This window comes from Thermobia domestica, chromosome 4 (assembly GCF_964235325.1).
Source record: "Thermobia domestica chromosome 4, izTheDome1.hap1.1, whole genome shotgun sequence".
Taxonomy (NCBI): Eukaryota; Metazoa; Arthropoda; class Insecta; order Zygentoma; family Lepismatidae; genus Thermobia; species Thermobia domestica.
Genome location: NC_137457.1, coordinates 256,644,770 through 256,933,127, shown reverse-complemented (window position 1 = coordinate 256,933,127; position 288,358 = coordinate 256,644,770). Strand labels below are relative to the sequence as shown.

The 288,358-nt window shown below is 35.7% G+C and overlaps 2 protein-coding genes and 2 long non-coding RNA genes across 7 annotated transcripts; 1 reads left to right on the top strand and 3 right to left on the bottom strand.

Moving 5' to 3' along the window:
* The first annotated feature begins 54,179 nt into the window (after positions 1 to 54,179).
* Positions 54,180 to 255,944, top strand: LOC145684005 (uncharacterized). Its single transcript, XR_014131225.1, has 3 exons — positions 54,180 to 54,554; positions 215,026 to 215,138; positions 244,239 to 255,944. It is a non-coding gene; the product is annotated as an uncharacterized LOC145684005 (long non-coding RNA).
* On the bottom strand, positions 66,513 to 112,212 carry LOC145684004 (uncharacterized). Of its 2 annotated transcripts, XR_014131224.1 has the most exons (4): positions 112,071 to 112,212; positions 110,337 to 110,382; positions 89,736 to 89,928; positions 66,513 to 66,802 (listed from the first exon to the last, which is right to left on the bottom strand). It is a non-coding gene; the product is annotated as an uncharacterized LOC145684004 (long non-coding RNA). The 2 variants fall into 2 exon arrangements; XR_014131223.1 differs by lacking the exon at positions 66,513 to 66,802 and having other exon boundaries at positions 88,450 to 89,928; positions 112,071 to 112,208.
* Rpn13 (regulatory particle non-ATPase 13) lies at positions 169,373 to 229,558 on the bottom strand. 3 transcript variants are annotated; one of them, XM_081755790.1, is made up of 8 exons: positions 229,272 to 229,558; positions 221,559 to 221,675; positions 215,998 to 216,100; positions 192,055 to 192,160; positions 189,330 to 189,505; positions 184,098 to 184,190; positions 180,856 to 181,013; positions 169,373 to 169,783 (listed from the first exon to the last, which is right to left on the bottom strand). In XM_081755790.1, the coding sequence occupies exons 1-8, from the start codon at positions 229,473 to 229,475 to the stop codon at positions 169,559 to 169,561; spliced, it is 1,182 nt and encodes a 393-aa protein (XP_081611916.1). In that variant the 5' UTR covers positions 229,476 to 229,558; the 3' UTR covers positions 169,373 to 169,558. The 3 variants fall into 3 exon arrangements, with proteins under 3 accessions (XP_081611916.1, XP_081611914.1, XP_081611915.1); XM_081755788.1 differs by having other exon boundaries at positions 189,330 to 189,517; positions 229,272 to 229,557; XM_081755789.1 differs by having other exon boundaries at positions 189,330 to 189,514; positions 229,272 to 229,557.
* LOC145684003 (uncharacterized) lies at positions 242,642 to 273,795 on the bottom strand. The gene is made up of 3 exons (XM_081755791.1): positions 273,704 to 273,795; positions 260,073 to 260,278; positions 242,642 to 242,986 (listed from the first exon to the last, which is right to left on the bottom strand). The coding sequence occupies exons 1-3, from the start codon at positions 273,704 to 273,706 to the stop codon at positions 242,767 to 242,769; spliced, it is 429 nt and encodes a 142-aa protein (XP_081611917.1). The 5' UTR covers positions 273,707 to 273,795; the 3' UTR covers positions 242,642 to 242,766.
* Positions 273,796 to 288,358: the final 14,563 nt, after the last annotated feature.

The window sequence follows — 288,358 nt, the reverse complement described above, 5'->3', positions numbered from 1 at the left end:
AGGGCGAGAAGAAAATTAAGTGGGGATTACAATTATTGTTCAATCCTTTAAGGTTAGAGACTTGAAATTTGGTATTTGCATTTCTCATTGAAAATAATTTGACATATGTTTCAGTGTGTGTTTTTTTTTTTTTTTTTGACGTTTTAGTAAAAAGGAAAAGAAAGGAAATGGAAAGGAAAGAGGGTGGGGATTGTAATTATTATAATAACATGTCGATATTTGGGAACCTCTGAAGGTTAGGAGCATAGAATTTGGTATTTGGACTTTACATTTGAAGTAATTAGGTATGTACTTAAGCGTTTTTTGATGTATGTCTTAGAAGGGAAGACAAGGGGGTGGGGGGACTTTTATATCTCGGAATCCTGGAATGTTAGAGAAATGAAACTTGTTATTTGAACAAAAATTCGTTATGAAATGAAATCCTTGAGTTTTACGTCCCACGATTATGCCGGTTAGGCTAAAGGAGACGGTGATTATGAGAAATAAATGAAATGGTGGAATGAAGAAAGTGGGAGGAAACGGGAAAACCCTGAGAAAACCCACGAGCACGGTGTTTGTCCACCACAAAGTCCACACGGCGCGAGCTGGGATCGAACCAGAGACCGCAAGCACCGGAGGTGAACGCTCTACCACTGAGCCACCGCACCCTCTTAAAAATTCGTTATGTTTTTGGAGGCGTATAATGTGCGAGGCCGTAGACCGAGCAAATGTGTGGGCTGGGGGGAAAGCCCCCATATACTCGCACTGAAATTCGGTATATCTCGGGATACCGGAATGTTATTACATACAACTTTATATTTGAACTGAGATTCGGTATGATTGTAGGTTTACGAGGTACGAGGTCATAGGCCGATCAAATGAGATATCAGAGGGTCTAAGGGCAAATCCCCAGACATTTCTTTTTAAATTGATTATGATTAGAGGCTTTTGTGGTGCGAGGCCCTCGTAACGGGGTCTAGTAGTGAAGCCCCCAACTAGTCGAGGTCTATTAAGTATATAAATGTATTTGCGTAATGACTGGAAATTGCATGTATGCCTGTGGACAAAATTGCATAAGTAGCCACGAGAAATGACAATCCTTTAAGATAAAAATTTTAAAAAGCCACCAAAATGTACTCTTGAATGAGTTGTATATTATATTTGCGCAGGGGCGAATCCAGAACGGACTCCTGGAGGGAGCGGGTGGATTCTTAGGGGGCGGTTGGGGATGCTAGCAGTGAAAAATTATTTAGATGATCTGAAATTGCCACAAATTACTACTAAAGTACACTGTTAATGATGGCGATGGGTAAGAAAGAACGACTTTTCGCCCTCCCCTGGATCCGCCTATGTCTTTACATAAATGATATAGCTCCTTATACAGCCTATGCAGAGTTAATAGTAGTGGATTACTAATTACAAAGATACGTGTTACTGCTCGAGGCTCCATATGGTATTTTGTATACACATGCAGTACATTAATACATTGATTTTGATACATTAATTGCCATTTAGAACTTTATCTCTACTACAATTTTTAATTCTAACTGGAGTGGTACGGTCACAGAGAAACGTATTTTTAAAGAAAGAAAAAGCCAAGATTTGGTTTTTCGTATCCGGATCCAAGATCCGGATTTTCGGATCCGGATCCAAGGTTCGTTTTTCGGATCCGCATCCAAGATCCGAAATCTCGGATCCGGATCCAGTGTCCGGATATCCGGATCCAAAAATATCCGGATCTGGCCACCCCTAATTTGAAGCTGTCTCGTTATAAAAATCCATTGTCGTCTTGTTAATCGAGACGAGACGAGATGCAAGCAGTGTCCCATCTCACGAGCAACACTAAATATTCCGCATTACTGCTTACATTTCTCATAGCTTTCGCTTTCCAATCTAATCAGGCAATGATTTCAAAACGAGCTAAACGAGCGAGCAATTTAGTAAACTCGACTCGACCTCAAAACAGTAACTCGGCTCGGAACTCGACTCGAGAAAGTTACCTTTAACTCGACTCGAATTCGCTTCGAGTTTCGAGTCGAGTCGAGTTTTAGCTCGACTCTGTCCATCCCTAAACAGATTGTACTAATTGTTGTTTTGTGTTCTAACGGCGACACCCGTGTTCCTAACAGTGACATATATCGACAAGCAAGAAGAAAGATGTAGCGTCGGATCCATAATTCTATCTTGTGTATCACCTACTCCGACCAGAAGTGGAGGGCCATACAAGGACCAATGTTAATATAGCGCCGAGGTCCAAGAAATTCTATAATGACAATCAGGGTTGGCTGGTTTAAACTTAAAAAACGACAAATGTTCGTAAACGTGTATGTGTTTGTAAAATCTTGATGAACACACACTTGTGGGTTATCAGTTTCACTCCCGTATATTATTCGTATTATATTCAGACCTAAATTCCCCATTCATTACTCAAAAAGATTATACTACGAAACAACTTTTATTTATTTTTTTATATAGTTTGTTATTATCGTTATGTAATTGCAAAGAAAAATTCTAAATATTGTTTCGTTTCAATAATGTTTAGTATTGATAAAATACATCGAAATGCCGTACTTGTATGTGAGGGGTGGGGGTCATACAAACCCCACGAGAGGCATTTACTGAAATCAGAAGTATCTTTGGTATCTATGTATAGATGTGTCTGAGCCAAAGTGGACTCAAATAATTCGTATCTTTATTCACTATTTATTTTACTAATATGCAAATTAAGTCGTCGTATTTTTTAACTTGGACTAATAGACGTCGTTGTTAACTAACTTGGACTAAGTTAGTTCTTCTGTACTCTGCAGTATTTTGAAATTGTCCATATGTAATTCTGTATAATGGTTTCACTTCTGCAACTGGTTATCTTTTTGTTCTTCTGAAATGACTCTTGACAATTATATTAACAAGTAGGCCTCGTAAAGATCAGTACAACGTATTTTTAACAGGAGTCCTTCGTGAGTGAGTCGGCAGACGTATCGCATTTGTGGCCAATTAGTCCTGGTTCCGAGTTCAAATGGAGGACAGTTTGTCTCGGATGCAAGTCTAGAAGCGGTTTGGATTCCGCTTTAAGCTTATTTGACCCCTTCCAGCATACCCCCGTTGTTGCATAATAACACAAAGGCGAAACAAACTTATTTCTGTCCATATATGATATGAATACATAGAGCAAATTATTTAAACCAAAAAAACCTAGTTTAAACCTAAAAAACAACTGTTTGCAACCAAAGAGTAATTACTAAAAGTACGACAGTTGGGAGGAAATAACATAATGCCCTATTTTGCCATTTTTACAAAACATCGTGAATAAACATAATCTGTTCTGATCACTGGTCATATTAGCGATGTCATTGTTACTTTTAAATTTTGTTTACCTTTACAACCGGAAATACAAGTCACATTCCTTGACGTTATCGTGGAATGCGGCTCAGCTGAGAGATATGGAATATAACGCTCCTCACTGGGGGAAGCGAGATTAATATCATTGTTGACTAGCCGAATAAACAGAAAGCATATTAGACGTTTCTATACATTCCAAAGTTCAGACGTGTCTTAAATATGATACTGTCATATCCTCAAATGCTTAACGATTGTTCTCAGGCCTCAAAAGCATTTTCACGAACAGACATGACTTGTGCCTGAACAAAACAAAGAAAGTGTTTATGATACCGTGCTATAAAAACAGGGGATGGACAAAACTATGGAAACACCTAATATAAAAGAGGTAGCCATTTGAAACACGATCTGCGTCTGAATGGTAGGTATCGTTGTGGTCACCGGTACATCCTGTGAGGTATACAATTGAACTGATACGAGAGTTACAGCTGAGCGACCGTGCAGGTAATCGTGAATCATGTCTTGAGCTAACAGAGTTTCAAAGAGGGAAAATTATGGATGTGCGTATGGTGGGAGCTTCTGTGACGAAAGTATCGGATATGTTTGGTATATCAAGAGGTGGTCTCGTAGATCATGAGTGCCTACGAGTGTTACGGAAAAACCTCATCAGCGAAGCACCAGAGTGGACGCAAGTGTGTGTGTTACGTAACAGAGACAGACGCACATTGGGTAGATTGTAACCAAGCAGATCACCCCGGCGTCAAGTCAAACTGAGTTCAATATAGTGCATACAAACCTGGTTAGCGTCAAAAGAGAACTCCGCAAGCAGGATATTTATGGCAGATCTGCAATTCCCAAACAACTCGTGACTGTTGACCATGCTGCTATACGGAAACAGTGGTGCGACACTCATAAAAACTAAGCAATGGAGCAGTGAAAGACTGTCATCTGGTCGGATGAGTCTTTCTTTACATTATTTCCAAGTGCTAGCCGGGTTTATGTGTGGAGAACGCCACCACAAGTGTACGATACAGTTTGTATGTTACCAAGAGTGAAGCATGGCGGTGGCTCCGTGATTATCTGTGTACTCATATCCTGGTATTCTGTCGGACCCAACATCACCCTGCATTACCGCAAACTTTGTTCCCAGATGGTAATGCTGTGTTTCAAGATAGCTCCTGTTCATACAGCTCACATCGTCCAGGACTGGTTTGATGATCACGAAGATGAAGTGTCGCATCTGTGATGCCCTCCATCATCACCAGACCTCAATATCACTGAGTCCTTGTGGTCAGTTTTGGAGACGAAAATGCAAGCCCACTACCCAGCACCATCGTCTCTGCAACAACTTGCAGCTGCTTTGGCGGAAGAATGGTACCACATCCCTTTCACAACCATACGAGAACTGTATTTCTCCAATCCCTACGGCCGCAGGTCGTTGTGTGCAAAGGTGGTCCTACTCGCTATTGATAATGTGCAATTTTTCAGGTGCTTCCATATTTTTGTCCCTCTCCTGTAACTATGCGTTGTGGGGTGTGTTATCAGGTGCCACGGTAGAATTTACCTAATATGAACTGAGTTATTTTTTGTCGCTTACAAAACGCAGTTTTTGGTCAGGCATGCATTTGTGTATTTGCATTGCAGTTTTATGTTAACGATACTAATATTTCTACGCTTGGTAATTGTCTTTCTCTTTCGTCCTATTGACGTGCTCTGGTTATTGGTACTTATTAATTAGAGCTATTTACGATTAAGATAAAGTAAGTACAAATATATGTAAATATATTCATTTAGGCAACATAAACTGCCACATTTTAATGATATTTTAAAAATTCATTTTGCCACTTTCGATGTTTTATTTTGCGCAACTGTCGGTCTCTACTAATTACAATACTCAAGTCAGTAAAACCTGAATGAGTATGCATGGAAAAAGTAATGGGAATCTGATCTGGTAACGACTAGCAACTTTTGATAAGCTCCAATCCTCAGATACAATGGCTGCTTAATAGAAACCGTAATAACGACGAGACGAAAAATACCCACGAGTACAAAACTAAGACATTTCAATACCGAACTGTAACTTGTTTAATTAAGTAAATGGGTGAACGACGACTCTGTACTATCCATTTATACATACATTTTGTGTTATGATTGGTTTAAATTAATGATATCTCCCCAACAGGCATTGCATTTAGAAGTCTGGATGGATATCAAATACTGTATCACATCCGTAATATTTATACATGAATATACCTCCGCAGCATTTCTGCCCGCTGATAAGTTAATAAAAATAGTTATACTGGATATTTGTTCTATTACTATAAAGTAAACACAATTATGATTTCAAAAATAGTTTCTTGTTTTGCTACTTCTTATGATATGACATCAATTAAAAGTTGAACATTAAATAAATCTTTCTTTAAATCAACTACGCTAAATTGAATATAGGCTGAAACTACCTGAATTATTATTAATAATAATAAAATACTTTTCGCTCTCAAATGCAGATTTCTGAGAAGAACGAACTACGAAGAAAAGAACTACGAATTTGGTAATACGTCATCTGTTACATAATTTTAGAGTACAATGTTATTTTTATCTCATCATTCATCAGATACCAGAGTCTTTGTTCAGAATACGAAGATAAAAGAGATTAAAGGTCCTTGAGAAAGAAAACTTCGCAATATTACACTTCCATAAAGTCATGGTACCATCTCATATTATTATAAGATTTGAAAACAAAGACAAATCCAGATTCTATGTCACAAAAGGGTAATCACGAGGGGGCTTCTTTTTAACCTCCGTTAAGCCAGCAGAAGCGAACCACGTATGATCGCGATCTGGTTGTCCGTGTTTTGTGTGCTGGAGCTGAGTCCTGCTGGAAGCTCCAGTTCTGTGCATGTAAGAGGGTGTTGGTGAGATTCTTAACTAGTCTCTCAAGCACTGTCTCCTGGGACACTTTGACTGACGTTTTCACCCCCTTTTTACAGAAATGGAGCTTCGTTGTGTCCTTGTGGCTCACACCCCACCACATCATGACTGAGGTAGAATGTTGATCCCTCTGGATCCTTGGAGCCTTTTCACCAGCTTCTCTAGAGGGTGTGGCATATATCCTATCATTTTGGGTGTTAAAAACCTCTTTAACACTAAAACGCTTTTCATCAATGAAAAAGATTCGGCGGTGCCCATTTGCTGCGTAACAGTTAAGTAAGCCAGTTATAAGCATGGTTTTTTATAAGCGTTTTTTTATAAGCATGGAGTCCCAGGTCACTACTTAACGTACAAGACATTGACATTTTCGATACCTTTAGCTCTCGAGCCATAACTGACTCTTTCCTAACTGGATTTCGTCGGAAACGCATCACCACTGCTTTCACTAATTTCGATGTTCGTACTGTGTATGGTCTACCTTGCCGCACACAGTTCCAGTCGAGCCTACCTTGCCGCGCGGTCCGATGATCTTTCACAGTTTCATTCTCAACAAAGTGCTGAATAGTACGGTGAACGATTTTTTTTTACTAATTTGCAGCTTCTCGAGGGTATTGAAAACTCCCCTGGTAATTTACCTACCTTGTGCAACACTACCACGGCCACACGATTTTCATACTCGACCCCATTTATCTTGAACACTGACAATCGACAACTTTACACTGACTTACGCCTCACGATACCGCCCTTAACGTCGCTCGATTGTACGGGCGGAAGTACAGCCACCCTCAAAAGCTGGGACAGTATTTATGCTAAGCTAGGTAATATTTCTTGTTCTACCTACTTCAAAGTTTTAAATATGATGCGTCAAATGTCACCACTTTTTAACAAACACAAAAAATAAGTATCAGAATAAGCTAAAATATCGATATATTGTATTAGTTCCAAGATCTTTGGTTTATTTCTTGGAAGTTTATCAGCTTCATTTAATAAGGAAATTACGACTAGACACGCAATGAATAAGAATATCTAACTGGACAAAGTTTATAGTGGTATATCGAACACATCTTTCTGTCTTTTCAAAATATTATTCATCCCAGATGAAAACATGTTGTGGTTTAATATCCTTTCAAGTACAGGAAAAATGCCACTATGATGCACATGGGTCTGAACATGTTCCCAACTACAGCTTGAATTTGAATCTCCCGCACGAAAGGCTAACGCGCTAGTAATAAGATAATTCCTTTGAGTTCAACTATTACTCAAACATGAATTCGCACTCGGAAACGAACTCACGATCATGAGTCAAGGAAACAGATGATCTATTACACTAATGCTATACCTGCAAACAGTTTTACCTTAATATCGTGGTCACATAAAAGTGTAAAGCCTAAAATACTAATGTTGCTGATTATGACTTGACTTCTACATTTACATAACACGTGAAATGATTTTTCCTTATAATTTAAATCCTCTACCTTTAATCAACTATTTCCCTCGCTTTAGTAATTATTTTACATTAGAAGTTAATTAATTAGCACGCAAAAAATACAGAAACTCACGAAAATGTCCGTTTCCATTTCATTAAAAAGTCATGTAGTACTTACCGAACAGTACTTGAGGGAAATCAGCTGCATGGACTCATGGCATATATTCAGGGTCATTCATTACTCATATGTTTTATACGGCATCTAGTCACAACGAAAAAAAAAAAAAAAAAAAACACTGCTTAGTCGCGCGACCCAATTCTTTAATACAACGAACGCCCTACCAAGCTGTAATCAAGAAAGCCGCAATCCTTTACGTGCGGTGTCTGAAGTTTAAAATATCAGCATTGAGTTATGAAAAAAAAAGTAATTTTATCTTATACAAAATCAGTTAACATATGAACAGTGAAATAACAGGGTGTCTACTGAGTTTCATTTTCAAAATTCCAATATATTCAGTATAACTATCAGCAAAATTCCTGTACCTAATACGATTTTTTTTTAAAGTTCTTTAGGAATAATCACACTCTTCATGATTTCAGGTTTGTAACTGTTTTGCCATCAAAAGAATATTTTATTTTTAATAAATTTTGTTAACCTTGATTTTCTGAAATACAATTTTTTTAACATTTTTTAAAAGGCCTCCCAACTCCTCTCACAGCTCTCCACTCCACTAATTGCTTTAAATGTCTAATTACAAAATGTATACAACTCTTGCCTTGAAAAAAATTACAATCTCAATGGATACAAAATTGTTTCTAAGACGATTAAAACAATTACAAAAAAGTATTGTTGACAAATTATCAGTTTCATGATTTTTCCCGTATGTGGATCAAAATTCCAGTATTTCCAATATCAAGATTAAATTCCAGTATAATTCAAGTATTTTCAGTATCAGTAGACACCCTGAATAAAGATTGCGTATTGCGTTTTCCAAAGAATTTATAATCACTCAACTCAGCCTGTACGGAATTACATTATCCGTGCAAAATGAACAGCTTTTAGTTCTGAGCTTATGCAATGACCGGTATCACAATAATGTACTATCTAACTATTTAGTTGGAACGAAGTAGTTCGTACAGAATTTTACAAAGCCTACAATCCAAAAGGTGAAATGGTTGGCACCGAATATTTCAACTTGAATTATGTTCAATGCAAGAGCACTAGCACGTCTTAATTCGAGTTTAAGATTTCTCCATTACAAAGTAGTATTATACTTTTAGCCCTCCCTGATGGTCTAGTGGCTAGCGCGTGCACCTTTGTTGTACGGCATCTTAGGCTTCATTCCTGACGGGAGAGCATTAAAAATGGTAGGCATTACGGTGATTCAGACTAGATTCTCGGTGTTGAAAAAGGAAGCCAAACTTCAAGAAACAACCAGTATGATATTACCGTAAAATCCCATTTTAAGATTTTTTCAACTTATTTTTGCTTACTTAATGACATTATTATCATCACAGAGTTACTGCCATATTTCATGTCAAGGAGAAGAGAGTTCGAAGCATAAGCTTCTTTGGGTATCCTCTTATAAAAACACGGCATGTTGTTGGAAATATGGTAAAAAGACAACTTTAGGCGTTTTCAATCATCGGCGGTCCACTTTTGTATTTTCTTCCCACTATTTTCTTCTTGCTGACATGATCAGCGATTTAGGAATTACAACTCGACGGCGAATGTTCAGGCTATGCAACTCGAGTCAAACTGTGATTGTAGCAATAGGCTTCTCCAGGAGCCGATTAAGTTACTTTTGCTTTTATTTATTTATTTTAAATCACTCCTCTTTCTCTACCGTAACTCTTCCTTGACGGTTTAACAGCAGTCAATTCTATCTTTGACACTCATCTTTCACTCTCTCTGTACTCTTTTCATTCTCTTCCATTTTAGTGCCCTTTCGTCCCACAAGCAGAATGAGAAGGCGGATCACACACAGTTCTAGTCTAGAACTTGAAACAAACCATACCATTATTAAACTTGGTCGATTATTTTTTTTTTTTTTTTTTTTTTTTTTTGTTCTGTAAGGTACGGTGTTCTATTCCCGGTGGGAGAGTACTGAACGCATTATGGTGGTTCTTGTTCGACCTTAAACTGTGTATCCACTTCTCTTATAGCTTCGGTGCTCACAAGGAATGCTAAACTTCAATGAACAAACGTACCTACATCCCTTTGGACACTTCGTCGCGACTCACCCAACACACTATGTTAAGCTACATTGCCACGTTAAATGAATCTTGTAGCTGTCATAAAAAAAAATCAACCCGATCTTTTTATTTACTCTTTACATATTACAACTTCTTGAAGGCAAGAAAGGTTTCGCCACACATGCACTCTAGTGGACAAACAGTGAACCTCCTCATTTTGGCGCACTTCCCCTCCCCTGTCCAAAAGAATCCGTTGTTTCGGAAGCGGCGAAACAGGTTTTTCTTTTATGTCAGCGGGAGGGCGATAGCAGGTAGCAAGCAAGACGTGCCAGAAAGTTGCGCATCGTTCAACTCCTTGCAAGATGAAAAAAATGTTTTATGACCCTTTCAAGACTATGTGTATATGGTGAAAAATGGTAGGGTTTCAAGATTGTTTTTTTTATTTTTTATGACAGCTACAAGTTCTTGTAACGTGACAATGTGGCTTTAGATACACTTCTGCAAACCGCGGAAGCAGAATTTGACGTCTTTGAAACTGAAGAGTTTATTTCGTATCCGTCACCATCATTTGCCAACTTCAATACATGTCTCAGTTCCACCAAGCCTGACGTACTACAATCATATAACATACCCAGTGGCGTATTTAGGGGGGGTGGCTTCCGGGCTTAAGCCCCCCCCCCGAAATCTTACTTAGTATAGTAAAGTAAATGAAATATCTTGCAGAATTTTCACATTTCCAGGCAAAGCCCCTCCCGAAACAAAATCGTAAATACGCCACTGAACATACCACTAATAACAGAAAGTACACATGCATCTTTAGTTTTACCATCTCTCACATCTTACGTACTGCAAACTGCATGTGAGCTCTCTATGGCTATATGGTTAGGATAGGCGTCTTGGGCGTGAGACTCGGGTTCGATTCCCGGCGTACGCTCATATGGTTTGGATTCCACAGTAATCGGTAATCTGTAGGTCCACGTCTCATATAGCCTCCCTGCTGAACGGGTCGCTGAACTCAAACTTCATGTGTGCATTACTTTTGTTAACCATCTGGAAGTATATAATATATCACGAGTTAATTGACATCACAAATTTCCTCAATTATGTTCGATGAACAATAATAATCGACGAAAGATGAAGTGAGAGTGCCCCAAGAAAAAAAAAAACTCGCGCACAGCATTCTACGTATATGATTAAGCTCATACGCCACTAGCGCTATAATATAAATACACACTACACGCTTAAGCTTTCTGCTGTTGGTGCACCATAATTTTTCATATACATTGTAAAACCAGGGGTGTAGCGAAGGGGGGGAATGAGGGCCCGGCCCCCCAAGCAATATCCTGCCTCCCCAACAAAGAGTTCGTCTGTTATATTTATTAAACGTGTTTAATTATTCCAAAAAAGAAAAAAAGATTAATACTTATAATAAAAAGTAGAAGAAAAGTATTTTAAAAATTGCACTGTGTCAACATTTTAAGGTAATTAAAACCAGTTAACTACTCCTCGACTTCGTTATTCTCATTTTCTCAAAGTGGAGTTCCGAATTTATGACCATATCTTAATTTAATCATTTCTTTTTTAAAAAAAAAAATTCTTTTATAACATTTATACCCATATAAAAGCAGTCAAACAAATGAGCTTTCATAAACTTTTTTTTCTGTTTTCTTATGAATAGTTTATTAGTACACTTCGTGTATCTTGTGATTTTGATTTCATGCACTGCCAAGACCCATGTTCGAATAAGGTAGCATACTGGAAATTTAATAATAATAATAATAATAATAATAATAATAATAATAATAATAATAATAATAATAATAATAATAATAATAATATGTATGTATGTATGTATGTCTGGAAGTATGATGAATTATTAATGTTTTGTATTTTGAAAAAGACTTTTAATATATAAAATGCCTGATCCTCCTAAGAAAGTAGTGACCCTCTCCCCTATAAGTTACTGGCTACACTGCTGTTTGTAATACTAAGTAAAAAAATATCCACGTGCACCAGTCGTAAATTCTTATTAAATCTTATTTTCAATTATAAACTCTGACATATAGTTATGGTATAAAAAGAAAAGTCTGGATACTTACATGATTTAGTTTCCCAAAATTTTTGTATTTGCCTATACGTTGAACCCATTTCTAGGTATCACTTTGGCGTACCGTCACATAAGCACATTAAGTATTATCATTGAACACGTTATCACTGAAGCACACAAACACCGTACAGACCTCAAAATATCTTAGGAAAAAGAAAAGAAAAAGAAAGCGAAATCCTATACTTGTTTAAAATAAGGCCGGAACCAAGTCTTGCATTTCTTGGTACTGTTGCGTTTGCAATAAAGGTTACATAAGCACTGAATGTAATTACAGATACACTACCCAACTAAACACGATGTTTCGCGATGAGCAAATTTCTTAAACGTCATTACTTACTGACGATATTAACAAAAAGAAAGAAAGAAAAAAAAAGAAGTTTAACAACCTGAATGAGTTTATACGGAAAAATAGGTGAGCGTGAAACGTATTGATAACGACTTCGTGCTCTTGACGAGCTGGCGATAAGTCATTCAGTTTTCATATAAATGGCTGCTTAGTATGAACCGTAACTGACAACAATAATAACAGTCGCCTCGAGCACTTGAACCTAAGGCATCTTTTGATAATAGGCTATGATTGATAAATTCATTAAGTAAATAAAATGTATAAGCTTTTCAACCTAAAAATAATGAATCATGCATGTATATATGTATTTCTATATTGTATAACCATAGAGCCTTTTTAAACTGTACACAATTCAGTATGAAATACGGGGAGAAAAATTGAAACGAAGTCGGCTAGGTTCTATATTTAAACATATCATCCCACAATTTCCTCCCAGGATTGATGAAAACTGGAAAAAATCTACGAATAGGTCTACAATGGTGATTTATACCTAGCATCATTTGTTTCTGGTGGGCTGTAGAGAAATCAGCTAAATACGGAACTCCCAACGGTTATGTTTTGTGTAGTCCTATGAATATTATAATGAGGGACAGAATTATTAGTTTTATCAAAATTTCCGAAAATTTTCCTACTAAAGAATAAAATAGATCGAAAGTACAGAAATGTATTGCATGAGAATAAATGTGAAATAATACTGGCACATGCTTCCTTTAACTAGCAGCCTTACATTTTAAGAGTGCAAATTGAAACTTTTGGCCCGTTCTTGCGGAAGTGACGAAATTACTTGACTCATTTACTAGAATTGCCAGACGTGGTATTACTTCAACCAGGGGACTGCCAACTGCGAAGCAAGAAAGCTAATTGTTAAGAATTGACCGTTCCATAAATATACTTATTCGGTTGCTTTATTTAAGATCAAATGAGGAAGGAAAGCCATTATCTTTTAAGGTATCATTTTACAATTTTACTAATAGCTTCTTATAAATATTTAATATTCCACAACTTTTATATCAAAAATACGATTGGTAAGTACAAATAAGCAATGATAAAATAGTTATTGGGATGATAAAATGAGTTTTAAAAAATCGAAAAGTGAAGATATCTTGAACGAAATTTGAATACGCGTTTAAGGTGATCATCTTCGCTGACCACGATGACTCCCAATACAAGACAAGTACGAAGCCTTTCTTTAACATCGCTTTGATATACATATGTTAACCCTTAGGCTTACCACCGATGCGAATGTTTTTGTAGTTTAAAAAAAGGGACGTATCACAAATCTAAGTGAAATTTCATTGAGGTGAAAACTTGGTGTTATGCTGCAAGTCTATTCTATTACTTACATACGTCACATATAACTAGTAGCTACCACGTCCACGAGGTTCCGGGTTCGATCACCAATGGCACAGCATCGAACTCACTACTATGATCTCCTGATCCACTGATTCCACTTTAAAATGTAGGTCTGTGCCGGTAACATAACACTAAAAAATGAACCCCGCGGCCACCGATCAGTAGTATGTTCTGAGGAGCTCCACGGAAGCAGACCCCCGGAAAAATAATTGTATATTTTAGGCAAACACCATACCATTGTCGTTCAGCGGATACTCGCAATCGGTTAAGCGAACAGTTGGACTCATGGATACCATATGAGTTAAGACTCGCTATTAAGGATCGCCGTCTACAGATATATAGTTGTCTGCGTACGAAATAACGGGGAAGGTTTGCTACATTGGACTATCACTTCTAATGAAAACTGGATTGCAGCAACAATCATAAATTGTATGGATATTGGTTAGATCGTGATTAACGTCCAGAACGGTTTCCAAAACCACTCGTCTGCCACATGTTGTTGGTACGGTGGTCTAAATTTGGAATGATCAATCATATCTTCTTCGGTCGAAGTGAAGTCATTACTGCGGATCGTTACAACAAAATCCATGAAATGCACCGCAAATTTGTCCGCAAGCATCCAGCAATGGTCAAGTGGCAATGCACATACTTACGTCGCTCAAAGGACGGTGCTGAATCTACACGAGATACAATATGAAACTTTCTCACCTTTCATATGAACGCCTCTTCATATGTTGTTTACTTTATGGCAGAACTGGATTTTCTAATTACCGGGCAGTGTAACGTGCGTGTAAGGGCTTCTTCACATTGCAGCCTTCGAACTTTTTTGTCATGGATTTCAGTTGTTGGCTGGGCGATGTCGAAAGTGTGTGGTTACAGCCAGAAGGTACTTTGATTAATCAGGTAATGCAGTTTTTATTCTTTTGGCCTTTGAAAGTGACACCGTCAGTTATTCCATGGGAAATCAACCAAGCCCAAAACCTCATCGTGTCAGATTTCGATGATACTTGGTGTACATGTAGGCCCTATGAGACATGATCATGCACCAAAGTGTAGCCCTGCACGCCCGGTAATTTCAGAGTATAGGGTGGTAAAAAAAAAATGTACAATTTTTTGCTTTTTTTAAGAATTTTGTTAGCTTCAATTTGTCATATCTCACGTAAATATTGAGCTAGAAAGAAAAATAATATACCATTTTGAAGAGGAAAGAATAGGTTACAAGATATGTCAGGAACATTTATTTGAAAATCGAATATCATTTTGCGGGAAATCCTGGGAAAATTTTGGATCAGCTATATCTCAGAAAGAATTCATACACTTCCACCAAGGGAAAGAAGTTTCTAACTGTAAAATGCAAATCTACATCGCAGAATTAAATTAATTCGAATAGTGAAACGTTATTTCACCCTTACTGATTTCCTTATCTACGCTATAACTGCAACTTTTCCCGGGAAAAGGAGGGTACGGAAGATAAGAAAAGTACGAATCAACTTGAAAAAGTTCATTCTACATTAATGAATAGCAAAATATTCTAAATTTGCTGCAACTAACTCCGATGACCCAACCACAGAACGTAGCTAAATAAGCCAAAGAAAGTTACAATGAGCAGCTGAATGTCGATTTCAAATAACGAAATTTTAAAATGATCACTGCAATTTATATAACAAATTCCCTGACAACAACAACTACTGTATTTTATCAGTTTCAAATCGACAGAAAAAATTCTACAAATGAAGTACTTGAACCATCAATCTATTTATTTATTTATTAATAATCATTATTTTATGCAGAGCTATTTTCTCTGATAATATGTGGGACACACCATGACATTTTATCTTCCTGAGACCCAAATATTCACAAAACACAAAATAAGTACTGTCGTGTGATACGGAAACAATATCTGCTGTAATCAGGCCCGTATTTAGGTAAGTGCTATTTTGTGCACTGGGCGGCAGAATTTAGGGGACGACAAAACTTTGGATTTTCTTTTTAAAAATTCATAGTAAAGTAATATTTAAAAACTAGCAACCCGCAGAGTCCCACGCAAGCACAAGAAAAAATGTTAATGTGTTTAATTCGCTCTAATTACAGTAGTTACTAGTTAGCCAGCTAATCCGACTATTTTTAAAAAGTCATCCTCTTCCACCTCTACTCCAAGAGGTGAGAACGAACTTGAAGATTTTGAAAACTGATACCGTTAAACTCATCGACCTCGAAAACTATGGATTCAGCACTACTATCTGTCGTTTTCGATTACTTTTAAAATCTCCAGGGGTGTAACCACGCGGGGGGGAGGGGCAACGAGGCCAGGCTCCCTCAATTGACTTCCTAGCCCCCCAAATAACCAGCTTTAAAGTTTACTTATAATTAATAATTTTCGTAAAATAGTACGGTATGAAAAATATTATTTTACTATACCGATCGAAAAATAGAATGGTATCTCTTCCTTATACCGATCGGAAAATAATATGGTATACTTTTTTGTGACAGCAGATTACACAATTTACTCCGATTTATATTTGAAAGTTTAAAGTCAAATGTATATATATATAATATACTTAGTAATTAGTTTAAGTACCATTGTTTAATGGTAGTATTTATAGTACCTTGTTAAAACATTTAACATATATATACAGTATATAACTAGTTCTTAAAAACTTTTTTTTTTTATCAGATGGAAAATTTCGTCAAAATTAACATTTTTATTCGGTGTTTCAGTTTGGATTTCATTTGCTTTTTTTAATGCTACTTGGTGTAAAACAGGAAGTGAGATATAGTTGTTAATAAAATAATAATTATGTTCTTTTAGTCATGAATAATAAATAAATATTTATGTCAGGAATTCTTAAAGAAATTAAGTGCAATTTCAAAGGAAATCAGTCTTATGTATAAAGGAAACAAAGAATACTCTGTCGCTTTTTGTGGAGGTCTGTGTTCAATTCGCCCCCACACTGTGAGCTGAATGCGAATGGAGTTAAGGCAAAAGTCAGTTGTTGGTGTAGATATATATCTAACATACTACTTGGTTGTAGCAGTTCAGTTACACTGTCAACTTGTGTAAGGACAGTGAACATGGGACCACCACAGAGCGTCATAAGGGCATATATTCTGTAAGAGTTTAAACTGGGGTCAAACTAACGAGGAAACGGTCCCAAGTGTAAACAACCGATTTGGCTGGGGTCCGGATATGTGTTACGGGAGACCAAAGTAGGAGACACGTATTTTGGCGTTTGGGCCCATACGCAGAAATTTCCGAAATACGGGGCCCCAAAGTGGCCCTACATGCTATAACTAGGAAGCGAATGACGTTACTTGTACACAACCGATTTGGCTGGGGTCCGGATATGTGTTACGGAAGATGAAAGAAGGAGACACGTATTTTGGCGTTTGGGCCCATACGCAGAAATTTCCGAAATACGGGGCCCCAAACTGGCCCTACATGCTATAACTAGGAAGCGAATGACGTTACTTGTACACAACCGATTTGGCTGGGGTCCGGATATGGCTATTATAAGCCCAAGTCGAAGAGATGTAGTTTTTCTTTCGACCAAACCTGACAGGCCCCGTATTTCGGAAATTTCTGCGCATGGGCCCAAACGCCAAAATACGTGTCTCCTACTATGATCTCCCGTAACACATATCCCGACCTCAGCCAAATCGGTTGCGTACAAGTAACGTCTTTCGCTTCCTAGTTATAGCATGTAGGGCCACTTTGGGGTCCCGTATTTCGGAAATTTCTGCGTATTGCCCCAAACGCCAAAATACATTTCTCCTACTTTGGTCTCCCTAACACATACCTGGACCCTAGCCAAATCGGTTGTTTACACTTGGGACCGTTTCCTCGGAAGATATGCCACGCCTTTGGTTAGGGTGTCGTGAATACGCAGACAGTGCAGTGGTGATTTAACAAGTTTAAGTACGGTGACGAAACATTCGAAGACGCACCACATGCCAGAAGACCAACACATGTACAAAATGAAGATCTTCAGGCAGCAATTGAGCCAAACAGTGACAAGACATGTGAGGAACTAGGACTACAACTCAGTGTGAGTGGAGAAACTACTAGACAGTACCTCCATCAACTTTGGAAACACTACAAGTTGGATCAGTGGGTCAAAATATGATTTGACTCCGGGCCAGAAGGCAACGCGAGCAGACACCTGCGTTTCTTTGCTGTCTCGTCTGAGGAAGGAGTCGTTTCTGGACAGCGTGTTAATATGTGATGAGAAGTGGGTCCTGTACACAGCTCCATGGTGCCATCATTAGTGGTTAGCATCCCATGAACCAGTTCCAAAACAGCCAAAACCAACACTGCACCAGAAGAAGTTCCTCCTGTATGTTTGGTGGATTGCTCGCTCCATCGTGCATCGGGAACTGCTACCAGCTGCTCAGAGCATTAATGCAACTGTGTACTGTCAGCAGTTCAGCCGTCTTCACGAAAAACTCAAAACTCTGGAGCCAGCACTTCTGAATCTCAAAGGGATCCTCCCATTAAAGGACATCGCTAAGCCCCACGTAGCTAGGACGACCCGGGACACCATTCTAGGCCTTGGATGGGAAACACAATTGCATCCGCCATGCTCCCCGGACATTGCACCGTCCGATTATCATCTGTCCCATTTCTTGGACAATCACCTTCGAGAACGTCAGTTCAAATCCCTACTAGAGATGTAAAATTCACTTGGTACCTTCTTCGCTTCACAGCCCACCAAGTTCTGCCGCGATGGAATCCATGGCCTCCCTGAACGTAGGCAGAAGATTGTTGATGCTGAGGGGAGTATTTTTGATCTTCCAAGTAGTCTTAGACCCAGGTGACATATCGATGTTCTAAGTGGTGGATGAAAAAGGAATATAACTTTCTTCGTTACGTTTATAGATATGTTCTGTGTACAAGAGTTTAAATTGAAATAGTATGCACAAAGGTATAATATTTGGTTCGGGGCAGTAGTTCTTGGTTAAACATAATTACCTGGAACATAATTTATGAAGCAAATAATAATAATAAGCTAAAAAAAACTGTGGTTTTAGTTCCCTGGAAGGAAACCAAAATTTTCCGGTTTTTCAGGCCTCAAAAACACTAGCTGCAACTTTTTTTTTTTTTTTTTGTACGTTTTAGCTGGCTCCCTTCAAAAACGACGGGTTTTCCTACTTAAACCTGCTGGCTACACCCCTGAAAATCTCGTCCCCTTCCTTGGGAGTGGAGTATGACCTTGATGTTGAATTGGATTAAAATTGTCACTATTTCATCTCAGCGACCCCAAAAACTATGAATTCAATTCTAATATTGGCCCTTATCGATTATTTTTTAAATTGCCCCCGTGTTATTCTTATGGAGACTTTCCACCCCCATATCTCAGTTCAGTTGTGACCTAGGGACCTGGAACAGTCCTTTAGATAATTCTTCTGAGAGCTTTAAAACATATTAAAATTTTCCTGATGAAATCGGGAAACAATTTCGACAGGACAGGAGAAAAACAGTTTCTTTGCAAAAACTTTGCGAAGGTTTTTTTAACCTAAAAACATGAGAAAACACACACAGGAGAAAAACAACTTCCTTGCAAATACTTTGGGAAGTTTTTTTTTTTATTCAAGTAACCTAAAACATATGAGAAAATGCATACAGCAAAAAAACAATTTCTTTGCAAATTCTTTGGGAACAGTTTTTTTTTTTTTTTGGGGGGGGTAATCTAACAATATGATTAAACACATACAGGAGAAAAACTTTTTTTTTAAATACTTCGGGAAGTTTTTTTATTATTATTATTATTCAAGTATCCTAAAACATAAGAAAAGAAAATGCATATAGGATAAAAGAAGTTTATTTGCAAATACTTTGGAAAGAGCTTCTCTTATTCGTTCGAGTACCTTGAAAACATATGAAAGAATCCATACTCATTATGTCAACCTAATATAATTTTTTACATATAAAATTTATAAAATGTTTTTTACTAAACTCATATAATCTTTATGTGATAATTTCAAAATAAACAATGTCAAAAGCACTGATTAGTTTTTTAATTCCATATTTTACTATTACAGTGATAAGAGCAAATAGGCCTATTTGAGAAATTCAATCATAATTCAAGTGAAATTATGAAATATAAAAATGACATAACGGTTGATCAAGAATTAATAGAATGTATTTTCTCTGGACAGTAAATTAAAACCTACATGAATAAACTACATGCCAGTATTGAAAGAATGTGTCTCCAATGGATGAGTGGTTAAGCTTGTTGCCTTGTAATCAAATAGTCTCGAGTTCATTTCCGGTGGGGACACAAGTGGTTCAGATTCCAAGTTAAGTTGTAGGCCCCGTCCTTGGTAGATCATCATCATCCCATGGAAGGCAATGGCAAACTACCATCAGTTCACCTTGCCCAAGGACCTTCGGGTCAAACACCTACCTTCAGGCAAAACACCACATTACAATCATCATTGAGGGAATTAAGCCACTTAAAATTACGTTGTAACTTGTAATACCTAAACTGCTTCTCAACAAAAACTTGTATGTGTGCGAAATCACAGCTTGTTTCCTTGTTTGAGACATAAGTTTGTGCGCGGGGGGGGGGGGGGGTATTTAAAGCACAGGGGCGCACAATAAATACGGGCCTAGCTGTAATGGTGTACTGTCGATCACTTCCAACCAGCTCTTTTACACACTGGATAGTTTGTACATACTAACGGTCATCCAGAACGGTTTGCATCATCTCACAAATGTTTTTAACAGGAAAATTCGCAGTATTATTCCTCACGGTAGTGAAGTAAGTAGAAGTATTATCACCCAATGTCTGTATTGTCATTATTAATCTGTTCTGGCGTAAATTCTTTCAACCGAAAGTACTGGATCATTGCTTGTAGTTCATTTGTCTCTTTTGCTGTGCTGTCATCTTGCATTACAAATACAACCATAACAACCAAGGAAAGGCTACGAAGCCTGGGTTTTTTGGACATTATTTACAGAACATTGGTCTCGTATATACCAAATTTTACATCTGGAAGTCAACTGGGAGGGTGTCTGGACTAGAGATGTAAAAATGCTGTCTTAAAAAAAAATACTTTTTTTTTAACTTTTTATGATTTTCTTATTCAAGTATTACTTTTGTTTTCCTGTAGTGGATTCTACAAATAAAGAAGTGCCTTTACAAATAATCATTGCTTATAAGTTTTATGTTCAGTCCAGGGCTGGCTATTATTACTGATTTCCGAAATGGAATTTGTTTTTCAACAGTGTGCGTTACGCGACCAAATATACCACAACAGTCATGTTGGTTGTCTAACCACCTCACAGTACCTTAAGGTTATACATCGTGATCTGTTTTTCTGGTTGCCTAAACTCAAACTGGTGGACAAGAAAGAAAAAAATATATATATATCATAAACTAAGAAATGGATATAAACGCATTTTTATTTTCGTACAGAATCTGGCTCTCATCTTGTTCTCTGTACGGGAAACACTTTATTGTGAGCTTTGCATATTCTAATAAAACCTAATATAGGTTCAGTTTACAAAACTGAAGCCATAAATGGCCACTTCAAGTATAATATTAGTTTCATGGTAGCAAAATTACATTATTTACAGAATTTATTCTTTCTTTATTGATACTTCATGCCAACAAATTTTAAATTTTAAATGGGTAGGTGAGGCCGGGGTAATAAGAGACAGGGGTTATAAGAAAGACGGCCAAAAAATACCCTACATATCAAATCAAAATTACATAACAAAAATAAGTAATGACAACGTTAATATCTTTACTTTCCTACCCCATTGCACTTATGAACTAATATGAGTTTTTATATTGTTGTCACGCTATGAAAAAATACCGTCACCTTGAACTTGCCATAGAAGTTCGTGACTGTTTTAAAATAAAATTTTATTGTGAAGAGTGAGTTAGAAATGTGAAAATGACTGCTATGTAACTTTGTGACGAAGACTATGAAGATTGATGAGGAATTTTGAAAAATGCTGAAACATTGCATTTCAGGTCAACTGAGGGCATGTCTCATATTACCCCTTTTAAAAGTTTTCAAGGGGTAATAAGAGACAGCTGTATCTTATTACCTCAGTTCAACTTTAGGTTCATTTAACTCATGTGACGAGTATAAAATGCTATTTTTTGTATATAGAAAGTAAATAGGAAAATTTCTACTCTGGCAATTCAGTCAGAGCCTGTGCATAGATGGTGACAGTGGAAAACATGCTTTGGATCAACTAATTTCATCATCAACTGGTGAAAGTTTGCCAGAAGAAATTAATCCAACCAGAGCAGAATCTTACTTAGAAATGTATTACGCCGTGTACTACGATCTTAACTGGTATATTGGGAGGGTTATTGCTTTCCCAGATGAAGGACTGTGCAAGGTTAAATTTTTCAAAAAAGAACTACGTGGTTTCAATAGGTCTGCCTATGATGACATTCAAACAGTGACATCCAAATTTGTGTTTTATGGACCTATCAAACTGGATGGAAATGGAAATGGGCCATTCCAGATTTCCAGAGGATAGCTCCAAAAAATTCGTTGTGTTTATAGCAAAGTAAAAAGGACTTTTGAAACCAAAACAGAAAGGTTAAATATGACTCCTCTTCTTTTGGTAGACCTAGATGTTTGTAGGACTATTTTTAATATTTGTTAAACTCATGCCTATATGCCAACATACATATGTTTCTTTTTGGCCTATACATATTTCCTATGTTTGTTTAAGTGGTCCAGCCTAAGTTAATTAATAAGACCAACCTGCTGTAATTATGTAACATTAAAGTTTAAATTACATTTATCAGGTTTTTAAATGTTAACTTGGATTTTACAAAGGCTTAGCATGACATTTCTAAACTCTTTTGTACATTTTTCATATGGTCGTTTGACTGTACATCGTAAAAGATTTAATATTCATCTTACATATTTTTCGAAAATGTAGTTTTACATAGGAAACTTTTTACATAAAATTTGAACAACAATAGGTTTATAACATTTTTCAATGTTCTCTTCGTGTATGATTACAATTTCACAGCTTTTTCAATCCATTTAAGTTAGCTACAACTATTTTTCAAATGCGGTGATTTTTCTTCATTGAGAATTTAGACACTTTTTAAGTTCATTTTTGACGTTCTCCGGAAAATTTCTTATCAGCATTCTTTTTTATTTAGTAGTATGAGTTTTGTCCATGATGTATCTAGATAACGTAAAACTCAACTATACTTTGTTTTAATGGTTTTTGATATTTAATACTCAGCTAAATTTTCCGAACGAACTATTGAATTTCATTTTTTAAATCTTGATATTTCGGGAACATATGTACACTCATGTCCAAAATTGTTGTCGCATAGCTGTCTTCTCGTAAGAATATAATTTGATTATGATTTTGCAGGGTACTTTTAATACTGATACTATGTGTATAATCGGGAAATGTATATTTGTGGTAAATTTCATAGGAAAATTGTTATAAATATCAAAATTAGAATGATAAAAAAAAAAAATGTTGCTAAATGGACAAGAAAGTTTTATTGTTCTTATTTACTGCTCTTACAACGAAATGTGGGCATTTCGTTGTATCGTTTTCTTGCAATAAGCTTGTAATTTTTCTTGGGCGATACTTGATTTTTATATGCACTAGCCTGCTATTCCGATTGAAGAAGAAGAGGATAAAAATATTTTTGTATTATAGATAATGGAATGATTTTGGTATTCATGACGACGAATTACTTGTTGATTCTTCTGATAAAGACGTAAATTACACTGCTTTAAGTTGTTCCACGTTAAATATTTGAAATATTTGGAATAAACGGCATATTGCATGAAAGAGTAAGTAAATTATTTAATTTATTCTTGATGGCTCAATAACATTTTAAGGATCACGGAGAAAGTGTTGTTATATATATTAATGGTGCCGAAACGCCAGGAATTGATTTCGATTAGAAGGATAGTATAACGATTTCACCATTGAGCCCAACGGGAATTACACTATATTGCGAAGTGGAACTAAAATAGATAGAAATATTAAGATGAGTGCTCCAGAAAACGAAGTCAATGAAGATACGGAAGTTGGAAGGAATACATCTGCAAATATAGTGGAACTTATAAAACAACAATTCAACCAGTTTCAACATCAATTGGAGCTGGTGAATCAACAAATCGATAACAAATTGGATCAGTTTCAACATCAATTGGATAATAAGTTCGATCAGCTACAACAGCGAAATAACAAGTTTGATCAGCTGCAACATTTTAACAGCAAATCAGCGCAAAATTCGAACAGAGTGAACGTAAGGTAGAACAAATATTGAGTAGGTTTACGGAAGTACAGGATACGGTGGAAGTCATTGAAACTCTTATCAATGAGCATTCGAACCAAATTAGGGAGCTACAAGAGGAGATGAAGTCCCTTAAGGAGAAGCATTTGCCTGTGGTTGAAAATCGCAACCTTGATCATGGAGGTGGTGTTCGTCTTCCTTCTACCAACACGGAACCGGTACAGTATCAGTATCCATCAACGGAACCGGTACCGATACAATATCCATCAAGAGTAACAGTGGAAAATACTGATTCTTCGGGGTATAGCGAAGCTAGTTCAGATAAGGAAAGAAGAGTAAATCGTTCACATCGTCACCGTAAAGCTGTGCGTATGAATTCTAGGAATGGGAAGCATACCAGTACAGGTATATCTTTACGTTTTAGTGAAATTCGATCTCTCACCAAATTTAGTGGGGTATCCGAGGATATGCCTGCCAGCGTATTTCTAGAAAAGTTTGAAGATGAATGTGAGTTAATGGGGTAGATGAATCTAAGTTTCTAAAAATCCTGCCTCACGTATTATTGCTTCCGTGTCTCACTTGGTTTAAGGCCATTAAAGGCAATCTACGCCAATACTTTGACTTCAAAAATGCGTTGTTGTCCAATTATGAAAACGACTTCATGTTAGCTAATAGGGATGCTTTAATTCATTCGAGGTATTACAACCCTAAATTACATAAAAGTATTACTGATTTCGTGGTATCTACTTACAACGAACCAGGGTTGGCAAAAACCACGGATTTTATAGAAAAAACCAAAAAAAAAAAAAAAGTTTTTTGGTTTAAACCAGTTTCTTTTTTGGGTTTAAACCAGGATTTTTTTGTGTTTAAATAATTTACTCTATGTATTTATATTAGATATGGACAGAAATTAGTTTGTTTCGCCTTGGTGTTAATATGCAACAACAAGGTTATGCTGGAAGGGGTCACATAAGCTTAAAGCGGAATCCAAACCGCTTCTCGACTTACATCCAAGAGAAATTGTCCATTTGGACACGAAACCGGGACTAATTGGTTACCAATGCGATTGCCGACTCACTCACGAATGACTCCTAATAAAAATACGTTGTACTGATCTTTAATACAATTGTCAAGAGTCATTTCAGAAGGACAAAAAGATAAACAGTTACACAAGTAAAAACATTATACCAGAATTATATATAAAAATCGGGAAACTCCCGCCTTAGCCATTGGGAAAATCCTATTGAAAAAAAGAAAAATTACTAAAAAGAAAAAAAGAAAAACGTGTTACTTCAATTGAAAACAACAAATTTTTACACTAATCATTCACATGTGTTTTGTACAAAAGCGAGCATTACGCGATTTTTACAAATCAACTACGCAAGAGCTATCAGTATGTCTGTCAAATGGTGGAAGAAGCTAATTTTTCTGCTGTTTGACTTATCACATGTCAATGTTCACATACTGTACAGGAAGAAAGCAGGAAAACATATCGCATTTCGAGCTTTTTATGTGAAAGTAGCAGAAAAACTGCGCACTCAGGAGGCATTGAAGTACAGGGATTATCCCAGTTTTAAGTCGGTTTATTAGCGTTTATTGTCTGATATATGAAGTTGGACTTTGCGTAGGAAAGTGCTTTGAAAGGTACAACACTAAAGACGGGGGCCGCGGTGGCTCAGTGGTAGAGCGTTCACCTCTGGTGCTTGGGGTCCCGGGTTCGATCCCAGCCTTCGCCAAGTGAACTTTGTGGTGGACAAACACCGTGTGCGTGGGTTTTCTCGGGGTTCTCCCGTTTCCTCCCACTTTCTTCATTCCACCATTTCATTCATTACTCATCATCACCGTCTCCTTTAGTCTAACCGGCATAAGCGTGGGACGTAAAACTCAAAGATTTCATTTCATTTTTTTACAACACTAAAGAGAAGTACTTTGACTTCTAGATCTGAAAACAGATTTTCTGTGAGGTGTAAACTCAATATTACATATCAACTAAGATTGTATCATATCATAAACTTCGTGAGTGTATTTGTTTCTGTGCAAGTGTATTTTGTACTGCGTACAGTAAGTGAAAAAAAAAAACTGACAAAAATCAACGAATTTTTGATGACCATCACATGCAAATCCAAACAATGTAAACAGTTTGTTTTCTTAATTGTAAATATTTGGTACGTTTACTGTACATCCTGTTAATTTCTAAGAATTTTTTTTAAAATCTGTGGAGATATGGAATTTTAAAAATACCTCTAAAAAGTGCCGGACAGTGTACGTGAAAAGTTTAAATACCCGTCGAGCTGAGAGTTACACTCAAGGAAAATGTGGCAACGTAGCACTCCGTATAAACTGCGATAGCGAAGGGCACACAGCAGAGAAAATCATAATGTCATATTTGTCATCGTTTATCTTTCAAAACAAATCGAAACAGTTTGGTTGAAAAAGTTATTTTAAGATCTTTCTAAAAGTTTTATCAGATTGATAATACACCGCAGCAATTCAGAGATAATCATGTCTCACTTTTTGCTGAATAACAAGAAAATTACTAGATGTTGAGTAATGACATTTTCAGAACTAACAGGTAATAGATGCACCTACATATCGTGCACAGGAAATTATTTCACGTGATGTCGTTTCCGAGATATAGTCCTATAAACATTAATATACCAATAAAATACGCACTTTTTCATTAATTTCTTTCTTTTTCTTTTATATTTTTTCCTCACTATACACTACAAAGAAAATTTGTAACAATTCCAACAAGATACAACAATGCAATATAAGTTTTGAGTTATCGTCACGGCAGCACTCCGAAGTCAGGGCCCTATCTTTATGAAATGGATAGTAGATCCTTCCAGAAGAATGTGAAACATTCCAGAATATTTTACAATGCTTTGGAATAGTTTCGAATGTTGCAGAATATTGTAGAACTGTATTCCACATAGTTTTTTTATTTATTTATTTATTTATTTGCTTTTTAAAACATTCTCGAACTGTCTGGAATAATCCCAGGCGTATACTATAAAAGCATTCCTCTTGGTGCAATGGGTTCAGTTATTACAGACTGGGTAAGAATGTCACTACCGTAATGTAATATGTAATCTTAACAGGTCAGAAGAGAATGCTCAGGTTAAGTTTATGCACCCACCTCGTCCAAGTACTTTATTCTACTGACCTTCAACTCGAGAGGGTGTGTGCTGGATTCCTTTCTCTTACATTCTTACAATTTCAGAGACGCCAACAACAGCCAGCTCTGGCCGCACATACCGTTTTTTGACTGCGGTCTTAATATATATATATATATATATATATATATATATATATATATATATATATATATATATATATATATATATATATATATATATATATAAGCCTACGGTAGTTATCCATTGCATATTAATATGAAATTTGTACCTGTTTGTAATAACTTGCCTTCATGTTCAGTACGGTGCAGAAATGCAGTATGCCAAGTATCAAATTTCCCAAACGTCTAAAATCGTACGTGTCGTAGGATGTCTGAATTAATGCAGATATACCCTTATGGTGCAACACTACACCACATTGCCTATATAAGCACAAGTATTACTGAGTACCTTACATATCTATCTATTTTAGCAGCGATATTAATTTGCGTTGAACATATACAACTTGATTTTTCAAAATAAATATGTGGATGAGTTTATTTATTTATAAGAAGTATTCGGTTATGTTGCATTTGTGTACCTGAGCCCCTCCTGTCCTGGTTTGGATGCAATCTTTATGATACTTCACCCCTCCCCCATACACAACAGCTATACATTGTAGTTTGTAATTTAACAATTCATAAATTTAACATGTATTAATAATACCAACATGTACCCAAAATCTCACTGTTTTCTTTCGTAAGGCTTTACGTTTAGCTTAAGACAAAAATTACCATGAAAACACCTGTACCTTTCTTGTCTAGTGATGCAGTCTTTTCGCTCCATAAAAATGTAAGTTATAATATTCGTTATTGTTTTTAACAATGGCAGGAGTTGGTTATCTTGATTAAATCGTTTCTGTGAAATCTTCAAATTTTAGTACTTCTCTGAACAAATATACATGCAGCTATGTCTGTTAGATCTTGAGCTATAATATGTTCAATTTAGAGTGCAGTCTTAAAGCAGAATCTTGAAAGCTGTGTACATGTGCAATTTTCCCAAACTTTGATCGCCTCCACTCGAAACCTACTTGGTCTAAGGAGGAAAAACTTCACACAGATTATGATCCTTGTACTACTACCAAATGACAAAGATTCATGAAAATCTGAGATGGTGGGTTGCTGGATGATTTTACAAGAAATGATCTGTCATTCTCTTGGGAATGAAACATGTTTTCAAATGATATCGTTCCATATGTGTTCATGATTTACGAGAATGGAAATTTATAGTATAATATCGAAATTTCCCTACAAATAATCCCTTCCATGAAATCTGGTGCCTCCTAGAGCAGCCTCCGCTACAGGTACTCTAACATAATCTCTTACCTTGAAAAATACTATACCCTCTACGTAATGTGTGTGCCAAGTTTCATTGCAATATCTACAGTAGTTACGAGGGAAAAGTACAACTAAATATTATATATCTATAGGAAGAAAGTAGGGTATAAAAAATAAAAGTTTCTAAAGATAATACTGTTTATCCGAGTACTATGGTTCGTACGTAATTCTCTGCAGAAAGAAACAGGCTATCAAGTGATACCATACAAGTGTTCGTAACATAGGAAAAGAGGAAATTTGGGATAAATAGGGCAATTCCCCCTTTTTTATTTGGCGGCTGGTTTCAGTGCCCGATTTCGGCCCCGGCTTCAGGGACCCGAATATAATCTACCTTGAAAACTAGTATGGCTTACTCGAAATCCGTATATCGTTTCATTGTAATATCTAGAATAGTTATAAGGGGAAAATATTTCTCAATCCTGTTTGACAATACAAATGAGATATATTTGGAGAATTGAACCCAGCAACAACAATACTTATTTTTTCTAATATACCTCGCGTTACACACACATTACATCACCCAATTACTAGTAAACATGCCAACAAACGCCACAGCAGCCGAAACAACACTTACTTCTATTGTTTGGATCAGAGCCGTATCATATAAAATTTCCTGGGTATGAGGAGGAGAATGCAGAAAGAAGAAGCGGAAAATGTTATAATATTCATTTCTTAATATATGTACAAGAACTGTAGACTTGTAGAAGAAGTACTGACAAATTTACTGTACCTTCCACTTTTGCGAAGCAAAGGCAGAAATGTTTCTATGTTATCCCAAAACATGTGGCTTTGTTTGAAATCCTTAAAGGGACGTCACCGCCCTATATCGTTGAACGCAAAGAGCGGAATATGCATTTTGTTATAACGTTATATCCACTGAATCACTTTGAAGCAGGCATACAGGTTCTATGGGATGATAATTAATTATATATATGTGGACACAGTGTTTGTGCCGAAAGGCTTAATAAAGACAACTTCGTTGATATCTGGCTCTTGACTTGAGGTACTATCCTAGTATTTGCCTGGTATGTTTTGAGCGAAGTTAAAGAAATCTTCAGTCAGGACGGCCGGCCCTCGACCCCTGAGTGTAATAGGGGATTTTATTCCTATTATACATTATACAGAATTAGCCTTCTCTTTGTTATTCTACAAAGTTGTTTATTTTCCCCTTTCTAAAAATCGAAATATAAGCGAATGCCAAGTGCAAAGCGTGTTCCGCGAAAGGTGGGTAGGTCTTTACGGGTTGTCTTTGCGCGACAACGGAATTCCGTAGTTTAACTTCCAATGTATTCAATAGAACATGAATGCTGAAGTAGAATTTTAGGTAGAAATATGACCTTAAATGTACGTATAAAATTTAATAAAACTCAATTTTGCCCGTAACACCAACTGGGCAGGGTTTCTCACAAACATGACCCAAGCTGAGCAACAGGTATTTCATATTTGTATTTTCTTATATGGATCTTGACAGTCTACTTCATACCAAATTGATACTTTATCTGAATTACCCATGTCTGTCTTCAGTTTTTTTTTTTTTTTTTTTTTTTTTAATTCTTCTTGTATTCCTGATTTCGGCCTTTTCCTTATGTTGATCTAACAGTGATATCTCTGATTTTCGAAAGAACACAATTCTTAATTTCACTTCAAAATTACAGAGGTCTGTTTGACACCAAGTAACAACTCTTTTTGTACACACGTTTAAATTTCAATTTTCGGCTTTGATGACTCATCCTATCGTTTTTAGTAAGTCTCTTACTCTAACTGGTTGAATACGCACGTCAGATCATATGTTTCATTTTTCTTCAATTCAAGGATTATGGAAGTATCCCTTTCATCTGTATATAATGAACCATAAATTAATCTTTACATTTGTATATATTTTTCATCGTCTCTAAGTTAAAGGCATCTACGCAAAATGACAAATCAAGCATCTTTAGTTTTTTTCATTACATTGAAGTTCAACAGCTAGTAGACGAAACCGTTTGTAGCTTTTGGCAGAGTCTTTAGGATGCTTACAGGTTAGTTTTCAAATATTTAAGTAAAAATAGAAACTGACCAAAGCAAACACCTATTATTACCAATATATGTTATATTTTCAGTCAATGTCAGAAGTCTGAGTACACTACTGTTTTATCAGAATTATCCAAATAAAAGGCATAGTGTCTATACAAAAGCATGTTTACTGGTCTTGTTTTCTAAAATAAACAACGTTGTTCATATAAGGATACAAAACTGTATGATCCTGCTTACACTGAGACACATGTATTGATTAAAACTGCTTTGCATTAAATAGATAATTAATGTCACGGTTTTCCTAGTTAAGTATCGTTTTTAAATCTAGTAGTGTTTGTACGAAACCGTATTACTAGTTGTATGTTCATTAAGACAAGCAGTTGCGTGTGTGTGCTATTCAATTGTATTGTACATAGGTAAGTTCGGTGCGAGTGTGATGCATACGATCGTGCTGCTTTTATTTGCGTGAATTAGTAAATTAGTGTAAAGAACGTGCAAGTGCTATAAAATGCGGAAGGAAAACTGTGAACTAAATGTCGAATGCTCAAGTGGTTATTTTGAAAGAGAGCTATTCTATGCGGAAAATCGTTTAAGTTGCAGATATGAGTCAGGGCAATGCGTCAAACTGTTGAAAGACAGTCAGGTATAAATATTGCACAAAAACCACTACCAAAACCAGAAATAATAACTTCTCGTAAGGACACTCCAAGTTCATTAGAATTACATACACACGGAATAGATGTTTAACCGGTCCGGAAGTAGCAACAGATCTACGAAAGAGCAGTTTCCAATCGGTATCAGATAGATGGTAGCCTGTAAATTCTATGGCCTTAGGAACGTCGTTGCAGCAAAGAAACTACTCCCTCCTGCAGGAGATATTGCAAAAGGGTTCTACTGTGCCATAACATAAATACTGAACCGATGAACAACAGAAGAGGATATTCTACACCGACGAATCTTAATTTTAATTTTTACAGACACCAGATGTTTATGCGTCACTGTTTTGAAAACGCATTTCGATGAACGCAAACTTCCTCAGTAAATTTGTATCAATGGAAATAGAACAGTATATTTTCGTTTCTTTATGTGATCAATGATGTTTATTTTGCAAAATAAGTTTGACAAAAAGAGTTTGTATGAATACTGTGCGTTTTGTTTGGAAAATTCTAAAAAATCAGTAGTGTGCTCAGACTTCTGACAATGATTTACTGTCGAAAATGTAATATAGAGTAATAATAATAAGTGTTGGTTTCGGTCAGATTTTATATTTATTTAAGTTATACATAGTTTCAAAACTAGAATGAGCAATATTTAAATATTACAGTATCATTGTTTATTACGATGATTCACAGGATACTGTATCGGCTTGTTACTATGTACTTCGTCTTATCCACATTCATTTCGAGACTGTTTTCTTTACACGACGCTGGTAGTATATTTGCGCTTATCTAAAATGATCCTATGTTGTTTCATGTCCAGGCTACATCTGTCTGTGACATACAAGCATACAGGAAGTTGGTTATCTTTAATTTTCCTAGCAGCATATTCTAAAACCAAGTCAAAAAGGAACTGGGATAGCGTGTGCTCTCAATACTGCTAAAATCAGGAAATAATCAGTCAGCTTGCTTTCTATTCACACCTTGCTTTCCGTATCACGAAGATATGACTTCAACAGCACACAATTTTTTTTTCAAAGATACTACATAACCTCTCTCTTTTAACCGACTCGTCAGCTTTCTTTTAAAGTCTACGAGTATTTGGTGAACTGAAATGGTGAATCATATAACCACTCTATTATCTGTCCAACCTTTCCATGTTTAGAGTATCTCAATTCTAAAGTCATTGTACTCTAACCTATCAAGACATTTACACTCCTTATCAACCATAGTTTATGCTCCTCGAACCAAACATGTTCTATAACCTGAACTGGCCAAACAGCCAATCACCGCTGAATATCGGATAGATCACAAAAATTTTAAGAGACATATAATTCAATTGTTTTCTGCCTCAGGAGGCATTACACAAGATTCCCAAAGATTTTTGTAAACATTTCCCATATACTGCGTGAGGCAGCTAAAAGTATCACCTGAAATAGCGAAGAAACTAGAAACACTAGCGATGTAAGGTTTGCGAGAAACAATAATAGCAGTAGGGGCTCGTAAAATGGAGATAAGAGGTGGTTCCAAAAAGAGCGACAAATGGGGCACATTAACATGCATAATATAAAAGAGCACACGCCGTCGGTCCCATGTGTGTCTGCGCATAGGAACGAAGATACAGCCATGTAAATAGGTGTAAACAAAATAACAAGTGGCCCACTTGACCGTCAGTATCACGGCATGTAAGACGTCTCAGGTGCCTCACAGAACTGTCTTGACGCAGAGCAAGTTTTGATTGCAGAGTCGCGAGATCGTGTTAGTTCATAGCAGGCAGTAGTAGCGGGGAACGCTGAAGGACATTGTCTACCAGGATGTGACAACACCAGCAGAGGATATGCAACACTGCATTACTACCGCCTGTAGAGACATTCCCTCTGCGATGCTACATTCTGTGCAACAATCTTTGCATAGGCACCTCGATGCCCGTATCGCAGCTCACGGCCACCATTTTGAACATACACTTTGACAGGTTTTCGCTTATTACAAAGTGGTTCTGCCACATACTGCAATAGCCATTGTAATTATGCTGTAACACTGACACACAAATGGTGCTGACGACGTCTCCTCTATTTTTTCTTCCCTGTTATCACGCCCTTTCTTCATCTTGTCCGATTTGTTTTGACAGCTCATACATATATGCGTTATGTGACAGTGTTATTTTGTTATTTTGTATGTATTATTTTGTTTACACCTATTTACATGGCTATATCTTCGTTCCTATCTGCAGTACACACATGAGACAAACGGCGTTGTGTTTCTCTGTGTGTGCTCTTTTATATTATGCATGTTAATGTATATCGTTCCATTTAACAAAATATAACTTTGCTCCAGATGCCCCATTTGTCACTCTTTTTGGAACCATCCCATCCTCCATTTCACGAGCCCCTACTGCTATTATTATTTCTCACAAACGTTACATCGTTAGTTTCTAGTTTCTTCGCTATTTCAGGTGGTACTTTTAGCTGCCTCACGCTGAATTTTCTGATTTTCTCTCATAAAGGTTTACCTATTTCCTTGATAAAAGTTTTAATTTTTCCAATTTTTTATAACTTTATTAATTTTGTTCGATATCTAAGTTAAAGATTGGGCACTAACTTCCTATCAGTCTACGCGATAAGGAATTATATGTGAATATACACAAAGGATTAAGTCTATCAGCTGTTAAGGAGCTTCACGTTCATTAGCTTCTGAGAAATTTGTATGGAACCTGTAACAAAGTATCTTTGAAATTACTAAAGAATAATCAAAATCAGTACATCTGTACTGAAGTTATGCGTGAGCATGCACACAATGAAATCGGTTAATTACGATCTTAACACTATTAATTGTTGAGGACTTTCATGTTCTAGCTCCGAAGATTATTGTGATCCTCATAAAGTTTATGTGGAACCATAGAAAACGAACACTTTTTCAGAAAGAAGAAAAAAAATTTAAATCGGTGCCCCTGTGTCGAAGAATTATGCTTGAACATACGCACTATATATATATATAAACGAATCGAATTGAGAACCTCGTCTTTTTCTTTTTAAGTCGATTAAAATGACGTATCTATCTCAGCTCAGAAGGTCCAAGACCCCACATTGTTTACCGGTATATCAAAGGCTTAAAGATGCTGTAGCTCAACCGAACCTATGCACAAATCATGGCACAATAGACAACTTAATGCATCCGTAACCTATTATTCTATATTGTTGTGTTGATTGATCTCTAAATCCCAAATAGCCTTATTACTTCAAAGCTGCCTTTATTATGAGAACGACTACTTTGTTCGAAGAACTTTATTATCAAGTTTCCCTGGCATTAAAGAACTTTCCAATATTTTCCCTGGCAAAAATCTTTTTCACTTTCCCTGATTGTCTACATCTGTAGGAACACTGTTAAAACATGATTTCAAGATGTAAAAAGGTTCGAGCCTATCTTGGTTTTCATGTTATCCACATTTCTGAAGTCGACATTGAAATTTTTAGCATATTCTTAGATTTGTTCAATTTGAGTGTATCGGATCTAGTGAAAGAATACTGAAACAAATTATTTTCACGAAGACAAGAGTCTCAAAATAATTTCTGGTTTCTTTTTCATGAAAAGAATTGTCTTTATTTGAGAAGTTGAGCTTTCATTTAAGAGCATTGTCTGTCTCAATCTTTGTAAGTCAGTCTTCTCTCAAACAAAAATCACCAAGTCGAAATATAGAATATGACTGGTCAATGAATATTTAAAAATATTGATTTCCTTTGTGCCTAAGTATAAGCCATCTTTCTCTGAACTATCGAAAGAAATGCAGTGCCATCTTTCAAGTCCAGAAGTGTTATTTTTCTGTTATTAGCTTCTGATATTAGCAAACAGGCTGCGGTAGATCGCCAAAGACCTTTTACAGTCTGAGCTATATCAATTAATCAAAAAAGTTTACTTATCTCTGTCCTAAAATTTTCTTCCGTTGCCCTTTTCACAGTCTCAAGAAGTTTTCGCACGCTTAATCAACATCAACGTAGTTTCATTATTAGTTTAATTTTCGTCATTGGCTTCGCCTTGCAAAACTTCAATTCTATTATGAACACTAATCAAACATTCTTTCTGAGCTTTCGGACTTCGTCTTCTAACAAATTTTCCTCTATTATCGATTGCCAACGTTTCTTTCTATTATCGAATCTTTCCCGAATTTCTACAATCACCAGATCGTGATCGCAGTTAGAACCTGCTCCTTGAAACGATCTAAAGCTTGATATCTCTCTGGCCACATATCAAAGCGTAATTAACCCACAAACGCCCCTTGTGCCACCAGTGACCCACTTTATTTTTCACTACGTTACATGGGCTATATCATTCATTTAGCCAAACCCCCGTTGTTTCACTTCAGGCACACTACCCGTTCTCTTGTTGTACGAATTTCGTTCAGTTTTCTTCTCAGGTTTTCGATGTAACACGGTATTGTTCAGGAAGTTGCTAACGAATAAAACTGGTCTTGGGCGTTTGTGGGTTAATTTAGTTTCAACGTTCCATTTTGTGAAAATGTCTTTCTTGTACTTACATATTACAAAATAATAAGTAATAATTAATAGACACATAAAGCTCCAACACTACTATTATATATCAACACTGTTCCGTGGAAAGTACCAGTTCTTAGTCTACCAAAGAGTATATCTGATAGTTAATCATGTATATATTTTATTATTATTCAAAACAATTATTTTTAGTATCATTGCCACCTATAAAAGTTACTTAATTTTAATTGGGCTAAAGAAGACAGACTTCATTGTATTCTTTACAGTCTTAAAATACAACATTAAGCTCTGCCAACTTTTATCACGAACATTTTTAAGCCTGTATTCTTATTTGATCAAACAGTGAGTTGAGTTGAGTTGATTTTGAGTTTTACGTCTCGTTCAGCAGCGAGGCTATATGAGACGTGGACCAACTGATTAACGTGGAATCCGAACCACATGAGCTCCCGTCGGGAATCGAACCCGGGTCTCCCGTGCCAAAGGCAAACAGTGAGTGCTCCACCACAGAACTAAGCAGTCTGGAAAGTCTGCTAAAAACACAATAGCATGGAAATTCTGGAACGCTAAATCTAATCACTTATCTTCGCAATGATGGTGATAATTCCATATGGCCAATCGGGCAAAAGTTCAGTAAATCAATGTTTATCAAAACATGACTCAAAACACGAACTATCACATTTGAATTTTACCTTCTTTAACATAAATCATCCTTCATAATTCTGACATATTACCCTCACTTCATCTAATTAGATTCAAAGATTGAACCGGTGTTAGTATGTACTGGACACAAATTTGAAAAAGTGCACTCTGTTTAGAAGTGAATTATACTTGTGGGCTGAGTATGTTTAAATATTATGCACATGCCTTATAGTAGGAGTAGGCAGCGATTAAGTCTGTGTAATTTTAGGGTGAATTGCAAATGCTAGAATTATAATTGTATATGGTGCGTATTTGTAATTAATTAGGATTGTTGGTGCGTTGATGACGATTAAGTAATACTTAGCTGGAAATAAAGTATATTTAGTAAGGTTTAAGTACTTTCCATTTTATTCAATTTTGGTATTGAAAATAAAGACTAATCTGGGTGTTACTTCAAGTTATTACTTTATATAGTAAATATAAAAACGATTACAATTCTTAGTGCCCTAACAATATATCACATCTTTATAATAAAACCAGTTGAGAATACTCCAAGAGCATTGCCAGAACGAACTTAAAAAGGAATGGTTTGTTGTCTACGGCAAATTGCTTTTATAAGAAAAAACATATCAAAGATGATAAGCTATTTGTCTCTTATAACTAGACGAAGAATAATTGCATATGGGAAGCTGGAATGCCTAAAAGGCAAGTTGCTCGAGCCATGAGCCTGGATGTTAAAACAGTAAGATATTGAATTGAACGATTCGAAGCAGAAGGGGAATAGGAATTACGAACTAAAGCGAAACTGAGTAGACCGCAAGTGACAACGAAAGACCAAGATGTTTCCATTATTGAAGGTAACGCACCAAACCCGTTCGTTGCTGCACCAAACTTGAAAACAACTTTAGGTCTGGAATGCAGTGCAGACATGTAACTGTATTCGTATTATTTGTTCCGCTCTGCAGATCAAACTAACAGATACATGCTCGCTTAGAGTTCGCAAGGACGCACATCAACAAGCCACAAGACTTCTGGAACCGTATAATCGGAAGTGATGAGAAAGTGTTTAGTTTATACGAAGAAGGAAACCTGTTAAAACATTGTATGATATGTTGTTTTACGAAGACACATGTTCAAAATTGAAAAATTCGCAAAATATCATCTCTCTTAGATATATGGTTCCCGAAATCCGGATTTTTGTGGCCAATATCTGGGGAAAGGTGGCCAGCTGGCCAGTGGTCACCGGTTATTATTTGGCACTAAAATGTTCACCATCCTCTTAGGTAGTGATCAACATCATTATCTTTCTATAACTTACGGTTCCCGACATATGGCTTCTTAAATCTCCCGAAATCGTTTTTTTTATTATTATTATTATTACCTTTGGAATGGTAAGAGTGACACGAAAAATTCCATCACTTTCTCAGATAGTCTTTGGTGCTCTATCAAATGGAGACCTCAAAACTGAAAAATTCGCAAATAACAGACACACACACACAGAGACAGAGAATTAAGCAACGAACTTTTTAAGTTCGTTGAACATGTGAAGCTGATTCACCCTGAAAAACATTTGTTTTGCTTTATCCGTTGACAAAATTCTCGGTGAATCTTTTGCTTCCTACATAATACCGTAAAATGTATCTTTAATAATACTTTAAATGATAGTAGAATCGGTAAACAGCTTATAATATTAGTAGTACATTACTCAGACAAATTCAATGAATTTAAGTGACGAAGTTTCTTACATTTGATTGTGATTTGATTTTGCGTTTAGCATTCCTTTCAGCAACAAGGATATAAGACGTAAACCTACAGCTTAACGCAGAATGTGTCTTCTAGCTCTGGAAGTGATGGTTCGTGACCAAAGCCCAGCAGAGAACTGAAATATTGAAGATATAGATTCCTAAACAAAACGCAACAGCCGCGACTGCAAGGTGAGTGAATTATTTTGCTTATAATATTAATTGAGATATTTCAGCATGAAGGCTTGATGAGATGTGAACACACTGATCTAAAGTTAACGTGGCATTGATCCACATGTATTTAACAATGGGAATCATAGTGGGTTAGAAGTGTCAAAAATTCGCCAGAAAGAATAAAGAAAGTAGTTTGTTGAAGTGATAACAAGTTCAAGAACATGTTACTGACAGCAGGCGACTCTGCTAATTAAACTGATCTTATACTCTGTAGAGTGTGTTTAAAGAAAACATTAAAGTATAATAAGTGAAAACCAGAACAAAACCGAATGGAGCCAAGATTGGCAAGACAAATCATGACCCCACATGCTAACACCTAAGTAATCATTAAAATAAACTTTGAAAATAAAGATAAACTTTTTTTTTAAATATGTACGATGAGTGGAAGCAGCGGGTGTTCATCTTGCTTTACATCATATCCTAATGTACCATGGAACTACGGCAGCAGTTCTCCGAAGAGTGGTGATGGGGCTGTAAGTTGTGTTCACACTTTATCCGTGAGGGGATATTTTATACCATTAAAGTCAGTTAACTGTTAATAAATTTTACTGTTCAAACGGAACTTAGAGATCCAATTTGTTTTATGTTTCTTTTTATATTTTACTATACCTAACTTAAATAATCTTTCCAATACTCTCCTTTCACAACCTGCTACTACTACTACTCAACCTCCACTGCCAGTTCCACCAACCTCAGTTCAAACTTCCATTTCCTTCTCTACATACTCATCAAACGCAATTCTTCAATCTCCAAACTATTTCATTATGCAATCTGCACCTCTTGAAAACTTTTTCTGCCGATCCACACGAAAAGGTTGACCTTTTCTTGACTAATCTCGAGCGACCAATCTGATCAGAAGAAGGCGATAATTTTTGTTTTCTGTTTAGCAGGACCACTACTTTCTACTAGTACGAGACAACTTCATCTTCTCTCTCTATCTTGTCGTGGTCTGATCTCAAACAACAACCTCTCCAACAATTTGGACCATAAAGGATCCCTTTTTCAGTCATTGAGGTATATCGTTCTCGAATTCAACAAGAATCTTTATCTCACTACATCTACGAAAAGAAGTGCCTGGCTGAAAAAGCGATACCGAACCAGTTCTTTGACGATTTACTCGCGGACACTGTAACGGGCATGCTACCTCAGTTTATAATTGAATTCTCACAGCAAAACATTACAGATTTTCCTTCACTTGTTAAGGCTGCTACCCTCCGAGAACGCACTGACCACTCTGTGAAGAAACTGCTCGCTTCAATTATTCGGATCTTGTCCTTTTTAATCCCACCCATACTATACCTCTTTACAAGAACGATTTACCTTGACGTGTTTTTTCCACCAAGCTATTTTTGTCAAATTCCAGCAAATTTTAATCCAAACAGACAGCTTGCTCAGTGCCTACATCAATTACGTTTCCCACAATAAGTGGGCTCTTTCATGGTGTGTCTAATTTTTCTTGCACCAAAAACTACCCATTCTCTATTTTACAGTTAAACAATGAACATTTCATTCTAACCAACGCGCCTTCTCCACTTCTCTTTGTGATACTCTCTCTTCCACCATTAAAGGCATATGATATCACTAATAGTTGTGTCTTTCAACTCTGCAATTATTCCCTGTAAACATCCAACGCTGTTTTAATTCAACTCCCTTCTCTTTGTTTCAAAAACCCTACCCAACCACGACACGCTTTAATGCATCAAATTCTGTCACGTAATCAAAATTTATTTTCCTTATCGACACGGCTGGGTTTGTCAGCTGTATTCATTTAGAAGAAATGTTAAAGAATCAAATAAAAGTAAGTTTAAAAATTAGCACCTTAGTAAAAGGCGAAACTACCATCTTTTTTAAAATCTGAACAATGATGAGTATAAATAAATTACCTGTATAAATTATTTCTAACTCGCTACAATCTTTGTAAACGGTCTCCACTGACACTCATTGATTTAGTTTTTGTAAAAACAACTTGTAAGGCTAGATAAAGTTGAACTCAACTCTTAACAAACTGGTTCTTTTCTATTCCTATATATTTCCTGCAGTGATATTTTGCTTAATGAAGCACTAGAAACAAAACCTTTTCAGAAAAAAAAAAAGTTTTGACATCAACTACTCAATTAGCAGATTCACTTAAAAAAAAAAAAAAAAAAAAAAACTTTTATAGTATATCAGGCTTTCTTTAAGCTTTCATGCACACTCAACACGTGTAACACTCTAGGTAATTTATGTCTGATCAACACAGTCTTTAATATGAAGTAGTCCTAACCCTACATGAAGCTTTACAGTAAACTGATTGGCAACATTATTCATAATGTCAAAAATATCATTCTAATGAAGTTTAGAATATTCACTATCCATGCTAAAAATGTAAACTAAATTTATTGTCTTTTAATTTATCTCATTACAACTTGAAAAGCTCGTCTTCTATTTCACCCTGCTATCACAATCATCTATGATACCTTGTATTTTGTCGCTGTATTAGCATGAGTCTTAAATTTATTAAAATACGTTACAAATTTTGTTAATCGTTATTTCATGAAATTTTCTCTTGTAATTTTTTCTATATGTCGTACACAGGATCATTCTGAGTCTTCCTGTTACGTGGTTAGTTTTCTCGTTGATTTAGAGAGGGGTTCCTTGCTCGAGCACAAATTAATCACACAAACGAAATGAATTGTAAAGCCTCTATATATTGTGGATAATAAGTGTCAAGTATTTTTACTGACCATTATTTTCGCAGGGTCACTTATCTAGCAATCGGAACTAGCTGCCTGGTCAATGGATTTTTCAAACTTTCGTTATGTGCACGGCATACAGTGCTACCAGCCCAAGCGAAAACAAGTGAAATTTCAAATTAAATATGGGATTTAGCCAATGATCTTGGAATTTCCGAACTAGTAAAATATATTTATCTAATGTGTCATTATTCGGTTTATCTTTCTAAATCGTCGAAGTAGGATTCTATGAATAAAATTCATCTCATAAAGTAATTACTTTCACATCTAGAGGGACTGTTATGCTCCTTATCTGATAGCAGACGATGCCACTCAGCCGAGAACGAAGGCAACTGACAAGGAACGGACATGAACGTGTCATCCGAACATCCGAATCAAACCTAGTTCATTTGATAAAAATAACAAAGATATGTTCATGCACAAAAAATTAGGTACTATGGGTAACGGAGTAAGACCCTGAGGCCCATTAACCCTGCTAATATCAAGAAAATCGTTGACTCGCAGTGAAATAGCTATTTCTTCAAAACTGTTCATTAGAAGGACATGGTTTATAGTTCATCCTCTTTAGTATGAAACAAGCTTTGCAGAGGCACTATGTATTGAGGCCCATAACATATGTGAACGAGGAAAATTGGGAGAATGTCGTCAAAATTCCCTCCCATTAACTTTGGAACCCTCTGGAGTGGCCCCGGGAAAAAACACACAATACTATAGGGAATAAGAAATGTGTATATCAAGTTTTGTATTGATAGACAGAATAGGTATGAGAGGAAAGCTTGTATTGGTAACTTATTTAGAGATGACAACGTCATACAGGGAAGAAAAAACTCAAAATTTCCACATGACCTACTTTTATAGGCCAGTACAAAGGGAAACAACGTAAAGATAGTTTCGCCATTAAAAATTGGGTATCTGGTATGTGAGCCGTGAACATACAGAGCGCAAATGTTCCAAAGAAAAGTACTTGGAAGGAAAGAGAGGGGGTTAGTGCTGATTAAGAAAGTGAAGACTTGAGTTGATTTTGAGTTTAACGTTCTTTTCAGCAGCGAGGCTATATAAGACGGGACCTACTGATTAACGTGAAATTCAAACACATAATCGACTAAGGAAGTGAAGAGTGAGGGTACTTCTCACACGAAATTGTACAGAATACCAAAGTGTTAAACAGCGGGATGTTCAACAAACGAAGACTCATGAGGAAGTCTTCATCTTCTTTTCTGCGTCTGTGATTTTTTTTTAAATGAATGTTCTGTACATAGAAAAATATTAGTTCCTCATTACCCTGGAAAGAACATAAACTGTGTTACCATTATCAGCTAATGTTTTATTTGTTTCACCTAGGACTAAACTAATCAAACTGATTCACTAGTTCGAAATACTATGAGAGCATCTAATTTACAATGTAATATACATCTGGGAAAGATATAATTGCTTTTACATAGGGTGTGTACGTTCATACTTTTAAGAACTAGTTTACCAGTATTGAAGTAATAGAACTTTCATTAGTGTAAATTAACCTTTTTTGGAAACTTGTAGAGAGGTCTTGCTGAAGTTATAAGGTTTACGCAACACGGAGAAATAGTTCTGTGTTAGTGAAGGCAATGAAAAGATAAGACAATAAATAGAATAACATTTACCTGGAAAAGAATAATCTAGCCTTGTAATTAGAATCTTCAAATTATTGGAAAATCCAGTTGTAGTTCTGAGGACATTTCAAGAAAGACGTCAGATCGCAGTCTATTCAGTGCGTGTACGTACAAATATTATTATTATTATTATTATTATTATTATTATTTATGTGTGTGTGTGATCACACAAAAAATATACAAATATAAATATCAGACTCCATACATAGACGAGATGTGTAATGCGTTTAGTCGCATGTGTTACTTAATAATAAAAGAGACATTGATTTTATCCCAGGAAAAGCGAACTATATTATTAGGTATTTTGTAATCTTTTCATCTGGCTGCTTGGTAAGTACAGTATATGCAAGATATCTGCATGTCTCTCTCTTTCAGGATGAGTAATGTGATTTCCTTCCGGGAATCAAAGTAATTGCCAACATAATAATTGACTCACGGTGGAAAACTTCTAAATATGTTTGGTGACAATATTACGCCATAAACCCATGTGTTTAGGAGTTGTTGATGGGATATGTAACTAGAAAGAAAGAACTCATGACAGAGGAAATGTGAATATGCAAATGACTTAACCCATGTGTTTAGGAGTCGCTAATGGGGCATGTAACTATGGAGGAAGAAACTCACGAGCATCATGACTAAGAGAATGCGAATATGCAAATAACTTGTTTATTTTACGCTTTTATTAGAATTGAATAGTTATTACCATAACGAAATTTACATGTGTAAGTTTTTTTAAATTCATTTATTAGATGATAAAACATTTTCCTGTGAATTAAGAAGTAATAAGGTGGAAAAACACCATGATTTTTTTAAAAATATTTTCGTTGATTTTTTTTTATTTAAATCGAACCCTTTTCCTCGTCTAATACAAGTCGCGAACTGAAGAAAAAAACATTAGGGATCAGTATTAAATGTCAATTATGCCATTTAAATGAAAGTATTGGGGTTCAATTTTGAATTAATCCCCAATCGTTAACTTATTTCAATCTCAGACAATGTTTCTTAAGCATTAAGAAAAAAATACAGCAACATTTATCAACATGACACTTTTTGTTTCCACAGAAGTTACTGATATTTGGCAGTGGCATATTTTTAAAAAATTAAAACTAGCTTGCTGCACAAAATACATAAATTTCGCCTAAACTTATAAAATCTTTAAAAAAAAAAGTTTCGGAAAGGGGGTCGGAGTCTCTAAATACGCCCCTATTATCTGGGAACACACAAACACATGACAACACACAAAAGAATGTTCGTCTTCAAAGTCGATGATGATTTTCCCATTGGAATAGTTAACGATACGAAGAGAAGAAAGCAAGATTCTTCCGTTACCCGTTCAAAACGGGATTTTCCTTAATCGTCTGCATGGCACTCGTTTTCACACTGTGCTGTACATACATTTGAGTCTCATTATATTATGATTATCTTCCATCATCGAAATAACAGAACAGAAACGGTATTTTACTAATTTTCACTTTAAATTAATTTATTTCGGAATTTGATTTAAATAGACGATTTTTATTTTTAAAAAATTAAGTGATTTAAATCGTAGTTAGGTTAAAGGAGACGATGATAATGAGAAATGAGTGAAGTGGTGGAATGAAGAAAGTGGGAGGGAACGGGAGAACCCTGAGAAAACCCACGAGCACGATGTTTGTCCACCACAAAGTCCACACGGTGCGAGCTGGGATCGACCCAGGTACCCCAAGCACCGGAAATGAACGCTCTACCACTGAGCCACCACACCCCTCCCCCAGATTGAGAAAGTTCATACGACAAATCAAAATATCTGTTCTCACCTTTATTCTATTAAACTCTTTTCAGTTCTGTTAATATGTTAGAATAATCCACCCCCATATGTGAAACTAATTTTATGGCAAATAATACAAGAAATATTAAATTATAAATTTGGATTTTTAACACTAACTTTCATGTTTTCTGAGGACAGGTATTTGTGAATAATCATCTGCAATATTTCGAAGACTAATCTAATCTTTCTTCTTCTTCTGGCGGCAACAAATCGCAAATTCTACACTTTTCTATTTCTTCTTAGTTATTAAATTCACTGGACATCCGTAGAAGTGTGTTACTTCTATCACACTTACGTAGTAAAAACAAAAGAAAATTAGTGTTAACTGGTTCAGTAAATAAAATATGTACGAAGTTAGGAACTTGTTGTTACCAGATGACAGACTAGTTTTTAAAATACTGGAAATACCTAATTATTCACAAATACCTGTCCTTACGGTAGATGTCTGCACGGGACTGAATTTTTAGCCCGGCCCATGAATTTACAATGTGAGGCCCGACCCGAGCTCGTGTGATAATCAAATGAGCCCGCATTACAGAAACTTAATAATTAACGCAAAATTGTATTTTCATTTACCGCAATTAACCAGTCAACGCCCAGTGTCACCTACAGGTGACACTACTTTAAAGGCGTCTCTTCCTTGTACAATACCGCGACTTCGTAACTTTTTTGTGTGGTGATGCAACATACATAGGTAAGTAGCTGGTGCTAATGTGCTTCACTATTACCCTCTGGCGGACGATTGGTGAACAAGAAGACGCCTTTAAAGTAGTGTCACCTGTACGTGACATTGGGCGTTGACTGGTTAAAGACTTAATTTTGCAGTTGTGCTTTAAAAGTTCTCCAGAAAGAATGATGCAATATATATCGTTGCACAGTATATTTACAAAGTTACGCCCGAAAAGGCCCGAGAAATATGGTTATATATTTAAAAATTCGCGGCTCGAGCCCGGCCCGGGCCCGAAGTGGTATCTGCTTTGTAGGCCCGAGCCCGTGCAAACCTCTACCTCACGGAACATGAAACTGGGTACTACATATAAACAGGTGTCCTGATTGCATCATAAAGAATGAAAAACTATGCGACTGGATAGAATTTCGAATTCGGATTGCGAGTTCACCAATCTCACACGCTAACCATTCAGACCAAATATATGACTGTCTCTTCAGGTAATGGACTGGGTAGCGTAATGGTTAACAGATTCGAAACTTGCTAAAGTCGTGTATTCTTCTACCCTTTGTACACCACTGAATTCGCAACTATACAGAATTTGGAGTCATATTAAATCCGTTATTTCCTCCCATTTATTACATGTAACTAGAGATCAGCAGCTGTAGCATGTCATTTTTACAAAAATCATGAATAAATGCCATTTATTGCGATCATTGGCCATATCTGTCATTTTATAGTTGTTTCTCATGTTTTGTTCACTTTTCTTTCGGAAATACAAATCACACAGTTCACTATTATGGATCGAACCAAGGACCTCATGCACCAGAGGTGAACTCTCAATCACTGAGCCACCGCGACTCTAGTTACATTCTTTGTCTGCAGTGAGAGTGTACAGAACAGAACTTAAAGTTTAAGAGTGGAATCTGATCTACTGAAGTGCGCTCGATGCTTTTTTCCGGCTAGAATTAAACACAGGATCTCGTGTACCAAATGTACGACTAGACTTTGAATAGGGCGAAACGTCATTTATAGTGACAGAAACGGACCAGTTACTCAAAAGGAGAGGGAGTTAATGAGTTCCATCTGTGCTAGTTACAGCGCACTCCTTGTTCATTTCCTTAGCGACTCTACGTGGTACTGAAAAAGCAACGCGGAATACCTCGGTAACCTTCCGTAAGAAAAGGATTAGGGACAGTACACAAACTGCACGCCAGTACCCCGAAACAGCATCTATCAAGTGTGTAATAAGCTTGTACTTTAAACTGAATGCATTGTTTAAATAGCAGAAACAAAAGTACAAAGTGAAGCGGAACTGAATGCCATTTTTTATACGAAAGTATCAGTTTTGTTAGTAGTAAAACTGCTATTCACGCGAACACAGCAGACTGAACATGGAGAATTCTGACAATCACCCCCAACGCATAATATACAGAAGGAATTCCTCCTACATAGCCCACTTCGGCATTTATTCCGAAGTTGGACGTCCGACAGTTTTTTACCCAGCTATAAAAATTTATAATTTTTCAATTTCTACGTTCTTAACTGGTTTTGGGCTTCTTTTGTTATATCGCGATATGGAGGAAAGGTTAGGTTACGATCTAGAACAGAGGTACCCTTGGACTTATTACCCGCCATGTTGATAATATAAATGCTCATTTCTTTCCCACAATGCAACTATTCCGTTATCTTGCGCGAAGTAGTTCCCTCCGCTCGCCGAATAGTCCCATGTTTGTAACCGCTTATATACAACAAATAAACAGATTTGTCGAGATCCTTATATATTATCAAGCCCATAAACAATCAAATTATCCATATCTTTCCTGTAAATTTTATAAATTTCTCTAAAAACGAACGTCCAACTCTGGGACTTAATCCCCCACTTCATCTACAGGAATGAAACACACAACTAGAAATCATTCATTTTTCGAAATTTGTGTTATTACGAGGGAGAAATGGTGATACTAGTGAAAGGTAATAAATGCAAGTTACAGACTCATCGAAACACAACGTAAATTATTAATAAAATAGGAAAAGAAGTGAGAAAACTATATACAACTTAAGCCTTTATATCGAAAATAAAACTGTCCACCACAGCTCCTTCAACGTCCTAATCCTGTGCATTATATATATATATATATATATATATATATATATATATATATATAAAGTCGATACGGTAGCTTTCCAGAACCTATGATATGAACTCAGCATAAGGAAAACTATATTCATTGTCATTACGCTTTCCCATTACAATAAATCTTCATTAAGAAAAGGAACTACTTTTAAAATACAATTTTTGCAAATGCTTATAAGTAGACTGGGCATTAGTTCTGTATCGCCGGACTACACGGAAAATCGAAAAAAGGTTCCAAAATGTAGTAAATTGGGTTAGGTTTTCAAAACAGAAGTGTCAACTTTTCCAATAAATCGAAAAAAGGAGTATTCGTTAGCTTCTTCGCCAAATCACTTGTAGTGATTCTGGCTCAATTACCGTCTACGGACCAGTAGATGGGGGTGTGGACTTACATTCGTCTGTGCAAATTTACTTTAGAAGGACTTCTGTGTATGTACACAATAAGAATTATTGTGCAAGACACTAACCAACTTGTGCTAGGTAGCCACTAAAAAAGCACGAATGCTACCGACTCAGGGCAGAAGTGCAGCTGGGGGCTCGAGCGGAAGCGAGAGGATGCGTCCGCAGGGAACAGGCACGTCAGTGACGGTGGGTATACACATAAACGAGGATAGCGCAAAACATAACATATAGCATGAAACTTACGTGTGGACTTGGAGAAGATACCAAATTGGGGTTAAATTCCAAAGTTGGGCGTCCGTTTCCAGCGAAATTTTTAAAATTTACAGGAAAGATATGGATAATTTGATCGTTTGTGTGCTTGATAACATATAAGAGTCTCGAAAAACCTGTTTATTTGTTATATATAAGCGGTTATAAACATGGAACTATACGGCGAGCGGAGGGAACTACTTGGCGCAAGGTAACCGAACAGTTGCATTGTGGGAAAGAAACGAGCATTTATGTTATCAACATGGCGAATGTACAAGGGCAATGAACTAGCAGTTTTAACATTTGTGAAGCAATACGTTGATAACGAGCAAAATCTTTTAAAAGTTTGTGAAGAGCACGGATTAATGAACCTAATAACAAATTGCAGAAAGTGTGGAAAGAAGATAACAGCGAAAAAACTTGACGAAAGCGGACGCCCAACTTCGGAATATATGCCCCAAATTGTATCAAAAAAGGGCCTATGTTTAGCAGAAGGGGTCCAGCTCTTTTCTCTAAAAAATGTTACTATTTTGTTAATTTCTGTTCACACTCGGTTAGTTTAGAGTAGATTAGGTTAATTTAAGTTAGGTTAGGTTAGTTTAGCTTATGTTAAATTAGTGTAGGGGTCCCGCATAATTTTTCAAAAAATGATAAAATTTCGCTTATTTCTATTTATATTAGGTTAGTTTATGTTTGATTTGGTTACGTTTTGTTACGTCTAAATACTTGTATCATTCATTTCTCCTGTAAATTTTGTTTTTTACGTGCTTCTGGACCCCTTGTACTAAACATACTCCCAAAAAAGTTCTAAAACGTACCAAATTAGGTTACATCTCCAAAACAAGCGTGTAAACTTTTCCAGTTTCGAGTAGAAATATACGTGCAATTTCCACACTACCTTTCCGGTGACTAAGTCATAACGAGTGTACCTCTCCGCCACATAGGCCCTTGTGCCTCCGTATACAGTGACACTTCCAAAACAACAAACAGCCACTTTCTTTACCGTTTTTCCTTTATGACTTTCACTCACTCCTCCTCACAAACCAAATTAATTCTCCAATTGACCTAATAAATGTCCAAAGGTTGGTCCGCCAATATAGCACTTAACTCGTAGACTGTATCGTAAGGGTGTATGTGCGTTAATCTATTGGCAACCTATTCCTATACTGCACTCAGCCATTACGTTAATGGCTCTCTAAAATAATCTGCACCAAGGAATGAAGTGTCGCTTATAAAATACAGTTTTTAAGGTTATTACGAATCAATTATATCGAAAAACCAGGGCAATTTGTATGGTCAAGTTTATCATAGGAAACATATTCCATAATTATTAGGAAAACAAGAACTTGAAATCAAGTACATATCAAAGCGATTTGAAACTGAATCAAGTAATACTGCCTTGTAATTTCAGTATTTTTTTTCAGAAGTCATCTTTTGAACTTCAATATTATGTGGAATGCCTCAAAAACATTTATACACTTATTCAGAACCAGAACAAGTGCGGCGGTGACTCATAATGATCAAATACCAATCAGATTACAAATGCGTTTGCCGGTAAGAATGACATCTTGACATGTCAATTTTTCAAAGAAAGCTTTTCATACGGAATGCTCTCTCGTGATAGCACGACTTGTTTACTATTGATTTTTTTAAAACTTTTTGTTTTTTAACGTCATCGGCAACTAGAACATCATATTCTGCCAGTTATGAAAACAGATGAACGAATTCCTTACCTCCTTCCACTTAACAGCTGCGGGGCGTTTGCCGGAAGTACTATCAAATTATAAACTGTATTTTGTCTTCACACTAGATTGAATAGTCATTGTCTCACTCTAGAATATCCATCATAATTTACTGCAACTGAGAAACTATACAACTTATTGAGTAAAGTTCATTTTGACATTATAGTTCTTGTAGTAAACACAAATTGACTTCTTTTGTGCTGTGCAAACGATTAAGGATTGAGCTTTTCTTCTCGGATTATTATCTAATATTACAATCCAACATAATGATACCAATCTCCAAGTCGGGCCTCAAAATTTCTCAGGGTATACGCAGTTTTGGAATGAGAAAATCTATGTCTGGCATAAAAGACGCATATGACTATTCTAAAGCTTTTTCTAATGTACAATAAAAATATAATGATGAGGTTCGAAAACTATATATTCTCATCAAAGACAAACGAACTCATTTAAGCACTCTGATTTTCAAATCTTCTATATCGAATTTACAAGTGTGACTCAAAACTAAAGGTTTGTTCTGCAGAATGGTTATAAGTGGTATGGAAAGCTTCTTCCTAGTGTGGAATGAATAATAACACTGCTGTGAAAAGTTCTGTAAAATCGTTAAACTGAAAACACTAATCAGCTTGAAAGATGTAGGTTATAACATAGGATAAAAGGATATATTGGTATACTTATAAAAATTACAGACATAGGATAAAATACACTTTTAAGCAGGGGTAAAAGTAGGGGAACGCGGGGTTACGCCGTCCCCCACCCAAAAAATGAATGGCGTCCCCAGTTTTTTAAAAATTACAATAGGCAAAGATAGGCAGGGGTACGGCGTGGCGTCATGCCGCTATCTACCGTCAGCCCGCGTTTTCAGATGCACTTTTACTCTTGTTTTTAAGAATAATAGACATGCAAACCACGTAGCAACTCGAAATTTTCTTGATTTGATCATCCACACGTTGGAGTGAGCAGAATTTGATACTAAAATATATGAAGAAAGATAGTTATAATACATAAATAGGGTTATTTCGGAAAGTTAAAAAGAAGACTAACAGAAGTTCCAATTACAGAATACAACAGAAAAAAAATGTAAGTATTCCACTACAGTAGTTTCAAAAGATTACAGAAGAAATAAGGCAATGCATGCTTCATTTGTTATGTTAGATTAGTACATGCTTATGTAATCAGATAAATGGATAAAGTTGTGTCAAACGCAGAATTAAAACGTATGCATCAGCAATTTCATTAAAATATAAAGACTGCGATAATGTAAAAAAGAAGAAGAAGAAGAAGAAGAAACATTTTTAGGTTTAGTTTATATACTTCAACAATTGTTAAGAACAGGGATGAATTCAGGGGGTAGCCCGGGGGGAATCTCCCCCCCTCCGAAGAAAATTCATTCCCCCCGGAGAAACTCTCAAACTTCAGTCACAAAATGTAGAAATTACTTCACCCAATTATTTGTTTTTCTTTCCGTGCACATGCAGCCGAAATCCGATCTCTCAATATACATATAAATGACGCAGACCCATTCTATATAAATATTAAACATGTAACATCTAAGATAGAATACCAAAATAGTCAATAAAACCTTATTTCTTAACACTATGACCGAGTTCGGCAGAACATGAAATTGTCAACTGTTGAAGAAAGGTTTGTATTTTAGTAGGTACTATACTTTCGCCCTATATTATATATTAATAGGTAGCACTAGCACAGATTGAGATAGGAAAGGAAAGATAGGGAAGATCTTTCGATCATTCCATATGATCTCTGATGTCAGCAGACTTCAGTTCTTGAAAATGTACAGTTCTTGCATATTTTGAAATAGAGCGCCTAAATCCCATTTCTCGCATGGGAAGTAACAGACGTAAATGTCAGTAGCGGCTCGTAGTCTGTACAAGCACCGGTTGCAATGTTGCAATATAAAGGTATGTAGGTACGCGCAAGTGTTCCCCTCCCCCAGCATTCTTGAGTCTTATCCAAAAATATTCAGGAAATATGAAGAGGAAAGTCTTTTAAGCTCTATTTGTATGTTATTGATTAAATTATTTCTCTAATATTGATTTAATGTACTATCAATGTACGTTTATACACTATTTATATACAAAACCTCTACACTCATGTTATTGAACACGAGATAAATCGAATATATAGTATGTGCTGTAAACCATGGATGATGGCGTTAATCCGAAAAGAAGAAAAAAAGCAAGAAAATTGCATGCACGCAGTTAAACAAAAGTATTTAATAATATAAACTATGCATTATTTTAGAATGGAAGGTCCATCTTCTCTTCCATCTTTTGGGCTTCACATTTTTCTATGACTTTATTGAAATCTGAAATGCTGCTCGCCAAGTTTCTCTGAATAGAAAGCATCGCTACCGCAAATATTTTTCGCTTTATTTTCTTTAGGGTCCAGAAACACCTCTCTCCTCCGACAATATGCATTTTGTTAGCATTTCTTTGTATAAATATACGGTACAAAAAGTCCATTTTCAGAAACCACGTATTTTTGTCTGTAAAGAAGCATGAAATCTAAGATGTTTTCCTTCGTAAATGGAAAAAAAATAATAATAAAGTAGTTTAACATTCCAGCAAATTAGGCTAAAGAAGACAGATGAGTATTGGAAGTGAATGATTTGATATTAATTTATGCTCTCCGCCGGAAATCGAACACAGAATCATGTGCACGAAAGACACAGAGCTAGGAATTAGACCAGTAGTAAGACATTTTCTTCTTCGAGACTCGATCGACCCCCCAGAATAGGATTTTTTTTTAAAAAATAAATCTTATCCCAAGAATTTTCACCTTTGTATTATAAATGTTAAATAAAATCTATTGACTTCGAACGACCGCCCCCCAAACTTTCAGCCTGGATCCGTTCCTGCTACCACCAGACTTATATTTGTTCTTTGCGAGTTTGTTTTGTGAATAACTTCTTTCTTCCAAGCGTCTGTATCTCGCTCACCCTATCAATTGAGTCAAGCGCTGCTCAGGGGCGGATCCAGGGAAGGGGCGATCGGGGCGATCGCCCCCCCCCAGAAGAGAAAACTTTCTTATTTTATATATATAAATAAAACCCATCCCAAAGTTTGGAGCCCTTAAAAGTAGCAGTATGACAACCTACCGCCCCCCTCAGAAGTCGGTTCTGGATCCGCCCCTGGCGCTGCTAAGCGGAGGAATTCGTAACTATTACAGAAGCTGACCAGTTGCGGTAAGAAAGGCAACCGCATGAGACCAATAGGGGAAGATAGGAGCGATGCAAGAATAAATCCACTTCCCCATGTTAAGAGATAGGAGCTCGCTGCCATATGCTCAATGTTACTGCTTCCAGTGGCAACGTTCGCTGCCACCGGAAATATAAATCTCTCTCTTTCTTTCCGTTTTTTAATTGACTTTTTTTTCAGAAATGCATCAATACTGTTTTGCGCTCAAGAGCAGAGGTTTATTTTTTACTAATACACTACTTTAATACTTAAAAATAGTTTTAGTATTAAAAAATATCCGGTTGCACAACCATGCAACATATAGTACCAGCCGCCGCTGGTAAATGTGCTTTACGATTGTTAAAGTAAACGCACCTTTCTTTAACTAAAAATAAGTGAGTTAAAGGGTGAGATTCAGAGGACGCCATTTAGGGCGATCAGGGAGGAACAGTTATCTCTCCTGGGTTAGAGATTTATACAGAATTTATCAATATAATAGTAGTATATAAGTGAATTATTGCTAATGAAGGTGACGAAAGAGGGGCAAGCGGGGCGATGGCCCCGGACACCGAACTAAGGGGCACATGATTGGGACGGAAAAAGAAAAGAAAAGAAGGAAAAAAAGAGAGGAATGAAACACATGTGCACATGTGGGCATGTGCGCATATATAAAATGAAAGGAAAAAAAGTAATAAAAGGTGCTCAAAATCAAGGAAAAGCAGGGTTTACTTTTTAAAATTTTCTCACCTTTCGCAGCTGGTCTGTCGACCTCACTTGTTACCGTATGCTCGGCATAACGTAACATGGCCCGGTGCTTTTGGGCACCTTGTATATTGAAAGGGAATTTTAACTTTATTGAGAATGTCAGAAAAACATGTTTTATTTTGTAGTAGGAAAATGTAGGTCGCAAATTTTGCGTAATTTCAGTTAAGTAAATCGTTTCAACGAGTATTAAATGAAGAATACATGATTAGTAATTATATTTTGTATATTTTTACGTATTTAGCCAAAAATATAACATTATTTTAGAAAATAAGTGTATATTTTAGCTTTTTTAATGGTTTTCAGTTTATTTTTATAGATATTTCGGCATAGGGAATCTTCACAAGAAAACTAAAATTTTAATTTCGTAAATTTTCTTCAAAATTCCAAATTAAGAAAGTCAGCCATATTTTCTTCTTGGTGCATCTCTTTGTTTTCGGAGTAAATTATTTGATTGGATCATCCGCAATCACAGCTGTGGAGAGATTTTCGGCTTTCTTTGATCTCAGCACCGAAGCCTATCATCCGATAGTTACGTTACAATTATCTTCCAATTAGGGATCATCTTCTCATTGTTCTTTGTCTTGCATCTTCAGCCATTATAGGACACAGACGTACAGTGTGCGTCGTCTGTAGAAATTGTAAAAGTGATTAGTAATTTTAAAACTGTGAATTGTTTTTCGTCTTACATCAGTGTTGCTCTTATGGAATGGTGCTTCTTGAAAACTTTTACGTTCTCGAACAGCGAGAAAACGTAGGAGAAGCTGAATAAGACGGTGGCAAAATACTCAAATCTTGAGTTTGGTGTGTTAGCATCAGGGAAGAAGTTGAGTGGTACTCCATTGTCACATAGAACGACATCACAGTTACTTGTGGATGTAAATATATATATATTTTTTTACCACTAAGGAAATCCCTTGAGGGGATTTAGTGGAAACTATTCATCATAATTTTAAACTCAGTTTGAAAATCGACGTGGAATGGATTCATGTAAGTAGAAAACTAGTGGAAACAAAATTTAATTCAGATAGTGACAACTTCTAAATTCATTGTCTTGTGTCAGAACAAACGAGTGTGGTTTTCTTGTGCATGTGTAAAATCTTCAATATGATGTGCTAAGTGCATTAAGTTTTCCCCAACATCTCTCACATATGGGTCTGGACAATGTGACATCGTGAATTCATTCAATGAGGGGGGGAAGAAAGCTAGATTATCTCAACACAGAGCGATTGTCATAGCATCATGAAAATGTGTGTACAACCCACACATTTTTCCTCCAAAAGAAAGAAATGTTTAGATTCCCTACAACCTCCAAATTGTTCAGTTTTTCGGAAACATAGTACTGCTCGAAATATTTATAATTTGGCATGATGTTTGTCTTTGGTTTTTCTTTAAAACAATCCTAAACGTTATAGTAATTTTGGAAGTAAGTGTCAGATCACGGCTAAAGTCAAGTGCAAAGGTACATGAATTTTGCGTACCGGTAACAGGAAACTATCGTCAATAGGTTAAATCTCAGTGATTTTATTCTGATACCCATCGAGTTTTAAAATTTCAGTTTTAATGATTACTAATAGAAATATTTTAGTTTTTTTTTTTTAAAGAAAACTCAGAATTTCAGAGCGACACTAAAGAAAATAGCCACTGCGTCTTTGGTTGTAATGCGGTAGCAAAATCAATATAAATTCTATAAATGAGAATGGTGCTTCTTAAATATGTGTATGACTTTTTTTTCTTAGGTTAAGTTAGTATAGTGTAGCTAGATTAGGATAGGGATTTTAAGTTTAAGTTGTACCAATATTTTCTCTTAGTGTTTACCTGTGCTAGGTTGTCCAGTGGGTCCGAGCTTTAGGAGAGGTAGCGAAAAGCGTAAATCCTCTATGCCGGCCACAATTTCAATGCACAGAGGATTTTGAACACCAAAAGAATAGAGAAAGGAAGTAAAATGTAGCTAACCACAACCATATGTAGTGAAGTTTTTTCTTCAATAGTTTAATGTATTTATATTGTGTTATTTTCATTTGTTTGTGTCGATCTAATGTGAATATTAGAAAAGAAAGTTGAGAATATTAATGAATATAAATATTTCAGGAATATCTGTGGAAAATTAAATAATGTTTAGGCTCTGAAAGTTAGAAAATCGATAATGTTAGTTTCTCAGATGGGTATATCAGTATGAGCAAGTATAAAGGTTTCTTTTTATCAAATTTCTTGTTAAATCCACTTTTCATGAATATTGTCAAATAAAATTTACTAGCCGTGAAAACATCTTTCTTTTCAAGTACAGAATATAATTCTTTTGTAGTTTTAAGAAGTAAAATTTGAGTTACAGTTATATTTGATATTTATGTGAAACATGAACAAAACAAAGAGTAATAATTTTACACACATAATAATTTTACTGGTGAAATGAAATAGCTATGAATCAAGGGAAGAGACTTTTCCTTAGTGTGACCGGGGTTGGAAGCAACCGAATCTGTAGAAAGTTTCTTATTTTATCAGTTTTAAATCAACATCTCAGTTTGGATTTTTTTTTAAGTTGGACGACAAAATTCTGTTTTGGGATTTCTAAGATTTTTTTTTTATTTAGATAGGGCTTTTACAGACAACATTAAGATCTTTATTGTGCTCATTGCCAGCTCCACTCGTAGGTCGATGTCCTGTGTCTGTAGAAGTGGTTCACAACCTATTTCCGGATGGGATGTGGATAATGAACTGCAGGCCTGGATACCGGACTGTGAGTTGAGATGGAGGAGACTTTGGAATCTTTACATTTTCGGGCAAGATTTGAGTTCTATTTTCCGTAGATGATTGGCTTGGTGAGTGTATCAGTGACTGTTGATGACGAGCCCATACGGGCCCAGTAGGTTCGGTGTCACTAGTCAGTGATACATTCAGCATAGCCTGTAGTCTCAAGGAAAGGGAACATCATACAAACACAATATCAACATCATCATTATTTTAATTATTTTCTTTTATATTTTATTTTTTTAAAAGTAAAACACTCATATGTTCGGGGGTGCCGTCGTATACCGGTACTCTCGTCCCAAGCGCTGATTTTCCACGACACGGCACTAATCCTACTGAAGATTTCGTAAACTAAACTATTGATGTGTATGAAGTGAAGAAACCAAGGCTATTATAGCCAGGGGTGTAGCCAAGGGGGGGCCCATCGGGGCCAGGAACCCAAATGTTTTCATGGCCTCCCCAAATGACCAGGTTTTAAAACATCATAGTAAAATTATCTCGCTTTATTCATTTAAAAGTAACAAAGTTTATTGACAATTAATAATTTATGGTAAAATAGTATGGAGAAATATTGTTTTTCCATACCGATCGAAAAATAGGAGACTTTTTTGTGACAGCATATTACACAATTTACTGCGATTTATATTTGACAGTATGAAGATAAACGTTTTAACAAGGTACTACAAATACAACCATAAAACAAAGGTACTAAACTGATTTTTAAGTACGGTATATTTTATATGCTTTAACAAGTGTTTTAAAAGACATAGGGGATGGAAAATTTGGTGAGAAACAATGCTTTTATTCAATTTGAATTTCATTCGCTCGCTCTTTTATTTCTACTCAGTGTAATAAAATAATTATGTTATTTTTAGTCACGAATAATAAATAAATATTTTTGTCAAGAAACCATAAAGAAATAAAGTGAAATTTCAAAGAAAATCAATCTTGTGTAGATAGGTTCTGTATACAAGGCCTTAAATTTAAATATAAAGGTAACCAAGAAAAGTTTTGTTGCTTTTTTACCCACAACCTTCGAACATCGATATGTCACCTAACCTGGAAGATCAAAAATAGTCCCCATCAGCATCGACGACCTTCTGAAAACGTTCCGGAAGGCCATGCAATCCATCGCGGTAGAACTTGCTGGGCCGTGAAACGAAGAAAGTATCAGGTGCATTTTGGACTTTTACTAGGGATTTGAACTGGCGTCCTCTAAGGTGATTGTCCAACGAAAGGAACAGGTGATAATCGGACGGTGCAATACCCGGGGAATATAGTGGTTGCAATATTTCCTATCCAAGGCGGAAAATGGTGTCCTGAGTCATCCTAGCCACGTGGGACTTAGCGTTGTCCCGTAAACGAGGACCCATTTGTTATTCAGAAGTGATGGCTCCAGAATTTTTTTAGTTTTTGTTGAGCACAGCTCAACTGCTGACACTACACAGTTGCATTGATACTCTGACCATCTGGTAGCAGTTCCCGATGCACGATGTCCCAAACACACAGAAGGACCTTCTTCTGGTACAGTGCTGGTTTCGGCTATTTTAAAATCGGTTCATGGGATGCTAACCAATGATGACGGCGCCGTGGAGCTTCGTATAGGACACACTTTTTATCACATGTCAACGCCCTCTCCAGAAATGGCTCCGAAACAGTAAATAAACACAGGCGACTGCCGCGTTGCCTTCTGGCCCGGAGTCAAAATATGAGAGACCCATCTACCAACTTGTAGTGCTTCACAAGTTGATGGATGTGCTGCCGAATGGTTTCTTCACACACTGAATTGTAGTCCCAGTTCCTCTTTGTACATTTGTTGGTCTTCTGGTACGTGGTGTTTTCGGGTGTTTCTTCATCGTCCTTAAACTTGTTAAACCATCGTTACAATGTCCGCGTCATCACGACACTCTCACCAAAGGCCTGGCATATCTTGTCCCACTACAGCGGCGTTTGACCTCTACTTGAACTCGTTCAGCATACATGCTCTTATGACGCTCTGTGGATGTCCCATGTTCCCTCTGTCTTTACGCAAGTTCACGGTGTGTCTGAATTGCCACAACCAGGTAGTATGTTGGATATACCCACACCAACAACTGACGTTCGCCTTATCTCCACCTGCATTCAACTCACGGTGTGAGGTCGAATTGAACACAGACCTCCACGAAAAGGGACAGAACTTTCTTGGTTACCTTTATAGTTATGCACAAAGTATAGCGTTTGGTCCCGGGCAATAGTTCTTGATTAAGCATAATAAAAACTATCTTGAATATAATTTATGGATAATAATAATAAGAAGAAGAAGAAGAAGAAAAAGAAGAAGAAGCTAAAATAGTGTTTTTAGTCTTCCAGAAGGAAACCAAAATTTTCCTTTCTTTCAGGTCTCCAAAACACTAGCAGCAACACATTTTTTTGCTTTGTACATTGTAGCTGCCCCCCCTCAAAAACAGCGGGCTCCCCTCACAAACCTGCTGGCTACACCCCTGAATATAGCCTACTTGATTTAGAATCAGAAGTGTGAGAAAGAATGATTAGTTTTTGTTAAGATATTCCTATGTATGTTTGTTTTAGAACAAAAAATATGAGAGTTAATTTAAATCTTTTTAAAAACTACATTAGTAACAAACAGTAACTACTGAATATAGGAAAAAATAACTAAAATAGCTACTGTAAATAGCAGTTAAAATTTAGTCTAAAATATTTTTGGCAGTCTTTATTTAATGTTTTAGATCAAATTAAACGAATGTTTTTTTTTAAAATTATAATCTCCCATTGAATATTTATCAGCAATTAGTCTCAATATTAGCTAAGATGTACATGTGAATGGAATTGTTAAATATGCTGCTTTTTTGCAAAAATACAGAAAAACAACCCTCCCCCCGAGGAGTTCACATTCCCCCCCCCCCCGGGTGAAAATGTCTGAATTCAACACTGGTTAAGAATATGACGGAAGTTATTCTGTACCAGTCGAACAAAATTTTACATACAGCAATTCAATGCAAAAATACAAAAAGCTTTTATAACTGCTATGTCTATGCAAATTAAATAGCTAATTTTGCATTGAGTTGACGCAACCTGTTTTGTACTATGGCCGATAGTCACTTTAACTACTTCATGACCCAGTTAAACTAATAAGTACAATACAATTGAAACAAAACTACTATACGCCTTCCAGTGGAATTAAACCCCAATGATTAATAATTAATGTTAAGCAAAGGGTGTACGGTGATCACTGTCTTATTTCCTCGACTACAGACCTGGTTGCGGGACAGTTCGAAGTTAGTATTTCATAATTCGGAGTCTCATTCCGTTACGGTCTTCGCAACATTTCGATAGCAAAGCAACACAAATGTGGAGTATCGCAATTAAAACGCATACTTTCGTTATGTTTTCGCTAACTTTTACGGGATTAGACCTTGAAGCATCCACATCACATGCCGCAACATCCTGTAACTCGAGTTGCCTGCAGGTGCTTCTATACCCCATGCAAGATCGCAGTGTTCTTACTAATACAGATATATATATGACAAAATATTTATAACTAGACATTTATTCTTGGAAAGAAGATTGTGCGATATTTTGTTCAGCTAGTACAAATAGTGAATTCAAGATCAAGTACGAGGTGGTCTATGTGATACTGAATTTCGCAAATTAAGATGCAAAATTTTTGTATTCCGTTAACACAAATCTATACGAAATGAAGTCCTGAGAGTTCAGGATGGCAATTTCCATCTCGCACATTTGATAACAAATTTTTCAGTAGCGATGGACAAACTAATTTCTCAGACTCACTATAAAATTGTACAACTTGTTTGCAGTTCAACCACAAATGAACGTTTCTTAATTGCTCTTCAAAATTTTCAACTTACCAGATTACATTTTGATACCATAATATAAAGTTTGCTTCAAAACAACGTTGACAACGTATTTTAATTAAACCAATTCTTGCAAACAAAATGATACAGAAGTATTAAAGATTTTAAATCTCCATCCCTAAGCAGCTAATCTAGACATCATAATTCAAACTCTCATTATCCATACAAATCATATTCTTAAAATTTTTAAACATGGTTTTCGGACAGCAACCGCTCATATAGGTCTTTAAAATAAATGATTACGCAATTTTGACCAATGAAGGAACATACGAACTCGATTTGTCTATATGCTAGTTCCAAGATATGTTTTCAACATGCAAAATACCACGCTCATAAGAGACAGGTTGTTTATATAATCATATATTTAAGAACTTATATTCAAAAAATAATTTTCTTACTTTTGTGAAGATAAGAAGTACTACTACTAGTAGTAGTAGGAGGAGGAGGAGGAAGAGGAGTACGAACGGGTTAGAAGTCCCGCATGGCTTGCTTTGTTCCACCTTAACCCCTATGATATAAATTCAGTGATTAACTTAAAACAGCTGGCTAGGGTAGAGCGCGAAGAAAGTTACTTCCGGGAGTATTACTCTCCCGAGCGGGTCGTATTTATATTCTCCCACTTCACTTCACCAGTAGAAAGTTAGTGAGGATCGCCAAACAAAGGAATCATATATTAGCAGCAGCTGGAGCAAACCATTCTATGACTTATTATTTTTTAATATGAAACTTTTTAGAGAGTAATTCCGGATACTTTGAACCTACTAACAAGATTGTCAGCAAACTTTGCCATGAAATTTCACAAGTTGCCAGGAAATTCAAATCAAAATGTCGTTTTAATTTGCAAAATTTACAAGGAACTATTATGTCAATTCATTCATTACCGAGGCTGGCGAGAAAGACAGGCTACGGCGCTACGTAACAACACGAGTATGACGTCATCAACTTAGTCCGACTCACTTTTCTAGCTGAATGAGTAGTTTTTCTCGCCAGCCTCGATTCATTACTTAATCATGCAGAGCATCTTCTCCCGGATAATATGCCTAAGACTTAAATATTGACCTCCTTTTATTGGAATCAAGGATGTTATAAATAGAGGATCTGCCCATATGTATCTTCATCCTATTAAATCGGTGAAGCCAAAAAGCAACGGAGCATCAGCACATCTGATCGGTTACTCTCGTTTCTACCATCGTCTGATTGGCTACTTCCGTTTCCGCCATGATTGTTGGCTCAAAACATTGCGATCCTATTGGGCGGAGAGGACAGAGTAGGGGTGGCGAAACTGTGACTTATGGCTTCAAGATTTTGTTGTAAGGACACATCCTCTATTTTATAAGATCCTTGATTGGAATGTCATCGTAATCACTGCTTAACAACTGACATTGGAATCTTTTCGTACTTTCTCTATAAAAGAGTCAATCATAATGATTAACAAAAGATATTAGACAAACTTTCTCTTTCAATATGAATTCGCAAACTTTACCATATACTAGTGACGGAAATTATACCAGTGACTTTAACAATCTTCATATTGTTTCTAATTCTCCTCTGTGTATTATATTTATTCGCGTCAACTAGTGAAAACTCGTTCAAAACTTGACATTTCGATGTCAATACCCTTACAAGATACATTCGCGAAGTGTTCCTCGGGATTCGTGTAAAATTGATTCAAATTCAAAGTTCTCCGTGATCCAATGTGTATTGTACTAATTTTAGTGGCCCATACTGGTAATTGGCATATTTATGGACCTTCATATATCCGGAATTCTATCATACACTACTATAATGCTCGTACACAAAATTGCATTTAGTTTCTTTAGATGCAACTGGACATGAATGTAGGCATGTGTAAAATAAATTGGATCAAGCACTGCTTCTCTGGTACATGTTACTAACCCCGGCCGCCACCGTGGATCCGCCATAGGACCGCGGTGGCTCAGTAGTAGAGCGTTCACCTCTGGTGCTTGGGATCCCGGGTTCGATCCCAGCCCCCGCCAAGTGAACTTTGTGGTGGACAAACACCGTGTGCGTGGGTTTCCTCGGGGTTATCCCGTTTCCTTCCACTTTCTTCATTCCACCATTTCATTCATTGCTCATCATTACCGTCTCCTTTAGCCTAACTGGCATAACTATGAGACGTAAAACTCAAAGGTTTTTCAGGTGGATTCGCCATATTGGATTCAACTTTCTTTTTTAAAATGGAAATAGGTATAATTGATTCATGAAATTCATATACAATTTTCTCGGAAATTCGTTGGTGTAGTGAGTTTTACTGTAGCTTGTACCGTTTGCAAGATATTACATGTTAAATGTAAGGCACTTCACGAATATTGAAGCAAATAGAAAGTTTTGCAGGGTCCTGTATATATATATATATATATATATATATATGCAATTCTTACGTGATTTATGGTTGACGAAATATTCTCTGAATGTATATACATACAGACACACAGATGTCAATACGGAAATGGTAGGTATTCACACAAATGTGGTCGTATCTGGATTTACATGAGGCATTTTCACCGTAATACAATGCTTCCTTGTTATAGTATAACATGTAAGTAATAACAATCACTCACAGAAATTTAATAAGATTATGACTCCCATGTTCTAAACACATTGTTTTTACCTACAGTATTTTTGCAGTTAGAAATTGTTTTGGTTTTTCAACATCCAAAACATAAACGTAACTGATATTACTGTGCAATGTCTATTAGCGAAGTGCCTGGAGGAATTTAACATGCAATACCTTGCAAACGGTACAAGCTACGGTAAAATCCACTACACTAGTGAATTTCCGAGAAAATTATTCATAAATCTGCTGTATCAATTGCACTTATTTCCATTTCAAAAAACGTAAGTTGAATCGAATGTGGCGGATCCAAGGTGGCGTCCTGGGTGGGTAACATGTGTCAGAGAAGCAGTATTTAATCCAATTTGATTTGCATATACCCACATTCATGTCCAGTTACATCTAAAGAAACTAAAAACAATTTTGTGTCCAAGTGTTATAGTAGTGTATGATTGAATTCCTGATATATGAAGGCCCATAAATTAGTACAATACACATTGGATCGCGGAGAACTTTGCGTTGAATCAATTTTACAAGAATCCCGAGGGAACACTTTGCGAATGTACCTTGTTAGATACTTCTCATAATAATATCAATACTGATTTGCAACTCTCGCTGACAAACATTTCGAATATCACCATCAGCGATTTGTGTGTTTATATTAATTATATACGCCAAAGTCCAAATAGCTTTTTCCTTGAGGGAAATGAAGTGAGTGTCACAGATCCTGCCTTGGACAAGGGACTAACTATTTTACGCTTGTTCTCTTACAACTATACATTTATTGCACCAGTGTTAGTGTTTACCAGTATTTGTGTTCATATATTTGAGTGCATCTTTACTGCATTCCATGACTGATTACTCATTACCAGTGATAATCTATGAATAACCCTCTGGGTTACTGCTTGACAGGTATAATATTCTACACGTGGGGTATAACTGTACCAGTTTTAAGCAAAATTTCTATTTCGTTTTCTAAAGTGGATATTGAGTGATCTTTATTGAAGTATTGCTTTTTAGTAGTGTTCTGCTTTTCAATTACGCCACTGCCTGGCGACAAAAATCGAACTAAACAAGGAAAGGAAGAAGAGAGGAAGCTCTGATTTCTCTGCACTTTTAAGTTCCTATGTGCTAGTACTATGACAGTTCGAATTGTTAACATGATTAATAACTTTTATATAAAACTACGTGTCATGTAAGTTAACTCTCGACCTAAAAAATCACTGGTTTAAACATGGTAATTAAACGCAATTTTTGAACGTGACGTACTTTCATAATATTAATATTCAGTTTGTGAAAATATAATTTTAAATCAAGGTGTAATTACGTAGTTCACTAAACGTACCCTACTCTATCAGTAAAAATGGAGGTAAAGCAAAACTTCTGGCGGACTCTGGTAATTGTTGCAGCTCTTGTCGTCGTTGAAACTGGACATGTATTGCACTACCTCCTGAACAAAATAATTTTTGTTAACAAGTGAAACGAACTTTGACTAAACGACTTTTACAAACATATTACTGGATAAAACTCTATCCAAATTATTCTTCATGAACAAACCATTGAAGAACTCAGTTAAAGCGAAAGTGTGAAACTAAATATGACCTACGTGTGCGATGAAACGACCGTACGAGTAGTAGGCCCCGCACTATATCTCCCCGAGTCAGCAAAATTTTAGTGACGTCATAGGTCAAAGGTCAATGACCTTGGCCCGGGGTCAATAACCTATTGGTATCTAGGACCACCCCCTCTAGATTTTACAGGAGTATCATGGCCCACCCCTAAATTTTGGCAGGGGTACATAGGACCACCCCCCTTAAATTTTGGAAATTGCCAAATTTAAAAATTGGGTGTGGTAGCCTAGGACCATAGTATGAACCTCTATTAGTATTGGGGTCTATCTCAGTAGTAATTGCGTCTCCCTATCTAAATCTTGATTATCCAATTTGGGGCCCCATGGACAATAGCGTTAATGCGAATGAATTAGGGATGCTTTGGCCCGTGATTGCGTCACCTATTGAAATTTTGCTTATGCTTATTCAGTGGCCATGCACGCTGGTGCGAATGAGTTAGAGGCACCTTGGCCCGGCTAATGCTTTTGTATGACGTCATTGAATTGGGTTTTTTGGATTAGAGGCTATGATGGTTCTTTTATGGATATAAAATTATTAAAAACATATTCTTGATGATTTATTACGTTATGAATTAGTGCAGGTTTATGAATGCTTTTTATTTGCGATCCCTTTTATGGCATAAAATTTGGAGATTGTTATCTCTTTGATGAGATGGTATATAATTGGATTAACACTGGTGCAAAAGAAATCATTAGTTTTACGTCCCACGCTTATGCCGGTTAGGCTAAAGGAGACGGTGACGATGAGAAATGAATGAATTGGTGCAATGAAAGTGTGGAAGAAAATTAGAGTATCCTGAGCATAATGTTGCCCATTACAAAACTACTTTCGGTGGGGTTGAACCAGGGACCCCATACAGCAGAGGTGAACGCTCTACCACTTAGTCACCGCGTCCCTTACTGGTGCGAATGAAGCAGAGGTATCTGGTTCGATCTAATGTGTTTGCTTGGCGTCGGGGTGACCGGGTCGGGTCGCACTCTTGATTATACAATTTGGTGCCCCATGACCATAGCGTTAATGCGAATGAGTTAGAGATACTTTGGCCCGGGATTGCGTCACCTATTGAAATTTTGCTTATGCTTGCTCAGGGGCCAGGGAATGCATAGAATCACTCAGGACACATAAGATCACCTTGATTCACATCAAGAGTTGCGGGGCGTATAGGACCTCGTTCCCTTTGATGAGTATAAAAATATCAATTTCGGAAGTTTTTTTAACTTATCCTATTTTCTTTCACGAAACTTTTTCGTTATAAATTGAGTACAATGGTTCTTCAATTTCGGAGTCATCTTGTTCCCTTTGATGAATATTGATCTTGGAACTTTATTACGTTATATGATTATTTAGATGTGTACTTAAGAGCATTCCCTTAAATTTGATAAGTACTTTGCGATCCATTTCGTTCCACCTCAGGGATGACCATGGATACCTCATATGTTGATTACTATATTATAGACATTGCAATTGTCCCGAGTTCGATTCTTGGGCTAGTTTCAGGAAACTAAGTTTAACGTGCCCGCGAAAACGATGGTCATGAGAAATGGTGAAATGAGAACACATCATAAACTACCTTGGCTGAGGATTGAGGATTGAAGCAGAGATCTCACACATCAAAAATAAGCGCTGAGCCACCGTACTCCATTGAGAAGTTTTAGTTTGTTGATTGCCACGTTATAGACATTGCAATCGTCCGAGTTCGATTTTTGGTGCTAGTTTCAAGATATGTTGAGTTGAACGTCCCCTCGCGACAAAGGGAGACGAGACGATGATGAGAAATGATGAAATGAGAAAACATCATAAACTTGCTTGCGGATTGAACCAAGGACCTCACACATCAGAAATAAGCGCTGAGCCACCCTGCCCCCTTTGGTGCGAGCAATTTCACGTATGAAAAGAACATGAACAGGTTATGTTACATTACACATTTCTGCTTGTTGTTACACATACGAGTTTGTTGTGAAAATTCAGAATCTGCTTTTACTACATCAGCATTTTAGCTGACGTTCTTTCTAAACTTAACTGTACATTTATGTCAAAGACAGTTTCGTAACATATCGATGAGTGTTATATTTTTCAATCAAGTTTATGGAAAATGAATAATATATGTATCTTTATTATTATATAAGATATTATATTATATCTTTATTATCTTTATTATTATTATATACCAAAAATATATTAATACAGTAATTGATTTCAAATTAGTTCTTTGAAAGTTGTTAATTTTATTTAGAACAAAATGTATTATTTAAACATTTGATTCGGGCAACAAATAATTTGGAAATAAGGAAAAGTATCTTCAGCATTCGACAATATTATTATATGTTGACTAAATTATTCTGAAAAATTCACATGTAATTTTTGCGATTTAATATCCCCTCCAATTTTTGTCATGTGTATCAAACGTAGCTCCTGAAATAAGAATAAAATCAATTAAATAGTATTGTATTTAAACATACCTAGATTAAAACGTCATGTTTGCACATTAACATAGATAACGGTATACAAGCATCCGTGCACACATCTATCTACCTATCTATTTATATACATTATTATTACAATAGTGATATCATTGATTTATTAACGTAAGTGATGCATTTTAGTTCCAACTAGTCACATGTGTTTAACACAGAAACCATTTGATTTTTAAACCACGTTTTCTTGTTTCAAGTTCTAATTATCTATCAATTGCTAACTTGAATATATTTTTCATTTTTTTTAAAAAAAAAGTAGACGAATTTAAACAAAGAAGTCCTTTTCTGTCATTGGCATGGAAGGATTTCTTAAACTACATATATGATAAACATATATTTTTATATCGTTAAGCTTGAGAACCTTATTTATTCTTCCCTTACAAAAATTAATTAAATAAACCATTGAATTATGCTTACTGAACTAATAAAATAAAAAAGATATGAGAATGTTTCTTGCTTTAATGAGTGTTTATAATATGTTTAGTTATGTGTTGAAGGAAGAGACAGAATAGTATGCTGGGTATTCAGCATACAGCAAGTTAATTCTAATTTCTAATAATTCACTAATAAATCTTCTTATTGAAAGTTCAGATTGTAAATATTAGAGCATACGTAACAAGGTTATACATAATGCTTAACAATTAGCATTTAGCATCCCTACATTATGCACTGAGGTTGAGGAGTACACTGATGGTGATAATGAACAAAACGTTAGACTGAAGAAAGTGAGGGAAAAACAGAATTATCACGATGAAACCGACGCAAACGGTGTTTATTCACCAGGTATCTAAATCCTATCAAGCTGGCATCAAACCATTGACCTCAAGCATTAGAAATGATTACTATACCACTAAGTTTTCATGGCCTTTATCAGATAATTAGAATTGAATGTGCATGTAGTAGATATATTTAAAGGACCTTCAGTGTAATGTAACGTTTAATTTAGAAACAATTAAGTTAATGCATACAGAGAAAGCGAAAAGGACACAATCACTATAATGATAAAAAGAAATGCTAATTATTCGTTTAAGTATTACTTTGTTACATTTCACATAGTACTCCAAACTTGATTTATGATTTGCTAAATTGAATATTCCTTTATGTAACGAACAATATTTGTTGAACGTTTTATTTGGGGTGTATACTTTAATTTTTGATTAAAATCAACAGAACGTTTTATGCTTCATGGAAAGGAGATTTTTTATTACTTGATTTCACAATTCAGTTGCATAAGTAATTAAAATATATCGAAATCTTACCTCTCACCTGTATAATAAGGTAGAAATAAGAAGAGAAAACTTATTTTCTTCAATGAGTATTCCATAAGGAAGGCATGATGAACTATGTACGGGCAGTACAGAAAGTGATAATAGAGAGTGAAACTGGTCATACATACAAGGCATGTATTTTTATGCCATATGAAGTGCTTTGCGCACTATCTTCCTCCCTGGGTATATCCATCGTGGCTCATGTTTCGTACAGACGCATTTCTGCACTTCCACGCATGCCATCTACCACAGATTAGTTTGTGTTTTATGCACTATAGTTTTTAAAGCCATAAATGCATCTGTTGTACTTTTACTCAACCCTTCAAAGTCAATGTGCACGCCTTATTAAAATTCCTCCAATAAGAAACACTATCTAAGGCATTAAGAGTGCATTTGGAGTTTAATGTTTTATAACTATAAGTGTACCCTCATTATATGTGATGATAAGAAATTATCTTCATACTCATAGATTTCATATGCGCAAAAATATTTACAAGGGCTTTATTACAAAATACATAAAATAATATAATGTCTCCGACCACTATTTGTAAACTACGTTTCTGTTGTTTTTATTTTAGAGCTATTAAACTACTATTACATTAATATGATAAATATTATTACTTATTACCAGGTCAAAATCGAGCAGCTTGAAGAGAGACAATCGATATGCGCTACTTTCAAAGTTTTGAGTAAGCTAGAAAAGAAAGTCCTACGCAATGCCAAGTAATGACATATACTTGACAACCTTCCTCTGTCATATGCAGATAGCAAAATTATCTGCTCCCTAATTATTACAACTCTATTAGCTCCGGTTCAATAACACAAAGGTCTGGACAGAAGCAACAAAATTTACATGTAACATTTCAACCAGGAAACAACAACTGAGGGGCTTGTAGAACATTAAAACAGGCTTTAGATATGCAGCGGATGCACGAGAAATATCTCTAACTTAGTGTTGTTATTTTGCTTGGTGCGTGTTGACCAATGAGTGCAGTATATCAATGACATCAGAAATCGCTTTGTACGTATATGATGCATTATGTCCTACATATTGAATGTGCATATATATATATATATATCATACATGAGTTACACAAAAGTTGAAATTAACTGAAAGTATCAAACCTTGAACAATTAAAAAAATAAGTTTGTAAATCTTTGTCTCCATTCAAGAACCTACTCGAATTCCGCGGGAATCGGAATCGGAAGATATGTGAAGCAAATAGAACACATCTTTCCTTTTCCATACGAGAAGATCTTGTATATCAGATTGAGTACAGACTGAAATTAAGAATAAAGAATGCTGAACATTTTGCATCTAAATGGATACGAACCCGGGAAGTCTGGACACGAAAACAGTGTGATAATCACTTCCCTACACGTATCACTTACACGACGTTGCACAAAAGTTATTAGATAGTTTAACATGTAAAACTATTTCAGATAACAAGGAGATTATCATTATTTGATTTACTCGTAATTTCCTTCTTCAAATCAGAAACTTGTTAATTCTACTTCGAAACGTTTTCTAAATTGAAGCTAATTGTGCTGAATGGTGTACTTATTTGGACAAGCAAAGAAACTTTAAAATAAGCTTCCAGATTACTTTTAGTGAACACTATCTAGTGTAAGACATTCTTGTAATATACACTTAACAGAAGCAAACGTGTGTTCATGTTTAGTGCTATGTGCTGGAACTTGATGACATTAGGGGAAATAAAACATATCGATTCACAGTTAAGAACAGTTTCTTCCAATTAATATACTGCCTTACCTGATTTGGTATCCGTAAATATTTTCCCAACTAATACCCTCTGGCTGGTAAGTGGCTTGTAACAAGACTAAGAAAATTTTGCCCACTGGGCGAAACCTCTTTTGAACGATTGACGTACAACGTCACATACTAGTCACCGAGAGGCAGATATAACAGTTTGACATTCTATGGTCATTCTCATCGTACATATTCATATCAAGTGCAGGGTTCCATCCGCCTGCTTGTGAAGATTTTATAATCTCAATAATATTCAACATATTGTTATAGAATATCCATAACACTCATATCATCAATCGTTTAGCATCGCCTAAGAAACTTAGTGATACTTTTTCAGGTATTGCTGCCGTAAGGAAATGCGTATCCAATTTTGTTCTTGGGATTGGATTTAATGACAAAATCATGATTATTAGTTAACCCCACCCGCAATAGAATACTCATACTTTCCTATACGAAATACGTACACTTCTCTTCACGAAATCTAGAATTCCTTTCAGAGTCTAAGACCAAAAAGTGAACTTAAACGAATGGCAAGATAGCCCTCCGACTTTGGAAAATTAAAACAATGACTAGGTCATTCGTTTGTACTACGTTGGTACCGTTTGTACCTAAAATATTTTCGTTTGTACCTTTTCCTTCTAGGGTTACTTGAGAGGTTAACTAAGGTTGCTATCTTGGCGCCAAGATAGCCCCCCGTATCACAGCAAAAAAATTGAAATACACCATTCGAAAGAAAATCGTTTGAACCGTTTGTACCGGAAAAAGTTTTGTTTGTACCCTGATAGTTTTCGAGAAAGAGGGATGACATTTTGGGGGGCTATCTTGGCGCCTAGATGGTCCCCCGTATCGCAGCACAAAAAATTGAAATACGCCATTCGAAAGCAAATCGTTTGTAACGTTTGTACAGGGGTGTAGCCAGCAGGTTTGTGTAGGAGGGGCCCGTCGTTTTTGACAAGGGGCCAACTACAATGTACAAAGTCAAAAAAATGTGTTGCTGCTAGTGTTTTTGAGGCCTGAAAGAAAGGAAAATTTTGGTTTCCTTCTGGAAAACTAAAAACACTATTTTAGATTATTATTATTATTATTATTATTATTATTATTATTATTATTATTATTATTATTATTATTATTATCTCCATAAATTATATTTAAGATCAAGCTTAATCAAGAACTTTATTATGTTTAATCAAGAACTACTGTGCATAACTGTAAAGGTAACCAAGAAAGTTCTGTTCCTTTTCGTGGAGGTCTGTGTTCAATTGGACCTTATACCGTGAGTTGAATGCGAGTGAAGATACGATGAACGTCAGTTGTTGGTGTGGATATTTCCAACATACTACCTGGTTGTGGCAATTCAGATACACCGTGAACTTGCGTAAAGACAGAGAGAACATGGGACATCAACAGAGCGTCATAAGAGCATGTATGCTAAACGAGTTCAAATGGAGGTCAAACGCCGCTGTAGCGGGACAGAAGATATGTCAGGACTTTGGTGAGGGTGTTGAGACGATGCGGACAGTGCAGCGATGGTTTAAGAAGTTTAAGGACGATGACGAAACACCCGAAAACACCACGTGCCGGAAGACCAACACATGTACAAAGAGAAAATGGGAATACAATTCAGTGTGTGGAGAAACCATTCGGCAGCACATCCATCAACTTGAGAAGCACTACAAGTTGGGTCGATGGGTCTCACATGTTTTGACTCCGGGCCAGAAGGCAACGCGGCAGTCGCCTGTGTTTATTTACCGTTTCGGAGCCATTTCTGGACATGGTGTTGACATGTGATAAAAAGTGGCTCCTCCTATACGAAGCTCCACGGCGCCGTCATCATTGGTTAGCATCCCATGAACCGATTTAAAAACAGCCGAAACCAGCACTGTACCAGAAGAAGGTCCTTCTGTGTATTTGGTGCATCGTGCATCGGGAACTGCTACCAGCTGGTCAGAGTATCAATGCAACTGTGTAGTGTCAGCAGTTGAGATGTGCTCAAGAAAAACTCAAAACTCTGGAGCCATCACTTTTCAATTGCAAATGGGTCCTCGTTTACGGGACAACGCTAAGTCTCACGTGGCAAGGATGACTCCAGGACACCATTCTCCGCCTTGGATGGGAAACAATATTGCAACCACTATATTCCCCGGGTATTGCACCGTCCGATTATCACCTGTTCCATTCTTTGGACAATCACCTTAGAGGACGCCAGTTCAAATCCCTAATAAAAGTCCAAAATGCACCTGATACCTTCCTCGTTTCACGGCCCACCAAGTTTTACCGCGATAGATTCCATGGCCTTCCAGAACTTTTTTCAGAAGGTCGTCGATGCTGATGGGGACTATTTTTGATCTTCTAGGTTAGGTGACATATCGATGTTCGAAGGTGGTGGGTGAAAAAGCAACAAAACTTTTCTTGGTTACCTTTATATTTAATTTTAAGACCTTGTATACAGAACCTATCTGCACAAGATTGATTTTCTTTGAAATTTCATTTAATTTCTTTATGGTTTCCTGACAAAAATATTTATTTATTATTCGTGACTTAAAAAACATAATTATTTTATTACACTCTGTAGAAATAAAAGAGAGAGCGAATGAAATCCAAATTGAATAAAAACATTGTTTCTCACCAAATTTCCCATCCTCTATGTCTTTTAAAACACTTGTTAAAGCATATAAAAATATACTGTACTTACAAATCAGTTAAGTACCTTTGTTTTATGGCTGTATTTGTAGTACCTTGTTAAAACGTTTGTCATCAAACTGTCAAATATAAATCACAGTAAATTGTGTAATCTGCTGTCACAAAAAAATATCCTATTTCTCGATCGGTATAAGGAAGAGATATTATACTATTTTTCGATCGGTATGGAAAACCAATATTTCTCCATACTATTTTATCGTAAATTATTAATTGTCTATAAACTTTGTTACTTTTAAATGAATAAAGCGAGATAATTTTATTATGATGTTTTAAAAGCTGGTCATTTGGGGAGGCCAGGAAACCATTTGGGGGGGCCTGGCCCCGATGTGCCCTCCCTTGGCTACACCCCTGCGTTTGTACCGAAAAATGTTTTGTTTGTACCCTCATAGTTTTCGAGAAAGAGTGGATGACATTTGGGGGACTATCTTGTACGCAAGATAGGCCCATAATGTGTACTTTTTCCATGCCCATTAATAAGTATTATGTGTTTATTCATTTGAGTTTATAAGTATTTTGAATTCTGGTTTTCCATATCCCCCCCCCCCCGAAAAAAAACTTTTCCCAAATAACTCAACGTTAAAATTGAATCGGCGAGTGAGAAAACTGAGAGTCCTAAATAATTTATTTTGAGGTAAAGGCAAAAATAACACTATTGCTTGGAATGCAGTGGCGGAAGAACAATTTTCTGAGGGTTCACTAGAAGTTCATTGACAATATTTTTTGAGCCAGGAATAAGAGCTGTTCTTAAAGGCCACTCCTTTTGTGTATAGTGTTTATCTCTTGCGCGACTGTCCCACTCACATATATAACAACAATACTTAGTATAACCTCCTTGCAAACCCAACAAAATCGAAATTACATTGAATTCTCCACATACTAGCCATTCATGCTGATTGTAACTAATGACGCGTAGAACAGATTCCAACGTAGTGTACGTTTCTTTCGCTAAAGCAGCATATGCGACAGGGATGGACGATCTTTCGTTATTATTATGTTAACAGTACACCCTTCAGGCTTGTTTTGGAACCATCTATGAATAGTCTCCACTCGTCCGGTTTGTATGAAATATGTAGATCATAAAACAAACCTTCAACATCACTGCAGAATGTAATGTCACCTTCAGTATTGAAATGGTTCTCAAGTTCTTTCTGACGATCCCGAAAAACTGATACTCGCACTGCTTCAGCTAGAAGGTTCCACTACTGTAGTCGTGAGGCTAACACTTCAGCTTTACACTTCGGGAGGTCTAAATCCCTAATCAGATCACTGAGTTCATGTTGTGTGATTTTGTGTGTTTCGCTGGATGAAGATGGCGTAAATGAAGGATCAGCAACACTGGTGGATGGATGCACCTCTTCTGGATGCACTGCTACTTATTCAAGGATATTTTTCGATTATAAGATTCAATATAGTGGTACTACCTCGTTCCCATACATTGATGCAGTTACCACCATATTGAGAATCTTCTGGAAAAAGTTTTTTTTAAAAAAATCATCATCTCAGCGTTTCGATGCTTTAAAGAGCATGTTTATATCATGAGCGTCAGTGCATAGGAGCATCTAATGGTGTGTTACAATGCAGCATAATCAAACTGTGATGTTGGAATGTTCTTTAACTGTTAAAGAAAGCTGAAGATTTTGGGAAAGTTTCTTGCTGAAACTAAATATGCACGAAATTGTCACGAACGTAATGAGTTATCTAGCATTTGGCTCAACAAGGATTTGAGTCTGTCAGTCTTTCTGTGTGTTTGACCATAATTTTCCTAAAGCTTATTAGATTTAAAGACACTTTGTATATGTCTACCTCCAATCTTTCGCAAAAAAAAGAAAGATCCGTCATGAATGAGGAAGTAAACAGGAATAAAATCTTCCAAATGTTTCAAATTTTCACATGCAGAAAAACTGTATAAAATATATTTGGTATTTGATGAAACATAGCAATACTTTCTTTAACATATTAAAACCACCTCATTGTTGTTGAAACCGGATAAAGATAAGTTGGTAAAAAGGGGTAAATTACTCAAAATTTAAAGGTTTCATTCTTGAAATAATATGACAAAAATAATTTTCTTTCATACGCTAAAAAAACATTTAATTTTAATGTAATACATCGTATACTTTCTTTAAGAGTTGTAAATCACTCCTTGGCATAGAATTAAAGCCTGTAAAGAATTTAAAGCTGAATCCAATAAAAATATATGAGTTTTACGAGTTATGCTTTCCTTCAAATACATATTTCATTCTTAGCAACATAGCAAATATATTCTTTGCGGTTTTCAACGATTCTTCCTAAATGCAGTTAAAATCCGTAAAGAATATTGGTGGATTTGTTTCACCGATAAACATACGTTTCATGATATATTTCATAAAAAGGTATTCATTTTTATTGAAAATAGGGTATATATCTAAATTTTCTGTGAGCTCCAAAGAAACAGTCGGCAGTGAGAGAATTAATTTATTTTCTTTTGCCTTGCGATTAGAAAATATGTCTTATGGTAGCTTTTGCAAAAATAATTAGATGTTCATAGTATGTCTAAGTGGACATGAGTTTGACTAGACCTGGACTTTTCATGAATTAGATCTTATGCCATTGCTTTTTTCCACTCACTGTTATGTTACAAAATAGTCCATTTCCGGTCTCCTTTCAGACACTTCTAGAATCAGAACGAGAGACTTCTTATCATTATTAGCACAATCAATAATTTGTCTTTCTGACAGCATTTAAATGTAAAATGCCCAAGGTATTCAGACTGTTTTTTCTGATTCTCAAACACGACACCTAAATGTCCCGTTTCTAAGCAAATATGAACAGTGTTCCGTAAGTTTTATTTAAGATATACGTGGTAAGTTCAAATTCTACCCTCTTTTGTTTAAATAAATACATATAGAGCCATCTCTCTTATCAATACCTATTGGAAATTTTAAGGCATGCAGTTTATCCCATTGCTCTAGAAGCCAGCGCGTGTGTACTTGGTGCACATGGTCCCGGATTAAATCCCCAAGGGGAATAAGAGTTAATTTTACAATTCACTCACTTTCATTACACATCAGTCTCTTTAGCTCTAACTGGCACAACCACGGAAGATAAAACTAGTTTTATTTCATGTCGTTTCAGGCCATGACTGAAACTTATAGATACCTTTTAGAGCTTGGAAGGTTTGGGTGTATTTTGCAACTTGTGTATTTTTTTATTTGAAAACATTGTTGGCACCCAATGCTATATGAGAGTGAGAATTTAAATCGAAATTTTACGCAAGTTTGCTGACTCGTATTAAACAACGGACAAAATACCCACTGAAGGAATAATTAAATGTTAATGCGTGTGTTAAAGATCAGATTAACATTACGTGTTGATTGATTTATTGACTCATGTCCCATTACTATGGGTGCTATTAATTTTAGTTTTGTAAAGAAACAATTTATTACTCATATATACAAATATAATTATAATCGTATTATCTTATTTTCTTTAAACAATATGAAAAATATGACTTTATTTAGGTGTGAGTCTGACCTCTTCTATACCACTTGTTTAATGAGACACCACTTAATGCTATATGCAAAGGAGAGCAAAACAATATACCTACGGCATTCTTTGAAATACGTGTCTTACCTAATGTTTAACTATGAACTAAATATACTTTTTAAATAAAATTCTGATACGCATTAAGCCAGTGGAATACTTGTCCGTGTTCTAAACGATAAAGACAAGAGCCGAGAAAATATAAGTTATATTCGTGTGACAACTATATTATAACTTTTAGTATGTTGGAAAAATAAATGTCTACTATTTAGCCAAAATATGATCAATTAACTTTCGTTACTACCGAGCGGAAAGAGTATGTATCTTTTTACTTGATATTCCACTTAGAAACATTCTTTAAAATTCATAAGGAATGCATGGTTATGACTAGGACTCGGAAGTTGAAGACCAAAAATTGCCTAAAAAAGAACCTATAAAAAGACAAAAATATCTGAAAAAGGACCTAAAAACTCAAAAAAGGACGTAAAAATAAGACCAAATTTACTTAGAATTACTTGAATATAGTTTATTAAATATAATGCTCAAGAAATACAAGCTTCTGGTAGTATACAATATACAGTTGGAAGTAATTTTATCAAGGAAATGTTTTGCTTTGTAGTTCAATTTGCACTTGTGTTATATTGGTTCTGTTTTCCAAATTTAATCCTACATTTTGAACACTTTTGGAGGACAACTAGAAGCCGGACTCTTTTGGAGAAGGCCAGGACTCCACATTAGCCCGTAACAGTCTGAAATTGCAATTGATCTACGTATCAGTTGGCACGTAATAACAATATTGAAATATTTATGTTTTAAATTGTAGGTAAAGAACAAAATTACTTCTCCGCCGGATGTGAATTCGGCAGCCTTGAGCAGCAAGACGTACGACAAAGAATTTTTATTTGGCCTTTTACAGGAGCAGCTGAAGACAAAATTTTCGCCTGAGTAGAGAGATCTGTTGCTCCTTTCCTAGTCCTAATCTATGGTTTACATTTTATTACAGTGATTTTAATAATTTAGAAGCCATTTTTCAGAAAGAGGTAGGACGGGTTCTAATACGAGTTAATGGCCAGTAAATGTATTGTCGAAAGATGAAGTGCATAAAGGACGTATAACAGCTACCAGGTTATAGAAGGATTTTTTTTGTGGATACTCTGTATATTTTGTAAAGACAGTGATTATTATTTTCGATTTATACTTTACTCTGCAACGCATATAAGTTCTTTCTTTGGTGGGAATTGCTTCTTTCCCACACAGTTGGACAAAAAAGTCTTTCATCGTTTTCTCATATATATATATATTTAAAACATTGCTTTTGGTGAGAACGTTTCAATTAGTGACAAACCATTTCAGCGTTTCTCCCTGACTTATTATATGCACAGTATATATTCTGCAGTTATTTGGAACTGAATTAAGTGTTTTCTTTAATCGCTTATGAGACATTACAATAGATTAGAGAAATACGGGCTGACCAGATGTTCCAGTGACCAAAGTAGCACCAACTGCGTTATTTCGTAGCTCGTTATCTGTACTTTCTCACGCCAGAGTTATCGCCGTATCTAGTGCATTATAGGCAGTTGACTAAAATTAACACAAATTATTTTCTAGGTGAGTTAACTGAGTGATTTTTGAAATGAACTGCCAACACTCTTTAATTGACCACTGCAGCCCGTACCTTGAGCTTTGGTGCTCAGTGAGTTTGACTCCGATATTGTACGCAATCACCACGCACGTTGCGTTGGGAATCAAGTATTAATTTGTGTCAAGGGGTACAAGCTATTAGCCGGCGAAGGACGTTTTCTTACGGCTAGCCCACAACTAGTGAAGTACTAGGTCCGCAGAGCTTGTGCGTTTAAGAAGTTATACACGCGCCCTCCAACATTAGCATTGTACTTCCTTTTTTATTTTGCTGAAGAATAACCTTTACGCTTCAGGATTGTTCGGCGCCGCAACTGGATTCATCGTGGGACGATCCAGACAACTTTTCCCCAGTGCTAATCCCCCAAGTGCGTCAATGGGGTGAGAGAAGCATTTGTCGTGAAATCTGAATTACAATCTCATATATATATATATATATATATATATATATATATATAGGGCTATATGTATATATATATGTATATATAAAGGGCTATATTGCTTTAAAAGGGCGAAGTGTGATTTCAGTGACGAAAATTATTATACATATTCAGTGTTCAGTGTTGTGTTCATTCCTCATCGCTATTTTTTTATATATAATAGTGTTCTAATAAATAAGTATAGTGTCATTTAATCCAGTGTGTTTTCGTTGTTTGTATGAGATATTTGTGTGCGTTATGGTCTGGATGACCATCTGATCGTCCGTGAGGTTTGCGAGACGAGACACCCGAACCTCTCGGCGCCTAATGCTCATCTCATTATTGAGACAGACGAGCGATTTGGAAACAGTTTGTAATCTCTTCTTGGAGAGGTCCTTCATCGTCCTGTCCAGGTAAGTTCAAGTATCAGGAAGATACTTATTGGTAGGACCATGAACCACGAACAGCGACCAGATTACACAGAGTGGTTACAAATAAATGTTCACCCTAATAGAGAGCTCGAACTTAGAATGGTTACAAATAAATGGCAGCCCGAACAGCGACCCGAACTCCCGCTAGCTACAAATAAATGGCGCCCGAACAGGGACTCGAATCGAGACCGTTGGTGCTTAGATATTCATAAGATCAATATTTTAATATACCATTTCTCTTTCAGCTCAGTAACAGGAATTTAAAAAAATCTTTTTCAGGTGATTTTAATCATATGTCTTTGTGATAGCCTAGCTTATTTTGTTCAAGATGCCATATACGCAAGCAGAATTAGCTATATTTAATGAGAAACTAGATTTACTTTTACAAAAAGTAATTAAAAACGAAGAAAATTTTGCTAGATTAGAACGAAAAGTAGATGAGTTTAAAGTGAATTGTGCTCACTTGAAAGAGAATCTCGTTGAGTCAAAGAATGGATTAGACGCTTTACGGGATATGTTTCGTGAAAACTTGCAAGGAACAGATAGCGCTGAAAGCAAAACATTGGAATGTGAACCCCAGTTACAGTCAGATGTTCCTATTGGATACGAAACACCGGAATCTGAGCCTCAGTTAGTGACTGATATTCCTAGTGTAAACAAAACATTGGAATTGGAACCTGAGCCAGAGACTAACACTCCTAATGAAAAGGAAACGCAGAAATCTGAATTCCAACCAGACACAGGTATTCCAAACCAACCTCGTAAAAAATCTGATAATGATTTTACTTATTCAGAATCTAGTGAAAACCACGAACATATGATTGTAGACGACAGAGGTCGTAAGCGCACAAAAACAACTAAAAACAACTACCACAAACCAGAGAGAGAAAAAGCGCAAACGAGATTACAAATATTGTAATAAGCAAATATACGAAGATCAGATCGTAAACAATACAGAAGTTAAAGGTAATCAGAGCCAAGATCGCACACGAAAGAATAACAGATACAAAAGGAGTCGTAAATCACTGCCACGTAAGCTGAGTTAACACAAACGAGACAGGAACCGCAACTTGTGTGACAACATTAAGCATAGATTTGCACATAGAGGTAACCGCTGTAGGAATAGACGAACAAACCGTAGTTATCAAAGTAGAAATAGTAATCATAGGAAAAGAAAAAAGTAACGAAGACTTTGTATATTGATACAAATATTTCCTTCCAGGGAAGCGACGTATTTCTTTTAATCTTTCTTTCAATGTTAGGTGATAAACATGTATTATTTTTTCTTCCTTTTTGCTTTTAGTTTCGATGACTCACGGAAAAAATGAAAAGAGAACTACGCATTGTTTTTAAACTTCTCTTTGCTTCTAGTTTTTAACCGTTCAGCAAAGAGCAGATAACACATTTTTCTTTCTTTATTTTGATAAGATAATCACTGCATTTTCGACCTTCTGTTTATGTCGACGGACACACAGCTGATTCATTCTTTTCATTTTTCTGTCCTTGCTTACTGCCGCACCGCATACATCCAACTATCTATCAATGTTGCAAACCTTATCAATGACTTACTATTCGCTTAGTGTCATTAATCTTTTTTGGTTTTCATTTCAGATGTTTGAATTTAGGATTTTTAGTAAAAATGCATTCTAAATACGTAGAGAAATTGCATTATCCGAAAGCAATTTGAACTAGTAGCGCAGTTCCGCATCTCTAGCTAGTGGGAAGATATTTTGGCGTTATAATACATTTTACAGTATTTTAAAATTTTAAATTCCTTTTTAGGATCCCTTTCCACTTTCGAAATTCTTAAATGTTATTATATCTACATGTTATTTACAATTAATGTTTGGTTTTCTTTTTAGAATTTTTTCCAACAAAAAATTTCCAGATGCCCAGGATCAGAAAATTTTAGCTGTTACTTATGTATATAGTTGTATGTTTATAATTAAAATTTAGTATGTAATCACATACGTAGAGAAATTACATTATCCAAAAGCAATTTGAACTAGTAGCGCAGTTCCGTATCTCTAGCTTGTGGAAAGATGTTTTGGGCTTATAACATATTTTTATTAAATGTTTTAAATTTTAAATTCCTTTTTAGGATCCCTTCTCACTTTCGAAATTCTTAAATCTGTTATTACATGTTATTTACAATTAATGTTTGATTTTCTTCTTAGAATTCTTTTTTTAAAAAAAGAAAGTATCGAGATGCCCAGGATCAGAAAATTTTTAGTTGTTACTTATATATATAGTTGTATGTTTATAATTAAAATTTAGTATGTAATCATATACGTAGGGGAATTGCATTTTAAAAGCAATTTGAAATTTTGGCAAAATTTCCGTACCCCAGCCAATGGGAAGATATGTTGGCCTTATAATATATTTTTATCAAATGTTTTAAAGTTTTAAATTTTTTTAGGATCCCTTCCCACTTTCGAAATTCTTAAACATGTTATAATGCGTATGATTCATAATTAACGTTTGATGCCCAGGATAAGAAAATTTTTAGTTGTTAATTATATTTACATTTGTATATTTGTCATTGAAACTTAGTACGTAATCTCATGCGTAGAATATGAAATTTTACACTTATAATAAATGTTAATTTTTTCAGTGTTAATCTTAGATTTTCGTTTTCATTTTGAAGTGCTTACTGTAATTTTGTTGAACTTCATTTACGTCATTTACCCGATTTTGACTCATTTGAATTTCCAGGATGTTACATGATATATTTCGTTCGAAGAGAAAAGTTTAGAAAGGAAAGTAGGCTAAGCCTTAAACGAGTGAAAACAGGCATTTCCTTGTTGGTTAATAGGATGTGCAGGAATGTCGTGTGAGTAGCATATTCTCCGAACGTTTGGACAAATATTAGGGAGGCAATATTTCCTGGAATTGCAGATCTCTTGCAAAAATGGATGTGGCTAATCCATTGGATATTCCATAGCTAACTGTATTTTCGCCATCAATCGCAAAATATAGTTTTTCATTTCTCTTCTTCCTTTATGGTATTCGTAGCTAAAAATGTGTATTATAAGGTTAAATATTTTGAGTATATTTTATTGTCTAGTAATATTCTAGTGAATATTGTAATGTTTATGAACCGCAATTCTATTATGTGGATTTGTATGCTAATGTGTTGTAATGTTTTTTTATTAATTTTGAGGAAATTATATCTTAGTTCTAGTATGTCCTAGAAACTATTCGAATTCGATATAGATCCCGAAAAATAAACTTATTTTCTTTCTTTCCAACAGCATGATGCCATAATGTTTTATAAAAATTACTTTGTCAATTATTTCGTATGCTCGATGACTGAATTTTAATGTGTCAATAACACCATTTTAAATATTTTGTAGCGAAGGTGCCTAAGAGAGTTTAACTGTTATGAAATGACACAACTGTCTTGTAGGGACTTTAATTTGGATGTTTCAGACCGACCAGAAAGTTGTAATATCGTTCACTATATTCTTGTTTGTATCTCATGTTTTTCTTTTAATAGGTCTCATGCATTTTGTCTTATAGAGACATATCTTTAGGATGCTACGAAAGCATTTGTATTTTGTATGTTTACACATCTTTTCTAGGTGGAGGACGTACGTTATGTTCCAAGGAACATACATGTATTTTACTGAATATTAAAGTGTTGATATTTCAGTTATGTATAGAAACATTTTGTAAGTGCCTATGGTTGCAGGCCTTTTCACGTTTCTAGTTTTGTATCGCAAGTGTCGGTTGCATATTTTGTGTGTAAGTACGTGTAGTATTTCACATTTTTCCCACCTATGGTTTTGGTCAATTCATGACGTAATGACCGTCTATTTTCAGGAACGTTTGGACTAGTGAATCAACTTCCTTGATTTAGACCTTTGAGAAATTTGGATCAACACCGTATAGTTTTCAACGCTTTATTAATAAGTTTTTTTTGCAGATAGTAGCCACCTATTCTGGTAACCCTACAATGTTTACGTTTTTGGAAGTGAACAACAACCATTATCCTAGGCGTAAGCTAATTATAACTTTGTTTCGGAATGAATCATTTGTTACATTGAGCATTATTGAATTAAAGTCTCGATTTTCACATGCCGAGCGGATGGCATTTTTGATATTATGGCGTGTCAAATTTTCTTCATACATGTCAACGAAATCACGATCTTTTTCTTGATATATAGAATCATGCTTGTTTGTTGGAATTACTATGAACGTCATTTTTGACACAAGTTTTTTTTATTTTGGAAAAACGATGTATCGTTCTTTTCTGCCAAACAACACGAGGCACAGTTAAAAAAATAGGACATGCAGGTGAAAACCTTATTTTGTTTGTATATTGTCAGTTTATTATGTGTTTACAATTTCATTCATTTTACTTTTTCAATGATTTTCATATTTTTCAAATGTAGTAATATTGAAATTTTGACAATAATTTTAATATTTTAGTACCTTTAACATGTTTGCTATTTGCATCTAATATTTTAAATATAGATATCAGTATATTTTAAAAGAAGACATTTACTAACTTTTATTGCAATGTTTCATAATTCTTTAAGTCGATATTTTCATGAATAGTTATTGAGTGTATATATTTACTTCATATAATATCAAATAAAGTGATCGAAACGGAACACTTAAAACATTTTACGAGAAGTATTTTTTTATTAAAAAATATAAGAATTTGAATATCCCTATAAACGCTTTCTGCGCACTTTCAGTAAAAAAAGTTATCATACAGGTGTTTAAACCGTACCTCGTTTCTCACAGCAGTGTTTTAAAAAAATCTCCCCTTCTCTCTCCCCATCAACTCGCCGTTGGAGAACCATGGAGGATACTCAACACAGGAAGACAGCATGGTTTCAACATGTGAAGAAACGGAAGATAAGGAAACCCAACTGTGTCAATCGTTCAAGAGGATCTTATTACTTCACGGAACATTTGGATCGGACATTGCTCATGCAGGAACCTCATCATGTTGTAGTGAGTGAACAAGTTATTTAACTATTTTAAATAGCCTTTTCTCAGGTGAAAAACCATTCATCGTTTATGCACGTACGTCACACACCATATCACAGTGTTGCCAACTAATTGATTTCAAATTTTTATGAAAAAAAACTAATTTTATTAATACGTCACTATACGGCCAAGGGTTCTCAACCTGTCTACGTGTGCTCTTAACAGGTCGTTCCCTCTCGGACCCCAATCTATAACCGCTACCAGGTTATAGAAGGATTTTTTGTGGATACTCTGTATATTTCGTAAAGACAGTGATCATTATTTTCGATTTATACTTTATTCTGCAACGCATATAAGTTCTTTCTTTGGTGGGAATTGCTTCTTTCCCACACAATTGGACAAAGAAGTCTATCATCGTTTTCTCATATATATATTTAAAACATTGCTTTTGGTGAGAACGTTTCAATTAGTGACAAACCATTTCAGTGTTTCTCCCTGACTTATTATATGCACAGTATATATTCTGCAGTTATTTGGAACTGAATTAAGTGTTTTCTTTAATCGCTTATGAAACATTACAATATATTAGAGAAATACGGGCTGACCAGATGTTCCAGTGACCAAAGTAGCACCAACTGCGTTATTTCGTAGCTCGTTATCTGTACTTTCTCACACCAGAGTTATCGCCGTGTCTAGTGCATTATAGGCAGTTGACTAAAATTAACACAAATTACTTTCTGCATTCTGTTTGTATGTGCATACTGGTGAGTTAACTGAGTGATTTTTGAAATGAACTGCCAACCCTCTTTAATTGGCCACTGCAGCCCATACCTTGAGCTTTGGTGCTCAGGGAGTTTGACTCCAATATTGTACACAACCACTACGCACGTTGTGTTGGGAATCAAGTATTAATTTGTGTCAAGGGGCACAAGCTATTAGCCGGCGAAGGATGTTTTTTTTTACGGCTAGCCCCCAACTAGTGAAGTCCTAGGTCCGCAGAGCTTGTGCGTTTAAAAAGTTAGACACGCGCCCTCCAACATTAGCATTGTACTTCCTTTTTTTTATTTTGCTGAAGAATCACCTTTACGCTTCAGGATTGTTCGGCGCCGCAACTGGATTCATCGTGGGACGATCCAGACAACTTTTCCCCAGTGCTAATCCCCCAAGTGCGTCAATGGGGTGAGAGAAGCATTTGTCGTGAAATCTGAATTATAATCTCATATATATATATAAATATATATAAAGGGCTCTATTGCCTTAAAAGGGCGAAGCGTGATTTCAGTGACGAAAATTATTATACATATTCAGTGTTCAGTGTTGTGTTCATTCCTCATCGCTATTTTTATATATAATAGTGTTCTAATAAATAAGTATAGTGCCATTAAATCCAGTGTGTTTTCGTTGTTTGTATGAGTAATATTTGTGTGCGTTATGCTCTGGATGACCATCTGATTATCCGTGAGGTTTGCGAGACGAGACACCGGAACCTCTCGGCGCCTAATGCTCATCTCATTATTGAGACCGACGAGCGATTTGGAAACAGTTTGTGATCTCTTCTTGGAGAGGTCCTTCATCGTCCTGTCCAGGTAAGTTCAAGTATCAGGAAGATACTTATTGGTAGGACCACGAACCTAGAACAGCGACCAGAGTACACGGAGTGGTTACAAATAAATGTTCACCCAAATAGAGACCTCGAACTCAGAATGGTTACAAATAAATGGCAGCCCGAACAGCGACCCGAACTCCCGCCGGTTACAGACGTTAAGATCTATTAAAAGGTTTAGAAAAGAGCAAGAATGAAAAATACACCGAAAAAGGCAAAAAGAGAACAAATAAAATCCACCATTTTCTGGCCTACAATGACCCAAAATGAACGTAATGTTAAGCCTCATCTTAGGGCACTCGTAAAAAAGAGGATTTTTCAACTTCCGGGCCCTAGTTATGACATGTGTGTAATAAAGACAGTGCCAATAAAATAAAAATAATAGATACGAACATGGTGTGGAAAAATCGAAGTATATATTACAGTCTTAGAGCTCAGTGCGAGAAACCTGATTCGTTAGCCAGGTGGAGCGAATTTGATTCGAGATGCTACACTGAGCTGTAGATTAATATCTCTTCTAATGTCGGTGCTGAATGGGATATAAAACTCCGAACCTATCAACCCGTGAGTCTTGGAATTCATAAGATTGAGGGAAGATAATTTGTTTGTGACAGTGACGGCGGGCATAAGATATTTCCAAATTAATTTGGATGGACTGGGGAAAATTTTACGAGTAAATAGGTACAAAATATATTTTTCCCACTTCAGTGTATCTGACCCTAACCAAATTTGCAGATTATGTTACCAATATACTACGCAGGGTTACTAGCCCACAATCTTTTTTTTTTTTTTTAAGAAACGAGGCACTTTTTCTCAGTTTTCAGTCTATAATTTCTCACCGGTACATCTGATTAAACACATTCGTACATTTTCTAAAGGTGTGGTTTGGACGATCAAAAAGGTATGACTCATTCCTCTACTTTAATCAAGGGCGGGGCAACAGGTTCCTAAGTAAGAATTTACACAAAATCACGAAAAATTGACAGATGTTTAAGGGAATTATTCATTTACCTCAAAACTTGCATTTTCAGTTTCAGTACGTCAAAATCAATAAGAATCAGCAAACATATGCAGGGCATCAGAAAACACGTTTAATTTTGCACACCTATGTAATTATTGTAGCCTCTTAATATACATTAACAATATTTTGAATCTTATGATTGCACTCATGGCACATATTGTAAGATCCTAGATGCAGTCTGAAATTAAATGAAATGAAATCTTTCAGTTTAACGTACCTCGTATCTGCCCTAGCTAACGGAGACTGATGATTAAGCTAAATGAATGATGATGGAAGTATTGATTTAATGAGATGTGGGAGGAAACGGAAGTACCCCGAAAAAATCCACGGACACGATGTTGCCTATTACAAAATTTCATGACGGGATCGAACCTGGGACCCCACACACTAGAGGCAAGCGATCTACCACTGAGCCCCTATTACCCACATATACAGTTCAATACATGAAAATCATTTATTTCTAATCGAACTTTTGGAAAAAGGCTTATTTTCTAATTGAATAATTGAAAACTCCATAAAGTTTACGCTTAAAATCATTTTTCTTATCAGAATATTTCAGCTTTTGCGAAGTTAGTTTTGCTCAAAAATGTAGTTGAGCTTTTCAAACTAGAGTTCTTATACTTGAATCGGCAGCGCAGAACTGCTTTATTCTTGGAACTTTAATTAACTACAATACCGATATTGCTCTCACTCTATGCTAACTGCATTTAAACTGTCGTCTTCTTAGGCACAATTTCTTCTAAAAACTGAATTCTTTTATATATTTTCCCATGTGTGGATAAATATTTCTGCGCACGTATTCAATAATTTTGGATTTATATTTTTCTTTATCTGATAAAATTCAGTACTTTTCAGGCTAAAATTCCGTAACAACTTACTCTAGCACAAGAAGTGATAGTTACACACATTAAGGTATGTGTCTTGTTTAATTTTGATTCTGGATTTTGTTTTCTGACAAACTTTTGGAGAGCTCGTGTATGTCTTTCAAGAGCTCTAGTTTTTGGTTATCGCTCTGAATTTAGTGTAAATGTATTTTTTTCTTGCTAAATGCTAAATTTGTATTTCTATTAGGGGCAGGTGATGACGCAACAAATAAAAAAAAGTATCTCCTCAATTATAAATGGGAAGTGTGTCGTAATTGGCGCAATATTTAGAACCTGTTAAATACAACAAATCCTAATTCGGAATAAGGGACGCGAGGCATCTTTTCTTACATTACCTTTTCACATTCTTTATATACCCCTCGTAGTCCTCATTTGTGTTAACTATAGAATGAACTGGAAAATTGTGAGTAGTAACCGGGAAAAGACAGGTAATTAATTGACTCTGATAAAATGAGTAGGAACTCTGACCTTATGTATAGTCTGAGATTGGTGTCCCTGTTTTACGTTTATAAAGTCTGGCAACTCTAACTTTGTAAGTATTGTGGATTTTAGTTAGACTTGTATATACATTTAAGAGAAAAACATAGAAATGTAAGCGTAATAAATATTATCATTTCATAATATTTTATGTAGAAAAACTAAGTAATATGCTCGTTTATTACTGTTACAGAGAGTATAAGATCACTAATTCTTAGATTTTTATGATTATAAAAATATCAATTTAAAACCATCTCTAAAACGAGATAAATAAAAACTGATATACTGGTCAAAATTGTAATTAACACAACATTTAAATTATTGTTGTATATTGACGGAAATTTACACATGTTATGTTATACTGAAGTCAATAATTTTGGGAGAGCGATATTCTATGTTATCTTATCTGGAAAATGTATGTAGTTTTTAATCATATTCCGTACCTAAATAAAAACATCATTGTCGTAATTAAAATTATTTAAAGTTGAAAAATATATATTTACTTAATTTTTTAAGTAATTCAGCTCTCTTCTTTCGTACTAAAATAATAGTGTTTGAAACTTTTTCCCATTCTCGTGTTCCAAAACTTAAATTTAGCTAAATTATCTTACTTTCGTTCAAAAAAATATTAAATTTGTTGATAGTGTTATTTTATTGAGTATTTTTTTAATTACTACAGTTTGTAACAATACTCGTATATAGTGGCGTAGGGAAAGGGGGGCCCAGAGGGGCCGCCCCCCACCCAAAGCGGTCCGACAATGTACTTTGGTACTTTGATGTTTGTAATTTTTTATTTATATTTTTATGATTATATACTTTTTTGTTTGTAATGTTTCTACATGTACCTATAACAGCACTTGGTCCCCCCCCAAACACACATCCTGGCTACGCTACTGCTCGTATACGTCTTAATGTATTAACAACCTCCTCACGTCGTGCCTTAATAGCATGGGGATGACTTAATTAAGACGATCAGAGATTGCTACTACTCATTGTCTGAAATGAGTAGGTCGAAGTGAATTGAGAGGAAAAGACTACACATTCAAGCTTCATTTAAGAAATGTATTATTTCCAATAATATCAAGATGTTAGTGTGTATGTTTATGTATGAATGTAGTATAACAAGTCAGATCACAAATCGCCAACCTCTAGAAATTTTGTCACGATTAACACGCACATAGCTGAGATACACATACCTGTTTATTATGATGAGTGTCTGGACTGGATAACTATACTTCTCAATGCTGGATCTTTCAGTTTGGATAGTCGGTAAATTGTGGTGTGTGACTATGGTTGTTGTTGATAAAGAATAGATCACCTTTGATCTATTCGAAGTGACATGGATTGCAGCTCACTACTTGACTGCTAATGGTCGATCTACTTCTGTTCCACTTCTGATCCACATCTGATCATCTGATCCCAATCCTCTCCAACGAGAGGTTTTTGTTCTTGATTCCAGACATACTGGAATTCGCTTCGTTGATCCTTTCTGTTTATCTCAGCTATTGGTGAAACATTGGTTTCAACCCGTATTACATCGTGACCAAATTCCCAGACCAACAATCTCTGCAAATCTGACAGTTATGCCACAGTCAAAGTGTGTCAATGTTACATACATCATTTCATATTGATGACTTTACATATTTCGTACACAATGTTACAAATCACAACAAACACATAAACTGACGACTTAGCGTCTAGCCATTAATTCAGTAACTACATTCAACACATTTAACAACCATTGAAGTAAATAAACAAATAAACAAATAAACAAATAAACAAATAAACAAATACACGTGTTTGTAATACATGACAACATTTCATTCTTACTACAATTTAATCTCTTTAATTTGACTTTGAATAAATATTAATTTCCATCACCAAAAATAATTAATAAAATCGTATACCGCTACAGTATATACATACAGGTATAAACTTAACAAGAAGGATTTTTAATATCGAATGTGTTAATATGATTAGATTAGAATAGTGGGAAATGACTATTCAGGTTGTCTTAGTAAATTGCCTATCAAATTAAAATTTAAATAAATGTTTTACGCTGTTGACTGAAATAATGATTATTTGCTTATTGACAGGAACAGTACATAAATTATTGATATTGTTTAATGTTTCATTTCTACAGCAAAAATTGTCCTGTAATGAAATACAGAGAACAACGTAACACATTCATACCTTGCTTTCTTATTACATACACTTTGTCCTTATATGTTGCTACTGCAAACTTATTAATTTTAGCTTTAGCAGAAAGCTGAAATTCCATTTCGATTAATTTCTTGGTGTACCATTTGACTTCTATTCGATCACTTTGATTGGGGACATTAACATCTATAAAATTGTAATCTCCACTATCTCCAATATCCGGTAACTGAAATGGAATAATTCTATATATTAAGACACAGGAAATATGTATATGCTACTAAAATATCACAAGAACTTTTTAATATTATCCGTAATTGAATATAAGGCTTTACGAATCATTTATCAAGATTAAAAACTCATCCAATTTTGAACATTTCTGTGAAGTTAGTTTCAAGGTTGGTACACACTGCTGCAACAAGGATGATAATAACTGTAATGTTATCATTTAAGTAATAAAGCATGATTCCTCAAAGTACGCACAGAAGTTCACCTACTAATTTTATCCCTACTAATATTTAATAAGAAATATAATATTGTCATCGAGTGGATTGGGAAGCTGAATTCTTATTTCAGTTTGATCTCAACTAAAAGTTGCAATTTACTAACGAATGTTTGGCTTAATAGCATGGATTTTTCTAGACCAACCTAAGATGACCTTTTATTATGCTTTTGAAATTATGGCAACGTCAATTCGTGTGTGATTAAATTTATCCAACTGTACATACTATGAAAACATCACAATAAAAATCATAGGCACTAATCAGTAGTATCTTTTACTGATGTAGTCATGTATTTCTTATGGGAAGTAGCTCCCCTCCTTTTTTATGATACGGTCATGAAAGTAGAAAGTTGTTAAGGTAAGAAACTAGAAAAAGTTATTGTTAAAGTGGATGTCATAAAAATGTATTAGTATTATGTATGTGAATAGGGTGATTGGGGTGAGAGTAAAACAAGTATTTGTCTAGGAAAAAACACATATACTCTTTTCTCGATATTATATGTAGAAAAAAGAAAAAAATGCGGATTTTCCAATGATCTTATAAAATAGAGGATCTGCCGTTACAACAAAATCTTGAAGCCATACGAAACAGTTTCGCCACCCCTACTCTGCCCACTCCGCCCAATAGGATCGCAATGTTTTGAGCCAACAATCATGGCGGAAACGAAAGTAGTCAATCAGACGATGGTAGAAACGAGAGTAGCCAATCAGACGTGCCGATGCTCGATTGTTTTTTGGCTTCACCGATTTAATAGGATGAAGACACATATGGGCAGATCCTCTATTTACAACATCCTTGGGGTTTTCTTAGTCTGCCATTTTGACATAACTGTAAACAAATGGTAAAAATATTAAGAATATTAATGAAAATAATTTGCCCGTATGTTTGGCCCCGATGCTTTTAAGCGGTAAACATAGAAAGAATAATAAACTTATTGTATATGAAAGAATGTAGGTATGGTAAAAAGAAGATACGCGTCTCATTGTGCGTCATTTTGACAAGAAATTGGTTATTGTAAACAACCACATATGCCACTCTTTGGCGCCGATGTTTTAGGGATAATGCTTTTAAGCAGTAAACAAAAAGAATAACAAACTGATTGTATACGAAATAAAGGAGATGGGTAAAGAAGAATATACGCGTTTCATTCTCCATGTTGACAAGAAATTGGTTATTATAAACAAAAATATACCCGCATGTGTGGCGCCAAGGCTTTTGAGAAAAGTGTAGTTAAGCGGTAATTAAATAAAGAATAAGATTAGTAAAACTAATTATTACTATTGTAATCTATTCCTTTGGTGTTTTGAAGAAACGCACATGGACTGGATGCACACGTTGAATTAACACATAACACTACATGTTGGTATACAAATCATAGCGTGTTGGCGTCATTGGAAAATGGGAGTGAAAATTTCTTTGAACACGCAATCTGATGGAGGGTCCAGGAAACGCGGCCCGACGCGGGAAAATGCGGGGTGGGTGCGGGCACACCAATGTAAAACACCCGCGGGGGTGCGCAGATTCGTGACCTTCATAAAAGGGAGTAACATTGTGTATTTATCACTGACTGATTTCGTCAGTGTAGATTTTTTTTTTGAAATTCAAAACTTTGAAAATATGAAGTTTTGCAAGCATAACATTAGAGGAATCTGTTATTAACACCGCCCGCTCCATCCTCTATACTGCCTGTCGAATCAGCAAAAATAACATAGAGATCATCGTACGAATATTTTTACGAATTCCTGGATGCAGTACTAAGCGAGTCTTGTTTGTATAAATCTCACAGCGGAAAATATATTGTGTGGTTTAGTATTTTTGCAAATTAAAAAGTATTATTGCTGTATACCCTTTTCTAAGGCGCAAGAGGCATTTTGGAATACGTTTGGTATCTTTTTCACGAGATGCCATTGAGTATTCAACTACAGAAATATGGTTAAGTAAATTATCAAGACATAGTGATGCGAACGGAAGTAACTGAATTCCTCTAGACAGATCTGTTTGTCGTCAACATTCTGTAAAATAAGACTTTTTTTTTTAATGTAAAGTTCAGAAGCTGAAATAAGACTGTGTGCCCAATATCTTCTCTCAATATTACTAATAGACCTAGAAAGGCGAACTTCCATACTCTAAGTTGTATTACGTTCAGTTTATTAAAGGACTATAAAACTTCGTTCAGGCTGCTCTATCGAATTTTAAGAAATCGGTTGATTTACTGAGAAATCCTGTATGAGCCGTTATGTTTCCCAGTTCTGTAGAATACACTTTTTTGAACTGTCACAGTGGCGAAAAGCACAAATTGCTGCTATTAGAAATAATCGTGAAAAAATTTTAGAAACCACTATTAACCTATGAATAAAACATTAAAGAAAGGTGTGTTGATTTTCTTGCAAATTCAAACCCATTTCCAGAAAGACAGTTGATACTCTAAAAATGAGTATTGGAGAATCTCGTATTATTATTATTATTATTATTATTATTATTATTATTATTATTATTATTATTATTGATAATAACATTGAGATTTGGAGTGAATGGAGTGCGTCGTTCGCCAGAAAATACATGCAGGGTCGGTGTCGGAGTTAACGTTTTGCCATCCATAGGCAAAATAGTTTCTGCCAACTGTCATGCTGACTCATTTTATAACAATATAATTTTTATATATATTTTTCAGTGTAACGTCCGATGATTATGGACGTTAGACTAAGGGAGACGGATGATTAAGGCAAGTGAATGTTGATAGAGGAGTTGGTGGAATGAAATGTGGAAGGAAACAAAGAATAACTCGAGAAAAGCCACGGATACGATGTTGTGCATCACAAAGTTCGAGCTAGGAATTCCACGCACTACTGGTAAACGCTCTACACTGAGCCACCCTGCCCCTATATAAATTTTTGTAAAAATTTTAACGAATATTCGTTTGGAATCTGCTGTAAAGATAGATTCAAACTGTTACAAATTTACGTCTTTTAAAGTAAAGTTACAGAGAATGATCAGTTTGTGCAAAAGTAAAAGAAATTGGTTTAAATTTTCGTCCGTAAAAATTTTCATATTCAAATCAAGGATCTTATAAAGTAGAGGATCTGCCCTTACAACAAAATCTTGAAGATAAACGTCACAGTTTCGCCACCCCTACTCTGCCCACTCCGGCCAATAGGATCGCAATGTTTTGAGCCAACACTCATGGCGGAAACGAAAGTAGCCAATCAGACGATGGCGGAAACGAGAGTAGCCAATCAGACGTGCCGATGCTTGGTTGTTTTTTGGCTTCATTTATTTTATAGGATGAAGATAAATATGGGTAGATCCTCTATTTTATAAGATCCTTGATTCAAATACTAAAAAGTCACAGAATAATTGTTTTGATTGTTGAAATTTGTGTTTCTACTGCAATGCAAAGAGATTACTTTGGCTAGAATAAATAAACCCTTCAGTAAAACTTTTCAATAGTCTACTATTTGTTCACACTAAAATCTTCTTTATTTCAATATCTTCTTAATGGAAACTATAATCATAAAAAATAGTGAAGTGGAAGAAAAGGGTACTATGAAACTGTATATGGAAATTGTTGTCATCGTCCAAAAACGTTCTATAAGAATTTCTGTAAACGTTTGCCCTCAAAATAAATTTAAACTGCCTTCCTCCTTGCTTTATACCGAACGAAGGTGTCTATTAACATATTCATACTGAAAGTCATGGAGGGTGTTTACTGTATTTAATCATGTTTATTATTTTTCATCTTTTGCATTTTTTTTTTGTTTTCCTTATTAAGGTTAATGTAAAGGGACAAGCTTTGCCGATAGATGTCATTACAATCTTCGTATCTCTCCCATGTATTTTTTACCATTCATGAAAATTTATATTTCTTTTACAAATTTCAACCTAGAGAGTTCAAATTTTTAGAGAAGGAACTTCCTAACCTATCGAAGGGAACAATCCGTGCCGATTTTTTATTTAAAATTTTCTTTATTGTTGAAACAGTTGCATTGTTAAAGATTTAGATAACCATTTCAACAATCAAGCAATTTCAACAATGAACAAAATTCTAAATAAAAAAATCGGCACGGGTTAATGTCTTCGATAGATTATGAAGTTCCTTCTCTAAAAATTTGAAGTCTGTAGGTTGAAATTTGTAAGAGAAATCGTGAATTTTTGTGAAAGGTAAAAAATATATGGGAGAGATACGAAGATTGTAGTGCCATCTATCGGCAAAAGTTGTCCCATTAAACCAACCTTAAATTTTGGTCCAACGAGCGATCGAAAGATCGTTGTGCCCTTAGGTCCAAGTCTAGTTGTTATAGTGTTAAATCCAGCCTTGCGCAGAATATATATATTTCAGGTACAAAATTTCTTGGGTTGGTCTAGAAAAAGATATACGATGTATAAGAATGCATCTTGGAAAGATGGATAGTAAGCCCAGATTCATTTTATAGGATGTGAACTCAATGATAAGATTCAACAGCTTTCTTGTGTTTCTGAGATGATGACTAGTCGCTGTTTATGTTTATAGTAATAATAGCATAATGGTAGTGGTGCTCAATGAACACAAGGAATGTGAGGGGTCTTATCAACTGAGTAGATCATAGTTTAATTGCTTGGAGTGTGTTTGGTCTATTTTGGTTTTATTTCTTTGAGAAAATAAGAATGATAGTTTATGCATTTTTAGTTAAATATGGTTTATTTTTATATCTATGCAAATCACAAATTACATAACATTATTCACTGTACAGCTAACGATGATTACATGTCTATTGTGCTCTTTTTTGTGTTATCCTTTCTATTAGTTTGTAATAATAAACATGTAGAATTTGTTCTTTTATTAATTAAGGGTATCTGATACCTCTTCGCTTAGGTTCCTAACTCTCCATTTGATAACATGTAAAATTTAATATGGTAATTTCTAACAAAGTATTGCAGGTAATGACTTGAAATTTTTAATACAAATACACAAGACCCATATAAATCCAACCACGGTCTCCAATTTACGTTACATGCGTTAGATTAATTGTAATATATTCTTCAGTAAGTTTGGCAACTATGCTGTATATAGTATATGGATAGATCTTTTTGAAGGAATTGAGAGCCCTCGGAACCTCTAGCCCTACTAGTCTTCACGACACGTGGTAGTGATTTATGAGCGCTTCAGGCTAAAAACCAATGTCGCCTCTGGTCCTTTCTTTCTAATTTTCTTTCTTTTTTTCCTTTTTTCAAAAACTTGTTTGGGCAGCTTTGCCCTTTTGTCGGCTGTCTATAGAAATAGCAGTCATACTCCCTGGAATTGTTGATTCTCGGTTGGGACAGCCACTTCCTCTCCGTCGTGAACCTCAGTGTTAGATTCGACAAACAAAAATAAACTCGAAGACAGTAAATGTAAAAAGACAACGGCAGCAGTAGTCTGTATTAAAAATTTGGAACGAACAAAAATATTGTATCTAGATAACGTATTTGTGTTAAATGTACTTTATCATGATAAGAAGTTCTATATTATTCTCGTATAAGGTGTTATAAATGCTCTACTTTGTAATAAAACTAAAAGTAATGTCTTGGAAAGATGGTATTAGACTTGGTAAAAATTTGTTTTGTGGATTCAATTTAATATTTCATGCATACAATGTTTTTATTCAGTTTTCAGAAAGTAGTGTATTGGTAATATACTAAGTGTACAGTACATGTAATCAGTGTACAATATTAAGATATTTTATTGATAATTGTTTTTTGGATGAGTTAACTTCAGGCAGAGATGTGCGTCTACGCGTAAAAAACGATAGTTTACGTTTACGTGTCAACTACGCGTAGACAATGTAAACAACGTAGACTATGTAGAATATGTCAACAACACGTAATTTAATATGGCATCGTGGACAATAAAGGAGCTTTATTTTGTCGTTACCTTGCGAAATTGCGTACAAAATAAAATGCCTAGACCAGCGAATAGTAACTTTCGAATACTTAGTTTCGTCTTGATGAAGGAAAATGAAAAATATTATGCCTTTTTTAAAATATGCAAGAAAAAATTGGCAAATACAGCATATTCAAGACAGAAAGCTCAGAGATGAGAATTAGTTTTGTAAATTTCATTATAAAAGCAGTGCTCGAAGTGGAAAATCTAAGGAAGTGGTATGTGCAGAGCAGAGTAAACATACAGATTAGATAATTCCCTCTACTTTTTATATGTTACTCGTTTCCCTAATCTTTCGCTGCACGCATATTTGCGGATCCCAAACGTTTCAGATATCCTCTGATCTGATTGATCGATACAGATACGATATCACAAGACATTATCTACATATAGTACAAAGTAAACGCCAAACGGTGTCGGCTCTGGTAGCCGAGTGGTGGCCGGTGGGTGTAGCCGAGCGGTCTGAGGCGTTAGGCTGATGATCGTGAAGTGAAGCCCATTGGGGGTTCGAGTCCCTCTAAAGAGCAAGGGTGGAATTTTAACTGTCCTCGATGTTTCTGTGTTCGTGTCCCTGTCGTATCTAGTAGTCCTGAGAAGTGGTTAAAATAGAAAAAATAGTCAGGAAGTTTAAAAAAAAGTGGGCTAGCGCAACATGCTAGTAAAGAAAATGTCTTTGACGTGGGTTCAAATCCTGCCTACGGAGTTTTTTTACTACTTTTAGAAATTTTTATAACACTTCTTTCGTTAAAATAAGATTAAAAATAATATTCAAAAAGTGATTTAACGATCATTTTTTAAAAAATTTCATTAAACTTCTTTCATTAAAATAAGTTTGCCCTTGTACTATATAGATCCACAGCTAATGTAGTAGTAGTTGTAGTAGTAGTAGGAATGGGTTAGAACCCCCGCAGGCGTTGTTTGGGTTCTGTTCTCGACATCAAATTGGCAAGAATGCTGAAACGTTTGGGATCGGCAAAAATGCTCGCTGCACCGAAGCGAAACAAGTGAATGAGGAAATATGAACAAACGGGCAACGAAATTGTTCCTTACATTTGATAGTGGTTGTGTACATAGTCTACACGGGAAAAAGTGTAATGTAGATTACGTATAGATTACAGTAGAAAATCGCGTAGACGTAAAATTATAGTTTACGGCACATCACTGAGTTCAGGCATATAATCATTCTATTCTTTTCTATAATGTAATTAATATAAATGTGTACACAGAGTAAAAATGTTGTTTGACAATAGTAAGGTATTTTGTTGGGAAAAAAATGCTTTTTGTAGGATCGTTTTAATTTCAGATATATAGTTTCGTTTTCATAAAGTAATCAATATAAATGTATCAACAGTGTAAATGTCGTTAGTGTTAGAAATGATGTGAAATATTTCGTTGATAATTGTTTTTTGTAGAATCATTTTAGTTTAACCTTATAGTCATTCATTGGGATTTCATAGTCTAATGATTAGAGCGTTTGATTCCTGATCGCCTGGTTCTAGGTTCGATTCCCTGCTAGAATACTCAAATTATTGCCGCCTGCCCATCGTCGTGAGGCAAGCTGGGTAGCCATGTGATTAAAAGACATGACAGTCTATATAATTAATATAAATATATACACAGTACAAATGTTGTTTGACAGTAGTGAGGTATTTCGTTGATAATTTATTTTTGTAAGATGTATACTATTTTTATAATGGTAGAATGTGTGTATACTATTTACAGGATGTAGACCCATACATTTCTTTGTATAGACTTTTATAATGCATAATGTATTTTTATAATCAAGAGCGAAAGTTTAAAACCTTAGAATGGGCGAATCTTGCCACAAAAGCGAGATGTACCCGTAGAAAGATTAATAATAATAATAATAATAATAATAATAATAATAATAATAATAATAATAATAATAATGGAAGGAATGAAGACGTACTAAAGGAAGCTAGTAAAGGACGAAAGATCATGAAGATAATAGGAAAGAGAAGAAAGAGCATGCTTACCTATCTTATTCGACACTCAGATCGGACACCGTGTTGATAGAGGAAAAGGCAGAAGAAAAACCAGGAAGTGGAAGACCAAGGATAGAAAAATCTATAAGTTTTACGTCCCACAGTTATGCCTGGTAGGTTAAAGGAGCTAGTGATGTTGAGAAATGAAGGAAGTGGTGGAATGCAGAAAGTGGAAGGAAACAGGAGAACCCCGAGAAAACTCCCACACATGGTGTTTGTCCTCCACAAAGTTCATTTGGTGCGAGCTGAGATCGAAATAAGAACGCCATGCATTAAAGGTGAACGCTCTACCACTGAGCCACCGCGGCCCGACCAAGGATAAATGCAGTAACGAAGAAGAGACCTTATCAAATTATAAAACAGCTTTCCAGGGGAGAGAAAAAGTTTTAAAATTTCCTTCTTGCCCATCAACCTATGATTGAAGTGAGGAAGATTATTATTATTATTATTATTATTATTATTATTATTATTATTATTATTATCAGTGGCGTATTTACGATTTTGTTTCGGGGGGCTTTGCCTGAAAATGTGAAAATTCTGCAAGATATTTCATATACTTTACTATAGTAAGTAAGATTTCAGGGGGGATTAAGGCCGGAAGCTCCCCTAAATACACCACTGATTATTATTATTATTATTATTATTATTATTATTATTATTATTATTATTATTATTATTATTATTATTATTATTATTATTATTTTATCGAGAATGTACTTCTGGGTTTTCTCCTAAAAAAATACACACACTATTTCCAACTATGGTTATCTTACTTTTTACAAATTTGTCTAATTCAATATTGGTTTAAATTTAGTTTTCAAGCTACGAGTTATTTGACTAACTGAATAGTGCACGCCCCTTCTGGCTAACTCGCCACTATTTAACATTAAATTTCAGATGTCTCGATATATTTGCATAAGTTTATTATTTCTAAAATAAACATTACGTACAAGGTCTATTCAAATTGATATCAAGTTTTTCTGACATGTGTATATTACGCATATCTTTCTTAATTTGCATTACTCACATTACCCCAGAGAACGAACAAATTTTAGAGTTCTGGTTTGAACTTCTCTTACAATAATAAACAAATATACGAGGAACAAATTTACCATTATTGACGATGCGGTGGGGAGGAGATTTTCTGGACTAGGAAGGAATGTGTGCGGGTGCAGAGTAGAGGTCTACACGGGCCTGAATTTTCAGTCCGGACCCGGCCCGTGAATTTACAATGTGAGGCCCGACCCCAGTCCGAAATCTGTCTTAGTATTTAGGCCCGAGCCCAGACTGAGTTCTGTGATAATCAAATGAGCCCGAAATAAGTCCGAATTACAGAAACTTAATTATTAATGCAAAATTGTATTTTTATTTACAGCAATTCGAGGTTTGATTTTGCAGTTGTGTTTTAAAAGTCCTCCAGAAAGAAAGGTGCAATTTGTATCGTTTTACACAATATTTACAAAGTTAGGCCAGAAAAAGTCCGAGAAATATGGTTGTATATTTAAAAATTCACAGCCCGAACCCAGGGGCGTCATTTAGGGGGCAGGGAGAGGCATTTGCCCATCTGAGTTTGAGATTTATATAGATTTTATCAATAGAATAGTAGTAAGTCAGTGAAAAACGCGAAATTTTACACATATCAAGGGGTCTTGTCCCCCAAGCCAAATCTGAAATGACCCTACTGCCCGAACCTCTCCCGGGCCCGAAGTGATGCATGCTTTGTAGGCCCGAGCACGTACAGACCTCTAGTGCAGAGGCGTTTCAAGTGGTGGGCGACTGCCCACGGCCTTGCATCTTTAGGGACCTCGCAAAGACCAACGAGCCTAAAACGATTTGGCACTCACTTTTGTCGATGCAACAATAGAAACAAATATGAATTCGGACTTATTTACAGAAAAACAATACATAAGGCTTCAAACTAACTTTTCATCTATTCGTATATATTAGATCGCTAGCATACGAGACAGGCGACGAGTTTATTTTAAGATTGCAATAATGAATGTGTATAAGTCTTTATCGTTGAGATGAATTGTTTTCAATAAATTTTATTATAATTAGTAATTTTTAAAAGGGGGGGAAAAAGGACTCGTAAACCTTACTCGCCTTGCTGTGCAGATGGTATGGTCAAAATTAATACTGGATAGTGAAAGTGTAAGTGTAAAGGCTAATATGAAACAGAGAAACAAAAGATAACTTCTTCAGAAGGGAATTGGGTGGGCTGGGGAGGAGAGGGGAGGAGAGTACAATACTGTAACACTTGAGATGCGTCTTGATCTGTATACTTCAACAAACTTTTCTTATTAGATTACGCAATTTCTAGTTTCTTACTCCGATTATTCAAAGTATTCAAATCTTGTCGGAGGGGGTGACCGCCCCTCCCTTTAATCTGTCCGTGGTGTTATTCAGTTTTGCTTTTTGCTACTAATTCAAAATGCTTTCCGAAACAAGTTGTCTTCTTGTGACTGCAGGGGGTGGAAGAAACAAACAAACCGTGAAAGGAAGAAAGAAGAGGTTTTGGGCTCTTACAGTCCAGGCCATTCTAACCACTGAGAAGTGAGAATCACAACGTGAATTTTCTGGTAAGAGCGTCCTTTTAAAAACAGCTAACAAGCAAACAGATGGTCAGCCCTCTCCCCTCTGCAGCATACTTTTTATTCTCTGTTGCCAAACTTACTGAAGAATATATTGCAATTAATCTAACGCATGTAACGTAAAATGGAGACCGTGGTTGGATTTATATGGGTCTTGTGTATTTGTATTAAAAATTTCAAGTCATTACCTGCAATACTTTGTTAGAAATTACCATATTAAATTTTACATGTTATCAAATGGAGAGTTAGAAACCTAAGCGAAGAGGTATCAGATCACCTTAAAAATAAAATTCTTACTTAAACAAATATACGTATAAAACCTTCCCATAGGTAAGCAAATTATTCAAAAATTGTACTAGTTATTTCAAAAATTGGAGATAAATATGCTGAATTACTGTATAGCTACATTGAAATTCACGAGAAGAAGGCTCGGCTGTCCCTGCCACCTAGCAGCCATTTTTTTGTTTTGCCGTACGCTATGAATCGTTGTTTCGACAGGCAATGCAGAGACCGAGCGAGAGAAAAGTGACTACAGTGGGCTGTGGTTATTCAGCGCGAGATTGCAGTGACCAACGAGCTTGAGTGGAACTCCGATGTTTCTTGGGATCATTCTCAAGAAATATCTTATACTTCCGATAAGGATGATGAAATTACATCTTATCATTTACGAGAAGAAGGAAGAGATGATTATTCTGTATATTTTCCACTTCCAGTGTATCTTTTTTCGGAATTAAATTTGGAATAAGAGACATATACAACCAGTGATTCCTCAGAATCTCGTGGTAAATCGCCATAATTATTAAATAATTGTGCACACATAGCATGCGGGTGTGCATATGACACCGTGGATATCTAGTGCGCAAAGAACAGTATTATAAAGTGGCAATCAGATTATGCGCTGATGTGTAGCGGCTGCGCACGTGGAATTTTTAACGAAAAAGAATACCACTGTTTATTGGTAGATCCCATTTTGTATGAAACTTGTGCATGATGTGTCATGACTTTAGAAAACGTGCAAGGTGATTTGTTTCTTGTGTACAGTGAATCCCATATGATTGGACATGATACGCGGAATCAGTTTAGTACGAGTTATAGAAGTGTAATAAGTAACGCGTCATATATTTCGGAACTGGTGAAGATTTTTCGTGAAAAATGTTGAGAAAAGTTTCCGATTACATAACCTCTAATGATCTGAACTACGAAATAAGTGAACTGTGTAAATATAATATCTATATTGTGTACTGAATGTTTATAGATTATCAACTGTGAATATATTTTAACATATCGCTACATTGCTACTTGCAGGAACATTTTGCAGAAGATAATATCATGTATTGGTGAAATCTACATTTCGTTCAAATAAAAATTACGAACTGGTGATAAGAAAAATGTTACGAACTGTAGTGCTAATAAACATAAACATTTGCATTGCGTACTAAACAGTGAAAACAAGATTGTTATTGTCGAAAACGTTGAATACATCTTAAGGGAAAAATTTAGCAATGTTGCCTCTGAAGGAAAGCTTATGTTGTCAGAATCAGAAAAACTTTTACCTTCAGCAAGTAAATGGCCGACATGTACTTGTACATATAACTTCGCAACCATTGAATGTATTAAAACGCTTTAAGAAAAGTTGACATACACAAAATTTTAAGTGCAAATTTGAAAGTTAAGTATGAAACTTTAAAACTTAGTTACTATTTTAATATTGATAAAAGCACGACCGTACTGTAAATATAACATTAAAATTTGTAAATAAAAAAATTTAGTCTATTTTACTTGGTATTCTTTTCCATTATCTGGTTATACGACTAAACATATTATTTTATTTAAGTTTATTTTTACAAATTATTTTAAACCATATTTAAAAAGTCTTTCTGTGTACATACATATCAATGATTTTTAAGCTTTCACTTCAACATTTTCCTAAAATTTTATTTCAAGTTTTACAATTTTCATTTTTGTTTTAACTTTCTGCATTTTACTTTTCACTGTTGCAAACACATACCTTTATTTTTACTTTGTATATTTTAGAATTAACTACTTTAACGTAGTTGAAGGAAAGTATTGAGCCCTCTATTTTTATTTGTACTTTTACATATACAATTTTATTTTTCACTTTGAAATGTTACAATTACACAATAGAACGTAGTGAAATTAAAGTATGATGTGTTACATTTTAGTTTTGTAAATATACATTTTTCTTTGCCAACATAAGTTTATTTTTACATCTTGAGTTTTCGTTTTTTCAAACTTACATTGTTATTCTTACATTGACAGTTTCATTTATATTATTAGTATTTACAATCAATTACTTTAACATACTTAAAGGAAAGTATTAAAAACTGCATTGATATTTTTTTGTTTTGCATTTTCGTTTTTTAAACTTGCATTTTTAATTTTACATTTTGTACTTTCTTTTTTAAACTTGCATTTTTAATTTTACATTTTACATTTGTTGCGATCACATCAAAATTCTGTTGGAAACTCATGTTATTTATATTCTTATAATACATTAGTTGGAACAATCATATTTTATTTGTAACATTTAAAAATATTATAGTTAATTCAGTTGCAGTTGAAGTGCGTTGTTAAACGTTGTGAACCCACAAAAATTAACTTATTATTTCGTAATATTTAACTCGATCGTTTCCCTAGAAGAAAACTCGGCTAATTACTTGAATCGTATCCATAGCACACTCTTTTGTTAAAATTTGGACCTGATAAATAATGCATAGCAAACTCTTCTTATTTATGTTTTCATTTCTCGCTGAAACACTGTTTATGTATTGAATTGATTCATATTTTTTATTATTTCGAATTTGTAAAAATATTACTCGGTTTTAAATGATTATTTTTAAAAGTTGGGATCCATTAAATTATAAGGTGTGATCCAATAAAATTAATTTGTTATGTCGTTTATTTAGAATAATACTCTTTTATTTGTGAATATGTATATAGAGAAAAGTATCTGTTGTATTCATTCGTTTGAGTTCAAAATGTTAAAGTTTCAACATCTCTCTACCATTCTAATTGCTGGTCTTTCACGTGCAGGTAAACCTGTTTTGTAATTCGCATATTGACAAGTATTAATATTTCATTTGTTAAAATTATATGCTGTTATGGCGCAGCAATACCAAACTTGGATATAAGTGCACAAATTAGAATCGTACAAGGAATTCCGACCATAAATGCTTTTCAAATATAAGAACATTCGTTATTAATATTAGATGGTTTAATGTCTGGAACAAATGGTGATGTTTCAAATTTATTTAGAAAATATGGACATTATAAATATTAACTGTATATTCATTGTAAAAAATATTTCCGAAAAGAAAACTTGAACGTAATATAAGTTTAAATGCACATTTTATTATAGTGTTTAAAAATCCGCGTGATAAATCACAAATACAATATTTAGCTATGCGAATTATGAAATGATAATGTAAACAAGTCGTGCATGTTTTTGAAGATGTAACACTTGAACCTCACACTTACTTATTATTTGATTTAACAATGAAAACAAATGATGCATTACTATTACGTACAAATATTTTTCCTGGTGGAACAATGCATGTTTGTACGAATGAAAAAGACTGTAATTCAGTAGGTTACGTTTAGTTTAGTTCAAGATGTTGAGAATGAAACTACACATTGATACCCTCCGTGCTTTGTGGAAATGCAAAACTGCAAAGCGGAAACAAATAATACAACATGCATCCGGTGCTTTAATACGCACTATTTCACAAGTTGCTAAATAATACAATAAAAGAAAACATTCCGTTGAATCTACGTCACAAGCAACGTTGGCGTACACACAAAAAATCTTAAATGCTTTATCTGCGCAACGTACAGCACTTAACAAGAAAAATAAAATTTTCTCACAAATAAATGGTGCAGTTTTACTCTTAATTTTTAAACTATTACTTTGTGCAGTAACAAGAAATTTCTTGGGAAGATAATTAGGTCAGAATTTCGCAAAGTTATTTTACTTTCTGAAAATGCAATGGAACAAATACATGTAAAGATGAAATTTATAAACACACATCAATCGCGTTTAGATGAAGAAATGAATATTTTAAAAAGTAATTATTTTAGTATTGATGAAAAATGGAAATTCTATCAGCATACATTACATCAGTATTCAAATTATATTTCAAGAGTTTCACAAAATCCTATTACATTGGCTATTGAAAAAGGAAGGAACCACACTAGCATACAATGAAAATAGTTCTATCTTGTCCTTTGTACCAGAAATATTGCAATCAGTACCGAAAACAACGAAGGAAAACAGATCTATTAATTAAATACTTAACTACGATAGAATTGATTTGCGCTCAATCAGGAACGGTAAAGACTCGCAGAAATACAGTTCCGGGATTTAATAAATGATGTAGTACGCACACGGAAATAATCAAGAAATCAAATAGGTAAGCAGGAATTTAAAAGTTTATTTAATGATCTTAATGCACCACGCGAGTTTATTTTTACACCAATACTGAAATCATATAATAAAGTAAAAAATCAAGAAGTCCGTTAATAGCAGGATATATATTTAAAAACTGGAAAGACTATAAAATGTAAAAATGACAAAGTTATCTCAATCATATTATGACTATAATAATCCTGCCTCTTTATCAAGTATTAATACATAACATCGTAAAAAATTACCAAAAACGAAAATTAAAGATTAGCATCTAAAGATGCACATACATTACATGTACCAGCATGTAGTGCTTGCGCGTAAACAATATCATGTAAGTGCACCGAATGAAACATTAAAAATGGATTTAGCAGGTATTCAAAATATGCAAAATACAACAAAAATTATAAATATATTTTATGTTGTGTAGATATTTTTTCACGGTACGCGTATTTTGTTCCCTTAAAAAAGAGGTCCTGGAATGGCAAAAGCAATCACAATTTTTAAAATAAATTACATTATCCGTGCTTAATGTTCAAACTGACAGGTACAGAATTTTGTAATCAACATGTAAAACGTTTCTTTAATGAATATGAAATGAATCATTACAGTGTACTTTCTGAAATTAAATTTGCGTTACCAGAACAATTTATAAAGGCATAAGCAAAATATATCGATACTTTACTGCGAGAAATACATATCGATGTTTTAGAATTATTTCTAATAAATTATAATCATAGTTATCATAGATGTATTAAAATGGCATCTGCAGATGTAAATGATTCTAACGTGAATCAAGTTCCTAATTCATTGTACAGGTATAATATAAATAAAAGAAATTAACATATAAATTTTATCCGGTAATTATGTACATGTTAGTAAGTATAAATGTAAGTTAGAAAAATTATATTTACCACAATGATTACAAGAATTCTTATCATTGATAAATATATTCCGACAAATTCTTTTACTTATAAGTTTAAAGATTGAAAGGGGAAAGAAATTAGAGGAAAATTCTATACACAAGAATAACAGAAAGGCAATCTCAAATGAAACAAAACTTTTTGATTGAAAAAGTACTCAAACGAAACAAAGGTATGATGTATGTAAAATGGTTAGGTTATCTAACAAGTATGAGTTCACGGATTAAAACAAATTCTATTTAGAATTCAAATTGAGTTCAAGGATAGAACATGATTTCTATGTTAATCTACCTTCAAAAGCTAATAGTGAAATTTCTAGTAATAACGCTTCATCATATATAGTAAAGCTTGCACAAAATATTCACTGAAGTGACGGGGAATGGTATGTTGTATTAACACAAATATATATTCCATTTTGTTTTTGTAATGTAGATGAAAACGAAAACAAATTGTAATTCAATCTATCATTGATGATGAAATTGAAGTTCTTACCGTGATATTATTCTCCCCTTCATTACATTTTAGAAATGATTCCTGTACATGCACGCGTGTCAAAATATGATAAGAACAACAACTAAATTGTTATTAAACATTAATCAAAATTAAAAGATCAATGTATAATTCGTATGACAAGGGGATTACAACATTTACTTGACTTTATAAGTGAAAATACAACCGAGTTTCAAATTGCTGTTTTGAAAATCTTCTAATCAGGAAGTTGGAGTGATAACACGTTCAAAATTTTCTTGTAATTTAGAATATACCACGCATTATCAATGTTTGTGTTGGTATGGTGAAACAAGAAGAAAATGTTTGACCGGTAGTTCGTAAAGTTAGCGCGTATAATATTGAACATGGAAATGTAAAATATTTTCTATTTCACAAACCACATTTTTTAAAGTTGAAAAGGCGTATTTTAACATGACGGAAATAAACGTACAAGATGACCATGGTTTGAAATTGCCATTTGAATTTGGAACTTCAAACGTGACATTTTACTTTAAACGAAAATCATTTCTGATAGTAGGCCTATAGATGATAGTTTTTTACATTACATTAGTTTCAAATGCTAGTACCGACGTATATCATAAAAATTATCCAACAATTTTATAAGCCAATTAAAAAATAATATGCAATTATCAGAAACCAATTGGTATGTAGGATTAAGTGAATTACATGTTTCTTTAACATGTTAAAATGTTACAGATGGGGAAAATGTTGTTTGGTATAAACTAAAAAACGATGACAGGTAAAAATGATAAACTAAAAAGTAAAAAATGATAAACTATAAACTAAACAGGGTGCGCGGCATACACGAGGAAATGTAGATTTGACTGAGCCACCAATCATTTAAAATCACGGGGAGTTTTTATTAACCTAATAATGAAATATTTTGAGTAATTTTACAAGAGTAGAAAAGTTTTAATATAAAATGACAAGTTACAGCTCATCTTTCCTCTTCGCATCAACCGGCCTTTCAAGAACCACTTGCAGCGACTGTACACTGAATAGATGGCGACTGCAGTAGACGAAACTACGCCGACTGGCCGACTTAAGAAACCTGCACTTCGCCTTTTGTGCGAATGGATTATTGAAGCATGGAATTCAATTCCAGAGGATCTTGTCGTCCGCAGCTTTAAAAAATGCTGCATTTCCAATGCCAGCGATGGGAGCGAAGACTTTATTCATTCCGATGGTGATACGTGCTCCAGCTCCTCAGGAGACGACGACGACGAAAAAAGCTAGGCATGGGAGTGATTTCTGTTAATAATCACAGTATTGTTGGATTGTCTCTGTGTATAACGATTTTAATAATTAAAAGTAGGATGAAAAATACATTGTACCGCTTTTTTTAGAAAATTGTTGTGCGTCGCTTACACGAGGTATTTTTTTTTTCAATTTTAACGTTCCAGAAATTGGGGGTGCGCGGCTTACACGGGGGCGCGGCACACACGCGTAAATACGGTAATATAACGTCTCTAGGTTTTCAACATCGTAAGTTACACAAAACATCTAAGCACACTTAAAATAACTCGAACACACATGTAAGAAGGGCAGAGGCGAATCCAGGGGGAAGATCGGGGCGATGGCCCCCCCAAAAGAGGACACTTTCTTACTTTCTATATATATATATATATAAATAAAACCGATCCCAAAGTTTTGAGCCCTTAAAAGTAGCAGTATGACAATCCACCGTCCCCCCTAGAAGTTGGTCCTGGATCCGCCCCCGAAGAAGGGTCCCAAACTGCGATTGAAACTTATGAACAGTGAAACAGTACCATTAGGGACGACGAGATATACTTTGGATTTGTAATCCATGACATGCCCTAAGTTAAGTATTTTATATACCGTGTGTTGTGAAAACATCATATCAAATCCAAATTTAAGCCCACCAAACCTAAAAGGCGAAACTTAAGAAAAAAACCCTCATTAGTAGCAGGACCTGGCAACAGGTGGAATATTTAATAATAATAATAATAATAATAATAATAATAATAATAATAATAGTAATAATAATAATAATAATAATAATAATAATAATAATAATAATAATAATAATAATAATAATAATAATAATGAAAGATTTCGAAGCAGTTGCGGAAGAAAAACAATGTGGTCTCGTAGGCAAATATGGTTTAGGTAATAGAAATTAAAGGAAAAAGGAATTGGTCAATTTCCGTAGACAGAATTCGCTAGTAATTGGAAATATTTGATTCAGTCAGTACGAGAGAAGAAGATATGAATGGGTGTCCACGATAGATGGCCGAAGATATTAGATAGACTACATTATGATTCAGAACAGGTATCAGAATAGCTTGAAGAGCAAGAAGATCCCAAACGCGACTAACATTTTCTCTCATCATAATCTTGTGCTGACCGAAGTGGATATTCAACTGAAAAATGAAGTCTGAAGAAAAGTAGGCAACAACGTTCTGAATGCTGAAAAGATCGAAAACTAAGAACTAATCAGCATTTCCATTGAAAAATTCGAAGGAGAATACTCAAACAAGGAGAGAATAGCTGCGGGAAGTAACAGACAATAAGACCATATTAAACTTTCATACAGTAGGTTGGAGAGGAAGTAACAGGTTACAGCGGACACAAAGAGGATAACAATCCAGGGGTTCAGAAAAAATGTTGCAGAAAATGAGAGAATTGAAGACGTCGAAGAGCTTTAAAAAGATGATGACTGAAAGACGTACAGAAGTTAAATAACGAGTTAAGAAGTGAAACAGGTAGAACGAGGGGAAAATTTTGCAAAAGAAATTGTGAGAACACAGAAGAATTATAAAGAGTTGAGAAATATGAGAAAATGTGGCAATAGAAGATAAAAAGAGAAGATAGTGGGCGAGAGAAGTGAGTCTTAGGAAGATGAAAATAATGTATTAAGGATTTAGGCAAAAAAAAAAAAGTATTGTGGACAAAGGTGAACAAGGGCCACAAACTTATAGTGAAAGGCTTTCAAAAACTAGCGAAAGGTTGATATAATGTCAGATATCTAATTATGACGGAAATATATCACTCCCGTGTCAAAACATTACACAAATTGTCGAGCCTGATGAGTGCAATGATACTCCGATAGGATCGGAAGAGACGCCCACACAAGAGGAATACCCATAGAGGGGATAGATAGATAGATATGAATGAATATATATATATATATATATATATATATATATATATATATATATATATATATCGATGGTTGAGCGCCAAAAGGGCGTAACTGTCGAATTTTCATATTTTGAGTTAATGCTATGAGGACATGTATAATGGATTGAATTTTCTTGTGCCAAGACGCCTTAATGAAAATCTCTATCCTTGGAACGTTATTCGAAAATGATATAAAGGTATAACTGAGTTATTAGCATTTGGTTCTGTGCCAGAGAGGCACATATCACTTAAGCCTCCAAACTAATAAAATTGCAGTTACGCCTTTTTGGCGCTCAACCATCGATATATATACAATGTTATACTAGAACTTCATAAATAATAACAAAACGTATTTTAAATATTACTATTTTACCAATATATCATTTCACCTGGAGAACGTTTCTAGACAAAATCGGCATATTCAAATAATCGAAAGGATCTTAAGTGCAACAGAATGTGTTCCTTAAGAAGCAACAGTGTTATGTTTAATTGATATTTTTTATTCTTCCTTGTTCATTTTTGTGCAATTCAAAAGTATATTGTCTAATTATATCCTTGAAAATGTTTTCGAATTTACGTATGTTAGCAATACTATCATTACGGGCATTAACATTAAACATTGAGTTATATCTTCTACTTACGTCAATATAAGATAGAAGAAATTGTATTGATCAACTGTAAATATATCTGAAAGAAAATCAATATTAAAAGTTATATTTATTGAGTATATTCTAAGCATGATAATATTATACAAAGCTCTTAAAGTCAGCAGTATTTTCCTATTTCTCGAAATGAAATTTCTTAGCTTAAATTTGCATATAGACTTATTTGATAAAAGTTAAAACTGTTTCTTTAGAAAACACGTTTATTATTAATCTGATTGCAGATAAATTACGCTCCCTCTCTAATGCTTGGTATTTTGTTTAATTGTCGAAGCAAGAAACATGTGTATTACTCTTAAGGCATTAACTCAACCTCAAGGATTAGAGAGAGGTAAATGTTTTCTTTTAATGTATGAAATGAGAAAAGGCACGAGGGAAGATGTTTCACATAATATACACATATCGTATAATCTCAAAGAAATTTGAGCGACTTTGCATCTACTTATGGACACTGTAAGTAAGTATTATATCACCTATTTTACCCTGTTTTGCACTAAACATAACAAATGCATATATTTCGCTTAAGAAACAGTGATGTAAACACATTTTGCTAATTTGTCATATGGAGCAATATATGTAGTGAATAATACAAAACAGAGACAAATGTTGAAATCATGCTCCAAGCTTTTGAGATAGTGATTAATAAGTTTTAATTATTTTAATATAGTTACTGACATATAGTACAATTATAGACTATAGTCGCACTGATGTAATAAATCCTGTTACTAAGGCTTTATCTGCTACAATTCCTGGAGTGGATCTATAACAAGCATCTGCAAACATTAAAGATCCACATTGATATAAACAGACCGAATTACCTTAGTTAAAATACAATTAAGACGTCTTTAACTACAGTTAATAGTGATACTTTTAGTTCGAGATAATACAAATATATTGTTCATACTCTAATTACAATTTTAAACTGGATTATTAAACTATTATAAAAAACGGAAATACATGAAACTGTAGTTTGTACACAATATGCTTTAGTACAAAATGTTGATTCAATTCTAATGACTCTCGATCTCTAGAACGAAAATGTAACGTATTACTCATAAGTAGAGTAATAATTATACATCTTCAAATATTACTTGTTAGTAGCAAATAGTTTGACTATTATACCTAGGTATTCTATTTCTTTATTTTAGGATATTAAACGTGCGTTATCTAGTATTATTAGCATGTAGTGATTTATTAATCGGAAATTATCAGTGAACTAATTTTACTATTATTTATTGATGTAAGTAAAATATTTAGAGCATTGTAATTAGCCCGTTAACAACTAAATTAAATATAAATCAAAAAATAATTATTATAGTTTTTGTTAAAAGGATAATTTTAACGACCAATCATTTACAAATAATAATGTAATTAAACATGGATTTGATATTCTAACTTAGATGTTGAACGTTTTCCCATCTTAATTTACATTGTCCTACTGCAGATATAAATGTATGCAAATATATATATGATGTATTTACAATAAACATATATGAATGATGAGTAAATAACAGCTGAAAATTACGACTAACACAAATTCAGATAATACTTTCCTTCCAACATACATTATTGTGGAAAGTAACCAGTATCTGACCTATGCATTAGAATGGGTGTTTTACAATTAGTTGAAATCAGTATTCTGACCTTAAATTAATACCTTAACAAAGTAATTAGAAAAGAGTAAGATATTTTTCAAAAACTCCTTTACTTTACCCTGAAATTCCTTGTGCATTAAAATATTTTCTGTAGACCAATATATAAAACTCCTAGTCGATATTCTCCTACGTTGCTTTCGTCCTAACTCCACGTATGCAAAATTAATAATGTCTAAAGGTGTTTTAATGTTTAATTCAGGTAAAGTAGAGACAATGGAAGGCAAATCATTATTTTGACAAGAAAATTGTAAATATTAAACATAGTTATATATCCATCAATTTATACAATACATAGTTTACATGATTGATAATTGTACGCTCCTGGTACTGAAGTTGTTAACTCTTGCTTTTCAGACTGTGTACAACGCTATATATTAAACATTCAATTGAATTACAACTTAGTTCCATTATCTTTTTCAAATAAGTACACATTCCACCTCAATTATCCTTGAAGCTAATTCTTACAAAAAAAGTGCTAGTCAAAATAGCTAAAATAAAGACGTGAGAAAACAGAAAAGCACTCAATTTTTCAATTAAGTTTACTTCATATATACCTAGATGCTTGGAAATTATTATAAGTAATGTATGTTCCAATTACATTTGATCTAATGCACATTTTTGGAATGAAATAAATGAAAATACTGTATTTGTTTCACAGAAACAAATAACGCATATGTAAACTATGTACTATCTATTGTGATATGCGTGTTTTAGAAATACTTAAACATTTTGATTATTTAACTTTATAAATTATATTATTTGTAATGCTAGTACAGTATTCCTCCTCCATCCTAATAAAAATTTGAATCGGAATTCAAGCAGCGCCTTTTTGAGATGCTGTAGTTATACAAGAAACGAAACTCTACCTCAATTACCACAGTCAAAGATATGGTGTAATGTTCTTTAGCCGTTTGAAACATGCAAGTTTTCTCGGTCTTATACTGTATACGATAAACACAATTAAAAATTAAAGCAAGTGCTCATACTAACTAGAACTGCATTGCTATAATGGCGTGGTGCAGTGCTAAACCATATTACACCCAAATAAAAAAACAACTAACGAGTACCGAACATAACGAATACCGAGATAGATAGATAGATTAGATAAATAGATATAAATATATTATTAAGACAAAGCACAGAAAAATTCAATGGGGTGATAAAAGAAATGAATTTAGACAAGATGTATTGTGGACAAGGGTCAAAAGGGTGCAAAAATTTCCAGTGAGATACGTTCAAAAACTGGTGAAAGCACTGGTATAATGAATATCTTGTTACACGGAAATGTGTGACCGATGAGTCAAAATATTTCACAAAATGTCGACCTTGACGAATGCAATGACTTACAGATGGGAGTTGGAGGTGTCGCAACACAACAGAAGTTTTGACAAGAAAAATACGTGTTTGAATTTCTCGACTGTTTTTAGAGATTCCATCCGCTCTGATAAGAAAGTCATTGGAAATATTTTTTCTAAGTTTCGTATATCACAATATTAATAATTATATATATAATATATATAATAAGTTTTATATATATATATATATATATAACTTATTGATATTGATAGTTGACTCCTTACGGGATATGACTTTATAGAGTAAATTAGATCATCTACTTTTCTCAATATAAGACAAAAGTAATTGTATTGATTACCTGTGAATGAATTTGACAGAAAAGCAGGATTAAAATTCATCTTTATGTAGAATACTCATAGCATTAAAATTTTCCAAAAAGCTCTTAAAAATCAGCGGCATTTTCCTATATTTCCAAACCTAATTACTTACCTTAAAATTATATTAATCTATTTACATATATGTATAGCTAAACTTCGTTTTGGTTTGTAATTTCACGGCTTTGCATTATAGTTTGATAAACTATTTTGACTTACTACTTAAAAGTTGAAACTATTTAGAAAATACGTATATTATTAATCTCTTTGCAGTAAATTACGCTCGCTTTCCAGTGCTTAATATTTTGTTTAATTGCCGAAGTGAATAAGATGTGTATTATTAGATAGATCATTAACTCAATCACAGGGATTAGAAAGAAGTAAATGTTTTCTTTTAGTGTATGAAATGAGAAAAGGCACGAGGGGAGATCTTTCCCATAATATACACATTAAGGTGGGCCGAAAATTTTTTTCTTTGTTTGAAACGCTATACTGCGGAAAACTTGCCTCTATGGTAGATAAATGAAATCCAAAAGAAATATATTTTTTTTTTTGTTTACGTCTGGTGGTAGCGCAACGACCCTAAACTTTGAAAGAAATATATGAGTTTCATAACTTTTTCAATACATGGATAAAATTCAAATAACTTCTACAACAAGTACCTATAGTGATATTTCAATAGCGAAAAGTATAAAAAAAATAAATGAAAAAGGAATACATTTTACAATTTATTAGTAGCGTATAACACTTATAAAACACTTAAAAAAGACAAATTTCCTTGGAAATAAACATTTTTCTGATTGTGTAAAACTTCAGTTTGTAATGAAATACAGTCTGTTACTTGTCTTTAGTTTCTTTCGGTAGTTTGAAAAATGATTTGCTTGAAAAACTTGGCATTGAATATCCTGACAAAAGTGAAGTTATTATAAAATCATCCCTGGAATTGAAACATACGACTTTTTGTGACGCCTCGGTTACCAGCTTCACGCATCGTTCTAATGCTTGGGTGTGACATGGAAATTTTCAAAGTTCTACTCAGCCTCTGTTTCACTTGATTGGACCGTAGACCAAATCTCGTGATCGGTAAATTTCCGCAGCAAAGGCTGAGGTGAAAGTGTAACAGTGTGCATGTGAATCATTTCGGTGTAGTTTGTAGCCACGAAATTGATCTTAGGTAGTCGGAAACTCCTTATTGACTTCCTCTTAGAAGTTAAGTTTCTTTATAATTCTTCTAAACCCTAACTCTTTTACATGATCCCTTGATCTACTATCATACTTAAAAGCAAGTTTTCCGGATGGACAAAAAATGCGTTTCTCTCACTTACTCGGTCAATGACTTTTAGCAAGTTTTCTGGCAGGAATCTAGACGATTCTATAACTTCAAATATATGTTTTGGTCCACTTGTGAAGTACTTACATTTTTTTATATGAAACCATACTAGCATATAAGACTTTATGATAAAATAAACTAAGTTCTTGTGTTCGTCTATTGGGTTTACGATTCTTAGATACAATCGAAGAACTCCATCGCTGTTGTTAACCATCTTAAATGGGAAAGTTGATCTTTGCTTAAAATTTTTGGGTCAATTTCTGGAATCTCACACTCAACACTGTCAAAATTTACCACTGGTAGCTTCTCACATTTACTGAGCTATGTGCCAATCGCACCAGTAAATTATTTTGGCCCAGTTGTTTCACCATCTAAATATAAAAACAAATGCCGGAATGGTAATTCATTAAAGTGCAAGAGTCACACTCCCCACTGTATTGTCCTTTTAATTTGTTTTTCATTTTGGCAAATAACAGCCGTTTTTCACCCTGTATTGACAACTGTTCCATCACATCCAATTACGTCGAGTTCATGAAATGAAAATGCAGCTTTAGTCCAATAAGAAAGAATGCTATTGGCAATGTTTTGAGCAGAAACAGAAGAGGGTGAAACATGAGCAACGAACACAGAATTAGGTTTTTGTAAAATCGAGCAATGTTCCTCTTTTATGGTTCTTCGAACCTGCTGAGTTTACTTTCTTAGTCACGAGGGTGTCATCCTTTCTTCCATCAAAATATAGACCTTGAAGTGGGTTGTGCTGTCCTCATTCTGTATCTGGAGTTCTGAGCGATTAACACTTTTTCTCCTCTAAGTTTATTTTTGTTAATAACATGGATGTGGTCATCATCAGCTACGATACTAAAATTTTGCAACACACTTGAAGCGATAGCTGTCGTTGCTCTATCTGATACTCCAAAACGATCACTAGTCAGAGCAGTATTTTTCAATTTAATGCGCATCTTCCATGGTGACTTACTCTCAGACTTAAATTCTTCGATATCTTCATCGTTGCTATCTTCTATCTCTTCAGACGAATCACTGCCCACCTCTTTTGACAGGAGAGTTTCTGTATCTGTGTATTTTGAACAAGATGGCTGTGATAATAAATTAAAATTGGACAGTTCTTTTATGTTCAGCCAACTTCCTTTCATGTCTTTGGGTAATCTCTGTTGTTCCGTTACACTTCCAATTTTACCTATGCCGAAATTTATTTTGGAGTACAAGAATTTTAGTTCAATATTGGGTATCTTTTTTGGTTTTTCACAGTTACAGATAATAGACACAGGGTATTCACAGACCTCAGTATCAGTGTCCTTTTGGCAATTGCAGTCAAATGTTATTTTGCACTTACATGCAGAGACATCAAACAGTAACAAAGATTTTCTTTTGAAATCTCCTTTAAAACTTTTCCTTATCCCGCTTAAAGGACTTCATAAGACTACGATAACTAACATGGTATGCATTTATTAACTGAACATTCCTGTAAGGCATTACTGTTGGTATTGAAGCTTTATCAAACACAGATTTAACTTGTCTGCCACAATATTCGAAACTTGAAAAAGAAAACCAACTGACCTCTTTTTTGTTTTCACTGCTAAGTAGTAATGTTAATGAAAGAAAACGCTTAAGATCTTCATAAGTTGGAAGTTCATTCAATGATAATAATTCTTTTGGGTTTAGGGTGGATTCCGGTGATGGTTTACTAAAACAGCAGTTTGAGACTGCCATTGGAAACGCCAAGTATGTGTCAGTACGTATTCAGAATGAACTCATATCAATTGCCGGTAATGTTTTATTCCGAAATTATATAAAACCTAAGATTATGTCTTCCAAGTACTACAACGTGCTGGCAGACGAGACATCCGATATTGCAGGTATAGAACAATTATGGATAAGAATTCGATTTTATGACCCCAGTGAAAATAAGGTACGCAAAGACTTCATCGGATTCATCCCATTAGATGACTTCAATGCCGAACACATTGCTAAGACAATTCTAAAGGTTTTAGAGGAGACCAGTTTATCTGAATTTGAACTTGATGGACAAGGCTTTGATGGCTGTTCTACCATTCAAAAGCACTTTTTTTTTACCACTGCGCTTCACATAAACTAAATCTTCTTGTTAACAAATTGTGTTCCGTTTCCGACATACGCAATACCATCGACACTGTTAAAGAAATAATTACTTTCTTTCGTGAAAGCCCATTGAGAAGGAAACTTATTCCTAGCATCCCACTCCTTTCAGATACTAGATGGAGTTCTAAATACAATAGCATAAGAATATTTTCTGAACACTTCGTTCAAATAATGCGTGCATTAGAAGACATCTATAAATTCTTCTGTTTCACATATAAGAAGCAATGCTTATCGCCTTTTCTGTACAGGATCTACAGGTAGTTTCATAGTTTCTTTGGTAATTATCAGTAATTATTCTTCCTATCTTGAGTCAGTGGCGCAAATTTTACAAGGAATCCAATTGAACTTAAGAGCTCCCTCGTGGCTAAGCGGTTAGCGCACGCGCCTTTGGCGTGGGAGAGCCGGGTTCGATTTCCGGCGGGAGCTCATGTGGTTCGGATTCCACGTTAATCAGTAGGTCCACGTCTCATATAGCCTCGCTGCTGAACGGGACGCTAAACTAAAATCAACTCAACCCAATTGAACTTAATGGCAGGAAAGTCTCATATCAATGAGTTGATTGGTATTTTTAGAAATCACAGAGTAAACGCAGAAGAGACTTTTCAAGTGATTTTCCAAAAGTGCAATAGTGTAGCGAAAGAACTTAATATTCACTTAACAATTACAAGAACTTCGTCTCAATTTTTCCGAATTTCGGAATTTGTCCAAAATTGAATTTTTTCCAAATTCCGGTATTTTGCGAATTCCGGAATTTGTTTGGTTTTACTTTCGGGGGTTTGGAAAGTAAAAATTCCGGAATTAGCCATCCCTAGTTTACACACAACCTTTCAGAACACTAAACTAATAGCTGCTTACAAACAAACAAGTAATGCAATACGTCATGTATTAAAATCCGACAGCAGTTTCATTATCTAACCAGAAATTGCTCGTATATAGCTACTGGAATCTGAGGTATGAAGAATTGTATTGTGTCTTATCTTTTAGTGAATATACAACCCTGCAAACCACTGAATATCTAAACGGCTTTCGTGAAATCCAAGTTGTATTCACAGTTACATCCATTTGTGTCTATATGATCGGGTTAGTAAAGCTTTCTATATGATAAGGTTAGTAAGTCTTTCTCTGCTCTCCCGTAAAGTTGTTATGTATAACATACGATCTATTACAGGATACAGAACGAATTATCAATTTAACCAAAGTTGTTGTATTACTACACATCTCCCTCCGCCTCTATCAATTCTGGTCGATCTTATTGCCGCGGCATGTTAGCTTTTTATATCCCTTTCTTCGTTTAGTGAACTAAACAGTATGCAGTACTCTGCAGTATGACATAAACAGTATTCTGAATTATATTACTGCACATCCCTCGTAGATAAATATTTCTTCTGATGCCAATAGTTTCCGTTTTGTCCAAGCAATCTTCTGTTTCTTATTCCCAGCATGGCACTTTTATTACATTATATGGAGAGCATGTAGGTCTAAATACCTCATGTATTATATAGCATGTAGGTTCAACTACTACATGTAAGAACATTGTCGACTTCCAGCAAAGAAGGAACACGTGATCATAGTATACAACCCACGAAAGTGATACCTGTTAATACAGTGGTTGTAATCCCTAACGACACAGTGGGTGAGTGGACAAAGCACTGGCTTTTCGCGCCGGCCACCCGAGTTCGAATCTATCTTGGCTTGAATTTTTATCCATTTGAGAGAAAGCACTGCTTATTTTCGCTATAGGTAGTCACTTTTTTCATATTTTTCGTCGTCCTTCACAGTTAAAGTAACTGCCTATTTTATTCTATTTACGAATGATGGATCTTCTCTCTGGTTTCATGTCAAACATGCACACGTAATGAAAATATGCTGTTGATAATAACAATAATATTAATAAATATTACTAGCTAACTCGTGCGTATATTTCGCACAATTTAATTTTATATTATTATGTGGAAATAAGTAAGAGTGACTGGCGCCCCCTCATATTTTTTTCGATGCGCCTTATGGGTCCACGGTGTCCAACGTTGGTCCCATCTCACCATCACCTCCTGTTCTCTCGATATAAGTTATCGACATTTTGCCTAAAGAGGGCTCTGCCGTGGCCCTATGACACCCCATGACAATGCCTCTTCGTACTTTTTGCATTGAAATCGCTTATTTTTTCTATCAGTCCTATGAGTGCATACTGTCCAACGTTGCTCCCATCCCTCTACCATTTCCCGTTCTCTCGATATAATTTAACATTTTGCCTGTAAGGGAGATATGGCGTTTCAATCATTATTTGATGAAGAATTGAGAAAGATATTGCGTTGCCACAAACAACGCCTTTACGTAATATATATATATATATATATATATATATATATATATATATATATATATATATATATATATAATACTGTAATTGTTTTTACTATTTTACTTACCACTAATGTCGCCTACCATTATTTGCAATGCAATGTGTTACTAAAAAGCAAATCAAATAGCACTCCTCGTCATTCACGCTCTCGAACTTGAAATACATGATTTACAATTCTCTGTGTTACGGGAAAGCATATTTATTACACTATTCTTACAAATAAAACGTTTCAAAAGTTACTTCACTTTCTATGCGTAACTTCATATCATCACTAACAATCGTCTTGTTCCGATAGGAAAATATCCTCCCCCGCAAAAAAACAAAATTGCAATATTTAAATTATGATTTACGAGTGTTAAACGCAATAAAATAATTTTTTTCTTGTTTTCTGTTACAAAAATAATCTCCATAAGGAACTTTTATGTAGTTATTTCATTACATAGGCAGTCCTACATGTGAAGAAATAGTGGAATTTTCGGTTTCTGAAATTGATAAATTCACAAAGGTTTCTTTTCAATTTCCTGTTACATTTTAAATATTGGAATGGGATATTTGTTCTCTACGAACTCGATGTACGTTCTCTGCACTTTACACACACACACACACACACACACACACACACACAGAGAGAGAGAGAGAGAGAGAGAGAGAGAGAGAGACTGTATATTTTTACTTTCCAACTTGAAATATTAGAAAATTTTCTGGTTTCCGAAAGCTAATTGGAAAAATGATAATTTGTTGCTGTCTAACTTTCCTCTACAGGAATTGAATTTTATAGCTGAATGTGCAGTTAAATATATAGTGGAAAATTTCCCGCCAAACATCACTATATATAATATCGAAAATTGTCCGGATTATGAAAAGTTTTTTCAGTTGTTTCTACCTCGTGATGAAAGTTTTCCGATTCATGAAAATTCCTTTCACTTATTTCTACAGAGCAATAAAACTTTCTGTTTCACAAAAAGTTGTTTCACTTTTTGCTTCAAAATTATGAAAATTTTTCAACTCACAAAAAGTTCTTCATTTTTTCCATGCAAGACAGAACATATTTCGATTCACGAAAAATTGTTAAACTTGTTCCTACATAGTACTGAAAGTTGTCTGAGCCATGAGAATTTTCAGATTCTTTAAACGATCTTTCACTTTTTAACATTTCTACACATGATTTCAATTAATTTTATGAATACTGAGGAATTGTTACTTGATCACTGATATTTGTTAAGAACGGAAAATTTTCCGAAAAAATATAGAAGAAAATTTTCCACCTCACATCACGGCTAAACAACGATGTAGGAATAAGTGGAGTATGTTTTTATGAATCGGCAAATTTTCCGTTTCAAAATTTTCCGGAAAATTTTCATCACTGACTAACAATGTTGCCAGCGTGGCCGGAAATTCAAAAACATTAACAGATTTTACAACTTTTTCGACTCCCTTCTTCCTTTTCATCTACGAACGGGAGCCAGGGTTACTAAACATATCTCGTTGGATTCCTTGTTCTATTACCTTTCCAACAAGGTGTCGACCCTGTCTCTGTGACAGTTAGGAGGCGCCAGGAGTAACAACGTGAATGTTTCCAAACCAAAATATTTATAAACGGTGGTTGCACTTTGATTTTTTTCCTCGCTTGCTGTTGTAGCTACGGCTTTCATTTTTCTACATGGTTGGTATGACTATATAAGGAACTCGTATTAATTTTTTTACCAACATAGGATAACTAACAGTGTTGCCAGCGTGGCCGGAAATTCAAAAAATGACATTTTTTTACAAATATTTCGAATTTCTTCTTCTTCTTCTTCTACGAATGGGAGCTCAGATGCACCAATCACAGCTCGTTGCATTACTTGTCCCATTAGCTTTCCAACAATGAGCCGTTCATGTCTCTGCAACGATTAGAAGAGGCATCAGGGATGACAACGTTAAGATATGAATTTCCTGGCAGTCGTCTACAGGTTAAAAAATTAGTTTCTTTTTTCATTTTCTTTGTGGTGGACAAACACCGTGTGCGTGGGTTTTCTCGGGGTTCTCCCGTTTCCTCCCACTTTATTCATTCCACCATTTCATTCATTACTCATCATCACCGTCTCCTTTAGCCTAACCGGCATAACTGTGGGACGTAAAACTCAAAGATTTCATTTCATTTCATTTTTTCTTTTTTCATTTTGACATTTTCGTGATTTGTGAAAAAACCTGACGTGATACACAATTTTGATGGTCATTTTCGTAATCTGCAGAAAAAATCGACTCGGATACACCATTTTATTTCAAAACAACAGAAAAAATTTGAAAATTTGCACATCAGTGTAATTTACTCTAAGTATTTATAAGCCACTAATGCAAACTGCTTTAACTATATTGTATCAAGAATCAAACCAAGGCCAAAATACTTACGAATATTCAAAAATTATTAATAATGAAGAGAAACTAAAAAAAATGAAACCCAGCTAATCGCCACCATGTGCTGTGGTGGGAATACCAGTTAATAGCTCAGATTATGATTACAGAAAACTAAACTTGAGGATGTAAAATATGGGGATAAAAACTGATGTCCTACGCGGAACATAATTGTAAAAAAAAAAAAAAAAAAATCGTGTTTGAATGTAAGTAAAATTCAAATGTTTCATTAAGAAAAAGTGATTAGTTTGAAAGGTGAGGTGAAAAGAGTAAGGTTATGAGAATAATGGGTGAAAACTACCCTGAATAATTCCTATATGACCGGAGTTGTCCTTGTCATCTGGAATGATGAATATATCTTTCTGGTGTCTTCTACTCTCTGGATGGAAACTGGAAAAATTGAGCTAGTTGACAACTAGAACCAAATCCTGTCAAACTGCTAGAGACGTTGAATCAAATCTGCCATGAATGTAATTCTTCATTTTTGTAAACATGTTTTTGCGGTGTTGAACCTTCAGAATGGTATTTCAAAATATATGGAGCTGGGTCATGTGGTATGGTGTTTTCTTCAATGAGGAAAATATCGTGAAACGATTTTCAAGTTGATGCTACCTCATCGTTCTTAACAATGATCACAATTCTTACTCAATGTAACTTGTAATTTCCAAGGAAGAAAAGACGGTAGACGGTAGGCATTCTTTGAGTTGTATCAAAGCGAATAGAAAGGTCTATTTTTATCTTCCGTAACTGCTAGTTTATTTTCTTATTTTTATATGAATAATTTGTGTCAGAGTGGTAGAGCAGGAAACTGCTATCGCAGAAAGCCGGGTTCGAATGTCCTCGCGCCCCTTTCTGCATCCCGTGTGTTAACGCTCTTATCTCAAAAATCACCTAAAACATACTACATAGTGTATGTAATATCTGTGCAAAACATCAGTCATATATCTTGAAAATTGAGGGCGAGAAAAGTATTTCCCTACGTGTAAAGAATATCCCACATACCGCTATATCATGACAGAAACAGATAAAAATTTCCTGACACATCCCTGTTTATCGTAGGAAAATGAATCATACCTCGTTTTCTTCGGAATGAATCAGTTCTTTGAACGGTACAACTCGCATGACGTGACCATGTACCTGAGGAGAGAAAATTCTCTAAAAAGACATTTTTGTGAAAAAATCTTTTTTTCAATGTTCAGACCCCTCTGGGCGCCTCTTATGTTAACGTTCGGATGCCAAGAGCACATTGTATGTGTAATACCTGTGTAAAATTTCAATCTCATTTCCTAAAACTAAGAGCGATAAAAATATTTACCTAAGTGTAAAAAATATCCCATTTTCTCTTACATGCAGGGTTTCAGATAAAAGTTTCCTGGGACATCCCTGATTATCGTAGGAACATGAATCGTACCTCGTTTTTTTTCTTTCTTTTTTAGAATGATTAAGTCTTTCCAACGGTACCACTCGCATGTCGGTATCATGTATTTGTGAAGAGAAAATTCCTTTAAAAGGGGAATTTTGTGAGAAAATCCCTTTTTCAAAGTTTGAGCCTCTCTGGACGCCCCCTGTTTTAGCGCTCGGATGTCAACATTACCTACAAAACATACTACATCGAGTATGAAACATCTGTGAAAATTTTCGTTTCTTGAAAACTAAGGGTAGGGATGTGCATGAGACGAAGGGAGAATTTTCGTTACGAAATTCGATACGAGACAGAGCTCTTCCAATAGAAATAGATAATTTTCGAGATAAGACATAATTTTCGCGACAGCTTTTCGAGATGAGACAGCCTCAAATATTGTCTTTTGCCTATCCCTAACTGAGAGCGAGATTTTTTCTGAATAAATTCACGTTTCTTTAAAATTAGGCATAACAAAATTAGAACATCAGATAAAAAAGCAAATTGTATTTACTTTATGAAAGTCCATGCAGTTCCTTGCAGCAGTTACCATCTTTTGTAATGCAGATATACACTTGGCACAGCTGGCACATGAAGATGTCCTCTTCACGATCTTCTTTTTCTTATAGTAGGGTTTGCATCTCCATTGGATACTAGTGTTCACAGACCCATGCAGTGCAACCTTTGGGATATTACTCCCAGATATACTAGATATACCAAGGATGTTATAAAATAGAGGATCTGGCCATACAACAAAATCGCGAAGCCATACGTCACAGCTTCGCCACACGTACTCTGCCCACTCCGCGCCACTTAGATCGCAATGTTTCGAGCCAACAATCATGGCGGAAACGAGAGGGTAGCCAATCAGACGTGCCGGCTCAGACGATGCTCGGTTGTTTTTTGGCTTCATTGAGTTCATATGATGAAGATACGTATGGGTAGATCCTCTATTTTATAACATCCTTGAGATATGCCAACTGTTCCAGCAGAATCTCTAGAAACCTGTGATGGAACATAATCTTCTCTTTCAACGGACCGTTCATGACGCAGGAATTGACGACCGCTACGTAGAGCAAGTGAAAAAGAGCTTGGCCGTCCATTTGATCGTTCTCCTCTTCATACCAAATATCGTTGACATCTGATCTGCCTTGTTAACGAACTCCATACTCTGATTGTAGTCCAAGACTAAGTCAGGTTTGGGGCAGTTGAAAGTCTGTTTCCGAAAATTCCGACTGGTACGAGAAACATGTATGTTCGACAATATGTACACCTCTCCCAGGTCCTTCCAAAATATAGCAGCGAGTACGCCCTTTTGGAAATATACAATGTCACCTTTTTTTAGTCTCAATTCCTTGGGACTAAAAGAAGGTGGTATCCCTTTCTAGAGTTAACTGTGCCGCACGCCCTGCTTCCCAATGATTCAAGTTCGTCATACAAGTCAAAAGGACCAACAAAGTTGTCCATATAAATATCTTGGGCAACGTATTTCAGCTCTTCTGACAACCTTAGGACTAGGTCATGAGTGACAAAGTGTACTCTTCGAGTCACGTTCCATAATTTTCCAAGGTACACTTCAATCTTCTAAGTATAACCAAGAGCATCTGATTTGGAATATCTTGATTCCAAATCGCTTATGCTTCTTTGATATATATTGTTTGAAAACGACTCTTCCTTTGAACAAGACAATAACCTCAACGATAGTTATACACTTTGTCGGGTAGTTTCGAAAAATTGTTATTTATCTTGTCAAAGAATCGTCTGCATTTTGTAAACTCTGCGTTACGAAAAAATAAAAAAATAAACATAAAAGAAATAGGATTTGCAAATATTGAATTGCTAGTTAACTGAAATAATTAAAGATTAAACGTTGTATATACCAAGAAATCGAAAAAAAATTTTTTTTGAAGCAAAAAATTGTGTACAATTTTCTAACAAATTTTTAACTAAAAATCAGAAATAATTATATAATTATAACGTCAAAAGAAAAACTATAGTCCCTCAGAGTATAAACACTTCATCCAGTTCCTTGCCAGGTGGTAAAGTGCCCAGGACCGACGAGACGTTACCACCAAGAAATCAATTTATGTAATATTAGGTTTGTTTTATTAAAAAAAAAAAAAGAAAGAAAGTGAAATGTAAAATCTTGTTTGTATGGAAAGGAGGTGAGAATTCCTTATCGTTTCAGCTGTTACTTCAAGATCACACACTTCTTTTTTCCTCTCCCCTCCCCTCAACATAGGCTTCGTGTATTGTGTTGCACTTGACAGGTTATCTGTCTGGGTCAGTTTCCCGAAGAGGGAGGACCGGCTTGTTCGAGGTACTGTTAGTTTTGACTTCGAGCGTTGTTCCAATTTCGATTGAGTTCTATGGATTACCTCGTTAGAAATGGATTACTTAGTTTCGTTATTTGTGAATATGTGTTTGTTCGTAAAGAACAAAAGTAAGAATAAGCCAGCTTATGAGGAATTTGTCATCTTTTGTAATAAGGAAAGTAGTTTGATGAATTAAACTTGGGAACAACTCAAGTTTTGTGCCTTTTTCGTATATGAAAATTTGGAAAGTGAAAGTGCCTTGGCTCTGAGTGGCGCTTGCTACTTTAATTTATTTGAACTATGTCAATATGCGAGTTTTGATTATTAAATTACAATTTGCGAAGTTCGACAGTGGATTTCTTGCTAGAGTCCCTTTGGACTAATTTTCAACGCTCTCTTTTCCTTTCGTGCAAAACCAAGAATATATAGCTGTGATAACATGAAAGACTTCTTTTCATTTACATTCTTCTTCCAAGAGTATATTCTGTACTGAGACAAAATAGATCAATCACTCATGTTTCTCTCTCTCTTTCAAATTATATACTTTTGGTTGTTGAAATCTTGCACTTGATTGTTGTTTGTTTTCCTTATTCAACGTTTGATAAAATACTCAAAAGAATACTCCAGTTTCTTTTGGGAGTCACCCTTGTGCCGCCATTGCACTATATCCAACTGTACACTAATGGAATATACGACTAAAAATAATGGACATCCTGTTTTACCCAACTTCGATCCGATATTTTGTTCTTGAGTTATGGCTGTTTTTACATTTGTCCGACAAATTTCCGAGTGATCAAGGCGCTGAAAGGAGACATTTTTACACCAGGGTTGGTGTATATTTTTCGTTTTATCTCGGTGTCAGGAATCACCTCCTGACGTTTGTTATATTATGTTACGCCCTGCGTATATATACGGACGACATTTTATGTATTAAAACCACCCTATTTGTTTAGTAATGTAAATAGCTACACTGTGAAAACGTCTTTACTAGAGAAACACATATTAGTTCTTATAAATTTTTGTCAAACAAAATGAAAATAAATATATATCAATAAATCAATATAGCTATAATTTAGAAAGACAATGGGCACTGATTATTCGAACACTGCTCTGAAACACACAGGAACAATGAAATTTGTAAATTAAAGTTTTAACAAACTTGAATTATTTAAACTGCGCTATGTCGATTGCGCTTAGCTTCTGAAGTTTTTGTTTTGATAGTAAATGAGTAGCAGCACGAAAAACTCCTACATTATCTTACTAAATAGATCTACATGTTAATTGCTTTACTGGCTTTATACGTATTTTTTAAGTTATTGTATACTTTACTTATTCTTTGTCAATAGCAAATGTATGAATGTATAACATAAAACTAGTATACAGAAGAATTTTTTTAAAGAAATATAAATGTGATATTTCGAAGGACGCCTTTTATAACGGAGCACTGTGCCCTTCACGGGCTCTTTATCAACAGCAACAGTATATGTTCATTCTACAGTACCATACAGAAGAATAAATAAAACCGTCTATCTTTGATGTGGTTTCGCAAGGGCGCCTTATGTAAAGAACCCACTGTACCTTTCACTGGGTTCTTTACCTATAACCACTGTAAGAATTTATTATAAATGTGATGTTTCGCAGGGAACACCGGGACATGTCCCGGTGTTCCAGCATGGGTCTGTCAGTACGTAACACTGGTGCATCTTTGTTTTGTCAGTTGACTCCTGTTATGCTAGCGTATAACATGTGCTTTGTAATGGAAAACACTAGTTCAGATGAACAGTTTGCACCGAAAGCTGGGCTTAGTGGAAAGTAAAGAAAACAATATAGTCGAGTTTGGGATGCATAAAAAAAGATTCGAGCCATGAATCACTTCACTGGAGTTGATTGCATGAAGTTTTATGATAAAGTCCGGAAGAAGTTTGCTCCATGTTGTGGCATTAGTGTATGCACGTTGTATCAAACACTGTTAGTGACTTCCATCTATTCTGCGATTCCTGCCCAGGGCAGCGTAAGAACTACAAAATATTGATTTTTTTTCACTTTCCTATCTACACATTGGAATGGTTTCAGAAATTCAGATTACATTTCCTGTAAGAGCCCATTCATACTTAGAATGTAACAAAAGTATGGGCATAATAAATACTCGATCCAAAGGTGAAACACTTAATAACTCGCTTGAGGTCGTTGAACGCGCACGAAAAAAAAAACTCAATCTTTCATTGTAATAAGGCTGTATACCGGAATTCTTCCGGCAATGGACATTATTTTGCAAGAGATACAACAAAAAATGCCCTTTCGCACAACCGACAATCTCTCAATTCCTTGTGAAGAAAATGGATACTCTGGTTCACCTCGGAAAGTCATACTTTGTTCATATAAAACATACAAAATCATTAAAATCTCTCAACTTCGAGACCTGAAACCAGATCCATTGCCTCCAATAAAGCAGGGACAGTCGATTGGAATTTCCCGTGCAAAATTTGAAGACTTACATTCTTCAAGCAATTATGTGGACCAGAAACGCAACAGTATTTCAGTTCAATGAGAACACGCGAAAATGGGGTGGACGAAGATAGTAAGTTTCAGTAAAGAAACCCCACTTCCCTTAAACAAGAGACAAGGTGAAATATTCTCTCTATGCATGTACTGTTTATTCAAGAAAGGTTCTGTATTTTCGTTCTGTAACTGTATTTTTTTTATTTGTACCATTTAATCGTTGTAATGTAATTGACTCTAGAATTCAATACAAATATCTACTACCTAAGAACAGGAAAAGAGACCTAATAATTGTCGAGAACAAACTGGAAATGGTCTTAAATCGCTTTTTCTCACATAGTTTAAAAATGGCCTTACATCGCTATTCCCGTGTACCCTTCAATTGCATTAAGAAGCCTTTACCAAATAATGGAATTATAATAAGGATTCTTTTTTGGATACAGAATTAAATAGATATTCATTATAATTATATAAATGATTGTGGTTCACAACCTATAGATCGCGGTCCTGTATAGTATCATAATTAATCCATTTGAAAAACTTTGCTTTCAAATGAAAAGGATTAATTCATCCAAATTAGAGAATTATGAATTAGAGTATTTCCACTTTGACTACCAGAAGAAGCAAAATTCTTACAAGGAAATTCTTACCACCTCAATGTTAAAAGAGGTTCAGTTATTGTTTATGCCCTTTCTTAATGTAATTTTTAGTAGGATCACTTTGTGAATTTTTCTATATTGTTGAGTATAATTAAAAGAATTTACCATGCCTTTTCCAAATAGTTAAATGGAAATTAGATTTGAATGCTGAGGGATTACTACGATTAGTAGATGTTAAAATTTTTGAAGTATTATTGTTGGATTGAAGATTATTATTGTAATTTTGTAATAAAGTTGAATTTTGAAAATTTTGTTGTTGTTGCTTCATATTATTCTGATATTTCTGTATATGTGCTTGGTTTTTAAATAACTGGATTACTCATTAACGGGAAACATTTCTTTGACCGTTGGTTCTTCCCACCAAAGCTCCCTCTCAGGCAGGATTGTTTTTTTTTCTTCTTCAATTTTGCCACGGAAGGAGGCGTTACAATTACCACTAGCGGTCGTATGTTGCAGAATTAGGATCCGAACTCTGAGTGTTATCCTGAAAGTGTAGATTTCTCAAAATAAAAATTAATCTAATTACAAACATGGTACCGGGATACCATGGAGTGTAACGAAATCCCTTCATCTTCCAATAGTCTACCAATTTGTTGCAACGACACAATTTCATCGACAGACATACATCCAGAAAAACGCAGAACTCCTGCATAAAGAGAGGTTGTTCATGTAACAACCTTGTTCAGTTTCCAGACCTTTAGAAGGACTGGTCCATATACAAGTTACTTTGTTCCATTACCAGTCTAAGAACTTCCTTTGTAAACAGAGGAAGAACAAATCAAGTGGTCGTATACTTCCATGAGAGACAAACTGGTTCGTCATCCCCTGTGATCCAGTAAATGATGAAACCTGGGGAGTCACAATATCCAGGCGGCTCTGTTGATCAACCTTCAGCCAATCTTTCTGCCGCTTTGTCGGCTGTTCAGCGCTGGTTGGAGGTTGAGAAGCATCGTTGTCTGAAGAATCACTGTTCTCTCCTTCAGACATACTCAGCAGCGTTTCCAGCATCAGAATCCTGTTCGTGTCAGTGTGAAACCCCTCAAGAAGGTCACGTATCCGAGAGGTGGAAAGTATCATGCTAAGTTTCGAAAAACTACCTAGAACTCGAACCATTGACCACGCCTTTCCTATATATTATCTCAAACCTCAAAACACTGCAACTTCGCAAAGAAACGGACGTGCAACAAACTTCACAAACGAAACAGTTACAAAGGACCAAGCTTGACTTACAAACACCACGCTGCTCACAATCACTATAGCAGTACAATAAAACTAGACAGGAAACAGTATCGCAGAAGAGAGGTTGGAGTCAATGGAAAGCAAGGGAGTTGAGTCTAAAAATAGATTTGACGATTGATGTGGAAGCACGAAATGAACAAAAGCACAGATTTTATCTATTACACCACCAAGACACATTGTTTATTGAGAGAGGCAAAGTACTTCAGATGGAGTATTTTTCATTCTTTCGTTTTTATTGCGTTTACTCTTTGTGTTTTTCGTACAATAAATGAAAAAACAAATACACTTTTAGGTACAATCTCCAGAAATGTTGTTGTAACTTATCAAAAAATAGGAATCTACTGGTGAAATGATATGGGGTAATGTGTAGTATTCATAAAATCGATAGCAATAAGAGACAGATGATACTATCACGAAAAACATGCATTTAATTGTTTGATAGAAGGCTGAATATGGTACGCAAACGTTCATGGTCTCGAACGGGTCGTTTGCCTCAAACGACATAGGAAGCAGATATTCATCAGAGAAATATTATACTCTCAGTGCTGTGGGATTTTAAAGAAATCGTGTTTTTTGAGCTTTTACTTAAGAACAAAACAATCGATTCCGAAGGGTACTGTTGGTAATTGAACAATTTGAACGAAGCCACCCAGAAACGGCCAGAACTCGTTGATCGTAAAGGGGTTGTGTTCCATCACGACAACTCGAAACCACACACATGTTTGGTCACCCGTCAAAAAATTCAGAACTTGGGTGAGATGTGCTGCCACATCCACCATACTTGCCTGATCTTGCTCCGAAGACCCACTTGTTTCACTCTCTTCAACAGTCCTTGTGTGCTGTAACATTCAGTTCCGATGAGGCTGTAGATCAACACCATCCTGTTTTTCTCGGATAAAGTCAGGTCCTACTATGACCGAGGAATTCTGCATCCTGCTGAAAGATGGCACATTATTGAACAAAATAGGCAATATGTCCATGATTGAAATATATTTTTGTGTTATGAAATACACGTTGTAAAACATAGACTAGGCATTTTCAGTTTTTGTAGTTGAGGCTCCCCTCAACCACCAAAATTTGAACGCACCTCCCCTGTCAAAAATGAAACGTGTCACAACATAAATACATGTTTCCTTAAAAGAAAGACTATCACTATCATACACTATGTTTCATTTATTAATCACTAATGGAAATATCCCTTTTAACACAGGTGATCTACATTGTAGACACCGGTTATTAGCCGGTGTTAAAAATTATTAATTGTGATAAGTGAGATATTCGTGTGAAAATTGAAAAATATGAACAGAGGAATTTAAACAATGAAAACCGGCACATTTAAATATTCAGCAAAGTCAATGGAATAGTCTACTTTGAATTATTAAAGAAGAAGAGTAAGGACTTTAGTAAGCGTGTTGCATTATAAATATGTTCTTTTGTAGAATCTTTTTCTAAAAGTCCTCGCGCCTCCCCCTGACAACCTTCGGCGCCTCCCCAGGGAGGTGCGCTACACAGTTTGAAAACCCCTGACAAAGACCAAATGCATCAGGACTTTTCTGACGACGTGATAACAGAACTATCAGAATTTGATTTAGTACCTTTCTAAGCATGGTGACTATCTTGTCCTGAAAACAGAAATAGTTACCAGAACGAAACGCCCAAAAATATACCGAATCGCTTCGAGACAAGATATAATTGGTAACGTCTTTGTAGCTCAACTTGGGAAGGAACGATGCTGCTGTATGTGGAATATTCCCATTTGTTCATTCTCTATGTATGTATGTAATAAGTGAAAATGAATGCAGATATAGGACTATGTCTGCTGATATAATGGGCATAATTATCATAGATCGTAAGAGTTAACAACTTCAGTGTTTCGTAGCAGCCAAGTCATGAAATTTTCTTACACTAACAAGGGGGAAGCAGACATTAATAAATGAACTTGGGGGCCATCTGTCGCGACGTGGTAGTGCACATTTAAAGTGTTAATATTTCAAACTGGGAGAGCGCAATAGCCAAAAATAGCGTTTTAAAGTTTCCGACTCGCCACATATATTACACGACACGTTATGAAGTGGCGGCATAGCAGAGTGAGGAGCACCTACACCTCACGTACAAAGGGTCCGAGTTTTATTCGCGGTAGTCATTTTTTACTTTAACCAATAAGGTAACTATTTGTAACTGCAAGTAAAATATTTATTCATTATGTGTTAATAATGTATAAAATAATAGAAATGTTGAAAGCAGTTATAAAACATTGCAATGTTCCTTGTTAACTAGTAACAAAATGTAACCTATTAAGGCACCAAAAGCGAGCACCACCGACATAAGACTCAAGTTTTGTACCAGTATATTAGTAGACAATCGATTAAAGTATATATATTCGTTAAACTCTTCGGGGGAAGGCAATTGTCCCATCTTGCTCCAATAAATGACGCCCCTGTCTACAACTGTCATATTTTCCCACGCTATTGGCGTCTGAAATGAGGCTCCTGGTAATAGCATAATACAGTATTACCAAAAGGTATTTCAGCTCATCCCCCTTGTAATTTGCACACTGTCCATAGATATAGACACGAAGCGTCAAGAGCATTTTTACACTACGACTGTGATAACCATAATAGAACTCATGGTATCAATATATTTACGGAATATGTTACATTTGGTTGTTGTTAACATAGAACATTGCAAGGTTTTAATGTGCAGTTTCACTATACGGATCCATAGTATAAGTAGTAGTAGGAGGAGGAGGAGAAGGAGGAGGAGTAGGAGTAGGAGTTGTAGCAGAAACGAGTTAGAAGCGCCGCAGGGGTTGGTTGGATTGTTCTCGCCATGAAATGGACAAATTAGAATTTCCCAAATTGCGCATTAACTTCTATTCGGGAGACCCGTGTTCAAATCCCCGCCAGGTACAAAATTTTTCAAATGTTTCAATTTCAATACACACTCAGTGTGACAAGCAAGATCTTGTCCTCCCCCCAAAAAAAGATGTTGGAATGAGGAGAATTGGAGAACTTTTGTCAATGGAGACAATGATTTACAAACTTATTTCCAGCAGTTGTTCTAGATTTGATATTTTCATCTACTTTCAAAGATGTTCTGATTCATGCGTGGTCAGTGTTTTTATTTCTTTAAACATACGGTATATAATGAAGTAATACATTACATACACAGCATTATTGAGATTAATATATGATGTTCATTGGACAACACGCTCCAAATCATAGAGATTCACCTCAGAATTGAGAATTGTTTCTTGCGTCATCTACTCACAATTTTACTTCCATAAAGACTTGACTCAGTGCTACCAACTGCTGTCAGTGCCGAGAAAAGTTACATGTTAGTTGGGTTGCATTTTTCTAGGCGTTTTACAAACTGCAAATGATCTGGACCTCAAGTAATGGAATTAGAGCACTCAGGGGGGAGATAGTTATGCTTGTGGCTGTACAAATGGATATTAAATATTTGGCATAACACATATCAGCATTGTTCACTAGCTGATATCACACTCTTCTTATCAGCTGATATCACACTTTTTAATATTAAGATTAGGGATGGCCAGAACCGGTTCCTGGTGGAACCGGTTTTCGGGTCTGAATGGATCCGGTTCTAGAAGATACGGTTCCGGAACCGGTTTTTCGGGCCCAGTACTGGAACAGGTTCTTCGGATCCAGGTCTGAAACCGGTTTTTCGGATCCAGGTCTGGAACCGGTTCTGAAAACCGGATCACCAAGAACCGGTTCCTTGCAGTACCGTAACTTTGTGACTATCCCTACGCTAAACCCGTGCTGCTGGCAGGCTGTGGACAGTGTACTAGATGAAATGGTGGGAGCGACAGGCAGGCGCCCAGGCTGCGGCCGCTTCTCATTTGGCTAAATAAACTGGATAACTGGCAAACTCATTGGCTAAACAGGCAAACTGACCAACTCATTTGGCTAAACACCCACTGGTGGACCAAAATTTTTTTTCTAGTGGCAAAAACGTGTCTGGGCGGGAAGGGCACAAGCGCATGGTCCTTTTTGCAGTGTTTTGAAGGTGAACTTTGTGACTCCTTTAGGGTCTTTCGGATCCAGGTCTGGAACCAGTTTCTAAGATCCGGTTCTGGAAACTGGTTTTCGGATCCAGATCTGGAACCGGTTATTAACATTCGGTTCTGAAACCGGGTTTTCGGATCCAGATCTGCAACCGGTTCCTCAGATCCGGTTCTGGAACCGGTTCCTCAGATCCGGTTCTGGAACCGGATTTTCAGATCCAGGTCCGGGACCGGTTCCAGAACCGATTCTGAAAACCGGATCTCCTAGAAAAGGTTCCGCCGGAACTGGAACTTTGTGGCCATCCCTAAATAAGATCACATTATCCAGCGTTACTCTCTCTCAACCTCACCATTCTGATATCTCGCTTACTCAACCTCACGCTCACAACATCCCTTCCGCATATGTTCATTCAGCCTCACGTTCAAACCAATCTTTCATCACCTCGTTCATATCATTGTTTCGATATCACGCTCAGCTCGTGAAGTTAAGGTAGAGTGAGTGGGGGTTTTCAACTCGTTGGCGCCTTATCAACTCGGGCATCTTTGGAACGAAGTGATCGCTTGCAGACTTTTGTTTATGCAATAACTAAACAAAAACAATAAATTACTAATCGAAATTTATTCTTTGTATTTGGGGGCACGGTGGCTCAGTGATAGAGCGCTTACTTGTGGTGCGTCGGGTTTCTGGTTAGATTCCCGGCCAAGTAAGTTCGTGGTGGACAGCATCATGTCCGTGGATTGGCTTGTGTATAGACCGCTCCCCCCAGTTCTTTGTCACCGGAACTGGAAGAGTCACTACTACTACTGCTACTGCTACTAACTACTACTGCTACTACTACTATTACTACTAGTACCAATGGCGGCGTCTGCTGTAGCTGGAGCACGAGAAGTTCCTAAAAACTGTAAAAGTTTGGCTGAAGTAGGTATATTTAGAAATGATAACGTGCCTGATTGTGAATTGAAGTGCAGTTCTTTAAATAGATATATTAAACTTTCGGATATTTGCAACAAGGACAACGATATTGAACAATCAAAATGTAGATATTGTATAGCAGCAATTAGTAACCAGAAAACAAATGACGATCAATCGTGCTTGGGTGAATCATCTGAAAATAAACTAATAAGTGAGCTGATTGAAGAAATACATTCTCTACGCAAGATTATTTCATTGCTGACAAACGATAAATGTGCAGGTGTGTCGAACCAACATTATCAAAAAAATCTGAAGATGTACTCCTTCGTACAAGGGAGTGCAGTCCGCTATGGAGTGAAGTGGTAGCAGACTCAAGAAAGCAAAGTAGTTGCAAAACAAATACTCAGCAGTCTACAAATGTCCAGCTGTTACAAATGCAAGTGCCCAGCAGTTACCGGTACAAAACGAGTAACAACAAACAAACATGTATAAAGAACCAAGAAGTATCAAAAAATATCCTCCCTAAACACAAGGAAATTAACTCACAAAAAATGCATCAGTAATTCCAGACTGCACAGTGTTTCACGAGAAGTACCGACGCAAAACAGATTCGCAGCTCTGGAAGATGTATCAGGAGAAAATAGTTATGTAACCACACCATCTCGGAGTGCTTATCAAGTGAATAGCAACAAATCAAACTGTTGTTCGACTGACAGCAAAAGCAGTGCAAGTGTAAATTTAACCGTTAGATCTATTGGTTTAAGACCAAAAAGTGTATGTAACATACCTGTAAGTAGTGCAAGGGAAGAAAGAAACGAAGTAAATGAAGTGCTTATTGCTAACAGTGTAAGAAGAAGTGCAAGGAAGGAAACATTTAAAAATGCTACAGTTGAAATGCCAAATGAGAGTAAAGAGAGCAATAGTTTAGTTGTGAAAAATGTACGTGCTGAAACGAGTACTGGTAGTGCGTGTAGTAATATGAGAAAGTCAAGTGAAAATATAATGAGTGAAATGAAAATGGGCTCTGACAATAAAGGGGGTAATTCCATTGTAAAATTAAAGTGTAGTGGTATCACACCGAACTTTTCTTCCAAGTCGCTTGATCCTGCTGCAGGTTCTGTAGAAGGATCCGATTTAAGGTATGTTAAAAGTCCTATTACAATTTTAGCTGATAGTCATGGTAGAAACATTGCTCAAATGTTAAGCAATACGCTGGATGACAGTTACACAATTTTCAGTTTAGTAAAACCTGGAGCTCCAATGAAGGAAGTACTAAAGGATCCTTCAATTAATAGTCTCTACTCAAAAACAACGGGAACATTAATTATAATGGGGGGAGCTAATGATGTATATTCAAATAGAAGTGAAAATTCTGTCTCAGTTTTAATCAGTGCTCTGTCATTACTCAAAGATAAAGTTTGTAATATAGTTGTAATAGGCATTCCAATTAGATATGATCTAATCGAAAGCTCGTGCGTAAATGATTTAATTAAATCAACGAATAGAAAATTCGAAAAAATATGTAAAGGTCAGCCTAATGTAACCTTTGTTGACCTCTCAAATCTAGGAAGAAACTGTTTCACCAAGCATGGAATGCACTTAAATAAGATAGGTAAGAAACAGGTAAGCCAGCTACTGGCAAAGTATATCCAGAACAAGAAGAAGATATGCCATGCTATTCCAGCAACATGGAAAGTTCCAACAAATAACAACAGTCTTTGGTTAGCGAGTAATAGTGTAGAAGATGAACCAAAAGCTAGCAATATTGTAAGTACAAACAGGAAAACAAGCATTAGCACACCTTCTAGGTCATGTAACAGTAAGTTTTCGCAAAAGTCAATCGACGAAACGATCTGTTCTGGAGTAGTAAATGGAAGACAAAATTATGCCATACTATCTAATGAAGAAGATATCAGTGTAGAATCGAATATTGCAAATAGGGGTGCTTCAAATGACATTGTTTCTCCTCAAGAAATTATATCACATCAGGACAATATACATAGGAAATCAAAAAGACAAAGAAAGCCTCCAACACATCGTCCGGATTATTTTTTATGGTAGGATCATCAACTCAAAACAAAGACATTCGTAAAGAAAATTCCAGTTTTGATAAACGTCTAATTGACAATAAATTAAATCTACGGTCTAGTAAGAGTGATACTGTTGGAGTGCAGACATGTTATCAAAGTATACAGTCTGACAACTTAGGTTACAAATACAATAGCAATAATATAGTCATTTTTCATCAAAATGTACAAGGGTTTACGTTTCATAAAAAGAGCATGTTAGAAGAACTACTTTTGGACAGACTGTTAGGAGTACATTTAATTTGTATAACAGAGCACTGGTTACAATCAGGGTGCTTAGAATACCTAGGCATTCCTCAATTTGAGCTAAGGGCACAATACTGCAGACATAATAGAGATAGAGGAGGGGCTTGTATATATGCAAAAAGGGACCTAAAAACGAGAGAATGTACTAGGTTTAAATATTTAAATGTAGAAAAACACTTTGAAAGTTGTGCATTAGAAATTGTAGATCATAACTTTGTAATTGTATGTGTATATAGAACTCCTGACAGTGATATAGAAATCTTTATAAATAAGATGGACACCATACTAAATTATTTTATAAAAATCAAGAAGACTGTCGTAATTGTCGGGGATATCAACATAGATTTTTTACAGCCGATAAAACACGAGGTAGAACTTCTTCTAGATTCATTTAATATGGAGGCAGTTGTTAAAGTTCCCACACGAATCACAAAATGCTCCAAAAGTGCAATTGACCAGTTCATAGTGAGCAAACATCTTAATTACAACACAGTAGAAGTCTTCAACAGTGGTTTTTCAGACCACCTTGCCCAAGTACTCGACATACATGTGACTCCTAATAAAAATTTTTGTAATGCAAAAGCAAGTAGTGTAACGTACAAAAGAAAATTTAATGACGAAAATATACAATATTTTAATCACCTTCTCAGGGAAGAAAATTGGAACGAGCTTTACTTGTATAACCAGGTCAATGAAGCTTTCAGTTACTTCATTGACACCATAACATTCTATTTCAATCTAGCATTCCCTGTTGTAAAATGTGTAACTTCAGGAAAACAGTCAAAACCCTGGGTAACACAAGGGATCAGAATAGCAAGTAAAAAAATGAGACTTCTTAACAAGGCTAAAACACAAGGAAATCTATCACCATATACAGAGACATATTACAAAAGATATAAGAACATATATAAAGGAGTTCTGAAAGCAGCAAAACAGTTACACAATGACAAAATCATTAAAAAATCCGATAATAAGTCGAAGGCGTTGTGGAAACTAGTGCAAAGCGAGTTAAGTGTAAACACTCGTAATGATGACGGTAATTTAGAGGTAATTAAAAATGGCAACGTAATTAAAGACCCTCGTACAATAGCTGACCTATTTAATAATTATTACAGCAACTTATCAAAAACGTACAATAGTGAGCTAGCAATGCCCACGAAAATATTCTCAAAAACTTGCAACAATACAATGTATCTGCATCCAGTTACAAATGCAGAAATAATAAAAGTGGTGAATAAGATGAAAAGTAAATGGTCAGCTGGCGTAGACGGTATACCGCCAAGTATTATAAAGAAAAGCATTAAATATATTGCTGACTCCCTGTGTTTCCTCATAAATATGACGTTCTTAAGTGGAGAATTCCCTAGTATATTAAAAATTGCAAAAGTGAAACCAATTTATAAAAAAGGCGACAAATCAGAGCTTGAAAATTATAGGCCTATTTCACTTCTCTCAACTTTTTCCAAAATTTTAGAAACCATAATGAGTATCCGGCTATCATCCTTTTTATTTAAACATGATCTAATTACACACGAGCAACATGGCTTCCTAAAAGGGAAATCAACGGAAACAGCAATATATAATTTTGTAGAAATTGTACATAAAAGTTTAGATAGTAAGGAGAAATGTATAGGTGTTTTCCTTGATCTTTCCAAAGCATTTGACTTAGTGTCACATAGAAATCTTCTTTCAAAGCTCCAAGATTATGGAATAAGAGGCATTGCGTCCAAATGGTTCAAATCGTATCTGGAAAATCGGCAGCAGGTAGTAGAAATTACATACAGTAACAAAGATACAAACCAAACTACATACTACACATCAGGAAAACAAGAAATATCATGTGGAGTGCCACAGGGATCCGTATTAGGTCCATTATTATTTTTGATATACATTAACGATCTACCATGTAATATTGCTCCAGCAGAACTATCCCTTTATGCAGACGATGCTAATATCATAGTAAAAGGGAACACAAATGAGGATGTTGAAGGTAATGCAAATGAAATCCTTCATAAACTATCTCAGTGGATTAAAGAAAATAAGCTTAAATTAAACATTGAAAAGACACAAGCAATCAATTTTCATCATATCCGCAACAAACATACGCAGCCTGTTAATATTTCAATTGAAAATAACGGAATAGACTATGTGAACTCCACTAAGTTCTTAGGAATCTGGATAGATAAAAATCTCTCCTGGGATGTACAAATAACTAAACTTGGTAAAAAATTAAATCAAATTTATTTCGCAATTAAAGTACTCAAAAATGTTTTAAAAGAGTCTACTTTAAAAACGATTTACTTTGGATTATTCCAGTCAAATTTAACATATGGCATTATATTTTGGGGAAATACACACAAAGCCAAGGTAATTTTTACAATACAGAAACGAATAATAAGAATGATGGCGGCTGCTAAACCAAAAGATCACTGCAAACCAATATTTAAAAAATTTCGTATACTCCCAGTACCTTGTTTGTACATTTTAAATCTACTGATATTTGTAAAGAGACATTTAGAAGGTGTTCTTACGCGGGTAGAAGAAAAACATGATCATGATACAAGAAACAAACAAAACTTTTCCATTGTAGAACACAGAACCGTATTATATGAAAAAGGGTGAAAATACGCGGGTATCATGCTATACAATAAACTTCCCAAAGATATAAAGACTCAAAAATCTGTTGCTAAATTTAAAAAAGAACTACAGAAATATTTACTAAAGCATTGCTTTTACTCGATAGAGGAATACATGAATTGCTAACAAAAAAAAAAAAAAAACTACATTATCTATAGTAACCACTGTCGTTGTTTGTTTTTAGCATTTGATATATGTTCAAGGATTTCTACATACACTGCAAGTAATAATTACTCTTACTTTATTTTTAATAATATGCAAAATGTAATGGATAAGATGTAAGATGTAATGTTTAATTATTAACCTAGTGTGTGTAATTTTCATTAGTTCTTTTTACTTTTGTGTTTATATATAAATGACGTGTCCACTTCATATGCATTGCAATACAGTGCTAAATGTATGAAAAAAGGACGAAATAAATACAATACAATACAATACAATAATTGATGGCAATTGCTAAACCAAAAGATCATTGCAAACCAATATTTAAAAAACTTCGTATACTTCCAGTACCCTGTTTGTATATTTTAAATCTATTGATATTTGTAAAGAAACACCTACAAGGTATCCTTACGCGAGTAGAACAGCAACATGATCATGACACAAGAAACAAAGAAAACTTTTCTATTGTAGAACACAGAACAGTATTATATGAAAAAGGATGTAAATACGCGGGTATCATGCTTTACAATAAACTTCCGAAAGAAATAAAAACTCAGGACTCTGTTGCTAAATTTAAAAAAGAACTCCAGAAATATTTATTACAACATTGCTTTTACTCGGTAGAGGAATACATGAACTGCTAAGTAAATAGAAACGTTACAGGATATACAGTAAATCAATGTCATTACTTGCTTTTAGCATTACATATTTGTTGGAGGGTTTCTAAATACACTGCAAGTAATAATTGCTAAGTTTATTTTTAACAATGATGTCATGTAAAATGTATAGTGTAATAAGATGTAAGAAGTAAGGCTTAATTACTAACCTAGTGTATGTAATTTTCACTATTATTGTTTCTTTTACTTCTGTATTCATATATAAATGACGTGTCCGCTTCATATGCATTGTATTACAGTGCTAAATGTATGAAAAAAGGACGAAATAAATACAATACAATACAATACAATATATCAAGAACAGAACCCAACCAACCCCTGCGGGGCTTCTAACCCGTTCCTACTACTACTACTGCTACTAACTACTACTACTACTACTACCGCTACTACTACTACTACTTATACTAAAGCTTCCTTACAGCAAGATTTACATCTTAAATCTTTATAACATGCGATTCCGATTCATTATGAACTAGTATGAATCGTCAGAATCACTGATTCGTTAAAAATCACTGGGGGCAGCGGGATATACTCAATCCCGTGGATTTTCTAGAGGTACTTCTGTTTCCTCCCACATTTCATTCCACCAACTGTATTCCTCGCTTCATCATTCACTTGCCTTAAGCATCCGTCTTCCTTAGCCAAAAGGTTATAATAGTGGGACTTTAAACAGAAAGATTTTTATCATTCGTATTACAACATCCGTTACCACATAACATTAATAATACTCAAATAAAGCATCCATTTGGTAGAAACGCCGTTTAAATTATCAAAACTCTTTTACTTTTTCTATTTTTTTAAATTTATTTATTGTAATAATGACGAGAATTTTCACATGGTTTAAGAAAATAAGATCCCGGTGTATTCAGTTTTCAAATATGTTTCTTTACATTAAATTTTACGATTACTAAAATTCACGCTAAAATTTAAATTCAAACTCTAATAAAAATCTTGATATTAACATTTCAATGAATTAATTTAAAACCTTTTTAATGCACATAAAGTAACATAGCAATAACGCCACCAATTATAATGCTGATCCTGTTTGGACATAAATAACAGGCATTAGATTTAGGAATATTAAAATCTACTTCATCAGTTTTATTACTGAGTGTTATCGTCTGAACTTCCTGTCCAGTTGGGCGTGGTTGGTCCCCTAACCCAATGTCTGGTAGACGTGTTGATCCATTATTACCTGAATCATCCCTTTTCTTAATGTAATTTTGTTCCCATATCTTATCAACTGCCTCTATCTTTACAATCTTCTTGTGAATATGATATGCAATTGGAGATTTTAATGTAATTGGAAAATCTAGTTTAGAATGATCACTTCCGTGCCACTTCTGTATTTTATATCTTGCATCAAATTTCACACTATCAACTACTAGCTCTTGTTGTCTGTAAAACTTGAAGTAATGTTTAGATTTATGTAGATATATAATCTCATCTTCAATTGTTTTGACGTCTTGTACAGCACATAAGATCAGATTCACAATTAGATCTACTTTACTTTGGATTGTATCTTCTCCGTCATGAAACTCAGAAGAATCAGAGTTATATTGAACATGGTCCCACAACTGACTCGCTTCTGCGGAAGATTTTCCTCTGAAATTCTCAACTTCACCATCCTTTTCAAATGTAAATGTTGTTTCTTGGGAAACACGTAATAGTATAAAAGCTAAAATGCAAATTATTACCCCGTATATGTTTGTCATTTTGAACGAATAAATTCTCTCTTCAGAAGCAGGCATTAAACATTTATATATGTTCGAATAAAATGTAACTATTTCCACAGGATATAAACTCTCCTAGCACGATTATGTAATATTAAATTCTTTGCCAATACCCCTCTGAAAATATTAAAGTATGATTGATATTTTAAAAAAATCAGGTATTTGAACTGTTCACTCAGGTGTTAATGAACTAAAAAAAAGTAAGGCTAGTTTTAGACGAAAGCATTTATCGTAGCATTTCTCGTAGCAAAAATCGTATCATCGATATCCTACCGTGTAAAGTAGCAGATGCTATAGCATTTCCCATGCCATGGCATATCCTATGGCGTTTCTTGTCAATAGAACCTGCTCTATTTCGTAGCATTTTCCCCAGCATTTCTGCTCCGATTGCAGCGCTGTGGTCTGTTAAAATGTCAAATGTCCATGCTCTTTGTTTTATGTGGGAAATTGAATTGTAGTAAAGAAAAATTGGTTGGAGTAGGGTCACTATTATTATGTTGATTAAAAAATATGAGGAACATCCTTGTTTGTACAAAGTTAAAAGCGTGCAGTTTGACTATACGGATCCACACAGAAATTCATTTAAAAAAAGAACTTTTTCCCTTCATTTATTGTACCTTCAACAATCATTTCTGAGATGTGCTCTTGCATTCTCCGGTGCAGTTTCACTTTAACAGGTGGCAACGTGTAGTTTTACTATACAGATCCATAGTATAAGTAGTAGTAGTAGTAGGAGGAGGAGGAGTAAGTAGTAGTAGTAGTAGGAGTAGCAGTAGAAGTAGTAGTAGTAGTAAGAGTAATAGTAGTAGAAGTAAGTAGTAGTAGTAGGAGTAGGAGGAGTAAGTAGTAGTAAGAGTAGAAGTAGGAGTACTTAGCAATAGTAACAGCAGCAGTAGGTGTAGTATTAGTAAGAGTAGTAGGGGAGAGGGGGGTAGATTTGAACATCTGTTTTCGAATATTCGTTTTTGCTTCCAAACACCAAGTAAATTTCCTTATAGAACTGTAGCAAAAGCTAAATATAATATACATTATATTTGCCATAAAACAGAGTACTTTGTTTGATCTTGTCATTCTGTGCAAGGGCGCAGGGGGTGTCGTTCAAATGTACCCCCTTGGGGGGTAGATTGAAACAAGCATGGGGTAGATTTGAACATACGTGGGGCAGTTTTGAACAAACCATTATTTTACTACAATAATCGTTATTTTCAGGATGAATTCGTTTACGAACAATAAGGCTAATGTAACAAAGCAGCATTAACAGTTTAAGGCACAAGAATTAACCAATCGCGTATGGCAAGGAAATAATAATAATAGTAATAATTGCTGAAACATATATGCAGGCTCGTATTTGTATATTGTGCGCCTCTGTGCTCTAAATAATTTGCCTCCCCTTCGGAAACACATCTGAATTGAGTTGAATTCATAGTTTTTGGGGTCACTGAGATGAATAGTGACAGTTATAATCCAATTCAACTTCAAGGTTATACTCAACTCCCAAGTGAGGCGGGCGAGAGTTTAAAAGTAATCGAAAACGACAGACAAGAATTAGAAAGTCCACACACAATATCAGCAGTTGGCACTGAACATTTGTCTTCATTGTCTGAGAACACAAACATGTTGCTGGTACTTATAACTTTCAGAAAAGTATAGGTAGAACAATGTTCAAATGTGCCCCCTAATTTTTGTTCAAAGCTGCCCCAACCGACATGATCAAACAGAATTTGATAATACCCAGATAGTACAAACTATTGTGAAATACAAAGGGCAACATTGGATAAGTAAATTAATGTACTTGCTTCTGCAATGAATGGCAGATAATATCAAAACACAGGCTTCTGTCAAAAATCTTACAAAACTTCACAAAAATTCCAACTTTTCACCCCACAAATGTAACAAAGTACTGCTGTTCATCAACAGTTACATTAAAATTGCAGATAACAGTTGACCGTCATGCAACGCAGTTTTGCCAAACTAAAAATTTTGAAACCACCTGATATGCTATTATTTGTAGCCTGTTATCTTAAATGTTCAAAGGTACCCCCTGTTCAAATGTACCCCCCTCTCCCCTAATAATAGTAGTAGGAGTAGGAACGGGTAGTAGTAGTAGTTGGAGTAGGAGTAAGAGTAGTAGTGGTAGTAGTAGTAGTACCAGTAGTGGGAACGGGTTAGAAGCCCCAAAGAGGTTGGTTGGGTTCTGTTCTCGATACAAAATGGAGAAATTACAGACTTGCCAAAATTTTAAGGCAGCTTATTGAAGATTACGTGCATTTCAGGTTCGACTTTAATTTCTATATTTCCACGTAAATACGCATTTCAGGTGTAAGTGCACACTATATTTCCATTACTTACACACTACTCTATTAAAATATTAGAAATTTCTTCTCTAAATTTTAAAGTCTATGGGTCTGTATAGTATAACTGCACCGTTAAAAGTCCTTTGTATCATAATAAGCATATGCGAAAAAGGGCTTTAGAAGAAATAATGACTAAAATATCTGTTTTTAGTTTTGGAGCCAGAATTGCGCTCTTCTCCAGTGATTTGTTTGCTACGTCACGACAAAATGCTTATCAAAATGCTACCCTGTAAAAGAACAATATACTTTTAATGCCATAGAATATTATAGGCTACGAGATTTTTGGCAGCACATCTGCTACGAGAAATGCCACGATAAATGCTTTCGTCTAAAACTAGCCTAATAATAACAAACGTACTGTCTTGGTCAAGTTTAGGTACACCAAAATTTATTGGTAAATTTCAACATTCTGCATGCAACAACATGTTTATAAAGAACAAATTTCTGCAGGTGACAGAATTAAATAATGTATCTTATGTTTACAATTGTAGATTTACTAGCTTCGCACTGCTCTGACTCGGTTATGGGGCGTTTACACTATCGATTTGTGGTCGATTCAGTTGAACTGACGTCACTTTCGACTTTCGACTCAATCGCCTGTTGGTCGAAAGCGACTAATCGACTGGCAACTGAATTGAAAGACGTTCAGGGGTCGATTCGATCAGATTGCCCAACGAAGGCGACTGGGTTGCCTACTGTAAACACCTAACTCCAGGAAGTTTTCAGCAGAAAGGAAAAGTGTTTTGGAAATGGTCCGTTTCAATACAATTGAGATGATATTTCTTTTACAATTATATGAGAAAAACGAATGTTTATGGAATACAAAAATGCTATTTACAAGAATATTGCTGCTAGTGGAACAGTACTAAAAGCAATTATTAATCAAATGAATTTTAAAATCACAATTGCGGATCTACGAAATAAAATTGAAATATTAAAATGCTTCGAAAAGGTCGTGTGCAGGTGTGGAAGAAATATCCCAACCAAAGATAGCTTTGTTCAGAAAGCTGGTCGCTCTTTATACTATATTATTCCAGCTCTATCAGTAGGGCTATGTACAGATTCACTTTTGCCACACCAGTAGAAAGAATTGTTGAAAATGTATAATCCTTTCACTGATTTTCTTATTATTATTATCCTCTAAAAGGTTTCCACTGGGCGACATGAAAATATCTCACTTGGCATAGATAAAATTCAAAGGGGCCACAAATGGAATTGCTGAAAACCTACAATTGTTTTACGATTTGCTATAAATACGACTTCCGGGTGTGTAAAATAAAAGCTAGTGGAAAAACACAAACCAACCTGTGCTAGGTGGCAAATAAAAGCATAAATGCTATCTAACCGAGTCAGTGCAGGACGAAGATGGCAAGACCGCGTGGTAGCGCAGAGGTGTGTCCGAAGGGACCAGGCGCGATAGCGATGGTAGGTATGCGCGCAATCGAGGGTAGTGAAAATAAGTTTATTTTAGCAATGATACGAGTTTCAATAGCAATTATCATGGTTTCATACTGGTAACGGTGCATTTGTAAACATAAAATACAGGTCCTCTACACTGTGCAGAAATATGCCGCCGGTGAAAAATAGCATCCAATAGAGCTATTTTTCAAACGCACTAACTTATTTTATCTGTCGTAAAGCACTTGTAATGATTTTATACTAGTAACCAGGGTGGAAAAAAAAATTTTTTGTTGATTTTTTAATTTAAATCGATTTTTTTGATTTAAATCAAATCTTTTTCTTCGTATAATACAAGTCGCGAACTGAAGAAAAAACATTAGAAATTAGTATTAAATGTTAATTATGTCATTTTGGTGAAAGTATTGGGTTTTAATTTTGAATTAATTCCCAATCGTTAACCTATTTCAATCCCAAACAATGTTTCTTAAGTATTAAGGAAAAAGTACAGCAATGTATATATATGGCACTTTTCTTTTCACGAAAGTTACTGATATTTGGCAGGGGCATATTTTGAAACAATTGGAACTAGCTAGCGGCACGAAATACATATAAAGTACGTAAATTTCGCCTAAAATTAACTAACTCACTCTATGACCTATGGAACCCGGAGGTTCAATGCCATGTTCACAAAAGCTCTCCACTAAATTCTATCCTTAGTCAACTGGATCCAGTTTTTACTTTGTATTCCTTTTTCTGCGAGATACAACTTAATATTGTCCTCACATCTGCGCCTAGGCCTTCCTAATGGCCGTTTTCCGATTGGACTTCCAGTTAAAACTTTGAAAGCGTTCCTACTTTCTTCCATTCTCGCTACATGTCCTGCCCACCTGAGCCTCCAAGATTTGATGGCCCTAACAATATTTGGTGAATGGTATAAATTATGCAGTTCCTCATCATGAAGTTTTCGACATTCCTCATTTCCGTTCCTTTTGGTTCCGAATATTCGTTTCAGGATATTTTCAATTACTTTCAGTCTGGTTCTTCCCTCAGCGTAAGCGACCATGTTTCACAACCATACAGCACAACAAGCATAATTATCGTTTTACATATCTTAAAGCTTCAAATTCCTCGGCACAATTCGCGACGATAAGAGATTTTGAACTGAATAATAACACGAATTCCCTGCAGGAATTCCAAAATAATAATAATAAAAAAAAATCAAGATGATCAGTTCGAGAAGAAGAAACACTTGAGATTGTTAAAAATTTGCTTTATGTGACGTGAAAAACAGTTCAAATGCGAGTTGTCCATGCATTTAAGACCTCTATACATAGCAGGCACGTTTTTATACTTTTCTGTTGGCTATTTTATTTCCTCTGACAATTTTTCCTGTACAGGCGTCAGTAAGTACGCCAGAAATTTTTACTTGGGGGTGTGTTCAAAATATAAGGGGCGGTGTGCTTTCAGAATAGTGATATAATTTTTAAACAGACTCAAACAAGAAAACAGTATATTTTGTTACGCAACTATTACAATACTACTACTACTACTACTACTACTACTACTAATAATAATAATAATAATAATAATAATAATAATAATAATAATAATAATAATAATATCAGCTCTTCGCAGTGGCAGGTTCAATAAAGTAAGTTCACACATTTGAGCATTTATTATTATTATTAAACTAAGTAATACAGTGAAACCTCTCAAAACGGACATCGGTGGAACCGATTACTTGTCTGTAAATAAGAGGTGTCCCTAAAAGGAAGGATTCTCTCTCATAACATCACACCACACATATTTATGGCATGGAAGAATAAGAAAGTTTGTCCTCTTATGAAGATGTCCATTATTGAGAGATGTCCGTTAAGAGAGGTTTTACTGTATTGGGAATTAACCTCCACTATTTTACCCAATAATTCCCCTACACGCGAATTAATTAAATACGAATTATTGTAATTATTTTGCAAAATTCTTCTATTATTTCAATTTATTCACCCCTAGCAAGTTTTAGTGGGTGATTTTTTTAAAAAATATTAATTGAGAAAAAATTCTCTCGTCCCATGCTGAAATCACATTCGTTTAGTAATTAATACTGTACATAGTTCCAATTTCAATATTTTAATATTCTAACCCTGCAGTTAACGTTAATTGTTGTAATATTATTTGATCTCTTAATCTCCGTTCCTGCCCTTCCTGGCTACGTTATTCGCTCTGAATCTTTCATAAGAAAATTATTCATTGATTTAGTTCTTTTCCAGAATTTCAGTTTTTCAATTTACAAATATTTTGTATCTTACTGTTTTGTCTTCTTTAATATACCGTAATTTTAATAATCCCAGGGCTCATAGTTGTCTGGTCTCTTGTAAATAGTTGAAAAGTGACCAAAAAATGGCCAAAAGCAGACAAAATCTCATCATGCCCCTTTTTTCCTTTGTCAATTTCTCGCTCTCTTTGTTTGTTGTTTCATTTCTTCTTTACTTCTTCTTTTTGAGATTCCTCCTTTCTTAGGTTTTCAAAATATGCTTTGTAGTTACGGTAAGCAGACTTAGCAGATGTAAAATGCTTCTGAGTAAGTGGAACCAGTTCTGGCCTATTTCCGAATTTCTTCACCCCAGACATTATATTTAACTCCGCATTAAGAGTTCTCAAAAACGTGAAATGTTCAAATTCATCACCTACTCTTAAGAAGAACATACAAAAAGCATAACACAAGACGAACATGATGAACCATACAAACACACACACAAACGTTGAACGGAGCGTTAACTATTACGAGAGAAAACTAAAAGATTATTATGATAGAGGAAAGAATAGACACAGAAGGGTTCTCAACCCCACCTTGAGAACTTAAGCATCCACCAACCGTCCACTGTGCTTTAGAAAGAATAAAAGCTGAAGTGAGAATGAAGCTGACTGTTTCACATACTGAAGCTTTCAGAAGAGTAATGAGTAACAAGTTTCTGCCTTTTTCCATTTGTTTTTATATTTTTCCTAAAAAACTGCTAATGCAAAACATAAATCATACGCAGTCACTTTACCTCTCAAAAAAGTAACTTTTAGTGACAAATTTGAAAAAAAAAAACTTTTAGTGACAAACTTGAAAAAAGTGAATTTTAGTTTAAAAAAGTGACTCGCTATGAGCCCTGTTCCGCTCAATGAATTTACGTGAATAAAAATATACTTTACAAAAAATTAAGCTAGCGCCAAATGCGTTCCTGCATAACACTAGACACGGTCTAAAATATATATATAATTCTTACTTCGATCGATCTCTTAATTTCTAAAAAAGATTTGACTACACCCTTCTAACGTCCGTCCGTTGATACACCACTTGCAGAGCAGGCTCGATACCAGCCACAGAGCTTTGGGGGCCAGGAATATGTTAGGAGGGGCCAAGTCATTAAAAATTCTCTTACAAATATCTAAATTGTGCACTTTGTATTGAGGTCTGGAGGGGACATGAAAAATTTAGGGAGGGCCAGGCCCTCCCCAACCCCCCTCTAGTTGCGAGCCTGTTGCAGAGTAGCACTTACCAACTGAATCTGGTATAAGCTTATTACTATATTGTCACATTTTTCCTTATTGAGGAGGATGTAGAGGTGAATGACCGCTCAAGACGTTGCCAATTTCAGTCATCTGCATCTGTCCATCAACCTCTTTTCTCGGAAACGACCGCGGAACCCAGGAGGGTAGGTATCAGTGGTCTGTTTTGATCGAAACACCCCCGAAACAATGAGGTCGTGTGGTTCTCGAAGCCGTACATGAGAACGAGGTCTCTTCGTATTTTGAAGTGAAATAAATAAATAAGAATATTGCCTCCTTTCCTAAACGCTAAACCTTTTTTAACTTGATGTAATAAATAACCTATATGATACTGATTGATACAATTGGATTTGGGGGAGTATTCCTTTTCCATTCAGGGGTGTGTGTAAAGAATTTTGGAGGGGTGTTAGGGGGGTGTTGGGGGGGTGTAGATTACTCCCTGACAGGCGTGACAAATTTTCTGCGATCACATCGCAGATCGCGGCATGTTCTGCAATGGGGTCAAGTATCCACTTTATCAAAAGTATTATTCGATATTTTAACGCATCCAAAATTTGTTGTATTACGATCCCGAGGAACTTCTATGTATTTAGTACATAAATTTCGCCCAAAATTTTAAAATGTATTTTTTTTTTTTTTTGTTTCGGAGAGGGGATCGGACCCCTCTAAATACGCCCCTATTATCTGGAAACAAACAGACGTGGACACCAAGGAGTTTCCATCTTAAATGTCCATGGTGATTTTCCCGTTGGAATAGAAATTTTAAAACCCTGTGTTACAAAGAGAAAAAAGCAGGGTTCACCCGTAACCCTTTCAAACGGGATTTTCCCTGATCGTTCCCTACATGATACTCGTTTTCATACTGTGCTTACATACATTTGAGTCTCATTGTATTGTGATTATTATCTTCCATAATCAAAATAACAGAATAGAAACGGGATTTTACTTACTTTCACTTTAAATTAATTCATTTCGGAATCTGATTTAAATCAACGATTTTTATTTAAAAAATCAAATGATTTAAATTTTGATTAAAGTCGTGATTTAAATCAGACTGACTTAAATCAATCCACCCTGCCAGTAACCCTATATTTCTAACCCTAAGTAACAGATGTATTACTTTGTACTTAATTCTGATGCCTGCAGAAATTTGTTCCTTATAAACATATCTTTTCATGTAAAGTTTTGAATCTTACCTGTAAATCTTCCAAAATGGGGCGAGCCAAAACAATATCTGCACCCGTTAGTAACATGGTAAATGTTATGATGTGATCTCTTAAAAATAATCTAATATTTTGTACTAAGCAAAGATCTAGCTACTCCTACCCTATGTGGTCTAGATACCATTCTCGCTTTGCCTTCAGTGCGAGCGGCACCGGGTTTGATTCCCGGTGGGGGAACTCGGCCGAAAAAGTGTAAAAGTTCTTTCAGGACAGCCAATCTAAATGAGGTTTTCCTCATTCATACTAGGCAAATGAAGAAGTGGTACCTAATATATAGTTTCCAGGCCGCTTCCTTCCCTTTCCTCGGATAGTGTGCTCGTCGAAGAACGTCACCCCTCAAAAACGTGACGGGCTAACGCGGCCTTAGATGCCGAAAGCCCAGAAATCAAAATCCTAAGTCCTACCATTCTCGGTTTTAGTAGCTACCTAGTACAAGTTGGTTCGTGCTTTTGTATTTACTGTTAGTTTTTACGAAACTACGCTCTATTTGTACCGATAACAGGTAAGCCTTTTTAAAAATAAATCTGCATCCAGTAATGCACGTCCGCCCTTCTGCAAGAGGAAAAATGCCTTGGAGAAAAATGGTATGATTCTAAGTATGTGTACCTAAACTGGGATTGCACGGTTTCCACTTACGAGTACTAATGATTATCCTAGTAAAGAACTTGGCAATTTTACGAGATGTTAAAAAATCATATTATTTTTCATTATTTAATGATTTCTTAATGCATTGCATAGTGCAAGTTTACAATAGATTGTCATGAAAATGGTAATTTCATGGTTAGAATGAGTCCACTATAAATAAAAGAAGACTAATAGGATATTGATTTCCACTGGCGGAGCATTTTTCCAAAATGTAGGTAAGCAGTATTTTATGTTTACAAGTAGTATACTACGGTTACAATGAGTCCATATGAAAGACGACTGTATAACACATTAATTTCTACCAGCAGAGTATTTCTGTATAATGTAGGGGAAGTTGAGTTGAGGTGATTTTGAGTTTAACGTCCCGTTCAGCAGCGAGGCTATATGAGACGTGGACCTACTGATTAACGTGGAATCCGAACCACATGAGCTCCCGCCGGGAATCGAACCCGGGCCTCCTACGCCAAAGGCGCGTACGCTAACCGCTTAGTCACGGAGGAGCTCTTAATGTAGGGGAAGTGTATTTCATGTTTGTAAGTTTAGAGTTATTACTGTAAAACCATGACAAGTGCTTAAACCTGCACAAAGATCTACAGAAATTTATTTAATCAAAGTACACGTATATGATGCTCCTAAATATTATTTTCTTAATATCAATTCCCTTATCCAACACTATTTTCTTTTCTCTTCTCTTGTCATTGCTATTTTAATTTCGCCCTTTAACTCTTCTGCTATTACACTGTAAATTGCAGCGGCGGCTGGTACTATATGTTGCATGGTTGTGCAACCGGATATTTTTTAATACTAAAACTATTTTTAAGTATTAAAGTAGTGTATTAGTAAAAAATAAACCTCTGCTCTTGAGCGCAAAACAGTATTGATGCATTTCTGAAAAAAAGTCAATTAAAAAACGGAAAGAAAGAGAGAGATTTACATTTCCGGTGGCAGCGAACGTTGCCACTGGAAGCAGTAACATTGAGCATATGGCAGTGAGCTCCTATCTCTTAACATGGGGAAGTGGATTTATTCTTGCATCGCTCCTATCTTCCCCTATTGGTCTCATGCGGTTGCCTTTCTTACCGCAACTGGTCAGCTTCTGTAATAGTTACGAATTCCTCCGCTTAGCAGCGCTTGACTCAATTGATAGGGTGAGCGAGATACAGACGCTTGGAAGAAAGAAGTTATTCACAAAACAAACTCGCAAAGAACAAATATAAGTCTGGTGGTAGCAGGGACGGATCCAGGCTGAAAGTTTGGGGGGCGGTCGTTCGAAGTCAATAGATTTTATTTAACATTTATAATACAAAGGTGAAAATTCTTGGGATAAGATTTATTTTTTAAAAAAATCCTATTCTGGGGGGTCGATCGAGTCTCGAAGAAGAAAATGTCTTACTACTGGTCTAATTCCTAGCTCTGTGTCTTTCGTGCACATGATTCTGTGTTCGATTTCCGGCGGAGAGCATAAATTAATATCAAATCATTCACTTCCAATACTCATCTGTCTTCTTTAGCCTAATTTGCTGGAATGTTAAACTACTTTATTATTATTTTTTTTCCATTTTCGAAGGAAAACATCTTAGATTTCATGCTTCTTTACAGACAAAAATACGTGGTTTCTGAAAATGGACTTTTTGTACCGTATATTTATACAAAGAAATGCTAACAAAATGCATATTGTCGGAGGAGAGAGGTGTTTCTGGACCCTAAAGAAAATAAAGCGAAAAATATTTGCGGTAGCGATGCTTTCTATTCAGAGAAACTTGGCGAGCAGCATTTCAGATTTCAATAAAGTCATAGAAAAATGTGAAGCCCAAAAGATGGAAGAGAAGATGGACCTTCCATTCTAAAATAATGCATAGTTTATATAATTAAATACTTTTGTTTAACTGCGTGCATGCAATTTTCTTGCTTTTTTTCTTCTTTTCGGATTAACGCCATCATCCATGGTTTACAGCACATACTATATATTCGATTTATCTCGTGTTCAATAACATGAGTGTAGAGGTTTTGTATATAAATAGTGTATAAACGTACATTGATAGTGCATTAAATCAATATTAGAGAAATAATTTAATCAATAACATACAAATAGAGCTTAAAAGACTTTCCTCTTCATATTTCCTGAATATTTTTGGATAAGACTCTAGAATGCTGGGGGAGGGGAACACTTGCGCGTACCTACATACCTTTATATTGCAACATTGCAACCGATGCTTGTACAGACTACGAGCCGCTACTGGTAAATTGTTCTAATTACTTTCCGCTTGGACATCTTTAGAATTGCCAGTCGATTTCGAATCGACCAGAGGAGAGCTAGTCGACAAGTAACATTCAATTTCGTTTTAAATAATTGGACACATCCACCGACCTGATTCGGCCTAGTCGCAAATTCAGAGTCGAGTGAATACAGGGTTTTAGATAGCATTCGTGCTTTCAAGTGGCCACCTAGAACAGTCTGTTTTGTGTTTTTTGCACTATTTCTTTTATGATATATGAAGGGTTGCTATATTTATAAGCAAATTGTGACAAAATTGCAATTTTTTAACAACCACTTCTGGTTATCTCTTTCAATTTCATTTACGCTAAGTGGAGATTTGTAATACCCAATGCAAATGTTTTGGAGGATAATAAGAAGGAAATTAATGAAAGAATTATAACTTTTCAACAACTATTTTGATTTGTGTGTCTAAACTTGATCTGCATGAAAGTTACTCCCTAATAGAGATAGTTCGTGTGTGTCATGCTAATTCTTAACCGTCCGCTCCCCTACATACCTGCCTGTTTGCCTTTATTTGAAAATGGATAATTATCATGCTGAAGATGAATATGTTTTGCTGTTTATTATCAGGACAAAAACCGTATTACATGTTGACTTCGGTGGTTTTGGTATTCGATAAGTTATGGATATGGTATTTACCGTCTTACCATGGATCTTTTCGTGTAGTCGAGGCTCTCTTCCACGGTGTTATTGTTTAGGCCCAAATAGGCTCTTCAAGAAGACTAATAGGTTGGTAAGTTTAGCAAATACAGATCTCCCAGAACTTAGCGAAAGGCGTTATCAGTCATCTTGCTATACACCAATTGAATCTTACTGTAATCATCACTGAGATGCTGTAAGGCCATTGCATCTTCGTACAGCTTTGAAATAAAATTTTGTATTGTCACAAGTCTTTACGTCAGTTTTTATTTTTGTTTGTAGTAAAGTTTCTTGCTGACAATGCTGAATGGTAAGGGGGTAAAGCGGAATTTATCACCTTAGTAGTGATTATTTTTAATGTTGTATTGTTGTGAATAAACTACATCTATTAAGGTTCTACAATACATCAACTAGAAGTGTTCAGATCCGGGAGTATTTTTTATAACGGATCGACAAAAAGTCCGGAACAACGGACCTAATTTCTGAACCGGGGATCGGTCCGATATCCGGACTGAACCGACAAAATACACCGCTGATCCAGACGTTTTGTTTGCTCTAATAAAAAGGTCCGGACTGGTACGAGATCTGAATCGGTTCGGAAATTTGGTTCGTCAGTAAGGACTTTCTGTCGATTCGCAAAAATATATAGTCCAGCTGCGGACATTTTAGGTCCAAATTTGAACACCATTAAACTTAACTCACTTTAAGTTTGTGTTTTATATATGAACATATATAGAGAAAATGTTATGATGAAAACTTCTCCAAATAGCTTCAAATAAATATTTCACAGACTGCGGTACGGATAAAATATATCAAAAGAGCAATAAAGCCGAATCTTTGCGTAGTTAGCTGTAGAATAACCCTTTACATCAAATAAACTGTTGAATAATTGACGTTTTGAGAACATGGTGGCCTTAACTGATATACCACATGACTGACTTTCCATTTCAAAAAATATAACATATTTCAAAATGGCGGATTTCAAGATCGCGCCGAAGGTTCATGATCTACTCTGTCCCTTCTTCTTTTGCCAATATGTGAAACTACTACCGTTTCCGTTGTGTATATTTCACTATTTTCACAAGTCAATAGTTTATTTGCTGTATTTCAATAACATAGCATAACCCTCTCCAATCATCTTTGATACCCGGCCCCTCCGTTTCTTATGGCGATCAGCTGTTACAATTTTGCACATCTACATATTTTCACATCCACTATCAGACGCAGTATGTCTCATCCCGCAACTCGATTCATTCATTTGGACCCTTTAATTGTAAGAAAAGACAGGCGGTACAAATTGAATTTTTGGTCATTTCTAGGGGAAACTAAGTTCCTAATATCACTGGCTCACAATCGCTGTCCATTGCTTAGTGCTCACTCTATTAATATCTATTAATCCATTTGTCACTCGTCCACATTTTCATTTTCATTTCTATCCTGAGTTGTTATACAGGGTTTGTCCGGAAAGTAATAGGACTGAGTCGATTTAAAAAAAAAAATATTGAGTCAATCGTTACAATTCTTTAAAAACTTTCAAAATAGGCTCCTTCTGCGTCGATGCAGCGCTGCCAGCGTGATTTCCAAGCATTGAAGGCGTCACGGAAGTCATTCTCCGGAATAGCCTTAAGAGCCGCGGTGCAAGCTCCTTGGATCCCCTCTGTCGTTTCAAAATGCTTGCCTTTCATCGGCGTTTCAGGCGAGGAAACAAAAAGAAGTCCGGGGGGCCACATCTGTGCTGTAGGGCGGCTGCGGAAGCGTTGGGATGCCGGCCTTGGTCAGGTAGCTGTTCACAAGAAAGGCGGTGTGAGCCGGGGCGTTGTCGTGGTGCAGCTTCCAGTCGGCTCCGATGTCTGGTCGGACCCGATTGACCCTTCGTTTGAGTCTCTTGAGCACTTCCACGTAAAACTTGGCGTTGACGGTTTGTCCAGGAGGAACAAATTCATGGTAGACGATGCCTTTGATGTCCAAAAAAAAAAAAAAAAAAAAAAAACAATGAGCATCGTTTTCACTTTCGATTTGCTCATTCTTCCCTTTTTTGGGCGAGGAGACGCCGGCGTGTGCCACTCGGAAGATTGCCTTTTTTGTCTCGGGATCATACTCAAAGATCCATGATTCGTCACAACTGATTACGTTATTCAAAAATTGGGGGTCACTTTCACACATGTTCAAATTTTCTTGGCACAATTCCACTCGCCGCAATTTCTGGTCGTCAGTGAGCACTTTTGGGACAATCTTCGCGCACACCTTGCGCATGTTCAAATGCTCCGTCACAATTTCATGAACCACAGTTTTTGGTAAATTTAACATCTGGGCAATTAAACGAATACTTAGTCGACGGTCTGACTTCAAAACTTCGCGCACACGAGTCACATTGTCGGTGTTTGTCGAAGTCGAAGGTCTTCCAGCACGGTCTTCATCGGCGACCTCATCCCGGCCCTCCGAAAAGGCCTTGTGCCACCGAAACACACCACTTCTTGCTAAAGTATCATCTGGGTAAGCCTGCTTGATCATATCAAACGTCTCTGTCGCAGATTTACCGAGTTTAACACAGAATTTAATCGCGTACCTCTGCTCTAACGAACGCTGCAATTTCGGTTTGCACCACTCACAGAAACACGTCGCGCGAAAAAGCCTGTCCTGACTCTTCGTGTGCTCGGAGACAACTGACCAGCCGCTCGTTCGTTAGCTAGGAACTCCGTCTACCGGATCCAGTCGGTGCGCGCACGCTCCGAAGTACAGTCATGGCGGAATAAAATCAGTCCTATTACTTCCCGGACAAACCCTATATATATATATATATAGGATGGCCCAAAAGTAGATATACAATCCTGCATTGATGAAGTATGACATTTTGATTTATTAAAATAATGAGTTTTCTTTTCTTCCGTTTGTTTCGAGCTTAAAGTATAAGTGAAAAGAAGTTAGGAACAAAAAATAAAAGAGATTATGTCAATATCTGTATGGATAACAAGAAATTATATAAAATGCCATATGCAGATCAGTACGGGAATGTATACGTACTTTTGGGCCACCCTGTATAATGGTGTGTGTTTCACTTTTCAACAGTACTTTGTTTTTCATGTAGTAATAATGGCCGACGATATAAAAAACAAAGGGAGCATTTCATCGGAAAAGAAAGCTGCGAAACTTGAAGGAAGATGACAACCAAGCGAAGGTTCTAAAAAAACTTATGCTGTCGTTGTAAAATGTATCATCAGAGCCAATTAACAAGTACTGTTTCCAACTTCAACATGTAATGGATATATTTTTAAGGAATTTTTTGATGTAAAGCGTTTGGGTACTAAATCTGAATTGGCGACATCTTCCAATTAATCCTCTGTAAAATAACTATACGGTACTGATATCTAAAAAATTAATAGTTCCTGTTTCTCGACTTTTATGTGTATGTTAGAGGCAAAGTAACATTTTTATCACTTTCCAAATTCACAAGTAATCTCGACTCAAACTTTTGTACAAACACAGGTGAATATATTTTTAAGGAATTTTTTTTATGTAAAGCTGAAACCATGAAAAATGATTTCACATCACGTTTGTTTAGAAACTAAGCAAGTAACCACTATGACATATGAAGACACTACTTTCAACGATACTTGTTATCGTAAACAATGTCGTACACGTTATAAATATGTTGTGCAGTTCTGCTGACGTTGCACACACTTCTTCTGAGGGGCCGCGGTGGCTCAGTGGTAGAGCGTTCACCTCTGGTGATAGGGGTCCCGGGTTCGATCCCAGCCCCCGCCAAGTGAACTTTGTGGTGCACAAACACCTTGTGCGTGGGTTTTCTCGGGGTTCTTTCGTTTCCTCCCACTTTCTTCATTCCACCATTTCATTCATTACTCATCATCACCGTCTCCTTTAGCCTAACTGGCATAACCGTGAGACGTAAAAATCAAAGATTTCATTTCATTTTTCACACTTCTTCTGACATGTATAATTTCGTCATGGTGTTACAATCCTTGTGTACAGTGTTTGCCAGACTATTTTGTTCCAAACAGTTCCGAACCCTTAGACACGATTCTTAGGCTTGCAATTTTTTTCACAGGCCAACAATTTTTTTGCTAGTAAAAAATTAAACATTTTCAATCTAAAGCTTCTAAATTAAAATCTTAAAAACTTCTCAACAACTGCAAACAATTTTCAAAAATTTAAAAAGCTTTTTAATGAGTGCAAAAAACTTTCAAATTTGAAAAAACTTTAAACAAAGGTGTTGAGATAAAATTTAAAATCAGTTTTGAAAAGTGTTTAAACAAGTTTTCAAAAACTTTTAAATGGGCAAAAATTTTAAAACAAGAATTTAAAAAATTCTCAGACTTTTAATGACTATAAAATTTTCAAACGTGAAAACTCTTTTAAAAATTCAGATTTTTGAAAATGTTCACTTGATGATGATCAGCCACTCAATTTGCACCTGAGACAGCCTTTAGCTAATGACTCAACTAAAAGTTCAAACTGTCAAATTGTTCTTGTTACATGGTAATAAGTTTTAAGAATTACCTGTCAGGTTTCAAGTTCTAAATTATTTCCCAGAATTCTGAGGTTCAACTAATCTTCAAACTAAAATTTTAAAACAGTTATCAATAAATTTTGACAATACAAATGAAAACATTTCACAATTTTTAAGTTAAAATTTCAAAGTGATCAGATAATCCGATTGCACTAAAGATAGTTTTCCACTAATGCAGGGATGCAAATAAGCAACAAACTTTTGCTAGCCCGAGAAAAAAGCTACTAGTCTATATCCCACAACAGAAATCATTTACTTACCTTCGGTATATTAAATACTCGCCCGCACCGATAAACCACTCGCCCCGGGCGAGTGGTTATTTGCATTCCTGCACTAATAATTTTAAATTACGAGTTATGACTAAAGTTTAAAGTGTTGTAACATATTAATCGGTTTTAATAATTATATGCCAAGTTTCAAGTCCCAATTTTTCCACAAATGACCTTGTTCTCTGAATCATAGCTACAATCCTAAGATTCAAAAATTATCAAACTAAAATTTTCTAATAGGGATCAAAATATCTGAAGCAAAAATTTTAAACATTTAAAAGTGATCAGTCAATTAGATTGCACCAAGAATAACTTTTCATTAATTACCTCAGTCGTAACTGCAATACTAAGAAGCTTTTTTCTAAAATTTTAAAACTAAAACTTTTACAAACAAAATTTCAAACACCTTTGAAAAATGTTAAAAAGATTTGAAAGTGATCGCCTACTTTGGCTACACAAAGAATAACTTTTCACCAATGACCTTAGACTATGAGTCGTAACTGTAATACTAGGCCTGAAATTTTTCAAACCAAAATTGAGAAAAAATTTAAACAAAGATTTGAAAGTGATCAGTCAATCAGATTGCACAAGGAATAACTTTAGACCAATGATATTAAGATTTTGCAATCGAAGTGTGAAATAGTTGTCGCATGTCAATCGGTTTTAATAATTACCTATCAGGTTTCAAGACTATGAGTCGTAACTACATTCTAAATTCATAGTGTGAAGTTATGTATATTACTAAGGTTACAACAATTACGCTTCAAGTACAAAATTTACAGTTTCGGGCAAAGATCAACCAATCACGTTTTACTCAAGACAACTTTCCTTTCACTAATGACCTACAGACCCTACAAACCCTAATGTACAAAGATTTAGGATTTAGATTTCTGGACTTCCAGCATCTATGGCCATTTAGCCAGTCACATATGAGGGATGACGTCCATCAGCGAGCACATTATAGTAGAATAGAATGGGTTCATCCCGTGCGAAAATTTTGGCTCTAAAACCGTTATCAGGGGGCCCTAAAGCAGCCTAAACCAGTATGTTGCTATGCTAGAATAAGGGAGTATACTCTTAGACGCCTACCAGCTATAGAAACAAGATTAAACATGCCCTTTTCGTGTTCTTGTTGTGTATTGGCTACTTATTTGAAACCCCCGTCCCCGCTCCTCCTGGGAAGCTAAGAACGGAAGCTTCTCATAGCATTGGGTAGCTATTTGGAACCCCACACGTAGCCCCCCGATCTTCCTGCGAAGAGCATAAGCGATTTAGCCCTTTGGTCATATTCAAATGATCGAAGCTTATCAGCAGATTGTATGAAATTGGTCTTAGTTGCTAAGGTGAATATTGTTAAGTGTTAGGACCCCGTGTGGGAAAATGTTCGCCCTGGGAACGTTCCCTGGGTTGCTAAAATGAATATGATTGTTTTAAAACGTATTGGATTCCATTGATTGAACATAATCTAATAACGGAAGCTTCTCATATCATTTGATAATGTTTTCACAACGTACGATGAAAATCTGTATACTCAAGTCAACAGGGGCGCTTGTATTGCATGTGAAAAGTGTTATATGAAGAATCACATGAACGAAATGACTAGTAATTAAAATCACTTATGCAGAGAATTCAAAGATCAAATTATGCCAACGAATATACTGCTTATGTTGAAGCCGTAATGAGATATTGTTTTGAAACTCATTCCCATAGCATGAACATCTGCATCAGCGTAGTATTGATCGTATTTTCTGAGATATTGTTTTGAAACACATTCCCAGAGAGATGCCTGTAGAAACAAAATGAAACACGACTTTCCCAAGTCTTGATGTGAATGGTATTATGTGATGACTGTATTGAAACCGCGATGTTTTCGATGACTAGTATGCAACCTCGATTATTGAAGACGTGTGTGAACATGTTATGACATGTTTGTCGAAGGTAATCACGCGTGTGTGTGTGTGTGGGGGGGGGGGGGGGGCCTGACAAAATAGTTTTAAGTTAGAGTTAACAGAGAGAAGCTGTTTAACCTACAACGTCCTTCGCTTCAAACTTGTGTGTGAGAGAGAGAGAGAGAGAGAGAGAGAGAGAGAGAGAGAGAGAGAGAGAGAGAGAGAGTGTGTGTGTGTGTGTGTGTGTGTGTGTGTGTGTGTGTGTGTGTGTGTGTGTGTGTGTGTGTGCGCGCTTGTTCCGCTGGATTTTTGAGAGCTGTGAATAAGTGTTATCATCAGACGTTTTTATTAAAATAGGTAAGTAAAAATATGTATTCATTTAACTATAAAGGCACTCGACACAGCAAGGAATAGTGTATTTACTTAACGTAGGTACTCCAGGCAGTGTATTTACTTAGCGTTTCCGTATTTGATAATGAGATGAAATTCTAACGTTAAAAAGATACACATACATACAGTGGGTCAAAAAAGTTTCCGTACAGATGTTTTCCAGTTATGTATTGTAATATATCTCACAAAGTACAGAAAGAAAAGGACAATTTCTATGAGTTTTCTATAAGGAACTCCATAATAGGCATATACATAAGAAAATAAAATATTTGGTATCTATTAAATATAATTTAGAAGAAAATCAAATATACACGAAATACTGACAATATTACAAGTCAAAAAAGTTTCCGTACACAAAGAAATGCACATAAATAAGGGCGCCATTTTGCATTTCGGCCGCAGTTAGTGATTGGTTTGGCTTCCTTTGGCCTTAAGTACTTCTCGCATTCGTTTCTCCATTGCAGTGACCAATTTCGTAGTTACAGGGGAGATGTTCCTCCGTTCTTCACGTAATGCATTTTTCAACTAGTCCTTGTTTCTAATATTGTGTTTCCTAACGCACATTCCTAATTCATCCCACAGATGCTCAATAGGATTAGAGTCAAGAGATTGTGGAGGAGTATGAAGTTGTTTCGGCTCATTATACGACAACCACTCTTTCACTTTTCGTACAGTATGTTAAGGTCGTTATCTTGCTGGAATATAAAAGAGGCTCCCATATTCAGTTTCTTTGTACTGTTGTGGATATTCTCGTTCAGAATGTTCAGGTAAACATATTGGTCCATTGTACCTTCGATAAAATTCAAATTTATTACTCCAACTGCACTCATACACCCCCAGAAGAGCATACCACCACCTCCATGCTTGAGAGTAGGACACAGATGCTTCGGTTCCATGTACGTATTTGGGTTCCTTCACACATCATCTCTTACATCGGATCCATGAAAGTTGAATTTGCTCTCATCACTAAATAAAACAAAGTTCCAAAAGCTAACTGTCTTGTCCACATGAGCTTTTGGGAATTCTACACATTTTTTTTTGTCGGTTTGTGGCCAGTTTGTTGGTGTTTGTGACCCTATGTATTGCATATACGACAGAAGTAATGAATGTTAAGATGCATCACGCATAAGGGCCTGAGCCCATCATGTCCCGTTTTGGTTCATTGCTAGAACGTAACTCGGGCAAGGGTTTGATAATATCGCTTTGCACCCAGACATACCCATTTTGTCAGTGTTGCCAACCAATTTTAAACACAATATGGCAAGTGGTTTCTGTACCACTGGATGTATATCCATGAAACATGGCATAAACATCTAGAAAAATATACTGTGAACGTATTCCTCCTCCAAGGAGTCCAGTTTGACAGTGTTACCAACCAACTGTAAAAATGAGGTGTAAAGCAGGTTTCGTACGATGAGACGTTCATGCTCCAAGATTGGGAGAAACATCACACGACATTATAGCAAAAATACGTTGAGTGTGACCGTATTTCAACCATTCCAGGTTGTCAGTGTTGCCAACCAAATGTAAACATCATAATGTTGCAAATTGGGTGCGTACCATTAAACGAACATAGAACAAAAGTGACAGAAGCAGCATTGGACAATGGGAAACATAGTGTGAGTGTGCCCAAACACTCCAATTTGGCAGTGTTGCCAATTATTCTAAAGTATATTTTCTCGAAACGTTTCCTGATCATTGCACGCATAAAGACAAAACTTGGCATAAACATCATTCGACACAACAGCAAACATTCTGTGGTTGTTGCCATTCCGCAAGCACTCCAGTCTGTCGGTATTGCTAACGTTTTCAAAATGGAAGTTCATCAAATAGTAGTATACTAGCTTCGTGGTACTTTTATATTGTTTAATAGTATGAATGGTATTTCATGTGACGTTTCTGCCAGTCTTTGTGCATAAACGTCTCATCGTACGAAACCTCCTTTACATCTCATTTTTACACTTGGTTACTACACTGACAAACTGGGTTCCTTGGAAGAGGAATACGTCCACAGTATATTTTTGCTAGTGATGAATGATGTATATGCCACGTTTCATGGATATACATCCAATGGTACAGAAACCATCTGCCACATTGTATTTACAATTGGTTGGCAACACTGACCAAATGGTATGTTTGGGTGCAAAGTGATATTATCAAACCCTTGCCCGAGTTACGTTCTAACAATAAGCTAAAATGAAACATGATGGGCTGAGGCGCTTACGCGTGATGCATTGTAACATTCATTTTTACTTCTGTCGAATATGCAATACATAGGGTCACAAACACCAACAAACTGGCCCTTATAGGATCAGGTTGCGGGTTTGTCCGTGATTTGAGAACGGTATCGTACTTCTGTTGGCAAGAGCTTTCAGATGGTATATAGGTTTTCCCCAGGTACTTCGTCCCGGAATGGAATCATCCCTACTGAGACTACAATTCAGTATGAGTGGAAAAACCATTCGGCAGCACCTCCATCAACTTGGGAAGCACTACAAGTTGAGTCGATGGGTCCCACATGATTTGACTCCGGGCCAGAAGGCAACGCGAGCAGACACGTTTTTCTTTGCTGTCCCGTCTGAGTAAGGAGCCATTTCTGGACAGGGTGTTGAATGTGATGGGAAGTGAGTTCTGTACGAAGCTCCACGGCGCCATCATTGATTTGCATCGCATGAACAGTTTCCAAAGCAGCCGGAACCAGCACTGAACCAGAAGGTCCTCCTGAGTGTTTGGTGGACTGCTCGCAGCATCGTGCATCGGGAGCTGCTACCAGCTGGTCAGAGGATCAATGCAACTGTGTACTGTCAGCAGTTAAGCCGTGTTAACGAAAAACTCAAAACTCTGGAGCCATTTCTGATCGCAAAGGGGTGCTCCTGTTATAGGACAACGCTAAGACTCACGTGGCTAGGATGATCCGGGACACCATTCTACGCCTTGGATGAGAAACGACATTGCACCGTCCGATTATCGCCTGTTCCATTCCTTGGGCAATGAACTTAGAAGACGCCAGTTCAAATCACTGGTAGAGGTGCAAAATGCACTTGGTATCTCCTTCGTTCACGGCCCACCAAGTTCTACGGCGATGGAATCCATGGCCTTCCAGAACGTTGGCAGAAGGTAGTCCGTGCTGATGGGGACTATTTTTTTATCTTCCAGGTGCATCTTAAGTGACCTATCGATGTTCGTAGGTGGTGGGTGAAAAAGCGACAAAACTTTCTTGGTTACCTTTATATTTATAGTACATTGTTAAAACTTTTATCTTCGAACTGTCAAATACAAATTGCAGTAAATAATGCAATCTGCTGTCACAAAAAGTGTACTATACTAGTTTTCGATCGGTATAAGAAAGAGGCACCATGTTATTTTTCGATACTATTTTACAGTAAATTATTAATTATATGTAAACTTTATTTTTAAATGACCGAAGCGAGGTAATCTTACGATGATGTTTTAAAAGCTGATCATTTGGGGGGGGGGGCTGGCTCCTTTTCCTCCCCCATGACTACATCCCTGAGTACATTGCTTTAATTAAATTCAAGATCGGTTCAGCAACTTTTTCAGGTTCCTTTTGGATTCTCGAGCATGGAGAATTCTTACCTCTATTCAGTGAAGATATTTTAATCTAAAACCTAAAATTGATTTACAATGCAACACACTGTCCGTATATAGGAATCCACGGCCCCCGACATTTCAAACAGAAGTGGATGCACAGGAGGAACTATCGGCAAATGAAATTAATTCTATAAACAGCACTCGTAAAATTACCATCCCAGCTAGGACACATTTCTTTCTTCCTGTTAACATTGAGTCAGAACAGAGTATTTTATTGTTTCTCCTATAACCGACACCAGGTTATAGAAGTATTTTTTGTGGACGCTCTGTATATTTCGTAAAGACAGTAATTATTTTTTTGATTTATACTTTATTCTGCGACGCAAATAAGTTCTTTCTTCGGTAGGAATTTGCTTCTTCCCACGCAACTGAACAAAGAAGCTTTTCATTGTTTGTGGCATATTTGGCAAGCATATTTAAAACATTGCTTTGTGGTGAGAACAGTTCAGTAAGCGACGAAGATTCTCAGTGTTTCTCCCTGACTTATTAATATGCACAGTATATATTCTACAGTTATTTGGAACTGAATTTAGTGCTTTCTTTAATCGTTTATGGAAATACTGCGATTTGCAGCACATCAGGTGCAGAAGCGACTGAATGGCATCAGCCACATTGCTTTAGCAGTTCGTTATCTATACTTACACACGCCCGAGTTATCGCAATGTCTTGTGCGTCGTGGCCAGTGGATTAATATTAACGTCAACTCTCTCTTACGTTCTATTTGCATGTACATACAGGTGATTTAACCTGAGTGCTTTTAAGAATAAACTGCCAACATTGACGAATGCCCCAACGCAGTTCGTACCTCGAACCTCTTGGTTCGGGAAGTGTTACTCCATGTTACGAGGAAGCAACCACGCACGTCACGTCGAGCATTAAGTATAATATTGTGCTAAGGAGCATAAGCTATTAGCCGGTGAAGGTCGTTTTCTTACGGCTAGCACAAATAAATAAGTCCCAGGTTCATAGATCTAGTGCGTAAAGTTATAAACGCGCCCTCCAACATTAGCATTCCACTTTGGAGACCGTGTAATTTTGATGAAGACTCATGTCGACTCTTCACGACTGTTTGGAGCTGCAATTAGATTACTACGTGGGATTATCCCGGCGACACTTCCCCCAGTGCTAATCTCCCAAGTGCATCAATGGTATGAGAAAAGCATTTGTAGTGAAATCTCAATTATAATCTTCTGTATATGTATCAAAGCGATAAAGGGCTACAGCATAGTATAAAAGTAAAGTGTGGTTTTAATAATGGAAATAATTATACGTATTCAGTGTTGTGTTGTGATGTGATCGTTTCTCTTCGTTTTCCTTTTAATAGTATTCTAATAAATAAGTATAGTGTCATTTAACCCAGTGTGTTTTCGTTGTGTGTGTGAGTGATGTTTGTGTGCGTTATGGTCTGGATGACCGTCTGATCGTCCGTGAGGTTTTTGAGACGAGGCATCCGAACCTCTCGACGCCTAATGCTCATCTCATCATCGAGACCGACGAGCAATTTGGGGACAATTTTGTAATCCCTTCTTGGAGAGGTCCTTCAACGTCCTACCCAGGTAAGTCCAGGTCTCAGGAGAATACTCATTAGCAGGGCCTCGAAGGGCAACGGAGGATAGACTACGACCAGGCGATTACAAATAAATGGCAGCCCGAACTGAGATCCAAGAATCAATTACAAATAAATGGTACCCGAACAGTGACCCGACACTTTGGGCGATTACACTCCTCTTGAGAATTTACTGGATAAGTACGGACTGCAGGCTTTACCAACCACATTACCAAAAAAACAATTTCACTTACTAATATCTAATCCATCTAATAAGTCAGTAACATTAGCAAAGAATACACCAATTGCTTACGTAGAGGAGGGCCTACAAGAGGTAAATATACAGGTGATCAACAATTAGGCGACCAAAATGATGGAACATCTATAGAACAGGGTATCGCGCATTATTACATATACTTTAAATCTTCCTCCTAGGGTTTCAGCGAACTTCACATTAGTATATCGACACCTACCAAAAAATCCGAATTTGAATTTTACTTATAACTTCCGGAATCTGCAACGTACCATTACGTTGTATGCATTCGTATGCATTCTTTACTTTAACATGAGGAAAGTTCTTTACTGGATAAAATGCCTGAATTTCACCTCTGCAGTACGTTCCCATGGACTATAACTGCTATTGCTATAATAATATATGTACCGTGTCCTGCGAAAACGAACTAAGCGCCACTTTCATACTTTTAAGAAAATTACGTATAAAGGTTGATGTCCAGCATTAATGTAGCCGTAATCAAAAGTGAAATTATGTTTCTTTTTTTGGAAATTTGTTGGTTTTCCTCTCTTTTCGATTGTGCAAAACGTTCTAATGCTTATCAGGAACCAATCGTCGCATTTACGTGGATTTTCAAAGTTTGGCGCTTAGTTCACTTTTGCATAACACGGTACATATAAAACATAATATTATTAAACGACCTTGGAATATTTTTATGTTTTATCTATAAGCGCCTCGTTCGTAGCAATGGCCTATAAATATTAAACTTTATACAGGAACTCCGATGAATCACGCCGACCATGATATGAACGTTTTCTTCCAGTATGGAGCATCTTTGTATTGTAGTGATAATCGCACCTTTTTTAGTATTCGAAATTCTCTTTATCTTATATATATATATATTATATCGCCGTTTCGCTCGACACCAAAAACGTAGAAACGACCCTGCCTAGATTCTCCGCCAATTCCAATGTACACATTCAGTAACAATCTTACTTTTAATGGACTATCTGCTACAGACTAAAACACCCTCAGCATTAGTAAGCTAATATTCATAAATTAGCAAACGAACGCCAAAACTTAAAACAGCCCTTCCTCGAGGGAAATGCAGTGACACTCTTTAATTTAACGTGCACCGATCCTGACTGTGTTAAGGGAACAATTGTTTATTGCTTTCTTCCACTGCCTTATCAGTGCTCCGAAAGTGAAATTCTTTTAAGTGTGTATAGTGCTTCTACTGATTTTTGTGTGTGGTCCCTTAGTGTTGCTCCCCCACCAGACGATAAAACAATCCTTCAGCTATTTTTTAAACAAGCCAGGGGGTGTAATATCTCACGTGGTATTGTATACAAACAATACTTTAGCTTGTGTTTACAAACACTACCTCATGGTTTTACGCCAGGATACTACGCACCACGTGGATTTACTACAACAAGCAGACGACGAATCTCTGGCTCCTACGAAGCACACGATGACATCGGAGTAGCAGCGCCACCGCCGCCAGGACGCCTACATAATGGGACGCAACCGGAAGTTCTTTACCAATTTTCTGGAGTCCCTCCTACTGTATGCCCCGGAACATTAGGAATAACCTAACTCCAAGTCTCTAGTCTGCCACGGGACTCCTGACTTTTTTTTTCCTCCTGGCTCAGCCTGCTAAGGGACTCTGTTGGGAATCCTATCTCAGCTGCTTAGCCCGGCTTTATGGCTACTAACCTCCTCACTGCTTGGCACGAAGCATAGGAGATTCCTTCGCCATTTTGCTTCGCCTGCCACGGGGCTCTGCAGAGATCCTTGTCCACGGCCTCACGGTCAAGGACTACCTAATTTCTAACCCAATAAATTAGAGGAGAATAACTCTGTAGTATTTGTGTAAATACTGTTACATAGTCACTTCTATAATAAAAGCCGGTAGTGGGATTCGATTTCGAACACTCATTTTATTTACCTTGCTCTACCTACAACCTATATGGGACACTTTATATATAACCTAACCCTATCTTGCTTTAATACTTGTATTATTCATCAATTATTGGCAAACATATATTGAAGTAACATAGAAGAATAAACTATTGTACTTGCCGTCTGAGCTTATTATTAGCAAACTGCACACAGGAAGATAAATCTGTAATCAACGCCTACCTGTACTCAATTCTATTTAATTTAATTTTCACCTTTTGTCCTTGTCAATACTGGGCGCTTTCCAGTGAATTCGAAATCTATATACAGTTTCTGCATCTAAATATTGGCGAGAATACTATGTAATCATTGATTATGATATTTCAAAATATTTAAATAAATAAATAAAAAGAACAAGGCATAAAGACAAAATTTTAATGAACAGAAATTGAGCTAAGCAGATGATACATATTTTTCTGCAAAAACATTTTCTCATTATTTTCCTTTAAAACCGCGATTGTGTTAAAAACTGCCACACAACAAAACACTTATATTCAAAAGAAATATAGAAGTTCGTAGATGTAATTACAACACAAAAATTGCTTTGCTAATCTAATGCCATTCCTTCATCATCATCTTTATCTTTTTTATCATCTTTTTTCTCTTCTTTGTTTTCTTTATTGTCTTTATTTTCTGCCTTCTGAAGTGCCTTCACGAACTCCTCCATGTTACCCTGATTAGCAGCGTTCACTGCTTCATCCCCAACTTCAAACTGCTGGACGACAGGACCCAACTGCCCAGACTGCAACGCAGCACTAAACATACTAACAGCCTACAAAAAAGCATGAAAGAAACAAAACAAGATTACAATCGAATCTTACACTTTATGTCGTTTGTAACTTCTTTAGGATAAGTTCTGCTGGCCCTTTTATACTTATCGTATTAGTTTGGGAAATAATGCTGTAAGTAGTTGCTGCTAATACAAATTCATAGAAGCAAAATCAAATCTAGTAAACACTAAAGAGCACTTTGGTATCATCAAATGTAAAATTCTTTCTATAAACAGTTGAATATGTCCCATATATATATATATATATATATATATATATATATATATATATATATATATATATATGTGTGTGTGTGTGTGTGTGTGTGTGTGTGTGTGTTTGTGTGCAAAACTTAAGAATAATGTGAAAATACATAGACAACAGTTTTGGGGAGTATCGTAAATGCATATAATTTATCCTATTACACATACCTGACTGCTTGGCACGCATAACTCCCGATATTGCCGCTTGGAGATGCTGTATACACCCATTGAACAATGGAACGATGGTTGGTGATGAGCGCTATTTCAACACGTAAGCACTTGTGTTCGAGACGTTAGAGACTTGTGAGTCAAAGCTGCATTACTTGACATAGTGCCAGTGTACGTGTAGGAGAATGGCGCAAAGAGACTATATCATCGGGCGACTCGAGAGGGGTCAGAACCAGATGGACGCGTCTCGTGAATTTGGTGTCCCATAAAGTGTCATCTCGAGGAACTGGCGACGATTTCAAAGTTGTGAAAACGTCTCTCGGAGGTTTGGCGGAGGTCGTCCAAGGAGCACCAGTAACCAGAAAAACCGTTACTTACGTCTAACACCCAGGCGCAACAGACACAGCACCGCCTCAGGTCTCTCTAGGGACCTTGCAACTGCTACCGGAACGTCAGTGTCAAGATTTACAGTGTACAGACGGTTAGCTGAGAGACACTTGTATGAAAGAAGACCAGCAAGGTGTGTTCCATTGACCCCACAGCAAAGAATAGCTCGGTTGATTTGGTCCAGAGAACATCACGCATGGATCCGGGAACAATGGCGTTATGTCCTGTTCACAGATGAATCCATGTTCAGTCTCACCAGTGATTCTCGACGTGTGTTCATCTGGACGGTTCCTTCCAGCTAAACTGACTGCTGTAGACCAGTACAGGGGCGGCGGAATTATGGTATGGGGTGGGATCATCCTGGGGTCCCGTACAACTCTGCATGTCTTCCCACGGGGTACCGTCACTAGTGCAATGTATCGGGATGACATCTTGGACCAATACGTTCGTCTGTTTCGGGGCGCGGTGGGTCCCGATTTCATTCTAATAGATGATAACGCACGTTCCCATCGCGTTGCAATTGTGGATGAGTACCTTGAGCACCAGAATATCAGGCGATTCGATTGGCCCAGTTGCTCACCGGACTTGAATCCATCGAGCATGCGTGGAACACGCTTGGCAGCCGAATTGCATGTTGTCAACTGGCTCCACGATACATTCTTGAGCTTTGGGAGGCACTTGTACAGGAATGGCAAAACATACCCCAGCCACTTCTTGATAATCTCATTCTCAGCATGCAATCACGTTGCGATGCGGGGCGATCACGCACACTATTGATGTCCTGTATCTTACGCTTAACCCTCGAAAACCACATTGGTCTATTACCGAATTTTCCCATGCCCATGCATTTTCGTCTCTGTTGCCCATCCTGTGCATTCGGACTGTATCCATTTGCAATGCCACATTCCAATAATATATGGCTGATTCAGCATTCTCTGAGTGCAATAAATCATGCAAATAGCATTATTCTTAAGTTTTGCACATAAGTGCGTATATATATATATATATATATATATATATATATATATATATATATATATATATATATATATATATGGTGCAGGGCAGTGCACAGTCGTCTAACGTCACTGATTTTTGCTTTGGTAAAATCCCTCTGTTGTGTTGATTCATCTGGACTTTCGAGAAATCGAATCAGAGACAATACCGTTAAATATGGTTTCTCCGCATCGTGGGATATAACGCAAAACAAATCCTGTTCTGAAATACAACCCAATACAGCTGAAACACGTACGTATATATACAGTGGCGTATTTACGATTTTGTTTCGGGAGGGGCTTTGCCTGGAAATGTGAAAATTCTTCAAGATATTTCATTTACTTTACTATACTAAGTAAGATTTCGGGGGGGGCTTAAGCCCGGAAGCCACCCCTAAATACGCCACTGTATATATATATATATATATATATATATATATATATATATATATATATATATATATATATATATATATATATAAATCCCTTTCAAATGTTGCCTTCCCTAAACTTAATAATGACATATTTCGTACGCATTATCCTGAAACATATTCTGTGGAATAAAATTTCACGCATTCTGCACCGGATATGGCAAATGTATCCTCAATGCTTCAGTTGAAAAGACACGAGTGAGAGTTTCCGAAAATAACTATTTCAAAAATATTTTTGGAACTTCGAAAATCATGTCCAAACGACGCTGCGTAATTTCTCTCTCCGCCAATCTTAAGGCCCTTGGAAGCCCAATAAACGCTTCTACCACTTCAGTTTCACAGCAATGCTATGTTATTCGTACACACTCGCTGGATATTGGCCAGAACGATGGAAAGATATATAGTTAGTGATTCCATATTTCGCACAGTGTTAACTTAAATACACAATGAAGCTATACAATAGAGGCTGTGTAATGAACAGTTCCGTAGTATTGGTTCCGTGGTGAATGGAAGTTACTTGAATTAGAAATTTGATGACATTAGAAATTTATGTGTGCCAAGAACAGTAGCGGTATCATAATTTAAAAAATTATTTGTTAAAGGTAAACACAAAAGAATGTTGTTGGCGTGAAATCAATGCACCTTGAAGTAAATAAATAGAGATTCATCAATTAATCATACCTAATAGTTAATTACTTCCTGAATAATTTTCTTTGTTACGATTGTATTGTCTGCAAATCATACGTCTCAAACAGTGCACCCTCAATTAGCCTCGTTGGTGCAAAGGGACGTCCAACTTCAACATCATAAACCAAATTACACTCTCGAAAGATTTCATGGGCTTCTATTAAGTTACGCCTCAACATGCTGAACATAATACGTCTTTACTACTAGATTAACTCTGGATAACTCTCTGTTCAATTGTGCGTATTGTCAAAATAGTGATAAAGTATTGTGTAGCCAGTAACTGGAATGCAGATCACATGCTCGATGATGCAAGATGGATTCTTCTTTTTTCATCGTGGTCACGAAGTTATTGTTTACGTGAATCAATTTGCGAGAAACTGTTAAAATTTGACACATTTTTCTTCTTTTTTTGATGTGACAATTTGTATTTATCGATATGGAGATTTTTAACCAGAGTAGGTTCGGTTCCTGTTCGGGGCGCTCGTTTTATGAAGTGCTTAGTAGTTATAACTTGTTGTTCGGACGGTAATACTCTGGGTAGATGTAGTTAGCATAAAGTATCAGCCAGATTAAACAAACGTTATACCTTGTACTACAATTACTTACCACTGATGGTCCGTTCAAAGTAAATTTATGCATGCTACATGTAGAATTCAGGATTCGAACCCCTGAGCTATTGCATGATTAATGTTTTCGGTTACGCGATTTCGAAAGAAACAATTTACAAAGAGCACCAGCATAAAAGAAAAGTAATATTTACTTAATTATTAATTCAGCACACATATGTAATGATATCGCTCAAAGAAAGTTCATTCAAATGATATTTCGTTTTAATTCAATCAAATATCTAAACGTACAAAGAATTGAAATGTATTTATTTTTCGCAAGCTTCAATTCACATACTTAATACTACACAATAAAATACTTACGTATCCATATTTCAATACAAAATAACGTTTGCGAATATTAGAATTGTTGTACCTTTAATAGCCCATATTTCTGAATGATTACGATATATATATATATATATATATATATATATATATATATATATATTAATAGCAAAATGATAATATTTTGTCGAAGTGCCGGCTTATGCTTTCACTGACACGAATAGCACAAATACCCATATAATTTTATCTTATTTTCACTCATTACTTCACTGCTTCACACACGCAAATAAGCTATTGGGAAAATGGGGGGATTTTGAAGAAAATCTTTTCCTGATAGGAGGATTCTAAATGCAAGACGATTTCATTAAAGTTTCATCCTTACCCTTCTTGAAACTTCCATAATGCGGCGTGGTTCAATGTCAGTAAGCTGATTACCGATGTTAACTCCTTTTTTAACTATGCTTACACAATTTCCTGCATTGACATGGTTGCAACTTAGTCTTGTAATGTTTTTACGCAATATCTTATTAAAGAAAACTGCAGATTCTCGCTATTTATTCATTCTTTCGATTGATGACTGCGAGTTTATTCAAAAGCGTCCTTTCACGCCATACTTTGGCTAGCGCACACTACTTCCTCTCGCGGGCCAACTATTGTCACTTTTAGTATTCCTACGCCAATGCAAATGCTGATTCACATTAAATTATAAATGAAAATTATCAATGTCCCATTATACAGGCATAATCCGGTTTATTTACAATTTTCCGTTTAATTAAGAAATTTTCACCATATAAAACCTTTAATTCACTTCAGACGATAATTGCTTCTTAGGAACTATTTTATTATTATTATTACTCACGTCACCACACTGTCTTTGTTTTCGGGTGTGACACAACAACGCCTACCTAATTCTCTCTGCTGGGTGCTACGAAAAAGAGTGCTGTTGTGCTACCAAGAAGAGTGCTGCTAACGAAAATTTTGCGTTGCAATTCAGGAGCCTCATTCCTTACGAGATGGAAATTTTCACTTTGTACGTAATTGAATTCCCACCTTTAGAGGAATTTGTGTGATACAAAATCGGTCATTTCTTCGACTTATCGAACTGTTAATTAACGTTGAGGTATGATTCCCGGCTCTTTTTTTTTTTTTTTTATTATTATTATTATTATTATTATTATTATTAAGAAGCTAGCTTAGCAAATATTTTAGGGTATTTCTTGTCTGACCAGAATCTACTTTGTATAGCATATTAGAGGTATCACAACCAGAAATCTGATTAGCGTGTTAACTGTGGTAACTTTTTTATTTTAACAATCATTTGAACTTAAATATAAAACATTTATTTAACAATCATTTGAACTTAAAACTTAAATATATATCATTTTTGACGAAAAAAAATGCACATAAAAATTTATAAATTATTGAGTTATTCAATTCTCAGTTTCAAAGCTTCTTTTCTATTTAACTATTTGGCTACAATATACATTAAAGAATAATGACAGTTCGTATTGTTTCAATTTTGTTAGTTTCGAGAGCACTTTTAGAAAGTTACATTATATGTTCCTTGGAATTTCAGGAACGTTACTCAGTTAATAGGTTTAAGTGAAAATTACCAGAGTATGCCAGACATGACTATTAGGCAAATGCATTCAAAATAATCAAATATAAATTATTTGTTGGAAAAAATAAATTACTTACCAGAAAAAAGTAAATACATAATCACTCAACTGAAAAGTTCATTATTCTAACATGGCACCCCCCTACTTAGATGCTCTTTTGAGGTTCTTGTTTATTATTATTATTATTATTATTATTATTATTATTATTATTATTATTATTATGCATTCTGCTTGTTGGCAAGTCCTAGGACTAATGAAGTTTATTTACTTATTTAATTTTTATTTTAGATTTGGGCCTGGAAATGATTCTTCCACTTTTCCGGATCTTCAACTTCCTGTTTTAACTCCTAATATTTTTGTCTATTTTTCAAATCATCGACCAATTGTGTTCTTCTCCCTACCCCTCGCTTGCCTTCCATCTTTCCCTCTATGGTGGTATGAAGAACACAATTTCTTTGCAAGATGTGCCCAATCCAATTGGCCTTCCTACGTAGGTTCCTGGCTGAAAGCGTTCTCTTCTTTCCTATCCGTTTTAAAACATCATCGTTGGTTACTCTCTCTGTCTTCCACTAACACCACATTTCAAAGCGCTCTAAATATTTCTTCTCCAACTTCCGTAATGTCCACGTTTCTGAACTATGCAGTCCAATACTTCATATATAGCACTCGACTAACTTCTTTCTTAGTCCAATATTAAGCTTGCTAGTTAAGAGTGATCTTTTCTTGCTAAATTCCTCTTTGGTTATGGCAATTCTTTGGCGGAGTAAGCGTCTCTCTCAAAATACTTCAGAGATACTTGAAATTATCGACCTCGTTCTCTTTGTTATCCGTGAGGGTGCGTTTCTACGGGATATTCTCCCAACTTTCGATTTTTCGATGTTGATTTCCATTCCATGTATCTTCCCAGTGTCAACTACTTTGTCCATCTCCTGTAGTCCTTTTGGATTCTAGCTATAATAACCGTATCATCTGCATACCTGATCTTGTTAATGATCTGCCTTCCAATCTTGAATCTCCAACTCCCATTGATGTTTCCTTCATTAAACATCCCCTGTAAATGAATAATTTGGACGACATACTACATCCTCGCCTGACTCCTTTTCCAATTTCCACACTATTGGTTTCTCCTTCATTAAGCTGAGCTTCACTTGTTGTTCTATGTATAGGTTACAAATGTATCGTTGGTCTCTCCAGTTGACCCCAATTTCTTTAAGTATTCTCAGAAGTTTCGTCCAATTGACCCAGTCGATGAACCACAAACATAATTTTTCCTTTACGTTAAGAACTCGTTCTGATATAATTCTCATCAACTCAACACCATCTCTAGTGCTTTTTCATTTCCGGAACCCAAACTGATCTTCCTCCAACATTTCTTCTATCCCACTCTCCAGCCGCCTGTTCAGTATACGCGCAATAATCTTTCCAGTGTCGGAAAGAAGATAAATGTTCTGTAATCGCTGCAATTCTTGGCTTGGTTTTTCTTGGGTAATGCAATCATTGTAACATCGAAAAGATCCTTTGGCTATTCTTCACTTAATAATTGAAGTGAGTAGTTTTGTTCCATTATATCCTAATGTTTTAAGCAAATCTGTTGATATGTCGTCGTATCCAGAACCTTCTTCCTTCGCATGTCTGATAGCTTGTACTACTTCACTTTCCAATACACTGGGTTCTTTTTCTTCATCTACCTCTTCCTTTGCTTCAATCACAATATCTTCGGAGCAGTTCCTTCTGATCATACAAATCCTTTATGTATTCCTCCCAGATTCTAAAGATTCATTGATGGTCAGTGATTACATGACCTTGTTGATCTTCGATTCCAAACGTGCGTATACTTTTGTTAGCTTTCCCTCCTAATTCTTGTGATTTCTGATACACCAGATCATATCTAACGCGCCGCTGAAGTTCCATTATTTTTTCACATATCTGTTCCATGCACTTATCTTTGGCTTTCTCCGCCTCTCTTCTCAATAATTCATTATTCAGCCTTCCGTGTTGTTTGATGTCCGTGGTTTTCGCCTTTCTGCATTTCTCCATCTTCTTAAGCATCGCTTCAGTTATCCATAGTTTCCACCTTGCCGATGTTATTGTGGAGTGTGTCTAGCACAATCTGTTTAATTTTTCCGCTTCTATTTTCTGCATTGCCTACCATCTCACGTACTGCACGGAATTTTTCTTCAATTTCTTCTTTGACATTATAGTCACTCTAAGTTCCATTTTTCTTCATTACTTTAACCAGGTTTGCACTTCCGCCACTAAGGGATTGTGATCTGAATCAATATTCGCTCCCGGTAGTGTCTTCACATCTCGTATACTACTTCCGAAATGTTGCTTGATAAGAACATAATAGATCTGATTTTTTTATTTTATTTTATTTTATTTATTTATTTTTTTTTTTAAATCTCCTGGACCTTTTCATGTGTGCAGCTTGATTTTTCTTTTCTAAACCACATATTCGTCACGACCATATCGTGTTGTCTGCAGAAGTCGATAAGCATTTGGCGCCGTGCGTTTGTTCCACTTAGTCCGAATGTTCTAGTTTCGTCCTAATTTCCCTCCTAACAATAGACATTTTCAAAAACGTAGAGCCATGTGTCACTTTATTTTTTTAATGTAAAATGTACGAAACGAGTTCTATCTTCCTAGCTTAATGAGTTCGTCAGATACTATATTTTGGGCATACTCCCTCTATCCACATAGGATATGCCCTTTAATCAATTTAACATGTTAAAAATCCAGCTCAAGAAAGTATTTTTATTTACAGGTAATTGTTTGGTGATTCTCATGAGGGATGTCACTAATCAGCTTAGCGACCCCGAAAACTATGGATTCGACCCTCATCTCGGTCATTTGGGAAATTTTACTTTTCACGCATTCTCACCCTCCGCGATGTCGATGGGTTTGAGCTTGGACTTAAAGGGCATTTGAAGTGTCACTATTCATCTCAGCGACCCTGAAAACTGGATTGCCCACTAATAGGAGTGCTAGAGAGTTTCACCACTACAGCAGTTTTTCCAGATTATAAGTCATGTATATACCAAGTTTAATTGAAATTGCTCCAAGTGTTCCAGAGTTACGCTAGAACATCCATCAACTCATTTTCACACATATAGTAGATGAAGTATTTCTATAAAAGTATTTATAGTGTATTATGTATGTGTACTCATATTTTCAATATTCTCTGATAATTCATTTATATCCAAGATGTTTCAAAACAACATCGACAACGTTGGAGAGGTGATCCCTAACACCAACATAATAATAATAATAAAAAGTTCATATGGATCTATGGAGAAAAATGCTTAGTTTCACAATTAAGAAGGCGAAAAGCGTAGAAAAGCTACATTACAACACGCGTTATCTCGAACATCAGAAATCGTGGAATGGTGAACCATATCAGCATATAGGAAGTCACATACCGTATTTTACGGACTATAAGACGCACATTTTTCTTCGAAAAGTTACCTCCAAAAATTCAGGTGTCTCTTATGCTCAAAATCAATATAAAAATGTTCAGTGTTTGATTTAAAATTCCCGCCAGTCTTAAAAATGGCCATATATTCATTGCTGCGGGAAACCTATCTATTTGGCAACATTGGATTCAACTGGCAGCAGCAGTGCATCGATGCGACGAACATGAGTTGCATGGATTTACAAGCTTGCTAACACTGTCTCCCTCCCGCCCCGCCATCACAAACCCAGAACCATAGACTAGAATACAGACCGTAAACTCTGCGAAAACCTGGAAACAAGGCGAACCGTAGCTCCTCTAACATACAACGACGGAACTAACCAGTCGATGTGTTAGTCGACAACTCATGACGTCACGCTCGAAAACCGATGCCAGCACCAACCCACTTACGACGAAACATCGTTCCCCACCAAACGCTGATTGGCTCTTTCGCCGTGCATACGATACAGAACTAATTTCAATAGGGTATATAGGGAGTTGCTCGTCTACGAATTTTTTGGTTTACTCTGACTTATGAGTAGAAAGTAGGCAAAACGGAAGCCTTGACAGCAGTGAATACAGAATGCGTTAAGTGGGGAAGTTGGGAGTGTTAGGGAGCGGCAGTTCCATGGTTCCTTGTGTTCGGAATAATATGTGGTGCGGTGTATTGCTTCAAGCTTACACGTGTAAATGCATGAAACATGCCGTGGAACAATATATTACCTCCCTAGTTGGGAAACTAAACACTTTTCTCCCATAGCTTTTTCTAATATATATATATATACACTTCCCTAGTTGTGAAACTAGCACTTTCTCCTATAGCACCATGTTAACTTTTTATTTTACTATCTCATGTCACGAATCACCTCAAACGTTGCTGTTTTGAAATACCACGTATATACGAGAAAATAAGACCTAGTCTACGAAAAGACAAATATGGTAAAAGTGATAAATAAAACGTTTTTAATTTTAAGCAGAATACGGTAAACAAACGTATTTTATATTTACAATACCAGGAGCCCATAAAGTCCTCCAAGAAACTAAAATTGTAAGTTGAAAACTATTAAGTTTACTACCACAAAATTTTGTGTTTGTTTGTATTTACAGTAAGGTTCAAAGTGTACTTTCCTGGTTGTTGAGTTTCATCACTAAATCCCCAATTGTGCATCACTGAGATTCAAACACTGATGCAGCCAATTTCTGAAACAGGAAATTACGTGGTAATGGTGCTCATAAATTGAATTCAGATTCACATAATTTACCTTATCCTTCAAGTCGTCCAGGATTTCTGCGTACACATCGTTTTTTACATGTCCCCACAACCAGTAATCAAAAGGTATCAAGTCTGGTGAAATTTCAGGCCAAGGTGTAGTTCCTTTTCGGCCAATCCATCTTTACCGAAATTGATTGTTAAGAAACTGCCGAACCTCGTGAGCAAACATACTGTTGCACCTACTGGACCTTACTGATGTGGACCGAACTCATGTGGATTTTGAACCCAGCATATACACACAAACTAAATTCGACAGCAGTGTCTGTTCACTTTTCGCAAAATATAAAATGTGGGTTCATCTGAAAACATAATTACAGACAGTTCATCACCTCATAAATCGAACCTTCATTTTCTTATGTATCGTTGACTTGATTGATTGATTGGGGGAGAATATGGATGTTGGGTGGAGGAACGTTGACCTCGGTACTCTGTTTAAAGTGCCTACAGCGATTTCATTGTACTTTGTTCCACGTTCTCCTACACTATCGAAATCACATCATTACTAGTTCCTGGCCTTTAATTGTGTCCTAAACAAACACTTTCTCATAGTCTTGACCTTTTCATACGATCACGTTGTTTAGAATTACACGGAAACAACAGATTTTCATTTTTCTTTGTACGGAGACACCATTTTGAGTCATGATCAATATTGTACGCGTCACTGAGTACTGTGGTCAGAATAGGGCTTTAAAGTTCCCTCCTTCTAACCCAAAAATTTTGTATTCATAAAACAAAACAATTAAGTTGCCAGGTTTTAGTTTCTTGGGATACTTTACGTGCTCTCTGTAGAAAAAAAAAATGTTGTAAATATCCTGATATTATTCATGAGTAAATTAAAGATACAGACATCATAACTTAGTTTTTAGTATGACAGCTTCTTATTTTTGTATTGAGAACTCGAACGTACCTGCTGAAACTGCGGAGACTGAAGAGTGGATCGAAGCTGATCAGTGGCTGATTGATCGTCTACTGACGGAAGGTGTTGCTGCAACGCTTGCAGGAGAGCTGGATTTTGCACCACAACTGACTCTAAACTCTCGGATGTTAAGGCTGCAGACAAATCCACTGCAAACAGAAGCATATATGGTGATTTTTTTTTTTTTTAAGTACAAAAATTAACACATTAGAGTCCTTAATACAGTAAATAATGCTACAGTATAAAGATACGGTAATATACAGTATTGCTTCCGCAATCAATATGCATCAGAACACGAACACATTTCAATTCGAACGGAACGCTCGAATAAATTCTGCCCCGGAATCTCAACGCTTAGCACGTTGTTCGTGTGTTTGTGCACACGTTTCCCCAGTGCCTGGGCCATCCATACGCTTTGTCGCTCATTTCGTGGCCGGAAGCTGCACTAAAAGCATGTCTTGTGATTTCCGCTGCTAATTTTATGCTTTTGTGTCTGTTTTACCCTAGAATCCGGTGTATTTACTGTTAAAGTCATTCTGAAAATAGTTTCTGGGATCTAGGAACGCATAAATCAAGCTTCCGTTGCTTTGTAAGGAAAACGCTGGAACAGATTAAGTTCATATTTTAAGGTATCGCTGTACAGATACAATTGTCTTTACATGCTAGCAAGCATCACAAGTGCACCCTCCAGCGCCTTTGAAAGTTTCGCTTTATATTCACAGAGCTTTTATTATACAGAAACTCCTTGCAGCTTAGGTAATTTTGATTTCAAAATATAAGCAAGTACGTAGTTTTATCATAAAACGCTCCGTCGCATTAACTGCAATATGCGTATGAACAAACTGATTTTGAATATGTTTCACAACATCTGTGAATCGGAGCCAATAGACTAGTTCTTTACCATTATTCTCTGTAAGCTTCCAAAAATCACATTAAAACTAATCCATTCTTTCCTTTGTTATTAACAGAAGAGCTCTCATAAGGTAAATACACACTTTTCACTGGAGATGTTACCGTAAGCTGCTACAATTAGACTGATTTTCCATGCATCATTCTTTATGTTTACCTTAGTATATTACTACTATCATGACAATTACATCGCTTCGCACCGAAATATTGCATTTTTTATTAACCATTCTAAAGTATTGACGGAGGTACCATCACGTGATAATTTCTGCCACACATTATGCACGAAGATTCAACACAACACCTCGTTCAAAAGGACACCCTAAAAACAACAGACAGCGATTTAACCCTTTAACTGGCACAGTTTACTGGAAATGTGTACTATCAGATGGCAGACGTCGTAGCTACAAGTATCGTAGAATTACGAACAATGATGTACGTTTCACACAAACAATAGCACACAACAATAATAATAAAAAAAATTTACAAAGACGTCCCCGCCTCTTCAAGACATTTGCTACTGTTTTGAAATGCAGTTTCTGTTTCTTTTATTACAGCAGCAGCAACGATGTTTTTACGAGCAATTTCAAACGCCAATGTCGTTTGCACATTATGGGCATTCAAAGCCATCTATTGATCTGTTTTCGATTTAAATGTAAAGGAAAAGTTTTCAAGAGAGACCTTCGTCTTTGCCACTGAACATTAGTAACTTTTTAGTCAAGACGTAATACTACGTCGTAGCCATTTCCACTGCACATATGCCATGACGTAGTACTACGTCATAACCAGTTACAGGGTTAATGTCTGTCAATGAAAGAGTTAAGAAAACTGTTTTGTATACGAAGGCCCTCGAATACTAGTTTGCGGTTCTGGCATTTTCTTCTCTATAACGCTTAAATGATATTTTTCAACGAGAGATGACTGCAACCTCGAAGCGAACTTGAATTTTCTCTTGCAACAAGCTGTACATATCTATAGTGAAGTTATTGACGGTTACGCGAATCAGACAACCTGCTAGTGAAATGTCGTTGATACGTTGGTTTCTATTGTTTTATTCCTGGTGTGTTTGAATGGGATTCGTTCCTCTTGATTCAAGTAGCCCCCAATTGTTTCGTGAACTAGAATCGAACGAGAGATGACATTTCAAACTCGTGACCCCAGCTATAGAAGCCAATAATTTAGAGTAACCTTGCATGACGTGAGCCTAGAACTCTGTTCTCAGCGAATTCGATTTCATTTTCAGTTTAGTGTCCCTTTCAACAGGGACGCTATATGAGACGTGGATCTACAGCTTAATGTGGGATCTGAACCACATGAGCTCACGCCAGGAACAGAACTTGGGTCTCCACCAAAAGCCTGTACGCTAACCGCTTAGCCACGAGGGAGTTCTTTCAGCGAATTCGAGTCTCAGTAAGGTTGATGAGCTCAAGTACACGACCTAGTGAGAATACTGAATCCAAGCCCTTAGCGAGCACGAGGATAATAAGCCCAAGTTCTAACGAGTGATTCTGAGTTATTGATTTAAGTCTTTAGCATCCCTTTCAGCAGCGAGGCTATATGAATCGTGGACCTACAGCTTAACGTCGGATCCGAACAAATGAGCTCCAGATAGGAATCAAACAGAGGTCTCCCACGTCAAAGGCGCGTACGCTAACTGCTTAGCTACGTGACTCTTATTGTGATTAGTCCTCATTACTGAGCAGAGACCATTGAGGATAGGGAGCCCAAACTCTTAACAAGTGATTCTAAGTTACTTGACCCTTATCGTAATTAGTCCTGATTAGTGACCAGAAGACCCATTGAGGATAGGGAGCTTGAGCCTGCACAAGCCCGAAATGAAACGAAATTAAATTTTTAAGTTTTACGTCTCACGGTTACGTCGACTAGAGCAAAGGAAATAATGATGAAAAGAAATGAATGGAAGGGTGGAATGAAGAAAGTGGGAAGAAACGGAAGAACCCCGAGAAAACCCACGCCCATAGTGTTTGTCCACCGCAAAATTCATATCGCGCGAGCTGAAATCGAACCAAGGACCCTATGCACCAAAGGTGAACGCTCTACCACTGACCCACTGCGGCTCTTCTGCAGAAGCCCGAGTGAGTATCGATTGAAAACTGACCACCTCTGCTTTTTGAAGAAGTTCCCATAAATTACAGAGTATCGAGGGGCAAATGAAAAGATTTTGTGGAAAAAAGAAACTAGAAAGGAAATGTTCCAGAGAACGTTATCTTTTTGAATGTTTCTTACATGGTAGTACTCATTTATTCAATTTTCATACCAAAAATTTCAGAACAGTGAACACTAGCTACTATATACTTAACACTTACCAGGCCTTTGTTGGTTTGATTCTGAATTTGGCACATTCAGTCCTGACAGCAGCGTTTGCAGATCTCGTAATTGAATTCCAGGTGCAGGAGTTGCTATATAAAAGTTCATATGGAGAAAAATAAAAACAGGTTTGCCACAAATAAAGAATCTAACCTAAATATCTACCTATCTTTCTCTACAAATATATCGTTAATTTTACGAATAATAATATACACTTAGATCTGTTTGACTTGATTTGAGTTTAGTGTTTCTTTCAGTGGCGAGGCTATACGACACGTGGACCTACAGCTTAACGTGTAATTCAACCATGCGAGCTCCCTCCGGGAATCGTACCCGAGTCTCCCACACCCAAGGCACGTATGCTACCCGCTTAGCGACGAAGGACTCGCATTTTTTATTTTGTAGTAGTATTTGTCAAAAAAAATCTACTTCATTTTGTTTTTAACAAATGAAACTAACGACATTCCAAAAGTACCTGTACAACTTTCACCTTCCATAAAGTCTAAAGCCTATGTGGTTTGTAAATAAACTTTTCAGCCTTTTTCTTAATTTTCTATTTTCTGTGTATAATGTACACTACTACTCTGACATAAGTAAACATCCGCATGGTCACACGATTTCGTGGAAACCTCAAATAAATCCTCTGGCCGATCAGTAAATACGAATAGTTGATAGTGTGAGCATACAGTACAATAAGTGGCATCATGGCGCGTTGTAAGAGCCTAAAGGAGTTTACTAAAGTTAGCGTAAGTGGAAACTGAGAGTGTAGTACAAATCTAGGCACCATCAGTGCTGTGTTAAGTGTATTGTTAGCAACTGTTAACAGAACTACAATACAGTTAAAACGAGAATGAAAGACATGATTCAAGAGCAGGTCGACAGAGACGAACGCCACACTTTGAAGATATGGACGTCACGAACACAAGGACCAAGCCTTGCGAATGCTTACAAAACCACAAATAATACGGACACAAAATTAACCCACTGCTATGTGTAATAAGTCACAACACTTCATTTGGAAACAAGTTACATTCTCAATTGAAAGTCAATTTTGCCAATTCTCGGCCAGCAGTCGATAGACCACGATTTAAAGTCGGCGCGGCCAAATCATCCTCAGACGGCTTCAAAGGAAGCGAACACCCTGAAGTAACAAACATGTTTCTTTGTTACATGAGAGGAATATTTTAATCAACATGTTATTAAATGTGAAGCAATAAATATTAAACATTTTGGATTACTTTAAAACGACTACTTTATTTATTTTGTTTTGTTTCTTTTATGTTAGTGATTCTATTATTATTAGTTATACATATTAGCAATTTCTTTTGTTTCTTTAATAATGAAGTTTAGCGATTGCAAAAACGAGTCCCGTCGACACTACACTTGTGTCGCTTACGACTTGTTTGGAATGTTATTTATGAGTATGATAAAGACAAATGTTCTGCTTGAGTACAAAGGAAGACGATTGGAGACGATATGAACGTGGTAAGTATACCACAGTTCAATCATCCTGTAGTGAAATACATCGTAGTGGGTTCAATTTAGAAAGTTGGTCATAATAAACTCATTTTAAGAAGTAGGTACACCAATGATGCGAAATACATGGAAGTACTGCAAATGGACTGCTAACGTGCTAACGTTGTTTGAAAGATACGAATTGACGCGAGACGCTATACAATTCACGTATGACGAGACACCATGCCATAGAGCAAAACCAACTATACCCGAGGAGAGCCAAAATGGGTTTCAAATTCTACCGGACCTAAGTCCTATAGAAATTAAAAAAAAAAAAAAAAAAAAAAAAAAAAAAAAAAAAAAAAAAAAAAGAGAAATAAGTTTGACATTTCCTGTAACTTGTACAAACGACCCCACAGACCTGTTGGAAGATGAAATTTTGGTTGTATTTATTGGCAGGAAAGGTCTAAATTGATAGTACTAACAAATAATGTGATGGTCACAACACGTTGTTAAACGAAAACTGATATTTACTTATGGTTATGTTTGGGATAGTTTTGAGATGACGCTGTAAATGAATGTGATATATTGTTTCATGAGTTTACATTATGTACTGTATCAACTTCCTATAAAAACATCTCAAATATGCTCTTAGCAAGATTGATCGCATACACAGGTAAAATTATTTGAGGTTATCAGTGCGGATTCAGACGAAATCGATTAACTATCGGCCAGATATTTAACACTCGTCACATACTCGAAAAGAAATGGAAATACAATACTCAGGTATATCAATTATTTATTGATTTCAAAAAGGTCTACGACCCTATTACGAGGGACACATTGCTCAATATTCTTACCAAATTCCGAATACCGCAAAAGCTAGTTAGGTGTTTAAATGAATTCCAAGGTAAAGTTTGAGTAGGAAAATATTTGTCCAAAGCTTTCATGTTGAGAATGGATAACAACAACATTCGTTATCACTATTATTAATCAATACTGTTCTAGAATATCCATAACGAAAATCAAAGATAGCAAGCAGGGCCTAGAGCTGAATGCACTCACCAAGTTATGGCTTATGTTAACGATGTAAATCTGAAAGGGGGTGATACGAGAGCATTAGAAAGGATTGCAAAAGTCTTATTAAACGCCTGCAGGAACATGGGTTTAGAAATAAATGCAGAGAAAACTAAAAACACGAAAGTTCGTTGTGACTGTAATGCTGCAAATTAAGGATACTTTGAAATATCAAGTAACACTTTTCTCAAAGTGGATACTTCAAATATCTAGGATGACCATTAACAGACCAAAACCATTTTCCAAGAAGAAACTAAATGTTGACTGAAAAGAGAATTCGTAATTAATTGGTCCAAAATCTGTCTCTGCAAACCCTGTCGAAGGATATGAAGCTTAAAATATATAAAATGATTAATTATACCTGTTGTTCTGTACGGTTGCGAAACATGGTGCTTACTTTGATAGAAAAACGCAAACTGAAAATATTTGGAAAAAAATCAAAGGAATATTCGCAAATGGGAATGTGGAAAGTTCATCATAAAAAACTGCATATTTAATACGGTTTATATAACATCATTGTCAGTGCCATCAAGTTTACGAGGTGGGCAGGACATGTAGCAAGAATGGAAGAAAGTAGAAACATTTTCAATATTTTACCTGCCAACCCAATCGGAAAAACACCAACGTACGGATTTGTATACACGAAAATCAGAATTATTTTTACATCCACTGGTTAACGTCTCTTCATAAAGAATCAATATTAAAATATAATAAGAACTATATTCAAACAATAGTTATTTGAGATACTCTATGACGATAAGTATCGACTGTCATAGATGTGATAGATATCGACCTATGACTGGATACCATGCCAAGAAGAACTGAAGCATTACATTCTGTCAGGTGGAGACTCCATTAGCTACTAACGCCTGCATCAGGAATGGTTCCTCCTGTACACTGGTACGCCGCAATGACCACAAGACTTTTTTTTTTTTTACGGGTGTCTATTTACTTGTCAAGTATAGCATTTTTTTCCACTATGAATATTCTCTAATTCTGAGGCCAAAAATATCGTGCGAAACGCCTTAAAACAACAAGAGGCAATAAATCACATTTTCATGACAACTAATATTGTAGAGTATAAGTTGTATATATTAATTTCTTTCGTAATAAATAAGCGTATTTAATATGTTCATCAATTTGAATCGAGCATGATGGTATTATTTTTATTTTCCTATTGTTATGAATTTTTAATTGAACTGAATTGAATTGATTTTGAGTTTAACGTCCCATTCAGCAGTGACGCTATATGAGACGTGGACCTACTGATTAACGTACCCGGAACACAAATTTAGCAACCATCGACTGCTACAAATGTATCGTCTTCACTTTATTATTATTAATGTTGACTTCGACATTCTCCTATATGGCCTGCAATTATTATTATTATTATTATTATTATTATTATTATTATTATTATTATTATTATTATTATTATTATTATTATTATTATTATTATTATTATTATTATTATTTCCTTTTTAAACCAGTTTAGGTTAAACAATACTCACAAGTTAACGTTACGTTTGGGTGAATCGAGTTGCTGCCCAAGACACATGTGGCAGAGTAGTACTAAATGTGCTCAATTGTCAGTAAAGTTTTAGGTGCAAAGCTCAAAGGGTTTAAGAGATACAGCCACTAGAAAGTCACATGGAGGTATATGTTATCGTCGTAATACATAGTCCAAAACATAACAGATGTCTTATACCTATTATTTTCTCTAAACTAGATCATGTTCGTATTTCCAGCATAGTTAAGTGATGAAACACAAGAGAAAGTTGTTTATTTTGCAAATCCGAAGTGGTTTTGTTATTGCATAGAGAAGTTACCAATTACTAAAATCAATATGCAGTTCAGAAACGAGTGCATGCCTTGCACAAATACTCTGCTCACAGTGAGCACACCTGACAAACGCAATCGAGTCGCACTTGAAACATTTGTCGTTCACAATTTCGTCAAAGCAATAATCGTCCTCATTCAAGTATCTAGCCTTATGAAAAACGAATCGAATCATGTTGCGAAACGAGGAGCACTGAATTGGTGAATTGTGAACGACTGAAGTTGTATGAACCTGTCACGATGCCGAATATTCACATCACTTCCTGTTATTGTTGTATCAGTGATGAAACGAACAAACGATTTGTATGAATGGAACAAGTAAACATCCAGAGTCTGAATTATGCCAGTACATCCACCAGGTATCAGCTGTTTGATCAATTCAAAGCCTTCTGGCACACACACACTTGTCGACTTTGTTTGCAGACCACGAATCAAGTAATAGAAGGACCTTCTTATCAGTTGGAATGCTTTTCCACATGGAGTCCCAATAGAAACATTTGATGTCGTCACACCTTCTAATGGCTGTATCTCCTATACCCTTTAAGCTTTGCACTTAAAACTTCTCTGACATATTAAGCACACTTAGTACTACTCTCTCACATGTGTCTCGGGTAGCAACTCGATTCACCCAAACGTAACGTTTACTTGTCAGTAATTTCACTGCTACTTTATATACAGCTATTCTTTAGTCCCCTACCATGTTTATATGCACCATTTTTGAAATTAACAAGAAGTTACGGAATCGATATGAATACATCAAAACTTAAAGAGAATATGTTATATACTGTTCGTTTATTATTTAGAACGAAAAGTGAAATAATACATTTTTACTAGTGAATGAAGTAACAGAAACATCTTACCTCCTGCTGTAGAGCTAGTAGTAGTTGTAGTAGGTGCAGCTACGGCAGCAGTAGTAGTTGTTGTTGATGCTAGTGTAGTAGTAGCTGGGGTGACGGTTGTTGTTGTTGTAGTAGTAGTAGTAGTAGCACTCGTTAGCGAAGGTCCAGTTGATGAAGAAGAGCGTGTGCTCTGACCACTGGGAGATCTACTATGAACACAACAACAGTACACATACATTTATTTTATAACAAGTCCCTCCCCCCAAACATATATTATACCTTTGGGTACATATCTAAATAAATAGTAACACATACTTTGGCAATAAATAAAGTGTCCAGACTCTTTGTAACCAGCAGGAATGATCACAGTATCTCGAGCGCACGTTTGTTGAGTGACTGGAATAAATTTCAATACGTTCCGGCAGCAGTCGAGAAGTGAGTTTAACAGTCCTACACGTTATACAGTTACTCGGTTATGCTTCAGCATACAACAGAGGGTTGCAATCACGTTTGTATAAAATTGGGAGTACCAGCCACGGAAACCCATGTGAAGCGCTGTTCACAGCACATTTAAGTGGAAGAGATGCTTTCATGCGGACGCCAAGAGGACAAGACATCCACGCACATGAAGGAACGGCAAAGCTGTGGACTTCATAAGGAAACTTCTTGCTGAGAATGATCATCTGAGCACCTACGAAATCAGCAAGGTCTTCTGTATTAATAAGAAAACCATTAAGAAAAGCTTCATCTATAAAGACTTGGGGAAAAGGAAGCTGTGTGCCCATTTTGTTTCAAACTCTGAAAGTTAAGCAGAAGAGACGGAGAGTATGAAGTTGAAAAGACCTCATAATAGATTCAACATTCAGCAGCGAGGCTATCTGACACGTGAACCTACTGATTAACGTGGAATCCGAACCACATGAGCTCCTTCCGGGAATCGAACCCGGGTCTCCTACACCACAGGCGCGTACGCTAACCGCTTAGCCATGGAGTTCTCATAGATAAAGGAAAACTATATACACATGGAATGAACGATTCCTTACAACACTATATACAGGTATAATCGTTACATTCTTGATCCTTTAACTGAAGAAGAAACGTGACCATGTGATTAATGTACCTGTAGTGGCTCCGCGTGGCGTAGTCGCTAATGCTCTTACTTTTGATGCGAGTGGTCCCGGGCTCTATTCCCAGTGGGGACATTCGGTCAAAAATGTGTAACAGCTTTTTCAGGCCAGCCATCTTGAGTGAGGTTTTTCCTGGGTCTCCCTCATTCACACCAGGCAAATGCCAGAATGGTACCTAACATACAAGTCCCACGCCGCTTCCTTTCTTCTCCAATTCTTTCTTCCTTCTCTTTCACTGGATAGTGTACTCGCCGAGGGACGTCATCCCTCATATACGTGATGGGCTAAATGGCCTTAGATGCCGACAGCCCAGAAATCGAATTCCATATCCTAATGTACTTATAAAACAGTATTCACTTCATGAAAAAAACTATCCTCACATAAATCACTAAAAATTGTCAACGTATCATTACTGTATGTAGATAATATTGAATAAAAACCGGTAGTGGAATAAGTAACCATCCATTCCCTCTGTAAACTGTTTTCAATCATTTATGAGTTGGAAGTCTTCATAATGTGAAATGTTCAGCAGCTTAAGTTTTTTTTTTTTTTCTTTTTTTCAATGTTCTTCAATCTAGATTGACAATGACGATGTCAGTGAAATAGTTTGACACTGTCTAGAGGACTGATCACCAATTTATAAAGGACTACAGGCTAGAACAAAAATAAGAACTATACTTGGGGTCAATTTTCCATTTTCCTTGTCCCTTCCCTCTGAGTCAATCGGTTCGCTGAATTTACGTACGTCATACATTTACTGAATAGTTGTTCTATTGTGTGTGCTGGTTCTTGTTTTGTGTGTCTAGGGAGACCATTAAGGCCTAAATATGAACATTTGAAAGTAATTCTATAAAAACCGTTCTTCTAAAACTCAACACGATACCAACAAAATTACATTACAGAATGGGCTTGGTATACTTCAGTGAAATATTTTCACATTTGAAAGTCAAGTCCCGATTGAGGTATATTGAAACGATAGCCAGCTAGGTTCTTCCTGTTACGTAAGAAGTTCAAACCAAGAACAAAAAAATAAAAGTTTTCATTTCGGATCTGGCGTGTAAAAATGAAATAAAATCTTTAAATTTTAACATCCTATGGTTATGCTGGCTAGGCTAAAGGAGACGGTGATGATGAGAAATGAATGGAATGGTGGAATGAAGAAAATGGGAGAACCCCGACAAAACCCACGCACACGATGTTTGTCCACCACAAAGTTTACTTGGCGCGAGCTGGGATCGAACCAAGGACACCCTGCACCAGAGGTGAACGCTCTACCACTGAGCCACCGGGACCCGATGGATCCGGTCGTGTGTCAGTTACCACTGATCTCGAGTATTATAGGATGCTTATAGGTGAATTTCAACTACTTACATATGTGTCTAAAATTATCTTTAATACATTGTTAGATAATGTGCTTTCTTTTCTTTGTTTCATTAATCTGCTGGTACTGTAAATATTGTCCGCAAAGACTAAGAATAGAAAGTATGAACTACGCACAACCGAATAAAAAATTCTACTGCTAAATTGTTAATTTTCACGATATTCAGTTTATTTCTATTTACTCCCTTATTATTATTATTTATTTACTTATTTATTTATTAAATAGTCACATCTCTTACCTCATTGTGCCAAGCAGACTACTCAAGCCACCCATCTGCCCTACACCACCGAAGAGCTGCATAAGCTGCTGCTGGGACATGTTCAACAGGTTTCGAAAGTCTCCATCTACAAGAAATTGTATTCAATATTAAAGAGATACGAAAACAGTATTTTTAAAAATTACAAAGACACAATCATTTTACTTATTTATTTTGATTTCTGAAAATATTTTACATTTTCTACTTACGGAACATAAAAATAAGAGAAAAAGTAATAAGAACATCATGGAAACAAAGAGGGTACAGCAATACAACAACACCTTGTTTGTGTTGCCAGTCATACGTCAAACGGTAATGCAGCACGTTGTAAAATGACAAGACCTAATTTATGTTGTTTTGTTACGGTAGGGAATGCTGCCAGCTCATATTAATGTTTGTTGTTATGCCAATATTGTATGCACTTCTTTAAACAAACATACAACCTACACCTGAGCCCGCCATTGCACAACGTGTACATCACCGTTTGACGTGTGACCGGTAGCCATAGACTAGGTGTTGTTGCACTATTCTGCCCTGGTGAGTCCTGTTCCGTTTCATTTTCTTGTGTACTACAAAAGAGATTAGTACATGCAAATGAATGGTACTGAAATAACTGATAGTAAGAGATAAGGTAATTATATTATATTTTACCTTTTTAAGAAAAAAGAAAAAATTAACCGACTTCACACACGTAACCCACTTGTTTAAAATGTTACAGTGTTCCGAAACTTTGCAGCCATTATGTAGTTATGCAACCACAACTACACTAAAGAATGCATGGTTGCATATCAACATGGTAGTAATTAACCCAGCACCCGTTGAGAGATGTTTCAAGGTCTAGCTCGGAAGGTTAGCATCAAATGCTAAAGAAATGTACATAGGATCACCAAGAAGGTACATTCCTTTAAAAAAAATCTATGTACTTACGTCGAAGTTATACGTGAACGTACCAAAATCATATATAATATAAACGAGTCGAATTTAGAACTTCATCCTCTTTTTGAAGTCGATTAAAAATGAAAACAATTCAAGAACACGATGTTGTCCACTATAAACTCATGCAGTCTGAGATGAAGCATCCCAAAAGTAACACTGAATCATATCAAGGACACAACCAAGGTTATAAAACCATTCTAGTTAAAAATTAGATTTATTTTACTTCACTTTATCCTCTGAATGTGAACAACTGTATTAAGCGTCTGATATATTTGTGCTGCGAACTAGGAATCCATAATTACTAGAAGAGCGTGAGAAACACATTGGCATATTTGTTATCTACTAACCTAATAATGTTCCTTCTAAATGTATTGTTTTTTTCCTCTGATATTCAAATGCACTGTTCGCAAATTCTTCCTCAAGGTCATCATGCTTAAGTTATAATTTGTAAAGTCTTCATATTGTTATTGTATTTCAATAGAGGCATAAGAAAAAATATATTGCATAGTATATTTATCTATACTTACAGTTTGTCTACTTGTCCCAATAGACATCTTAACTTGAACCCATAATTAATATTTATGTTCGGTTTATATATAACTAGTGCACTAGCTATTACCGAAATTCAGGGGTGTAGCTACGGGGGCCCATTGGGGCCTGCCCCCTCCAAATTATTTTCTGGACCTTCCCCCCAAATGACCAGCTTTTAAAACATCGTCCTACGAGAACCTCGCTTCAGTCATTTAAAAATAAAGTTTACATATAATTAATGATCTACGGTAAATTATTTACCAATCTTTACCGATCGAAAAATACAGCGTAGTTCGGAAGTGAGCGTACCTCTAATTGATGTTTTCTGGTGGTTTTAGGTTTTATCCATATTTGTTTGATAACATTGCTTGGCATTGTCTGGCAACATTGCAGGATGGAGCACCAGCGCACTTCGCGATTCAGCTGCGCAATTACCTGAATCAGGCGTTTCCTGGCCGCTGGATTAGAAGAGATTGTGCATCTTCACCAGTTTCCTTTGCCTGGCCTCCAAAAAGTCTCGATCTGACGACACTAGACAATGCATTCTGGGGTTTCATAAAGCAACAAGAAAGAAATACTCAATATCGCATAACGCAGGAATTTCGAGCAGCTGTGGAACATGCCTTCACCCTCGTGACTCCGGAGTATCTCCGCAAAACATCTGCGACAACTTGGCGCAGAATTCAGCTGTGTTACGACATGGATGGTGATCATATCGATGTTTATGACTTTTAAGACTTCAAGGTAACTGTGTACGAACATTCAACCATGACTAACACTACGCTGTTGAAACTAAAGGGGGGGGAGGGGTAGGCCCACTTCCGGACCACCCTGAAGTATGGTATCTCTTCCATGTGAGGAATGACCAAATGCACAGCTTGCTACCACATTTGTTACAATTAAATGACTTAGTGCTCCTGTGGGGATTATATCCAATATGAAGCATGAAAATATTTTATATAGGCCTATTTCAAAATAATTGTCGATCTATGCCAATACGAGAATTTGTATCGTGAACGAAAACGTGACCACCGAAGTTACTTTTAAAACAGGGATGTATCAAATTCCTTTAACATGGAAAAACTATTGTTGTTTGGCAACAGTGGTAATTCAGTAATCTACATTTTTTTGGCTTTGTACATTGTAGCTTCCCCCCCCCTTCTCGAAAACATCGGGCCCCTCCTAGATAAACCTGCTGGGTACAACCCTCCCCAAATCTATATTTTTGTTTTAGGAATCCTTGTTTCTTAAAAGTGACAACACCGTCCATTCAGAGGCGACTGCTTCAATTTACTGTATGTACACTGTGGCCAGGTCAACATTGCTTCCAATTTGGTGATCATACGTAAGCCCAACGTTGTTTGTATTCATAATTCGTTTGTTTTCCCCCGATATTTCGAATGCATTGTTTCAGAATTCTTTCTCAAGGTCACTACGCTTTGCTTAAATCGTTATTTGTCGAGTTGTGCAGTTTGTCTATTGAAACTGATAGACAAACTAGAAGTATAGATAAATATACTGTATAATATATATATATATTTATTATGGCACTGCTGAAATACAAAAACAATGTGGACACTTAACAAAAATAACGACTTAAACCTTGTGAGCCTCAGAAAGAATACTCGAACAGTGCATTCGAAACTCTCAGAGGACAAAACAATACGACTGGAAAGACCATTTAATCAGATTGGTAAATACGAGTTCTACTTATTTACCAATGACGTCAGACAGTCAGTGGTGTCAAAGGTATTGCTTTTATCCGAAATGTCTTGCATATGCATACGTTTTCAAGGAAGCAAAAGTTTTTTTTTTTTGTTTTGTTTTGTTTAACTTATAAAGCTATTTCAGTATTAACATGGATCGAACATTAAACCATCCGTATGACTCTAACATTAAAGATTATATATATATATATATATATATATATATATATATATATATATATATATATATATATATATATATATATATATAAAGAAAAAAACAATAGAGTAAAAACTAGTTTAACTTGGCCTCTTTCCTATGGAATCTGCATTTTCACATAAGAAAAGCATTACTTATTACTCTACAAGGCGGCCACCTATCTATCTTGGAACTTGGCCGCATGGAAGTAATACTGTTTCTATGATGTTCATGGTAAATTCACCTATGTATATTGGACATCTACGTAATCTTTTATTTGTACTTAGAAACCCTTTCAGAACATATTTTACTGTTGTTGTATGTTCCAGGTCAGTGAACTAAAGGGAGAAAAGAGAAAACTTGTCAAATAAAAGTTAACTTCCCCGAACATACAGTAAGTAGTGGTCCTCTTTATTGCTTTTTCATGATTATTGTCGGTAAGGTATCACCACATTAGTGAAACTGCAAGACTATTTCGTGGTTCAGCCCAGACAGATTGAGATATCCTTTTGTTTTCGACAAGTCATCAAATCCTTTCAACCCATGGCTTGCAGGAAAGAGTGCGGCCAACAAACCATTAGCCTGGAGCCCCAATTTCATCTACCCATGAATTTGTCCGAACTTGAGTGCAAGCGATAGCTTCTGATGCACAGAACACGCCTGTGAAGGAACCAGAATGATCAGATGCACCGTTCCTGCGATATCGCGTTCCAAAGGTGTGGGATGCTACGAGATTGCGCCAGTATCGAGGCGCAGCTGCGAGATTGCCTCTTCACGTCCCGAGAGTATTTGTATAAAGTGTGAAGTTTACACGTTATAGTGGCCAGAGACATAACTCCCTATCGTATTAAACTCATTGATCGACCTCACTGTTTCTATCTTTTCTTCTCTCAACTGACTGTATTCATGTTTGGTGCTTATAGGTGCTGCAAAGGAAACCTATTACACTGACTTGTTTTTACTGCTTTATTGCGCTCATGTAAGGAGAATTATGTCAGTCCATTGTATTGGATGCAAAATTTATTCGGCGTCATTGCCTATTACTGTACGTGCAATTCTGGACGTGTAGTAGGATGATGTTCACACGTCGCCATCATTATTTGTTACTTCTCTTACGGTTTCAACCGTGAATTTATTCTGCCCAGTCATCGATTCTCCAACGTTTCTAAGCAACGTCCCGCAGCTTAGGGGACGGAAATGTAGGGAGATATTTAAAATGATCGAAAATCACAGACATTAGTGTCGAATACATAATTTTCCGGGTCGCTGAGACGAACGATGACATTTCCGACGCCGTTAAAATTTAAATTCACTCCTTTATGTCCAAAATGAAACTTATCCTCCCCGTGCGAAGAACGGGTATTCCGCTAGTTATGATCTATAAAAGTTTATGTTTCAAGAAATTTATTTTCCGTGAGTTGGCTACTGTGCAGTGGAACTGATAATCATCATTAGAACAATCGTATATAATAAGGAAACAAAAAGAGAAATGGACTATTTCCACTGAGTTTTACTGCTTGTTTTCACTCCCAAAACCCTTTCAACAAATAACAGTAAGTAAACACAACAGCAATGACTACACGAACGAAGTAACTGATCAGAGTAATTTCTTCCATATTGCCAGTCTTACAAAGACAGGTTTTGGGGAAAGAAGTAGATAATGACAGTGTTCAAAATTTAACTATAAAAACTTTAATTAAAATCCCTAATTGCAGTTTCAAAATCTTCATTGTCTACTTGCTTCCCCAAATCCATCTAAACAACTTCATTCTATTCTCATAATTAAGGCTAACGAAACCTACGGCTGTTTGTGCATTCTCAGTGGATATAATGATGACATGGTTAGATTCCTTTTGTTTCTTTATTTATCGTTACTTTCTAGCACCGAAAGTACATTAGACGTATATGCACACTTTTCAACGTGGAATCCGGACATGTACTGGCATAGAAAATAGAACTGAAAGAAGTAACAACGCTACCAGCTTATCTACAAGGAAACTGATTAGAATAGTTTCTATGAAGAACCCTCAAGCCATCTTTAAAAAATTGTACCTTAAAAAACTACGCATCTTCTATGACCGACGTAGCAATGACTTATTAGCCCAATTCACTTTGAAAAGTTCTAACATACATTCATACAAGAATTTGTAGTACGCGAAGACTTTGTTGCAGACTTTACGAATCGTGTATATATATATATTATAGTATATATATATTATAGTTTCGTGCCTTTAAGAGAGAAGTAAATGGCCAGTTTTCTTTGGCTGTACATTTACGCAGTACACAAATAATTTATAATATTTCATGTCATCATTTGTTTCAAAAGAAACGCCTTACTTCTACTGTATGCTGCTATTCTATGCAACAATACACGCTATACTCTACAAAAATCGAATAACTTTTATTTTTCGGGACTTATCATGAAAAATTGTTTTACTGTCATTTTATGTATATAATTATATGTATGCAAACTTTCAAGGATTTAGGATTTAAATTTCTGGGCTTTCGGCATCTATGGACATTTAGCTCATCACGTTTGAGGGATGACGTCCCTCCGCGAGCACACTATCTGGGGAAAGGGAAGGAGGAAGCGGCCTGGGACATATAAGTTAGGTACCACCCTAGCATGGTGTGAATGAGCAAAACCCAAGGAAACCTCATTCAGGGTAGTTGGCCTGAAAATGCGTTTTACACTTTTTCGACCGAGTGCCCCCACCGGAAATTGAACCCGGGGCCGCTCGCACCAAAGGTGAGAGCGTTAACGACTACGATATGCGTGGCCATGCAAATTTCCAATTTGAAGTTATTTTGCACTCCTGTTTTATCCTTATTCTTAACGGATTTTTCATTACGCTAATTCTTGTTTTTATAATTATTCACTTGGCTTCAACATCCGTCTTCTGTAGCTTACAGGAAAGGATATAACCATGAAGATTTCATTTTCAAAATATTGTGAACCATGAAGTTACGTTTTGCAATATTTCATTGTATGTACTTAGAACGATACCAGTACTTTAAGATTTTACAGCAATTCATGACTATCATTTTCTTTTTCGTGAGAATATTAACTACACATTTATTTAGTATACTTTTAAAGTCTTCTCTCTTCTCTTTTACGACTTAGAGATGGTACAGTAGTGCTTTGACGCGCAAGTGAATAATTTGGTATCTATGCTACTGGTATATATAGGGTGTCTCAAAAGTCATCTGACATAGGATAACTATTATTATCAGAATTAGAACATGTAAGAGGGGAAACCGCCTCCAAACATATTTTGAATCTAAAGTGAAGGATTTTTTTTTTTTTAATCGGACGAGCCGTTTGAATTGTACACTGTTTATGTGCCCAATGTTAAGGTTGGTTTAAAGGGACAAGTTCTGCCGATAGATGACACCACAGTCTTCGTATCTCTCCCATGTATTTTTTGTCTTTCACGAAAATTCACGATTTCACTTACAAATTTCAACCTACAGACTTCAAATCTTTTGAAAAGGAACTTCATAATCTATCGAAGGCAATAGTCCGTGCCGATTTTTTATTTACAATTTTCTTCATTGTTGAAATGGCTTGATTGTTGAAATGGATATCCAAACCTTTAACAATGGAACTGTTTCAACAATGAAGAAAATTCTAAATAAAAAATCGGCACGGATTGTTCTCTTTAATAGGTTATGAAGTTCCTTCTCTAAAAATTTGAAGTCTCTAGGTTGAAATTTATAAAAGAAATCGTAAATTTTCATGAAAGGTAAAAAATACATGGGACAGATACGAAGACAGTAGTGACATCTATCGGCAAAACTTGTCCCTTTACACTAACCTTAAATGAAAATGCAATGTTGCCATTTACTTGGATCCACAACATAAAGTGATGGGGGCATGTTTGAAATGGGGGCTGGTCATCGATACGTTAGTGTAAAACAGTCACTTAATTCAATAATGTTATGGGTCCAGGTAAATGGAAACGTTACATTTTCGTTTAACATTGGGCGCATAAAGAGTGTACAGCCCAAACGGTTAGTTCGATTTAAAAAAAATTCCTTCACTTTAGATTGAACACATAATATTTAGCAGCGGTTTCCCCTCTTACATTTTGTTGTAACTCTGATAATAACCGAGTTACCTTATGTCACAGGACTTTTGTGACACCCTGTATATCGAAGAAAATTTAACAAGTGATCTTTCAGAACAATACAGTCAGAACTCAACTACAAATAAAGAATAATACTAGCAAATGCCAGTTTTTGGCACGCAAAAACTAAAGTTTATGGACAATTTGAAAAATATAAACATAATTTTTCTGGTTTCACAATACTTGTTGATGCAATTCTGATTTCACTAAAGTTACGCAAACTCTCACACAATCGCTTCTACATAAATTTTCTTTCAATGTCTTTTCGCAGTTTCGAAACTCAGCCGAATCGACTTCTCACGTCAAATATTCATATTCCGTACGCCAAATAGACAGTATAATATTAATTTCGTGTCTGCATGTTGAATGCTTCCAAAAAGATTGATGATAACGGAAAATATTTTAATCGACCTAAGGAATAAAAATAACAAACTTTGTGTTACACACAATTTAGCATATACAGAGAATATTCTTACAAAATTTACACTTTCTAGAGCAAGAAATCGTTAAATATCTCTTTCCATGCTTCTACAGACGTGTTCAAATTATTCGACTCGACATTCAGTTTCTGAATATTTTACCGTTCTTATAACATTACGTGAGAAAATACGTTCGAACTTAGTCCAAATTCCTCTTTTTTAACTATGTCCTAATTTCTAGTGGGTGTGGCACTTGTTTTTTAATACCAATACAACAAATGCGTACTTGACATTCAACTATAATTACTATACAGTGTGTATATCCAACAAGTGGAAACAAAAGATGAAAAGGAATATTTACAAGAAAATAATCTCTCACACAAAGATTAATATTTCATATGAAATCGCTTAATCTTTATTAAGTCTTTTATCCTTTGTGGCATGCTATGTACGAGTTTAGCACATCTTCTCTTCAATTCAGCATCGAGATAACACAAATTGTTGATCTCCTCCATCAATTAATGTTTGGTTGTAATGTGAGTCTTCTTTAGCCTTTCCTTTCCTTCATGAATCTCCAAAGGTTTTCAATCGGATTCATATCAGGACTATTGCCCGGTCACGAAAGAACACTAAGGTCGTTGTCCTTCAAGAATTTTGTCACAGCTTTGGCCCGGTGGCATAGAGTTCCATCATGCATACCGATGAAGTGTGCGTCATCAAACCATACTGCAGTCTGGGGAAGCAGTTCTTCTTAAAGAACTTGTAGGTATTAATCGTGCTTCATTGTTACCTCTATTATATACAGTCTCCCAGGCCCGAAGACAGATACATCCCAGACCGTGACGGAATTAGGATGCTTCACGGTTTGTTGCAGACATTCCAACTTGAATTCCTCCCCAGGTAGACGTCCCACATATTGTAAACATTTATCAGACACGAAGACACATGATTCATCACTGAAACACACTTTTCCAATCATCAGCAGTCCAATGTTCTAGTTCTCGTGCCCATTAAAGGCGCTTCTTTGTTATGAATGGAGTAATTTTTGCTTTCTTTCTTGGCCTGCGTGCTTTTATTCCCGCAGGACAAAGAATCCTTCGAACACTTTCCGCGAAGTGACTGCACCGTACTCACAGTTCCAACCCTATTTTGCTGGTACATTTGTTTCTTGCTCATTGCAACATAGATTCTACTCACAGATTTTTGCCCTACCCAAACTCTACTAGCAATTTGTCGTTGTGTATATCTTCCTTCCGAACTGAAACACCACTATCAGAACTACCCCCCCTCCCCCCCATTACTGCCATATGCTGTTCAACGACGATATCACCACTTGAACTGTACAGTAAACAAATGAAAGATCGTATATTACTGGTTTAACCATTAAATTACTTGTTCTAGAACTCCGAAATTAGGACTGCAACGTCAATTTTGCATTTTTTCGAGCTTGAGTCTAATCATTTGAATACGTCTGTACATGGTGAGTTCCAGAAGTTCCCGCTTACTCATGGTCAAGAGTCTGAAGGGATCATTAGTGCAAAATTTCATTTACCTACGCCAAATTGTTTCGAAAATCTGGTGAACTGCGAAAGAAGCCTAAGCCTGCTTTCTCGCTTACGGATTTCATTTAGTTTTAAAAAAAATCTTACCCTCAGCCAAGGGTTCAATGAGAATTTTTTTATAAAATTTGAAGTTCCTACTCTCAAACGCTTCGAAGATCTATTAGATGATGATAAATCTATCAAGACTCCTTTCCCCGCTTACGAATCTCCTTATAACTATGTTATCCTCAGCCAGAAGTTCAAAGGTAATATTTATACAAAATGTCAGTTCAGAGTTTTGGTAAAGAACGAAGAAAAGTTCAACGCCTCTCTTTTTTCATAGTAGGAGATTAATTTCGTACAGTTCAAACTTATTAACTGCCTAGGATTGATACCATTTGACGTACAAAACTTCCAAGTTTTAACAGGTAGTAGTTTTAGAGATCTAGTGAACAGCGAAAAGAAATTAAATGGAATTTTTGAGTTTTACGTCCCATGGTTATGCCAGCTAGGCTAAAGGAGACGGTGAAGATGAGAAATGAATGAAATAGTGAAATGAAGGAAGTGGGAGGAAACGGGAGAACTCCGAGGAAACTCCCACACACAGTGTTTGCCCACCACAAAGTTCATTTGGCAGGAGCAGGGTTTGAACCCAGTACCCCATGCACTAGAGGTGAACGCTCTACCACTGAGCCACTTCGCCATCAACAGCGAAAATAGTTCCAATTCGTATCCCCCAACCACACGAACGCGTATTTCGCAAATTTTGTCTTACAGAATTCAAGAACATCATTTGTAAATAATAAAATAACATTTTAAAAATAAGAAACATTCAATTTCATACATTTAACAGTTTCGGAGATCCAATGAACGGCAGAAATATTTTCATGATCTTCTACCCTCCTTCCTCTTAGTTGGTGCATTTCGAACAACTTTGTATTCTAAGGCTGAGTAATAAGGAGAACACTTATACAGAGCTTCAAGTTTCTGCTTTTAACAAGTTTTGAAAACCTGACGAACAATGAAAACTATATTCAACAGCCCTTCCCATCTTAGGTCACACTTCGTAAAATTCTGTGTTTACTACAGTCGACGAGAACTATCTTGGCAGTAACGTCAACGCTCTCTGTTGCAAGGCTACCAATTTATGCAATTCACAAATAGTGCTTAAATGGCACACTGAACGCTTCGCAAGTCACGTCGTAACTACAGTTTAAAATAATGCTGGTAGCGAACTAGAGAGAATTTAGATAACAATGTATTTGAATAATACTAGCATATAAATTTTATATGTGCATTGTTACGACAAAGAAAAAAAATAAGATTAGACCCTATATTTATGTCGTCAAACGACAATATCTTTCCTTTCAAAAAGCAGTTTTCTATTTCCAATAGATTTTTTTTAAACCTAAATCTCAACTTGCGGTATTTGTTGTAATGCCCACTCAGAACCTTTGAAGTGAATGCTTTTCTTAAGTTCGCTCAATAATTTAAGGTGACGACAATGCCTTCAGCATAGATATTGTGAATTGTTCTACGAACTAGTACTTCATCGAAAGAATCTAAATTTGTTTGTCTTTTCTGTGTATTTGGCCTTGCTTTACAGGGTGTTACGATGGGTTGTTCAGACTTTACTCCTTCTCTTTCACATTTCGCCACACGGATCTCTCACTGACACATGTTGCTCGGGAGGTTTCATGAACACTGTCAGATTTATTATTGTTTGCTGCAAGAAAAGTTGTAAACATTAAAAACAATGTCTCCTGCATCACAATGCAACGGCTTGCCTTTCTTTAAGGTAATATCACCCATTCTTATACACAAAATTTCGAGAACGAGAATAAAACAAAAGATTGACAACTTTCACCAGTCAGCACAGACTGTACAGCCCTGCACAAAGAAAACACGCGCTTTTCATTTCATTTCGCATTTATTTTTTTAATTTGTTTATGTGTTTTTCCTGAAAGTGCTGTTCTTATGTCCTATTGGTATATGTTATACTTTTCGAAGCTACATTCACTAACCCCCACGCTCTGTTTCCCCGACCAGGAAACACGTTCACATATCATCCTCTAGCTCAAGGACCGTGATAAGTAAAGACATGGGGGTTTCTTTAAAATAAACTTTGGACTTCCTTTCCCATTTCGTCCACTGCATATTTGTGCCTATCTTCAATAGAACGAAAGTTTGTAGCATGTTGAAATCTGAGTGTTGTTAGAACAGAATAAACATAAATGGCTATCATTTAAAATTATTTTCCACATACATATAATATAAAATTCAAATATAAAATAACCATATTCTTCATGAAAGCTATATAAATATAAAAGCAAGAAAAGTAGCATTTATGTCTCCTCAAACTCCAGTTATCGTTATACAAAAATGACAAGTATATTTAGCAAAAACGAATCTCCCATTTCGGTTCATTCCCTTTCGCTTTCCTGTTGTAGAGAACGGAGCGTGCTTTTAAGTTGGTATTTGTGCTCGCGCATTTTCTCTTTCCTGGGATTGGACGTTGAATTGAACGTAGCGTCTGCTTTAACCAGTGGGATGGCATTTGAGCAAGAGCGAAGTCTACGTCACTGCCAGGATAATTCTCGGGCATTGTAGAAACATTTGTACAGTATTTCAGTTTTCTGTTTGCAAGTGTTTCAGAGATGTAATGAACAGAAAAAGAAAAAAAAATCCTTTCTGATTTTAGGCACTGCATTTCCTACAACTCTTTTATTGTCAGTCTGTGGTACAAGAAGCTTGCTTTAAAAATATGTATTTAATAGTTTCAGAGATCTTATGAACGCCTAGAAACATTAAGGCCCATCTTTTTTTCCCGCCCAGAGACCGGATTTTGTAAATCTCAATCTTATCACCAAACAGGATACACAGAAAACGTTTATGCAAAATTTTAAGCTTCAATGTCTAATAGTATCGGAGATCTGTTGAATGAGTCAATGGGTTTACTCTTTACATATATATAAAGGGGGAGAGACAGAGGTTTACTTTCATGTATACAATTCTAATATTTGACAAGGACTTCTAGTAAGAGTAGCTTTAATATTATAAAAATGGCCACATGAGGTCTTGAACTATGGCATGCCCGTTCTTTATAATAATTAATATTAATTTTAGAGAAATTCTGTAATAACTAAGGTGGCAGCATTTAGGATTTCTGAAAAATGTTGAGAGGTCTTTTCACATTGTTTGCGGGAGATCACCTATCAGTTATGACACTGATAAATTGTATATAACAATTGTGACGGATTGTTTAATGAATATACCATATATAAAATAGTCCTGAAAATGAATTTATTTTAATAGAACAATACATAATGTAATTAACTGTTGCTTTTGGGGAGGGTGGACCCGCCAGTTTGCTACCATATTGGTAGGTTGACGGTTGAACTGCTAAAATCAAATACATTCTATGAGAAATAGGCAAAATAGAACGTTTACGTTGTTGTCTACAGTTCTTTCAGAATAAATTTTAAACTTTAGCCTGGAGTTGGCAGAAGATATAGATAAAGACCACTTTAAGTACAAATGTACTGCTCTGATAAATGTTATACACGCGATATGTTCACCACCTCCCAAGCATTTCAAATATACGGTCCCAATGTAATATGAAGAACTTGGGAGTTTTGTAAAATAAGTATTAGTAAGAAGTTATAAATTAAGTATTTTTTACATATGTAGTACAGTAAGAAGTAGAATTAAATAAATGTCTGACTTCTGTAATGTTTTCCTACATTAGCAATGTGTACGTATATTTTTCGATCAATACAAATCAATAATAATCCAATGGATTTTGACGTTTTATCAATGTTTTGATTTCAAATCCATTACGCTGACATTTATCACATTTAAAATTGCTTCCGTCATCGAAGCTGTCAAAACTAATTTAAAATTTTATTAAAGTGTGTGACTGCTGACACCAATAAAAATCTATTGGCGAAGATGGCTTAGTGAAAGAGCAGCCCCTCTTGTCTGTGGGGTCCGGGTTTAATCACAGTTCCAGTGATGTGGGCTTTATGGTGAACCAACACCATATGGGGGGGGGGATTCTCGGGGTTATCTCATTTTCTACCAATTTCTTCATTGTACCATTATAATACATCTTATTATTACCGTATCCCTTACCACTCGGAGCATAATTATGGGATGTTAAACCAACCCACACACACACACACACACAAACAAAACAAAAAAAAAACTCATACAAAATTATACTGAAATGAACTTCCTAGTTCCACATCCTATGATTATGTCTTCTTTGGGCTGCAGAAGACGGATGATTAATTAAAGTAAATAATATGAAACCAGGGACCCTTACATCGGAAGTGGGCGTTCTGTCACTGACTCACAGTGTCTGTATTAGAATTCAAGTGTAAGAAACATATGCAAACTAATCGTTCCGAATAGTGGATTTCAGCTTATTGTGATGGCTAGTGTGCACCCTTCTAGTAGCTATGATTCTAGGTAATAAATCAGTAGTGAGAGTTCACGTGTGATGGATACGCGAAAGTTTATCAATGTTTTGTGAGATCCAGAAGGGATGTGCACATCGTGCAAACGACTGTACTAGTACGGTGTTCGTGGTCAGTCGTAGTGAAAAATCTTCAAGACTGGTGTCACCTAACAACAACAAGTAACAAACCATCGGCAAAATTGCAAAGAACGATGTATGGCTTATTGTCCATGTAAGCATTGCATTCAACTACTGGTTCGAACTCAAAGATACAACATAGTGGAGCAACTAACCACTTAAAACTATGGCAATAAAGCCCTCGTACATGGTGTGACATACACGACAAGAATTAGGTTCCCTTGTGATTGTAGCTGAACCATAACACCTACTTGTTATCGTGATGATCTAGCCTACTAGTTATCCCACCTTGTTCTTTCTTTCCCATGCCGATAGTACAGCAGGTTGACCTATGTGTACCCGATTTTGGCGTCTCACTTTTTGCCACAACCCGATAGATAAATCCATGCTTCATCAAGTGTGGCAACAAACTTCTACTTTTCTCCAGATACATGGCGTTCATAGACGCATCTGCAGTAGGTCTTTCTCTCCTTCCGATGGGCCGCAATAAGGACATGTCCACGACTTTTAACACCATCTGGAGCTCTAATTTACCAAATGGATTCATCTTGCCATCACATGCTGTGTAGAAGGGTTTTCCTGCAGTCATTCGGGCAACTTCCGAGCTACAGTTGGAGTCGCAATACACGGTCGCTTTCTACACCTCGTCGAACGAAGTGCTAGAACGTCGTGGTATTTATGTCGATTAACTATGTCCTTGATGGTCATTGACCCCAATGTATATCCATATTCCCTGCATTGTGTTTGTGTCACAAGAAGTTTGGTGTGAAAAAGTGCTGCTACGTAGCCTTCCCAAAAACAGTTCACCTTGGGAGCAACGATGCACACACCACACACACGCGAATTTGGTGCGATACTACAGGACTTTGCTTTCTCCTGCTGTCTGAATCACTTTGGATCGGTCCATTCTGTGAGCAGGGGTGATCGGACACACACAGATGGATCAACACTCTGTATTAGGTATCCCTTCTGTATTAGGTTATTTTCTCCCATACCAATGTATTGGGCATCCTCTTCATAATGATGATATTGGTATCTTGTTCTTTTTCCTCCATGATGGTGGTATTAGGTATTCTATGTTATTCTTTCTCCTTCCCATGACGATAGTACGGGGTGTCCTATATCAGGGTTCCCATTTATCTGGCGAGTAAGAATTCCCTAACTTTTACAGGGCGCCATTTACAAATTTCCAATATAATGTAAAAAGATAACTATATTTTTCCCGACCAGGGGGTTCCTCATCTACTATGTATGTAAATATATATAGTACGTGTGCACGTACAGTTTTACAAAACTAATTTATTTTACAAAACATCTCCTACCAAACAACCAGATAAAGCAAAAAGAGAAATCCAGCAGCCCTACAATTCTCAAATATTTTGAAATAAGATACATCCTTGAAATTTCCTAACTTTTCCAGATATTTTTTTTTTTTTTTTTTTTTCAACTTTTCATGAAATTTCCTGATTTTTCGAAGTCAGTGGGAACCCTCTATCGCTCTTTTGTCCCATGCAGATGGTACTGGGTATCCGATCTTGTTCTTTCTTCCATGCTATTTGTAGTAGGTATTCCACTTTGCACCCCATCCCATACTGATGGTCTCTCCAAATCGATAACGCATCTAGCCACTGCATACATCCTGTGCAGAAATGGTTCGAGGAACGCAATGTGGACTTCCAGAAACGTACATAGAACTTAACGCACCGTATCTTAATTCTATCGTATGACACACACGGAACGGTACATCGAGGGTCTCAAGGCCTTTCATTTCTATATTGGTATTGAAAGCCGCATTATTACACAGCTTAATTGACTAAACTAACGTACGACTACAAACATTGCATTGCATCTCTCGATGTTGGATCGTTGCTGTACGGAAGGTAAAAGGATGATCTGCACACTATTAAGCAATACGTTAATGGAGAATAGTGAGAGTACAGTATCCCAAATGTTGCTTCCATCAATCTTTTTTATTCATCACTCCAATATTGTTCTTATCTTAAATGCTTCTTCTATCAATTCGTTGTAGAGTTTTCCATATTACACATTTTCTGTTGGAGACTTCTATGGCTTTGGATCAATGTTTTCGTGACTTGTTTTCGTGTTTCAAGCATTCTCCTTGAGCTTTTTTTTTTTTTTTTTTTTTTTTTTTAATTATACCTCTCGTTTTCCCTATGTGCATTAGTCCATATACACAAGAAACTGAACATGCTCTGTTGTATGTAATTTTTCTGTACTCTTCTAACTACGTTAATTGCAGACATTGCTAAACTCGATGAGACCTCGTATCTGATCCTTGTGTACATGGACTAATGTAGTGCAACATAATAATCATTATCCATCTACTGCTAGTTACTGGGCAACTCTTGTCCACGTTACTTTGCACTGTTTCTTGATTACGTCACACAACCTTATATGAGGACGTTCCTAAGACTATGGTCTATTTGTGTCCAATCAGGGATTGCTTTTGATTTCCATTTTTTTTTTTTTTTTAAACAATATGTCCGGTTTTTTGTCAGCTCAATGCCTTTATTTTTCACGATAATTTCCATCACTCCTGTCCTGTCATCTTTCTAATCCATGTGAATCTTTACAAGTAAGACCTAGCACACATGTCTTCATGTTTGTTTGCGTAGTCTGCAGATGGTGAATGTCTTGATTTTATTAATTTGTATATCATCAATCCATACGTCAGAACAGGCAGAATAAGTGCATTCATTGAAAATACTAAGCTTTAAACTCACTGGCATTTTATTTTTGAATAGCAAGATGTACCGGATGCACTCCAGTCTAGCTTAATACGTTTGATTATTTCTTCTTTAATATTGTCATCTTCCGTTTCTGATGGATGCCGATATTTATTTCTTCATGTATTAATCTGTTTAGTAGCAAATTGGTATAGAGACTACTACTGACATATTCAAAGATTGGCAGCAGAAGCACTGTAAAACTAATATCGAAATGTTCAATAGGAAAGATAGTTCGAAACTAAGAAACGTTACCTTCTCAACAATTAGAAGCTATACCGTATTTTCCGCAATTGTTGTATTCTGATCTATTCATTTTGTTGTATTCTACTCATGTTGTACGTATTGTTGTTTCTACTTCAAATATTTTGTGTCAATAATCACATTATTTCAATAATTTCACTATTATTATAAAACAGTTCGGGTGTCGGTTGAGTTGATTTTGAGTTTAACGTCCCTTTTCAGCAGCGAGGCTATATGAGACGTGGACCTACTGATTAACGTGGAATCCGAACCACATGAGCTCCCGCCGGGAATCGAACCCGGGTCTCCCGCGCCAAAGGCGCGTACGCTAACCGCTTAGCCACGGAGGAGCTCGGTTTGGGTGTCGGAACGGACATGTTTTCAAAATGAGCTTAAAGCTTTACCTTCGTTCCCTCTAGGCCTTCATCTCACTACTGGGTTTCCAAATAGCAGTAGCATTACGGTTGGGAACAAATATTTGTGAACCTCATAAATGTCAGGCATTTAAGAATCCAGTAGATGAAAAAGGATTGCATGTACACACTTGCACAAAAAGTACCGCGAGATATCCCCACCACTCAAGTGTCAATGACATTATAATGAGAGCACTCATTTCAGCCGGTATACCGGCAATAAGGGACCCACATGGATGTAGGAGAACAGATGATAAAAGACCAGATGGGATGACTAATACCTTAGAAGAAAGGCAAGTCATTGATTAAGGATTTTACGTGCACAGACACTTTCGCCCTTCCAACTTTCTTTTCTCCTCACTCCAAGCGGGCAATCTAGCCAGTCGAAAAGAAACAGAAAAAAGAAGAAAATACGGTAACCTAACAGAGAAGTACCAATTTGTAACCATTGCCATTGAATCCAGTGGATCGTGGGACAAAGAAGGCCTCAACTTTATAAAGCAAGTAGGTAAGCGCATCATCTTTTATCCGGTGATGATAGACCAAGCACCTTCCTAATTCAAATAAAAAGATGGCAGTACAAAGAGGTAATTTAGCCTCTATATTGGAAACCATACCACCAGTTAAAGTGCTAGACGAGATTTTCCTGCTTTAAAACACCTTCCACTATGATATCTATTTTTTTTTTTCTGCTAGAAGTTTGATTTGTGTCTGACATTTCGATTTCCTATATTATTTATGTATTTTTTCCCGCTCATGGTCTTAGCCCTCATATATTCTTGTTGTTCTTTTATTTACTAGTTTCTTGCGCACATCATTGTTATTGTTTAATATTGATTTCCTCGATTTATATTTCTTTCTGTTGAATGTATGTATGTTTGTGTAAAAACTATAAATTGATAAAGAGATAGTACGAAAACACTAAAGAAATAATAAATTCTGTAAATAATATAGAAGAAAATTAATACAATATTACACATAAATAAATAATCTGAGGGTCGATTTGCCAATTTTCTTGAAATCAAATAAAATACAGATGACACAACCAAATGATCATACTTCGTTCTTTGTCATTTCCACACTTTTCATTTTGTTTTTCACAGATACGAATACTATATCGCAAGTCATCGTTCAATGTTATGAATGCTTGTGTAACTGACTAATATTGAAGAATAAGATAATATATTGATTTCATTACTCTACAATGAACTACCGTAATCTTCTGTCACTGAAGAACTGAAAATTATGCAACTATATTGGACTAAGGAAGAAATTGGTCAAGTGTTATATATAGAGTATTGGACTTTATGGTTCAGACTTGGACATTACGGAAGTTAGAGAAGGAATATTTAGAGTGCTTCGAAATGTGATGTTGGAGGAAGATGGACAAGATAAAATAGACAGAAAGAGTAACAAACGTAGACGTTTTAAAGCAGATAGGAGAAAAGAAGACGCTTCTGGACACCATCCTTCGTAGGAAGGCCAATTGGATTGGACACATCTTGCGAAGAAATTGTCTTCTTCATACCGCTATAGAAGGAAGGATGGAAGGAAAGCCAGGAATAGGAAAAACAAGAACACAAATGATCGATGATTTGAAAAATAGAAGAAAATATTGGGGGTTAAAAGAGGAAGCTGAAACTCGAGAAACATGGAAGAAACATTTCCAGGCTCAAGCTGAAAATTGAGAAAAAAAAAATCTCATTAGTCCCAGGACCTGCCAAAAGGCAGAATGCTTAATAATAATAAATACCCAGCATTTTGACAATAGGTTAATAAACTAAATTATTATGTTCTTTTCTACACTACATCATGAAAAATAACACTGTTAATTAAAAGAAAGTCGCTGTATTTATTTTAGAATGTTTCCAGCTGTATATTCATTTAAATAAGCTTCGTCCAAAGAAAAGTAGTAAATATTTTTTTTTAAAAAAATTACAAGTTACAAATGTAAAAAGAGAGCAGTACATAATTTGCGGGGTCCTCTTCCTTGCATTCTTCAGATAGTATCCATCATATCAGTTTTATTTACACAAAAGCGACTGCAAAATAGTTAAAAAGTAACACTTCAGCAACATAAATACAGAAGCCAGCAAAATATGTATATTATATCCACTATGGTAGTCCAAGATGAAATACAAAAAGTTTTACTTGTTTGAAATTATTCCTCCGCAAAGCTTATTTTAGTTCATTAAACGAATTATTACAGAGGCAGACCCTACGCAAGAGGGAACAAAACGATACACAAGAGTTGTCATTTAGTTTCCAGAAAGGGGCGGGAGTATGTCCAGCTAGCGCGTCCATTTAACGTTTATATCAATCAAATCATCTTGGCAAAAGAATGCGATCGGTGCCGAAATTGGGTACTTCCGGAACCAGAGTGCATCCGGCGACTGTGCACATTCAACGTATACATCAATCAACTCCTCTTGACAAAAGAAAGAGATTGGTACCACAATTTGACACTTGCAGTACAGGTTGTATGTGGGCAATTTCTGGATATTCCCCTTCCCCTGCCTTTAGAAATTAAGTTACGTACATGTATCAAAAGTGGGAGTGAGCGGAGTGTTCAATTTCGATGCAAATTGCTTTCTTTCTTCAACATGAGGTGAATGATATATATATTACAACATGTGCGCCACCACTGGAAATGCCCCATCCCCGGACGATTCCCATATAAGAGGAGGAGGAAAAGGCAGCATAAACTGCTAATCTGCGAAATTTCAGTTCGTTTAATTAATGTTAGCAGGTTGTTCCACTTAAAACCCTTTGATGATTATGTTACAGCTTAATTCAACCAAAAATATTCACACTAAATTGGTTACACAAATGGACTATAGGCATCTGTATACGCATGCTTTACCATTCATATAACCACCGGGAAATGCGTTACAGAAAATAATTGTTTAAATACCTCTGTTGAATATTTCTTAGGAAATATATTCCACCCCGCTGATCTACTGGCTAGCGCGCGTACCCTTGGTGCGCAGGTCCCGGATTCAACTGTCGGTGGGAGAGCACTGAATGCATTACGGTGGTTCCGATTCTACCTTCAACTGTATGTCGACGTCTCACATAGCCTCGGTGCTGACAAGTCATGCTAAACTTTTCTCTTTTAATTTCTAAAATTTTCAAAAAAAATAGTTTATCAAAACTAATCTGGTTCTTGTATCAAAACTTTCTTACTTCTTTGTTAAGTTGATTGGAAATAGCCCTACATGAACAAGAAGAGATATCTGCTTCGGCAAAAATCTCACTGGTTTCGGTAAAAAGTTTAGTCTTTCGAGAAAACGATTTCTAGAAAATCGAAATATCAGTTTTTCTCAAAATCAGTTTTTGATTTTTTCAAAAATCGGATTTACCCATTTCCAGTTTTTGTAACATATTATATGGCAAAAAAAAAAAAAAAAAAGGCTTACCTTATACCTCCGTGTTTATTACTTTCATTCGATACATCGTTCCTCTCTGGAAAAATCAACCACATAGAGCATATATTTTTGAAGATATCCTAGCTGAACCTGCGCTATTTACACAGCACATAGTTCTAATATGAGCGTGAATCTCCTTCCCGCTTTTCAATATATCTGTGCAAGTCCCTTTACGAACACAAGTAAAGGACAAAAAGACTCTCAAAGGGAATGAATTGCTATAGACGATAGGATGCTGGAAGTGGCGATAGATGTAGCCGTCAATGGAAGTAGAAATGCGTTCTGTGAGAATGCCAATATTGAAGACAATGGATCTTTCTGAGTTACCGTTACTATGATATACTTTATTTTATTTTAGGGACGAGATAGAAATTAAGAGTTTGGGTGTTCCTGAAATATGATGGTTCATAATAGACCCGAGTGGACCATGGCTGACAAGATATAGGTGCATTTTGATGGAGAAATCATTGATGGAATTCTCTTTTCCAGAGGTCTGGTGTAGAAGTGGATGGAAACATGCTGTCGGGCTTCGATCCGATAGTCTGATTGGTTCAAGACCACTGCGGGAAGCCCTTATCTGTGAAGCAGCTGATAATGGTGGGAGAAGAGCACAGCGCTCAGACTAATCTATATGGTGTGCGGAGTGTTCGAGAAATGCGGTCAGCAAGCTAAAGAACATGTATATTTTTAAGAGAGAGTTGTTAGAAAGGGACAGAAGATTCCGGATATTGGAATGGATGTCCAGTCTGAGAAGTATCGTTTGGCGTATGTGGCTGGGTAGACCAGTAGTATTCCCAGCGTAGATTGTGGAAAAACAAACAAACAAACAAAAAAAGAGTCGATGTATAGTTAAGCCTAACTAACTGCACAGGAGGAGCAGAAGGTTATGCCATACGATAAGACTTTCTTCTCGGCCGCAGAACAAGGTGTGTTGGAGTGAAGAAGTAGAACCACCATGGATTTCTAGAATGTTTTGTATCGTCTGTTATTTTCGACTACCAAATTGGGGTAGGTTCAGTAAGATCAAAGCGGAGAGAAAGGAAGCAGAGATAGGTAAACTGCTATTCTGAAGAGGATGAGATAATGGAAGAGTATGACTGAGGACAAGGATAGTGAGACGAAGTCGAGAAAGCTTGAACAGGTATTTACTATGAAGTTCTAGTTCGAGTAAGCTTCCCAACATGTGTTCAAAGTTAAAAGTGTTACATTTTGCGAAAATAATAAACTTACCAGAAAACATAATCGCATAACACTTATATACTATTTTACTATTTCTAGTAAGATTTGTTCTTCATGCCTACTTCTTTCTTTTTTTCAAGGTATATATATACAGTATATACAGTATATGTAGTTAGAACATTCACCTTTGATTCGAGGGATCCTTGGTTCGATTCCTGGATATGTGAGTTTATGGTGATTATCATTCACATTCCCTTTTCTTTGGTGACGGGGCTTTTCCTTTTCTCAAAATCTCATTCCACCATTTATTTTTCATCCGTCTCCTTTACCTACAGAGCACTAGAAGTTTCATTTAATTTTAAAAAAATACGACCAATAAAAAATTAAAACATTCTAGCTAACTTCACGAAGTTCAACCAGTCTTTTGATCTCCCCTTCTCACAATATTCAATTAAATTTAGCCTTTAGTTACACTTAAGGGGACAATTCCACTCGCTACCAACTTTTTTTTGTATTATATAAAAACAGAGAAATGATTTTACGGGAAGGATGTCTCACTCGGGTAAACTAAAAGATAATCGTAATGATGTGGGGTAATTCTGTGAACGCTCCTGAAGAAAAGGTAACGAAAGTAGAATTCCTGATAATGGAGTAGAATCTTACGCGTATTGTTGAATTGTAATGAAGATTGCTCTACGTAAAATACCTAGTCCAATATTTTACCATCTACGAAAGAACAATAACTTACAAATTTTTAATCTTCATGTTTTATTAGTGTTGCTTCTCGACTTCATAGTTCGATACTACAAATAGTTATAACAAAAATTACTATATCAACATATAGTTACCACTTCAGCATGTTCTTTTTTTTTTTTTTTCAGGCTAATGTATAAAAATAAGGCACTTTGTCAAGTTACTATTTCATCATGGTGGTTCAATGGGTCATCACTGCAATACTATTTAAGGGAAAAAGAGATCTGGTCCTAATATATAGGTAAGCAGCGACCTCTGCACGAACAAGGAATATTATGGTGGAACAGAGGAAGTCATAAGCTAACAAGAATTGTAGACTTTTTCGATCCTACCAATCGAAAAAGTCTACAAATCAGTTATCAAAACGAATGGATCAAAAGACTGAGATCTTGGCCAATAATTAGTTTTCGGATCAGGAGCCTCAACATTTTTGAACGGCCCCTAAAGCGAGTTTTTGTATTTTCTACGGAATAAGCACATCATACTGAGTTAAATGATAGTTTGGATTTGGCTGTAGTTCTCCAGATAAAAGGCGTACAAGAAAATTTTTGATTGAAATATATTGGATCTTTTGATACAACAATGAAATAAGTGAGAAATTAAAAAGGAAGATTTTACTTCTGTGATAAACGTAGAAGCATGAAAATACAGCAGATCTCAAACTTATTTTGGATACAATACAATATACAGCCATTTCTTTAATTAGTTTATTCATAATCTTACCTAATTCCTTTCTAACCAATCCGACTTAAAAAAGTCTAGCTCCCCTGGCCAGTGCGCATCTTTAGTTTGGTTCCTGACACAGGAACAAAAAAAAAAAAAAAAAAAAAAAAACTATTACGGTAGTTCGTATTTTACACTGAAGGTTTACGTCTCATAGCCTCGGTTCTGCAATCATGCTAAATTCCAATCCTACCCATCGAAAAAGTCTACAAATCAGTAAGCACACAAAATATAGCGACAAAAAAACCGACTCAACGATACAAATAAATAACAGTTTGATAATATAATAATGTGTTCTATGCTCACTGTTAGTATTTGTTAGTATTTCAATAATTATGCGGTATTACGTACTAATTAAAAAAAAAAAAAAAACTTACCTGGAGTAACTCCGCCACTTCTCTGCGAACCTGGCAGCGGAGGGTTATTCATCACTTCATTGATGCGTCTACAGTGTTCATCATCCTTATCAGTCTCCGGTTCCTATATACGGAATTCAAGAATTGCACTTTCATGTAACATATTAATTTACTTTATATTTTTTTAAAAATATGTAATTACAATAAATAGCAAGTACACTAGTATATAATTTACAGCAATATAATTTTAGCGATTTATGAATTCCTGGTAAACTTACGGAGAGTAATATTTGTATGTTTTTATTTTTTTCCAAACAAGATTGTTTTCATACCAGTCTGTTACGAAAGCTACATAAGAAATCTGATTGATGGATAAGGTTATCACCTAATGCAGGACACACTCATCGAATATGTGCAGATCGCCAGTTCTCAGACTCAAATTTGTACAGAGAATAATTTCTTAAAAACAATAAAACGACATACATATATTCATGAATGAAAATTGCAATGACAATTTAAACCAAAAATATAGAATACAGAAAACTCGTAGTGTCTGCTTCTTGGCGGTTAGTTGAACACAAGTTATGAATCACTCAACCGGTAGAGAGAAAGAACAATATAATTGACGGTGATTCCGATGCTGCCAACATTAAATTTTTTTAGTGATAGAACCATATTAATATCTCGATAGTCCTATCAATCCTATCAATACATTACGTAAACAAGTGAGCATCGTTTCACGGTGTGAAACTAAGACTTCTAAACTATCTGAACACAATACTCAAACTTGAAATAGTACATCTGTAACTACTGGTTGCAATAGAATAATAAGATCAAAGATAGAACCTTCCCCTTTGGCGCTGAATACACATAAAAAAAAAAGTCATATAGTTATCCCTTACTGCTTCTATTCTACGACGATAACGGTTGAAACCAAAAATTGTTTACGTCAACCACTTCCGGTTTGATTAGGAGGGTTAAGGGAGGAGATAGAACCTATTCTTGGGATCCTGAATCGAATGCATGAAAAAACATTTTTCAATATATCTTACAGTTTGTGCTTTATGAAACTCTGATAAAATCATGTTATATTATCCTGAAACTGAATCATTTGAAAGAAAAGAAGAAAAAAAAAACGCTTTTTGATATCGGTTACAGTTTTCGTTCTATGGCGTTAAACGAGGAAACCGGAAATTTCTAATTTGAACCTGTTCCAGTTTGTCTAGAGGCTTAATGGAAAAGATGGGACCTATTCTTTGGACGCTGAATCGATTGCAAAAAACTGCTTCTCGATATCTGTTAAATCTTTTGGTCTCATACTTGTCGACTGACGGACGGATGGAACATGCCGTTCCCGACAATTATAGTTTGGAAGTCTAATAACAGGCACATCTACAACTGAACTCAGAACTAGCATGATATGTAACTCAACACAAGCGGACAATTCGAAGTGATAAAGTTGACTGATTTGTATTTACATCTTTGTGAAAATTGAGGCTTATAAAGGTCGAGACCTACAGTTTAAAATGCGATCTGAACCATTGTAATATGTTTGATGTTCTGTACCGGGAACCGAACGCAGCATTCTATGTACCGAAAGCATGCGCGCTACTAACAGACCAGCGATAAGGGGTACAAAACGATACACGGTAGTTAACGACATAAAGTGATTATTACCAATTATGACAGCGAAACTAACCATGCTCAACACCACAATTACACTTTACAATAAAATTCATTTAGTTCCAATGATCTCACTTTGTGGTTTAGTAGAGTCGTGTCAAACTCGCGGTCCGCATGCGGCCCTTGACTCGTTTTTCTGTGATATCTCCTAAATCTTTCAGTTTAACGCCCCACGATTATACCCGTTAGACTAAGGAAAACGATGATTAAGCCAAGTAAATGATGATGGAAGAATTGGTGGAATGAGAAAGTGCGAGGAAACGGGAGTACCCGAGAAAACCCACGGACACGATGTTGTCCCATCAAAAACTTATTTTGTCGGGGATCGAACCACGAACCCCATGCCCCAGAAGTAAGCGCTCTAAAATTGAACCACCGTTTCCCTTCGGCCCTTCGTTTAGCCAACACAACAATAAACAATACATAATCTATTTATTTACGGACAGAATTAATAGAAATTCAGTTCGATTTAACTCTAAAGCAACAATTCAGAAAAGTGGACATCCTCGAATTTTACAAATAGTTGCCTGCGTAGTTTCCAGAAACCCGCTAAGTTTCATCGTACATAACTTACATGTTCGGTAGTACGTATCAGTGTGAACAATTTTTCTCACTTAAAACGAACCAATCCTTAGTGAGATCCAAGTTAACAGATATCCGAGAGCTCGTTCCACAGAAAAAAAAAAAAGAAAGAAAAGAAACATAGATGCCAGGTGAAGGAGAGAAACAATAGATCATCCATCTAGTATCCGGATTTTCTTATATGTATTCTATTTTTTAAAGAACTAGAGTATTAGGTAAGATTTTATGGATTTATTCACTTTTGAAGTTTTTTTTTCTCTCTGAACTACAGTACATCTATGACCATTGGCCCACTTGAAATGCTGAGTTTGACATCTCTAGTTTAGTGTCTTTATATTCTTTTCACTTCCCTTTCTTACAGACGACCCAGATGAAAAAGGAAAATGAAATGTACATAGTTGGCAAAATAATAAATAAAATATAGCTTAAATACTCTGATTTATAGACATGTATAAATAAAAACAACAGGATCCGATGAAACCAACATTTTATTGATTCCTGTTATATTCACTTAAGCCGGTTACACATAATCAAATATTGCATCATATATTGTATGAAAAGTTTCATTAAAATGGAATTTGACCGCGTAAGATACAAAGTTGGATGCAATTTTTGGGTTACTTTATTTGTTACAATTGTTAAAAATAAAAAGAAAAATAGAAATGTAAGCATCAGATTAACAAATAAAATATACGCAGATTCATATGTATTTAACGAAAAAGAAACCATGAAAAATAACAAGTATCTACGAACATTAAAAAAGAGAAATAACAGAAATAACTGTAACTAATGTATATTAACATAACCGCAATTTGTTAGGAATATAACATTAAAACCACGTCTAGTAGCCTGCGATGAGAAGAAGCTATCCGTGGAACCTTAGCGAGTTATTCCATTCATTTCTCCAATCTTATTCTTATTCACTATAGTTACATTATTACATGCAATCATAAAACTACACACGTACATCCAAGAGCCTAACAACTGAATGAAGAAATATAAACACAACAGCACCTATGGCCTCGCACCTCTTAAACCCATAATTCTACCGAACTTCAAGTTTCTTTTCGTATTTCAACTATCTAAAAAGAAAAATAAACACACTGCTGAACAAGACTGCACTTATTTAATATAAAAACACATTTATATTTATATTTAATATAAAAACAAATGTGTTTTTATATTAAATAAGTGCAGTCTTATTCAGCAGTGTGTTTATATTTCTGATTTTATTCGCAAGACGTTGACTATGATTGTGTGTCAACTATCTAAAAGGTAAGATTCTGTGTCCCAAGGAAACGTCTACTTAAATAACATGGGAATTTCTTCCTCCCCCTTTAGACCCCTTAAAAACTAAAAATTTTCATTTTTGGCAATTTTTTTGTGGGGTAGTCTCGGAAGGCTACAATCATGTCAAATTTCATCATTCTAATCCTGCCGGAAGTGCCTAAACATTTTGGGGTGTAGAAGATGTCCCATATACAAAACATGGGAACGATTTTTCAGTTCCCCATAAAGCCACTCTAAAGTTGGAAATTTTGGTGATTTGTGTAGATAACAGCAACGAAAACATACAAGCATACCGAATTTCAAGTTTTTATTCCAATTCCAAGTACCTAAAATATGAGATCATAATACAAAAAAAGACCCATTTAAATAATATGGGGAATTCATTCATCCTTCCTTTAAACTCCTTAAAAATTAAAAGTATCCACTTTTCGCAATTTTCCTATGAGTTAGTCTCGGAAAGCTACAATCATGCAAATTTCAACTTTTCACGTCAACTGGAAGTATCCCTTTATTTTATGTCAGTTCATGTAGTTTTATATTAGTTAGGACAGGATGTTGCTCGCAAAAGGAAACCCAATTAAAGGTGTTTGCAATGAATTCATAAATAGCGGATATTTTATGGAAGCATGGTGGTACAACGCTTAGCTCTGGTGTGTGGAATTTCTGGTTGGATCACAAGCAACGTGAGTTTCTGGTGAACAACATCATAGGATTTTCTCGTTTCCCCTCAAACTATCACTCCGCACTTTATTTTATAACAACATGGACTTATGTCTGTACACATCTGTCATTCACTAATGTCGGAATTTCGGCAATTACTATATGGTAGATGTATATCAAAATTAGTCCAACTAACTATTTGTACTTATGCGTCAGTCTAATTCCATAAATTGTTATTTCACAATTGTTCACTCTCATTAACCAAACATCTCCTCCAACCTAAAGGGCATATTGCTAGACGTAGAACTAAAAATTGTATTTCATTTCATTTCGGGTGATTTGTGGGCTATTTCAGTTTAAAATAACTTCTGAACACTCATAAACAAACAAACAAACAGACTGGATTAATTTAAATCACTTGAATATTTAAATAAAAATCGTTGATTTAAATCAAATTCTGAAATAAGTTAATCTAAAGTGAAAATAAGTAAAATCTCGTTTTTGTTCTGTTATTTCGATTATAGAAGATAATAATCATAATACAATGAGACGCAAATGTACGTACAGCACAGTATGAAAACGAGTGTCATGCAGAGGATGATTAGGAGAAAACCCGTTTTTGAACGTGTAACGGGCAATCCTGCTTTCTTCTCTTTGTAACATAGGGTTTTTAAATCGTTAACTATTCCAACGGGGGAAATCACCATGGACATTTAACAAGAAAATTCTTTTATTTGTTTGTTCCCAGATAATAGAGGCGTATTTAGAGGTATCCGATCACCTCTCCGAAATTTTATATATATATATATATATATATATATATATATATATATATATATATATATATATATATATATATATATATATATATATATATATATATATATATATATATATATATATATAAACTTTGCGCGAAATTCATGTATTTTATATGTATTTCGTGCTGCAAGCTAGTTCCCGATTATTTAAAAATATGTCCCTCCCAAATATCAGTAATTTTTGTGAAAAAAAAAAAGTGTCATATTGATAAACGCTGCTGTACTTTCTCCTTAATGCTTACGAAACGTTGATGGGATTGAAATATATCAACGATCGGAGATTAATTCCAAATTCAATCCCAATATTTTTACTTAAATGGCATAATTAACATTTAATACTGATTCCTAAATGTTTTTTCTTGTTCGCGACTTGTATTGTACGAGGAGAAAGATTTGATTTAAATTTAAAAAATCAACAGAAAGGATTTTTTAAAAATCATGATTTTTCCACCCAGCAAACAAACAAAATCATTATAAATTAACAGACAGATACTCTACTACGAAACTAATATTTAAACTTGGAAAGCAATATACGTAAGTAAATACCTGCATCCAAAAGAACAGTTTCCGACTGGAAAGCTTAAATTTCAACACATACACACGTCCCGTAGTGCACTGGGGAACCTTCTTATATTCACAGTCATCAGGGAAGATGATAAGATCCTGCAACGAAAGCAAAATATCAAACATCCTAACAAATACTGTACTACTCACATTCGTACTGCTGTCGATTTCTTGCTTCAAGGATTAAGAAACAATATAGGGTGTTTGAAAAAGAACTCCCTAGTTTTAAGTATAAATTTAATTTGAAAATGAATGAAAACTTACACCAATGAGTACATATCATGAAAGAGAATTTCTTCAAGTTTTGTTTAATGTTGGTAGACTTCAACGTGGGATCCATTTGTGGCCCTGCACACGTCGAGACGATATTCCACTTCTCGCCACGTATTCACCAACATTTCAGGTGTAATTATCCCAATCGCCGCGACAATTCTTTCCCGTAAGTGAATGATGTCTCTGATCTTTTCACTGTACACAATATTTTTTATGTGGCCCCAAAAGAAAAAGTCCAGTAGGGTTAAGTCTGGGATTCGTGGTGGCCAAGGTATTGGGCCAGCCCTGCCTATCCACCTTCCTGGAAGGCAAGTGTCAAGAGTCGACGTCGGTGCCACTGGTGCCGTCTCAAGGTCAAGCAGACCTGACAACTGCAGAGGAGCCAAACTTGGAGAGTTGATGAATCAAACACCACAAACTAGAATAGTGTATGTCACTTTGTACAGATTCTAGAACACATTAAAACTAGGGAGTTCTCTTTCAAACACACTGTATTTCAATCTACTCGGGGATCACTTCGGGTTTACTTTTGTATTGTCCTATAAAGAAAATTACGACACTGAAGTATCTAAAGAAAAAAAAAACTGCATCACTGTTAATTGATTGATCTGTCTTACGTTATATGCTAATACCCGATACAAGGAAGGATCCAAGTGAAAATATATCTTTAATTTGTTTGTGGATAGATATAAATTCAGCTAAGATTTATTAACAATGATGTGAGTGGCGTGTATATATATATATATATATATATATATATATATATATATATATATATATATATATATATATTTGTTTACCTTTTGAGTTCTCGTCTGGAGACACAAATTGCACTATGTGGCAAAGTTGCAAATAAAGAACCATAGATTTGATCTACCAATTTATCAAATAGTTATATCGATTCTTTCTAGATGGTAGCTAAAGTCAATATTGATTGATACTAGCATCATTTATTAGTGCAGAAATCGATTCAACTGCTTGTTTTATTCGTCAAGTAATGCTAATAGCTCCAAGTTAATCTGTGACGTTGCCACATTGAGAAATGTTGATTCCTCATGGCGGTTGAAGGATGCCCCGGAGGGCACACCATCATATAACATTTTCGTTTCATTTTGACCTGTAGAACAGTGCTCTGTGGTCCGTGGGCACTATTTGTAAAATACCCGTTATATATATATATATATATAGGATGTTAATGAACTATACCGACAAACTGAAAGAGAGGATTCCTTATATCAAAAGAAAAGTTCATATGGACTTATGGGGAAAAATTGCATAGTTTCAGAGCTAGTGCTGTCCAAAATCGCGGGAAAGATAAATTTCAGCAGGCCCTATTTCGAATTACAGAAACTGTGGTTGGTAGTCCTTACGAGCGTACAGGAAGTCAAGCATACACAATCCAAAAGTGCATATTTCATCAATGTTCAACGGGTGTGCAGGGTATTCTCTACAGAGTGCAATTCTCACATATGCCCTAATTACAAGGTGAGCCCAAAGTAGGCAAGATGTAAGTCTTGACAACAATGGACACCCAATGCTTTTGGAGTCGAAAAATTTTTGGAACCGGCAGCTCTATATTTTTTTATGTTTGGAATAACGTGTGCTGCGATGTAATTCGTCACTATATATTTAACTTTTTTTTTTTCCACTTATAAGCGTGAAAGAAAACATCACAGCACGCCTTTCCTCCAGTACGAGAGACCATGCAGCTGACTGTCCTTAACACTTCCGACATCTCACCAAAGGATTCCGTGTTCACTGCTGTCAAAGCTTATCGTTTGTCTACTTGGACCAAGCATAAAGTCACAGCACATATCAAAATTATATTGACAGCGTGTCTGGGAATTACATCCTGCAAGGAATACTCTGTATACCAATTGAACATTGGTGAAATATGCATTTTTGGATTATGTATGCGTGACTCCGTTTACGCCGATAAGAACCACCATCCATAGTTTCTCGAATTCGAAATAGAGCCTGTTGAAATTTAGCTTTTTCACGATTCTGGACAGCCCTAGCTCTGAAACTATGCACTTTTCCCCATAGGTCCACATGAACTTTTTCTCTTAATTTGATATAAGGAATCACCTCTTTCAGTTTGTAGGTATAGTTCATTAATACCTTGTATATATATATATATATATATATATATATATATATATATATATATATAGTGTGACGTCTTGATTTTTTTTATAGGACAATACAAAAAGTAAATTCAAAAAAATTAGTGTTAATAGGCTGCTAGCTTAAAACATTAAATTAGTTCCGCAGATGATCCATTTGTGGCCTCAAATATTGATGTTTTTACCGTATACTCAAGAAAAACACAGTGGAACAATGGTGAGGACAGTATTTCTTATATAATATGTACCTTTCTATTAGCAATTATTAGAGCTAGGAATTTTAGGTGCAAAATTTTGGTTAAAAAGATGCAAAAAATGCGAAATTTTAGTTTAAAAAAGGTGAAAATTTCAAATGTAAATCTTCATACAAATAATAAAAAAGCAAATAACATTATATATGTTGACTGAAAACTTATCGATGTATTAAAAAAAAAGTATGCCTAAACAAGTCCCAGAACAGAATGTTACTGAAGTCACAGGTCCAGAAAACTGTTAAAACAGATTAGCATTTAAAATTTCAATGTTTTTCTCCGTTTTCTGGTCACTAAGTAAGGATTGTGGATATATATGATTAGCGGACGCGTTTTTGCCACGGGAGACTCAGGTTCAATTCCCGGTGGGAACTCATATGGTTTGGATTCCATGGTTCGGAGATTTCGCAATGATATGAGGATGTTGGTCAAGGTTTGGCAGACAATACTTTGGAAAATTTCCATATAAAATTCAATACTCTGCATCAGGGTGGATTGATTTAAATCAGTCTGATTTAAATCAAGATTTAAATCACTTGATTTTTTAAATAAATATCGTTGATTTAAATCAAATTCCGAAATAAAATAATTTAAAGTGAAAATAAGTAAAATTCCGTTTCTGCTCTGTTATTTCGGTTACGGAAGTTAATAATCATAATACAAAGAGACTCAAATGTACAGTATGTACACCATACTATGAAAACAAGTGGCATACACAGGATGATTAGGGAAAATCCGATTTTGAACGGGTAACGGAGCAATGCTGCTTTCTTCTCTTCGTAACAATGGGTTTGTGTTTTTAAATCGTTAACTATTCCAACGGGGAAATCACCATCGACATTTAAGACGGAAATTCTTTCGTGTGCGCGTCTGCTTGTTTGTTCCTAGATAATAGGGCGTATTTGGAGGGGTCCTATCCCCTCTCCGATTTTATAATTTTTTTTTTTTTTTTAATTTATAACTTTAGGCGAAATCTATGTATTTCATGTCTTAAGCTAGTTCCAATTTTTTAAAAATATGCCCCTACCAAACGAACTTCATATCAGTAACTTTTGTGAAAAAAGTGACATTTTGATAAACGTTGCTATACTTTTACCTTAATGCTTAACCTTTTAAATTATATTACCTATTTTTATTCTATTAAAAATCGAATCTTCATTGCTCGATTAAAAAAGTACCAATAACCTTTTTACTTCGTTTTGTTTTTCAAGACTGAAGGCATTGTAGAACATGTTACATATGCTTTCACGCCTTTCTGCGTCGAGACATAGTGTGTGATGACATTATAAATTTAAAAAGATTTTTTCGTTATGCCTATTATTCTTATTTTTTGGCGGGTTTACATTTTGCATTCAAAAAAACTGAAATTTTGCACACTCGTTCAGTGCACCCCTTAGTATTTTTCAGATGTTTTCAGATCTCTGCGTGAAAACAGGGGGGTCCAGAGGGAAAAATGTAAAAAAAAAATATATATATATATATTTTTAACAAAATAGCTTTCTCCGCTATTTAGACGGAGACATATGAATGGTACCGTTTGAAAGGCTGTTCTGTTCTGAAGAGAAGTACGTACGAACCATGATCCTAGGATAAATAGGGATGTTTCAGAAAACTGTTACCTGAGATCTTGTTTTATACGGGAATCTAAGGTATTTGGGGGATATTATTTTTCGCGGGCTTACTTTTGCACCTAGAAGATTGAAATTTTGCACATTTATTCAATGTACCCCTTAGTATTTTTCAGTATTTCAGATCTCTACCTTAAAACAGGGGGTTGGTCCAGAGGGGTAAAAAGTAAAAATGAATATTTTTAACAGAAAATCCCCTTTTTCGTGATTTTTCCGCCCCAGATACACGATGGAGACATTTGAATGGTACGATCGAAAATCGAAAATCTTTTTTATTACAAATCACGACCCTAGGATAAATAGAGATGTCTGAGGATTTTTTTATTACATGCGGGTTATCTGGGGCATTGTGGGGATGTTCTTAGCTCATTGTTAAATATTTTCCCCGTCCTTATTATTCAAGATAACTTGAAATTTTATACACACATTTAGTACACCCCTTAGTATTTCCCAGTTGATTTTGAGATATGTGCGTTAACACAAGGGAGTCCAGAGGGGATCAAAATTTGAAAAAAAGTCAGAAAAATCCCATTTTCTCTCAAAATTTCCCGCTTCAGGGACATGATAGGGAAATGTAAATGTAACCGTTTCCAAGGGTGTTCTATTCTGAAGAGAATGAGGTATGAACCATGATCCTAGGATAAATAGGGATGATGATGTAGTTGCTTGACTGAAAGTCCATACTTTTCCTTTTAAAAAAAGCCAAAATTTAAGTGTTAAGAAACATTGTTTGGGATTAACAGAGGTTAACAACTGAGGATTAATTCAAAATTCAACCCTAATACTTTCACTTAAATGGCATAATTAACATTTAATACTAATTCCTAATGCTTTTTCTTCAGTTCGCCACTTGTAATTTACGAGAAGAAAGATTTGATTTAAATCAAAAAAATCGATTTAAATCAAAAAAATCAACAAAAATGATTTTTTTAAAAAAAATCATGATTTTTTTCCACCCTGCTCTGCATAAAAAAGACATATTTATAAGGAAACAAATTTTTGCAGGCGACAGAATTAAATAGAGAGCATTAAAGTAGAAACTAACACCTGAAAATACTTGAAATCTCGCTGTAGACTACGGGCAGTTATCACTCTATGGCGTAACAAATACGCACTGGGACAGAATTTGGACCTAGCATCAGCATTGTGGGAAAACAAATACGAAATGAATGCAATAATTCTTCGAAGCTTACGAAAAGGATCGGGACACAATACTAAAAATGTTGGAAAAACAAATACGAAACGAAGTCAATGTTTGCGATGTAAAGTTTGTTCGCGCGAAACTGAGTAGCAAAAAATTTAACGAAATGAAGGAAGGAATTGTTGTCATCTTTTAGTAACAAGTAACAGTAAAGAAAACTGAGAAAGAGCGATGATACCCTCAAACTTTGACATGCAAAGTGGGCTTCTAAAACGAGAATCGATATGTAATAAGTGTGCTTATAAAATGGAATTACTCCAGAGCTGTGATGATGGAACGAAATGGCTCTTTCACAAGAAAGGAAGTACGGAACAGAAAATAGATCTACAAACTATGACAAGGAAAGCTGACATTCACCAAGAAAGGCAGTGAGAAAAGTCCATAACCGCTATGGCGGTCACATAGAGAAGATTTGTGTGCGCTTTTTGCATCAAGAGTAGTTTACCCGTATACGCACCAGCTTCGCCCTGCTGGGACTCGGTTAGAGATCATTGATGCTTTCTAGAGGCCACCTAGCACATGTTGGTTTGTTTCCCAACAATTATTTCTGGTGACTTCCTTGAACTGCATCTATACCAAGTGGGGTATTGTCATTCCGCCCAGCGCAAATATTTTGGAATAATTAAATCTGTAAAGAATTATGAATTTTGAACGATTATTTCTGGAAGTCCTCTTCAACGAAATGTATGCCAAATGAGATATTTTCATGTCGCACAGTGTAAATTTTTTGGGGGGCAATACGATGGAAATCGGTGAAAGAATTATAACTTTTCAACAATTATTTCGAGGGTCCATGTTCCGTTCAGGGGTCGTAACCTAACCTAATATAACGCCATATTATGTAATCAAACGAAAATCAATGGAAACAAGTGGAAAAATTGCAAATTTCGTGTGGAAGAAATTACTGGACTCCCTTAACGAAACATTGACCATTTCGAGTAGTGTACCAAAACTTGACCTGCACGAATACGAGTTCCTACAGCACTTGTAAAGGTTTACCACCAGTAACATTGGTAAATGTTTAGTAATGGGGGGCCAACACTAACGAAGACAGAAAACTACGTGTCTTGCGGGGCTCTAACCCGCCTTCACTCGCAGAGGCTCGCTCTGCAACACTGTCTAAATTAAATGTTATTAACCTAATGTAATCAAATGTGAATAGAATATCGCAAAAAAAAAAAAAAAAAAAATTGGTTAAAAACCTACCCCCCCCCCTTTCCAAACCTAAGCAATAGCCATAACATTACACTTGTAAACATCAAATACAGCTTTTGTACATTGTGCAGGAATACTCCGCCGGCGGAAAATAGTATGTAATACAGTAATCGTTATTACTTAAACCGTCGTAGGATTGAGTATAGCCCGCTCCCTCCAGTGATTTTTAACGAATCATAGTGATTCTAACGATTCATACTAGTTCATAATGAATCGGAATCACATGTTATAAAGATTTAAGATGTAAATCTTGTGGTAAGGAAGCTCTTTTAGTATAAGTAGTAGTAGTAGTAGGAACGGGTTAGAAGCAGGGGTTGGTTGGGTTCTGTTCCCGATATAAGTAGTAGTAGTAGTAGTAGTAGTAGTAGTAGTAATAGTCGTAGTAGTAGTAGTAGTAGTAATAGTAGTAGTCGTAGTAGTAGTAGTAGTAGTAGTAATAGTAGTCGTAGTAGTAGTAATAACAGTAGTAGTAGTAGTGACTCTTCCAGTTCCGGTGACAAAGAACTGGGGAGAGCGGGCTATACACAAGCCTCATTTACCTCTGCCACATGCAGATTTTTTTCTTATAAACATGTATTTCTATGCAGAATATAGAATTTTACCTGCAAATTTTGCGAAACGTAGTGTCCCTAAACTTTTAAAGCACTAAAGTTAATACAACCTAACTGAAGTTAAGCTAACATAGGTAAAGGAAATAAAAGGTTAATTCGGCTTTAGTTTCCAAAGACTGAATACGCATTTGGCATGAGAGCAGGATTCGATTCCCAGAGGAGTTCATGTTATTCGGATCCCAGGTTAAGCTTTGGTGCCAAACGGGACAATAATTTCCCAAGTTAATGCACTGCGACATCCTAAATCATTGGGTTTAATTTATTCCAAGCAAGCCTAAAGTAAATCTCGAAAATTCACACTTGACACATATTATAACTGTAAGGTCTGAAATTGTTACTATTTCACGTCTCTTAGCCATCCATATACAGTTATTAAATTATTATACATACATCTTCGGTAGCACCAGACTGACGATCCTTCCAACAAAAATGAATCAGCCCATCATCTGACTGATATAGATACAGCAAACCTTTTCTTTTATCTGGATATACCATCTTCCCTTTTAGGGTCATTTTTCCAGCTCTAAATTCCACAAGATTTTTAGATTGTGAGCGTGACGCTGAATTACCAAATAATGCTCCACCAACCGGCATTTTGCGTCACAATTCCAAACACTAGGACCCACAAAACCTAAACGTCACGTAATGAGTAGCACAAGAAACAGCAACAGCGAGCGAACACTGAAACAAATGACATATGAAATACGTTAGTTAAGTTTTTAACTCATTTTGGGAATATTCAAGCAACATTGTGCTCAACTAAGGACACTAGTAGACTGTTCTTTCTTTCTCATAGACTTTAATTTAATTTCCTTTTTTATATATATAGCGAAAGAGATAACCAGCATCGCTTAAAAATAAACCTATTATTTTGCGAGCTGCATTGTTCGCTATGTGATTTGTTCCATGCAGGAGTAAAAGTGAATCTGAAAAAGTAGGGAACGGTGGTAGCGACATGACGTCTCGCCGTTCCCCCTGCCTATCTTTGCCCATTGTAACTTTTTTAGGAACTGGGTGAACGCCGGACATTTTTTTTGGAGGTAGGGGATGGCGTACCCTCGCGTTCCCGCATTTTTACCCCTGGTTCCATAACATTTTCGCTCTTCCTATTCCATGCCAGCGCTTGCATGTCTCGTACCGAAAAAAAATCGCGTTTCCAGTCATTTTTTGGCTAAGTAGAATTTTGATGTCATGCAATAACGTTACTTGGTAAGATGCGACTTTATCTCTCTTTGTAGGGAACAAATTCAGTTCATGAAGTCAGGGCTGGATTAACATGTCTGGGGGTTCGGAGCTAGAAAAAATATGTGGCTCCTGCTGACTTCACTTAATATATTACTGGAAAGTACAATAGGAAAGTTAAGGGAATATGTTTCATATTTTTGGTCGTATTTTATTTTATGATGATGATTGTATATTCATTATTCTTTTTAGATAGCCAATTGAGAATGTGATCAGAGCGGAGGCCCTGCGTGAAATTGACTGTGCGTATATTGCTAATTAGGGATCGTCCACGTATTATGTAACGCTACAAATAGGGAGGGGGTTTGGCTTTGCACTAAGAAGCGTGACAAGGGGGTAGGACGAGGTTTAGGTCTTACGTAACACTTTTTTTTTTTTTTGCTGAAATTTTTATTTTTATTCTCGGATTTATATTAAATAAAGAATTTTATTCGGTTCTTTTCTTTTTTATAAATAAACTAGCACAATACCCGTTCTTCACACGGGGAAAATACCTTTTAATTTGAACATAAAGGGTACCAAAACTGTCATCAATCTACTTTGGGACTTTAGAAACTGTGAACTTGACGCTAATATAAGTCATTTTCAATTATTTTTACATGTCACCATCCCTCCTTAGAAGTACTAACGGGGGATGAATTTGGATTTAAACAACATCGGAAGTGCCACTGTTCCTCTCCTCGACTCCAAAAGCTATGGATTTGACAATAATATCGGTTGTTTTAGATCATTTTTATACATCTCTCCCTCTCCCAAGTTGCATGGGTAAATTTTAACTTAAATGGCATAGAAAGCGTTACTGTTTATCTCAGCGACCCCGAAAACTATGGACACAACATTAAGATCGGTCATTTTCGAATATTTTTTATGTCACCACTCCACTTCCCTAAAGTTGCGGGGACGAATTTTGATTTAAACGGCATCGGAAGTGTCACTGTTTATCTCAGTGACCCCGAAAACTATGGATTTGATATTAACTTCGGTAATTTTCGATCATTTTTATGTCTCTCTCCCTCCCCATGTTGCAGTTTCAAAATAAAATGATTTTTAAAAATCCCAGGCTAGAACTTCATCTATATTAAAATTTGATCGAGATCGGTCGGGTGGTTAAGAGTTAATAAGTTACAAATATAGTCGCTTTCATTTTTAGATATATATATAGATAAATAAATATTTTTATTGTTTTGGAAAATTGCGAACTATGGTCTATATAAATTGAACCATGCAGAAGGGATTCGAAGCAGGCCCGTATCCAGGGGGTCTAGGGGGCCGCCCCCACCTAAATTTTTGCTGGCCCCCATAAAATTTTCACGGTAGGCTTCCAAATAATGTATAATATGGTGATGAACTATAATATGGTTGGATCGGGCCCCCTAACTTCAGCCAGCCCCACCCCCTACATTTTTGGGCTGGCTACCGTCCTGATTCGAAGACGCACTAGACACCAGATGACTGCAGGGACACCACCATGACACCAACATCAGACACCAGCGTGACGAACTCTGCGTTTATTAATTCTATTAATACAATACAACACCGTTTAGTGGCTATGACAGCATTGGATGTACGGAACACACTTTTCTAGAGTTAGTTGATAGTGATCGTAACCACGGCTTGAAAATGCCCTCGCATTCCCACTCATATCGCTATTTCTGACAATATTATCTAAAACCTTTGATTTGAGTCATTATCACTTCTTTTGTTCTAAGGGGTTTCGTATATGAAACAGACGATTTTCTTTTAGTGAAATATACAACTTTAGTAGTAAGGGGGACACTCTCTCTTAATGTTGATTATTCAATGTAGGGGCCCCCATGCCCCATAGTGTTAGTGCGAATGAATCAGGGATGCTTTGGCCCGGGATTGCGTCACCTCTTGAAATTTTGCTTATGCTTACTCAGGGGCCAGAGAATGCATAGGATCACTCAGGATACATAAGATCACCTTGATTCACATGAGGAGGAAGGGGTATAGGACCTCGTTCCCTTTGATGAGTATAAAAATATTAATTTCCGAAGTTTTTTTAAAAAACTTATCCTATTATCTTTCACGAGACCTTTTCGTTATATAATTGAGTACAATGGTTCACTTTTTAAATTTGTGAATCATTTCGTTCCCTTTAATGAGTATTAATGATTAGTTTTGGGGCCTTATTACGTTATATGATCATATGGAGGCGTGCTTAAGATCATTCCCTTAAATTTGATATATACTTCGTGATCCATTTCGTTTCTTAAAATATACCTCAGGGATGAACATAGATACCTTAAAAGTGTATTGTTCACCCTTACCAATTTTAAGTTAATGTAAGACCTCGTGATTTATATCGTTCTCCTTGAATAACCTTTTAACTATTCTTTTGGTAGGATCAGTGACCCATCAAAATCAAAACATCAAAACCAAACATTTTCTTTGTGCTTTCAAAATGTCAATGGCCTGCGTACTAAGGCCAGTTGTTTTCATAATGCTGTTTTATCTAACTCTTATGACTTTATTAGCTTGGCAGAAACTTCTTTAACGACAAATTATTCTGACTCAGAATTCTTTGATGATAGGTTTGTGGTCTGGAGACAAGATAGAAATATTGAACTTCAAAAAAAGGCTAAGGGTGGGGGAGTATTGTTTGCTGCGCTAAAAAATATAATATTCAAAAAGTAAATAGCTGGGAAACTATCTTTGAAAGTGTAATTGTCAAACTGATTTTGAACTCAATTACCGTGTATATTTGTACTGTTTACCAGTGGCGCAAATCCCGGGGGGACGAGGGGGACATGTTCCCCCAATCTTGGCCCTGGGGGGACTGTCCCCCCAATAATCTGATGTGAAAAGTGCTTTTTTGGGATAAGTGTGATTATTTGTGTTCGACTGCCACAAAGAAATATACGATGAAATAGATTAATCTTGGCTTTTCCATCTTTCAAACTGAACTTCGTGCTGTAGTGCGTTTAGTAGTCTCATCAATATGTATTAATTCCACTTCCTCTACTTGGGCACTAATTGAAATAAATGCCAGAGGAAGATATGCTCCTCTCCTCATGCTGGAAAGTTGTCTCAGCTGTAGGTACGGGCACAAATTCCGGGAAAATAGGGGGACATGTCCCCCCAACATTGGAACTGGAGGCTCTCCCAATAATCCGATTTAAAAAGTGCTTTTTGCATATCAGTGTGATGATTTGAGTCCGACTGCCACAAAGGAAAGTGAGATTAAATTGGTTTTGGAATTTTCATAGATCGGAAAATTTTCATCACGATGTAGAAACAAGTGGAAAAAAACTGTTTGTAAGCTGGACAATTTTGGATATTATGTATAGTGATGTTTGGTGAAAAATTTTCCACTATATTTAACTGCACATTCAGCTATAAAATTCAATTCATGTAGAGGGAAGCTAGACAGCAACAAATTATCATTTTTAGAATTAGCTTTCGGAAGCCAGAAAATTTCTAATATTTCAAGTTGGGAAGTAAAAATTTACAGTGTTTCTCTCTCTCTCTCTCTCTCTGTCTCTCTCTCTGTGTGTGTGTGCGTGTGTGTGCGTGTGTGAGCGTGTGTGAGCGTGTAAAGTCCAGGGAACATACATTGAGTTCGTAGAGAGCAAATATCCCATTGCAATATTTAAAATGTAACAAGAAATTGAAAAGAAACCTTTGTGAATTTATCAATTTCAGAAACAGAAAATTCCACTATTTCTTCACATGTAGGACTGCCTATGTAATGAAATAAATACATGAAAGTTCCTTATGAAGATTATTTTTGTAACAGAAAATAAGAAAAAAATATTTTATTGTCTTTAACACTCGTAAATCATAATTTAAATATTGGAATTTTGTATAATCAACATCTTAGAGCAGATATTTGTATTGTAAAACTAGAATTATTATGTATAAAAAGGTATTAGAAATAATGACGATTCGAAAGAGCAAGTACATATATATATATATATATATATATATATATAGGGTGTTTCAGATAAAACGTCCAGTGCTTATAAATCCGAAACGGCTGAGAGTAAAAAGATGAAACAAAAGCTGAGATAGGAAAATGTCATAGGGCGCATCACATGGTGTTGTTGTGGTGACTCCCAGGGCCCTCCTTCAAGGGGGCCCAGGGGCCAACTTCTAATTTTCAAATAGGAACACGTATTGAATCATACCTCATTCAATAGTACTTGAAAAACGAAACAACTTTTGTTGGAAACAATTTTCGATTTGAGCCACCGTTTTTAAATGGCCGCAAAAAGTGGGTCCTATATCAGATAAAACGTCCAGTGCTTATAAATATGGATAGGAATATGTCATAGGGCACATCACATAGTGTTGTTGTGAAGACCCCCAGGGCCCTCCTTCAAGGGGGCCCAGGAGCTAACTTCCTATTTTCAAATGGGAACACGTATTGAATCATACTTCATTCAATAGTACTTGAAAAACGAAACAACTTTTGTAGGAAACCATTTTCGATTTGGGCCACCGTTTTCAAAATGGCCGCAAAAAGTGGGTTCTGTATCAGATAAAACGTCCAGTGCTTATAGGCCTAAATCAGAAACGGCTGATAATAGAGAGATGAAACAAAAACAGATAGAAACGATGATAAAGCATATCAAGTGGTGTTGTTGTGGTGACCCTCAGGAAACTCGGCGAAGGGGGCCTAGGTGCCAACTTCAAACTGATACAGGACTTTTTGCGACCATTTTAAAAACGGTGCCCCAAATCGAAAATTGTTTCCTACAAAAGTTGTTTCGTATTTCGAGGACTTTTGAATGAGGTATGATTCAATACATGTTCCCATTTGAAAATTTGAAGTTGGCCCCTGGGCCCCCTTGAAGGAGAGCCCTGTGGGTCGCAACGACAACACTATGTGATGTGCCCTATGACATTTTCCTATCTCAGTTTTTGTTTTATCTTTTTATTCTCAGCCATTTCGGATTTATAAGCACTGGACGTTTTATCTGATATAGGACGCACTTTTTGCGGCCATTTAAAAACGGTGGCCCAAATCGAAAATTGTTTCCTACAAAAGTTGTTCCGTTTTTCAAGTACTATTGAATGAGGTATGAATCAATACATGTTCCTATTTGAAAATTTGTAGTTGGACCCTGGGCCCCCTTGAAGGAGGGCCCTGGGAGTCACCACAACAACACCATGTGATGCGCCCTATGACACTTTTTTATCTCAGTTTTTGTTTCATATTTTTATTCTCAGCCGTTTCGGATTTATAAGCACTGGACGTTTTATCTGAAACACCCTTATAAAAGAAATGTTTTTTATTTTGTAAATTAAAATGAAATTACTTGCTTTTAGAACGCAGCGCTAATAATGCTGCTTTTTATGTTTCTTTTATTATTTTATTGGAAGAACAACTTCACAAATAAGCTTTCTTATTAGTTATATTTCACTTTCTCTTCTGTTTATTTCTTTCACGTTTATTTCCAGAAAATGGTCAGTATTTGCTTTCATGAGTAACTTAAACTCGAATTTTGGATAGTCAAAAATTTACAGTAGGCACTTTACATTATCTCTACTTATTTATAAATGTTGCAGTATGCAAATCTATAAAAGTAGTAAAGCTATGAGAAAACCGTCTTATGCCTATTAAACTGACGAAATCTAATATTGTAAGATCAAAGGGGGATTCTGAGGGAAGAACGCATGGAAGTTTTTGAAACATTCTTGAAATGAAGAATCGTTAGATTTTCACTTCATGAAACTTTTTAAGACAATATTCATTACCAATAAATTTCACGGCTAAACAACGATGTAGGAATAAGTGGAGTATGTTTTTATGAATCGGAAAATTCGTCTCAAAATTTTCCGGAAAATTTTCATCACTGTACAGGATAGACAATTTTTCGATTTATGAAAAATTGTTTCACTTGTTCCTACATAGTACTGAAAATTGAACCATGAAAACTTTCACATTCTTTAAACGATCTTTTACTTTTTAACATTTCTATACATGAATTAAATCAATTTTATGAATACTGAGGAATTGTTTTGTTAAGAACGGAAAATTTTCCGGAAAAATATAGAAGAAAATTTTCCACCTCACATTACGGCTAAATAACGATGTAGGAATAAGCGGAGTATGTTTTTATGGGTCGGAAAATTTTCATCACTGATGTGAAGTGAAATATAATGGAAAATTTTCCACCTAACATCACTATACATAATATCCAAAATTGTCCGGCTTACTAAAAGTTTTTTTCCACTTGTTTCTACATCGTGATGAAAATTTTCCTATTCATGAAAATTTCTTTAACTTGTTTCTGCGGAGCAATAAAACATTCCGATTCACAAAAAGTTGTTTTACTTTTTGCTTCAAAACGATGAAAATTTTCCGAATCATAAAAACATTCTTCAATTTTTCTATATAAGACAGAAAATATTTCGATTCATGAAAAAATGTTTCACTTGTTCCTATATAGTACTCAAAATTGTCGGAGTCATGAAAATTTTCAGATTCTTTAAACGATCTTTCAATTTTTAACATTTCTATACATGAATTCAACCAACTTTATGATTGCTGAGAATTGTTACTTGATTACTGATATTTTTTAGAACGGAAAATTTTCCGGAAAAATATAGCGGAAAATTTTCCGGATTCCACCTCACATCACTAAATACATGTAAAACATATTGTAATTATCGGGAGTATAAGGGAAAAGAAGTGTTTGTCTTTTATCGGGAATTGATTGAGGATTTTCCGGCATTGAATACCATATGAATTCCGGCATGGAATTATAAATGAACTAAGATATAGTATAATGTAATATGGAGGCTACAGGGAAACAACATTGTTTATTGCACCGGGACTCGAACTAGTATTCTCCCACGTGGAGAACCGTACGCTAACCTTTTAATACTTGCAGTGTGGAGTTTTCAGTTATAAATGAGGGGTGTAGATGCAAAAGGGCAATCTCCACTCGGCCGAAGTTTTCAGGACGAGCGATTAATTGATATCTCGTAAACCCCATAAGATTTTAACGTACAGATTCTTTGGCATAGTAGATCGTAGCAATATTAGAGGGTTGAACACAAATTTTCTCCAGAGAAAGTCCCTCATGTTTTGTAATTACTGTTTCAAAATTGGAGATTGCAAGTTTTGAAAATGAACGTGGAGATTTTTTCACAAGCATTTCTCTTTTCGGGAAATTTTTCCTCTCAGGTGCAAGATAGTGATATGCACAGCATTCGAAAGGCTGATTCATGCCGAAGAGAACGAGGTACGATGCATGAATTTAGGATACATAGTGATAATACTGTAGATAAAATGTGTAAATACTCATTGACTAAAAATGTGTAAATAAAGAAAAAATTCAAACGTTGGAAAAGTTCCTGGCACATTTCTATTTACTCTAGGATCATGATTTGTACCTCACTTTGTTCCAAATAAAAGTAGGTTTCCAACGGTACGACTTCTATATGTCTATAAATGTCCCTGAGGGGAGAAATTTAGAACAAAAGGTCAATTTTCTCCTGCAAAAAACAACCTTTTTTCGGTTTGGGCGGGATTTTCCCGCTTCTGGTACATAGTAGGGAAATTTGAGTGCTACATTTGGAAACTGCTTTATAACGAAACCAACGAGGTACAAACTATGTTTTTACGATTAATAGGGATGCGTCACGTGATATTCGCCTTCAGTTTTTACTGGGAGGATGTAGGTTTTGATCCAAACGGACTTCACCGCTCGGTCGGGGATACTTAAGACAATACAGTCCCATCTGTAACTCAATTTCTCAAAAAAATTGGAGATTACCACTTTTGCATCTACACTCCTCAAATGTTATAAACGTTACTGTGTATGAACAAACTTATACTGAACAGGAAGTCAGCAGAATCCGCGCCGGGAATCGAACCAGGGCTCTCCGACGTGGAAAACCGTACGATAAACATTTTGCTTACCAGGTGTTGTTACTTATATGTAGCTATGAATTGTGTAAGACGTATAACTGGTATTTATAAAGTATATGTTAAGAAGGAATTATATTGGATAGGGAGCCATGACACTGCCGGTGTAAGTTTTACCTATATTCTGTCTCGACTAAGACGCATGCAGTTGACGTCTCCTCCGTACCCACCTATAGATAAGAACTAAACATCCTTTAGCCAAACCGCTCGTGCTACTAATAGATAATCACTGCCAGTCTGCTTCTTCAAGAATCGACTGTTAGTGTGTGAGTTAATTCCGTCTGCGATTATAAAGTGCTGTGATTCGATTCGCAGTTTGTGTTGTGTGTCACCAGTGAATAGTTTCAGAGGACTTTGGTAGGGAAGTTCCTCTTAATGTAGATCATGTGTTCGTAATACTGATTTTTTCCTATCCTTGCGTTCATCAATCTTGTGGTTGTGATCTGATTTTTGCAAATGTTTAAGGGGAGTCGCTTCCTCAATTGACCTATTATTTGATGTGTAAAGGAATAATTCTTAATCCATTTAATTGACTTAATAACGTTGATAATGTTCTTTTTTCCTAAGTGTTTTGTCGTTAAATTAGCTTACATCCTTAATTGCCCATTTGCTTGAACCCTCTCATTTATGGCGAAGGCTCACTCATACATCGTTGTTTCGTCCGCCTCTTTGATATAACTAGTGATATCGGGACGTGTTTGAACTCCCTTTCTTTGTTGTACGAGACCTGGAGGTATCTTCTATCGCCACCCGAGTGGCCCACTTTATTTCTATAAATTTATTATATGTTTAACGTACTATAAATGTATATAATGTGATAATATGGCGGGCAAGTAATTTCTAAGTATCCTTTTCGTCATCGTGTGTTACGACTTCCGCCAGGGCTAGATGCTTTGTCGCGCCACTCAAAGATTAAACGACTGGCTTACTCTTTAGGTCTTAACCTCTAACCTTAGAATCATAAACCACACCGCTCCTTGTTCAGGCCAATGCTATCGGTGTGACTGGTAGAGAATTCATCTAAATCATTTTTGTTGTGTTTGCCATGTTTGTGCTGCCTTATGAATCTCGCAGACAATTGTGTAATTGAGGAAGCGACTATTGGACGAGCTTTTACCTTCTACGCAAGTGATAAAAGTAGTGTTATTAATATCAAACACTAAAAATTCCTACTGGTGGTACCGCTCCGGACCCAGTTCCCCTTGAGGGCTTGAGCGCTCACTAAAATATTTCGTCACGGTATATTTCACGTTTTCTTCACTTATAAGCGTGAAAGAAACCATTGAAAAATGCGTTCTTCTGAGTACGAGAGCGTGCTGCTAAGTATCCTTAACATTTCCGACATCGTGCCAAAGGATTCCATGTTCACTACTATCAAAACTAATCTTTTGCCTGCTTCGGACGAATCATAAAGTCAGACCATATCTCAAAATTCGGTTGATGGCATATCTGGGAATTTCACCCTGTGTGGAATACTCTGTAAACTCATTGAACATTAATGATTTCCTTTACGCTGATAAAGGACTTCCCATCCACAGTTTCTAGAATTCGAAATAGGATATCTTGAAATTTGGCTTTTTCGCTATTTGGGACAGCCCTAGCTCTGAAACTATGCACGTTTCGCCATAGGTCCATATGAAGTTTTTGTATTAATTTGATTTAAGGAATCACTTATTACGGTTTGTCGGTATAGTTCATTAACATCCTATATATGCCATCAAAAATATATATAACCTTCCCTTCAGTATTAGACTTTCTGGTTGCCAGCTCCGCGTAGTAGGATTATTCCCAAGCACTTTGGCGGTGATTTATCATCCTGCCTTATGTCATTGTGAGACTGCCATCCTTTTAACGAAGTTGTGTTCCGTACTTCTGGCGATTTTGTGATTACGAAAATGAAAGTTTTGGAATAGCAGCGTGCAGGGCCGTGCCCTGGGGGGTAAGTGGGGAGACGGCCCCGGGCGCCGAAGTAAGGGGGCGAAAAATTCGTGAGAAAAAAGGAAAAAAGATAGGAAAAATTGCTTGGAATATATGTATGGGGGCGCCGTCGTATCCTCTTCCCCCGGGCGCTTATTTTCCACGGCACGGCCCTGACAGCATGTATGGATAAAATTTTGTTCGACGTTGAGCAAGAAATTCACAGAAACTTAAAATATTGCAGGAAATATGGAAAGAGGAATGTATAAGCCGATCCTGATTATATGAATAATTTCAGCATTTCCAAGCAGGAAGAACACATATTGAAGATGAGGCAAACCTCTCCATCAGGATTCTGTCGACTACAGTCGGACAATTTGTCCATACCGACCAGATGTCTCGGTCGGATTGCTGACTCCGGACGCCGGCGTCTTTCAGCGCGATTTTCGACCGCGACGAATAGTTACCTTGCCGAGCAGTCGGCAAACAGCCGGAAATGAGCATTAAATGCGCCCGCGCCGCCGCCGGGAAGTTGTCTTGCCAAACAGTCGGCAAACAGCCGTAAAGGCGCAATAAATGCGCCGGCGCCTCCGTCGGAAAGAGGCTGGCATAAGGAGTCGGCAGAGGGCGGAAAGAAGCCTTTCCGACTGTTTTGCCGACTCTGACGGTCGGCAACAGTTGGTAAAGAGTCGGCAAAGGGCATTTTATTTTACGATTTTAGACCGCTTGCCGCCTCGGCAAAAGGTCGGCAACTTTGAACAAGTAGATGGTCGTGCCGCCGTGGACGGGTACTGGCTGCCTCCCTCTTTCCGCCGCGACTTCCTGATGGGGCTGGACATTCATTAACATCTTCAAGTTCAGAAATTGCGATATGAGGCACGGAAATATAATTTGACCATTTGCGAAGGAGCTGAAGAAGTAGACATCAGCAAATTGTCTTGTAATGTTATCTGAATTTAAAAAAACTTAACATGCATCGTGTCGAAGTTGAAATTCGTTGTAACAAATGAAGAAAAACGAACACGTGTGTAAATCTTTCTATCGATAGCTTCTAAAAGACGATAGCTATGAAAGAAGACGATAGCTTCTTGGAAAGCGTCGTAATAAGTGACGAGACTTGGGCCTATGGTAGTATATGCCAGCGAATCGCAAGAGAGTGCATGTACAAAAAGTACGTATATACAACAAACTAAAGTTGTCTTTTTTAAAAGAAAAACATTACTTACGTTTTAGTTGGAAAGGCGAGATACATGTGAACATTCATCGACATTTCTTGCTCAACTCAACATGAGAGAACACTAGAGGGCTCATCCACATCTAACTTGCTGTGAACAACTCTAAAGTCCTGGCCCTGCCTATTTCTTTTCTTTTTGTTTAAAGCCAAATGGAACCTATATAACTCTTCGATTGTTTGAAAATCCAAATTAACCGAAGTGGTGTATTGTTGTCAATTTAACGCCGGCCCCTATGTGACTAAGACCGATAGAGGAAAGCATCTATGTTTTCCTACACCCAACGAGCAATAAAACTTGATGTCCCAAACGGATCTGTCATGGCGACAGCCGCAAACGAAAAACAAATATGGCATTGACCCCACAAGTGCGAATGTATAGTAACTTGAATTTCCTCTATACTTGTAATTTTCACCATTACCTTTATTCCTTGTCAACAACCATTCTATTTTTGTGATAGTGTAGGTTTCCAGTGTTCTCCTGAGATCAAGGTTTCAAGTTCTGTTCCTTTATTAGCTACTATAGATGACAACACAGACTACTATAGATTCATTCTTGCCTTTGGTTGGGGAGGCTATAGGATCCAAACTTTCAAACATATGTTGACCGCAAGAGCAATAAACATTTCTTCCTTCTGTAATGTGATACACGGGGAAAGAGGGGAAAATCTGGTCCACTTGTGCTTTTGTTAGTACCTCAATTGTTTCTTTTCATGTCGGCGAAAGAAGAGACGCATTATTGGTATATTGATGCCCGGTGCTCCGACTTTCAATGGTAAGCATAAGCATCAAATCTTCCTCTTCATCTTTGCTGACAAAGAGGAAGGGAACCTTGCAAATATACTATAGACCTTGAAACAACACTTGGGTTTGTTTTCTTGCAAGATTCGTTTAAAACTCCCAAAATGGTATTTTTATGCGAGTAGCTAGCACAAACAAATACAGCCTCATGTACGGGAAAGAAGAAAGGGATCAAATGCTATTTTATGTCAAAGTAACTTATATAAGACAGATTGAATTCATGAAACGATTGGGTGATATGGTCGTCAATAATAATAATAATAATAATAATAATAATAATAATAATAATAATAATAATAATAATAATAATAATAATAATAATAATAATAATAATAATAATGCCCGAAAATGTTATTCTGGCAACACTGAAAGTTCTTCAGGTTCATATTTTCTGTTGTAAAATAGCATTATCTATGATTATGGTAAGTTGCATTTCATTATCTCCTTTCACTTATGAAAAACAAGCAAAAAAGATTTTGCATTATTTTTTATACATTCCCTTCTTGAAATTCCTATTTTCTCTGTCCACGATAAATCTTGAGTAGATCAACAAAAATGTAGTAAGTTCGTATTGAATTACCTTTAATTTTAGTACAATAGGCTATATTTACAGGTAAAATCTAATGTATTTAGTGTAAACTGCATACAATTTCCACACGAGATAGTGTATAAATAATCTCACTACAACGGACAGTTCTCATTTACGGACCATATGTCCGGTGTTTGTTATCCAGGCGTTTAATTGTAATAATAAAACATGCACTGGATTTGAATATACTTTATTCCTTTTATCACCTATCATTTAATATTTGTTGAAGTCTTCGGCGTTCGTTAAATGTGAGTGGGTCTTTCACCTTTGGCAATACTCTATACCCACTACAAAATGATAACTCCAATCTAATAGAACTTATTGCTGAATCCTGAAGTTTTATCATTTCATCAATCATGGCATTAAAATGTTGTTCGTATTTCTTACTAGCGTTGAAATATCTCTTAGCACATATCGAGGGACTGTAAATAAAAACAAAAGCATATAATTTATATTTTGAATGTGATAATGAAATTAAGATTTAGAAAAAACAAGTAATAACGTCACGCATACACCACGTGAACGAGTTTTGTTTGTATGATGAGATATTTTATCAATTAATATTGAAACTTTAAGTAGTAGTAGATTTAGCTATACCACTTCCGGTTTTAGTAGACAGATTAGAGTGAAAATGGAATATATTCTTGAAACGCTTAATTAAGTGCAGAAAACTGCTTCTCGCTATAGTAATCAAAGTTAAAACTGGAAGTGGTTAATGTCTACCACTCCACTGCCACTTCCGGTTTAGACAAAGTGTTAAGAAAGAAGACAGTACATATTCTTAATAGATTAAAAAAAATGAAATTCTCGGTTATCTCTTACCATTTCTGCTCTATGTACATCAATATTGAAACTGGGAAAGTTTTAGTGGAATTCTGTCATTCCTGGTTTCACTAGTGTTAAAAATACGGTTGAAATGTATTATTGGGATGCTTAAACGACTGCAAGAAACCACTACTTGCTATTACCGTTTTTGCTCTGTAGTAATCAACATTAAGAGCCTGCCTTACTAAAAATAATATTTACCATTTTTCTTTTGCTTGTTTATTCATAAGTGAAAGGAGATAATGAAATGCAACTTACCGCAATCATAGATAATGTTATTCTACAACAGAAAATATGAACTTGAAGAATTCCAGTGTTGCTATCCATAAAAATTACAGTGTTACCAGAATAACAATTCCCCTAAAATCTAAGTTAAGTCAGCGACTAGAGGAACGAACTCAACTGCATTTGATTACGTGTCATATTTTGGTTTGCTGTGAACTACTTTTAAAATAATAGTTGTATTTAATTTCTAATAAACAAAATAGTTTTAACATACAGTTATTAAAACTAAATAATAATGTTATATAAAAAGTAGTTCACAGGAAACCAGAACAACATGATACGTAACCAAATGCAGTTGAGTTCGTTCCTCTAGTCGCTGCCTTAACTTAAATTTTAGGGGAATGTTATTTTGACAACACTGTAATTTCTATGGATGGCAACGCTGAAAAATTTTCAGGTTCATAGTTTCTGTAGTAGAATAACATTATATATGATTGTGGTAAGTTATATTTCATTATATCCTTTCACTTATGAAAACAAGCAAAAGAAAAATGTTAAATTTTGTATTATATTTAGTATGACAGGCTCTTAAAACTTAAAATGGTTGATTTCTACCACTTCCAGGTATGAATCATCTCCATGAACGAACTGTATCCCTTATTCTTAATCCTCTACATCTTGGCCAAAATTAATGGTGGTGCATCAAGTGGTTATTGAGATTTTTGTGTCCCGGGTAGATATGTACAGGAATTTTAGTAAACCAAACTACTTAAAAACCAGGCAAGTACATGTTTTCGTTAAACTGAAAATACCCATATAAGGTAGTAGAGACAGTGTTACTAGATGTACAAGATTTTTCAAATCTACAACTTTGATATGTTTACAAATTTCTAGTGTTTACAAATACATCGCTCAATACATAAGTTAAAATTCCAATTAATTTTTTGCTAAAATAAGGAACAAGCTAAATAGAAAGAGTGACACTTTTCTTTTTTTTTCATTTCAAGACAGTTTTCTTTGAAGTTAGTGCAAGGGATTTTTTGGATTTGGATAATTTATAGGTAATTTTAGATTAACTAAATCATTATTTTTCTTATAACAGAGACATGTTTTCTCTTGGTCGGTTTTGGACTTGCAATTTTATTATTATTCTAATTGAAAATTGAAATTCCAGTTTTTCAACGCTCCAAGAATAAAAGGATGGCAGATATTATCCTGGAAATGCATAAACCACTAAGTTAAATTTTGATGGTTGTGGTTTCCTACGGGAAACGCATTGTACGGAAAATGTGGTTGTAGCAACCGCAGAGATTTTGTCATCATCGATAGTGGATAATCAAATTAAGAAAAATAGGGAAAATAATGAAATCCGGAAAACGGATATTCTTCCTATCTCTACGTCGCTGTGCCATCCTACTCAAGTTCTGATACTCAAGTTCATAACCAATCACGAATAAACATGTCAAAGGAATCATCATAAACTCCGCCTAATCATACTATTCGATTCCCCCTTTCTTACCATTTACGTCAATTAACATTGTGTGACTGTATGTTCCGGCCAACACCCTATCCGAAAAATATATAACAAAAATTTACAAAATTCGAGAAGACACTCTCCAACTACCAGCAGCAGAGGTTTTATCCTCGTGGGACGTCACCTTATATGAGGTAAATATGTCTTTGACTTTGTTATTGACAAAGTTGTTATAATCGTAACTTCTTTCCCCTAGACAACATTAATCTTGTCATGGCTCAAGTAATAGTTTAAGATTTTTCAGAGCCATGGCCTACAAAATTTCAAGATACAAAGACTAGAACAGGTGCCACTTGGCATACACATATTGTTAATCATATTGCTTTAGAGGATCTTTTGAATTATAAACAATGAGCTATATCCTTTTTTGCTATGCTGTTTCGTTTTATTTAAGTCATCCATTATTAGTTATTGTTTTTCGTTTTCTTTTAATATTTTGTTTTGTTTTTATTTTATTTTAATAAATAATTATTAATAATAATTTGCATTTGCTCTATTATGTTCTGTTCTCTGTACGCCTGAAAGACCTGAGGTAAATAAATTTTCTTTGAAACATCTCCGACCTGAGATTTCTCGGTTTCGTGACTCTTGGTATTGTTTGGGGCAATGATGGTAGTCACCTATTTTACCCCGGACAACCTAAAATACCGTTTCAAATGAGGGCTCGTCCGGGATATTTAAGGCATTTTAGGTCTCTTTCATGACCTAATCATGTTCTATCGTATGAGACTGAATTGTAGCAGAACAGAGCTAATGTCTATATTGCGGTATGTAGTTACCATGGTCTCAAAATTAATCTGTTATGAGAGTAGGACACCTGTTTTTTTCTCCTATTTTCTTCAAGAAGAGCATAACAAACTAACGACTATAGCAACTATTAATTGTATGATTTATTGTATTTAATATATTAGCAATAAGACCGTTGATTATGTTCTAATTTTACATTTGAATTAGTATTGCTATTAAGCTGGATAGACTAAATATTGTTAAGCTAAAAAAAAGTTAAAAGTAACACTCGAGTATTTTACACATTGAGTCCCATGAAGTTTTATTTATAGCAACAGCAGTAGTTAGTGAGTTGCGTTAGTTAAGAGAATATTGCTTTTTAATGCAGATTTTGATAACTGAATTAGAATAAAATACGTACTACTTGTGCTCTCGGATTCTCAAGTCAGCAGCTCTTAGCTCCAGTAGAAATAGGTATACTAACTAATGTATTAGCTCTTATTCGTTTTTTTCCCTTTTTCCGTTAGTTATAAGATAACAGTAGAGTTGATGGTTATTCAGGATGAAATAGTAATTAGAGATAGTATGTTATTAACAGAAAGGTGATGCTATTTTTATCTTCGGAGAAATCGCATTTTTACCACACTCTAAACCAGATTGAGTCAATGAAGTGTTTTTGCTTCTTGTAATCGCTCTAGGAAATTAATTAATTAATTAATTAATTAATTAATTAAAGAGAGAAGAAAGTGGCTGAAAGAAGCCTTGTTCCTTAAAGTTTGAATTTGATCGTGTAACGAAAGAGAGAATTTTTCGCCTGAATAACCGACTAGAACGAAGCTATTCTAATGTTATTTAAAAGAGAAGATGAAAATTAGACAACTTATTGCGTAAGAAGTAGGAAAGATAGGAGGATTGTTCTGAGAAACGTTATGTTCAATTTTATTTCAATTTTCTGATAATTATTAGGAAAAGAAGTATATAAAGTGAATCCAGTGAAGAAACTAAGAGATAAGTGTTGGTAGTTTTAAATGAAAATATTATATTCTACTTGTTAGAGAGATGCATATTGTAATAAAGTTTAGAGAATTTTAGCACCTTATAATATAAGAGAGCGCTCATTGAAGAACTAGAAAACACCTATGATCCCTTCATATGGGATATATTATGGAAAATGGACAGATATACCTATAGGTGGCAAATAAGATTGAGGGCCACAGTCTCTTTGCACTAAACACATATATGGAATTATGATTAATCCATTCTTTTACTGAGAATTGGGTATAGTAAGTAGTCAATATGACTCAGTAATATTACTAATATGTTTCGTAAGTTAATGGAAGATAAGGTATCCCGAGCGGAGAACGGGAAACTATTAATGAAAATCGTAGAAACTCCACTATCGAATTATCGGTAGCCTGTGTTTTATCCCTAGCAATCCCTTAAGTAGAAAATATTTGCTTAGGAGGTGTGAAGCAAGTTGAAACAATACTGCAAGTAAATACATTAAATGTGCATGTTGCTCGCTAGTGGTTAGGGCACTTGAATCTCATGCGACATCTTCACTGGATAGGAGAAAATAAACGTAAAATATTGTTGCAAACATAGAAACGACGCAATCTCTACTTGCTATGCCTTTGAATAGGAGTGTGTTGTTAGTAGATTTTATAGATACTGAGAGATATATATGAGGTCGTCTTGTGCAAAAGGCATAAAGACGTATAATTAAGGTTTCATGCTTAAGCCTTAGGTGGGAACAGCATTCGCAAAAACATATATTTTTGGAGATTGTCTCAAGATACGAATTCTAGAAAAGAGAATATTTAGTCACGAAGTAGAGAGTATTACGTCTTTACCCACTGTAGGAAGTAAAGTCAACTTTATTGAATGAGAGGATCAATATATTCCTTTGAATAGCAAGATTGTTGGCTACATGTTGGAATGGGTTACTATATTCATGTACGTGCACGTCATTAAAACCTTCCGGCAAAACCTTCTAAGCTATAAAAAGGGAATATATTAGTATACTGGTTGGGATAGAAGAAATCTAAAAAAAATGTAAATATGTTATTCATATAGTTACATTTTATTTATGCTTAGAATAGTTAGCTTTTGCCTTATTTCCCTAATAAAGACAGTTGAGGCACGGTTGAGAAAAAGAAGTGGATATAAAAGTGGTGATAATCGGGGGCCGCCACTAAAAAGAAAACCATCTGATTTTCCCTCTTAACTGGAATATGGGAAGAAAATGTTATATGCTTCATGCTTTGTATTTTATTACCGTTATACTTGTATATAGACTAGGGTAATTAACCTTTATAAGAAAATTTGTTAAGATTTCCTTCATACGAATAAAGTGGGTACCTTGCTAGAATCTGGTTCCTTTGCTTCGTCGGATATGAGGATGAAACGGGAAAATACTGGCTCAATAACGAACTGAGATTATATCTGTGTAGAGGGGCACGTAATTCGTCCTCCTTCTATTTTGACGTAGATGAACTGGATTCTCATTGGTCATAAGTGTCGAGCGCAGTTCCAATACGGAAGCCATTTTCCAGGCCACTATAGGGACTTTTAGACTGTCAAATTATTATTCCGACCTAAAATGTCGTGTTCAGGTATCGCACATGATACTATATTGTTTTTGAGAGCTAAATTTTCCCTAGAGCTGTATGGAGGATGGATAAACGAAAGAAATACGATACAGATACGTAGGTAACACTAACCGAGAGTTCCACAGAAAGATCATATAATGGCTAATCTAGGAATTTTACTATCTTGAGAGAATTTCGCAATAAATATATAGAAATAAATTAAGGGTAATTACCGAGCCCAGGTCTCGTGGGATGCCCTTACGTAACAGAACCATTTTGTAGTCTATATTACATATTGTGCTCGGGTAGTCATGACAGTAGGTCGAAGATGGCTACACTATAAAATCCTCACATCTGGGACGATAGAGTTATTAATTTGTCGCAGTAAAATTAAAAGGAAATTCATAAGGTGGGCAAGGAAGAATTGTAGCTTTTCTATAAAACAATCTAAATTAATCTAGAATTATTTGTACTTTATGATACATTGTAATGAACAACAATCCTCCCATCCTATTCTAACAATAAAAGTGTTTATGTGTTAATTTCTGAAATTAATTAGTTAATGTATGGAAGGCTGATATGAAATAAATATATCATAAAGGGTTATAATGAGTAAATCCCAACTTGTGCAGTAAATAGTTAAATTATGTTTCTACAGTCGCATATTGCCGTGCCATCGGTAGGCATTATTGTTCTAAAGAAAAAAATGTGAAAACGTATGTAGTGAGCTGGATTCGAATTCCAGTCCATCTAGTCAGAAAATCTCATTTTTTATATTCTTGACGTTACTGATAGTTTTATTTTTATTCGAGTTCTTTTAACATAGTGTTTTATGTAATTCCACTTAATGTAGAAAAATCATTACATTCTCGATTTAATAACATTTCTTACTCCTTTTTAATTGTTTGCTAGAAGTACTTCTTTTAAATATTAGATACACGAGAAAGAAAAATAAACCTCAACAAAAAGTTTATGTAACTATTAAAGAACGTTGTTTGCTGATTAGGATTACATCACGTCAAAATAATCTTTCTTTTATCTTACTTCCGGAATTCGGGTTGCCACTACCTCCAGATGATGTGTCATTGTAGCTCTTCCGTTAGACAATCTGAAAAATCTTTTCCTTATTTTTCTTGCTCTAAAATATTTCGTTAGGTAAACTAAACTGTTTAACCGAGTGTGAGAATTAGAATGTACACTCGTGCTCAATAAACTATTCCTTAGTATGTACACTTATGCACTAAAAGATGTCCATCAGCAGTTTTTTAAACTTTAATTTACGAAAAATATCATTGATAACTATTAATCAATAACAAGCAGAATTTACAATTTTACTCTTTTACAATTGTCCCGTCACACAAACGTTGACTTTGGAAGAGTATATTATCATTATAAATCTATTATTCATTATAGATGGTTAAGGGTGGTACACACTATTGGGTATGACGGAGTAGTGATTCACTTCCACTACGCTGGGAAGGAATCTAGTATATTTGTAAGTTGAGAGCGAACGGATAGAATCATCTTATAGTATTACAAAGGAGATGAATAGTTATATAGAATGTGATAGTATCTCCCCTTTCCCTTTCTTTTTCTTTTCCTTTTCAAAGCAAACATTAACCAATTTAGCTGAAATAATTCTTTCCTCGAATATCTAATAAATTAAAGATTATGGGGTGACTATAGAATAAGCAATAGATACTTATATAAGAAGTGGAAGCTAGCTATCCCAAATAGCTACGGTACGCCACTATTACCCTTTTATTGAAAAAATGTATAGAGCATGCAAACACCAAAAAATTGGGATAGATTAACAGAATATTTATTAACATTAACCTTAGAATAGTTTCTTAATGAACTAAAATTAGGATTAAGAGTAAAAATTAAAATTAATAGTATAATGATTATATAATGGGTAGTACCGAGGGAATACCCCTATGGAAAGCTGGGCAAATAATTTGTAAGGGATCATCATTGAACTTGAAAGGTAGTTAATTCAGAATAATTGATTGTTTTAGTGTACAGCGTTATACATACTAAATATACACCATAAGCAACATGGCAAGCGTTTATTGGATTTTCATTGTAGTATAGCGCATAATAGTGAACGTGGGATACGAATATAATCAATTATTACTTCAATAACGATCACAGTAGGCATCAATTGAATCAACGGGTACCTTGGGCTAGTACAAGAATAGCCAAATAAGAAAATCTTATATAAATGGACGTTTGGAAGACCTATAGAGTACACATATTCATGCTTATACTGTATTTAATCTGTATAGACAGATAGAGGAAAAATTAAAGAAAGCAACGTAAACGTTTCCGGTTAAAAACCGAGCTTCGCGTCTTGTGAAAGATCAGATAATTGTTATGCTGACTATAGATCAGTGAGAGATTAAAAAAATATAGTCCAAGAGCTGGCTGCAATAAATAAAGTCGACTGCATGTCATTTGTCCTATGGCTGAATTAAGTCGCAATATATCATGTAGAATGAAAATATTGTGGAATGAAAGGATAACCCTAAAAAAATACGCCCATCATATTTAAAAGGAGAAAGCCTAATAAACATTATATAATTATTGAATGTGTTAACTCATATATATATATACCATAGTATTTATGCTGAATTGTGGTTTAATATATTAGGTTGTGAGAAGAAAATTTGAAAATCAGTTGAAGAAATGTGAACACATGAACTAACCTCCACTATCTTTCAGGATGTATATATAACCGAAAACTGTATTGTTACATGGATGTGCATGGATAAGTCAGCCCATAAGAATGCATACAGTCCATACATAAGAAGAGAGGGTAACAACTGGAGATCTATTAACGACTGGTTAAAATGTTTTCTCTTACAGCAAAGATGATTTCAATTTATTTTCATTTTCTTGAGTTAGTCGATTCAATTGTGTTATAAGGAAAACAAGAATAAAACTCTTCCCTGCCATTGCATAAATGTGGAATTTACAGATAGTTGTACGAAAGCATTTTTTGTGTGTAAAATATGATATGCAACCCCTATGTTTAGGTGGTACTGATTTTAATTTAAGAATAAAGTTTTGGAGACAATCCCAATGCTATTAAAAATTCAACCATATGAGTACTACGCCTATATGACACAATTGAAGAGACATACTCCTATGTATTTTAGAATAGATATTTTATTGAATATACATTTTCATTACAATGATTGGCTATCAAATTATGATTTTAAAAAGGTAATTTCAGTAAAAAGAATATGGAATAAATGTCAATTGCATATCGAATTATTTGAAATGACTAAGAATTAACATTAAATTTTGTTGATTTTGCTTCATTTCAATTAATGAAATTAAATTAAAATTCACTTATTGATTATAATATTAAATTTTCAATATTTTGTTAAACTTCATTGATAAAAAGTAGTGGAATTTGCTATCTTGATTTGCCCTAGTTTGTTGCTTAAAGAACAATAACGAATGTACAAATAAAAATAAAATATCTTGGAATTTAATTGATTTTAATAGCCAATCATTCTCAAAATACGAAGGTCATCACAATGCTACATAAAAAAAGACTATAGAGATTTAAAAAAACTGTCAGTTAAAAACGACAATACGTACTTACCTTTAGAGATCGCAAAATGATTATTATTTTACTTTGCTTGTCTTAATTTGGGCAGAACTTATATCACTTCTAATGTTAATTTACAGGAATACACCTGTTACGCATACACAAATACGAAAATATTCGCCTACGCTCACAAGCATGTAGAAATTTTGGACACATTTTGTTTCTTGTTTTCGAATTCATTTCACACACACTATGCTCACAAAGTAATACACTCTGACTGTTAAGAACGGAAATATCTCAACTGCAAAGCTACGGAAGTAGCATTGACCTTCCTATTCTGAGTCTTGATAACATTATCTACTAAGCTAATGTCTATAGATTGCTATAATGAAGTATTCGTTACTAAAATCTTTTTGTTTTTCAGCTAAAAATATCTTATTGGGAATCGAACCTAGTTCTTGTCGATGGCTTGATGTAAACTTTCGATGTTGATGACGCGATGACTCGATATGGACTTTTATCCATTGCAATTCAGGAACCAAACATTAAAGCTAAATTATTATGTATGTTGCAAGTATGTGAACAAATTACTTAAAAATGTTAAACTGAACAGGAAAAAATATCTTCTAGAGAAAGATTGCAGTAATCTACTTGAAAATATGTTGCATGATGTAAAATGAATATTTATTAAGTTCACTATCTATTGCACATTACAGTCTATCATTTGAGGTACAGAAATAAGCTCTTGTGTAATTTTGTATTGGTTAGACTAATGAATATAATTTGTATATCTATAAAAAATTAATTATACAAAATTAAATTTACGCTATAAGTGTAACTATATTTTGCTTCGAATAGTATGCATCTCGCGTAAGGTATTGTAAGCTGATTTCATTCTAATGCTTGCGAGGAGAGCCTTCAGCTCAATTGTTTAAATTAATTTGGATTAACTGAGTATATTCCAAAAAGGAAAATAAAGAAATTTGGTTTTATCAATTACAAAACAAAAAGGTAGTTTCAAATGTGATTTTGTATTAAGAAACATCGCAAAACATATCATTCCTGAAATAGTGTCTTACAATATTAAGATTGAAATCGAACTTTGGAGGTCATGACTTAATGAAATAATAATTTAGGAAAGCATAAATACTAAATGATATATATAATGGTTAGGTTATTAAAAAGTAACTAAATATGCTGGCATCAGTACCGTTAAAAATAAATGTATATAATGTGTATAACAATTATTGAATGAAAGGAAAATAATCCATGAATACAATTTGGTCTAGTAATTAATTTATGTAAAGTTGAAATATTGTCCTTTCAGTAACTGAAATCGAATGTAGTGTTGATGAATAAGTAAATAATAAGATGGGATACCAGGAGGTGTATCTGTAAACAATAAATAACTGATACTAGCATATCTCATGTTTCGTATTCGTAAGGAAATCGGATATAATCATAATTTAATCAACGTTGGCCATTTCTGTTCCAACATAGATTGTGTGCGGATCAAACTTAGTATGACATGATCTTTAAAAATATCTCTGTGTTAGGTAATTTGAATGGTCATAACTAGAAAAATGCAAGTTCAAAATTAATTTGATGAATATCACTACATGATAAATAACCATCCGAATTCGCTTACGAACTAACTAAACTCGTTTATGTGAGGATAATTATTTCATTATTAAATAATTAATTCAGAATAAGTTCAAAAAAGCTGTAAAGAGAATACTTTTTGGCATTAATGTTAATGAGTTCAGTATCGGGAAGTAAAATATTAAATTTAAGGAATCCTCATATAAACTAAATAGGTTTAAGGTAACTTCTTAAGTGTGTTAATAAACAGGTAGTCCGTCTCTCATATTAATTATTGATTTGTCTCTGGTGTGTGCAAAATGTAAGGCGCCAGTAAAATTCAAATAGGAGTACGATTGTAGAGACTAAAAGAATTTATCTCAATCTTACTATTAATTGTATGTTTCTTTTACTAATCTAATTAGTTTCGTTGTACTTACTATATTGGTTGGAATTAATTAAATTTGTAATTGTTTTATAAAAAGTATATTACTGTAAATTTAGACAACCATGTAGTTATAGCAGAAAGACCGTTTGGGTATTAAATTAATTCCATGGTATTACATACAACATTATGAATGATATTTTTATTTTAATTATGTTATGTTGTTCCTACTTAAACATAATGTAGCTATTCTGATCACTTATATTCGCATCTTGTAGAGTATTCATTCTCCTTCAGTGCTGTATTCTGTCAGAGATAACATTTCCATTCTTTTCTACTGTATTCATGTGTCAGGTGCTTATATGAATATGGCTTTCAAACAAAAGAAGAAAAACATTAAGAATCAATGTGATGTGGTATAACCTATCATAACATATATTGTATTGTATTGCTCATAGTATACTGCCTTAAGGAGTAAGTATCAACACATATTTACACATGTGTAAGCTGCACAAAAATTCTTGAAAAGGAAGGTGACATTTAATTAAATATTTTGGGTCTTACAAGAGTACGATGAGAAAAGATTTATAAACTTTGAGCTAAACTTCAACATAAAAAAATAACTTTCTTGCCAATAGATATTTCAAATATATATCAATTTTATTTTGGACACTGCGATGTTGAAACATACGTTATTCTGTTATGAAGTATTAATGTTTGTTATTAACAATTCATATACGAGGTACGAATAGGAAGTAGTAAAATGAAAACCCACCCTTACCAAGTGAATCTGTTCTAGTATCTTCTAAGAGCATTCAATTTATACATTATAAATTGCATGCCTATACTTATGAGCCCATATTGTTTGAAAAGGGACTTCCAAATTTTTCTAGTGGGGGAGTGTGCAAGGGATTTTTTGGATTTGGATAATTTATAGGTAATTTTAGATTAACTAAATCATTATTTTTCTTATAACAGAGACATGTTTTCTCTTGGTCGGTTTTGGACTTGCAATTTTATTATTATTCTAATTGAAAATTGAAATTCCAGTTTTTCAACGCTCCAAGAATAACAGGATGGCAGATATTATCCTGGAAATGCATAAACCACTAAGTTAAATTTTGATGGTTGTGGTTTCCTACGGGAAACGCATTGTACGGAAAATGTGGTTGTAGCAACCGCAGAGATTTTGTCATCATCGATAGTGGATAATCAAATTAAGAAAAATAGGGAAAATAATGAAATCCGGAAAACGGAAATTCTTCCTATCTCTACGTCGCTGTGCCATCCTACTCAAGTTCATAACCAATCACGAATAAACATGTCAAAGGAATCATCATAAACTCCGCCTAATCATACTATTCGATTCCCCCTTTCTTACCATTTACGTCAATTAACATTGTGTGACTGTATGTTCCGGCCAACACCCTATCCGAAAAATATATAACAAAAATTTACAAAATTCGAGAAGACACTCTCCAACTACCAGCAGCAGAGGTTTTATCCTCGTGGGACGTCACCTTATATGAGGTAAATATGTCTTTGACTTTGTTATTGACAAAGTTGTTATAATCGTAACTTCTTTCCCCTAGACAACATTAATCTTGTCATGGCTCAAGTAATAGTTTAAGATTTTTCAGAGCCATGGCCTACAAAATTTCAAGATACAAAGACTAGAACAGGTGCCACTTGGCATACACATATTGTTAATCATATTGCTTTAGAGGATCTTTTGAATTATAAACAATGAGCTATATCCTTTTTTGCTATGCTGTTTCGTTTTATTTAAGTCATCCATTATTAGTTATTGTTTTTCGTTTTCTTTTAATATTTTGTTTTGTTTTTATTTTATTTTAATAAATAATTATTAATAATAATTTGCATTTGCTCTATTATGTTCTGTTCTCTGTACGCCTGAAAGACCTGAGGTAAATAAATTTTCTTTGAAACATCTCCGACCTGAGATTTCTCGGTTTCGTGACTCTTGGTATTGTTTGGGGCAATGATGGTAGTCACCTATTTTACCCCGGAAAACCTAAAATACCGTTTCATTAGTTGCTGGCTGTTGCAAAAATTACGGACTTTCCGCTAGATTTCCTCAATTTTTAACTTATCGATCTACTGATGTTTTTTCTTTTATATTTGCTCCTAAATAAAGAAATTATTGTTTTTATCTATATTATAATCATTATGCAATGCTATGTAATAATCAAATGATGGCGCCCATTTACGGACCCCATGCCGTAAGCGTCGGTGGACCACCGATAGGCAACTATGTCGCCAAAAATTAGCGGGCCCGCAGCGACGATCCGCGATGACCCCACTTCCGTTTTGAAAATTATACCACCAGCGGCAGAAACGGGACGAAACGCCATTGAACCACAAAATTACTCCCCCAAAATATGTTAAATCGCCTACATGCGTGATTTGTTTAGAAAAACACTAAAGAAAATACCCCATGGTAGGCGCGAACCGCTAACCTTATGATTAGGCACATGTTCTTCCGACTTCGCCACGGAGGCGATGAAGGTCACCTCGCTTCTAGAGGTATAAGTCGTTGAATCGTTGAAGTCTTTTAACTTGGCCAATCAGAGTTCTCCTTTCACCATGTACTGTATATTCGACGATCAGATATTTGGGATCAGATAAAATGCATTTGCCATGTAATTTAATAATCAAATGACGTGTGTCTATTTACTTTATTTCATAGTTCTCACGTATTAACTTTCTAATGATCGGCGACAGATGGTATCTAAATGCATACAATTATACGGACTTATCTCAAGATTTTTCACTTCATAATGTAGAAGCAAGGGTTACTCTTGACCCCCGGAATTCACTTTAGGAAAAATCGCCAGGGAAAATGTATAATAATAATCGCATGCACATGACTGGCGATAGTTCGTGTTGGTTCCCTTCGGGATTCTCCACGACGAATTGAAGGAGCGAGGACGAAAATGAAGTTCTCGCTGCTACTCGGTGGTAACTTCAACACCCCGACCCTAAGGGCTTTGTGCAGAGTCGTTTTCACGTGTGATTCGCGTCATACTAAAGGACTGACTACTGCAGGAAATATATGTTAGTAGAACTCTTTAGTATGGCACTAATCACGCGTCAGCACGACTTTGCATAAGACCCTAGATATTTTTTTCGACTCGACGAAACTCTGTCGCTAGTGTGGCACTAGCGACAATCCATCGATATGTCCCTATATCGGCGATCGACATTTACCAGCAAGTGGGTCACTAAGAGTTGACGAAATTTACGGTATGGGGGAGTTGCTATTAGGACAATAGTAATCTTCTTCTAGATAATTCTAATAAACAAATCAACTAGACAATTAAGTGGGAGGCATTGAATAATGCGTTTTTTCACCAGGATTCTAATTTAACATGAACTTCTCTTTGTGTGCGATAATCCCCACAATAAAGTGTCGAAATGAATGACGAACAAGTTATTAGAAATAAAGAACTATTGCTAAAGATATAAATCTAAGTAGAAAAATAATGGAAAACCGAACAGTGAGAAAGAGCGGCTCGTTAGCTATTTCCCGTCGTAGCCATTCCCTGTTGGTGAATTTTGTCGTTTTCTCCCCAAGTAGAATGTCGTAGTGTCCTTTCCTTGAGCTCTCATTCCATATAAGCCTTCGTAAAATTTGAAGGACTGCAACGCAACGCAAAACATTTCCAAAAAATGTAACAGGTATGCCGAACACTGCAAACAACGATTAAAACGAATAAATAAATAAATAAATAAATAAATCAGTAGCACTAGGGGTGTCATTTCGTAACTGTTTGCGTCAGTGCTATACAAAATCTATACTTTATTATGCTATATTATTCATAGCTAGTAGTTATAATTGATTTTGCAAGTTTTATGTTATGCTCTGCATGGCTTGTACGGATTGAGTCAGCAGGCTATGTTAATGTCAACACCGGACCATTAGTGTTGAAATAAGACGCTAAAGTAGTATTTGTGGAACCCCTTAAATCTTTAACACCACTTTTTTCTGTGTAGAAGAGATAATTAAGCTTTCTGGTTGAATAAGGCATATTTTTCGCATTGAATGCTAACAACATCACACGATGGTGAATAGTTGCTAGGATACATGGTAAAGTGCACAACTGAAATTTGTCAACAAATGTTTGTTTCCAATTGGCCGTAACTGAAAAATATGTAAAATGCTTACCTCTGATTGGTCGAATGACCATAGGATATTAAAAATACATTTTTACGAACGATATTTTCTTTTCCTGAAAAGCTTTCCAATAATTAATTCTCAGTGGTTACTCAATATTAAAATATTCTTCTTTCTTTCCTGGTAACATTGACAATAATTAGTCAAATTTGATCAACTTGTCCGTGTAATAGATTTAACACAAGATCACTCATTTTGATTGCAGTTGAGGCAGTGGTAGAGCACTCACTTCTGGTGCATAAGATTTCTAGTTCAACCCTTGCTCGCACTAAGGTTTTATGGTGGACAACCCGTGTGGGGGGTTTCTTGGGATTCTCCGTTTCCTTTCACTTTCTTCATTTCACCATTTAAATCATTCTCATCATGACGTTCCGACCATAATAGTGCGTTTTTCAGACTGTTATTCCCTGTTAAAACACAGATTGTCTTCTCCTTATAAGTACCATTCTGACAGCCTTCCACTATTGTTTTGCTCCCCTATTATCATTCTTTCCTTTCTCTACTTCTTGCTTATTTTGATGTCTTATTTGTCTGCAGGTATCTCAACAGATGTGTTCGTCTATAGGTGTATTTTCCTCTGACTTTGTCCACTTTCCCATTAATCCTTATTTCTTCTTTCCTCTGAGCTTTTCACAATTCTTTACTGTTTGTTGTTTATGATTACCTCTTAAATATCTATAAACATTCATTTGATTAAGGAAATTAAACCCATTCATATGTCAATTTGTGAACTGCAAAGTACAATCAAATGACATTTTATTCTGTGTAAATTTAGAGTTCATGGGGAGTTAGGACCTTCGCAGATTACGCGACTTCGTGTGTTGAAGACACACGACAGCACCCAATTTATCTTTTTAGCAACCAGATACTCATTCTGAAAGATGAACTCAACAGAAGCTTTTGATACAGACGCTTTCATTGCAGAAATTCAGGCACAACCTAGTATACGGATCTCCAGCAGTGATTTCTTTAGCAACAGAATTGAAAAGACGAAAGCATGGAAAAAGTGTGTTGTACATTCCATAGTGGATTCATGGATATGACATCGAAAGAGAAGGACTGTATCGGTAAGTATACTGGATGTTGCCATTTTGTTTTTTCTTACATTTCCCAAAATTTGGTACCAATGAACTGTTTGGTGGAAATTTCAACACAAAAATACATTGTTTATCGTTTCACTTTACTAATTCAAATTAGACTCTAAAAAATAGTACAAATGATCAGACATTCCCAAGTATATTTTACACATTCACAAACTGCGATCCCCAGGCCAATATGTAATTTTATAACATTTCGTTATTTTTTGTATGTTCTGTGTATTAAAACTGCACGAAAATATGAAAAATAATATTTTATAAGCCTGATGCCTACTCAAGGCAGTCCATAATGGCATTTATAAGGAGAGGCCACGAGGCATGAAGGTAATACCTCATGTAGTCAGTGATGGATTTAGCAATATACTGACTAGGTCCCGGACTTAGTCCACGGCTCAAGGGAGACCACCAAGTCCAGGCTACATAGGCCTAGGTACTTCTTATGGATATGCTTGCACTTTGTCGTTAAAGAATATAACAGGTTGTTTAGTACGGCAATTACATACAAACTATATAAAGTGCATTGTTCCTTTGTTCTGGCTAAAAGTGTCACATTCCCGCAACACGTGAAGTAAGATCTAGTGTCTGTCACGTCGCGGGTGTGTGTCGAATATCAGCGACGCGACAACACAGCCTATCGCGCGTCTTCGACACACGAAGTGTCGTAGTCTGCGAAGGGCCTTAGAGTCTCCTTTGGATCTACATCTGTTTTGATGGAAGCCATAAAACTTGCCAATTAGACAGTCTACCTAGTACGTGTTCTCCACAGAAAATAAGAAAAACTTACTACAGAGATGTAAGTGTATCGATATCAACCCCGTAGAACGTAGATATTGGCTTTGGTTGAGGGGACTTTTCTCTGCGTGCTTTTGTTTTGCTTGTAGAAGATGATTGCAATCCTTTTCCCTGGATCGGCTTCTCGTAATCTTGTTTCTGCTTCGACTTTTGCTGAGACTGGTTTCTTTTGTAGGCTGATGACTTCGGTTTCGCATTCTAATTGAAAGGAAAATTCAAGGACAATTTATTATTACTGCAAGTCATAATAATCAAGATTTCAAATATTTATTTAAGAGTACAGACAAAGTAATTACATATCCATTAGTTGAAACAGAGATTCTTCACATTTATTTTACTCATCTCTAAGTGTTCTCTTTCGTCTATTGCATAGATACAAAATTAAAAATTTAATCAAATGTTGTCATTCTAGTTTAAAGTGTCTGTTGTCACTGACACTAGGGCAACAATTATGCGGATATCTACTTCATCCAGAGTAGCAAACAGTGGTATTTATATAGCATCGTTAATATATCAGAGGTAACAAATAAAAGGACTGAGATATGTTGGAGAGTGTAGTCAATGGAATCTAGGGTTGCCCATGAAAATAGACGAAACCAAACCGAACTCTCCGAATGGTAACAGAATGGAATATACTTTCTGAGACGAGAAATCACTTTCACGACAACTTTTCGAGACGAGACAGCCTCAACTCTTCTCTCATAGAGAACCCATATCGTTTGCAAATCTTATGCATCTAATCATTCTATCTCCTACCGAAATTCCATCATCATCATATACGTAGGCTCTTTTTCACTATCTCTTCTAGATAGACATTAAATAGTGTTGGCGTGAGACAGCATCCTTGCCGAACTCCCCTTCCAATTGCACTCGCTTCCGTCAGTTCTTCCCCTATCCTAACACTTACTTGTTGGTTCATGTATAAGTTTCTTATGAGTCTTCTATCTTTCCATTCCAACCCTATCTTTCCCAATTTACGCGGTCAAAAGCCTTTTCTAGATCAATAAATACAACATACACCTCTTTCCCTTTTTCTGTAAATCTTTCACCGATCGCCCTTAATATTCCAGTTGCATCTTTTGCGCCCTTGCCTCTTCTGATCCCGAACTGCTTCTCCTCAACTTCTTCATTTGTTCTTCCATATAACCTTCTGTTCAGTATCGGAGCAGAATTTTAGCTGCATGAGATATGAGACTAATAATTCTATAATCCTCACATCTCTTTGGGTTCGATTTCTTAGCCATCGGTATCATGGTCGTCTTCAGAAAGTCTTTTGGCCACTCTCCTGTTTCATATGTTTCATTTCATAGTCAAAACAATTCTTTCTTTCTTTTCTCCCATATTTTCAATGAATTCGATTGGTATGTTATCTATTCCGGTTGCATTTATATTCCTAAACTCGGATATAGCCTTTTCAAACTCATCCCGAAGAATACTAAATCCTCACATTCTTATTTTCTACTGCCATCGTAATACCCCTTGTTTCCTCTGAAATTCCATAGATTTCACCTCTTTGTACATTTCCTCATATTTCCCAACTCTTTCTAATTCTTCTATGTCCTCGCATCTTCTTTTGTAAAACTCTTCCCTCGCTCTGTCTGTTTCTCTTCGTAATTCATTATATAACTTTCTATACATCTTTCTGCCCTCTTCTGTATCAACCTGTTTCCACGTCTTCCTCTCCCTCATTTGCTGCAACATCTGCCCTGTAACCCATGGTTTCTTAGCCGTTTTGTGTTCCCGGTAACCTACTGTTTCTTCTGCAGCCTGCTGTAAGCAACGTTTAATATGTTCCCACCGTGCGTAACTACCTCCGCCTATCCTTTACTCGTTTGAACATTTTTCTTCGAATTTTTCAACGAAAAGATTTCTTATTTCTCGTTTTTAAACTTTTCAGTATTCAACACTTTGTTGCCTACTTTTCTTCTGTCAAACATAGTGACTTTCAATTTTATATAGTAGATCAGATATGATATCTGCTGTATAGGAATAGTTACAGGAAATCCTTTTGATGTCTGAAGTCTTGAGGTTTGTCTACTGTATTTCTGTCGAATGGTAAGATCTGTCATTTTCACCCTGCGTTGGTTGGGGAGGGCCAGAATTCTTTCTTAACGCTCTTCCCTAAGCTCATCCCCCTTTTTTGTCAATTTTAGTGAATAACTGAAAGGCAATGAAAAATGTTTAAAATTTGGAAACTAAGCAAGATGGTATCTACAAAATGCTATTAAATAAACAACTGTTTCCAAAACTCTTCTTACAGAACTTGAGTGTGCAGTTTATAACGTCAATTGTTGGGCACCCATATGTGTACACTACATGAAAGATCTCGGATATAATTGTTAGTTCATATAATAGTTCGGTAAGTGCCAGTGTACTGCCATTTTCTAACCAATTCTCCATATAAAGAAACGACCGCAAGTCTCGAGGGAGAGAAATGTTAGTATGTGTTAATAATAAATGGGCCAGCAAAGCACAGAATGACCTCGTACGTGAATGTGAAATTGTTTGGGCCGAGGTACGCCTGATCAAAAACACAAATTTGTTTGTCGGGTGTTACTACAGACCACATAGAAACAGTCCTCGATGTTTACTTGAAGCGTGTTACGAATCACTTCTAGATGCCCTGTCACAAGGTGACAAAGTTGTTCTTTTTGATGACTATAACTTAAACCTAGAATGGATCGACAGTAAACATGGAGTAGCATCAGACACGAATGACTCCTTCTTTATGGACTATTTTATTCACGGACTCGACTTGGGACAGTACAATATGTATAACACACGTAAAAACAACAATTTAGATTATATCATCTCAACTTTTCCACCAGAAAGTGTCATTCCATCTAAAAATTTGCTTGTTTCAGACCACGAATCTTTAGAAGTGATCTTCCGTGTTCCCTGTCGTACTCCCTCCCCCAACAGCCAGCAACCCAACTAAAAAAGAAAGTTTCTATCTGACTGGAGGAAGGCTCCCTGGGGCGAAATTTATCAAGCACTATAGGTGTTACCGTGGACACTTTTACTAGAAGGGACGATAGACGAGGCAGTGGATTTCTTCGCCAATGTTCTTCATGTAACAGTAAAGACTTTGTACCGTTCAAAAAATAAAAAAACAACGAAATTTACCACCATTGCACGACGCAGAGACTCGTTACACATTGCGGAATAAGAAAAAGGCTTGGGAACTGTGGCATGCATTTCCAAGCGAATACTTACAAGAATTTTTCTGATATAAAACGTCAAGCAAAACAACTATTGAGAAGCAAATACCTGCACTATATTTCAAAAATTTCAAACACCAGCTTCAACAACCCTAAAGAATTCTGGTCTCTTATCAGATCTAGGTCCGGAACTTCAAGCATACTTCTTGTAATGTATATACAGCAGTGTATCAAGTGCAGAAGATGGCGAAAGAACATATTTTTTTAATGAATTCTTCTCTAACAAATTCTTAAACCAAATACACCACTCACTTATCCCCCTGTTCAATATGTTTGCCCATTCATGTTATCTCATATATCTACCACTCCACCAGAAGTTGAGTCATTTTTATTATTTCTCCGGTCCGAGAGAGCCTCTAGCCCTGACAATATAAGCTCGACCTTTCTGCGTTCCACAGCATCTATTATCTCTTTTTTTCTCTTTCGCTCATTTTTAATAGATATTTCTTAGAAGGCTATTTTCCCTCTTCTTGGAAAACAGCCCGTGTCTCCGGACCGAAAGATTATGTGTCATCCTACAGGCCTATCTCGCTACTCTCAAACATATCCAGCGAGAAAATGATCAAAGACAGACTTTTCAAATACATATTTCCCTATATTAACACAGCCCATCATGGTTTCGTGGCAAATATCTCTTTTCTCACTAACCTCAGTAATCTGCTTAATCACGCCATAAATAGTGTTTCCAATAATGCACAACTTGACACCATCTATTTCGATTTATCTAATGTCTTCGATTCCATCAAACATTCTTATCTAATTTACAAACTCTCCAATAGATTCGGTGTTCTTGGGCCATTCTTATCTTTGTTGAATAGCTACTTACAAAGTCGCACCCAGAGAGTTGTCTTGACGGGATCGATTTGTAACCCTCTACCTGTAACTTCCGGAGTAGCACACTAAAGGCTACTTGGACCACTCCTATTCATACTGTACATGGATGACGTGACTAGTTGCTTCAACTCAAATTCCAGCAGAATCCTATTTTTTGCAGATGACTGCAAAATCTTCAGAGAAGTGAACAGTATAGAAGATTAGGAGCTATTTCAAAACGACATAGACAATTTTTCCTTCTGGTGTAACACATGGCTCCTAAAAGTTAATCCCGATAAGAGTAAATTCATGACAATCTCGCTTAAGAAAAATATTGTACACACTTCATACACCATAAATGGTTTGCCCATTACGAGAGTAAATAGTCATAAGGATCTCGGAGTTACTTTTGACACAAAACTAACTTTTACAGAACATATAAACACTATCACTAAGCACTCGATGCGTCTTCGAAAAATACTACCAGTATATGGGATAAGAAATGAGTGTACCGAGTTTTGTTTTAATAGATTGAATAGATATGAAGGGAAAGATATGTACAGAGCGTGTTGGAATACAACCTTTCCCCTCATACCCTTAGCAATGAGTACGTTTGGCCACCTCTTCATATTTCGGGAGGAGTGTATAGGACCACTTCTTAAAGTTTGGAAATTGCCAAACTTTTAAGAATTTGCTACGGTAGTATAGGACCATGGTATGTGCCTCTGTAAGCTTGAGTGGTCCATCTCGTTCCCTTTCAAGGGTGAAAAATTGCCAAAAATTAAAAATTTGAAGATTTTAAATCTATTTTATCCGCGTTGATAACGGTATATAAGGTTATACTATCATATAATTAAGTACATGGGGTCCATTCTCTTTCATAGGACATGGATACCTTGATAGCCCTATCTTAAATTCGACAGAGAATATACATAGTTCACTCTAAAAGTTGGAAATTTTCCAATAAATTGGTAAATGTTCCTAAGACCCAAATATATACCACTGTAAATTTGCATGGTTCATCTTGTTCACTTTTACGAGTATAGAATTGTCAAAAATTTCCATCTGTGGTATTTTCCATAAGTAGACGCTTTGCTTCTTATATAATTACATACACACTAACTGTTTGCTGAGCAAAATCATATATTTCCATTAAAAATTAAATATGTGTTACAGTTTCACCAACTAACTCTTTGGCTTCATCAGACACTATGTCAGCCCTAGCCACGGTGAGCAGATAGTGGAAACTCTCCTCCTGAGCGCTCACGAACATTCTACGTGCAAATATCGTTGTTCGTGCTTCGTGAATCTTCGGGTTTCGTCCTTAGAGGAGCGGAAGTGTTGTCAACCTTGGCGGTAATCACTAGCTTACCAAATTAAAAAAAAGTATGTATGGTAACTGATTGCCATTTAGTGTATAGTGTTTTTTACAATGTGGTAACCGTTAACTATAGACAACACAAACTTGTAACAGCAATCAAATGATAAACTATGTACGTTCCTTTTCTTCTTTTTTCTTTTCTTTTGTTAAAGAAGGATGTGGTGGAACTAAACCATCGCTTACATTTATAAAAATTTGCTAGTTTGCCCAATGGAAAACCAGTTTTCTCAAGTTCTTAATCCGAGTGAGGGTTTGTTATATTATGTTGTTTCGCTTTTTAGGAAAAGAGATAATCTGTTGATACGAAAAAAAAATACTGTAGCACTTGTTTGTAATCATCTAAGTATTATCTCCAGAAAATTAGCTTATGCATGTATGTGTGTGCGAATAGGCTTAGCAAGGGGTTGGTAGTGGAGATTAGAAGCCACTATTACACTATCAATAGGAAGAATAGTATTTCTTACTCCACTTTTAAAGTTACTTTGATCGCAAAGAATCAAACAAAATATTAAGAGAGCCAAAGAGATTTTCCATTTTTAAGAGTGGCCATTAGTGACTACCATTAGTGTTTTTTTTTTTTTAACAAGGAGTGTCTTTTTAATAAGGAAAAATATATTGTTCCTGGCTGGTTGCTTGCCGGTGGCTTGTTAAAAGTGAAAAAGAATGTTAAATCATATCAACGACTGAAGCTACACGCTTGTCTTTCTTCGATAGTTACTGACTGATTTTGAAAGTCACAATGTTGTAGGCCTACTGTAACAGCGTAAACTCGGAAAGAAACGTTCCAACTGAATGATACGAACAATTATTCCCAATGTCTTGAACATGAAACGTGGGTTACACGGATAACGCTTAAAGTGGGCTGGACTGCACTGGAGTTTCCTTCCGGCAAATTAGTGTTTGGTCAGAACTCAGTTCTTCTGTGTAATTCTCTCTTAACAACATTTGAACATTTCTTTTAGATAATAATAATAACTAACTAACTAACTAACTCTATGGCCTATGGAACCCGAAGGTTCAATGCCGTGTTTACAAAATATTTCTACTAACTTCTGTCCTTAGCCAACTGAATCCAGTTTCTACTCTGTACTCTTATTTCTGCAAGATCCACCTTAATATTGTCTTCCCATCTACGCCTAGGTCTTCCTAGTGGTCTTCTTCCAATTGGGTTTCCAGTTAAAATTATGAAAGCGTTTCTAATTTCTTCCACTCTAGCTACATGGCCTGCCCACCTGAGCCTTCTACACTTAATGACCCTAACAATGTTAGGTGAGCGGTATAAACTATGCAATTCCCCGTTATGAATTTCCTCCAATCCCCATTTTCATCCCTCTTTGGTCCGAATAATACTAATACTACTACTACCACTAATAATAATACCATTATTATTATTATTATTATTATTATTATTATTATTATTATTATTATTATTATTATTTTCAACCTCTCGTCGTTCTGCTATCACTCCAGCAACAAAAGGCGTTTACAACTTAGCAAACGTGAAGTGAATGACAAGTTACAGGCCGAGTGCTAATGTAATACAATGTCACGAATTCTGTAAGCAAGCTAAAGAGGTCTGAAACAATTCGTTTCCGATTTTTGCAGTCGTTTTTACGTCTGTAAGCTGACATGTTTAATATTAGTTTCTTTCTTTCTTTCTTTCTTGTTCATTTGTTAGTTACTTCAACGCTAACTGTAGCCTCTATCATGCGTCTTCCTCGACCAAAAAACGTACCAATTTTATTTCCTGCAGTGTTTTCGCGTCACTGCTTTCGAAATGGGGAGGGGGAGAGCACACCTGCACATTTCACGCTTGCGTCTGCTCAATGCTTCAACATGGTGCGAATTTCTGACCTAGGCTTGCCGTAGGTTTTTTGCCATCATGTGTGGTTGGCAACACTTATGGGATGCAGTGGAAGGGGCGAAGCTAGTGCTCACCTGTTCTTACCTCCGCTCGTGCTCGCTCACGCTCGGCTCCGGGAGCCAATTCATGGACAGGTCTGCACTATGATGTGATACAGGATAACTTATAATCTTATATATATATATATATATATATATATATATATATATATATATATATATATATATATATATATATATATATATATATACAACGGTTGAAACATCTTTCTTCTGATTGGCTCCTGGCAGCAGCAAATCCCCTTCAAGTATACTTATTTGAAAATTCCTATATAGATGCTTTCTATTGTTGCTAATAACACAAAATTACGATTTTAACTAAACTAATTTAAACTAACATTTCATCATCATCATCATAGGTATTCTGCCTTTATTGGCAGGTCACTTGCCACAGCTGTGAAGCTTCCATGCTCCACAGTCCTCCGCTAACCTCTTCGTCTTCGCGTATGATCTTTTTGTTTTAGTATTATCCATTAATTGTAGTCTCCTTCGCCCCTTCCCTTCTTTCCCACCACCATACCTTCTAGGACGTCCCTCATGATACAATCTCTTCTTAGGCAATGTCCCAACCAGTTTCTCTTCCTCTTCCTAATACTATCTAAAAGTGTTCTTTTCTCACCCACCATTTCTAACACTCTCTCATTCGTTTTCCGCTCGAACCAACTAATTCTTTCCATTCTTCTCCACACCCACATTTCGAAGGCTTCCAGTCGATTTTCGTCACCTTTACGTAATGTCCACGTTTCCGCCCCATACAGTACAACACTTCACAAGAAGCATTTTATGAGTCTTTTTCTCAACTCTTTATTCAAGGTCCCACAAAACAGACTTTTCTTCCTCCTAAAGGCTTCGATCGCCATTTCTATCCTTGCTTTTATTTCACGTTCGCACTTCATGTCATTACTAAGAAAGCATGTCATTACTAACATTTAATTAACTTAAACCATTAAGTAAATAATTATATATATATCAGTAGCGAATTTAGGGGACTTCCGGGCTCAAGCCCCCCCCCGAAATCTTACTTACTATAGTAAAGTATATGAAATATCTTGCAGAATTTTCACATTTTCAGGCAATGCCCCCCCGAAAGTTAGCAAAGCCCCACCCGAAACAAAATCGTAAATACCCACTGATATATATATATATATATATATATATATATATATATATATATATATATATATATATATATATATATATACAAATTAATAAATAAACATATAAATGATATATTAATTGATGCACATCTTGTATGTGTGTGTGTATCTAGATGTAATAGTGTTTTTAATGATTATTTCATTTATTAAATCAAATTGTTGAAACAATGGTTTTATAATATAATCTTATTATTAAATAAATTTGGCACTTAAAATTTAAGAAATATACAGTAAATTGGGCACTTGTAGCCAGTAAAATAGGCTTCTGTAACTCAGTTAATACAGTAAAATAGAGATTTATAATTTAAAAACAATAAAATAGGTAATTATAACTCGAGAAATAGACAAGGAAAAACAGCTCTTGTGATCCACGAAATAGACAGTAAATTAGGTACTTATAATTCATGAAATATAGAGTAAAGTAGACACATATAATTCAAGAAATATACAATATCACAGCCACTTATAATTTAAAAATATATAGTAAAACATGCACTTAAAATTTAAAAAATATACAAGAAAATAGACACTTATAATTCAAGAAATATACAATACAGTAGGTTTTTATAATTCAAGAAATAAGAAAAAAGATCTCCAGTTCCTTACCAGAGGGTAGCGTTCCCAAAACTGATGCAACGTTCCCTCTTTGTACTGCCATACTCAGTGGCGTAGGGAAGGGGTGGGCCCGGGGGGCGAGCCCCTCCCCCGAAGGGTTCCGAAAATGTACTTTGGTGTTTTGATGTTTGTAATTTTTTTTTCTCGGAAGAGACAGCAATTGCCTTCCACCTACTCTATTTCAAAACAAAACATCCCACTAAACAGTTTCTAGACAAGCTGAGTTCGCCAACGTCGTCTTTATTCTTTAAAAATGTTTGCATTTTGTGGGGTGGGTATGGAAATCTAGTTTTCCTGAAACCCTTGCTGTTCAAAGGGAAGAAAGGAATGAGAGTGAGGACCTATATGCATATTGTGGCCTTGAAGTTCTACTGTTTAACATAGCAATGACCACATTTTCACGTATCATCTTTGACCCAAAGTATTTACAGACTGAGCCATGCAACGGTTCGTTTCTGATCATAAAAGGAGGTTCCGGAGGGAACGCACATATTTGAGCCCAAGAAATCATTGACCTTGACAAAATTAACAAAACAAGTGACCTTTCTTCGCCTATTTTGAATCACTCACTGAGATTTCTAATGGGATTAACTACTACAAGAAATCTCGATTTAATCAATGACAGTCACTTCTAGCCGCAATTGGCATTAAAGAAAGTGGCGATCAACTGATTTCGATAAACGCTCAGCAGCAGATTTCCTTCATCTACAAGTGGAAAATAATAATGAAATAAAGGAAGGGTAAAAATAAAGATTTTCCTTTGTTGTTTTGGTTTCATTCAGATGAAAAACATTTGAGGAAAATTGTTAACAGGAGAGGATGGAATACAATAGTAAAGACTTGAAGCATGTGACTATTTGGTGTCTTCCTATTCCTGTTCCGCCTTCTAGCTTCCCAGCAATATTTATCAAGATTCCTACCTAATCAAGAGTGTATGCGAAACAGGAATTCCTGTTTTGCCTACTGTTAAGATTAAAGGGATATTTTTGAGTTTGGGATTCTTCTTGGGAATTTTATTTTTAATGTGAATTCAGTTAGGAATATTTCGTAAAATAATTTAATATTAACTAAAACGAATTAATAGTCGCGATTTAAACAACTACAGTACGAATAACAAAGAATACGAACAACAGTCAAAGTAAGTACGTTCACTTTTACCAAAAATCATCCTAGTCAGTTGAAACAAATATTCTGCTTTGATTGGCGTTTCATTTGAATCGAAGCTTTTAATGAGCCACCGGAAATGTAACGTGTGTGCTAGTCTTGTGTTGAACTTCGTGTGTGTCATATAATTAGAATAGAAGAATAGAATATTTTTTCATTGCCATTAAACAACGAATGTTGTAATAGACAGAATCAATAATATACAAAAATCAGATTGTCATAACTCACATTTGTATTCGAATTCATTAAATACTATAAATAACATTATTTATAAGAAATGTTTTATATTGGATTTTGAAACCGACATTACACATTTTTCGAATATACAGTATATTGGTAATACAGTATACAGTTTCACGCCGGTATATTTATAGCTTCTTTGGGTTATATTTAGCCCAACATGTGGGGTATTTAAATCATCTTTGTTTCGTATTATATGAGTGAATATTATTGCGATAACCAATACCATCCTCATTTTCTCTAATGTGCATAAGGCATCTAAAAATGTACAAAGAAGGAACTGTCATGATCTGAATTTTCTTAAAGAATGGTCTACGTCATAGAGTGTCTGGCAAACCTTTTATTGCTCTCATAACTTTCTTCTACCATTGGAAGACAATTTGAGCACCCTATGAATTACCCCGTAATAATATATCGTAGTGTAAATGACAATGAAAGTGAACATAATACACTGTAAGAAGCACGGTTTCAGTAATGGTTGTAATTAGTTTGCGAATTAAAAACAATATTCTAGATAGTCTTTTACATACATTTTCAGCATGTACTTCCCAGTTCAGCTTTGGATCTAGATAGGTTTCCAAAAGTTTTACAGAATGGCATGCATTTGGATCAGCCACGCGATTACCAAGACAAAAATGAATAGCTTCTGCCTTAGATTCCTTGAGATAAAGTTTGTTATACTTTAACCATGTTGCAATAATCATGATGGCATTTCTAACGTTTCGTTATTTTGACTTCCATTAAGGTCTTATTTGTACTTAGAAGTGTTGTGTCGTCAGCATATAAAACAGATTTACAAGGTAGAAAACTTGGGAAGTCATTTATATAGTTAAGAAAATGTAAAGATCCTAACACACTCCCCTGAGCCGCCCCTGACGTTGCATTCTAAAACCTTGACCTTTCATTGGCAATACGGACTGCCAGTCGTCTATTACTAAGAATGGAGTTCATTAATGACAATTCAATTTCCCTGATACTATGATAATATAGCTTTTCCACCAATGAATTGTGTGATACTGTATCAAAAGCTTTGCTCAGATCTAACAGTGTTGCACAGCACAAGTATATAAATTAGGAGCAGGAAAATTCGGTGTACAGAAAATTCGGTGTATGGAAAATTCGGTGTTGAGAATGTTAGGTGTACAGAAAGATTCGTTGTAGTAGGCCGTAGAATTTATTAAAAACTCAACTTTGAGGATAAATGAGCGTATTAGTTTGAAGTTCAAATTTTGTGTAGAACGTACTTTTACTGTCTACTATCATTTTTACTGTTTACTGTCTACTTTATATTGCTTTACATTGAATTGTGTTCCTGAAATTATTTGAATTCTAGATTTCGACGGATTTTAACATTTTATGGCTCTTACATGACGAAACATTTGTTTTTCGATGTCCGTTCGTGTGATTTAGCGAAGCGATCATCGCTACCAATCGACATTTAATTTAAAACTTAAGTTTTTATGCTGTTTTGGAGGATGTCTCCTAGAATTTTCTACTTCCAAAAAAATGTAGGTTACTGGACGGGTAAAGTTGAAAATTGTAGATTTTTCAAAAATGTTCTGGCGATTTTATGTATATTTTATAAATAAATATTTAAATCTAAATTCTTCAAAAATGACATACCTGGTAGTTTATTTATGTTACTCAAAGGTGTAAAAATAAATGCCTCAACTAAAGTATCTACGCCTGATTGGAGAAGTCAATAAGGAGTCAATAGGGTTGCAGTACTTGTTTACTTTAACTTAAGGCAAACAAACTAAAATGTCTGATTGGAGGAGAAGTCAACTATTTGTACAGTAAGGGACACTTCTGGATGGTACACATTTGCCGTAAATTTCCATATGGGTGTACCATCCAGAAGTGTCCCTTACTGTACAACTATTATCTGATAAAACCATCCTGCTTTATATTGCCCTTTCCACTAAGACTTTTTTCATTAATATATTTTTGCATCTTACATATGTATATACAGAGTGATTCTTTCGAAACTCACGGATTTCATTTGGCTCTAGAATTTCTAACTGAAGTCCGATTTTCATGTAGTTTGCTGCAAATCATCAAGGAAGAATGGGATATTTATGGGACTATGTTTACTGGTTTAAATTCATCCGGAGTAATATAAAGCAGACCGCAAAAAAAAAAAAAAAAAAAAAAAAAAAAACAGCAAATATTCGCCATTGTACGTTACAGTTCGAATGAGATATTGGATATTTGAAGCGAAATTGAAGAATACAAATTAAGTGTTAGTGCTAACACACATAAATCACATGTTGAATAGAGATTTCTTGAGTGACTTAGAGTCGGTAACTGACTACTTCCACAACATCCACCAGCGAGATCCGATGTTTCCCTGTCTTCCTCAGAAGCGATCCTGTTTCCTGCAGTTTATTCACTAACGACCATATTATGTTCATGTCTGGGGCAGAACGTGAGGCAAAGTGGTGTTTTTAGTTGTTCCTATAACTATTCTCTGAACTTATAGTTGTAATTATTTTATTTCTGACAAAAAGTGTCAGCTTCATTGTGTGATGAAAAGTAGTTTATAACAATACCCTGCAAAAGACATGAAAGAGGTATTGGACTCAAGGCAAAAAATAAATGTGCTTTTCTTGAAACGGGTAATAACATTTTATTCGTTACATTTTATGGTTTTCGTTTTCACAATATGAAGTGTCGTAAATTATCGTAAGTGGTAATATTCAATATGCGTTACACCGATTCTACCTTACGCCTAAATTTCCGCACACCGAGTTTTCCGTACACCGAATTTTCTTACGCCGAATTTTCCTAGATTCCGCGAAAAGAAACATTTTCTCCTTAGAGTGAAATCTATCTACAACAGATTCCCACAGTACCACTTTCTATTTCTTTTATAGACAGGCTTATAGTTAATAGAGGTTTCAGTAGAGACTTCTCTGTGTATATATCTCTGAATATATTTTAATTATTCTATTTTACTTCTGTAGTAGCAGCACTAATTCACGAACTCTCTGAAAGGACTGACTACAATTTTCCTAATTACAATATATATATATATATATATATATATATATATATATATATATATATATATATAATTATTTATTAATACTATTTTTCCTATAATTACCATGACTGTTTTCGAAGTGCAGTATTCGCGTCACTGAAATGCTCGTATACTTGAAACCGGCTTGCTTTCTCACTATAAGAACACTATATTCTCTATAGAAACAATTTTATTATTGTATTAGAAAAACTTTCAATAATATATGTATACACACAGGGCATTGATGAACTATGCCGAGAAACAATAAGAGATTATTCCTTACATTAAAATAAGAAAATAAGTTCATATGGACCTGTGGGGAAAAGTGCATGGCATCAGAGCTAGGGAATAGGTAATAGGCGCTCTATTTTAAAAACGAAAAACCATGAAAAAGTGGCCCATGTCAGTCTTGTAAGTCAGAGATTCGCTAATCAAAGAAATAATAAATACTTCTGACCAGAGTATATACACTTGTTTATTAAAAACTAAATTACAGTGTAACGGTTTCGACAACTTAACGTTGTCTTCATCAGACACTAACTGAAAGAGATATCTTAGAGCATGGATATTTATACTAAAAGTGAAAGTACTCAAATTCCTTGTGTGCATGGGAAGCCAACTGCGTCTTACTTCCCCGGGCGTCATCTGTCGGCCACCTGCCCTGACTTAATTACCCTCTCACCTGTGTTTATCTTTTCCAGACATCTGTAACACACCTGTTGTTTATACTTGACCTCTTGCCTTAAAACTTTCCCTTGATCTTCCTTTGATGCCTATTTGATATAAATAACAGACTATACTTCTCGAAGTCGATTCAAAGTGATGTTCTTATTGTTTATCTTCTTTTCTTGGTTGGTGTAGTGTTTATGTGCGTGCTCTACTGTCTTCATGTAGTGTCGGTGCTGTGACTTTCCCAAGTGAAGTATTGCCAATGAAACATGGACTGAAGTGTAATGGAAGATCTTTCCATTTTATTACTGTTGCCTTCGGAGCGCGGTAATTTTGGCACCAGTAGTTTTGACACGGTAATTTTGGCACCGGTAATTTTGGCACCAAGAAACGAAGCAAACGGAAATTTTGGCACAATTTATAATTGAAGTACAGAAAATGTGAGAAAATACTCTGAATGTAATAGATATTTAAATTTACATGTTATTAACTAGGACTGTTCCAGCGCGACGAATCAAACTAGTGACGAATGTACAATCAGCGACAAAATTTCTTTCTCTTCTGTAAAATTTATTGCCTATAACTTTGGAATTGATGGACTGATTTGAGAAGTTTTCTGTAATTTATGGAAAATTGTATCTTCTTTGAGTTGCTGAAGACTGCACTATGTTCCCTGCACCAAGGACGAATGTACAAACACCAGTAAAAGATAATATTGGCAGCTTCATTAGATATTCATTAGATATTATAGATAAAATTTTCCCCTAATGGGTTTGTATTTTACTTTCAAGTGCAAACAGTAACTGCTGATTCGAACCATGGAAATTGAAGTACAGAGAAAAAAATAGAAAATACTCTGGATATAATAGATATTTACGTTCACATGTTAATGACTAGAACTGTATCAGCACGAATAATGAAACCAGCGACGAATGTACAAACACCAGTAAAAGGTAATATTGGTAGCTTCATTAGGTATTCAAAGCAAGTCAAAATGGAAATTATTCAACTCTTAACTAAGAAAACTTAAATACACACTTACGCAAGAAAACTTAACAAATCAATAAATGAATTTCAATAATACATGATTTGCAATAATATATGGTTCACAATGATCCCAATTGTAAAACATTGCACCTTTTCTTTACATCTTTAACTTTTGTTGTGCACAACATTAAATGAAACAGCATGCAAAAATTCTTGCATGCTCTTTGTTCCAGCATTGTAGGCCAAGCACAAATTTTGAAGTCTTTTCTGCAAATGCTCATAAATCCGCTTCGTCTTCTTGGCTGGACGCTCCCCTACAGCAATCTGCAAAAGCAGTGTCGAGACCTGGCTTTATCCTGCTGGATGCATTGGATTAATTTCCAGATTGACGGATGAGAGACTCCAACCAGATATTTGAACTTGTTATTCCAGGGCTCGCACATGTTGTTTGTTCTCGGTTCGTTATTTAGTGTGACGTCGTAAACATTCCATACTTCTGGAGGGAAAATAGGGCGCACATTTCTCAGACGGATGTTATCGTCGTTTCTTCCAAAGGCCCGAACACGCCGGTATGTACCGGAAACGTAGGTCTGGTTGAAGTAATCCACAAGCCCTATTGATTTTTGTCCTATGTTAAAATTTCTTCCGCGAACATCTCTCGAATGGACGGACAGATTTGAGTGCAATATTCAGCAACTTAAAGCAGATATAGTTTTCGGTAAATTTCAGAAAACTAATCAAATCAGTCCATCAATTCCAAAGTTATAAGCTAAATAAATTTTACAGAAGATAAAGAAATTTTGTCGCTGACTGTACATTCGTCACTGGTTTGATTCGTCGCACTGGAGCAGTTCTAGTTAATAACATGTAAATTTAAATATCTATTACATTCAGAGTATTTTCTTACATTTTCTGTACTTCTATTATAAATGGTGCCAAAATTTTGTTTGCTTCGTTTCTTGGTGCCAAAATTTTGTTTGCTTCGTTTCTTGGTGCCAAAATTACCGTGTCAAAACTACTAGTGCCAAAATTTCCGGTGCCAAAATTTCCGCCTTTCGTTGCCTTTATACCAAGAGGGCCACCATGTACTCTCTCAGGTACTGCTAATAGTGACGGAGGAACTACCAGTGACTTTGTGCCAAGATATGAGTCTAAAGCAAAAAAAAAGTACCTCATTCTCTTTTGTTTTCTTCTCCTTTGTTGTGATATTCACTTAAACCCTGGCCCACACCGTACAGATTACGCCAGTGCTTTCCACATATATTACCAAAATGTCTGTAGTATTAAAAACAAATTACTTGAGTGCACATTGAACCTAGGTGAGATAAGGGAACTGGATTGTTTCGCAGTGACCGAATCGTGGGTGAATGAATCAGTGAACGACAGTAAAATTAACCTTTCTAATAATTTGTACATTTATCGTAAAGACCTCATAACTCGTGGAGGTAGAGTGATGATTCATGTAAATAATAAGTGGAAGAGCAAGAGAAGACTGGATCTCGAACGGGACTGTGAACCCATTTGGGTGGAAATTTTTATTCCAAAGCTTCGGTCTGTGTTTATTGGGTGCTTCTATAGGCCGCACAAGAACACCCCTCAGCACATCTTAGAAGCTTGCCATGACTCAATTTTACATGCGTTGTCACACGGTGACGTCATCCTATTGGGTGATTTCAACCTTTCCATCATGTGCCAGGACAGCAAGCATGGCATCGCTAAAGATGGAAACGACAGTTATTTCATGAACAATTTTATTAATGGACTTGGTCTAGGTCAACATAATAAGCATAATACCCGCAAAAGTAGCAATCTTGACTATATTCTCTCTAACTTTGAACCTCGTTGTGTTGTCCCACGCAGAAATCTTTTTCCCTCGGATCACGATTCATTGGATGTTTCTTTCAATTTCCTCCCCTCCACTACTACAAACGAGCCCCTCAAAAGTAGGTCACAACTTCTTTGGAAGAAAGCTCAAGTCTCACAAACTTAAGTACTCGTTTTTTCCTGTGCAGTCAAATGTATGAATAATAATACTGAATTAGATGTTATTTACTTTGATCTCTCGAAGGCCTTTAATTCTGTCAATCACATTCATCTTCTTCATACTCTCCAATAGATTTAGTGTACATGGCAAATTTATCTCTTTAATCACCAGCTACTTGAAGGACCGTAAACAGAGAGTTGTTCTTTCAGGGGCGACTTCTAACCCCCAACCCGTGATCTCAGAAAAGTCTACTTGAGGCTCTGCTATTTGTCCTGTTTATGGAGGATCTCTACACACACTTATCAGCTCAACCTAGTGGCCTTCTGCTTTTTGCTGACTATTGTAAGTTATACAGAGAAATATAGTGCCTCCATGACACAATTGCTCTACAGGAAGACATAAATTACCTTATAGGCTGGTGTGAAATGTCGCACTTGAAACTCAACAATAAGAAATGTGACAGCTTAATATTACTATTACTTTGAAAAAGTCACCTGTCCCCTCCACATACCATGTCAATGATTCCCCTATCACACATATTCTGCTAGTCACAATGAACTTGGTGTCATCTTTGATTCAAAACTCACATTCTCTGACGACATCTCCTCAATACTTAAGAATTCAATGCGCATGTTGGGACTTCTTTATCGATTCACTGAGTTGCGCACTGTTTCGTCATTAGCAACTTTTTATAAAACTTCAATAGCGCCCAAGATCGAATACTGCTCTCCCATATGGGCCTTGGCATCACCTACACATCTCTCCAGACTTGATTCTATTCTTAATTTCTTTATCGCTATAGTCCGTTTCCGTATTCCTGTTCTTCGAATATTATCTAAGAAGGAACTCTTGCGACATCTGAATATCCAGACTCCGGAAGTACGTAGAATTATCTCTGACCTGAAATATCTTCATAAAATAGTGAATGGAGACTTAAAATCGGAAATATTACTTCAGGAACTATCCTTAGGTGTCCCTTCCCGCATTACCCGAAATACCCACCTATTCCATCTTGCCCGTCCTAGGTTGGCAATTATACAGAGGTCTCTTTTATACAGAATACCAAACTGTTATAATCAGGTAACAACTAATGTGAACATTTTTTTCAAGCTACCCTGTGTTTGAAAGAGCAATTAAACGAGTTCTGACGAATAATATTACTTTTACACTCTTTTTTGATACTGTTCTATGTTGTTGTTGTTATTGTTGTCTTGGTTTCTTTTTTCTTTTTTCTTTTTTTTTTTTGTTGACATTTCCTTGTGTAAAATGGCAAAGTTATGCTGTATCTGGGAATTTGTTCAATAAATAAATAAATACAGCAATATAAAAATATATATAGACATAAAAAAAAACTATAAAATATAACAATATATAAAACTCTATATAAGTATAACTATATACAATATTAAACTATATATTAAATATATGAATATAAATTACATATAAATATGTTCAATCTTGTTCTTTTACTTCGATTTGTTAAATCATGTATTAACAGTCCACTTGTCCAGTTCATTAATTTGTCACTTTTCTCTTTCTTTATCCTTCGTGCTTCCTTCCATTTCCTTATCATTGGTCTATTCTCCCTTTCTAGCCCCTTTACACCTTCCCAATCTATATCATGCCCCGTTTCTTTAACATGTTTATATATGGCATTATTTTCTCTCTTAAGTCTCACATCATCTCTATGTTGTTTAATTCTCTCCTTAAGTTTTCTCCCTATTTCCCCTATGTATATCATATCACAATCCATACACGTCACTTTATACACTATACCTTCATCTTTCTCACACATTTCCTTCGTTCTACCTTTCGCTTTCTTAATCACTTCCAAAATTCTTCTTCCTCCTTTTCTGTACGTCTTCACACCATCTCTTCTAAGTAAGTTCTTTAGTACTTCCGTCTTCTCCCTGATGCTCTCCATCTCGTGCCATTTCTTCTTCTCCTCTTGTTTTCTCTCCTTCCTTTCCTTCTTTCCTCTTCAATTCTGTTCTTCCTTAACTTCTCTTTGTTGTGCCCGTTCTGCTCTAGTAGGTTGTGGAACTTCTCTATGTCCTCCTTTTTCTCTTCTTCAGTATATATTTCTTCTATTCTTCTCTCCATACTCTTTATAAAGTTTCTTTTGGTGCTGTAATCCACATCACTCCTTCGTGACAGTAAACTCCTGCCTCACATTCTTTCCTATATCATCTTGTTGTAAATCGTCCTTCTTTTCTCTCTATAATCATATCCAGGAAGTTTATAATGTTGTTCTTCTCCAATTCCATTTCCAGTCGTATTCCTTTTTCTTCATCTGCAACCTTCCTTACGAATTTTTTTTGCAGTTGTCTCTTTGCTCCTCTCCGTACCCCCAAACGGTCACCTACGTATCTGCAAAACAATATTATTTTGTTTCCACCTTCTATCACTTTCTGCTCCCATCTGTTCATCACCAGTTCTGACAACACTGGGCTTAATCTTGAACCTATACTCAGTCCTTCCTTAATCTTGACTAGTTTGTTCCCTATTGTACAAAAACTATTGTCCCATATTACTCTCAAGGCTTTCACTATTTTCTCTTTCTTCCAGTCTCTTATTTCTTTCCCTTTCACCTCTTCTTCTATGACTTTCATTACGTAATCCCTTTTTATACTCGGAAACATTGCTTTAACGTCAATACTAAACATAATTGTTTTCTCCTTCTTATTTCCTATACGCTCTAACATTCTGTTCACTTCCTCCGTATTCTTTACTCGATGACTCTCTTGACCTATCCGTATCTCTTCTGCTATTTTTCTTAATTCCTTTGAAAAATCCGCTAATCAAAAATGCATATTTCTGCAGTATGTAGTGTGTACGCAAGGAATTCTCTAGATGGCATAATTTCAGTTCCAACAGAATTCACAGTAAGCAAAAGATAAGCCTTGACAGGAATGAATACGGAATACGTCAGCAGGAAGTCGGAAGACATGGGCACCAGATTCACTGTTCCTCGTGTTTGCAATAACACGTGCTCCGATGTATTGTTTCACGATATAGTTTTTTATTTATTTATTTATTTATTTTACGTTTTAGCATAAATAATCTAATACATCACAGCAAGTGTTATTCCGAACACAAGGAACCGTGGAGCTGGAGATTCCAAACACTTCCGATTTCTCTCTGGCGCAGTCCGTGTTCACTGCTGTCAACGCTTATTTTTATCTACTTTGGATATACCCTTCAACCAGAGTGCATTTGAAAATTCTGTTGGGAAATGTTTAAAAATTATGGCATGTAGGGAATATATTCGACACCCATTGTACATTGTTGAAATATTTCTATAGTGTTTGTATATCTTCCTTTACAATGTAATTTCTCCACACGTTTGGACAGGTCCAGCTCTAAAACTATACACTTTTACTCACAGATTTACATAAACTTATTTTCTTATTTTGATGTGAGATATCTTACAATTTTAGAGTTCATTAACACCCTGTGTGTATATACAGGGTCCGGGAGAAAGACCTTCCGTATTTGTAGAGGGTGCTGTATGAGTTGTGGTTGTATTGATCGATACCGGTATACGTGACATTTTCAGTATACCTGTATTGCGGGAGCCACCATTAGGTCATGTTGGATCGAAAAGGTCGAGAGCAAATTATTACTGGAGTTTGTCTAATGGCACTAGTGGATGATTTCTGGCTTGGTCACATGTTCTGAAAATCGTGAGGCTTTTGGCAATATGGCGGCCAAGGTAAAAGGTCGCCGAAAAATTACTCTATATCAGAAATCTTTAAATATATTTAGAACATTGAGTTTTTTGAAAAATAGCCTTCTACAAAAGTTGTTCAGAATCAAATTTTGAGCAAATTCACTATTTCTACCTTTTCGTCCAGTGGCATAGCGTCATGAAAAATTTGGGGCAGCACTATTTCCTAAACTTTCTTACAAATATCTGTACCATATAAATATCCTTATGAAAAAGAAGTTCAGGGGAGAAAGTTGGGACAAATACCTCCCTGTTCCACTCCCAAAAGCGATGCCCTTGCCTAAAACCTATCTGTATCGCAAAAATGCTCGAAAAGTTAAATGCTGATATACAGACGTGGACAAATTATTAGCAATTTTAGGATTTTCACGTAAAAATGGAAGAAAATCACAAATTAAAGAAAGAATATATGTGGAAACGTTTTAATATCTGAATAATTTTGTATCCCACTACATTCTATATATTGTTACAGTATTTTGGTACCTTGTATTAAAACCCTTGACTTAACATAGTGCCTGGATTCATATTGGCATGTTGTTTATTAACGTACAGCAAAATTTATTTTATTTCTGGATCATCGTGCCATATATTATTTACCATTTCTATCAGCTGGTTTCTTAAAGTTGGATGCTACTCCGTAACTTTTTTCTTCAGAAAGGGCCCAATAGACTCTATAGAGTTCATATCTGGGCTGTTTCCAGGCCATAGAAGGACTCTGAAGCCCTTCTTTTACAAAGTCTTGAAAACAGCCTTAGCCTTATGGCCTGGCACACTATCATGCATAAAAATCGGGTCCCTAGATGAAAAGCATTCACGCAACTGTGGCAAAAGATGTTCTGTGATGACTTTCTGATATTACCCTGCGTTCATATTTCTTATTACTACATAGAGACGTTCCGTTCCTTTCACACTAATGCAGCTCCACACCATTAGTCCTGTTGGATATTTTACATTTTGTCTTACACAATCTGTCTTAAAGACTTCGCCTTTGGGTCTCCTCGCATACTGGAAGTTTTCCTCCTCTACAGAAATTATAATCTCATCACTGAATACAACCTGCGGACAAATGACATGTTTTCATGACTAAAATTACTGAAGTCCACATAAATCACATTAACATTCGTTCAGTAACAATAATACAGACAACCTATACATTTGCAATCTATCAAATTACACTTAATTGATAAGTTGAATTATGTATTATCAAACTCAAATGACAAATAAAATACCAATCTATCCTTCCCCAATCATCTGCAGTTCAATCCTAGTGATCTTTCGCCCATTGATACCGTTTCTTCACCATCGCCGGAGTCAAGTTTTTGTTTCTTGCTGGGACGCGTAGCTTTCAGCCCTCTGCCAAACAATCGCCGACTAATAGCTCTAGATGAAACATGGACACCAGCATTTGCAAGAATTCTCTGTACTTGTGTAGAACTTGCTCGATGATTTTTTTCTTTATTCCCTTACCAGCAGTCTGTCTGCATAGGCTGATAGCGATGATTTTCAGCCGCAAGCACCTTTATGTTCTGGTGTCAATACATTCCCATGGCTTAAGTTCTGTGCAAATCTTGTAATATACGATGCACTGCCCCCTACGTTTCTGCTAACCTGGAACTTGGACATGCTTTTCAAGTTCAACAGAGTCCGGATTATCACGACTCGTTTCGTTTCTTTGGCGACACGTGTTTTCTCTTATCCATTACTCCAAAACCACAGTTCACAACAATTCAAAGAATCCTTTTCAAGCAAACACACAAAATCACACTTGAACCACCCTACATGCACACAAGACACTCGTGAATGAACCAGTAACTGCTCCAGCAAGCCCTTTTCGTATCAAGAAAGGTTTTTAACTGAACATGATCAGCGATTTTAGCTCCGAAGACGAGTTTATGTGCTCCCTGGGTTTTTCCTCCATTCAAACATTTCTCATCTGGGAACTACCTTTCCTCATGTTGCATCAGATTACTGGATGAATCATCACTCTCCTGTCATATAAGAACTTACAAACAACTTACAAATGTCGCTCAGTGATAACATAGTCACATAGTGTCTCACAACTAGCTCTCTTCAGCAAAATTTAGGAAATGCAATAAATCAACAAATTTCCGTGAATTTCAAAAAATTGCTAATAATTTGTCTACGTCTGTATAACGTAAATGTATACGCTACATTTTATTTTATTTTATTTTACGGTATTTAGTTAAATGTAAGTCTCTGTAATTTCTCAGAGGTTTTATTTCATTTAGTAGAAGTCGTACTGTATTTAGTAAAGCCAGTATTAACTAGTTGTTTTTGAATATAACCTACTTTTTTCATATATTCGTTATCTGAGTTCTGAATATAAATCCTATTTACTTACAAGAAAATAATTTTATTCTGCAAAGATACTTAAATTAATTCTCGCTTATTACCATGTTAAATTTGAAGTTTTATATATACTGATATTTGTTTATTTTATTAATTGTATGAATTGGTTTCTCTCCCGTCACTTCAAATACTGATTACACTGAACGTACAAACGAAGACTTTATTTCCATTTTTCTTTACAAGGTACAACACTAAGTCGGAATATATGTAATTGCAATCAATAAAAAATAGTGATATTGAGGTGTTGTTTAGTTTAGAATACATATATTTTTTACTCGAATAGGTGCACATAGATGTGACATAAAAATAGACGTGACTCGATAACATCAAAATTACGTGAAAGATTGTTATATTCGCTGCTTTTACAACTGCAAAATTTACAAGACGTGACATTAATGCGACACTTAAAAAGATGTGTGTTTCTTGCGCATTTTTTGCAAGTGCAGGAGAATGGGAAGTCGTTAGAAGGAGTTCCAAGTGTCATTTCTAGGATCCATTCGCCATCACTGTCTGTGTAGTCATACTGATGTAAATCGAGTTCTGGGGCTTCATCAAGTATGTGGTACCACTGAAAGTAAACTCTTCTGATGTGAAGATGTATCGTAGGTGAGGTTGGCGGTAATTTGGAGAAATCCAGATGCTTCATGTGATGATACTAGTAAATTCTATATTTATCCATCGATGAGAATTTACTTAACATCATCTGCACTAGAAAAGTTTCTGCAGACATTATCATAGTTTCTGACAATTCTTCTTTACCGAATTCAGTCAGATATTCTGACATGTTCTTTGCAGTGATAACAGCAGAGTGCTTAGTGCCAACTTTGTTTGTAGTGTCGCATCCAGTTAGAGCGTGGACTTCCGGTGAGACATCAATCACGGGACTCCGCAAAAATTCAGTAAGAATATGGGTGGGAACATACCGTGAAGTGATCCCAGTCTCTCATAATACCCATAATTCTACTAATGCGTGACTTCTGAAATCTTTCTGGTAAAATAAAAGGCACAAATGAAAGCATCAGTATCAGAGGACGCAAGAATTAGGTGCTTAATGCTCGAGTTGGACACTATCCTCTTTATACACATCGAATGTGATTTCTATTCTGCTTGATCCTTGTGCTATCGATAGGATTCTACGCAAGATAATATGTGCAAAATCTCCAAATGTTATCAACGATTTTCTAGCCGAAGCAGGAACAACACGGGCATGAAGCATGAAGTCAAATGCAGCTGAAGTTGCTAAAGAAGACGTAGAGAGATTTGAAATAGGCATTTCAGGCAACTTTTTTCCAGTTTCAGATTTGTTTGATTTGGACATAAAACCGTCTTTTGTTAGGAACAACGAAGTTAAAGTTATTTCACAGCACAATAAGCGATCGAGTGGGTATTCTCTCTCCCTAGCTATGTCAATAATCCTCATACCTGCAGATGTTTCCCTTATGATGTCAAATTTCTCGTTTTGTTGTTAGTATTCGGTTTTTATATTCGCGCTAGAGGTCTGAACAACTTACTCTTTTCTAATAAATCTATTGTCGCAATATTTAAGGTATTCTCTATCGCAAATGCACGACAGCTTGAAGTTCTCGTCAGTTCCAGTTATTAGATTGTGCAAACTACAACCATTTAAATTAAACGAGTTCTGTCTTTTACAGATACAATTCATAATTTTTTCACAGAATCGTCAACTGACTGCGTGACATTTAATGAATATTTGTGGTGAAGCGTGTACTCGTTATTTTCCTGGAACTCGCAATCCAACGATGAAAGTATTTGATGCTGATCTTTTCATGTTGAATTATATCGCGTTGGGCAACAGCTTCCTTCCGTCTTGTGATCCCAATTATTCCTCCTGGACCTTTTACGGGTTTGTTGTACAGTTGTTTCAGTGACTGGTCCATTGTAACTCCACTAAAGTTTCGATCTGTTTGTTGCACAACAAAGTAACCTCTCATGAACTCCTCATGAGTGCTTTTGTGTTTCTTGAAGCTTCAAGCAGTCTTCCAAATGAACTAAGTCCCATCTACAATAATTATTTTTTTCCGAACGCAAAGAAGGGTGGAAACGTCTGTCGGAGAGCAGACACAAGGAGCTCCCAATTGTCCTCTTTGTCAGCTCGAATCATATCTCTTAAGACGGGAAACATGACACTGATCAATGTATTTTGATAACGGAACATTTTTTACTTATTGCATCCGTCTTCCACAAAGGAATGTAAATAATCGACCATGGGTTGCATAACGTTGGAAAGTTTAATATGCGAACGTATTGCTGCATCTCATGCGATAAAGGTAGGTTTCAGGCCAGAACATCGCGTCGGGAGGGGGAGAAGGTGGAAGAGGGAGGTTCATGCCCCAACTTTCTCCCCTGAAATATCTACTTATCTCTTTATCATATGGATATTTGTATGATCCAGACATTTATAGTAAAAAAAATCTTTATGTAACATTTTCCCTAATTCTATATCCAACAGTTCAAAGCTGTAACAATAACTGTTATTCTTTTCGTCCAACCCTCCAGGGAGGAATGTCTGAAATCTGTGCAAGTAAATAAGATGCATGAGAGAAAGCCCCCACCCTCCAAAATTTCTTTCTTATACCAAGTGGTTCAAAAACCGTATTAAATTTACCTTCCTCCCGCAAACCTTCGGAATACATTTTGCAAAATTGATAAAAATGGAAAGATGTTTATATTCTCTTTCAAAAAATTCCCATATAATATGTGTGTTTATTTGCAGTAGTTGACAAACAAATTCCCCTCAACTTACTTAGGAAGCTCTTGTAACGAATTACAGTATGTATTCGTCATTTCTGAAGGAAAATCCCCATAAACCACAGATAAAAAACTGTGTGAGTGCTGTGCTTCAAAAGGAACGTTACATGCCAAAGATACTCCATCCGTTGTACAGGGTGTTAATAAACTATACCGACAAACTATAAGAGCTCATTCCTCACATCAAAATAAAAGAAAATGTTCAGATGGACCTATGGCGAAAAGTGCATAGTTTTAGAGCTAGGGCTATCCAAAATAGTGACGAGCAAATACAATACCAAGACCAAGACCGGGTTGGTATTGGTCTTGATCTTAGTCTTGCACATCCAGTCTTGGTCTTGATCTTGCACTGGAACTCTTGGTCTTGGTCTTGGTCTTGCTTGCAAGAGTCTTGCAAGTCTTGCATTTAAGAAATCTTATGCTTTTAATAGGTAAATTTTACTCTTGATGTAGGGGATAATAAACTCTACAATGCGCCAATAGTAACGGAAATACAATGTATGTTCCTAAATGTAATATAGTTTTACCTTCGTGTAAGTATGATGATAGTGTATAACATAGGTGATGACTTTTATTTTTTTAAATAGGTGCCCACGCTTCTATACTTATAAGATAAATCACAACGTTTCGTAATCTTTTTATATTTTTTAAGAGGTCCAACACTTCACTGGTTCCCAAATTGGGGAGGCTACCCCTGAGACGCATGAAAGAAAATCAAGATGGCACTGATTATTGAAATATCATGAATTGCAAAATTATTTATCCACTATAAGACGTCAGATTTTTCTTTTCAACCACGATTAGCTAATCTTTGTATTAAACAAACTTCCAATTAAATATTGAGATTTTGTTTTACTGATTCCAATACGTACTCTATGGGGCAAAAACACGGACATTACGCAAAAGCAATAAAAAAAAAAAATTGCAGGCTTTCGGAACATGGGCATAGAGAATAAAGGAGAGAATTACCTGTGTTGAACTGAAACCGAACGAGAAGGTATTACAAATATTAGCAGTAGGAGATAAAAGAAGAATTTTAAATATTGTAAAGAGAAAGAAGATTAACTAGTTGGGATATTGGCTGATTATGAGGGACGTGCTAGAGGGTATGGTGGAAGGAAAGAGAGGGAGGGAGCGAAGGAGATTTTAAGAAAGGAAGGTATTAAAACAGAAAATTGCTACGGCAAGTAAAAGAGACTAGCTGAGGACCATCGTACATAGAAGCGTCTCAGTTGCAACAAGTAACGTGCCAATAATGGCAGAATAGCTACGTTGTTGTTGATGATGATGATCATAAGCAATATTGAACAACAAAGAGAGAGAAAATTAAAATAATAATTTTTATAATTAAAGATCTTAATATTTTAAAATAGTTTGAGTGAAAATTGAAAACGACTCAACTGTTTATGTCTTTTGTTTTAAACTCAATTTATATAAATACTTTGATTATATTAGAAATACAAAATAACGGCATCAAACTCCAAGTTATTAGAAGTCTCATTTATGAATATGGATTACTAGCATCAATTACCCACTTCGTTGGGTTAAATTTAAAAAAATATATAATATATTTCGGTAGTCAGTCACTTTTTACTATTACTAAAGCGTTCTCTGATATTGGTCATTTTCCATGATTTTTATATTTCTTTCCCCTCCTCCTCTTCAAGTTGCAGGTCTGAATTTGGATTTAAACGGCATCAGAAGTGTCACTGTTCGTCTCACAGACCCCGAAAACTGTGGATTCGGCACTAATATCGGTCATTTTCAATAAATTTAAATATCTCCTCCTTTTCCATGTTGCGAGGGACGGAATCGGAAGTGTCACTGTTCATCTCAATGATCTCGAAAACCATGAGTTCGACATTGATAATGGTCATTTTCGATAATTTTTATAGCTCTATATCTCCTTGCTTTCTCTCCCCCAAGTTGCGGTGCTTAATTTGAATTTAAACGGGATCGGAAGTATTACTGTTCACCTTAGCGAGGCTGAAACCCCTCCGCCAAACTATGGGGCTGAATTTGAATTTAAACAGTATTGGAAGTGTCGTATTTTAACGTCCCTTTTCAGCTCCGAGGCTATATGAGACGTTGGTTGGTCTACAATTTAAGCAGGAATTCGAACCACAATAATGCGTTCAAAGGTTCAAATCTCAATTCATGTCATCGCAGAAATTAGGCCTAATCCAGGACAGTCGTTCTTTCAGAAAAAGTGTTCCGGGGGGGGGTACAC

Bases quoted from the DNA above. Each gene is read 5' to 3' on its own strand.
- Rpn13 (XM_081755788.1), bottom strand. From the start codon at position 229,475: ATGCCGGTTGGTGGAGCATTATTTGGTAATTCAGCGTCACGCTCACAA. The intron at 216,101-221,558 runs GTATTTACTTAC...TTCCGTATATAG, and splicing joins AACTGTTCTTTTGGATGCAG to GAACCGGAGACTGATAAGGA. The intron at 184,191-189,329 runs GTAAGATGTTTC...ACTTTTATATAG, and splicing joins TACTAGCTCTACAGCAGGAG to CAACTCCTGCACCTGGAATT.
- LOC145684003 (XM_081755791.1), bottom strand. The intron at 242,987-260,072 runs GTAAGTTTTTCT...TTTTATTTACAG, and splicing joins GATACACTTACATCTCTGTA to TCCCTCGATATGTGCTAAGA.